Source organism: Lynx rufus, unplaced genomic scaffold (assembly GCF_022079265.1).
Source record: "Lynx rufus isolate CCGP_SWC_20201006 ecotype Redwood Valley unplaced genomic scaffold, mLynRuf1.p SCAF_21, whole genome shotgun sequence".
NCBI classification, from domain to species: domain Eukaryota; kingdom Metazoa; phylum Chordata; class Mammalia; order Carnivora; family Felidae; genus Lynx; species Lynx rufus.
In genome coordinates, this window is record NW_025814836.1 from 272,244 (window position 1) to 480,105 (window position 207,862).

General features: G+C 41.3%; 1 protein-coding gene and 1 pseudogene across 2 annotated transcripts; one reads left to right on the forward strand and one right to left on the reverse strand.

Moving 5' to 3' along the window:
- Window positions 1-29,594: 29,594 nt before the first annotated feature.
- Window positions 29,595-52,054, reverse strand: LOC124517418 (glyceraldehyde-3-phosphate dehydrogenase-like; annotated as a pseudogene).
- Window positions 52,055-62,046: 9,992 nt separating this feature from the next.
- CYFIP1 (cytoplasmic FMR1 interacting protein 1) lies at window positions 62,047-196,345 on the forward strand. Of its 2 annotated transcripts, none has more exons than XM_047086676.1 (31): window positions 62,047-62,130; window positions 111,166-111,288; window positions 111,364-111,453; window positions 112,829-112,906; window positions 113,159-113,260; window positions 114,138-114,319; window positions 117,438-117,534; window positions 117,646-117,774; window positions 119,295-119,399; window positions 121,767-121,855; window positions 124,983-125,100; window positions 129,817-129,939; window positions 131,011-131,136; window positions 139,159-139,325; window positions 140,359-140,506; window positions 141,741-141,894; window positions 143,350-143,506; window positions 144,668-144,764; window positions 146,849-146,925; window positions 147,024-147,132; window positions 148,152-148,271; window positions 150,271-150,470; window positions 157,156-157,243; window positions 168,723-168,866; window positions 171,943-172,033; window positions 173,146-173,276; window positions 187,238-187,310; window positions 187,868-187,962; window positions 192,358-192,596; window positions 193,075-193,222; window positions 195,529-196,345. In XM_047086676.1, the coding sequence occupies exons 2-31, from the start codon at window positions 111,172-111,174 to the stop codon at window positions 195,691-195,693; spliced, it is 3,759 nt and encodes a 1,252-aa protein (XP_046942632.1). In that variant the 5' UTR covers window positions 62,047-62,130; window positions 111,166-111,171; the 3' UTR covers window positions 195,694-196,345. The 2 variants fall into 2 exon arrangements, with proteins under 2 accessions (XP_046942632.1, XP_046942631.1); XM_047086675.1 differs by having other exon boundaries at window positions 62,048-62,130; window positions 121,764-121,855.
- Window positions 196,346-207,862: the final 11,517 nt, after the last annotated feature.

Below are 207,862 nucleotides of genomic sequence, written 5' to 3' on the forward strand. Positions count from 1 at the left end.
AAAATGTATTTTTATTTGCCTGGGAAGTTTCAAAATGGAAAATAGGTTTAATCAATATCAATAAATCTAAAAGCCAACTTCACTTAGGGTCAACTGTTGACACATACATTGACAATTCTGAGCAATTCGTGTGAACTGGCCAGTTATATCTTAAATAAAATTATGCTTCCTATTTAAATGTTCCACATTTTCCTTGTAGATTTCTTGGCATGTCTCTAGTACTTACAACTTAACACTATATATAAGTGGTATATATACCACTTTTTTTTTTTAAATATAATTTATTGTCAGGTTAGCTAACATACAGTGTATACGGTGTGCTCTTGGCTTCGGGAGTAGATTCCCATGATTCATCACTTACATACAACACCCAGTGTTCATCCCAAAAAGTGCCCTTCTCAATGCCCATCACCCATTTTCCCCTCCCTCTTGCCTACCCCCCCCCATTAACCCTCAGTTTGTTTCGTGTATTCAAGAACCTTTTATGGTTTGCCTCCCTCTGTAACCTGTTTTTTTCCTTTCCCTTCCCCCATAGGTGTCTGTTAAATTTCTCAAATTCCACATATGAATGAAAATATATGATATCTGTCTTTTCCTGACTGACTTATTTCACTTAGCATAATATCCTTCAGTTCCATCCACATTGTTGCAAATGGCAAGATTTCATTCTTTTTTGTTACCAAGTAGTATTCCATTGTTTATATATACCACATCTTTATCCATTCATCAGTTGATGGACATCTGGGCTCTTCCCATAATTTGGCTATTGTTGATACCACTGCTATAAACATTGGGGTACACATGCCCCTGTGAATCAGCATTCCTATTTCTGTTGGATAAATTTCTAGTAGTGCTATTACTGGATCATACAGTAATTCCATTTTTTGAGGAGGCTCCACACTGTTTTCCAGAGTGGCTGCACCAGTTTGTGTTCCCACCAAGAGTGCAAAAGGGTTCCCATTTCTCCATATCCTCACCAATATCTGTTTCCCGAGCTGTTAATTTTAGCCATTCCAACAGGTGTGAGGTAGTATCAATGTGGTTTTGATTTGTATTTTGCTGATGATGAGCAGTGTTGAGCATCTTTTCATGGGTCTGTTGGCCATGTGAATGTCTTCTTTGGAAAAGTGTCTATTCATGTCTTCTGCCCATGTCTCCACTGGGTTGTTTTTCAGGTGTTGAGTTTGGTAAGTTCTTTATACATTTTGGATACTAACCCTTTACCTGATCTGTCATTTGCAAATATCTTGTCCCATTCTGCTGATTGCCTTTTACTTTTGTTGGTTGTTTCCTTTGCTATGCAAAAGCTTTTTTTCTTAATGAGATCCCAATAGTTCATTTTTGCTTTTATTTTCCTTGCCTTCAGGAACGTGTCAAGTAAGAAGTTGCTGTGGCTGAGGTCAAAGAAGTTGTTGCCTGTTTTCTCCTCTAGGATTTTGATGGTTTTCTGTCTCACATTTAGGTCTTTTATCCATTTTGAGTTTATTTTTGTGTATGGTGTAAGAAAGTTATATATCAGTTATTTTTAAAAGCATCCTTAACCCCAAGTATCCTCAGAGCTGAGCATCAGGGACCTCTGCCTTTAGATACAATCTCAGTCATCTTGCAGCATCATCATTTCCCGCATGCAGATGGCAAAGTCTGGTAATAATGCCTCCTGGGTGATAGCCAAGGTCTGGAGCTTTACTCTGAAGTCTTGGTGAGGATGCCTTCAGACAGAAGATGAACAGCTGCTTCCACGTCTCAAGAAAATACTCCAGTATAACCTAACAGTTGTAAGATATGTGAAGGTTTTTGTGATCTGGTCCCATCAAGTGAAAACATTCTTCCATTAAAGCAGTCATGATGTGGGGCGCCTGGGTGGCGCAGTCGGTTAAGCGTCCGACTTCAGCCAGGTCACGATCTCACGGTCCGTGAGTTCGAGCCCCGCGTCGGGCTCTGGGCTGATGGCTCAGAGCCTGGAGCCTGTTTCCGATTCTGTGTCTCCCTCTCTCTCTGCCCCTCCCCCGTTCATGCTCTGTCTCTCTCTGTCCCAAAAATAAATAAACGTGGAAAAAAAAATTAAAAAAAATAAAAAATAAAAAAATAAAGCAGTCATGATGAACTTGAGTTTTAAACAATGATGGGCTGACTCTTTTGGTAAAGTTTTTTACAGGCATACCTCAGAGATAATCATGGGCTCAGTTCCAGTCTACAGCAATGAAGCAAATTTCACAATAAAGCAAGTGAAATTAATTTTTTCGTTTCCCAATTTGTATGAAAGTTATGTTTTTTACACTATTCTGTATCTGTTAAGTGTGTAATAGCATTATATCTTTAAAAATCTATGTTGGGGCGCCTGGGTGGCGCAGTCCGTTAAGCGTCCGACTTCAGCCAGGTCACGATCTCACGGTCCGTGAGTTCGAGCCCCGCGTCGGGCTCTGGGCTGATGGCTCAGAGCCTGGAGCCTGTTTCCGATTCTGTGGCTCCCTCTCTCTCTGCCCCTCCCCCGTTCATGCTCTGTCTCTCTCTGTCCCAAAAATAAATAAACGTGGAAAAAAAATTTTTTTAAAAAAATAAAAATCTATGTTAATTTTTGGGGCGCCTGGGTGGCTCAGTCGGTTGAGTGGCCGACTTCGGCTCAGGTCATGATCTCGCGGTCCATGAGTCCGAGCCCCATGTCGGGCTCTGTGCTGACGGCTTAGAGCCTGGAGCCTGTTTCAGATTCTGTGTCTCCCTCTCTCTGACCCTCCCCCATTCATGCTCTGTCTCTCTCTGTCTCAAAAATAAACGTTAAAAAAAAATTTTTTTTTAAATCTATTAATTTTAAAATACTTTATTGCTAAAAAATGTTGACCCATCATCTAAGCTTCAGTGAGTCATAATCTTTTGCTGGTGGAGGGTCTTGCCTTGATGTTGATGGCTACTGACTGATCAGGGTGTTGGTTGCTGAAGGTGTGGAGAACTGTGCCAATTTCTTCAAATAAGATAAACTGATGGGCTAATTCCACTGACCTATAATTCAGGCTCGCTTTTCTCTCTGGCCGTTCTACCTTTCCCTTCTTTCTACTGGGCAATCTGCATGTCTAAATCCATCTTGGTTTTCGGATTGGCGGCTTAGGAGGACGCTGGGCTCACCGCGCATCCTGCTGATCACTTAGATTCCACCTACACCTGCCTAACTAACCCAGAAAACCACCAGAAGACTAGCAGAACAGTCTCCCAAGCCAAGCACAGACGAGAGGCCCACGGAAGAGGGTAGGAAGGGCGGAGAGGCGGTGCACGCTCCACGGACTGGCGGGAGGGAGCCGGGGTGGAGGGGCCCACCGGCCAAACAGGGCCCCCGAGTCTGGCTTGCAAAAGCGGAGGGGCCGGACGGAGTGTGTTCTGACAGCAAGCGGGACTTAGCATCTGTGAGGTCATAAGTTAACAGCTCTGCTCTGAAAGCGGGAAGGCTGGAGGACAAAGGGAGGGAGAGTTGCTGAGCCCTGGGACGACAGAACTCAGTTTTGCAGGGAACAAAGGCGCTCGCCAGCGCCATCTCCCTCACCCACCCCCAGCCAAAATCCCAAAGGGAACCAGTTCCTGCCAGGGAACTTGCTTGCTCCACGCAAACACCCAACGTTGTGCTTGTGGAGCCAAACCTCTGGCAGCAGGTCTGACTCCCTCCCGCTGCCACAGGGCCCCTCCTGAAGTGGATCACCTAAGGAGAAGCAAACTAAGCCTGCCCCTCCTGCCCCCGTGCACCTTGCCTACCCACCACAGCTAATACGCCAGATCCCCAGCACCACAAGCCTGGCAGTGTGCAAGTAGCCCAGATGGGCCACCCCACCCCACAGTGAATCCTGCCCCTAGGAGAGGGGAAGAGAAGGCACACACCAGTCTGACTATGGCCCCAGCAGTGGGCTAGGGGCAGACATCAGGTCTGACTGCGGCTCCGCCCACCAACTCCAGTTATACACCACAGCACAGGGGAAGTGCCCTGCAGGTCTGCACCACTCCAGGGACTATCCAAAATGACCAAACGGAAGAATTCCCCTCAAAAGAATCTCCAGGAAATAACAACAGCCAATGAACTGATCAAAAAGGATTTAAATAATATAACAGAAAGTGAATTTAGAATAATAGTCATAAAATTAATCGCTGGGCTTGAAAACAGTATAGAGGACAGCAGAGAATCTTGCTAAAGAGATCAAGGGACTAAGGCACAGTCAGGAGGAGCTGAAAAACGCTTTAAACGAAATGCAAAATAAAATGGAAATGACCACGGCTCGGATTGAAGAGGCAGAGGAGAGAATAGGTGAACTAGAAGATAAAGTTATGGAAAAAGAGGAAGCTGAGGAAAAGAGAGAGAAAAAAAAATCCAGGAGTATGAGGGGAAAATTAGAGAACTAAGTGATACACTAAAAAGAAATAATATACACATAATTGGTATCCCAGAGGAGGAAGAGAGAGGGAAAGGTGCTGAAGGGGTACTTGAAGAAATTATAGCTGAGAACTTCCCTGATCTGGGGAAGGAAAAAGGCATTGAAATCCAAGAGGCACAGAGAACTCCCTTCAGACGTAACTTGAATCGATCTTCTGCATGACATATCATAGTCAAACTGGCAAAATACACAGATAAGAGAAAATTCTGAACCAGCAAGGGATAAACGTGCCCTAACTTATAAAGGGAGACCTATAAGACTCGTGACTGATCTCTCTTTTGAAACTTGGCAGGCCAGAAAGGATTGGCACGAGATCTTCAATGTGTTGAACAGAAAAAATATGCAGCCGAGAATCCTTTATCCAGCAAGTCTGTCATTTAGAATAGAAGGAGAGATAAAGGTCTTCCCAAACAAACAAAAACTGAAGGAATTTGTCACCACGAAACCAGCCCTACAAGAGATCCTAAGGGGGACCCTGTGAGACAAAGTACCAGAGACATCGCTACAAGCATAAAGCATACAGACATCACAATGACTCTAAACCCGTATCTTTCTATAATAACATTGAATGTAAATAGATTAAGTGTGCCAACCAAAAGACATAGGGTATCAGAATGGATAAAAAAAACAAGACCCATCTATTTGCTGTCCACAAGAGACTCATTTTAGATCTGAGGACACCTTTAGATTGAGAGCGAGGGGATGGAGAACTATTTATCATGCTACTGGAAGCCAAAAGAAAGCTGGAGTAGCCATACTTATATCAGACAAACTAGACTTTAAATTAAAGGCTGTAACAAGAGATGAAGAAAGGCATTATATAATAATTACAGGGTCCATCCATCAGGAGGAGCTAACAATTATAAATGTCTATGCGCCGAATACGGAGCCCCCAAATATATAAAACAATTACTCATAAACATAAGCAACCTTATTGATAAGAATGTGGTAATTGCAGGGGACTTTAACACTCCACTTACAGAAATGAATAGATCATCTAGACACACGGTCAATAAAGAAACAAGGGCCCTGAATGATACATTGGATCAGATGGACTTGACAGATGTATTTAGAACTCTGCATCCCAAAGCAACAGAATATACTTTCTTCTCGAGTGCACATGGAACATTCTCCAAGATAGATCATATACTGGGTCACAAAACAGCCCTTCATAAGTATACAAGAATTGAAATTATACCATGCATACTTTCAGACCACAATGCTATGAAGCTTGAAATCAACCACAGGAAAAAGTCTGGAAAACCTCCAAAAGCATGGAGGTTAAAGAACACCCTACTAAAGAATGAGTGGGTCAACCAGGCAATTAGAGAAGAAATTAAAAAATATATGGAAACAAACGAAAATGAAAATACAACAATCCAAACACTTTGGGATGCAGCAAAGGCAGTCCTGAGAGGAAAATACATTGCAATCCAGGCCTATCTCAAGAAACAAGAAAAATCCCAAATACAAAATCTAACAGCACACCTAAAGGAAATAGAAGCAGAAGAGCAAAGACACCCCAAACCCAGCAGAAGAAGAGAAATAATAGAGATCAGAGCAGAAATAAACAATATAGAATCTACAAAAACTGTAGAGCAGATCAACGAAACCAAGAGTTGGTTTTTTTTTAAATTTTTTTTTTCAACGTTTATTTATTTTTGGGACAGAGAGAGACAGAGCATGAACGGGGGAGGGGCAGAGAGAGAAGGAGACACAGAATCGGAAACAGGCTCCAGGCTCTGAGCCATCAGCCCAGAGCCCGACGCGGGGCTCGAACTCACGGACCGCGAGATCGTGACCTGGCTGAAGTCGGATGCTCAACCGACTGCGCCACCCAGGCGCCCCAAGAGTTGGTTTTTTGAAAAAATAAACAAAATTGACAAACCGCTAGCCAGGCTTCTCAAAAAGAAAAGGGAGATGACCCAAATAGATAAAATCATGAATGAAAATGGAATTATTACAACCAATCCCTCAGAGATACAAGCAATTATCAGGGAATACTATGAAAAATTATATGCCAACAAATTGGACAACCTGGAAGAAATGGAGAAATCCCTAAACACCCACACCCTTCCAAAACTCAATCAGGAGGAAATAGAAAGCTTGAACAGACCCATAACTAGCGAAGAAATTGAATCAGTTATCAAAAATCTCCCAACAAATAAGAGTCCAGGACCAGATGGCTTCCCAGGGGAGTTCTACCAGATGTTTAAAGCAGAGATAATACTTATCCTTCTCAAGCTATTCCAAGAAATAGAAAGGGAAGGAAAACTTCCAGACTCATTCTATGAAGCCAGTATTACTTTGATTCCTAAACCAGACAGAGACCCTGTAAAAAAAAGAGAACTACAGGCCAATATCCCTGATGAATATGGATGCCAAAATTCTCAATAAGATACTAGCAAATCAAATTCAACAGCATATAAAAAGAATTATTCACCATGATCAAGTGGGATTCATTCCTGGGATGCAGGGCTGGTTCAACATTCACAAATCAATCAACGTGATACATCACATTAATAAAAGAAAAGATAAGAACCATATGATCCTGTCAATCGATGCAGAAAAGGCCTTTGACAAAATTCAGCATGCTTTCTTAATAAAAACCCTTGAGAAAGTTGGGATAGAAGGAACATACTTAAAGATCATAAAAGCCATTTATGAAAAGCCCACAGCTAACATCATCCTCAATGGGGAAAAACTGAAAGCTTTTTTCCTGAGATCAGGAACACGACAGGGATGCCCACTCTCACCGCTGTTGTTTAACATAGTGTTGGAAGTTCTAGCATCAGCAATCAGACACCAAAAGGAAATCAAAGGCATCAAAATTGGCAAAGATGAAGTCAAGCTTTTGCTTTTTGCAGATGACATGATACTATACATGGAAAATCCGATAGACTCCACCAAAAGTCTGCTAGAACTGAATCATGAATTCAGCAAAGTTGCAGGATACAAAATCAATGTACAGAAATCAGTTGCATTCTTATACACTAACAATGAAGCAACAGAAAGACAAATAAAGAAACTGATCCCATTCACAATTGCACCAAGAAGCATAAAATACCCAGGAATAAATCTAACCAAAGATGTAAAAGATCTGTATGCTGAAAACTACAGAAAGCTTATGAAGGTAATTGAAGAAGATATAAAGAAATGGAAAGACATTCTGTGCTCATGGATTGGAAGAATATATATTGTCAAAATGTCAATACTACCCAAAGCTATCTCCACATTCAATGCAATCCCAATCAAAATTGCACCAGCATTCTTCTCAAAACTAGAACAAGCAATTCTAAAATTCATATGGAACCACAAAAGGCCCCGAATAGCCAAAGGAATTTTGAAGAAGAAGACCAAAGCAGGAGGCATCACAATCCCAGACTTTAGCCTCTACTACAAAGCTGTCATCATCAAGACAGCATGGTATTGGCACAAAAACAGACACATAGACCAATGGAATAGAACAGAAACCCCAGAACTAGACCCACAAACATATGGCCAACTAATCTTTGACAAAGCAGGAAAGAACATCCAATGGAAAAAAAACAGTCTCTTTAACAAATGGTGCTGGGAGAACTGGACAGCAACATGCAGAAAGTTGAAACTAGACCACTTTCTCACACCATTCACAAATATAAACTCAAAATGGGTAAAGGACCTGAATGTGAGACAGGAAACCATCAAAACCCTAGAGGAGAAAGCAGGAAAAGACCTCTCTGACCTCAGCCGTAGCAATCTCTTACTCGACACATCCCCAAAGGCAAGGGAATTAAAACAAAAATGAATTACTGGGATCTTATGAAGATAAAAAGCTTCTGCACAGCAAAGGAAACAACCAACAAAACTAAAAGGCAACCAACGGAATGGGAAAAGATATTTGCAAATGACATATCGGACAAAGGGCTAGTATCCAAAATCTATAAAGAGCTCACCAAACTCCACACCCGAAAAACAACTAACCCAGTGAAGAAATGGGCAGAAAACATGAATAGACACTTCTCTAAAGAAGACATCCAGATGGCCAACAGGCACATGAAAAGATGCTCAACGTCGCTCCTTATCAGGGAAATACAAATCAAAACCACACTCAGATATCACCTCACGCCAGTCAGAGTGGCCAAAATGAACAAATCAGGAGACTATAGATGCTGGAGAGGATGCGGAGAAACGGGAACCCTCTTGCACTGTTGGTGGGAATGCAAAGTGGTGCAGCCACTCTGGAAAACAGTGTGGAGCTTCCTCAGAAAATTAAAAATAGACCTACCCTATGACCCAGCAATAGCACTGCTAGGAATTTACCCAAGGGATACAGGATTACTGATGCCTCGGGGCACTTGTACCCCAATGTTTATAGCAGCACTGTCAACAATAGCCAAATTATGGAAAGAGCCTAAATGTCCATCAACTGATGAATGGATAAAGAAATTGTGGTTTATATACACAATGGAGTACTAAAGGGCAATGGGAAAGAACGAAATATGGCCCTTTGTAGCAACATGGATGGAACTGGAGAGTGTGATGCTAAGTGAAATAAGCCATACAGAGAAAGACAGATACCATATGGTTTCACTCTTATGTGGATCTTGAGAAACTTAACAGAAACCCATGGGGGAGGTGAAGGAAAGAGAAAAAGAGGTTAGAGTGGGAGAGAGCCAAAGCATAAGAGACTCTTAAAAACTGAGAACAAACTGAGGGTTGATGGGGGGTGGGAGGGAGGGGAGGGTGGGTGATGGGTATTGAGGAGGGCACCTGTTGGAATGAGCACTGGGTGTTGTATGGAAACCAATTTGACAATAAATTTCATATATTGAAAAAAAAATAAAAATAAATCCATCTTGGAGGCTGCTTCCCAAAGAAACCAACTAATGACAGTTATAGTCTATTCTTCCTCCAATTTAAACTTGGTAAATGTCCTTGGAAACTCTTAAAATCACAAGTCAAATACAGGTTACAATGTAAAGTCAGAGTCCAGATTTCTAATTTTTTTATTTAGGAGACAAAATGTTGGAAACTACTGATTTAGAACATAGGCTCAACTTCTGTAATAGACCTAAGCTCATTTCCATGAAGAAAGTAGTTCATTCTAATAGTGCAGAGGGTGGTTCAGGGTGGATGAGTGTCTCCACACCATGAGGTTGTTCACAGTGCACGTTCCTTATGCTTATTCTGCGATTGCCTTTGGTGCTTCCCTTGTTTGTATGGTCAAAGCTGGCTTGCAGAACTGTCTACCTCCCAGTCCACAGGAGGGAGGAAGAGAAGACAGACGGCAAGCAACTTTCTTACATGGTCACACCTAGTTGTAAAGAGGCTGAGAATTTAGGTATTTAGAGTTCCAGCCATTTGGAAATACTGAGACCTAATTTATCTACAATTCCTCTTGTCAGAGATTTGTCAGACACTTGATTCAAATTCTTAGAAAATGTTCTACATACTTCTGCTTTGGGTTAGGAAATAAAGGACACTAAAGACTTCCACTCCTGTGGTTAACAAGAAAAGGCAAAATAAATGTATACTTTTCTGTGGGATTAATGCAGACTGTCTATACAGAAGAACTGAATTCCAGAGAGAAATAAGCCCTTTATAAGAGAGCAAAGAGCTGTGCAACTTCCATACCTGGGAGGGATGAATGGTGTAGGTTGGCAGTTGGACCTAGCCTGTCATCGATGGAAAGAATATACAGGAATGAGAAGAAATCAGTTGACCCTTTGACATCTGCTAGGATGGAATGGAATGCAAAAATTGTAAATACAAGCTCAGTCACTTGTTCCAACAGTTTTCTCCCTGAATCCTGCCCAAATTTTGCTAAGGTGGCACAAGGTAGAAAACTGGGAGTGTAGTCCTGTGCATTCTCAGAGTGATTAGATTCTGGAGCCCTAACAAAACTAAATCCAAAGGTGAACCAAAAATACCTGAAAGTACAGCTCAACCTCTCCTAATTCAAATACTCACAAGATTAAAAAAAAAAAAAAAAAGTAGTGATAGTGGAGGTTAGAGATTGGAAATCACATGTGAAATATAATTAAAGCTGAGGTCCAGCATCAATTCAGCTCAACTCTAGAAGAAATCTGAGGACTCCTTCCCTATCAAATTCCAATGTGTATGTGGTTTTTCCAGACACCAAGCAGTTCCCCAACACCAGCTGGCTGTCCTACAATTTTGCTGAATTCTGACAGTGTTAGGATAGCTTGCAAATTGACACTTACAAATAGCTTCCGAGAGGTTAAGGGGCTCAGTCCCACAAGAATGCCTCCCCACTCCCATTTCAGACACCAATTGTAAGTCTAGATTTGCACTTCTGCTTCTGACTGACCAGGTGTAGATCATAGGTTCCAACAACCCCCTCCTTGGGTTTCATTTGTTTGCTAGAGCAGCTCAAAGACCTCAGAGAAACATTTTTCTTAGTAGATTGCCAACTTATTATGGAAGGATGTAATTCTGCAACAGCTAGATGGAGGAGATGCATAGGGCACAAGGTATGTGAGAAGGGGCACAGAGCTTCCATGCTTTCTGAGCACTCCACACTCCTAGAACTTCCATGCATTCACCAACCCCAAATCTCTCTGAAACCTGTTGGTTTTAGGTATTTAAGAAGGTTTTCTTACATAAGCATGATTGATTAAATCATTGGCCATCGATGACTGAACGCAATCTTCAGCTCCTCTCCCTTCCCCAAAGGTGGGAGGAGAGACTGAAAGTTCCAACCCTCTACTCACATAATTGGTTCCTCTGGGGCCAACCTTCATACTTAGGCTACCTAGAAACTTTCCCAAAGTTGCTTCATTAACACAACAAAGGCACATTTATTGCTCTCCACACAGGAAATCCCAAGGGTTTTAGAAGCTCTGTGCCAGGAATGGGACAAAGACCAAATACATATTACCAAGTTGTCTGGTTGGCTCAATTGGCTCAGCGTCCAACTTCTGATTTTGGCTCAGGTCATAATCTCATGATTCATGAGATCAAGCCCCATATCGGGCTCACATGGAGGTAGCATGGAGCCTGCTTGGGATTCTCTCTCTCCCTCTTTCTCTGCCCTTCCCCTATCCCCTCTCTCTCTCAAAATAAATAAATACACTTAATTTTTTTTTTCTTAAGAAATAATGGCCTCACTTTTGGGGCATAGATCCTAAATCCAAGCTGAAGAAAGACTCTTAACCCTCTTATCCAAGAAAGGTAGTAACTCCAGGGTTTTTCCTACTACTTTGTTTATTACTAAGGATCTGCTTGAGTAGGGAATAGAGAGGAAACTCGCTAAGGCATGACCAATGAGATGCAAGAGAGCCTGTATGTATGTGTTCCCAGGAGCCAGCCCTGTACTATTCTGTAGTCAGGTTACTGTCTGGGGGCACTAGTCACTCCAGTGGAAGATTAATGTAACCTGCATGGTGATTAAAACAACCATTTCCCCCACTGGCTCCAGAAGATTGGGATCTAACTGAATGCTTATTGTTGCATTTACTTTTACAAATATACATGTAAAAATAATACAAAACAAAAACCCTTCTGGGGTCCCCATCTGGGGAACTATTGCCACATGTGATTATCCAAATATAAGCCATTCTTCATAATATGTGATAAACTCCTTCACTTCTGAGGCCTAGGAGTTCATCTTCCTGTGTGTTTTAGAATCTCTCCCCAGTCTTAATGTTTTATAGCAGTGAAATGCCTCTTGATCCTGTCCAAGTTTGTCTTTCATCGTATCTGTTTCTGATCATGTTACAGTTGTTTGGCCCTGCCACTTGTGCCCAAGTACTCATTTTGAGTGTAACTGTACTAAATCTTTTTCCCAGATCAGTATAATAAAGGAGTGATGTGCAATTAAAAAATAGTGGCTCAAACTTTTCCAAATTTGATGAAAAACATGAACCCACAGCTTCACAAACCTCAGTGAATATCCAGTTGGATAAAGAGAAAGAAAATCATACCTATGTTCATCATGGTTAAACTGTTGAAAACAAAAGTAAGGAAAATCCTAAAAATCAGAGGAAAAGAGATACATTACATACAGGATAACAGTGATTTAAAAAAAAATGATATTGACATATCGGAAGCAAAATAACCAAGAGGAAACTAACATCTTTAAAATATTGAGAAAGGTTGCAGGTTCTAGTGATGGCTGAGTAGTGAATACTGGACTAAAATTTTGCCAACAATGATAAATTGGACAAAATTTTTAAAATGGTACTAGAGAATGAACAAAAGCAGGCAGAAATTAAGGGTACTTACCTTGAAAGGGGAACCATACTGGGTGAGACCCACACCTATATGGCTTTCTCTAAGAACACTTCCAGAACGCACAGTACAGAGCAGACCAATCTCAACCAAAAAGCTCAAGTCTCATTGACCTTAAACTCCAGGACTGCCATGAAGGTATGAGCTATGAACAGGAGTCCTAGAAACTGTATTAACTCTTCTCAGATCTTTGATTCCTAAACTATGCATGTGTATAGTAATGATGAGGTTTTGGGGTGATGATGGGATTCATGGGGTCTGGAGCCATGGCCAAGAAGGAATTTTTGAAGACGTCTTTGGTGCAAAAGGTGGTTTTATTAAAGCACAGGGACAGGACCCATGGGCAGAAAGAGCTGAACTGTAAGTGTGGGGGTGACTGTTTTATGGAGTCGGTGGATATAAAGTCAAGAGGGAGTTTCCAAAGAGACTTTCCCACGCTAAAGACTTACTGGAGGCCTAGCTATTGTCAAGCTAAGGTTGTTTTCCCTCTAGCAAACATTAACACTGAGACAGTAGAGAGTTCCTGGACTTTATGCTATTGATGGAATTGCCTTTTTCTTGTAATTTACTAAGATATTTGTGAATTGATGGAGACAATCTGTTTAACCATTTGTTTTCTCTCCTTTCCTTTGTCCTTGGGCAGTCAGGAGTGTCTGAAGAATGTCATATATATCCCACCTTGTGGGGGGGGGGGGTGGGGGAAGGTGCTGTTAGCCTATACTTTGCCCTCAGCTAGCCCCATGCTCTCTCATCAGTAAGACCTAAAAACCCAACGTGTAAAACAATAGGTGGTAGCCAAAACAACTGAACAAGGATTTCGAAAGATACTCCCTGAGGAGAAAGTATTATGTTCAAGGCCCATTTGGTTATGATGAGGGACCATAAGGCAAGCTGAGGGCCAAGCACAAGCTAGCATTACCCAGCCCCCAGATGGGTAATAACCAGTCATTCTACACAACCCCAGTGCAGCTCTTCCTGCCCATGGATCCTATCCCCATAATTTAATAAAATCACCTTTTTGCAGCAAAGACTTCTTCAAGAATTCTTTCCTGGCCATTGACTCTGAACCCCACAAGCCTCACCATCATCCCCAAACCTGATCATATGGCACCCAATGTGTGAGGCTATGAGTCTTTTCATCTGGATTCTGAGCTTCAGTGTAAACTTGGTGAGTACTTTCTCTTTGTTCCTTTACATTTATTTCAGGGGCTTTTCAAGGAGTATGGTCTTATTGGAACACTTTCATGTTAATTGCTTAGGCTGCAATCCTCTAACCTGCTACTCTATGGGAGGAGAAAGGCTGGAAGTTAGTACCCTGGCCAGAATGATAATAAGACCCAGAAACTTGATGCCTTCTCTTTATTCCTGTCCTTATACAAAATTGTCTTGGGCATGGGACAGCCACCTAGGTCACCAGGATGGCTGCCAATCTTAACACTGCCTGTGAGGTTTCCTCCTCATCGGTCAAATGTGATCCCTTCCACATCTCTGGTCTAACTACTTCTGGACCCAAGACCTCCATTGGGAGCTGGCCAAAACCAGTACCCAATTGAATTAAAATCCAACTGGGGACCATTTCCTAGGGAATTTGGCTGTAGAGACTAACTGTCTCTTAGATCATGATGGATTTCTAGCTTTACTGTTTTCCATCAATATCTTCTACTAACTACTACTTAAACTACAAAATTGGGTAATTCCCCCTTGTAAAGCTTTTCCAGTATTTTCTGAGTTAAAAACAATAATTTCTTGGCCTTCTCAGCAAGGTAAGATCAGGCCCATATGCCAGAACCCGTTTGCAGCCTAGGATGCAATGGGGAAGCCAGGGGGATACTAGCATCCCTCTTTTAGTAGCCCTTAGTCGGCTGGTCAGTGATCATAGTGATTTCGTTACAGGGACACCTCGGGTCACTTTGACACCCAGAACCTCTGACATATTCTGCGTGTGGGACACAACCCAGGAGCTGGGGGGGAGGAGGAGATCTACATGGTAATGGGCCTTCTCTACTTCTATCTCTAGGAGCATGGGAGCTTCTCTTCAGTCCCCAAGGACTCTCCCTTGGGATGCTTTTTTAACCCACTGGAAACGATTCGGATTGCAAAATTTAGGAAAGGACTGATCTCCTGTAATACTGCATGGCCTTAGTAGGATCTAGCAGTTAGATCTCTTTTGCAGGAAACAGGGAAAATAGATGGAGGTACACTAGGTCCAGGCCTTCACGGCTCTAAATCAGGACCCAAACTAAAAGGCCTCTTGCAGAATGTGTTTGGCTAGTAAACTCCCTCCTGACAAATTGGATGTGTAAATAGGCCTTCTCCTGATAAAACTCAGTTGCTGGAGGAAACACAAGCTATCTCTCAAAAAGGGGACACTGACTCTTTCTCTGTTCCTCCTAATTGATGTGGGGCCTCTCCCTCATTCATTTCCCAGGTTAACAGCTATAATTGGAGCCATCTGGGGTTAGTCTACCTTGGGATGGGGACTTTAAGGTATATTCCCAAGCAGCTGCTGAAACTCCATTTGTTTTGGGGAAATTCTTTCTTCTCCAGCCTAACATAGATTGCCTAATTCCACTAGTTGGTGGAAAGAGAGAAAGAGAGAGAGAGAGAGAGAGAGAGAGAGAGAGAGAGAGAGAAAGAGAGAGACATGGCATCTGCTCCTCTGTCCTAGCTGACAAGGTTTAGGACCAGAATTTTTTTTGTCTGCCTTCTGCTGGCATCTCACCTCTTCTGCCTTCCCCTCCACCTCCTCCTGTTTCTGCACCACCTTGAGTGCAGCCTGCATAACAAGTTTCTATACCATCCACAGTGCCTCAGCCATCATTGGCTCCTCTTCCCAGTCTCAAGGTCAAGCGAGGAGCACCCCCTCAGACCTCCCACTTCAGATTTCCCCACCAGCGTTCCAGGTAAAAATTGACAATGGGGAACAAAATGTCCTAAGTGGACACATAGGTGGAACATATTTGGTATTTAAACTAAGTTTGTGGTTTAAGATAAACATGTCTTTAGAGTTATAAACATTAAATATGAAACTTTTATTCTATCTAGGTTTCCTGAAGGTCAAATAAGCTCATGTTATCTGTTGTAATTTGTTAGTAAAAAGACAACTTAAAATGATTCTATGTCAAAATTCCATGGATAATTGTTAAGATAGCTTTCAAAGTCTTTGATAACCTAAAACGTTAACAGTTTTTGCTTGCATGACAAATTGGGGTTGAATTCATTGGATATATAATGATGTAAGAGGCTAAAGCACTAATTTCTAGATGTGGGTATGTGCTTTTGACTTGTTGCAGAGAAACTAAGGATATTTGGATCTGTTGGAAAACATGTTTTGTGCTTAATTGGTTCATAAGTTTGCCATCTAAGGAATTCTGATGTAACAGACAGTACACAATTGGTTACTACTTAATTTTCCCCGGAGACTAAGGTTTCTAAGTGTTAAATTTCTGCTAAATGTAGTTAAGACTGATGGAAATAAGGAAAGCAACTCTGTATATAGAAAAGTAGATGTGTATGAAAGATATCAGGAATGGAAATACACTTTTGTTGAAGGTAAAAGAAAGTAATTTTGTCCTAAATGAGACTGGTTGTTTGGAGAGAAATGGCTTGGGGCAAAATCTGAAAGCAAAAGAAAGTTGTAGAAGGTTCGTGAAGGGAAATATTTGGAAAGGAATTTTATGTGTGGTTAGGATGGACTGAGGTTGCAATGAAGGGATTTTTTTTTTTTAATGTATGCAGTATATTTATTAAAGAATTATCATTGATTTATTCAACACCTTTCTATTTAGTGACTAAGTGTAAGATTCTACATTAAGCACTGCAGAGGATCCAAAGGTGAACAAAATCTTATAAATAATCATCTTACTGTAGACTGTCATCCACTCCTAACACACAACTATGGAGGAGTTCATGAGAAAGAGCAAAGATCACCTATGGTGGGGAATGGCTGAGGGTCTGAGAGCAAAGCAAATAGTGTTGGGAAGACAGGATGGGATGAGAGAGTGGACGCTCTGGAATGTGAGCATAAAGGTTTATTCCCCCCAAAAATAAAGTAGCGACATGGACAGAACTGTGTTGTAAAATGAGGAATCTGATGGAAGTGGGGAAAGGCATTAGAAATGGGAAAACCAATTGTATGGCTACTTAAATAGAGTGTGTGAGAATAAATGAGGTAGAGATTAAGTCACCATTAAAAAAAATACAAGGGAAGGGATTAAGCAAAGCCTATCACAGAAGTGAGACCTCTAGGATTCAGCAACTGATTGGATAAACAGGTCTAAGGAATCAAAGGAGTCATTTGTAACTCTAGGTGACTGGGAGGTTATTGGTGCTTGCAATGAATGATTTTAAAAAGCACACTGGTATAAGGTTAAAATTCTGCTTTTCTCTATGTTTAAAAAAAAGAGATTTTCTTGGATTTTTGGTCTGTTCTTTTTAAAAAACTTTTTTTTTGTTTAACATTTATTTATTTTTGAGACAGAGAGAGACAGAGCATGAACGGGGGAGGGTCAGAGAGAGGGAGACACAGAATGTGAAACAGGCTCTAGGCTCTGAGCTGTCAGCACAGAGCCCGACGCAGGGCTCCGGCTCACGGACCTCAAGATCATGACCTGAGCCGAAGTCGGCCACTTAACCGCTGAGCCACCCAGGCGCCCCTGTTGGTCTGTTCTTGATAAGAAAATGTAAACAAAGTTTTTTTCTCTTGTCTCCTGGAAAACCAAAGCTTGTTTTAAATGTTTATGTTTATGTCTTTATCAGGTCTTTGATTACTTAAAGTGAAAACCTCTCAATGTTAAATGAGCTAAATTTTGCTAACAACTATATAGCCCTACATATCTGCCTTTGGAATCTCCCGTTTCTTACTTTTTTTTTTTTAATCTCGTATTGCCTACCTTGGTTAAATAAGATTTGTAAAGATCTGTAATCCTATTTAGGATATGCTTTATAACTTTCTAAGGTTTTTATAAACCTAAATTGTAAATGAAGTCTTTTTGACCAGTTAGGCCTTTTTATTTGGTATGTTAAGTGGAAAGCCCTGTCAAATAATGGTAAAACTTAGGTTGTATTTCTTGGGTAAAAGCTATAACTGCTCAAATATATATGCAATTCCTAAAGTTTTAATGTTTTGGTACTAAGGCCATCACTTGATATTCTGACTATCAAAGTGTTATGTGTCACAGTAATAACGAAATTTCCTTGTCAATTGCATCATCATGAATTCTCACATCATATTTTTAACCATGTCTATTTTTTACTTCTGTCATTTATAGTTAATTGTTCTGATGTTCCTACAAAACGTGTTTCATCTTCAAGGAGACTTATAAAAAGGATCTTTAAGACAGATACAGGTTTTTGAAATCTTTAAGATTAATACAAAAATGGGTAAGAATTTCCAGAACTAAAAAGCTGCATTCAAACTGAACAAGAATTAGAAACATAGAACTAAATGAACTGAGGAAAATGGTTATAGTTTTGTGACTCTTGTTTTAAAGTATTGCTGGTTCTCTAATGTTTGCTCTTCTAGATTAAGGAAACTTTCTCTTAAGATATCCATTATATACAGTAGTAGGATACTGAGTACAATAGATAGGATAATAGAGTACAAACTGAAGTATTTAATTTTTCTCTCTACTTAAACTCTCTAAAATTCAAAGATTATCAGTGAGTATTCTTTCATGACAATTACAGTTATTTGCATTAGTTCAATAAGAATCTGTTCTTGTAACAAGACACCATTGGAAATACTGGTCATTTTACCAAGGCTTTGGCTGGAATTGTAGCAGGTTTCTCGCACAGAGTGTCGTGACACTGAGGCTTTTCTTTCCAGAAAGGAACTTTATTTGTACTGACATAGGCTTAGAGGATTTTTACCCCCAAGCTGAGTCCTGAACACCACATGGTATAGCCTTTTATGCATTTTCTACTTTGTATCCCATATATGGGTAACATATAGACATACAGTCTGATTGATTGGTCTCATGTTACAGGGTAGTGACTGATGCACATATGCACATAGCCAAGTGGCCTTCCCTTATCTTAAGGTCTTTTCTCACCACATTCCTTAGGGAGGGGATTCTACTACATTCCCCCATTTGATTCTCAGACCCCCCTATTTTGGGTCAAAGAGCATCACCTTGGTTTGGAGGTCTATATTTTCATAACATTATCACATGCGTGGCTATAGCTATTTTTCTTTCGACCATTGCCTCAATGAGGCTGTAGACAGACCGTATAACCAGGGGAGCTAAGCAAGGTAGGATTAAGCAAGTTTCCAAAATCAAGAGGATTCCCATGAGGGTTTTGAATGCCCTAAGAGTTAAAAAAAAAAAAAATCCTCTGAATAAAACTCCCTGGGGTCCCAACCTTTCTAGGTCTAGATTGGGACATGAGCAACTTTCTCATTTGCTCTGTGATCTTTTCTATAACTTTTCCTTCGTCATCTATCTGTAGGCAACAGTTAGTTAAACTAACTAGTTAAACTAACTAGTTAGTTAAACTAAAGTTAAACTTAAACTCCTGCCTCTGAAGCAAGCAAGTAATCTAAGGCCAAGCGATTTTGATAGATAGCATTGCACATTTTGGTCTGCTTCTCAGCTAGTAAATTAAAAGCCCTGGCAGTTCTATTGGTTATAATGTCTACAACTTCTTGCAGCATGATTATGTTGTTTAGCATATTAATGGGATTACAGTAGCCCCAGGACCCATCCTCCGCCCAGGTGGCAGGGCCATAATATTAGATTATATGCTCAGGGAGTCATTCATCATCTTTCCAATTTGTAAGGCACATCATTTCCTTTGAGTCTCCCTGTCCGCATACACTTGGACTCCCAAATGTTCCCCTCTGGCAAGTGGGAGCAGTAAGAAATATTGACGGATAGTTCCCAGCACACATAACCCAGACCAACCTGAAGGAAGTACTGTATAGGCTGTCCTTCCATATATCCAGTATATTCCACCTGGTGCCCACCATTCGATGGCTGCATCGACATTATCCCGGGCCTCTTGGAGATGAGAGAAGTTAGACAAGGGTGGGGTGTCACAGACTTTGAGTCTGGAGTTCTCTCTTGTTCACCAAAAGAGCAGATGCAGAAATGAATACAAGAGAGGCTAATGTCTGAGAGGAGACAAGAGCCCTGCATAAGGGTCCTTTCTCCATATTTATTAGGATCAGAAGGCTTACATATGTGATGCAGAAGTAAAACTTACATACATGGTGCAGAAAGAAACAATAAAACAGTAATCATTAATTCATGTGTGTGAGAGAAAAGAGATTTTCAAAGATACGCGGTGTTAGGGGTTAGGATCAAGACAAATCAAAATAGCCATGCAGATGGCCATTTATTGCAGGAACCAGGCACCTTATCTGTTTATCTTAACTCTTCTACAGGCTAAGACAGATAGAGAATGCTACCTCAGGGTTAACAAGGTATTTTGGTCACTAATTAGCCCTCAGCCCTTTCACTGTGTGGCGACTTTCCACCCTAACCCTTGTTAATCCATTGGTGCAAACTCAAAGAATTCTTAAACTTATCCTCCACAGTGGGGATCTGGCTCAAGGTGATCTGGGGTTCCCCACTATTGGGTTTCCCAGGCAGTTGGGTTATAAAATCTTTGGCCCAGGCATGTCAAGCTTCCAACAGAGATGGTGAACTTCCTTCCCCAAGGCAGGAATTTTTTTTTTTTTCCCCCAAGGCAAGTTCCTTTTCCCCAAGGTAGTTTTTGTTTTTGTTTCTGTTTTTTTGTTGTTGTTTTTTTTTTTTTTTTTTTTTTTTACCAATAATTGAGGTTTTGAGGAACCCCAGTAGTAGGACGGGGTATTCTGTTCCACTATAAGATTCATGTGGATCTATTTCTGTAGACTCCCATGGCCATTGATCCCCCCATATTGGTACCAACAAAGCATCCTATCCACAAAAGGAAGGAGAGTGCTAACAGAAACCTCTCACCATATTCCCAGCCAGCCAGGGTGGTTTCAGCCATTTCTATGGTGAAAAATAGACCAAGAATCACAATAACAGGGGCGCCTGGGTGGCGCAGTCGGTTAAGCGTCCGACTTCAGCCAGGTCACGATCTCGCGGTCTGTGAGTTCAAGCCCCGCGTTGGGCTCTGGGCTGATGGCTCAGAGCCTGGAGCCTGTTTCCGATTCTGTGTCTCCCTCTCTCTCTGCCCCTCCCCCGTTCATGCTCTGTCTCTCTCTGTCCCAAAAATAAATAAACGTTGAAAAAAAAAAAAAAGAATCACAATAACAGTGAGAAACAAGGGGTAACAGTACATCACAGTAAGGAAACAGATATGGAAAATAAGAACAGTATTTTGTTCCACTGGACCGTGATTCCTCACGCTTCTGCTGTGTATAGATTAGTCAGCTTCCAGAGTGACTAAAGCAGGGCTGCAGTCTCCCAGAGCCTCTGGAGTTGCAGATTGCTTCTTCCATATGGTCAGCTTGACGTTGTTGATGGATCAGGAATGCATTCCCAATTTTGAGATATCAGTTTCACTCTGCTGTGGTGAATCCAGGGTCCCACCTTGGCTACCCTTACTGCAGTAGAGGTAGACAAAATAACACTGAACGGGCCCTTCCAGAGGGGCTCTGGGGGTTGGACATTCCACTCCTTCACCCATACAGCATCTCCTGATTTAAAGAGGTGAGCGTCTGTAGTCAGACTCACAGCTCCCTAACCTAGTGGTGTAAGATGGTTAAGGTAGAGCCAAGGACCGTCATCTGTTGTCTTACGGTTAGATTGCCTGTCTTATTTAGAACCCCCCCCTTATGCCCTTGATAATGGGGGGAGGGTACCCATAAAGAATTTTATAAGGGGAGAACTCCATCTGCTTCTTTAGTGTCCCATTTATAGCTGCAGTCTGCCTCCCTGAAGGTCCCTTATCTCTCCCTGCCTAATGTTAACCATTTCCCTATTCATTCCTCCCCTGTAATAGGACCCCTAACTGTTGTTAGGGAACAGGGATGATGACCATTCTGGCTTCTTCAAGTTGATAAGGGACAGTGTGGGGGACAAACAACACTAATATATATTGATAGAAATTGTAGTGGTTCCCTGGGGCAGGTCATGGTGCCTGAAAAGGGTCAAGGGAGAGTTTTCTAGGGTAATGAAAATGTTCTATAGTGCTATTGGTTATACAGATACATACCTTTGTCAAAATTTACTGAACTGTAGGTTTAAGATCTGGGCATCTTATTGTATATAAATTATACCTCAATTCTAAAAAGTAAATATTTAAAAAAATTCAACACAATTAGGGGCATCTGCCTTGCTCAGTCAGAAGATCATGTAACTCTCGATCTCAAAGTCATGTTTGAGCCTCACATTGGGTGTAGAAATTACTAACAAAAATAGATAAACTTCAAAAAATTCAGCACAATTATATGCCATTTACACACCTATTAAAATGGCAAAAATAAAACAAGAAACTGATAATATCAAGTTTTGACATGGATATTGAACAACTGGAACTTTAAAAAAAATCTTTTTTACATTTATTTATTTATTTTGAGATACAGAGGGAGACAGAGCACAAGCAGGGGAGGGGCAGAGAGAGAAGAAGACACAGAATCCGAAGCAGGCTCCAGGCTCTGAGGTGACAGCACAGAGCCCGATGCAGAGCTTGAACTCACAAACTGTGAGATCATGACCTGAGCTGAAGTCAGATGCTCAACCGACTGAGCCACCCAGGCACCCCACAACTGAAACTTTTATACATTGCTAGTGGGAATACAGAATGGTTTAGCGACTTTGGAAAAAAGTTTTTCTGGTTTTTTTTTTTTTAATATTAAACATATACTTATGACCTAACAATCCCAGCCCTAGGCATTTACCCAAAAGAAATGAAATGTGTGTTCACACAAAAACCTGTACACAAATGTTTACAGCAGCTCTATTCATAAGGACCAAAAACGAGACCATCCACATGTCCATCACCTGGTCAATGAACAAATGGTGCCATTTCATACAATGAAATACTGTTCAGCAATGGGAAGACATAAACTTTCAACAACCTGGATGAATCTCAAAAACAACACTAAGTTAATCCATCCTCGAATGGCTACATAATGTATGATTCCTTTTAGATGATGTTCTGGAAAAGACAACACCGTAAGACAGAGAATAGATCATTGGTTGCCAGGGGCTGGGGCTCAGGGAAGGAGATTAACACAAAGGGGCATGTGGGAATTTCTGGAGATGATAAAACTATTCTCTATTTTGACTGGAGTAGTGAGTTCATCAGGATTCATGAAACTGCATATCTAAAAAGGATAACTTTTACCATAAGTTGTACTTCAATAAACTTGACTTTAAAAATAGAGAGGGGTGTCTGGGTGGCTCAGTCATTTAAGTGTCTGACTCTTGGTGTCAGCTCAGGTGATGATCTTGTGGTTGTGAGATTGAGCCCTACCAGGTTCTGTGTTGAACATGGAGCCTAAATGGGATTCTCTCTTTCCCTCTCTTTGCCCCTACCCTGGTTCATGCTCTCTCTCTCTCTCACTCTCACTCTCCTTCTCTTTCTCTAAGTAAACTTTTAAAAAAATAGAAGGTAGGGACGCCTGTCTGGCTCAGTTGGTAAAGCATGCAACTCTTGATCTCAAAGTTGTAAATTCAAGCACCGCATTGGGTAAAGAGATTACTTAAAAATAAAATCTTAAAAAATTAAAAAAAGAAAGTCATTTTATAAATGAGTAGGTGGAAAATTTAATTCCAACTAAAGTTCAATATAGTGTCCTAATTCAATGCAAAGAATATGACCTGATTTGTAAAAGCAAACAAACAAAACAACAGCACAATCGCACATAGTCTCATATTCTGCAATGCAATATGTAGCTCTGATTTTGGTTTATATGAAGACATATAGGTTCATGACACATATAATCCCCGTGTTTCATTGTGCTAGCTATTCACTCAACAAATATTGAGCATCTACTGTGTACTTCACCCCATGAGAGATGCTGACCATAACATGGTCAGATATAGGCCTGTTACCAAGAATCTCATCATGCAGTGAAGAAAATATATCATAAAAAGGATATATTTACCTTCAAAAAATTAATCATACCATTATGAAAGAAACTGAAGAAGACACACACAAAAAAGGAAAAAGATTCCATGCTCCTGGATAGGAAGAACAAATATTGTTAAAATTTCAATACTACCCAAAGCAATCTATATATTCAATGCAATCCCTATCAAAATAACACCAGCATTCTTCACAGAGCTACAACAAACAATTCTAAAATTTGTAGGGAACAAGAAAAGACCCTGAATAGCCAGAGCAATCTTGAAAAAGAAAACCAAAGCAGGAAGCATCACAGTCCTGAACTTCAAGCTGAATTACAAAACTGTAATCATCAAGACAGCATGGCACTGGCAAAATACAGACACTCAGATCAATGGAACAAAATAAAGAACCCATAAATGGGCCCACAAACGTGTGGTCAACTAATCTTTGACAAAGCAAGAAAGAATATCCAATGGAATAAAGACAGTCTCTTCAGCAAGTGGTGCTGGGAAAACTGGACAGCAACATGCAGAAAAATGAACCTGGACCACTTTCTTACACCATACACAAAAATAAACTCAAAATGGATGAAAGGCCTAAATGTAAGACAGGAAGCCATCAAAATCCTCAAGGAGAAAGCAGGCAAAAACCTCTTTGATCTTGACCGCAGCAACATTTTACTCAACACGTCTCCAGAGGCAAGGGAAACAAAAGCAAAAATGAACTATTGGGACCTCATCAAAAGAAAAAGCTTCTGCACAGCAAAGGAAACAATCAGCAAAACTAAAAGGCAACCGATGGAATGGGAGAAGATATTGCAAATGACATATCAGATAAAGGGTTAGTATCCAAAATCTATAAAGGAACTTACCAAACTCAACACCCAAAAAACAATCCAGTGAAGAAATGAGCAAAAGACACGAATAGACACTTCTCCAAAGAAGATATCCAGATGGTCAACTGACATGAAAAAATGCTCAACATTGCTCATCATCAGGGAAATACAAATCAAAACTACGATGAGATACCACGTCACACCTGTCAGAATGGATAACATTAACAACTCAGGCAACAACAGATGTTGGCAAGGATGCAGAAAAAGAGAATCTCTTTTGCACTGCTGGTGGAAATGCAAACTGGTGCAGCCTCTCTGGAAAACAGTATGGAGGTTCCTCAAAAAGTTAAAAATAGAACTACCTTATGACCCAGCAATTGCACTACGAGGTATTTATCCAAGGCAGGCAGGTATGCTGTTTCAAAGGGAGCACATGCACCCCAATGTTTATAGCAGTACTATTGACAATAGCCAAGGTATGGAAAGAGCCCAAATGTCCATTGAGAGATGAATGGATAAAGAAGATGTGGTATATGGAAATGCCAGCTGGTGCAGCCACTCTGGAAAACAGTATGGAGGTTCCTCAAAAAAAAAAACAAACAAAAATAGAACTACCCTATGACCCAGCAATTGCACTACTAGGTATTTATCCACGGGATACAGGTGTGCTGTTTCAAAGGGACACATGCACCCCCATGTTTATAGCAGCACTATCAACAATAGCCAAAGTATGGAAAGAGCCCAAATGTCCAATGATGGATGAATGGATAAAGATGTGGTATATAAATACAATGGAGTATTACTCAGCAATCAAAAAGAATGAAATCTTGCCATTTGCAACTACACGGATGGAACTAGAGGGTATTACGCTAAGTGAAATTAGCCAGTCAGAGAAAGACAAATATTACATGATTTCACTCATATGAGGACTTTAAGATACAAAACAGATGAACATAATGGAAGGGAAGTAAAAATAATATAAAAACAGGGAGGGGGATAAAACATAACAGACTCTTAAATATGGAGAACAAACAGAGGGTTACTGAAGGGATTGTGGGAGGGAGGATGGACTAAATGGATAAGGGGCACTAAGGAGTCTACTCCTGAAATCATTGTTACACTATATGCTAACTAGCTTGGATGTAAATTTAAAAAATTAATTAAATAAAAATAAAATAAAATAAAATGAAATGAAAAAAAATTAATCACACCTTGTCATTTTCACCGACAGGAATGTCCATGTTCGTTATAACACATCCTGAATAGCAATTTGATGATCTGAAGCCCTTATTCTTTATTTCCTTTGTTTATTTTAGCCTGATGTCAATTTAAAATAAAAGTCAATTTAAAAACCTCTTTGCATGCTACAAAATATTTTGTGGCTGATATTTGTCATCATTATAGTAAAAGATGTAAAAGAGTAAAAAAAAAAGATTGCATTCTGAAGGCCTAAAAATCTCCACTTTAAGGCTCACAGGAGGGTGACGCCTCTGGAGTATATCCTAGTAGAAAGAGTAATAAATATGTTAATACTTTTAACATGTGAAGTACTCAGTGGCTGTGACATACAAGGAAACATTCTGGTTTCTGCCTTTGAAGAGCTTATAATTTAGGTAAGGAAACCTGAAGTTTATGAAAAAACATCTTCTCTATAATATCCACATGCAGTGCTTATCCAGCTTGAGTGTGCATCAGACTCACCTAGTAGGCATGTTAAAACATAAGTTCCTGGACTCCACCCCAGAATTTCTAATCCAATAGGTCTGGAGTGGAACCCAAGAATCTGCTGTTCCCAAGGGATCCCATCTTGCTGTCCTAATGAGTAAAATGTCAAAGGTTTGTGTCAGAGGAGAGATCACATCAGATGAGCTGATCAAAAAAGCTTGGAGCATCAAGTGAGGACAGAGCTAGGCTCAGAAGAAAAGACTCAATTGCTTTGGGAATATCTATATATTATATATCTATAATGTAGATATATAATAAAAGTAAAACGTCAAAAATGCAGGTTGGGTGTTGTTCATGAAGTTTAGTGGGAAAGAAAGTTGGAAAGTTCAATTGCATTAAATTGTGGGGGGATTTGGGTATCATCTAATGTATCATTTACTACCCTCTAGGTTGCAAGTAATAGAAACAAACTGTTTTATCTATTGCTGCACAAAAAATTATCCTGAACTTGGTGTCTTAACACTATTTCATAGCTTCTGTGAGTCAGGGATTTGGGTATGGCCAAACTGGGTGCTCCTGGCTTAATAAAAATGTTGGCCAATCCCCTGGCTGCATGTGTCCTGGGGTTCAGGTCCTATCTGCTGGACTCCTGGCATTTAATAACTGTTTCTCAAAGACATGTGGTAACTTGTTTTTTCTTTTTTGTTTTAAAAATAATAATGTCTCAAAAAATACACAAAACAAAAGGAAGAATAATCACAGAGCAGAAGTAAACACTGCCGATATTTTGGGGCTCCTGGGTGGCCCAGTTGGTTAAGCATCCCACTTCAGCTCAGGTCATGATCTGGCAGCTCATGGGTTTGAACCCCCTGTCTGCTCTGACAACTCAGAGTCTTGAGCCTGTCTCAGATTCTGTATCTCCTTCTCTTTCTGCCCCCTCCCCTGCTCATTCTCACTCTCTCTCTCTCTCTCTCTCTCTCTCTTGAAAATAAACATTTAAAAAAATTTTTTTAAATACTGTCGATATTTTAGTACATGACTGTCCAGTGTTTTGTATGCATACTTCTAAATTTCTGGTATCAATATCAAAAGTGACATCATACTCTACTTCTGATTTATAACCAGTTTGTTTCATGACATGCTATTTTCCTGTGTCATTAAATAATTATGTCAAAAAAAAATATCGATAGGCTGCAATGATCTCATAGCATCAAAGAGAAAATGTGCCCCATGCTCATTCACATGAGCCTTGACAGGCTTCAGGTCCTCACTGGCTACTGGCCAGAGATCATGATTCCTTGTCATGTGGCCTTTCCACTGGGCTGCTCACATAATGGCAGCTGGCTTTCCTCAGAGCAAGGGATGAGAGTGAGAAAGACCCAAAATGCAAGCCATAGTCTTCTTATAAACTATTATTGAAATAACATCTAACCACCTCTGCTATATTCTCTTCAACAGAACTGAATACCAAATGCAGTGCACTATCCAGGGGAAGGGTTTACATAAGGGAATAGACATCAGGTGTTGGGGATTTGGGGTACCAACTTCAAAGCTATCTACCACAATCTACCCTCTGGCCTCCCAATCATTTGTGTCATTAAAAGCATCAAAATGCATGCACTGCTCTTGCAAGACTCTCAAAAATTTCATCCCACTGTAGCATTATAGTGATTTAGAAGGTGATTTAGACTCACCTTCTAAATCAAATTCACATGCCAATAGGGTATCTTGAGACAGTTCCTTAAGTACAGTGGCTCCCTCTGGTTTCTTCACCTGAACATAGATGAAACTAAAGAGACAAGTGATCTACCCCATACATAGTCACTATATAGTGGTGGGACAAGTGTGGGATAATTGTCAGGGTCATTCCTGTTCAAAAGGGGTGGGTGGGGGGGTGGAAAGGTAGGAAGCAGATTCACAATGATTTTGTTACCCAGCTGACCAAACATGGAAGTTTCTTGACTAGATCTGAAGACCTGGGAATACTTTTCAGAGTTCTTGGCTCTACCCTCTGGTCTCTTGGTTCTGCACTCAGTCACACTTTTTCCTTTTCCTAGACTGCCTCCTGGCAGTAGAATTCTGAGGGTCCAAAGTACTTTCCTCATTCCCACAATCTCTGTTCCTTCTAGTCCAAACTGGTGGTTCTTCTGGTGACATAATACTACTAAAGTTTTTGTGGGTGTCCTTTAAATCTTTTCAGGTTCACTCAATTAGATACACCCACAAATAAATGTCTTTGAAATAAACCCCTTCCTTATATTGCTCTTCCTCCAGCTTACTAAGGACCCTAATATTTGAAACACCCTTAATCCATTGACAGGGACTTTTATGTGACTGAAGTATACTCTGAAGCACAACTTTTGCTCTTTCTGGAGAATCAAGAAAATATTTTGAAAAGATTTTATAGTTATAGTCTCAGTATCTTTAGACCACATTTTCTTTTTTTTTTTTTTTTAATTTTTTTTTCAACGTTTTATTTATTTTTGGGACAGAGAGAGACAGAGCATGAACGGGGGAGGGGCAGAGAGAGAGGGAGACACAGAATCGGAAACAGGCTTCATCAGCCCAGAGCCTGACGCGGGGCTCGAACCCACGGACCGCGAGATCGTGACCTGGCTGAAGTCGGACGCTTAACCGACTGCGCCACCCAGGCGCCCCTAGACCACATTTTCTTGACAATGCTACATATTTCCTCTTTGCTCAACAGCCATTTTTTAATTTTAGCCTCATTTGCCACATGGATAAGCTGAACATATTCAAAACCATTAATTCAAGTTCCTTTTTATTTAAGAGTCTTCTCAAATTATCACTCCTCTCTCGTGTTTACTATAACCAACAAGAAGAAACCAGGCAGTATCTTTAATATTTCACTTGGAAAATTCATTAGCTAGGTCACTCAATTCATTAGGGATATTTTATTCTTTCAGCATAGCTGCAGGCAACAGCATTGGTAAACATTCTGCTTGGACATAACAAGGATCTTCTTTCTACAGTTTCCAACAATATTTTTCTCATTTTTTAGGCCCTTTCCAGTATTTTCCTCAAAGTTCAAAACTCTATGAGCACTGTTGCAGGCATTTCAAGGTATCATCAACACTAAACTCAAACCATGGCTTCAAAGCCACACCCACATTTTAGGGTTTTGTTACAGCAGCATTCCTGCCTTGGTACCAAATTCTGTGTCAGTCAAGGTTTGGTCCAAGAAGAAGGAAACACTAATATATATATAACCCATGTATATGTGGATATTCATAAATAGACTTGTCACAGGACTTCTGCTACAAAGATTTGATCTTACAAAATTGTGAAAGCCAGTCTATCAGTCTCCACAAGGCTGTGGGTCTGCATCTGATCCTGGAGGATGTTGTCCACAGGGCAGGATGTTAGGAGGAGAAGATGGATGTGAAATGAGACAGAACAAAAACAAGCTGGAGTCCACAAGCTTATGCTAGAACCCCATTCAGAGAGACTGAAACCCATGTCAACTCCTGTCGTTTCTGACCATAGTAGGCTAGGTGACCTGCAAAACTGGGGCCTTTCATCATGACACTAATAAGCACAGAACCTGGTTCAGGAGTCAGAGGATCCAGAGAAGGAGGCAGTGGCAGGCCTTGTTTTAATGACATGGACTGTCAGAAATGCAACACATGTATGAGCTACAAAGTTGCTGCTGCCTCATTTCCCTTCCAAGTCTCTTTTAAAAATTTCTCTTGTGGGGTGCCTTGGTGGCTCAGTCACCTGAACAACCAACTTTGAGTCAGGTCATGATCTCACAGTTTGTGAGTCTGAGACCTGCATTAGGCTCACTGCTGTCAGCATGGAGCTGTCTACTGATCCTCTGTCCCCCTCTCTCTTTGCTCCTCCCCTGCTCATATTCTCTCTCTCAAAAATAAATAAAACATTAAAAAAAAAAACCTTTCTTGTGATACTTAGGCACCATACAGGAAAGACAACCCTGGGGACATCTGGCTGGCTTAGTTGGTGGAGCATGTGGCTCTTGATCTTGGGGTCATGAGTTCAAGCTCCATGTTAGGTGGGGAGATTACTTAAAAATAAAATCTTAAAACAAAAATAAGGAAATAATTCTGGTAAATGTAGGTCAGCATAGCCAACTTGAGATATCACAAAACCATCCCATCAATTCTATGTACCATTAAGAAAAGGTAATTTATTGTAAAGGGAAATCTCCACATAATTGGAGGGCAGGAACGTAGGGATTTGAACCCAGAAATAGAAACTTGTTCTACACTCAAGGAACTCTCCTCTCTCTCCATTTCTGGTTTCTATTTCTCTAAACCTATAAGCTTTATTTCATTTCTTGGGAGAACACCTCTCTTTGCATCACTGTGCCTATGGTGGTTGGAAGACAGACTTTCACAGCTCCCAAGTACATAAGACCATTTCTTGATTCCTGTCTTAGCTTGAGTTCCCCCAGAAAATTCAGCCTAGGGTTAAGATGCATGTGCTTCAACTTTCTGATGAAGTACAATCCCTGTAGCAGGAGTCAGAAAGGAGAGGAGTGAGTCAAGGAAGGAGGAGAGCTATTGGTATGGGAGTGCATTGTTGAGCAAAGAAAGCATGCCCATTCCATCTCTCAAGATATGGCCCCAAGAGACCACATAATCTCTTGTGTCAGAAAGAAGAGAGAATTGATCTTTTGGCTCCCCTCTTGTAAGTCAAAGCTTTGCCCAAAAAAGAAAGATGTGCCCTCTGCCCATCTATGAAGTCCATCTGCCAGTTTCACAGACCCTCATGCCTCATTGTTGACAAGGAAGCCCCAGGGCAGGAAGTGAGAGGTCCATGTAGACACCTGAGGAAAGTTCTCTTGGTTTTTGGTTGAAGACCACACAGACCTATCACAGATGAAACAAGGATCCCAAAGACAGAATGAGATGTGAGTGGTACAGTTCAAACTCTAAATTTCCAAGTAAGTGTGGTACATTGAGTAAACTTAGGTTAACTGTCCACCCAAGGTTTAATACAGTGTGGGGGGAAAAAAAGAGATTTTATTGTACACATATGGCTAGTGAGATCCTGCCACTTTGGAATGGTGAGATTAGCTAAGAAGAAATTTAGGTTTTTGTTAATACTATTAGAAAAAAATATTAATATTGGAAATGAGACAAAATTATCATCATTTGAAGATAATAATTGTCTTCCTAGAACTCCCTCCACTCAAAATCAGAGGACAATTCACTAAATTAGTAATAATGCTTTCCTATATACCAATAATAGGTTAGAAAATATACTGGAATAAAATAATCAATAACCCAAAAGATTTCTGCTACATTTAAGCTAAGTTGTCTGGACTGTGTAGAATAAAGAACATATCAAGATTAGATTCAGCAAAAATGATAGAAACCCTAAAATACCATGAATATAAAGAGAATAGGGTTCTCTCTCATGTAAAACTAAAAAACTCTGGAGTTAGAGCAGCTCAGGTGTGGAAGTTCTTGGTGACAAGGTCCTAGGCTTCTATCTTTTGGTCCTCCATCCTCAGCACAAAGCTTTCATTTCATATTTCATGAGGGTTATCAGCCAGCAGAAAAAAGGAAGTACTAGAGACTGACATATCTTCCCTTTAAAGACACCTTTCAGAAGCTTCACACCTACTCCTACTTGGGTCACAATGGCCAGAACTTTGTATCTAACTGATGAGGTTTTTCTGGGGTGATAGTGGGGTTGACAGGCTCCAAGAAAGAATTCTTGAAGATGTCTTTGGTGCAAAAAGGTGATTTTATTAAAACATAGGGACAGTACCCACGGGCAGGAAGAGCTGCCCCCAGACCATGAGGAGAGACTGGTTATACACTATGGAGTTGGGAGAGGTAAAGTCCAGGGGAAGTTTCCAAAGAGATTTTCATATGCTAAAGAGACTCACAGGAAACTGAAGTCCTAGTTATTGTCAAGCTGAAGTTTTTCCCTCTAACAAAGCATTAGTATTAAGACAGTAGGGAGTTTCCTGGAGAAACTTTTACTCTGCCTGCTTCAAGTATTTACCAATGGGCTGCAGGTTATAAGGAAATTTAGTTCTATCTGATGTTTCCTTCTGCCTTTGTTCCACACATCACTATGGAGGGGAGATGTTGGGGCTCCAGGAAATGGAGTCTATAGGTTTCTAGAGATTAGACTGTTGATAAGATTGCCTTTTTCTTGTAATTTACTAAGATATTTGTAAATAGATGGAGACTCAGGTCCTGCAGGACAATAATCTCTACCAGTTAGCCATTTGTTTTTCCCCTTCCTTTGTTCTTGGGCAGCCAGCAGTGCCCGAGGAATATCACACATGCCCCACCTGGGGATGGGGGGGGCGGGGGGGAGGATGGCGGCCTGTCAGCTTGCCTTATGCTCCCTCATCATAACTACACCTAATTGTAAGCAAGGCAGGGAAATGTGCACCCAGCTAAAATGGTAAAGGTGGTCATGGATGTGATCCATCCACTAACAAAGAAACAGGGGAAGCAGCTACTTACTTATGGGTCACTAGCATTTTCTAACACAGTAAGAATAAGAGAGAAATGATCAGCACTGTACTTCTTGCTTTGGTTTAGTTTGGGTTTTTAATATTTTTAAAAACTTTTTCTGGTACAAATACCAAGTAGACAGCTCAAAGTGTCTGACCTCAACAAAAACACGCAAAAACCAAACAGAAACTGTTAGAATCAACTTTGCCAGAACTCTGGAACAGTCAAAGGTTAACAGCAATGAGAACACCAATAAAATTGAGCAACTTAAAAACAATAAGAAAGATTTGTATGTTTTTATTTGCCCTTCTCCCATCCCCTCCCCATCTTGCTTGTGGCCTTGAGGACAGGAGCCTATTTTCTCAGTGCAGGACATTTGGTCTCAGAGGGAACAGGACACATCTTATTTGCAAAGATTATGTTTACCTGTTTATCTGGGGCTACTGGCACGACTGATACATGGTGTTTGCCTTTGTTTTGCCAAATTCAGAGCTCATTTAGGGAAGAAAGGAAGTAGGTATTCTACAAAAACACTGTAAGTTAAAAAGCAACCTACAGCTGCCTCAGGCAAAAGATTGTTGTTGAGGAATACAGTAGAGCACCTGAATTCTGGGAGGAAAACCAGGGGTAGAGAGTTTCTTGAGGAAATGTGGGCATTCAAAAGTCCTATATGTACTGGGGATTTTGAAAACCACACACATGCTGAGGGCAGGATGCAGGCTCAGAAAAGATATGAGAGTATCTTAAGCTTTTACCTCTAACTGATCTACAGGCTCAGTGCAAGCAGAAAGTGTAGATTAAGGCCTGGCTAAGCATTGAAGGAGCACCCCAGCACAGAACCAATCTGAAAAGATGGGAAGAGAGTTTTCTCTTCTCTCCCTCCTACCCTCCCTCCCTTTCTCTCTCTTTCTCCTGTCATTAAGGAAATCTTTGTCAAAACACTAGCTAAACACAAGCTAAGAGAATATAGACTTCAGAGTCCACATGTGACAAAGAATACAGACCTTACACTTTAGAAAAGACAGTAAGCACATGAACACCTACAAATCATAGCAAATGAAAGGGAGGACCTACACCGGCTGACTCCATTTTGTTCTGTGTCCTACACCTTGAGTGACTATGTCCCCGACATGCCCCCTTTCCGGGAAAATCGCAGAAACCTCAGACCAGGCCTCCTCCCCTTGAGTAACCTCCCGCTCACCCGTTCAAACTTCCCGATCAAAACATGACCTGCGTAACAGGACTCCGACCCTTCCCCAGCCAATCGGCCGAGGCCACGACCCTTCCCCAGCCAATCGGCTGAGGCCACAGCCATTACCTCACCAACAGCCCCTAGACCCCAATAAAACCTTTGTGCTTTTAAAACTCTCTCTCGGAAAAAAAAAAAAAAAAAAAAAAAAGAAAGAAAAAGGGGCGCCTGGGTGGCGCAGTCGGTTAAGCGTCCGACTTCAGCCAGGTCACGATCTCGCGGTCCGTGAGTTCGAGCCCCGCATCGGGCTCTGGGCTGATGGCTCGGAGCCTGGAGCCTGTTTCTGATTCTGTGTCTCCCTCTCTCTCTGCCCCTCCCCCGTTCATGCTCTGTCTCTCTCTGTCCCAAAAATAAATAAACGTTGAAAAAAAAAAATTTTTTTTAAAAATAAAAAAAATAAAAAATAAAAAAAAAATAAAACTCTCTCTCAGGGCGCCTGGGTGGCGCAGTCGGTTGGGCGTCCGACTTCAGCCAGGTCACGATCTCGTGGTCCATGAGTTCGAGCCCCGCGTCGGGCTCTGGGCTGATGGCTCAGAGCCTGGAGCCTGTTTCCGATTCTGTGTCTCCCTCTCTCTCTGCCCCTCGCCCGTTCATGCTCTGTCTCCCTCTGTCCCAAATAAATAAACGTTGAAAAAAAAAAAAATTTAAAACTCTCTCTCCCCAGCATCTCACCGCTGCGTCGGTGCAGGTAGGGGATTGAGCTCGAGCTAGCTCGAATAAAGGCTCTTTGCTTTTCAACGTTTATTTATTTTTGGGACAGAGAGAGACAGAGCATGAACGGGGGAGGGGCAGAGAGAGAGGGAGACACAGAATCGGAAACAGGCTCCAGGCTCCGAGCCATCAGCCCAGAGCCCGACGCGGGGCTCGAACTCACGGACCGTGAGATCGTGACCTGGCTGAAGTCGGACGCTTAACCGACTGCGCCACCCAGGCGCCCCAAGGCTCTTTGCTTTTGCATTGGACTTGGCTCCCTGCTGGTCTTTGGGGATCACGAATTCTGGACATAACACAAGCAAGAAATAAACCCTGATAAAGGGGGAAAATCTGATTTCTAGAGTTACCACATTATAATAAACAAAATGTCCAGGTTTCAATAAAAAAATTATGAAGCATGCAAAGAAGGAAGAAGTATGGCCCATTCCTAGGTAAAATTAAAAGCAACTCTCCCTGAGGAAACATAGACATCAGACTTACTAGACAAAGGTTTTAAGTCAGCTGTGTTAAATATGCTCAAGGAGTTAAAGGAAATCATGGATAAAGAGATAAAGCAAAGCAGGAAAAGAATGTCTCAACAAATAAAGAATATCTTGGGGCGCCTGGGTGGCTCAGTCGGTTGAACGTCCGACTTCAGCCCAGGTCATGATCTCGCAGTCTGTGAGTTTGAGCCCCGCGTCGGGCTCTGTGGTGACAGCTCGGAGCCTGGAGCTTGCTTCTGATTCTGTGTCTCCCTCTCCTTCTGCCCCTCCCCTCTGTCTCTCTCTGTCTCAGAAATAAATAAACATTAAAAAAAAATTAAAAAAAAACAAAGAATATCTATAAAGTGACAGCATTATAAAAAGGAACCAAAAAATTCTGGAGCTGAAAAACACAATAACTGAAGTGAAAATTTCCTTAGAGAATTTCAATAGAGATTTGAGTAGCCAGAAGAAAGAATCAGTAAGCTTGAAGATAGGTGGGTTAAAATTGACAGGTGTGACAAGAATGAAAAAAAGTTCAAGAGCCTAATGTACAGCGAGCAAGTGTACCAACATACAGATAATGAGAATCCTAGAAGGGAAGGAGAAAAGGGAGCAAAAATAATTTTGGAAAAAATAATGGCCAAAAACTTCCAAAGTTTGATGAAAGAAATGAATCTACACATTGAAGAAGTTCAGTGTTGGGGTACCAGCTGCTTAGTCAGTTAAGCCTCCAACTCTTGATTTCAGCTCAGGTCATGATCTCAGGGTCATAAGATTAAGTGCCATATTAGGCTCCACACTGACCATAGAACCTGTTTAAGATTCTCTCTCTGTCTTGTAATAGGTCAACTTATAAAATATCACAAAGCTTATTGTATATAAATTCGGCTTAAACTCACCTTTCATGAATAATTGAGATAAAAGCTTATGTAGTTCCCTATTAGGGTTATTGGAAATTACTAACCACCCTATCTTGCTTCTGTGACTTCGCCTGCTTGCTAAATAACGTAGGTTGCAAAATGCTCCCCCACTCCTTCTACCAAGATCTGGCCTAGGCAAGACCAACATGTAAAAAGTCACAAACTCACTGCCCCACGGTATCTTAGGTTTCTAACTATGGTCATTTTAAACCCTCTTAGGACAAAGAACTTTAAATTGATAGGTTCCCGTCAAAACTAACGTCTGTGTGTCACAATATAATTGGCTACCATGAAATGCTGTAAATTATAATTGGTTAACTAAATAATGACATTCTCTGACTTGCTAAAATCCATATAAGTTCACTGCTACCTTTGTTTGGGGCCATTCTCTGCACTTTTCTCCTTAAGAACAGGAGATCAGGTTTGGCCCAGCCATAAATAAAATCTTGCCTCCCTTCTATTTGGCGTCTGGTGGTTTTTATCGACAGCACCCTGTTTCATCTCTCCTTCTCTGCCCCCACCCACCCCCCCAAATAAAAAGAATGAAAGAAGTTCAATGAATTCAAAAAGGATAAACACAAAGAGATCCACACTGAGACACATTGGACTCTCAAATGTATGGCCTGTATGCTCCCCACCTTTACCCGGTCTGTGTCCAAGCTTTCTGCCTGTCAGTGGTGCCTCCCTCCAGAGTCTTATCCCTGGGGTATCAAACCCCCCACTTCAGAGACTCCTGTGGCTTGGACCTGCGCTGATCATCTCTGGGGGAGGGTCTCGCAGAGCAATGGCTGGGTACCAACTTGTCCCAGAAAATGTTAGCATGACTGCACAGTGGCAAGGCTCAGAGTTTATGGTAAACTGCAATACACAACTCATGCCAGATTTTGCTACACTCAGTTGGCATCTTTATTCCAACATCAGTAAACGTGGAGCTCTCTGGGATCTGCCGGGACTTTTGCCTGTGGATAAGCCCTGCCACCTCTACCAAATGCACTCCAACCAGGGGAACTGCTTCTTCCGATGTGGCACATAGGCCCCTCAGACCATGCTGCCTACTCCTGGGGATTCATCCCACTTCCTTACCAGAACACCGCCAGGCACTGAGCTCCAAAACTACAGACTCTTCACTCCACTGTTATGGAAAACTGGCAGTATTGAAACCCTCTCCTTTTTCCCTGTCAATGGTTTGGGGGAACAGATTTCTTGTCCAGTGCCCTGTGAGTATTTTCATTCTTTCTATCTTTCTCTCCAGCTACTTCCAGGGGTAGTGTTTTTCTTGCACAATACCAACACACTGCACTCTTTCCCCCTTTCTCTTTCTCTCTCTATCCTTTCTCTATGAATATGGGTCCCTACCCTCCACAGCACTGCCGCTTTTCTCTCCCCTACTCAGCTATTTCACCTATTTGAACCACATACCTGCCAAGATCTCTCACTCAAATTATGCAGATTGTTGCATTCTCAGATCAATTTCCTAGGTGTTCAAAATGGCTCGATGCTGATCTAGCTGTGTTTCAGGGACAAGACAAGCTCAGGTTCTTCATACTACTCCGCCATTTTGACTCCCATTATTCATAGTCTTTGCATTAAATTGAAATTTGACCTGTAACCACAGTCACAGAAATGCAACATTTTGGAAAGGTTAATCTGGGAGTGGTATGCAGAATTAATGAAGAGGAAAGAGAGACAGAAACTTCAAGTAGGTGATTATTCCAGTTATGGAGACTGGAATGTAGAAATAAACACTTTGACAACAGGAGTGAGATAGTCAGAAACCTTGAGAACAAGCCCCTATATACCCAGGGCACTCCCTGCCTGGTGTTGCTTTTCTTTCAGAGCAGAACTAGAACCAAGAAGCAAACCCAGACCGGTTCAAACTGATCCAAGACAGGATGGTCACCAAATTTGAACTTTCATTGACTTTTTCCCTCGTTTTAATGTTAACAATCACACCCAGAGATAGACACTTAGCATGCAAATGAAACATGTTCTATCAACTGTACCTGCATGCCTACTTTCCTGGGATTCCCTGCCCCTACATGCTTAACCATCACTCCTTTCCCACCTCACCTCTATAAAACTTTCTCTGGCTATTGTTTGGGGAGCTAGTTTGACACCTTTGTGGTGATTGTGTCTCCCCTTACCATAGCTTTTGCCCCAGTAAAGCCTTGCCTGTGGTTTAAATTTTGGTCCAGCCCATTTCTATAGTTTCTGGGCCCAAGGACCCAAGTCTGGTAAGAGTAGTATGATGGGTTTTTGATGTGTGAAAGTAACTTTGTATATGTAATAAAGTTCCTAATTAGTTGACTTTAAACGAAGGAGAGTATCTTGGTGGGCCTTATTTAATCAGTGGAAGCCCTGTAAAAGAAGGCTTAGACATTCTCTGAACTAGACTCTTAACAGTAGCTGGGTCTACACTTGTTCTTCTTTAGCTGGATCTTCCTTCCTGATTACCCATAAACACCAAATTCAGCTTGTGTTGGTGGGGTTCCATCCTGCTTGTGATCATCCCTTTCTGATACTATGTGACAACAGCATTGGCCCATGCCCATGAATTCCTGGCTACCCACTAACTTCCCCTCCTGATGGCCTATCCAACACATTTTGGACCTGCTTAGCTCCAGCCTGAACAATTAGGTAAGCAAATTCCTTGTAATAAATTTTAATATGGATTATATATGCACATATATATCTCCTAGTGTTTCTACCTCTCTGGTTGAACTCTGATTGATATACATTTTGATATTTTATACTAAATATGGCTCCAGAACAACAGAATCTTAAGAATAAATTCTTGAAGAAGAAGAAGAAGAAGAAGAAGAAGAAGAAGAAGAAATTCTCTGAGGAGTGCCTGAGTGGCTCAGTCGGTTAAGCATCTGACTTTGGCTCAGGTCATGATCTCACAGTTTGTGAGTTCAAGCCCTGCATCGGGATCCACGCTGACAGTTCAGAGCCTGGAGCCTGCTTTGGATTCTGTGTCTTTCTCTCTCTCTGCCCCTACTCTGTTCAAACTCTGTCTCTCTCTCTCTCTCTCTCTCTCAAAAAAAAAATAATAATAAAATAATTTTTTAAAACATTGAAAAGGTTAAAAACAAAGAATAAATTCTCTGAATTGTTTCTGGGTTTTCTGGAACTGGCTCTCTGGTTAGATTTAAGGCACTAATGACCCTGTTTCTGGTGATAATGAAGACACTGTAAGTTCATAGCATCACATGGCATAAGAGTTACTCAAATTTCACTGTTGGATATCTACAATTGAATGATGGTGGGAGGGGAGGTTCTAGGTGCCCAAGTATTTGTTAGAATATTTCAGTAAAAATAAGATAGAGAATGGAGTTGAGTGGTTGCTTCTAAATACACAGAGAAATTGAGGAAAGTTAAGAATGAGCCAAAGGGATGGGGCGCCTGGGTGGCGCAGTCGGTTAAGCGTCCGACTTCAGCCAGGTCACGATCTCGCGGTCCGTGAGTTCGAGCCCCGCGTCAGGCTCTGGGCTGATGGCTCGGAGCCTGGAGCCTGTTTCCGATTCTGTGTCTCCCTCTCTCTCTGCCCCTCCCCCGTTCATGCTCTGTCTCTCTCTGTCCCAAAAATAAATAAAAAACGTTGAAAAAAAATTAAAAAAAAAAAAAAAAAAAAAAGAATGAGCCAAAGGGACTTCTGGGGAAGATGGTGGAGTAGGAGGACCCCAGGCTCAGCTTTTCGCATGAATACAGCCAGGTAACACTCATATCAGTGTAAATAATGCAGAAAACAGCCCAAAGATTGGCAGAACAGATTCTCCACAGCTAAATGTAGTCACTGTGGAAAACAATATGGAGGTTTCTCATAAAATTAAAAATAGAGGGCCCCTGGGTCGCTCAGTTGGTTAAGCAGCTGACTCCTGATTTCAGCTCAGGTAATGATCTCACTGTTTGTGAGATCGAGCCCCATGTTGGGCTCCACGCTGGGTGTGAAGTCTGCTTAAGATTCTCTCTACCCCTGAACTGCTCATGCTCTCTCTCAAAAAAAAATTAAAAATAGAATTACCATATCATCCAGTAATTCCACTACTGGATATTTACCCAAAGAATATGAAAACACTAATTTGAAAAGATATATGCACCTCTGTGTTAACTGCAGCATTATTTACAATAGTCAAATTATGGAAGCAGCCCAAATATCCAGAAAAATGAATGGATAAAGAAGAAGTGGTATATATATGCTATAATATTACTCAGCCATAAAATAAGAATGAAATCTTGTCATTTGCAACAACACAGATGGATCTGGAGGGTATAATGCTAAGTGAAATATGTCAGTCAGAGAAACACAAATACAATATGATTTCACTCATATGTGGAATTTAAGAAACAAAATAAATTAAGAAAAAAGACAAACCAAAAACCAGACTCTTAACTATAGAGAAAAAAACTGATGGTTGACAGAGGGGAGGTAGGGGGTCGGGATGGGCAAAATAGATGAAGAGTACACTTATCATGATGAGTACTGGATAGATGTATAGAAGTGTTGAATCACTATATTGTATATATGAAACTAATAATAACACTGTATGTTGACTATACTGGAATTAAAAAACGAAAAAACAGAATGAGTTGAAAGCCTCACACTCCCAGCTTAAGTTCTAATAAAGGGCCAAAAGCTTCTATACTTGCCCTGAAAAAAATCTTATCTCCTATAGCTGCAAGCCCAAGATTTCCAAAAATCAAACCCACCACCTTTAGTGAACAGCTGAATTACAATACAAATTGAATGCCTAACTTCACAAGGTCTTTTTTGTTAAAGTCAGGGAATTGATTGGGAAGGAATGGGATCCTAAAAATTGGAATGGGGCCATACCGGGTGATCCCAATGAAGTTGGGGATATCAAACCCTTAAATTCTACTGAGTGGTCTTTGCCAGACAAAACAGCCCTTCCACCGTAGCCTGAGGATGTTAGCCCTCTTTTGTTTAAATAATCTGTAATAGTCTCCCTGTGGCAGTTGCCTTGAGAGGCACCAATGATCTTTCTTAGAACTTACCCCACAACCTCTTTTTCCATCTAGACATATAAAGCACACTGCAATCCCAGCAGGCTTCAGAGGACGAAGTGCAAACTGTGACCCAGAATATTACCATCATTTTAAATTCTGGTTTTAAGACAAAAAAAATTTCTTATTTCACCTGAGGTCCTTTGGACCCATATGAATGGTAATGTAACAGTGGTCTAGGCCAGCTTGGAAGAGTAGAATTCACTGTTTTGAGGGAAAGGGACAGTGGTTTCAAAAGACCCTTAGAATTAGTTCTTATCCTTCCACCTCCTTTCTCCCCTGCCACCTCTCCCAATATTGACATGGATATTTGTATATGTTAACCATATATTTTTGTTTTCTTCCTTCTCTCATCCTCATCATCTAACATAAGATATATTATTAATAGTAACTTTATATCGCAGTGTAAAAATTACAGCATACCAAGGAGAAGAGAAAGCATCAGCCAATGATGAAGAGTCCCCATCACCAGAGTGACTGTGAGCTGGGGAAGGGGAAGTAACCTTAGCACTGACTGCCTGGCTGCCCTTCTGTCATCTGTTGGAGCCTGCATTCTGCAAATCTGGAGATCTCAGTCTGCTTTCCAGGTCCAGGGGCTGCTGGAGGGCAACCAGGTCATCACCCTCAGTGATTCCCTGGGTGGTAGGGGTGACACTGACCAGAACAAGCAGTTCCTAGTCTCCTAGGAATTAGAATATTCTGCACAGGCTCAGGTGGCCAGGGCTGCCCTCACCAGGCCTTCCAGGCTGCCAGATTAAGGCAGATAAGACAGCTTCCATAGGGCCAAGGAACCTTCTGCTTGCCTATCCCCCAAACCCCTCACCCCAGATGGGATAGTCCCTACCTCCGGGAAGTACTTGGAGTATTTACAAGGTTCCATTCTAAGAAGGGCTCCAGGCAGCACCAGGTATAGAAATTGGAAGAACTCTCCATCCTCATCATCACTACATTGGACACCTTTTATTATAAATAAATTTTATACAATGTTGTATAAAAACAATAATAAATAATAATGTAAAAGTAACAATAATGATGAGTAACAACAATGATAATGATGATGACCACAATAAGAAGTAGGAGGCGGTGGGGAGGAACAAGAGATGCAAAGGGGGAGAGAAGATAAAGTTCAGACCCTCTGAGTGAATAACCACCTATCCACATGAGGTCACTGGCAGTGGTTTGAAATCAGAGTCCTAAATTTCGACCAAGAAATGTGTTCCATGAAGGCCAAGGAGGAGCAAAATGAGAGGGGAAAAAAGTACCCCCCCCCCCCCATGCAGAGGGCATTGCTAAAGGCTGGGACTCCTGTTTGCATTCTTAGAGGAGAGGCCTGCAGTGGTTGTGGGGGTGTGAGAGAGGTACCTTGGTCAGGGACCTGCCCTGCAGCAGGGCCTTGGGCTTCCCTAGAGATCAGATCAGCAAGGAGACAGAGTCCAAGCTCCGCCTTTAGCCCCAAGCCCTTCCGCATCAAACTTTTGGTACAAGCTCTGAAGGTGGTACCCTCTCTGAAATCACTTTCCGCTGCCCTTCTGGTATTTGTTCTGCCCCCTCTGGTTCCTGCCTAAAGCATTTGGAGGGTGTCCCTTCAGTGCTCCCCGCTGGCAGAGGTGGCACTGGGAAGGAAGAATGGCTTTTAGCTCCCCAAGAACTTAACAAACGGCACAGGCCAACTAAGCAGGCGTTAGCAGTTCCCAGGCCCTTTACAGATTTAGATCATATTCAGTCTCAGGGAGGCCAAAAACATCTTCCTTGGGATTTCCAAGCTCACATGGGCAGAGCTAAGCCTCCAGAGGGGTTCTTGGAACATTTTTATAGTCTCATTTGACAAACAGGCACAGGATGGCAATGCTGAACCCGGGAGCAGCTGTGTGTATAAGATATATTCAATGTTTTATAACAACAATCAATAATAATTGTTAACGTATTAATTGATTAATAAGGAAAAGAACAATTTGATTACAAATGGAGGATGAGGGAGAGGAATCGAGGATGAGTCCTCATTTTATGGCTTTTCAGCAACTGGAATGAAGAGTAGTTCTCTTCCATGAGATGGTGATAAAGGTGGCTGAGCAGATTTGGAGCTTGGGAGGCAGAGGGGAAAACAGTTTTAAAGAATGCTCAAGTTGAATTCCTGCAAGATAGAAATATCCAAGAGTCAGTTTGACAGAGGTCTGGCCAAGAGAAATAGAAGGAAAGGATGCAGAACATTGTGAAAACATTTCAATAACGAAAATGTTTTCTGGATACAGATTGTCTTTTTCCAAAGTTTTCCACAATAAACACATCTTATTTACCATTATGGTATTCCACACAGCATTTCTTCTAATCAAGGAACTCACTTCAGAACAAATAAAATGTAGCAATGGGCCCATGCTCACGGATTTAACTGGTTCTATCATGTTGCCCATCATCCTGGAGCAGCTGCCTTGAAAGAATTTACTTAGATTATTTTTAATTTCTTTCAACATTTTCTAGTTTTCAGTGTATGTCTTTAACCTCCTTGGCTACATTTTTTTCTAAGTATTTTATTCTTTTTGATGCTGTTGTGAATGGAACTGTGTTCTTCCTTTCCCGATTGTTCTGTGCAAGTATATACAAAAGCAATTAATTTCTATATACTGATCTTGTATCTTGCAACCTTACTAAAACTCTTTTACTAGTTCTAGTGGGTTTTTAGTGGACTCTTAAGATTTTCTACATATAAGATTATGTCATTTGCTAATAGTTTTTCCTTTTTCCTTTCCAATATAGGTATCTTTTCTTTCTTTTTCTTCTTCTAGTTGCCCTAGGTAGAATTTAAGTACAATGCTGAGTAGAAGTGATCTTAGGGGTAAAGTGTCCAATTTTTCACCATTAAGTGTGCGGGGTGTCTATAAATGCCTTTCATAATTTTGAGGAAGTTTATTTCTATTCATACCTTGTTAAATGTTTTTATTATGAAAGGCTATTGGGCTTGATCAAATGCTTTTTTTGTATCATTGAGTTCATTGTGTGATTATTATTTATTCTATTGATAATGATGTTAATTGATTTTTGTATGTTCAAATAACTTTATATTCCTAGGATAAATCCCATTTGGTTATGGTGTACAATTTTTTAAATATCTTGTTGCATCCCATTTGCTAGTGTTTTGTTGAATGTTTATGTGATTTTTAAAAATTATGATAAATTACACATAAGAAAATTTATCATATTAACCATTTTTTAAAAATGCTTATTTATTTTTGAGAGAGAGAAAGAAACAGAGTGTGAGCACGAGAGGAGCAGAGCTGTCAGCTCAGAGCCCAACACAGGGCTTGAACTCACAAACTGTGAGATCATGATCTGAGCCAAAGTTGGATGCTTAACTGACTGAGCCACCCAGGCATCCCACATCTTAACCATTTTTAAGTGCATAGTTCAGTGATATTAAGTACATTAACATTGTTGTGCTACCATCACCATCCATCCTCAGAACTCTTTTCATCTTGTAAAACTAAAGGTTTGTACCCATTAAATAATAAATACCCATTCCGCCTTCCTTACAGCCATTGGAAACCACCCTTATATTTCCTACCTCTATCAATTTCAGTACTCTAGATACCTCATAGAAGTGGAATCATATAGCATTTGTCCTTTGTGACTAGCTTATTTCACATAGAATAATGTCTTCAATGTTCATCCACATAGCATGTGTCAGAATTTCATTTCTTTTTCAGGCTGAATAATATTCCATTGTGTGTATATTCCACATTTTGTTTCTCCATTCACATGTCAATAGATAGTTGGGTTATTTCCACCATTTGGCTATAGTGAAAAATGTTAATATAAACATAGTTATACAAATATCCCTTTGAGACCATTGTTTTGCATTTATACCCAGAAATGAAATTGCTAGATCATGTGATGATTCTATTTTTCATTTTTATAGCATCTGCACCATTTTACATTCCCACCTATAGTGCATAATGGTTCCAATTTCTTCACATCATCAACACTGGTTATTTTCTGTTTTTAGGGTTTGTTTGTTTTTTTTTAAGTAGCCATACTAATGGGTGTGCGGTAGAATTTCATTGTTGCTTTGACTTGTGTTTCCCTAATGATTAGTGATGTTGAATATCTTTTCATGTGCTTATTATGCATTTGCATATCTTCATGGGAGAATATCTGTTCAAGTCCTTTGCCCATTCTGTTTTTTTTAATTTTAATTTAAATTATAGTTAGTTAACATACAATGCAATATAGGTTTCAGTAGAATTCAATGATTCATCACTTATATGCAACACCCAGTACTCATCATAACAAGTGCCCTTCTTTGTACCCATCACCCATATAGCCCATCCCCCATCCACTTCCTTCCATCGACCCTGAGTTTGTTCTTTATCTTTAAGAGTACCATATGGTTTGTTTCCCTCTCTCTTTTTCCCCCTCCCATATGTTTATCTGTTTTTTTTCTTAAATTCCACATATGAGTGAAATTATATGGTATTTATCTTTCTCTAGCTGACTTATTTCACTTAGCATAATACAATCTAGCTCCATCTATGTCATTGCAAATGGCAAGATTTCATTCTTTTTGATGGCTGAGCAATGTTCCATTGTGAATATATACTGCATCTTCTTTATCCATTCATCAGTCAATGGATATTTGGGCTGTCTCCATAGTTTGGTTATCATTCATAACACTACTATAAACATCAGGGTGCATGTATCACTTCAAATCTGTATTTTTGTATCCTTTGGGTAAATACCCAGTAGTGCAATTGCTGGATCATAGGGTAGTTCCATTATTAACTTTTTGAGGAAACTCCAAATTCCAGAATGGCTATACCAGTTTACATTTCCACCAACAGTGCAAAAGTGTTCTCCTTTCTCTGCAAATTCACCAACACGTTGTTTCTTGTATTGTTAATTTTAGCCATTCTGACAGGTATGAAATGGTATCTCATCATGGTTTTGATTTGTATTTCCCTGATGATAAGTGATGTTGAGCATTTTTCCATGTGTCTATTAGTCACCTGGAAGTCTTCTTTGGAAAAGTGTCTACTCATGTCTTCTGCCCATTTCTTACCTGAATTATTTGTTTTAGGGGTGTTGAGTTTGATAAGGTTTTTAATAGATTTTGGATAATAATTCTTTGTCAGACATGTCATTTGAAAATATCTTCTCCCATTCCATAGTCTGCCTTTTAGTTGTGTTGATTGTTTCCTTTGCTATGCAGAAGGTTTCTATCTTTTTTTTAAAATTTTTTTAACATTTATTTATTTTTGAGACAGAGACAGAGCATGAACGGGGGAGGGGCAGAGAGAGAGGGAGACACCGAATCGGAAGCAGGCTCCAGGCTCTGAGCCATCAGCCCAGAGCCTGACGCGAGGCTCGAACTCACGGACCGGGAGATCGTGACCTGAGCTGAAGTCGGACGCTCGACCAACTGAGCCACCCAGGCGCCCCTCTTTTTTTTTTTTTTTTTGACATGTATTCACTTTTTGAGAGACAGAGACAGAGTGCGAGCAGGGCAGGGGTAGAGACAGAGGGAGACACAGAATCCAAAGCAGGCTCCAGGCTCCAACCTGTCACCACAGAGCCCGATGCAGGGCTCATACTCATGAACCATGAGATCATGACCTGAGCCAAAGTCGGACGCTCAACCAACTGAGCCACCCAGGCGACCCCAGAAGGTTTTTATCTTGATGAAGTTCCAATAATTCATTTTTTCTTTTGCTTGCCTTGCCTTTCAGGATATGTCTAGTAAAAAGTTGCTCAAAGGTCAAAGAGGATGCTGCCTGTGTTCTCTAGGAATTTGATGCTTTCCTGTCTCACACTTAGGTCTTTCATCCATTTTGAATTTATTTTTGTGTATAGTGTAAGAGAGTGGTCCAATTTCAGTCTTATGCATGTCACTGTCCAGTTTTGCCCACACCATTTGTTGAAGAGACTTGTTCTGTTGAATATCTTTCCTGTTTTTTCAAAGATGAGTTGACCATATAGTTTTGGATCCAATTCTGGGTTTTCTATTCTGCTCCATTGATCTATGTTTCTGTGTTTGTGCCAATACACAATATGTTTCTGTGTGCAGTCTTGATGACCGCAGCTTTGTAATATAGCTTGAAATCTGGAATCGCGATGCCTCCAGCTTTGCTTTTCTTTTTCAGAATTCTGTTGGCTATTCGGGTCTTCTGTGATTCCATACAAATTTTAGGATTGTTTGTTCCAGCTCTGTGAAAAAATGCTCATGGTATTTTGACAGAGGGATTGCATTAAATGTATAGATTGCTTTGAGTAGTATAGGCATTTTAACAATACTTGTTCTTCCAATCCATTGAGCATGGAATGCTTTTCCATATCTTGGTGTCTGTTTCAATTTCTTTCATAAGTGTTTTATAGTTTTTAGAGTCTAGATCTTTTACCTCTTTAGTTAGGTTTATTTCTAGGTATCTCATTGTTTTTGGTGCAATTGCAAATGGGATTGATTTCTTGATTTCTTTTACTTCTGCTTCATTATTGATATATAGAATATACAACAGATTTCTTCATGTTGATTTTATACCCTGTGACTTTGTTGAATTCATGTATTAGTTCTAGCAATGCTTTTGGTGTAGTCTTTTGGGCTTTCTGTATAGAGTATCATGTCATCTGTAAGTAGTGAAATTTTGATTGCTTCCTTGACAATTTGGATACCTTTTATTTCTTTTTGTTGTCTGACTGCTGAGGCTAAGACTTCCAGTACTATGTTAAATACTAATGGGTAAAGTGGATATCCTTGTCTCATTCCTGACTGTAGGGGAAAGGCTCTCAGTTTTCCCCATTGAGGATATTAGCTGTGGGTCTTTCATATATGGCCTTTATGATGTTGAGGTATGTTCCATCTATTCCTATTTTGTGTGTGCAGCAGTTATCAAGAATGGATGCTGTATTTTGTCAAATGCTTTTTCTGCATCTATTGAAAGCATCAAAAGGTTCTTATCTTTTATTAATGTGGTATATCACACTGATTGATTTGCAAATATTGAACCAGCCCTGCACCATATGAATAGATCACACTTGATCATAGTGAATAATTATTTTAATGTACTGTTGAATTTGGATTCCTAGTACCTTGTTGAGAATTTTTACATCCATGTTCATCAGGGATATTGGCCTGTAATTTTCCTTTTTAGTTGGGTCATTGGTTTTGTAATCAAGGTAATGCTGGCCTCATAAAATGCATTTGGAACTTTTCCTTCCATTTCTATTTTTGGAATGGTTTGAGAAGAATAGGTATTAACTCTACTTTATTAAAGTATGGTAGAAGTCCTCTGGGAAGCCTTTTGGCCCAGGATTCTTGTTTGTTGGGAGATTTTTGATAACTGATTCAATTTCTTTGCTGGTTATGGTCTGAACAAATTTTCTATTTCTTCCTGTTCGAGTTTTGGTAGTGTGTGAGTTTCTAGGAATTTGTTCATTTCTTCCAGATTGCCCAGTTTGTTGGTATACAAGTTTTCATAATATTCTTTTATAATTGTTTGTATTTTTGTGGTGTTGGTTGTGATTCCTCCCCTTTCATTTTTGTTTTTATTTATTTGGGTCCTCTCTCTTTTGTTTTTGATAAGCCTAGCTAGGGAGTTATCAATTTATTAATTCTTTCAAAAAATCAGCTCTTAGTTTCATTGCTCTGTTCTACTAGTTTAATTTTGTTTCTGTATCATTTATTTCTGCTCTAATCTTTATTATTTCCCTTCTTCTGCTGGCTTTAAGTTTTATTTGCTGTTCCTTTTTAGGTCCTTTAGGTGTAATGTTAGGTTGTGTACTTGGGACCTTTTTTGCTTCTTGAGGCAGACCTGTATTGCAATATACTTCCCTCTTACTACTACCTTTGTTGCATCCCAAAAGTTTTGCAGTGTCATGTTTTCATTTTCATTAGCTTCCATGTGTTTTTTAACTTCTTCTTTACTTTTCTGGTTAACCCATCCATTCTTTAGTAGGATGTTGTTTAACCTCCATGCATTGTGGTCTTTCCAATTTTTTCTTGTGGTTGATTTCAAGTTTCATAACATTGTGGTCTGAAAATATGCATAGTATGATCTCGATGTTTTTTTACCTGTTGAGGTCTGATTTGTGACCCAGTATATGATTTATTCTGGAGAATATTCCATGTGCATTTGAGAAGAATGTGTATTCTGCTGCTTTAGGATAAAATGTTCTGAATATATGTGTTAAGGCCATCTGGTCCCGTGTGTTATTCAAAGCCATTAATGATTTTCTCCTTAGATGATCCATCTATTGGTGTAAATGTGGTGTTAAAGTCCCCTAATATTATTGTATTGTTATCAGTGAATTTCTATAAGTTTGTTATTAATTGATTTAGATATTTGGATGTTCTAATTTGGGGGCATAAATATATATGTTCGTTCTTCTTGATGGATAGACCCCTTCGTTATGATATAATACCCTTCTTCATCTCTTGTCACACTCTTTGTTTTTAAATCTAGTTTTTCTGATATAAGCACAGCTACTCCAGCTTTCTTTTGACTTTAACATGATAGATGGTTCTCTGTGCGAGGGCTTGTTTAGTGGTCATGAACTCCTTTAGTTTTTGGGGGAAATTCTTTACCTCTTCTTCTAGTCTGAATGACAGCCTTGTTGGATAAAGAATTCCTGGCTGGATAGTTTTCTGATTTAGTATGTTGATTATATCCTGCCACTCCCTTCTGGTTTGCCAAGTTTCTGTGGACAGATCTGCTTCAAACCTGATGTGTCTTCCCTTGTAGGTTAAGGACTTTTCCCTTGCTGCTTTCATAATTCTTTCCTTGTCTGTGTATTTTGTGAATTTGACTATGATATGTCTTAGCAATGGCCAGTTTTTATTGAATTTAGTTAAAGTTCTCTGTGCTTTTTGGATTTTGATTTCTGTGTTCTTCCCCTGATTAGAGAAGTCTTCAGCTGTAATTTGCTACATGAAGCTTCTGCCTGTTTTTTCCCTCTCTGCATCTTCTGGGACTCCTATGATATGAATGCTATTTTGTTTTAATAAGTCACTGAGTTCCCTAAGTCTACTGTTGTGATCTATTGCCTTTTCTCCCCCTTTTCTTCTCAGCTTCTTTATTTTCCATAATTTTATCTTCTATATCACTGATTCATTCCTCTGCTTCATCCATCCTCCTTGCTATGACATCCATTCAGTATTGCTTCTGTTTTAACATTTTAATTTTCACTGGACTAGATTTTATCTCTTTTATCTCTGCAATAAGGCATTCTATAGTGTCTTCTATGCTTTTTTGAAGCCTAGTTAGTGTCCTTGTAAGTGTTATTTTAAATTCCAGTTCAGGCATCTTACTTATATCTGTGTTGATTAAATCCCTGGCCTTCACTTGTTCCTGTTCTTACTTTGGGGTGAATACTTCCATCTTGTCATTTTGGAGAAAAAAAGGGGAAAAAAGATAAAATTAAATTTAAATTTAAAATAAAAAAAATGAAGGGCACCTGGATGGCTCAGTTGGTTAAGCATCTGACTTCAGCTCAGGTCATGATCTCACAGCTTGTGAGTTCAAGCCCCATGTCGGGTTCTGTGCTGACAGCTTGGAGCCTGGAGCCTGCTTCAGATTCTGTGTCTCCCTCTCTCTCTGCCCCTCCCCCACTTGTGCTCTTTCTTTCTCTGTCTGTCAAAAAGGAATAAAGCTTCAAAAAATTTTTAAATTAAAAAAATGAATAAAGGAAGCTAAATCCTAGATGTGTTTTGGTTTGCTTGTTATGAGAAGCAGTTTGTAGTTGTGCAGCTTTATTCTCAAAGATTTCTGATCTATTTCTTGGGTGTTCAGAATGATCAATATTTATATAGCTATGTTCAAGGTAGGAGGCAAGCTTAGGGTCACCCTACTCCTCTGCCGCTTTAACTCCTCCCCCCTTTGCCCAGTCTTGAATTGAGTTGCTTGTTTTTTGCTGTTGTGGAGTTGTGTAAGTTCTTTATATATTTTGTATTTTAGCCCCTTATCAGATATATGACTGGAAATATCTTCTTCTATTCCAGGAGTTGCCTTTCACTTTACTTGTTGTGTCCTTTGATGCACAGAAGTTTTTAGATTTGTTGTTAGTCCCATTTGCCTATTTTTTCTTTTTGTTATCTGTACTTTTGGCAACATATCCAAGATATCATTGCCAAATTTACTGTCATGAAACACTTCTCTTATGTTTTTCTTTAGAGTTTTATAGTTTTTGCTCTAACATTTATGTCTTTGACCTATTTTGAGTATATTTTTGTATGTGGGTTAAAGTGATTGTCCAAATTCACTCTTTTGCATATGGATATCCAATTTTTACAGTACCATTTATTAAAAAGACAATCCTTTCCCAATTGGATGCCCTTGGGGGTCCCTCTGAAGCCTGCTTCACTACCATGGCACTTCACTGTATTTGACAGCTTTCTCCAGGCAGCAAGCCAGATCAACAACTGACACACTGGGGTGTGGGGACACAGAAGGGCATGCCAGTGAGCTTTCCATTCAGCTCAGGGATTATTTTGCCTATAGCCTTGGCAGTGTCAGTAGAAGCAGGGATGATGTTCTGGAAAGGCCGTCAGTCATTATGCTACAGCTTCCCAGGGGGGGGTATTCACAGTTTTCTGGCTGGCAGTGATGGCATGGACTGTGGTCATGAGTCTCTCTATGATGCCAAAGTTGTCATGGATGACCTTGGCCAGAGGTGCCAAGCAATTGGTAGTGCAGGAGGCATTGCTGACAATCTAGGGGAAGTTGTCATACTTCTCATGGTTCATGCCTGTCACAAGCATGGGGGCATCAGCAGAAGGGTCTGGTGGTGAAGATACCAGTGGACTCCACAACATACTCAGCATCAGCATTATCCCCATTTGATGTTGGCAGGATCTCACTCCTGGAAGACGGATATGGGCTTTCCATTAATGACAGGTTTCCCATTCTCAGCCTTGACTGTGCCATTGAATTTGCATTGGGCAGAATCATACTGGAGCATGTAGACCATGTTTTGGTCAATGAAGGGGTTATTGATGGTGACAATATCTATTTTGCCAGAGTGAAAATCAGCCTTGGTGACTAGGTGCCCAATACAGCTAAACCTGCTTACTCCAACCTTCACCATGTCTTGGGATGTAAGACATGGCAAGACTGCACCAGAAGATGCCACATCTGTTGAACAAGGAGGAGCAAAGAGCTCCTTCTGCTAGTGATTTCTAGTTTTATTCCACTGTAATCAAAAAAGATGTTTTGTATGATTTAAATCTCTTTAAATTCCTGAAGACTTGTTTTGTTGCCTAACATATGGTCTATTCTAGAGAATGTTCCTTATACACCTTAGAAAAATGTTTATTCTGATGTTGATTGGAGTGTTCTGTATATGTCTTTTAGGTCAAATTGATTTAAAAAATTTACTATAAAGCTATAGTAATCATAACATACAGTAATCGTAACAATGTAGTACTGGCATAAAGACAGACATACAGACCAATGAAATAGAATAGAAAGCCATAAAGAAACCCTCACATATATGGTCAAATTATTTTTGACCAAATAAGGAAATAGAATACTTGAACAATATGTCCTTAGCTTATTAATAATAGTTTTGAAAAATCTTATTCTGATAATTCCAACATCCCTCCCATACCTGAGTATGGTTCTGATGCTTGCTCTGTCTCTTTAAACTGTTTTTTTTTTTTTTTGCCTGTTATTGTACTTAAAATGTTTGTTGAAACACATATATTATGTACTGGTGATGCTGGCAGGCTGGCTCCAGAGATCCGGAGAGAGTCCTGCAGGACCAGCCAAGAGGGTCATTGGCTGTGTATAGGATGGAAATCAAACTCAAGTCAGCAGGCAGTAAAAGCAGAGTTTATTGAAGGTATAGAGGGAGTGCACATACAGAAGGAATGTCTGGGAGACTCAGAAAGGAAAGGAGGGGGTCTTGTCTTTATTTGGGGTCTGGGGATTTTTACTGCGGACGGTGGTCTGGTGTCCGTGTCCTCTTAGGCATCCAGGAACTGGTTAGAACAAAGATGAGATCACAGATGTTATTCCTTGGAGTCAGGGGTCTTGGCATTGAGATGTCTAGCTCTGGTGATCTGGAATACATATATGATAACTTCATCTGATCATTCTCATCTGGTCCTTCCTTAGATGTTATCAGTTCTAGAGAAATCATGAACTCCTTGTCCCTTACAATGCTATTTGCATTACAAGGCATGTGTCATGTGGGGTGGAGGTACAAGTCTTAGCAAGAATAGAAGTAGGAAAAGGGGGGCGCCTGGGTGGCGCAGTCGGTTAAGCGTCCGACTTCAGCCAGGTCACGATCTCGCGGTCCACGAGTTCGAGCCCCGCGTCGGGCTCTGGGCTGATGGCTCAGAGCCTGGAGCCTGTTTCCCATTCTGTGTCTCCCTCTCTCTCTGCCCCTCCCCCGTTCATGCTCTGTCTCTCTCTGTCCCAAAAATAAATAAACGTTGAAAAAAAAAAATTAAAAAAAAAAAAAAAGAAGTAGGAAAAGGAGAAAAAGCAGATTTTTATGGAGTCTTTCAGTTTCTCTATCTTACTGGGTAAAAGGATCTGTGGTAAATAGACTTTTATTGACATGACATTAAGATGTAGTGGGGTGGGAAGAATTCCATAGTTCATGAAATTATGATTATGATGAAGAAGCAAAAGGTAAGCTGAGAGCAAAGCACAAGCTAACACCCTGCAACTACCCTCCCACCCAGGTAAGATGTATGTGACATTTGTTAGGCACTCCTGGCTGCCCAAGAATAAAGGAAAGAGGAAAAACAAATGGTCAACTGATAGGATGTGAGTTTTCATCAGTTTGCAACTGTCTTAATGCTTTACAAGAAAAAGCAAGCTCCAGAAACCTATAGACTCAATTTCCTGGACCCCTAACATCACCCTCCTGTCCATAGGATAGAAAATCTGACACAGTCTTCATAACCCCAGTCCAGCTCTTTCTGCCCGCAGGACCTGTCCCTGTGCTATAATCTTTTTTGCACTAAAAATGTCTTAAGAATTTTTTTTTGACCAATCCTCCTAAACCCCCCTTCAAACTATATCAATTAGTTCTCCATTTTCTAGTAAGCCTATGCCCCCGGGCTGTGAACTTCACAAGTGTTTCTCAGTTTTCTCCCCTTTAGGTGGGACAGGATGGCTAGAAGGGGCTGCATTGAGTATTTCCCTTCACTCAGGTTGGTTATGCTTTGATACCCCACAACCCCCCCCCCCCCCGCCCCCTGCCATGACTTAGGGTTTGTTGAAATGGTCCTCTTGAGGACAGGCTTTGTTAAGAACATACTACTCTGGAATATTTCTTTTTTTTTTTTTTTTTTAAATTTTTTTTTTTTCAACGTTTATTTATTTTTGGGACAGAGAGAGACAGAGCATGAACGGGGGAGGGGCAGAGAGAGAGGGAGACACAGAATCGGAAACAGGCTCCAGGCTCTGAGCCATCAGCCCTACTCTGGAATATTTCAAAACAGTTCCTTTTTCTCCTCTTGCTGGAAGCACAAGGTGATTTTTCTCCAGTCTTCACTGTGAGAACATAGTAAGACTCCTGGAGATAAAAATTGCAAAATTGTGGATATAAGACAGGCTCCCTCCTGGAATTTTTAAGTCTTAAGCTTATCTACACTGAGGCTCTGGCAGTTCATTAGTTTCAGCTTAGGTTTCCCTACCCTAGTACTAGGTCCCTAAAAGTTTCTGTTCATGGCTTTCTCTTTTGGTAAGTTCTGATTCTTTGTATCCACCTGTCTTATCTCTCTGATTTATGAGTTAGCAATTTGTCCTGTGACCTCACTTCTTTAATGGATCTAAGAACTGTTGATTTTCAGTTCTTGTAGCTTTTTACTTGTTAGGACACAGTGACAACTTTCAAGCTCCAGATATGCTAGACCAGAAACTGGATCTCCAGAATTTCTCTTTGTCAATATTCTCATTTTGTTCATATAACAATATATCAATGTATGCTTATATTGTGTTTTCCTGATTTCCTTTAGTTCTCTGTATGTGTTCTAATTTAGCGCATCAAGCATATTTGAGGTAGTTGTTTCAAAGTCTTTGTCAAGTAAGTCTGAAACCTGTGTTTCTTTAGAGTCAGTTTCTGGAGATTAATTTTGTTCCTTTGGATGGGTCATGTTCCCCTGCTTCTTTGTATGCCTTGTGATATTCTGTTGAAAATTAAGCATTGAAAAAACAGGTACCTCTCTCAGTCTTTGCAGACTGACTCCATGCAGTGGAAGACATTCACTAATCATTGCAAGTGAAGACTTAAGGCATGTATCATTCTTCATTCTTGGGGTGTGTGAATGCTTCCCCCCCCCCATACCCTATATACACAGCTGCTTTTAAAATGTCTTGTTTCCCTAAGAGTCTCAACCTCAGGGCTTTAGATGTTCTATTGTATTCCTCTATGCATAATTAATCTCTAGGTCTGAAATTCCCTACAGCTCTCCACCATGCTCTGACATCCACCACTGCTTTCATCAGCCTCCAACCTGATATTCAAATTAATCCACCATTCCTGTCATCACTGTGAGCCAAGCAAGACAAAAAACAATCTCTCTAAAAACCCCCAGACAAGTCAGAACATTGCAGACAACTCCCACTTTTTTCCTTTCATCCTAAGGGAGGGACCAGAAATTGAGTGGCTTCCTCCTAAATCAGACCGGGTGGTGGGGGGGAGGAAGGGTAGTAGGCAAGGGTGATCAAAAATGCCATGAAATTTTTGTTTGGAATATTTTCAGTATAACTTTTTCTTCGTGCATTTGTTTAGTTGCTGCAGATTACTAACTGGTTTCTAGAGTACTCACAAAGCTACTTTGGTAAGCTACTGGGTGGCTTATAAACAACTTGATGTTTTTGTGGGAGAACAAGGGTTTAGGGTTTCCTACTCTGTCATTTTGCTCACACCAACCAACACATTATCTTTTCTATGTGGTAAAATTATGTAATAATCTTGAGATTCATCCATTTTGTGATAATGCTTCCATCATTCTTTCCTTTTTATTAGTGTTATTCCATTGTATGAATATAGCACGATTTATCCATTTTTCCTAGTTATGCACTTTGAGTTGTTTCTAGTTTTTGCTATTATGAATAAAACTCATAAGAATGTTCATGTACAGGGGCACCTGGGTGGGTTAGTCAGTTAAGCATCCAACTCTTGGTTTTGACTCAGATAGTGATCTCATGTTTCATGGGTTCGAGCCCCACATTGGGCTCTGCGCTGATGTGAAACCTGCTCAGGATTCTCTCTCTTCCTCTCTCTCTGCCCCCTCCCTCCCTCATCTCAAAAATAAATAAACTTTAAAAACAAAGAATTTTCACGTACAAGTTTTTGTGTAGAGATACATTTTCATATCTCTTGGGTAAATACATAGAAGTAGAATTATTGTACCATTGTGTACATGTATGTTTTTATAAGAGATATCCAATATGATTTCTTTTTTGAAGTGTCCTGTTTTTATTGGGTTGTCATTTTACTGTTGATTTGTAGGAGTTCTTTGTATACTCTGGATATAACTCCTTTGTCAATTACATGTATAGCAATATTGTCTTCTAGTCTGTGCCTTGGCATTTCATTCTCTTAACATTGCCTTTTGATGGGAAGTTATACAACTTTGATCCAATCAATTTATCATTTTTTCCCTAAAGATATTGATGAAAGAACCTTATCTGTTCTAAGAAGTTTTTGCCTATGTCTACCATGTCTACCATAAGATTTTGAAATTATTCTTTTATGTTTTCATCTAGAAGCATTGTATCTATCTTTTAGATTTCACATTTAGATCTATGGTCCATACTGAGTTAATTTTTGCATATGGTGTGTGCAAGGGGAAGGTTCAGTGTTCCCCCCACATGGTTATGCAGTTATTTAGCACCTTAAAAAAATCCTGTCTATTTCTCATCTCATTGAATTACTTTGGCACCTTTACTGAATATCAACTGACCATACCGTTGTGGGCTTGTCTTAGTCCATTTGGACTGCTATAACAGAATACCATAAACTGGGTGGCTTATAAACAACAGGATTTTAATTCTCAAAGTTCTGGAGGCTGGGAAGCTCAAGATCAAGGTGCTGACAGATTCAGTGTCTGGTCAGAGCCTACTTCCTGGCTCATAGACCTGTAACCTCACATAGTGGAAGGGATGAAGAACTCTCTGGAGTCTTTTTTCTAAGGACACAAATCCTATTCATGAGGGCTCTACCCTGATGGCCTAATCACCTTCCAAAAGCCCCACTTCTAAATCCCAACACATTGGGGATTTGGTTTCAACATATGAATTTTGGAGGGACACAAATATTCAGTCTACAGCAGGACTTATTTCTCACTATTCTGTTTCATTGATCTATTTGTATATCCTCATGCCAAGACCATACTTTTTCTTTTTTCTTTTTGACAAAGAAAGAGTAGCATAAATATGTTACAGTAGTTGTATTAAAGTCCTTCCCTACTAACTCCAGTATCTCAGTCATGTTGAGATCTATTTCTCTTGGCCTATTTTTTTTTCTTCATTAATTTCTTGATTTCTTGTGGGTTTTGTTTGTTTTTTTACTTGTTTTTTGTTTTGCTTTGTTTTGTTGCAGTCTTGGCATTTATGACTATATACCAAATATCACAAATGATTCATTGTAAAATTAGAAATATAGGTAAGAGGGGCGCCTGGGTGGCGCAGTCGGTTAAGCGTCCGACTTCAGCCAGGTCACGATCTCACGGTCCGTGAGTTCGAGCCCCGCGTCAGGCTCTGGGCTGATGGCTCAGAGCCTGGAGCCTGTTTCCGATTCTGTGTCTCCCTCTCTCTGCCCCTCCCCCGTTCATGCTCTGTCTCTCTCTGTCCCAAAAATAAATAAAAAACGTTGAAAAAAAAATTTTAAGAAATATAGGTAAGAAATAAATTTCTCACCACGAGACATTATTTTATAATTAGGATGACCCAGCTATTTCAGACTATGTGAGTTAAGCTGTGTATTACCAATATAATGGAAACTATCATTTGAATGACATTTCAAATCTTTGTATTTTTTTCTAGTAATCAATTGCTGATCATCTTTACTATGGCCGTGTTAATTATATACATACTATATATACATACAAAATCTTGGATTATAATTAAAAATTATATAAACTGGGCACTTACAGTTTGTTTTTGTTTTTTCCCAATGATTTCCTCACCCAGATTTCCCACTGGTTTTTCTTTATCTTTCTTTCTTTCTTTAATTAATTAATAAATTTTTAATTTACATCCAAGTTAGCATATAGTGCAATTATGATTTCAGGAGTAGATTTCGGTGATATATCCCCTGTGTATAACACCCAGTGCTCATCTCAACAAGTGTCTTCCTTAATGCCTCTTACTCATTTAGCCCATCTCCCCATCCACAACCCTTCCAGCAACCTTCAGTTTGTTCTCTGTATTTAAGTCTCTTATACTTTTCCCCCTCCTTGTTTCTATATTATTTTTGCTTCATTTCCCATATGTTCCTCTGTTTTATATCTTAAAGTCCTCATATGAGTGAAGTCATATGATATTTGTCTTTCTCTAATTTTGCTTAGCATAATACCCTCTAATTCCACCCACATAGTTGTAAATGGCAGGTTTTCACTCTTTTTGATTGCCAAGTAATACTCCATTGTGTGTATATGTGTGTATGTGTGTGTGTGTATTCTTTATTCATTCATCTGTCAATGGACATTTGGGCTCTTTCCATTCATACTTTGGCTATTGTTGAGCCAAGACCATACTTTTAAATACTGGGATTTTATACAATTGGTATTGTTTCTTCCTTGCATGTTTTATAGAATTCACTGCTGAAGCTATATAGACTTGGAGATTTTCTTTGAGGGAAGGTTTTAAATTACCGATTCAATTATGTTTCTTCTACCAATATGGAACCATTTATATTTTCTATTTTTTTGTGTGTGTCAGTTTTGGAAAACCATGTTTCCAAAAATTTGTGTTTCTTCTGTATTATTAAATTATTTCCTTGAAGTTTTTCATATACTTCTTTTTAATACCTTTTTATTTTTTTTATCAGAAACTATTGGTGTTTCCCTTTTTATTTTTGAAGTTGGTAATTTATATTTTTCTAAAATCAATTTTGCTAGGGTGTAACAATTCTATTAATTTTTTTTTCTTTTAAGCAAGCTCTATGCCCAATGTGGGACTTGAATGCACAACCCTGAGATCAAGATTTGCACATTCCACTGACTGAGTCAGCCAGGTGCCCCTCTAAAAGTTTTTTTAAAAGTAAGCTTTTTTGGGGCGCCTGGGTGGCGCAGTCGGTTAAGCGTCCGACTTCAGCCAGGTCACGATCTCGCGGTCCGGGAGTTCGAGCCCCGCGTCAGGCTCTGGGCTGATGGCTCAGAGCCTGGAGCCTGTTTCTGATTCTTTGTCTCCCTCTCTCTCTGTCCCTCCCCCGTTCATGCTCTGTCTCTCTCTGTCCCAAAAATAAATAAACGTTGAAAAAAAAAAAAAAGTAAGCTTTTTTGCTTGGTCATCTCTCTTCTAGTTCATTGACCTCTGCCCTTATCTTTATTATTTCTTTCATTTTTATTTTCTTTGGATTTCATTTGCTTTTCTTCCCCCTAACTTTTTTGAGGTAGACATTTAGATAATTGATTTTAAACCTTTCTTGTTTTATAATATATGTATTTCATATATAAACTTTACCTCTGAGAATTCATTTAGCTGCATCTTGCAAATTTTAATGTTGTTTTTCATTATTAGTCCTGCATATTTAAAATTTCCATGTGATTTCTTATATGATCAAAGGGATATTTACAGGTGTATTATTTCATTCTCTAATAGTTGAGCATTTAAAGTTATAATTTTGTTATTCCTTTTTAGTTTAATTCCATGGTGGTCAGAGAAGGTACTATATGATTTCAACCCTTTGAAATCTGTTGAGATTTGTTTTACTTCCTAGCATAGGGTATGTTTTGCGAATATTAAGTATTTGAAAACTTTCGTTCTTCTCAGTAGTACCGGGAGGGTTCAGTATAAAGGTTTTGAGCATCTTTTATTGAATGCAATGTATTCTGTATTGTGAAGGTAATATTTAGGTCAAATAGGTTAGTTGCTTTATTTATTTATTTATTTATTTATTTATTTATTTAAATATTTGTTTGCTTAAGTAATCTCTATCCCCAATGTGGGACTTGAACTCATGCCCCCAAGACCAAGAGTCACATGCTCTTCCAACAGAGCCAGCCAGGCACCTTCACTAATTGTTTAAAAAATTTTTCTGTATCATTATTTATTTTTGTGTCTGCCTGTTCTGTCAGTTATGAGGAGAGAATTAGGATCTCTAATTATGACTGTATATGTTCATGTTTCTTCTTCTGATTCTATCAATTTTCCCAAGCATTCTAAAATTTATTTGGTGCATACATACTAAAAAAAAAGTTTTTTTCTTAATGAATTGATCTCTTTATCTTTATCAAATGTCCCTTTTTATTGCAGGTGACTCTGTCTTTAAGTCTTTGATATTAACATAGTGATGAAAACTTTTTTATGATTGTTATATAAATGGTAGATTGTTTTCCATCTTTTTAATTTCAACCTCTTTGTCTATTTTAAATAGCATATATTTGGGATTTGTTTTTATTCAGTGTAACAATTTAATTGGAGTGTTTAGTCCATTTACACTTAATGTAATTGATAATATGGTTGGATTTAAGCCTAACAGCTTGCTCTTTGTAACTGCTTATCTTATACGCTTTTTGCTTTTTTGCTGCCTTCTTTGGGTTGAGCATATTTTAGCATTCTATTTTATTTCCTCTCTTGGTTTTTTATATATGCCCAATACACCTTGAATTTGTATTCTACCACTTCATCTACAGTGTAAAACAAAACAAAACAAAACCCTTTGGAATCTAACTTTGAGACTCAGCCCTGGACAGAGTGAAGTAGTAATCTGATTGAAAATGTGTGGCTGAGAACCAGAAGCTTACTTAAAGCCCATGTTTTGCAGGAGTGTTAGGGAGCTCCAGGAACTTCTATGAAAAATGTTCTCAGAATATTTAAACAACCGGTAGATTCTGGTCTAGTCAGGATCCATTTGCTGTGACTTTTTGCATTATCCAGACAACAGCTGAAAGTAAATCTTTTGTGGTTTTCATAGTTAAGTGGCCAGATTTAGAATACTTGATGCCCATCATTATTGGGTATCCACTAGAACCACAATGTCGGTGGGTGGGTGAAGGGGAAGTGGGTAGGTGGGGTGCGTGGGGTGTTTAGGGCCGTTTTTTCTCCTAAGCATGCTTGTGATACGCTCACTCCATTTACTGTTTCCACATGATTTGTTACTAAATTGGCCTCTGTCAAGATTGTCTTTTGGGAATTGTTCAAGTTTTCTTCTGCCAGCCATCCCCCGCCCCAGCCATTCCCCCAAGTCTGCACTTGCGTTTGCCCCTGGCTCAGAGAGAGATGGGGTTGAACAGATATGATCACTGCAGGGTCTGTTGGGGTCATTCTCCCCTAGTTGGCTGGGCTCTGGCGGTGTATACCTGTTGCACCCTGTACCTGGCCGCCTGCCATGCTCTGGCCTGCGGAGTACAGGTGTGCGCACCTTCTACATGGCAGTGGCGACGGAACGACGCGCCCTGAGTGTCCCGCCTTTTAGTCTTTTCTGCAGCTCATCCACCCACCGCCCTGATCCGATGGAGCCCCGAGGCAGGATGCGGGCCCCGCTCCTTTTCCTCCACGAGCCCGGAGGCTCCCACGGGGAAGCGTCACAGCAGTACTCCCCAGCTGTCCCACGCAGAGCTGAGGCAGGTGGCCCTCGGGGCTGTCCCTAGGAAGCACCTTAGGCGGCCGGAGGGCAGCGCAGCCAGGGTTTTTCTGTTGCCTCCTTCCTGTCCATTGGCGTCGGGCGTGGGCGGGCCGGCTGGATCGGGGTGGGGGGCGGAGGGGGAGCGAGCAGGGGCTGTGGGCGGTGGGCGGTGGGCGGTGGGCGGGGGGGGGTGCACCGCACAGAGGAGAGAGCAGCCAGAGCTGCGGCCCGAGCGCGGAGGGAGGAGCGCCAGGAGGAAGAGGCCGAGCCGGGAGAGCCCCCGCCCCGGGAGGAAGGGGAGGAGGCCGGGTGTTTCCTGGCGCATTCCCGGCCCGCCCGAGTGACTCACTCAGCCTGGAAACTCCCAGGGCCCGTCCGGGACCCCCGAGCCGCCGCCGCCGCTGACCCAGGTGAGGAAGGCTGCTGCCCCCGCCCAGCTCCATAAACCCTGTGAGGTCCAGGCGGCCCTCGGAACCGAGTCGGGCATTGCGGCGGCGGTGCCCGGCCGGGGCCCCGTGGGCGGCCAGGACTTGGTTCTCCGCGGCGCGGCCTCCCCGGCGGCGCGGCCTCCCGGGATCGCTTTGGCCCACGGACGCCTGTTTCCGTGCCTTCGAACCCCCAGTTCCAGCGCATCCCGGTCTATGCGCCCTTCGAAACCCTCACATTCCCGGCCCCAGCGCTCTCCGGCCCCTGACTCCTCATCCAGCGCCCCCGGCGCCTGCGCCCCGGCATTCCGGATCCCGACCCCCCCCCCCCCCCGCACGTGGCAGAGCTCAGTGGAGAGGGTATATTGGTGTTTTGTAGTTATTGTTGGAAAGTAAGGCGCAGACAGCTTGCAGTGAGATCGTGCGGCGAGACCTGAACCAGTTTTTGCTCATTTTGTGCCCCTATCTGAGGGAAGGAGGAGACACTGGCCAAGCGAAACCATTTTGCAGAATCTTGGAGACGAGTTTTAGGCTTTGTTAAGGCGCGGGGATTGTTACGTGGGCTGCGCTGTTCCTACAGCCATACTGAGTGTATTTTAAGGATGAAATACGTGCGCTTAGTTTGCAGCACATTGTGGGTGTGAGAAAAAGGGTGAGAGGGTAATTTGGGAATGGGGTTTAAGGAGCGTTTTTTAAGCTGAGAGGCGTCCAGACCATGTCCACTTTAGTGTTATGTCTAAACAGTACAGATAGCAATTGCTATTAAACCTAGTGTTGGATGATCTGTGCTTCTGTGGGCGACTGAGACTTTGTAGTGTTTCTTTTCTAGTAGTAGAGGGTACTGTGTGCCACATTGGACGGTTTTTACTGCTTTGTGAGCCCAGTGGTATTTCTTGGCCTTTTTCTAATATTATTTCTTCAATGATTAGTGATTGAAGTAGCATTGATACCTGGTACTGTAGATCAGATTGCTGTGCTTGACCCCTCGTCACCAACTCTTGGTGATTGTGCAAGAAAATCCTGTCCAGGTTCATCAGCCAGAGGTGGCAGTTTCTGATGCTGTGTGCTGGAATGCCTGAACCATTGAGGGTCCCACCCCTGCTGTCCCTTATCCCTGCAGGTTGTTAGTGGTTTTCCGTGTGAAATGTAGATGTGCAGGCACAGAGCTGAAAAGAAATCACATTTTAAATAAACGGGGGACACAGCAAGTATGCATTTGTAGGAATTCAATAGGAATTTGGTGCTGTTTCATTCTCTGCTGCCTTTTCCCCCCTAGAGCATCATCTCTGTGACAGAGGCAAATAGAATTGTGGTGGAATACATTTCCTGTGTTAATACATATATACATGTGTTTGTGTGCTGATACGTCGCTCAAAGAAAATTTTCCTTTATTTTGGTATGTGTGTTTATTTGGATTTATTTTTAAATTTACATGCAGTAAAGTTATCTTTTTGGTGTATGGTTCAATGAGTTTTGACAAATGCATAGTCATATGACTCCCATCACAATCAAGATACAGAGCAGTTCTGTCACCCGCCAAATTCCTTCAACTGTCTTTTTGTAGGCAGCCCTTCCTCCCATTTTCAACTCCCGGCAACCACTGAGTTGTTGTCCATTGTTACAGTTTTGCTTTTTCCAGAATGTCGTATACGGTCTTTGAGTCTGGCTTATTATTAGTTCACTTAGCACGATGAATTTGAGATTAATCCATTTGCTAGTTTATCCCCAAGGGGTAAAGACATGAAGGTTTGAAAAGTGTACGTTTAGGATACAGCCTGAGAGATTCAAGCAGTATTTAAAAAAATTTTCTTTAATGCTTATTTATTTTTGAGAGAGAGAGAGACCGAGCTCGAGCAGGGAAGGGGCAGAGAGAGAGAGGGAGAAACAGAATCCGAAGCAGGTTCTAGGCTCTGAGCTGTCAGCATGGAGCCTGATGCGGCACTCGAACTCATAGACTGCGAGATCATGACCTGAGCTGAAGTCAGATGCTCAACTGACTGAGCCACCCAGGCGGCCTCAAGTAATATATTTTTTTAAATTAATTTTATTTTTTTAAATTTACATCCAAATTAGTTGGCATATAGTGCAACAATGATTTCAGGAGTGGATTCCTTAATGCCCCTTACTCATTTAGCCCATCCCCCCTCCAACAACCCCTCCAGTAACCCTCTGTTCTCCATATTTAAGAGTCTCTTATGTTTTGTCCCCCTCCCTGTTTTTATATTATTTTTGCTTCCCTTCCCTTGTGTTCATCTGTTCTGTGTCTTAAAGTCCTCATATGAGTGAAGTCATATGATATTTGTCTTTCTCTGACTGACTAATTTCACTTAGCATAATACCCTCCAGTTCCATCCATGTAGTCGCAAATGGCAAGCTTTCATTCTTTTTGATTGCTGAGCAATACTACATTGTATGTATACGTGTGTTGTGTGTGTGTGTGTATACACACACACACAACCACATCTTCTTTATCCATTCATCCATTGATGGGCAATTGGGTTCTTTCCATACCTTGGCTATGGTGATAATGCTGCTATGAACATTGGGGTGTATATGTCCCTTTGAACAGCACACCTGTATCCCTTGGATAAATACCTAGTAGTGCAATTGCTGGGTCATAAGGTAGTTCTATTTTTAGTCTTTTGAGGAACCTCCACACTTTTCCAGAGTGGCTGCATCAGCTTGCATTCCCACCAACAATGCAAAAGAGATCCTCCTTATCTGCATCCTCGCCAATTCATGTCTTTTGCCCGTTTCTTCACTGGATTCTTTGTTTTTTTGGGTGTTGAGTTTGATTAGTTCTTTATAGATTTTGGATACTAACCCTTTATCTGATATGTCATTTGCAATATCTTCTCCCATTCTGTCAGTTGCCTTTTAGTTTGGCTAATGGTTTCCTTTGCTGTGCAGAAGCTTTTTAGTTTGATAAGATCTCAGTCGTTCATTTTTGCTTTTGTTTCCCTTGCCTCTGGAGACATGTTGAGTAAGAAGTTGCTGCGGGCAAGATCAAAGAGGTTTTCGCCTGCTTTCTCCTCAAGGATTTTGATGGCTTCCTGTCTTACATTGAGGTCTTTCATCCATTTTGAGTTTATTTTTGTGTATGGTGTAAGAAAGTGGTCCAGGTTCATTCTGCATGTCGCTGTCCAGTTTTCCCAGCACCACTTGCTGAAGAGACTGTCTTTATTCCATTGGATATTCTTTCTTGCTTTGTCAAAGATTAGTTGCCCATATGTTTGTGGGTCCATTCCTGGGTTCCCTATTCTGTTCCATTGATCTGAATGTCTGTTCTTGTGCCAGTACCATACTGTCTCTTGATGATTATAGCTTGTAGTATAGCTTGAAGTCCGGGATTGTGATACCTCCTGCTTTGGTTTTCTTTTTCAAGATTGCGTTGGCTATTCGGGGTCTTTTCTGGTTCCATACAAATTTTAGGATTATTTGTTCTAGCTCTTTGAAGAACGCTGGTGTTATTTTGATAGAGATTGCATTGAATATGTAGATTGCTTTGGGTAGTATCGATATTTTAATAATATTTGTTCTTCCTATCCAGGAGCCTGGAATCTTTTTCCTTTGTGTGTGTGTGTGTGTGTATGTGTGTGTGTGTGTGTGTCTTCTTCAATTTCTTTCATAAGCTTTCTATAGTTTCAGTGTATAGATTTTTCACCTCTTTGGTTAGATTTATTCCTAGGTATTTTATGGGTTTTGGTGCAACTGTAAATGGGATCGATTCCTTGATTTCTCTTTCTGTCGCTTCATTGTTGGTGTATAGGAATGCAACCGATTTCTGTGCATTGATTTTATATCCTGCAGCTTTGCTGAATTCATGAATCAGTTCTAGCAGTTTTTTGGTGGAATATTTTGGGTTTCATCTGTGAAGAGTGAAAGTTTGACTTCCTCCTGGATGATTTGGATGCCTGTTATTTCTTTGTGTTGTCTGATTGCAGAGACTAAGACTTCCAGTACTGTGTTGAATAACAGTGGCGAGAGTGGACATCCCTGTCTTGTTCCTGACCTTAGGGGGAAAGCTCTCAGTTTTTCCCCATTGAGGATGATATTAGCATTGGGTCATTCAAATATGGCTTTTATGATCTTGAGGTATGATCCTTCTATCCCTACTTTCTTGAGGGTTTTTATCAAGAAAGAATGCTGTATTTTGTCAAATGCTTTCTCTGCATCTGTTGAGAAGATCATACGGTTCTTGTCTTTCTTTTATTGATGTGATGAATCATGTTGTTTTGTGGATATTGAGCCCGCCCTGCATCCCAGGTATAAATCCCACTTGGTTGTGGTGAATAATATTTTCAATGTATTGTTGGATCCGGTTGGCTAATATCTTGTGGAGGATTTTTGCATCCATGTTCACCAGGGAAATTTGTCTATAGTTCTCCTTTTTAGTGGGGTCTCTGTCTGGTTTTGGAATCAGGGTAATGCTGGCTTCAGAGACAGAGTTTGGAAGTTTTCCTTCCATTTCTATTTTTTGGAGAAGTTTCAAGAGAATAGGTGTTAACTCTTCCTTAAATGTTTGGTAGAATTCCCCTGGAAAGCCATCTGGCCCTGGAGTCTTGTTTTTTGGCAGATTTTTTATTACTAATTCGATTTCCTTAACTGGTTATGGGTCTTTTCAAATTTTCTATTTCTTCCTGTTTCAGTTTTGGTAGTGTAATATGTTTCTACGAATTTGTCCATTTCTTCCAGATTGCCCATTTTGTTGGCATATAACTGCTCATAATATTCTCTCATTGTTTTTATTTCTGTTGTGTTGGTTGTGATCTCTCCTTTCATTCTTCATTGACCAAACTGGCTAGTGGTTTATCAATATTGCTAATTCTTTCAAAGAACCAGCTTCTGGTTTCATTGATCTGTTCTGTTTTTTTTTTTTGTTTGTTTGTTTCAATAGCATTAATTTCTGCTCTAATCTTTATTATTTGCTGTCTTCTGCTGATCTTGGGTTTTATTTGCTGTTCTTTTTCCAGCTCTTTAAGGCATAAGGTTAGGTCATGTATCTGAGATCTTTCTTCCTTCTTTAGGAGAGCCTGGATTGCTATATACTTTCCTCTTATGACCGCCTTTGCTGCGTTCCAGAGGTTTTGGGTTGTGGTGTTATCATTTTCATTGGCTTCCATGAACTTTTTAATTTCCTCTTTAACTTCTTGGTTGGCCCATTCATTCTTCAGTAGGGTGTTCTTTAGTCTCCAAGTATTTGTTACCTTTCCAAATTTTTTCTTGTGGTTGATTTCGAGTTTCATAACGTTGTGGTCTGAAAATATGCACGGTATAATCTTGAGTAATATTTTTAAGTCATGAAAAGAATGATAAAACTTCCAGTTATTAAAAAATTGAAACCATACAGAACTCTGTGTGTGTGTGTATATATATAAATATATATATATATTATACATAACATATATAATACATATATTTTAAGTTTACTTATTTATTTTGAGAGAGAGAGAGTGTGCAAGCAGGGAAGGGGCAGAGAGAGAGGGAGAGAGAGAATCCCAAGCAGGCTTTGTGCTATCAGTGCAGAGCCCAATGCGGGGCTTGATCCCATGAACCATGAGTTCATGACCTAAGCCAAAACCAAGAGTCGGACACTTAACTGACTGAGCGACCCAGGCACCCCCAGAACTATATATATTAAAAGTGAAATTTCCTCAGTACTTCTGTGGTACTATATAGCCTTTTCTGTACATACACATAGTTTTCGTTTTTTTGTGTGTGTTCTTTTGGTAACATAATGAGATTATATTGCATATATCACTGTACCTATCCATTTGATGATTTTGGCTCATTTAAAGATCTTGGAGATATTTATATGTTGGCATACACAGTGTATATACACAAATTTTCCTTCATTCCTTTTTAATATCTGTATAGTGTTCCATAACATGGACATATTATAATTTATATAATCAGCTTATTAATTGACATTGTTGTTTCACATTTGTCACCACCATAGTCAATACTTTTGTTTCTATCTTTGTGCACATACTCAGGCTTATCATTCTGGAAGTGAGTTTGGGTTTAAATAATACCTTGAGTACCTATGCTCCAGCAATGTTCTAAGCCAGGGTTATTTTTCCTATAAAGGTCCAGAGAGTGAATATTTATCACAACTACCTCATTCCACTGTTGTAACATCAAAGCGGCATAGACAATATATAATGAGAGTGTGGCTGTGTTTCAATAAAAGTTTAATTACAGAAACACCAGTGTGGCTAACTCTAGTTCTGGGTACTTTACATACTACGTATCCTTGCAGCCCTCAAATGTAGGTGCAGTTATTAGGCCCACTTTATGGATGAGAAAATTGACAAAGAGAAATGAAGTATGTGTCCAAGGTTATGTGCCTGGTAAGTAGCAGAGCCAGCATCTGACTGCATACATCAAGTTGAAAATGAGAAAGAAGCTGCCCCAAATACCTTCCCCAAAATGTTAGATCCTAGGACCTGACCCTCACACACACTTACTGAATCACTCGCTTATGATTCTTTTAAGGCAATATGCTTACTCAGCACTCCAGGAGCACTTGCCTTCCCACTCCTCAGATGGGCCAGTGTTCCCTTTGTCCCTCTCACTGTGTGATTGTGTCCTGGCTTTTGATTTGTGTTTCACTAGCATCACCTTATAGAGAGGTCAGCTCAGTGTCTGGGACCACCCAGCTACCCAGTGGTAGGAAAGACAGACTTGAGCAGGTGAGATCAAGCTGGGTCCTGGCAAGTCTGCTGCTTTGAGTTGTTGATGTCTGCTCCAATATCATTACATGAGCCCAGGTGGGCACATTGGTTGGCCTGCCTTGACTCATTTTCCTTCTTTGGAGTCATGGGGAAAGTACCTATTAGATTGTTACGAAGATCAAATGAGATAGTACAGGAAAAATTCTGTAGAAGGGACAGCTACTATTAGTGCTATGTTTTCTAAAGCTTTTATATTAGAAAAAAATTTATTTTATAAAAGTGTGAAGTTTTAAGTAACTAACCTGTCTCCTCTACTTTTATTGTTTTTGCAACCAAAATTTAGCCAGTTCTTAGCAGCCCCAGGTATAGTATGGATTAATTACATCTACATAATGTAAGAACTTTAGGCATTTCAGTAAGGACAGAAAAAGAAAAAAAAGGCATAGAAGTTGGCAGGGAAAATGAAACTGTCCCTTATTTGCAGATGACATGATGATCTGTACAGAAAATCCAAGGCATCTATGAGAAAACTATTAGGACTAGTAAGTGAGATTAGCAAGGTCACAAAATGCAAAGTCAATACATGTAAGTCAATCATTCTGTATACTAGCAACATACGATTAGAAAGTGACATTTTAAAATACCATATTCAGGGGCACCTGAGTGGCTCAGTTGGTTGAGCAACCGACTCTTGGTTCAGCTAAGGTCCTAATTCCAGGGTTGTGGGATTGAGCCCTTCTGGGCTCTGCGCTGAACGTGGAGGCTGCTCGAGATTCTCTCTCTCCCCACCTTGTATTCTCTCTCTCTAAAAATAAACATAAAAAATAAAATAAAATACCATTTTCAGTAGTTTAAAAAAAATCAAATACTTAGATATAAATCTAAAAACACAGGAACTGTATCCTGAAAATGACAAAATGCTGATGAGTGAAACAAAGATGATGTAAATAAATGGAGAAGCATACTATGGTCCTGAGTTGGAACATTCAACGTGGTAAAGATGTCAGTTCTCTTCAAATTGATGCATAAGTTTAACACAAGTCCAGTAAGATATCTCAGCGAAAAAATATTTTAAACAAGTTATTGAGGTATAATGTACATAATTTATTTACTTTAAGCATACAGTGATTTATAGTAGATTTACAGGGTTGTGTAGCCATCACCATAATCCGGTTTTAAAACATACTTTTCACTCCAGTAAGATTCCACGTGATCTTTTATAATCCCCATTTCTAACCCAGCTCTAGCTAATTGGTAATTTACTTTGTCTTCTATAGAGTTGCTTTTTCTGATCATTTAACATAAATGGAAGTATACAGTTTGTAGTTTTTATGTGTGGCTTCTTTCATTTAAAGTACTGTTTTTGGAAGTTCATTTCTGTTCTAGCATGTATCAGGTTTCATTCCTTTTTAGTACATTTATATTGTTATGTAACCATCACCACTATTCATCTCCAGAACTTTTTCATCATCTCAAACGGAAACTCTGTGCCCATTAAACAAAAACTCCTCATTCCTACATTTCCCTAGCACCTGGCAACCACCATTCTACTATCTGTCTGTGAACTTGACTATTCCAGATATCTATATAAGTGCGATAATATAATATTTGTCCTTTTTTTTCTGGCTTATTTCACTTAGTAAGGCCATCCACTTTTATCATGTATTAGAATTTAATTCCTTTTTAAGGTTGAATAATATTTCCTTGTATGTATATACCATATTTTCTTTGTCCATTCATCTGTTGATGAACATTTAGGTTGTTTCCACCTTTGTCTGTTGTAGAATGCTGCTATGAACATGGATATACAGATACCTCTTTGAGATCCTGTTTTCAATTCTTTTGGGTATATCCCCAGAAATAGAATTGCTGGATTATATGGTAATTCAATGTTTAGTTTTTTTTAGGAATTGCTATACTGTTTAACACAGCAGCTGCACCAGCATTCCCATCAGCAATGTACAGGGGTTCCAGTTTCTTCACAACCACACTAACACTTGTTATTTTCTGGTTTGTTGGTTTGTTTTTAAACAAATATTTTTTGTATGTTTTACATTTTATTTATTTTTGAGAGAGAGAGAGAGAGCAGAAGTTGGGGAGAGGCAGAGGGAGAGGGAGACACAGAATCTGAAGCAGGCTCCAGGCTCTGAGCTGTCAGCACAGGGCCCGACGTGGGGCTCAAACTCTTGAACCGTGAGATCATGACCTGAGCTGAAGTCATAATGCTTAACCGACTGCGCCATCCAGGCGCCCCATGTTGGTTTGTTTGTTTTGATAACCATCCTAATGGGTGTGAAAGTGCATCACATTCTGATTTGGATTTGTATTTCTCTAGTGATTAGTAATGTTGAGCATCTTTTCATGTAGTTATTTGTCATTTATATATCTTTGGAGAAATGCCTGTTCAAGTCATTTGTACATTTTTAAATTACGTTGTTTGTCTTTCTGCTGTTGAGTTGTGGTAATTCTTTATATATTTTAGATGTGAATCTCTCATCAAATAATCATTTGCAAATATTTTCTCCCATCCTGTGGGTTGTCTTTTCACCACTGACAGAATCCTTGGGTGCATATACTAGTTTTTAACTTTCATGTCTAATTTATCTATATTTTCTTTGTGGTCAGTCTTTTGGTACATATCTAAGAAATCCTTGCCAAATCCAGTGTTGTGAAGCTTTTCCTAATATATTTCCTTCTTAAGAGTTTTTTTTAGTTTTAGCTTTTATGTTTAGGTTTTTTATTTATTTGAGTTAGCTTTATATATAGTGTAAGGTAATGGCCCAGGTTAATTCTTTTGCATGTAAATATCCAGTTTCCCCAGCACCATTTGTTAAAAAGACTGTCCTTTTCGGGGTGCCTGGGTGGCTCAGTCGGTTAAGTGACCAACTTCAACTCAGGTCATGATCTTGCGGTTTGTGAGTTCAAGCCCCACGTCAGGCTCTGTGCCTGAAACCTACTTCAGATTCTTTGTCTCTCTCTCTCTCTCTCTCTCTCTCTGCCCTTCCCCCACTCATGCTCTGTCTCTCCTTCCTTCAAAAATACATAAACATTAAAAAAAAAAAAAAGACTGCCCTTTTCCCATGGAATGGTCTGGACACCCTTGTTGAAAATCATTTGACTGTATATGCAAGGGTTTATTTCTAGTACTATTCTGTTTCACTGGTCAGTGTGTCAGTCTTTATGCCAGTGCCACATTGTTTTATTATTGTTGCTTCATAGTAAGTTTTGAATTCAGTAAGTGTGATACCTCTGACTTTGCTGTTCTTGTTCAAAATCATTTGGCTCCTCTGGGTACCTTGTAACTCTATATTAATTTGGGGGTGTGATTTTCTATTTTTGCAAAAAATGATGGTGGTATTTTGAAAGAGATTACATCAAACCTGTAGATGGCTTTGGGTTATATTGTCATCTTAGCAATATGAGGTTTTCTAAACCATGAACATAGAATGTATTTATTTGTATCCATGAACATGGAATATACTTATTACTTTCAGCACTGTTTTGTGTTGTATGAATCTTTCACCTCCTTATTCTTAAATATGTATTTTTCTTTCCTTTTTTAAATTTTATTTTAATTCCACTGTAGTTAGCATACAATATAATTAACATATAGTGTAATATTAGTTTCAGGTGTACATATAGTGATTCAACAAATTTCTGCATTACTCAGTGCTCATCATGGTAAGTGTACTATTATTAATCCTTTCATGTGTTTCACCCACCTCCCCTCCGGTAATCATCAGTTTGTTCTATATAGTTAAGTGTCTGTTACATGGTTTGTCTATCTTTTCCTTGATCATTTGTTTTGTTTCTTAAATTCCACACAAGAAATTGTATGGTATTTGTCTTTCTCTGCCTGACCGATTTCACTTAACATTATATCCTCTAGATCCATCCATGTTGTTGCAAATGGCAAGATTTCATTCTTTTTTTATGGCGGAGTACTGTTGCATTCTATGTATATATCACATCTTCTTTATCCATTCATCTATTCATGAGTGGCTTCCATAATTTGGAGGTGTAAATAATGTTTGCAATAAACATAGGGTTGCATATATCTTTTCGAATTAGCGTTTTCCTATTCTTTGGATAAATACCCAGTAGTGGGATTACTGGATGATAGAGTAATACTATTTTTAGTTTTAAAGAACCTCCATATTGTTTTCCAGAGTGGTTGCGCCAGTTTGCCTTCCAGCAACAGTACCCAAGGGTTCCTCTTTCTCCACATCCTAACCAACACTTGTTTCTTGTGTTTTTTTATTTTAGCCATTTGGATGGGTGTGAGGTGATATCTCATTACAGTTTTGATTTGCATTTCCCTGTTGGTGAGTGATGTGTCTGTTGGCCATCTGGATGTCTTTGGAGAAATGTCTGTTCATGTCTTCTCATTTCTTTTCTTTCTTTCTTTCTTTCTTTTTTTTTTTCCTTTTTTTTTTTTGAAAGAGAGAGCATGTAAGCAGGGGAGAGGGGTAAGGGAGAGAGAGAAAAGCTTAAGCTCAGTCACACAACCCTGGGATCATGACCTGAGTTGAAATCAAGAGTCAGGCGCTCAACCAACTGAGCCTACCCAGTGTTGCAGGGAGTATGGCCGGAGTCGCAAAAGATGAGTCCGCAAAGTGCAGTTAATTGAAGGTCCTCATACTCAAGTTGGATTGAGGCCCCGAATACAGAATGAAGCTTCTTTTTATTAGGATAATTGCTAAAGACTATGTGCTTAAAGTCAGCTAAGCAAGTGTGTTAATCAATCTAATGGTTAAGCTTTTCAAGGTTGAATTTCGAGTTAATTGGTTTCTATAACACTAGGAAGGGTCCAGTGTTAAGGAGGATCCGGCCCTGGACAATGTTAATGGCTCTAGGCGTTCCTTATAAGCCTAACTGCAGCTGCATTCAGCTGTGTAAATATGTCCTAAGGCCTTGCACCTTCTCCAGGCCTTCCCTTTTGAAGTCTTTTCCTTTGATGCTTCTCTCCTGCATCTCCCACAACCCAGGCTCATTTCTTAATTGGATTATTTAGTTTTTGGGTGTTGAGTTGTATCAGTTCTTTATATATTTTGGATACCAATCCTGTACTGGATATGTCATTTGCAGATAGCTTCTCCCATTCCATGGGTTGCCTTCAGCTATGTTAATTGTTTCCTTTGCTGTCAGAAGCTTTTTATTTTTTTTTTTTTTTAAATTTTTTTTTTTCAACGTTTATTTATTTTTGGGACAGAGAGAGACAGAGCATGAACGGGGGAGGGGCAGAGAGAGAGGGAGACACAGAATCAGAAACAGGCTCTGAGCCATCAGCCCAGATGCGGGGCTCGAACTCACGGACCGCGAGATCGTGACCTGGCTGAAGTCGGACGCTTAACCGACTGCGCCACCCAGGCGCCCCCAGAAGCTTTTTATTTTGATGTAGTCCCAATAACTGATTTTTGCTTTAAGTTACCTTGCGTCAGGAGACATTTCTAGAAAAATGTTGATGTGGCCAATGTCAGAGAAATTACTGCCATGCTCTTTTCTAGGATTTTTTGGTTTCATGTCTCACATTTAATTCTTTAATCCATTTTGAGTTTACACTTGATCTTAGCCAAAAGGCCGAGAAGCGATAATCCATTTTGAGTTTAATTTTGTATATGGTATAAGAAAGTGTAAATAATGTTTCATTAAGAAAGTGGTCCAGTTTCATTCTTCTGCTTGTGGCTGACCAGTTTTCCTAACACCATTTGTTGAAAAGACTGTCTTTTTTCCATTGCATTTTCTTTTCTGCTTTATCAAAGATTAGTTGACCATGTAGTTGTGGGTTTACTTCTAGGTTGTCTCTTCTGTTTCATTGTTCTGTGTCTGTTTTTGTGCCAGTACCATACTGTTTTGATCACTACAGCTTTGTAATATGTATAACTTGAAGCCTGGAACTGTGATACTTCAGCATTGCTTTTCTTTTTCAAAATTTAGGGTCTTTTGTGGTTCCATACAAATTTTAGGGTTTTTTGTTCCAGTTCTGTGAAAAGTGTGGTTGGTATTTGGATAGGAATTCCATTAAATCTGTAGATTGCTTTGGGTAGTATAGGCATTGATACAATTTTTATTCTTCCAATACATGAGCACTGAATGTCTCTCCATTTCTTTGTGTCATCTTCCTTTCTTTGATCAGTGTTTTATAGTTTTCAGAGTACAGGTCTTTCACCTCCTTGGTTAGGTTTATTCCCAGGTATCTTGTTATTTTTGGTGCATTTGTAAATGGGATTGTTTCTTTAATTTCCCTTTTTTTTTAATGTATAGAAATGCAACAGATTTCTACACATTGATTACTTGTATCCTGCGACTTTACCAAATACCTTTATGAGTTCTAGTAGCTTTTTGGTAGAGTTGTCCAGGTTTTCTAAATACAGTATCATGTCATCTGCAAATAGTGAAAGTTTTACTTCTTCCTTACCAGTTTGGATGCCTTTTATTTCTTTTTGTTGTCTAATTGCTATGGCTAGGACTTCTAGTACTATATTGAATAAAAGAGATGAGAGTGGACATCCTTGTCTTTTTCATGGTCTTAGGGGAAAAGCTCTCAGTTTTTTCCCATTGAACTCTCAGTTTTTCATGTAAGGCTTTTATTAAGTTGAGGTATGTTCCTCCTAACTCTACTTTGTTCAGAGGTGGTTTTTTGTTGTTTTTTGTTTTGTTTTGTTTTGTTTACCATGAATGTATGTTTTACTTTGTTAAATGCTTTTCCTTCATCTTTTGAAAAGATCATATGGTTTTTTTTATCCTTCCTCCTGTTGATGTGAAGTATCACATTGATTGATTTGCAAATATTGAACTACCCTTGCATCCTGGGAATAAATCCCACTTGATAATGGTGAATGATTTTTTTAATCTATTGTTAGATTCAATTTGCTAGTATTTTGTTGAGGATTTTTGCATCTATGTTCCAGAGATACTGGCCTGTAATTCTCTTTTTTTTTTTTTTTTTTTTTTTTAGTGCTATCTGGTTTTGGTATCTGGGTATTGCTGGCCTCATAGAATGAATTTGGAAGTTTTTCTTTCTCTTCTATATTTTGGAATAGCTTGAGAAGAATAGGTATTAACTTTTTTTTTTTTAATGTTTATTTATTTTTGAGACAGAGAGAGACAGAGCATGAACAGGGGAGGGGCAGAGAGAGAGGGAGACACAGAATCTGAAACAGGCTCCAGGCTCTGAGCTGTCAGCACAGAGCCTGACGCGGGGCTCGAACTCACGGACCGTGAGATCATGACCTGAGCCGAAGTTGGACGCTTAACCGACCGAGTCACCCAGGCGCCCCAGTATTAACTTTTTAAATGTTTGGTAGAATTCTCCTGTGAAGCTTTCTGGTCCTGGATTTTCATTTGTTGCAAGTTATTTGGTTAATGATTCAGTTTCATTGCTGATAATCAGTCTGTTCAAATTTTCTGTTTCTCCTGCTTCAGTTTTTGGAGGTTATATGTTTCTAGGAATTTATCCATTACTTGTAGGTTGTCCAGTTTATTGGCCTGTAGTTTTTCATAATACTGTCTTAGAGTCATTTGTATTTCTATGATGTCAGTTGTTATTTCTCCTTTTTCATTGGTGATTTTGTTTGAGTTCTCCCTCTCTCTCTGTTTTATGAATCTGGTTGGAGGTTTATCAATTTTGTTGATTTTTTTCAAAGAATCAGCTCCTGGTTTCATTGATGTGTTCTATTGCTTTTTTAGTTTCTACACCATTTATTTCTGCTCTGATCTATTATTTCCTCCCTTCTGCTGGTTTGGGGGTTTGTTTATTGTTCTTTTTCTAGCTCTTTTATGTATAAGGTTGCATTGTTTGAGATTCTTCTTGCTTCTTGAGGCATACCTGTATTGCTATAAACTTCCCTCTTAGAGCTACTTTTGTAGCATCCCAAAGATTTTGGATCATTGAGTTTTCATTTTCATTTGTCTCCAGGTATTTTTTTTTATTTCCTCTTTGATTTCCAGGTTGACCCATTCATTGTTTAGTACCATGCTTTCAACCTCAATATATTTGTGCTCTCCAGATTTTTTCTTGTGGTTGATAGCATTGTGGTCAGAAAAGAGGTATGGTATGACTGATCTTTATGAATTTGTTGAGATTTGTTTTGTGATCTAATATATGATCTGTTCTGGAGAATGTTCTGTGTGTACTTGAAAAGAATGTGTGACCTGGTGTTTTAGGATGGAATGTTCTGAATATATCTGTTAAATCCATCTGGTCCATTGTGTCAGTCAAAGACACTGTTTCCTTGTTGATTTTCTGTTTCAGTAATGTGTCTGTTGATGTAAGTGGGGCATTAAAGTCCCTCACTATTAGTGAATTGCTACCGATTAGTTCCTTTATGTTTATTATTAACTGTTTTCTGTATTTGAGTGCTTTCCTGTTGATTACATAAGTATTACAATTGTTCTATCTTCTTGTTGGATTGTCCACTTTATTACCATATAGTGTCCTTCCTTGTCTCTTGTCACAATCTTTGTTTTATTTATTTTTGTTTTTTATTTTAATGTTCATTTTGAGAGAGTTTGCAGGTGCTTGTGCGAACAGGGGAAGGACAGAGAGAGAGAGTGAGAGAATCCCAAGCAAGCTCCTGGAGCTTGGAGCCTGATGTAGGGCTCGATCCCACAACTGTGAGATCAGCAACCCGAGCTGATACCAGAGTCAGCTGCTCAACTGATTGAGGCACCCAAGCACCCCTACAGTCTTTGTTTAAAGTCTGTTTTGTTTAAGTATTGTTATCCTGGTTTGCTTTTCACTTTTTTTGCATGATAATGCTTCTCCATCTCTTCCCTTTTAGTCTGCATATGTCTTTAGGTCAAGGAAGCATATAGATGGGTTTTGCTTTTTTGTTTTATTCATTTGTATCTTTTGATTGAAGTGTTTAGTCCATTTGCATTCAAAATAATTATCGATAAGTATGTATTTATTGCCATTTTGTTACTTGTTTTGTGCTTGTTCTAATAGTTCTTTGTTCCTTTCTTCTCTTGCTTTCTTTCATGGTTTGCTGGCTTTCTTTAGTCATATACTTGGATTCTTTTCTCTTTATCTTTTGCATATCCATTACTGGTTTTTGATATGTGGTTATCATTAGGTTTATATGTAACATCTTATGTATATAGTAGTCTATATTAAGTTGATGGTTGCTTATGTCAGAACTCACTATTTGTGCCTTTTCCCCCAACATTTTAGGTATATGGTATCATACTTCACATCCTTTTAGTTTGTGAGTCTCTTGACTGAGTTGTATAGGTATACTAAATTTTACTGCTTTTGTGCTTCCTACTTTTCTTACTCCTACTTATGGTCTTTTCTTTCCACTCAAGAGTGGAACATTTCTCAGGTATCACCTCACGCCAGTCAGAGTGGCCAAAATGAACAAATCAGGAGACTATAGATGCTGGAGAGGATGTGGAGAAACGGGAACCCTCTTGCACTGTTGGTGGGAATGCAAATTGGTGCAGCCGCTCTGGAAAGCAGTGTGGAGGTTCCTCAGAAAATTAAAAATAGATCTACCCTATGACCCAGCAATAGCACTGCTAGGAATCTACCCAAGGGATACAGGAGTACTGATGCATAGGGGCACTTGTACCCCAATGTTCATAGCAGCACTCTCAACAATAGCCAAATTATGGAAAGAGCCTAAATGTCCATCAACTGATGAATGGATAAAGAAATTGTGGTTTATATACACAATGGAATACTACGTGGCAATGAGAAAAAATGAAATATGGCCTTTTGTAGCAACGTGGATGGAACTGGAGAGTGTGATGCTAAGTGAAATAAGCCATACAGAGAAAGACAGATACCATATGGTTTCACTCTTATGTGGATCCTGAGAAACTTAACAGGAACCCATGGGGGAGGGGAAGGAAAAAAAAAAAAAAAAAAAAAAGGACGTTAGAGTGGGAGAGAGCCAAAGCATAAGAGACTGTTAAAAACTGAGAACAAACTGAGGGTTGATGGGGGGTGGGAGGGAGGGGCGGGTGGGTGATGGGTATTGAGGAGGGCACCTTTTGGGATGAGCACTGGGTGTTGTATGGAAACCAATTTGTCAATAAACTTCATATAAAAAAAAAAAAGAGTGGAACATTTCTTGTAGGGCTGGTTTAGTGGTGATGAATTCCTTTAACTTTTGTTTGTCTGGGAAACTATCTGTCCTTCTGTTCTGAATGATAGTCTGACTGGATAGAGTATTCTTGATTGTGGGCTTTTTCTTCCAGCATTTAAATATATCATGCTACTCCCTTCTGGCCTGCAAAGTTTCTCCTGAAAAGTCCACTGATAGCTTTATGGTAACTATCTTCTTTTCTTTTGCTGCTTTTAAGTTTTTTCTTTATAACTACTGTTTGCCATTTAAATTACTGTATGTCTTAGGGTAGATTCCCTTGGGTTGATTTTGTTGGTAGCTGTCTGTGCCTCCTAGATCTAGATTTCTGTTTTCTTCACCAGATTTAGGAAGTTTTCAGCTATTATTTCTTGACATAAATTTTTCTATTCTTTCTCTTTTCCTTCTGGGATCCCTATGATGAGAATGCTATTACACTTGATGATGTCACTGAATTCCCTTAGTCTGTTCTTATTTTTTATTGTTTTTCTCTCTCCTGTTCAGCATGATTGCTTTTCATTACTGTGTCCTACAGGTCAGTGATCCATAGTTCTATTTGCTCTCATATACTGTTTGTTCCCTTTAGTGTATTTTTAATTTCATTTACTGAGTTCTTCATCTCTAATTGGTTCTTTTTTGTTTTCTGTTTTTTTGAGGACCTCCTTGAAGTCCTCCATTCTTTACTCAAGTCTAGTAAGTATCTTTATGACCATTATTTAATTTTTTTAATATTTGAGACAGAGAGAGAGAGAGAGAGAGAGAGAGAGAGAACATGAGTGGGGGAGGGGCAGAGAGCAAGATGGAGACACAGAATCCCAAGCAGGCTCCAGGCTCTGAGCTGTCAACACAGAGTCCAACGTGGGGCTCGAACTCACAAACTGTGAGATCATGACCTGAGCCGAAGCTGGATGCTCAACTGAGGCACCCAGGTGCCCCAGTCACCATTGTTTTAAATTCTTTATAAGGCATATTACTTATCTCCATTTTGTTTCGGTCTCTTGCTGTGATTTTTCCTGTTCTTTCATTTGGGACATATTTCTTTGTCTCCTCATTTTGTCTAACTTTCTGTGTCTATTTCTATGTGTTAGGAAAGTCAGCTCTGTCTCCTGCTCCTGAAAATAGTAGCCTTATGAAGAAGAGGTTCTGAAGTGCCCTACAGGGCAGTATCCCCTGTTCATCAGAATGTCACATTTCAGGGGTATCCTCTTTGTGTTGCATGTGCCCTACTGTTGTGGCTGAGCTGATTTGCCTTCAATCCAGTCATGTGCAATGGCTTTCTTTGCCTGTTGTGGTCAAGATTTGGTTCCTTTGTTGTTAGTGTATTATTCTGGCGCTGTCTTGGTCTTTTTTTTTTTTTTTAAGTTTATTTGTTTATTTTGAGAGAGAGAGAGAGTGCAGGGGAGGGGCAGAGAGAGGAGAGAGAAAGAGAATCCTAAGCAGGCTCTGCACTGCCAGCACAGAGCCTGACAAGGGGCTCAAACTCAAGAACCATGAGATCATGACCTGAGCCAAAACCAAGACTTGGACACTTAACCGATTGCGCCACCCAGTCACTCCAGGGCTGTCTTGGTCTTGAGTCAGTTCCAGGCATTTGCCAGAGCTGCAGTAGCACTGAACTAAAGGTTGCTTTCCGTGTATTGTCTCCTGAAGATCTTTCATTAGTAGGTAGGGCCTGCAGTCAGACCAGATGTCTTCTCCTAGCCTACTGCTGGGGCCACTGTCTGACTGGTTGTGTGCCTAGGCAGAGGCACTTTGAAGTGGTGTTGGCCTGTGTTGGGGCTGCTTGCATACTGTTAGACTTGTGACACCTCTTTGGGTGAGCTCCAACCAAGAGTGTAGTGGATGGGGCAGTCCCCAGGAGAATGCGTAGGTTGGGCTCACAGTGCCTACAAGGTCCATGCTGGTCCATTGTAGGAAGGCACCTGCTGCTCCTTGGGAAAACTAGGCTGGTGGGTTTGGTGATGATGGGTCCACAGAAGTGCTTGGGGGTAGGGGTGGGGCATACTGTTAGCAAGGTAGGTGGAGAGTGTGGGAGAGCACTGGTTCTCAAAGGTGTGCTTGTATTATATCTATGCTGGTGAGTTGGGAGGGTGGAGAATGGCACCCACCAGCTCCTTTGTTCCTAGAGAAGTCTCCCAAAGATCCCTGCCCTTCCAGGTTATGTTCCAATATTAGTAAATAAATCTCCTTCCTGTATTCCCCAGGCATTTTTCAAAATGTTGCTTCTCTCTTGTATCTCAGGGGGACTGTTTGTTGTGCATTGCTTGAAGGGTGGGGACTCAGTTTTCTATTGCCCTCAGGCTCTCCCAGAGCTGACTGAGCTCACTGGTTTTTAAGGTTTCTGGTGTGATTGTAAGAACTTGGAGAATTAGGCTCCTCTGGTTTTGAAACTGAATGTTATGGGGATTCATATATCCTGTGTGGGAGCCTTGTGTGGGGTTCTGCTCCTTTCACCTTTCCATGCTCATGGTGTACCTCTGTCCTGAGGACAGTTCTGTGGGTCCATTTGGCTCCCGACCATGTCTCCCCCCTTCCTACTTTCTTTTCTATGGCCTCTTCTCTACATTTAGCTGTAGAGGGTCTATTCTGCCAGTTTTCAGGTTGTTTTTTGGGTCATTTACACTGATGTGGGTGTTATCTAGTTGTACCCACTGGACAAGGTAAGTTTGGGTTCTTCCTACTCCACCATCTTCCCTAGAAGTCCCTTTTTAAAATGTTGATGCTATTGTAAATAGAATAAATAGAATGTTTTCTTTATATCTCTTTTTGGTTGTTAATTGCGACATAAAGAAATACAGCTGATTTTAATGTGTTGCTTTAGTATCTAGCAGTTTTGCTAAATCATTTATTAGCTCTAACGTTTTTTTATTTTTATTTATTTTTCTAATTTTTTTTAAAAATATTTATTTATTTTTGAGACAGAGACAGAGCATGAATGGGGGAGGGTCAGAGAGAGAGAGGGAGACACAGAGTCTGAAGCAGGCTCCAGGCTCTGAGCTGTCAACACAGAGCCCAACGCGGGGCTCGAACTCAAGACCGTGAGATCATGACCTGAGCCAAAGTCGGAAGCTCAACCGACTGAGCCACCCAGGTGCCCCTTAATGTTTTTTTTTTAATATTGAGGATGTACTGCATATAAAATTATATTCTCTGAAGTTTCATATATTATAAAGCTGTGTTGTTGGGTGCGTATGTGTTCATGATTGTTAAATCTTGCTGAGAGACTGGCCCTTTCATCATGTGTTTAGTATCAATTTTTATCAAGTGTATTTTGTTTCATATTTAATATTAGTAAAGCTACTTTTTGCCTACTTTTGGTTTCTCTTTACATAGTGTGTCTTTCTCTATTCATTTAGTTTCACCTATTTTTATCTTTGGATTAAAATGTGTCTCTCATAGCATATAATTGGTTCATTTGAAAAAATTTATTAGGTCAGTGTCTGCCTTAGGATTGCTTAGTCCATTTACATTTAATGTAAGTACTTATATGGGAGGGTTTATATCTGTCATTTTGTTGTTTGTCTTCCTTATATCTTATATCTGGAGAATATCTGGTCACAAGTTGGGGCCTTAAGCACAGGAACTCTGCAGGAGATTGTGGAGAACCTAGGGCCGTGAGTGGGGCATAAACATGTCAGCTCTGGCCTAATTTCAGGTTATCTAATAGGATTTCAGAACATTTCAGTGATAAGATTTGCATTTGTATGAATTTTCTGCGTTGAAAGCCTCTTAGAGGGGCGCCTGGGTGGCGCAGTCGGTTGGGCGTCCGACTTCAGCCAGGTCACGATCTCGCGGTCTGGGAGTTCGAGCCCCGCGTCGGGCTCTGGGCTGATGGCTCGGAGCCTGGAGCCTGTTTCTGATTCTGTGTCTCCCTCTCTCTCTGCCCCTCCCCCGTTCATGCTCTGTCTCTCTCTGTCCCAAAAATAAATAAACGTTGAAAAAAAAAAAATTTAAAAAAAAATAAAAAAAAAAAGAAAGCCTCTTAGAACATGGTCTCAAGGAAATAGGGATGTGCTTTTTGTCTCTGGTGTGCATTTGTACTGTTAGCAGAAGCTTATTGAGCATTCATTTAACTGGTTGGTCCCTACCCAACATTATCATGACTGCCTCATCTTCTGTGCCTGGCTGTGGGGATAGAAATGATGGACCTTAAATGTGGCTTTCAGAATTTTTAGTTGTGAGTATGACATATGGACAGTAATTACTACTGTGACCTAGAAACAGCATATTTGTGATTTGTATTTATATCTCAGGTATTCCACTAGCCAAACTTGTTAAGCCCAGTTCTTTGCTCTCCCTTGGGTTCATTTTACTCCACCTGGGAGAAGAACCAATGCTTATAGAGCAGTGAGTTCCATCTTGGATTCTGATTCCATAGCCAGAATTTTGTGCCCAGAGCTAGCATGGTCATTCCTGGTGCCCATGTTGTCTTGGCCAGGGCAGTGGGGATGGGTGTTTATTCATCTTTCAAGATACTGGTGAAAAGAAGGTATGCTTTGCTCTGAAGAACCTTCTGGCCTCAAGTCAGAAGTGGTGATGAGTATTTGCATTGTATTTAAATCCCTGACCCTCTCAAGCTGTTTACTTTAAATAATTTTCTTCTTTTTCCACAAATCCTGCCTAGAAGGACCAGGCTTTGCAAAACCATTGAGCTCTAAAACGACATGGACTCTTGATTCCTTGGGGTAAGCTGTCCCCAGAGATCACTGAATAACTTAAGTGTGTTAAATCAAGCAGACTTACGCATGTGTGTGATAATTTCATTGACTCTGGAAAGTCAGTCTTGCTGCTGCTCTGGAGACCACACTCATAAGGTTTTTGTACACACAGTTGTAGTTTTTCCTTTGTTTTGATGGGCATGGGGGTGCAGGTCTTAGGATTCTCCAGATAAACAGAGCCAATAGAGAGAAGGAGAGGAATTTATCTTAAGGAATTGGCTCACAGGATTATGGAGGCTGGCAAGTCTGAATTTGCAGTAGGCTGGCTGGAGATGCAGGGAAGAGGTGATTTGGCAGCATGAGTCCAAAGTCAGTCTGGAGGCAGAATTCCTTACTCTTTGGAGGACCTCAGTCCTCTTATGTTTTCTCTTACAGCTATCAACTGATTAGATGATGTTCACCTACAGGGTGGAGGGTAATGTGCTTTACTCAAAGTCTGCTGATGTAAATGTTAATCACATCTAAAAAATACCTTGACAGGGAAATACAAATCAAAACCACACTCAGATATCACCTCACACCAGTCAGAGTGGCTAAAATGAACAAATCAGGAGACTATAGATGCTGGTGAGGATGTGGAGAAATAAGAACCCTCTTGCACTGTTGGTGGGAATGCAAACTGGTGCAGCCGCTCTGGAAAACAGTGTGGAGGTTCCTCAAAAAATTAAAAATAGATCTACCCTATGACCCAGCAATAGCACTGCTAGGAATTTATCCAAGGGATACAGGAGTGCTGATACATAGGGCACTTGTACCCCAATGTTTATAGCAGCACTTTCAACAATAGCCAAATTATGGAAAGAGCCTAAATGCCCATCAACTGATGAATGGATAAAGAAATTGTGATTTATATACACAATGGAATACTACATGGCAATGAGAAAGAATGAAATATGGCCTTTTGTAGCAATGTGGATGGAACTGGAGATTGTGATGCTAAGTGAAATAAGTCATAGAGAGAAAGACAGATACCATATGGTTTCACTCTTATGTGGATCCTGAGAAACTTAACAGAAGACCGTGGGGGAGGGGAAGAAAAAAAAAAGAGGTTAGAGAGGGAGGGAGCCAAAGCATAAGAGACTCTTAAAAACTGAGAACAAACTGAGGGTTGATGGGGGGTGGGAGGGAGGGGAGGGTGTGTGATGGGTATTGAGGAGGGCACCTGTTGGAATGAGCACTGGGTGTTGTATGGAAACCAACTTGACAATAAATTTCATATTAAAAAAAAAAAATACCTTGATGGTAACATCTAGGTTGCATTTGAACCCAAACTAGGTAATACCATAGAATAGCCAATTTATCACATGAAGTTAACCATCACATTTTTTCCATTTAATTAATTATATTAATTTTTAAAAACTAATTTTCATTTAGTTTTTATTTTGTGTTTTAATAACTTGAAGTTTAGATAATTGCCTCTTCCAACAAAGATTGGCTGAGTACGTACTGAAGGATAAGTCCGTGCAAAGGTGGTCATGGGTACAGGGAGGTCCTTGCCCTCTGGAACTGCCAGCTGTGTGAAGGGAGAGTCAACACTTCCCACCTGCCCTCTACCAGGAAAGGGGAGCACATCCTTTCACGTGTCACTTTTAGACCTTGCACATGAGCTGTGGGAGGCTGTAACCCTCTTCATGTCCATATATAGCACCCCCCAACACACACCAGGATTGCCCAGAATGGGGTGAGCCTACTTGTGGATGCCTCTGCCAGGGTGGCTGAGGATTGGGGTATTTGCCAGTTGCCACGGGGGATGTGGCTTCCTTTCTCCTCTCTGTGACCCTGTGCTGAGTTCCCTATGTATCATTTGTATTCTAGTCACACATTTTGGGCTTACACTATAGAGTTCTGTAGAATTAGTTGTGATTCTGGAAGGGCTTTTGAGAAGCTTTTGGAACTCTCTGTTGCCCCAATTCTGCCCCAGGTCAAGGCAGGAAAGGAGATATGCTGTATTGTCTGATCTCTAGGGTGTGACTCAGTCTTGGGGGCCCCCCGACAGACTGGGGTAGGGGTGGCCCTGGGCACTGTGGCCATGCACACCCTTCCTGCAGACTATGAGTGTGAAAGTCTCAAGGTCCCTCTGAATTCTCCCTTCTTATATAGGTCATGTGCGTTCCTACAGTTACCCGAGATGATGTTTTTGAGAGTATGCTTAGAATTCTGCCTCAGGAGGGGCGCCTGGGTGGCTCAGTGGGTTAAGCGTCTGACTCTTGATTTTGACTCAGTTTATGATCTCACACTTTGTGAGTTTGAGCCCCACATCAGGCTTTGTGCTGGTGGTGTGGAGCCTGCTTGAGATTCTGTCTTTTCCTCTCTGCCCTTCCCCTGGTTCATGCTTTCTCTCTTTCTCTTACAAAAATAAAATACACTTAAAAAAAAAAAAAGAATTCTGCATCAGGAGCTTCTTGATTTCATTTAGAGTAATTGGGGAGCATGTCCCCACTAGACAGCCCTGCCAGCTTTCCCAGAAGGTCCTGTTATCAACTACATGAGGAGGGGACATGCATGCCTGAAGACCAAGTCATCTCCAGCAAATTCCTTAGCTGGCCAACTCAGCCAAGGTCTGTCCAGGCCAAGCTTAAGAACTAGTTGGTTCCTTGGCACAAAAACAGACACTCAGATCAATGGAACAGAATAGAGAACCCAGGAATGGACCCACAAACATATGGCCAATAATCTTTGACAAAGCAGGAAAGACTATCCAATGAAATAAAGACAGTCTCTTCAGCAAGTGGTGCTGGGAAAACTGGACAGTAACATGCAGAAAAATGAACCTGGACCACTTTCTTACACCATACACAAAAATAAGCTCAAAATGGATGGAAGATCTAAGTGCGAGAGAGAAAGCCATCAAAATCCTCGGAGGAGAAAGCAGGCAAAAACCTCTTTGATCTTGACCGCAGCAACTCCTTACTCAGCACATCTCCAGAGGCAAGGGAAACAAGCAAAAATGAACTATTGGGACCTCATCAAAATAAAAAGCTTCTGCACAGTGAAGGAAACAATCAGCAAAACTAAAAGGCAACTGACAGAATGGGAGAAGATATTTGCAAACGACTTATCAGATAAAGGGTTAATATCCAAAATCTATAAAGAATTTATCAAACTCAACACCCAAAAAACAAAGAATACAGTGAATAAATGGGCACAAGACATGAATAGACACTTCTCCAAAGAAGACATCCAGATGGCCAACCGACACATGAAAAAATGCTCAACATCGCTCGTCATCAGGAAAATACAAATCAAAACCACAATGAGATACCACGTCACACCTGTCAGAATGGATAACATTAACAACTCAGGCAACAATAGATGTTGGTGAGGATGCAGAGAAAGAGGATCTCTTTTGCACTGCTGGTGGGAATGCAAACTGGTACAGCCAGTCTGGAAAACAGTGTTGTAGACTCTAAGTCTAAAGTTCTCTTTTGACCAGCAAAAGAGTGGACGTAGGATTAGAGCGAGAGATGGCTAATGTCCGGGAAAAGACAAGAGCCCTGGATAAGGGTACCTGCCCCATATTTATTAAGATCAGAAGGCTTACAAACATGGCGATGGGTGTGCACAAAGAGACAAAGAAACTGTGAACATTAACTTAGGGATGTGAGGGAAAAGGGGGGGGGTTGAAGATATACAGTGTTTGGGGTTAGGGTCAATATAAAACCAAATCCTGGCATTGGGCAGATGGTTGTTAACGGCAGACAGGAGGTGCGAGGCACTGCGTCTGTTTAACTTAGCTAGCCTAGGGGATGAGACAACTAGAGGGAATAACCTCAGGATTAATAAGGCACTTTTTCTTTTGTTAACCATCTCCTCCCTGGGCTGCTTTGCCTGCAGCGCAGTGGTCCATAGTCCAATTCACCAGTTTACCTAACTTGGCCCTTTCCTGCTGTGAAAGCAGCTTTTCTGGTATAGTACTAAATTGGGGGGCAATTTTGCCGTGCATGCCTGATCTTGCTTATCTCATATACCTTTGTATTGGGAGTCTTTGTACCCATTCCTATTTTGGGCCTTTGCCCCTCCCTCTCTATTCTGGGGGATCTGCACCCCCTTTCTATTTGGGGGTGTCTTTGCGCCCCCTATTCTTGGGGTGCCAATCTGGTTTACCCAAACTCGGATGTGAGTATTCTATGGCTTTGTATTTCTTTATGCCTTGTTAACCCATTGGTGTAAGCCTGGAGGATTCCTAAGCCTAACCCCCACAAACAGTGTGGAGGTTCCTCAAAAAGTTAAAAATAGAATTACCCTACGACCCAGCAATTGCACTACTAGGTATTTATCGAAGGGATACAGGTATGCTGTTTCGAAGGGGCACATGCACCCTAATGTTTATAGCAACACTGTCAACAATAGCCAAAGTATGGAAGGAGCCCAAATGTCCATCGATGGATGAATGGATAAAGAAGATGTGGTGTGTGTGTGTGTGTAATATATATATATATATATATATATTACACACACACACACACACAATGGAGTATGACTTGGCAATCAAAAAGAATGAAATCTTGGGGCGCCTGGGTGGCGCAGTCGGTTAAGCGTCCGACTTCAGCCAGGTCACGATCTCGCGGTCCGTGAGTTCGAGCCCCGCGTCGGGCTCTGGGCTGATGGCTTAGAGCCTGGAGCCTGTTTCCGATTCTGTGTCTCCCTCTCTCTCTGCCCCTCCCCCGTTCATGCTCTGTCTCTCTCTGTCCCAGAGATAAATAAATGTTGAAAAAAAAAGTTAAAAAAAAAAAAAAAAAAAAAAAAGAATGAAATCTTGGCATTTGCAACTACGTGGATGGAACTGGAGGGTATTATGCTAAGTGAAATTAGCCAGCCAGAGAAAGACAAAAATCATATGACTTCACTCATATGAGGACTTTCAGACACAGAACAGATAAACACAAGGGAAGGGAAGCAAAAATAATATAAAAACAGGGGGGAGGACAAAAACAGAAGAGACTCATAAATATGGAGAACAAACTGGGAGGGTTACTGGAGGCGTTGTAGGAGGGGGGATGGGCTAAATGGGTAAGGGGCATTAAGGAATCTACTTCTGAAATCATTGTTGCACTATATGCTAACTAACTTGGCTGTAAATTAAAAAAATAAAGTAAAATAAAAAACAAAACAAAACAAAAAGAACTGGTTGGTTTCTGATGATTGTAGCCCCACGATGGTTCATAGCCTTTTGCCTATTCAGCTGGCTGCTCCCAGGAGGGAGTGATGGGAGTTGTGCCATTTCCTCATCCCACATCTCCATCCATATGCCCAAGTTGGTACTTCTAAGTACCTCATGTTGCTTGAAAATTCAGTTTAAATAAATTATACACATTTACTCAGTATTTCTCCTTTCATCTTTCTTCTGCTTTATTAGCTCCTCCTGAAAAAGAAAGAAAGAAAGAAAGAAAGAAAGAAAGAAAGAAAGAAAAGAAAAAAGAAAGAAAAGAGAAGCAGAGAAAAGTGTTTTTGGAAAGCACAGCATTTCACATCCCTATCATTTTCATCTGCTTGCTCCATCCCTAACATGACTCTGAACATGAGCTCCAGTTGGTGATTTATAAATGTAAACAGTATCTCTGTCCCAGTTTGGTGGGTCAGTCATAAAGTATGCATAGTTGATAATAGATAATAGTTTGAAAACTAAGTGATTGAGGTGTAGGAGACAATGTTGTACGATGTTGTAGTTGTGGTGGCCTTGTGCTGGCTGTCTTAGAACTTCCCATGCTTGCGGGGCGCCTGGGTGGCGCAGTCGGTTAAGCGTCCGACTTCAGCCAGGTCACGATCTCGCGGTCCGTGAGTTCGAGCCCCGCGTCGGGCTCTGGGCTGATGGCTCGGAGCCTGGAGCCTGTTTCCGATTCTGTGTCTCCCTCTCTCTCTGCCCCTCCCCCGTTCATGCTCTGTCTCTCTCTGTCCCAAAAATAAATAAACGTTAAAAAAAAAAAAAATTTTAAAAGAACTTCCCATGCTTGCAAGTTGGAGTGAGGCTGACTGTGAACTGTAGTGGGTGCCTGGGCTGCTGGTACTCCTGATTTCCTCCATCTCCAGGATCTTTGCAGGAATGAACCTTTCAAAGGGTTTGTGTGTTAGTCTGTTAAGGCTCTTCTAACCAAGTACCACAGATTGGGTGTCTTAAACAACAGAAATTTACTTCCTCACAGTTCTGGAGGCTGGAAGTCTAACAACAAGGTGTCGGCAGGGTGGTTTCTCTGAACAAAGCCTCTTTCTTGGCTTGTAGATGGACATCTTTCCTCTGTGTCCTCACATGGCCTTCCCTCTATGCCTGTCTGTCTCCTAATCTCTTCTTATAAGGACACCAGCAATTAGGGCCACACTATGACCTCATTTTACCTTAATGAGCTCTGTAAAGACCCACTCCCATGATACCTAAGGGACGGGGGATTAGGGCTTCAACATATTGATTTGGGGTAGGGGGAACATTTCAGCCCATAGTAGTGCATGTAGTTAAAACTTGGTGTTAACAGTGGCACTCTTCAGTTCCCTGGGCCAGACCCTCAGTGATAGGGCACCTGTGAGTCCTCAGACCTGTGGGCTACCACTGGTTAAGGGAGGACTGGGTCAGGTGAGTAGCTGTTAGGGCAGCTTAATTCCTTGTCCTTGTTAGGTAAAAATACAGTTGCCCCCTGTTTTCTTATATCATTGCAAAGGATTATATGGTACACCCCATATGGGAGACCAGTGTCCTGAAACAGTTTCTTACAGAATGGGCCAGAGACTCCTACCTTAGAATCAATGCAGGAGGTTAGGGGGTGGAGCTCTAAAAATGCAGGTGTGCAGAACCACCCTACCTCTAAAGAATCTGGGAAAGGCCTGAGATTTGGCATTTGGCATTGTATGTAAGTGATGAATCACTGAATTCTACACCTGATACCAATTTTATCATATATGTTAACTAGAATTTAAATAAAAATTAAAATTAATAAATAAGTAAAATTTATAAGTAATATAAGTAAAATTTCAAAAAAAAGCCTCCCTGGTGGTTTTCTGCAGTATTTAGTCACAGCCAGCTCATACCCCAGCTGGGTATGAGGACCATTAGGGCATTGAGTGGGAGGGTCCCACTCAGAATTTTATGGTTTTCTGAATAAAGTATTCATCTTATGAGCTTTGTAGCAGCCTGAAAATGGTTGCAAAAACTGTTATCTCTTGAGGAGTTTTAATTACCACAGGGAAAAAAGATGTAGACAATTAAAACTAAGCTGGAAGGAACTTCAGGGTTTTAAATAGGTGGGAGTGGCTGGAACCCTTTGTGTCTGCAGGCAGAGCCACTACCTGCTGCCTCATCACCCACAGGGACAAGGGATTTGAAATCTCATATATATGTGTATTAAACTGTTCATTGTGAGCAATTCCAAAATGTACAGAGATACTGAAAATAGGATTATGATCCCCCAACAGTGATCTTGGTTTGTCTGTAACCACCACCACACATGCACTGTTGTGAAGCAAATCCCAGATGTAGCATTTCATCTCATTCACAAATGCTTCCGTGTGTATTCCAAGAGATAGGAGTTCTTTTTAAGAACATAAACAGTGTTGGAATTTTGTTTCTTTTTTTTCTGGGCCAGAAGTGGAAATGGTTTTGCGCTTTCAAGGTCTTTCACTATTTTCTGTAAGCTGTTTTCTTTCCGATCCTAAATATCTGGGATGTATAAAATTAAGTAATTGAAGCTAAAAATTTGGGATACTATATATTTTGTAAACAAAGCCCAGCAATTTGTAGTAGTCTGAAGTGTTCTAGTTGAAGTACTAAAATGATCATTTCTGGGGGCTGACTAAGTCACCTTTTAAAAGCCCTGCCTGAGGCTGTGTGCTTTCCAGGCCACCTCTCCATGAGGTCTTTTAGAAGTTTCTTCCAGGAGTGTAGGACTCTGGGCAAAACCTTCCTCTGGGCAGACAGACATAGGGATTTCCAAGGTAGGTACTGTGGTTGGAAAGATGCATTTTACTTTGAAGTGGATGCAGGTGTGTAAACTTGCCATGGGTCATAGCAGTAAGGAGCTACTGAAACACACCTCCATTCAAGGACTTAGGACACATCTGTTTGAACATTAAAAAAAAAAATTCTTTTTTGAGAGAGAGAGCACGAGCAGGGGGAGGGACAGAGAGAAAGGGGGACACAGGATCCAAAGCAGGCTCTACACTGAGAGCAGTGAGCCCTTTGTAGGGCTTGAGCCCATAAACTGTGAGATCAAGACCTGAGCCAAAGTCAGGCACTCAACTGACTGAGCCTCCCAGGTGCCCTTTGAACATTTTTAATTCCTTTTCCCTTATGTTCATAAAAAGTTTTCAGGGGAGTATTCCATTTTTACCCTTTTTAAATAATTTCAAACTGACAAAATATTGCAAAAATAAAAACAGTACAAAGAGCATGCACGCAGAGAAAACTTTTTCCCGCTAATTTGAAGCCCTTTACTCTGAAACACATCAGTGTATATTTCCTAAGCATAATGTATGTATCCATAGGACAGCTACCAACTTCTGGCCTTTTTATAAGAAGTTTACTGACCCCTGCCTTACAGAATTCATTGCACATGTATTAATGTGCAAGAATTTTCCTCATAATTCATGATAACAAAGACCCTGTAACCAGCCTCATGAGATTGGGCCCATAGACTGTACTCCCATTTGTTCAGTGGAATAGTATACACCTGTCAAAACCACTCTTCAAAGCAACCTGTGGTTGTGGATGCATCTTAATGATAATATAGCAGTGAAAAAAATAAGACAATTATATATAGCATGTTTTCCCTTTTTTAATGATTAAAATAGTGTCTTTTAAGAATATGTATAGATGAGATGCAACTTATATAAAAGAAAGTGGGGGATCAGTGCCTCCTGTTTCTCCTGTGGATCACATGTAGGTCCCCAGCTTTCATTGTGGATAGCAGTTCCTCTCCTGTTATGGCATTATTAAACATAATTAAGTTGAAAGATGTCAGGATCTAAGAACAATTGTGCATCTGAGGTCCAACTTTCTGTGGACCTCAACATTACTTTGAAGTTAACTCTTGGGGATTAACTGTTGTCTCAAAACTTTCTCAGATGGGCAGTGTTTGACTTATGGAAGTGGGTCAGCAGTTTGCTGAGATGGGAGCTATGGATTAGAAACTGCTTCCTTCCCTGGGTGGGGCTCGCAGAGTTCTTCTGGGTAAATTTAGAAGTAAAAGAGGAAATTCCAATGGGAAAAGGCTGAAAAGGTTGATATAAAAATTTTACTTATTTATTAATTTTAATTTTTAAAAAAAAATTTTTTTTTTCAACGTTTATTTATTTTTGGGACAGAGAGAGACAGAGCATGAACGGGGGAGGGGCAGAGAAAGAGGGAGACACAGAATTGGAAACAGGCTCCAGGCTCTGAGCCATCAGCCCAGAGCCTGACGCGGGGCTCGAACTCACGGACCGCAAGATCGTGACCTGGCTGAAGTCAGACGCTTAACCGACTGCGCCACCCAGGCGCCCCAATTTTTATTTAAATTCTAGTTAGTTAACATATATGATAAAATTGGTATCAGGTGTAGAATTCAGTGATTCATCACTTACATACAACACCCAGTGCTCATTCACAAGTGCCCACCTTAGATCTCATCACCTGTCTAGGCCGTCTCTACCTCCCTCCATCAATCCTCAGTTTGTTCTCTGTTGTTAAGAGTCTCTTATGGTTTGCTGTCCTCTCTTTTTTTTTTCCCCTTTGTTCATCTGTTTTGATATGATTCAAATTTTAAACTCAAGTTTCAAAGAAAAAAGTGGCAAGAAAGGCATAGAAAGCCAAGTAACCTGATCTGGGAAAAATGTTGCAGTAGCTTTCACATGGTTTTAATGTCTTAATATCAGTGCTGTAGTGACCTGCCTGTAAACATCGATGAGGAAAATACCAATATTTTAAAGGATGAAATAACAGGAAAATAAATCAAACTGGCAAGGGAAAAGAAAAAAATCCCACTAGGTTATTGTATAGGAATGTGTTCAGCCTTAGTAAGAATAACAGGAATGCATATTAAAAGAACATTGAGATACAGTTCCGCTTACTAGATTATAAAAATGAAAGTGATCCCTGGGTGCTGTGCTGAGGCTCCATGCTATCATCTCTGGGCCCCTGTGGTAGGACACCTTGCCTGAATCCACCTGCAACTTTTTTTCGCCTGAATCCACCTGCAATTTTTAAAAATTGAGATATAATTGACATATAACATTGTATTAGTTTACACTGTACAACATAATGATTTAATATATACATACAGTGAAATGATTACTTACGACAATAAGTCTAGGTAACATCCATCACTTCACATAGTTACAGAAAACCTTTTTTCCTGTGATGAGAACTTTTAAGGCTTACTGTCTTATGAACCTTCATATATGCAATACAATATAATTATTAACTGTAGTCACCATGCTGTGTATTACATCCCCAGGATTTATTTATTTTATAACGAAGTTAGTACCAGTTGACCACCTTTACCTGATTGATGCATCCTGTACCCCATGCTTCTGACAGCTACCAATCTGTTCTCCATATTTTTGAACTTGGGTTTTTGGTTTTTTTGTGTGTGTGTTTTTTTTTTTTTTTTTTTCAGATTCTAAATGAGATTGTATAGTATTTGTCTTTCCTTGGCTTATTTCTCTCAGCATAATGCCTTCAAGATTCATCCATGCTGTTGAAAATGGCAGGATTTCTTTCTTTTGTATGACTGAGTAACATTCCATAATGTGTGCATGTGCGCGCGCGTGCGCGCGCACACACACACCACATCTTCATTTATCCATCGACGAACACTTAGGTGGCTTTTGTGTCTTGGCTATTATGAAGGATGACTCAGTAAAGATGGGGTTTAGATATCTTTTGGAGTTAGTAACTTTGTTTCCTTCAGATAAATACCCAGGAGTGGGATTGCTGGATCATCATTTGCAGCTTTAAAGACAGTAGTTTGATATAAGAATCTCCTCCTGGGATGCTCACTCAGCCAGGAAGGTCATCTGAAAACATACTGACTTTTCTGGTTAGAGATGGTAATCTTAAGCTTTTCTCTAGAAGAGAAAAATGTATTAACTTAAATGGTTAATACGAAGGGTCCGAGTGTTTGGAGAGCATTTATGAGGCTGTGTAAGTAAGGATGAGGCTGCCATCCAGTATGGAGTGTTCTTGGTGATGCAACCTGGGCAGGAAGCATCTAGGTCCACACTTATGGGGACTGGGCTTGGGACAGGCTAGGAGGGTAGGCCTCTTCTTGTGCACTGCTGGGGGCTGAAGACAAGTGTGTTTCCTTTCTAAGTTTTTGTGCTGTGCAGGTGTTTCTATGATGGTGGAGAAGATCTGCATGAGCTCGGTGAAAGAACTGCTGTCTGCTTTTGTTCAGTTGAGACTAAGTGCCAGCTGATGGCTTCACTGGTCTGGACAGATTCACTGTTGTTCTGGAGAGAACTGGGGGGTATCTGGCTCTAAGAATCAGGATTTTGGTTTCTATGAAGCTAAGATCTCCTCCTCTGAGTTCCTGCCCCACTTACAGAGTTGGCATCTTTGTGGGAAAGCCTCCTGCCTGTACCAGGACCTCTCAGGACACCCGCTCCCTGGGAACAGTGGGTCATAGGGCACAGAGGAAGACAGCAAGTTTGATGTGGATATTTTCAGGCTGAATGGCTTGAACAGCAACATCCTGGGTAGAAATTGGGGAGTAGTGCGGTATAGGTAAGGTGGTGGCTAAGGTCAGGGTCATGGCCTCAGGCTAGAGGATACTAGGTGGAGTCTGGCCCAGGGCCACTGTCAGTCTGGTGCCCCTCAAGGGATACTCCTGGAGTGGGAGGAACTTGGGCTGCTAGCGGGCTGCTCCAGAACCATTGGGGACTTTTTAGAACCCCGGTTGGCACCCTGCTATACCCAGACAGTTAGATGGGGATGTGGAAGGCTAGGGTCCTTGCTGGGTCAAAAGAAGGACAAGGAGGCACATTCAGGTAGTGTAAAGTGCCTGGTGAAAGTTGACCCTGCAACTTCTGTGCCTTTTCGTCATAGTCCTGCAGCTTTCTTTACCCTTAGAGGAGAACTTAGGAAGCTGGCCTAGCACTTGTAGGTAAGGCCAGGAGAAGCAGGCCTCACAGCCTTGAACCTTATGAGACCTGTTCCTCAGCTGCCCACAGGATCTGGTCCTTCAGAGCACAACACATGATAAGGGGAACGAGTCGAATTGAGAAGGCTAAGAATGCCCAGCCAAATGATGAACCGTGGTATTCCTCACCAAATGCTTAAGACAGTGCCCAGTGCTCATTGTGATGCTTGGCCCTTGGATGTAGCACTCTGCATCACTCTGTTCACACACAACTGCTTAGGTGAAGGCGGCAGCACCACTGAGCTGGGGTTGCAGGGACAGCATAGGCCAACTTGTGGAGCGGGGGGGTTGGGGGGGGAGGGTGGGGGGGAGGGGAGAAGCTGAGCTGCTCCAGGGGAGTACAGTGGACCCTCCAGCTTCAGCTTCCCCCACTGTGAAGTGAAGAGGGTCATCATCCCTTGCACAGGGCAGGTCTCAAGGTTTGTTGATGGGCTTGCGTGGTGGGTGTAAGCCCATGTTTGGGTTAGTCTCTCTCATCTTCCAGGGCTTCATGCTGTCACTGAGGAATATAATATAACAGTGTTACACTAGTTTCAGGTGTACAATGTAATGATTCAACAGTTGTATATATTACTCAGTGCTTATCATGATAAGGGTGCTCTTAATCCCCTTCACCTATTTCACCCATCTTCCCACCTACCGTCCTCCCCCCCTCCCCTGCAGCTACCAGTTCTCTATTGTTAACAGTTTGGTTTTTATCTCCTTTTTTCTTTGTTCATATGTTTTGTTTCTTAAATTCCACATGAGTGAAATCATATGGTATTTGTCATTCTCTGACTTATTTCACTTAGTATTATCCTCTCTAGCTCCATCCATTTTGTTGCAAATGGCAAGATTCTATTCTTTTTTTTATGACTGAGTAACATTCCATTGTATACAAATAGCACAGGTAGTGCCCTCTCTTATGGATTGACACCCAGACACATACCAGAGACTGCCACCGTGGGGTGTATTCTACTACCCACCTGGATATATTCTTGACTTCCTTTGATGTCTCTTAAACATGTACTGGATTCTGTGTGAAAGATGAAGGACCGCCACATTCACATGAAGAAACATTTAGTAATTAATACAACATGCTGTCTCTCTGGATCCCAGACCATGGAGGAAAACAACCAGCCCAGCAAGAAGAGTCCTGCTTAACCTGAATGTCTGTCAGATGGCAGTATATCAGGTTCTGTGGTGCTTACCTGTGTGCCTTGCATTCAGCTAGAGGGCCATTTCTTTCTTTTTTTAAGTATTTATTTATTTGGAGAGAGAGAGCAAGAGAGCGTGCACATGTGCATGCAGGGGGTTGGGGGAGAGAAAGAAAGACAGGGAGATAGAGAATCCTCTCCTCAGTGTCAGCATGGAGCCTGACGTGGGGCTCAAACTCATAAATGATGAGATCATGACCTGAGCCTCATGAACCATGGGATCATGACCTGACCTGAACTGAAATCAAGAGTTGGATGCTTAACCAACTGAGCCACCCAGATGCCCCTGCGGGACTGTTTCTAGTGTTTCCACTTTCCCAAGGGACCCACAGGGGGCCATGGGAGGGAGAGCACCATACAGGCATGTCAGGCGGGGCCTGGGTGTTAGGGAGCTGAGGAAGGGCAGCTGCAGGCTATGGGGAGGGCCCTTAACTTTACCTCAGGGATTGAGACTTTACCCTGGAATACTGGGCCCATTCTGCCTGTTATTGATTATTTTAGCATCAGAGTAGTTTCTTCATACAAATCTCAGGAAGTATACCAGTATGTTAAATGCTAAAAGCAGGGCTACTTTCTCTTGCCATTATGGGGTACCCCAGGGTCTCACAGAACATGGTCTGAAAACCACAGCTATAGGTAGCAGTAGCCAGTACAAATGTAAAGCAGGAAAGTAACATGATCAGAGTTGTGCTTTGCACAGTTAAAAGAAGTTAAAAAGGAGGGTGGCAGACATGAGTGCAGGTTTGGAGTGCTCCGTGTTAGGGAGGGGCTGGACAGACAGTGGGGCAGTAGCAGGAAACCTGCAGTGGGGGCAGGGACCCTTTCAGGAGGCTGATAGCTCAGTCTTGGGAAGACCACACCTAGGGGCAACCTGACCCCCGGGGGGATGGAGAGCAGTGTCTTGGGGGGAGGGGTCCAGAGAGTCAAGATTCCCAACCCGACTCCATCTCAGGACTTCACCTTATTGTGATTTTCAAGCAGACTTGATTTTGTTTCTCTGTTGATGCAGCAGTTCTTTTGAAGTGATAGTAAAAGAGACTAGTGCTGCATTTGAGAATGGAATTTGAAGTTTTTGTTCATTAAAACAGTTGAGTTTCTTCAGCATTCAAGCTTGGCTAGAAAATGATGTTTAGTTTTTAATTATCAACTTTTTGCTTGGTGATCACAGCAGCCCCTTCCCCGCCCTTCCGTATCTCCCCTTAATCTGGAGAAATAAGATAGAGTCCATGCTAGTTGGTGATACAGAAAAACCCATTGTTTTATTTTTAATTTTTTATCTTTCAAAGTTTTAATTTAAATTCCAGCCAGTTAACATATAGTGTAAATTTAGTTTCAGGTATAGAATTTTAGTGATTCAACACTTACATACAACACTTGGGTGCTCATCACAAGTGCCCTCCTTAATCTGTGTCACCTATTTCAGCCATCCCCCACCCACCTCCACTGGGCAACCATGAGTTTGGTCTCTATAGTTGAGTCTATTTCCTGGTTTGCCTCTCTTCCCCCACACTGCTGTGTTTCTTTGTGTTTTTTCCTTGAATTACATATTTGAGTGAAATCATGGTATTTTTCTTTCTCTGACTTATTTCGCTTAGCATAATTCTAGCTCCATATAAGCTGTTGCAAAGGGCAAGACTTCATTGTTTTTGATGGCTGAGTAAATGGACACTTGGGTTCTTTCTATAGTTTGGCTATTGTTGATAATGCTGCTGTAAACACTGGGGTGCATGTATTCCTTCAAATTAGTATTTTTCTATCCTTTGGGTAAATACCCAAAGTATTTATAGTAAGGCACATTGTTTTAAAATGTGGGAGATGGGGCGCCTGGGTGGCGCAGTCGGTTAAGCGTCCGACTTCAGCCAGGTCACGATCTCGCAGTCCACGAGTTCGAGCCCCGCGTCGGGCTCTGGGCTGATGGCTCAGAGCCTGGAGCCTGTTTCCGATTCTGTGTCTCCCTCTCTCTCTGCCCCTCCCCCGTTCATGCTCTGTCTCTCTCTGTCCCAAAAATAAATAAACGTTGAAAAAAAAAATTTTAAAAAAAAATAAAATGTGGGAGAGAGGGGCGCCTGGGTGGCGCAGTCGGTTAAGCATCCGACTTCAGCCAGGTCACGATCTCGCGGTCCGGGAGTTCGAGCCCCGTGTCAGGCTCTGGGCTGATGGCTCAGAGCCTGGAGCCTGTTTCCGATTCTGTGTCTCCCTCTCTCTCTGCCCCTCCCCCGTTCATGCTCTGTCTCTCTCTGTCCCAAAAATAAATAAACGTTGAAAAAAAAAATGTGGGAGAGAAAGGCAAGGTTCAGTAAAGTATGCTTCTTTTCTTTACATGATTTATTATTTTACATGTGAACAGATTGCATAAAAATATTGGACATTTCTACTTTTCTGGGAAGTACCTTTATTTGCATATAGAAGAGGAAGAAAATCAGTGTTCATATGTTAGCAGAATCATTTCAGTTTCTTCTTTGGTTATGCTGTGGAGTTTGGCAAGCAAAATACTTTCAATTTGTAAAATAAAAATTTAGAAATACTGGGAAGACTCCTCTTAGTGGTCATGTTGACTCAGGGTGGAATCAACATGTGCATGGCACTCTCACTGTGGGTGCCACAAGCAGGACTCTTGAGTGGGCACCAAAGTGATCAGTTCTGCATTTTCCTGCCTGTGGTTTCACCATGTTTTGTAACCTTGGTGTTGAGCTGCTTTGGCAGTTTCTATTTTAAACAAAGATTAGTCCTCTCAGTGCCTGTGTAGAGCTGCCACTTGCTGGCTCTTGGATAGGACACACCTTCACTTGGCTTGTCTGACAGTGGGCCACACTCCTTGCAGATGTCCCCAGAGGGAGGCTCTGGATCTCAGTCTGTGCTAGACTCTGTCTCCATGTGTGCATGGTGGTAGTGCCTCCCCTGCAACATACCCCTGGGTCCCCAGCTTCTGGCCTCTGAATTGGTGTCCCCATGCTTCATTCCTTCCTTAGAGCATCCAAGTGCTAGCTATTGCTGTACATACTGCTGCCTGCCTACCCTTCCAGAGCTTCAGGTCAATTTTTGACCTCTTTGTGAGCTGGGTTAGCTGCCACCCTATCTTACTGACAGTGAGAACCCAACCTAGTCTGGTTCCTGGCCCTTGGATGCTTACTATTTATTAATAGGCATGTACCTAACAATAGTTTTTTTTCCCTAAAGTTTATTTATTTATTTTGAGAGCGACTGACAGAGAACAAGAGCGGAAGAGGGTAGAGAGAGAAGGAGAGAGACAGAGTCCTAAGCAGGCTCCGCACTGTCAGTGTGGAGCCTGACTCAGGGCTCAAGCTCACAAACTGTGAGATCGTGACCTGAGCTGAAATCAAGAGCCAGATGCTCAACCATCTGAGCCACCCAGGCACCCCCTCCCCCAGCATAATGGTTTTACTTTCATTTCTTTTTTTTTTTAATGTTTATTTATTTTTGAGAGAGAGACAGAAAGAGAGCACTAGCAGGGGAGGGGCAGAGAGAGAGGGAGACACAGAAACTGAAGCAGGCTCCAGGCTCAAACCCACAAACCATGAGATCATGACCTGAACTGAAGTTGGATGCTTAAACAACTGAGCTACCCAGACAGACACCTCTACTTTCATTTATATTTTTGTGGTGGACAGTAATTTATCTAGGTAAGACCTTACCTTAATAAAAGTTACAGATCTGTGAAGTTATTTGTTGAGTTCCTTTGTGAGTATGTGAGACCTACTGGAGTTAAGTGTTTGATTTACTAAAGATTTAAATTTAGAGGCTGTAGTAGGAACAGAAGTAACCAGAACCAGTTTGCTTACTGTTTATGTTTTGAGCTGTCTCTCTTAGTGTTTTAAACCAGCCTTCTAAAGAAGCCACCTTAAGCTGATGTCCATCGTCCCTAGGTTCAACCTTATTGGCATTTATTTTCTTTTGCTCTTCATTTTTATTCTTTTACACTGGTAGATGACTGTCCTTCTTCCAAATACATACAAATGATTTCACCCAAAAGTGTTTTCAGATATTTTCTGTTCCTAGAACAGTGTTAGAGGGATGGTGATAAAACAGAAATACATCTCTGTGGTGACAGAAGTTTATCCTCTAATCTGCTAAAACATAAGCCCCCCCCCCCACACCCCCCACTGCCTCCCTGGCCTGAGTCCTGCTCTGGGCTGGCCTGGGTTGGCCCCAGCAGGGAGTGCAGACTGAAGTTGTCCAGGCTCAGAGGAGGCCTCATGTGGAGACTTCAAGTCAGCTCTGTAATACTGCCCCAGGAGCCCTGTGGTCACCCTGAGGTGCTGTTGGGGATCTGAACCGGGGCTGGACCCTTCAGGAACAGATGCCTCCATGCTGTGCTCTCAGGGGACCTTGGCAGGGATGTCTGGACTGTGGATCCTCTTAGGCACCCCTTGTCAGCAGCCCCCAGCCACCTGCCAATCCTTTTGCTTCACCTGCCATGTCCATGTCTGAAGGCAACGGTCTTATCTTACACCTTTGTTTTGTTTTGTCTCTGCCACACCTTTCCTGACAGTATCCCGTTTCCTAGGAATGCTGGCTTATTGCAGACACACTCATACTGGTACGTGTCACACACACACACACACACACACACACACACACACACACACCACACTTTTTTTTTCTTTTTGTTTTCATCTCTTGGCACCAGCCATACTGCCAGTTGAAAATCAGTCTCACTGCTTTAATTTTTGTGAATTCTTTGCAGCCTAAGTATTCTTTTTTTTTTTTTTTTCTAAGTATTCTTTTTTTCGAAGACCATTGAGTTGTATAAGGACTCATTGTGTATTGTTACCTTTTAATGGAACTGCCAGCAGACGGGGCTTCCCTTTCTTCCCTCCCACCTACCCCCATGCTACCCAGAAACAGGGAAGACTATTAAATGATATTTATTTTTACAAAATGTTCTCTTATTCACTGTTCTTTGCTTCAAAAGAGTGTGGTAACTATTACACTTTATAGAAATCATCTTGCCTTTTCGCTTGGCTGCTTACTGTGGCTCTGTCCCCTGTTCCCATGCTTCCCACCTGCCCCTGGGCAGCTCTTTCGGGGGTTCTGGCTCTTGCTTGCTTCTCTCTTGCCCCTCAGGCCTAAGCTGCTTTCTAACACACAACACTCACCCTTGTGAAACTCATTTTATTGACTTCTCTGTTTGCCTCTGGCCTTTACCCAAGTGGACACAGTGCCTGGTGCTGGGGTGGGTAGCTCTGTCCCTGCTCTGTGGGGCCTCTGAGCCTTGCTCTGCTCATCTGTCAGAGTGTGATGGCCCCACCTTGAGGGTGGGTGAGAGGACAACTTATTGAGAGGATGTCAGGATAAATCTGAGCCTGAGGGGCAAACATTGCCAGGTGAAGGAGAAAGAAGAAGGTCAGAAGCTGTGGGCCTTCAGCATGTCAGGTGGGTACTGCCCTTCTAGTGGGCAGCTGTGAGGAACTCCTGCCCAGTGCTGGGAACTCCAGCCTTCTGACTACTTGTGATTGCTTGACCTCTGCCTAGGGTCCTCTGATACCCACCTGTGATGGCCACCTCAGATGCATGGGACATCATCCTTGGGCTCTAAGTCCAAGTGGGAGATGAAAGGAAGAGATGCCCCTAGTTCCCTCTGCTCAGGAGCTGCGCTGGCAGCGTTGTCCAGGCTGCTGGCCCTGTGTGAGGGGATTTATGCATGCCAGTATGGTCTGTATCACAGCGGGAGAGGTGAGTCTGCATTTAGATACCTTTTATGGAGGCAGATGCCAGCAGGATTTTGAAGACCCTGCCCTGCACAGACCTGAGCCTTCATTTGGCATGAGTCTGCTCCTGGCCTTGAGCAACCTGCAGTTGTTTGACAACCACCTGAGGTCACCTGCATCCTGGGAGTGCCTCACTCAAGGGCAGGGAACTTGGGGCATAGAAGGAGGAAGTAGCCTAGCTGGGCTGGGAGTGTTATAGTGTGTCACAGCACAGCCTTCCTTCCTCTGCCCTGTTCCTCCAGCTCAAGCTCACAGGCATGTGGTCCACATACCAGGGTCATGCCATAGGGACCCTGCTGATCACTCAGCAGTGTTTTCCCCGGACACAGGCTGAATGAAGGAAAAGCTGGGTATGTGAGGCACACAGCATAGTGTGCAGGGCTCCCTAATTCATACCGCTGGCCAGCTCTCATGCACTAGTGTGAAAATGCTGAGTAGCTATCCAGAGCATAGGTGTCCCCTGAGCCAAAGGGACCCCTGCAATTGATTCAGGGGTACTTGAACAGTCACTAGAAGAGCAACAAACACATTTAGTATGTCCTTTGGAATGTTTATTTTAAAAGCTGTTAAGTTTAAGTTGATGGTTTGTTAAAATGGCAGTTTTATAACTTGACAAGCTTGGAGACAAACCTGAAGGCTGGGAACTGCTGCCAATGGAGATTCAGTCAAGGAGGAAAAGCCTGGCTTGACATCATTTGTTGATGAAATGAGGGAGAGTTTGTTATTTGCAGTCAGTTCTCTGTGACGGGAGGTGGATGCTCCCACACCAGAAGTGCCTATACTAGCTCTTTAAGACTGAGGCTCAAGCTTGTTTTTATTCCCAGCCATCTGCTTTTTCTGCATTGAGCATGTATTGTTTCATGATCAAAAAACAGCAGTGCATGGCGGATTTTAACAGCCAGTTGGTGCAAAGGCATAGGGACCCTCTCTGGGCAATTCTGCTCAACTCATTCTAGCTCTGTGTTAGTTTTCTTAGGCTGCTACAACAAATACCGCAGACCAGGTGGTTTAAGGAACAGAAATATATTGTCTTACAGTTCTAGAGGCTGAAAGTTTGAGATCAAGGTGTCTTCCAAGGTCTCTCTCCTAGGCTTGCGGACGGCCACCTTCTCTCTTGTGTTCCCATGTGATTTTCCTTCGGTGCTTGTGGTCACAGGCCACCCTGCTGTGACCAAGCCCCAGCTGGTGTGCATCTCTGTACATGAAGCTGTATGTGAGCTGAACTGGTGGAGACAGAAATGGGATTGAGTTATTAAACTGTAAACTCCCACCAGGCAGCACTGTTGGGTTTGAGCACTGTTCCAGATATGTCATTTTCATTATGCTTTTGGGCATTGGCATTGTGGAAGCTGGTTACAAAGTCTTATCACTCCTTCCAGTGCTCTGTCCCACAGGCCTTGTGGTAGCCAAGCAGATGACGCACACTTGTCCTAGGGATACCCAGGCTTTGTGGGGGCTGACAGTAACATGGGCAGTAGCATGGACCTGAGGGGATGAGGCAGGAAGAGGCAAATTCCTGTGGCTTGGGGCAGCTAGAGTGGTTACAGAGAGCATGGACTTCATTTCTAGAGTGGTGTGATGCCCATAATGAGCACAGGATTTGCTGGTGGCAGTTAGAGATGGAGAAAAGTAAATAGATTTAAAAGAAATCTTGGGGGTGGCTCAGTCGGTTAAGCCTCTGACTTTGGCTCAGGTCGTGATCCTGCAGTTCGTGGGTTCGAGCCCTGCATCGGGCTCTGTGCTGACAGCTCAGAGCCTGGAGCCTGCTTCGGATTCTGTGTCTTCCTTTCTTTCTTTCCCTGCCCTGCTTATGCTCTGTCTCTCTCTCTCAAAAATAAACAAACGTTAAAAATAATAATAATAAAAGAAATCTTGGAGGTGGAACTGTGAGGTGTCAAAGAATAAATCAGGACAGAGACTTTGGAGACTTGGACCCAAAGCTGACTATTCCAAGTTTCCTTAATGTGGTTGAGGCAGAGGCCATGCAGATACACATTTGTGGAAGATGCATAGGATGGAGAGATGTGGGAATGTTTCTGGGGCCCTGGGATTGTGTATGTGTATTCATGGCAGCTGTATGTGTATTCATGGCAGAGTGTTTGTTGAGGGGTGTTTATGGCTGTGAAACAGATGAAAATGTGACAAATAGGAAAGAACAGTAGTGAGGCACAAAAGGGCCTTGGCTAATGGTCCACACAAAGCTAAATGGGTGCTGCGGGAAAATGTTCAATAGTTTGAAAATTTTTATTTTGAACATTTTTATGGAAGTTGGAAGAAAGAAGCAGCTTACAAAACAGCTTGTATCATATTCTCTTCTTTCTGTGGGGGTTGGAGGCATTATGGACTTTTTTCTCTTTTCCATATTTTCTGATTTATGTATGGTAAATATTGCCTTTTTTTTTTTTTTTGCTCTTGATTTTTGTTGTTGTTTTAACATCAAATTTACCATTTTGACCATTTTTAAGTGTATAGTCAGTGGCATTGAGTGCATTCATGCTATTGTGCAGTCACCATCACCAACCTTTCCAGAACTTTTCCCATCTTCCCAGATGGGAACTCTTGTACCTATTAAACACTAACTCCCCATTCTCACCTCCTTCCAACCCCTGACAACCATTGTTCTACTTTCTCTCTATGACTTTGACTACTCTAGGTACCTAACATAAGTATAATCACACATTCTTTGTCCTTTTGTGGCTGGTTTATTTCACTCAGTATGAAGTCCTCAAGGTTCATCCATCTTGTAGAATGTGTGAGAATTTCCCTCCTCATTAAGGCTGAATAGAGGTGTGTGTGCACCATACAAATATTGCTGTGTTTATATGAGAAAAGTATTCTTTAACAGTGATTTGAATAGAGCATTTATGTTTTTCCTTGAATGTGACCTAAGTGTGTCACTGAGTCTGTCTGCAGCCCTCTTGTACCACTTCTTCTCCCATCAAAGGTGGTCTTGGGCTCTCTCAGGCAGAGGTGGAGGAGGAAGAAGGGTCCTGTGGGCGCTGGGCAGAAGGCCAAGATGACTGGTCACATGGGCAGTATGGCTGTCGTTAGCCTGACCTGTTTTCTCACTGACCAATTGCACAGGTGGCATGGGAGCATGGAGGCACTACAGGAGCCCCCAAGCCTCTCCTGGCACAGATTGGGCTTGGGCCATGCAAAGGGCCAAAAGCAGGACTCAGGGCTGGATCCATAGGAGACATGGTGCCTTGGAAGATGTTACTGGGACTCCCTACTCTGGCTCTTTAGGGCAGTGGCCAGTGCGAGAACGAGCCTTCACTACTTGGTGCTTTGCTATCCTGGACTTCTTCTTTCATAAGTATGCAGAAGAGGAAGTCATGATGATAGAAGGAAGTTGATGATGGAAGTTAAAAGGCCATCTTCCTTGTTTACAAAGGACCAGATATTTTGAAAAATTATCTGCTACATTTTAAATTTATGGTTAGAAACATGCAGAATAGATATGTTGTTGAAGGGACTTTTGTGTAAATGCTAATTAGTCCCAGTAGGTCCTAGTATTCAGTTCCTCTGTGTTCTGGCTGATTTTCTGTCAAGGACAGAATTGTTGCTGTCAGTGCACTTGTGTATTTACTTCTCCTTTCAGTCCTGTTGGTGTTGGCTTGTTGTTTGAAGCTCTCTCCTTAGATGCATCCACATTGAGCATTGTTCTGTCTCCTTGATGAATGACCTTCTGTCGTCACGCAGTGCGCCTCTTGAGCCCTGGGAATTTCCTTGCTCTGAAGTTTACCTCTCACATAGCCATTCCAGCTTCCTTGGGACTGGTGCTTGCATGGTTTATCTTTTCCTCTTTTACTTTCAACTTATGTCATTATATTTGAGGTGAGCTTCTTGTAGCTGGCATATAGTTGAGTCAGGATGTTTTTCATCCTGACAGTCTCTGGTCTTTAGTGTGTTTAGACTGTTTGTGATCAATGTAATTATTGGTATGTTTGGATATAGGTCTACCATTTTATTATTTCATACTTTTTATATTCCCACCCCACATACACTTACATATTTTTGTGTATATATATGTGTGGCTTATAAACAATAGAAATTTATTTCTCACAGTTCTAGAGGCTTAAAGTCTCAGATCAGGGTGTCAGGGTCCCAGCATGGTCTTGTCTGGTGAGGATCTGATTTTTAATAAGAAATACGTATTTGGGGGCACCTGGGTGGCTCAATCAGTTAAGCACCTGGCTTTGACTTTGGTTCAGGTTATGATCTCACAGTTCATGGGTTCGAGCCCTACGTTGAGCTCTGCCCTGACAGTGCTTGGGATTTTATGTCTCCCTCTCTTTCTGCCCCTCCCCTGCTCATGCTCATGTGCACTCTCTCTCTCAACATGAATTTAAAAAAGAAATATATATATATATATATATATATATATATATTTGGTCTTCATGTGTTTCTGACAGAGAGCTCCTAAAATCCTTATAGTTCCCTAAGTGGAAAAGAATATAAAGGTGCCTTGATATTCATTAACAAACCCCTTTCAAAAAATTTTTTTTTAACGTTTATTTATTTTTGAGACAGAGAGAGATAGAGCATGAATGGGGGAGGGTCAGAGAGAGGGAGACACAGAATCTGAAACAGGCTCCAGGCTCTGAGCTGTCAGCACAGAGTCCGACGCGGGGCTCGAACTCACGGACCGTGAGATCACAACCTGAGCGGAAGTCGGCCGCTCAACCGACTGAGCCCCCCAGGCGCCCCAACAAACCCCTTTCAACCACATCTGAGTTTATGTTAATGAGGTAACTTTTGGAAAACTCCTTAAAAATGGGAGCCATTTGCCAGGATTGGGGGGGTTGGAACTTTTAATCCCACCTCCCTGACCTTGGAGGTTGAATCCTTTGCCAATAGCCAGTTATTTAATCAGTCATGCCTATGTAAGGAAGCCCACAAGGACAGGATTCTGAGAATTTCTGGATTAATGAAATATGTGAACATTTGGGAAGAGTATGGAGCACTCAGGGCATAGAAGTTCAGCACCCTTTTCCATAACTTGCCCTATGCCTCTCTTCCGTCTGGTTGTTCCAGAGTTATATCCTTCATAATAAACTGGTAATCTAGTAAATAAAATACTTTGCTCAGTTCTGTGAGCCATTCTGGCAAATTAATTGAACCCAGGAAGGGGGTTTTGGGAATCTCTGATTTCTGTCAGAAGCACAAGTGACAACCTGGACTTTTGATTGGGGTCTGAAGTGGCACAGGGGGCAGTCTTGTAGGATTGAGTTCTTAACCTGTGGGATCTGATGCTATCTGCAGCTAGATAGTGTCAGAATTGAATCATAGGACACCTAGCTGGTGTCTAAGAATTGGTTGGTGGTGTAGGGGGAAAAAAACCCATGCTTTGGAATTGGTCACAGAATCAGAGGACCCTTTTCCAGGTTGCAATCCCCAGCTTCTCATTGTGTCCTCAAATAGCAGAAAGAGGATCCCTATTTTTTCCATTGCTCTGCTTCCTTTTCCTGCCTTCTATTGGTTATCTGAACATTTTTAGTATTCCATATTAATTCATTATATATGATCTTTTTATAAGTTATGTTACTTTTCATAACTTTTTTATTGGTTGTTCTAGGGATTGTAAAGCACACGCTTAACATTTCAGTTTACTGAGAATCAATATTTCACTACTTCAAATGGATTGTAGAAATCTTACACCTTTCCCTTCCCCCCCTTATGTCATAGTTCTCTTACATATTATGTTTATAGTCACCGAAATCCTATTAGACAGTGCTTTAATTTCTTACTTTCAACCACAAAATATCTTTTAAAGAGCTCCAGAAGAAACAGTCTATTCTCTTGTTCAGTTTAACCTCTGGATCGCTTTTGGTTTGTTCTATGTGTCCCAGGTTTCCTTCTGGTATCACTTCCCTTTTATCTAAAGAACTTTGATTAGCCTGTTGTCTATGAATCCTCTTACTTTTCCTTTATCTGAGAATGTTATTTCACCTTCATTCTTTTTTGTTTTTAATTTTTTCCAGTGTGTATTTTATTTTTGAGAGAGAGCGCATGAGCATGAGCAGGGGAGGAGCAGAGAGTGAGGGGGACAGAGGATCTAAAGCAGGCTGTGCATTGACAACAGCAAGTCTGTTGTGGGGCTTGAACTCACAGTGAGATCATAACTTGAGCCGAAGTTTGACACTAAACCGACTGAGCCACCCAGGCACCCCTTCACCTTCATTCTTGAAGACTATTTCACTTGATATAGGAATCTGTGTTGACAGTTCTTTTCTTCCAGACTTTAAAAAGTGTCATTCTACTTCCTAAGGCCTCCTTGGTTTCTGAGGAGAAATCAACAGGCATTCAAATTGTTGTTCTGTAGGTAATGCATTTTTTTCTCTGTTTTAAAGATACATTATTTTCATCAGTTAATTTTTTTTAAAATATAGTTGACACCCAATATGTCACATTAGTTTCGGGCATACAACATAGTGATTTGACAAGTTTATACATTATGCTGTGTTCACCACAAGTGCAACTACCATCTATCCTGATACATCCCTGTTACAATACCATTGACTGTATTCATTATGTTGTGCCTTGTATTCCCATGACTTATTCATTCAAGATATCTTTTTTTTCCTTTGCTTTAGATTATAACAGTTTGATTATGATCTGCCCAGTAAGGATTTCTTTAGGTTTATCCTGTTTGGGATCTATTAAGCTTCTTGAATTCATATGAGTGTTCTGCCAAATGTGGGAAGTTTTCAGTCATTGTTTTCAGCTATTTTTTTACCCACTTTCAGCACTCCTTGCACTGATAACACAAATGTTAGACCACTTTTCTCATCCCAAAGTTCCCCTGAGGATTTTCACTTTTTTCCCAACCTTTTTTCAGTTGTTCAGATTAGATAATTTCTATTGTTCACCGAATCTTTGTTTTGCTCTTGAGCTCATGTAGGGACTTTAAAATTTTTCACACAGTATTTTTAGTTCTAAAAGTTTAAGGATTTTCTTTAGTTCTTTATATAAAGGTTTTTTTTTTTTTCCTCTGACATTCGATTTTTTCTTTCAGTTTGGAAGTGTTGTCATTGTTAGAGCATTTTTTTAGTAGTTGCTTTAAACTCTGATGCATGATTGTAATATCTGTATTATTTCATTGTTGGTATGTTAGTCATCTTTTCCTATAAGAATTTTAAGACATTTCTGGTTCTTTGTGTGCTGAGTCGTTTGGACTGCAACTGGACGTTTTGTATATTATGAAATGAGACTCTGGGTCTTAAGTCCTAGGCAAATGCTGACTTTTTATTTTAGAGTCAAACAACCTGGTTCAATTTAGGGTGTGGTTTTGACCTGCTTTCTCTGGCGTGTGATTCAGTGTCAGTTCTGTTCTCAGAGCCCCTGCAGTGCCATTTGGATCTGTCCTATGAGTGCTGCCTCTGGCCATCTGGGAGTTTTCTGTGGTCTCAGGGATTGGGGTGTGAGAGGATCAGATCCATGCATTTGTCTCTTGGGCATGGGCCCAAAGTTCATGAGCAACTTTATGGGCTTGCTCTTCTGAGATTCTTCCTCTCCACATTGTCCCTGGGGCTGTCCAGTACCTTTGGGTTCCTTTTTTGGTTCTTAAGCCAGCAGCTTGGGGGTTTGGTAACTTGCCCTACCATGTACTTCTATACCCACACTTTCTCTGGGGCCTAGTGTTGGGAGGAGCTTCTTCCATTGAGTGTTCTCATCCAGCTTGTCTGCTGCTGTTTCCTTCTCACAATACATGTAGCTGCCTCATGTGTCCCATCTGGGGTCAGAGCTGCCCCACATGTCCTATCTGGGATCAGAGCTGCTTGGTGTGTCACATCTAGGGTTGCAACTGCTTATACTCCCTGTGGCCTATCCAGGTTCAGACCAGCATTCAGCTGGAAGCAGGCTGGAGTGTGCGGTCTCCTCTCCTGGAGCTGGCACAGATGTGTTAGATGACATCCACCTTCATTTCTGTGTTTCTCTGTACTAGCCTTCGAGTTTATGCTCTCAGTCCTTTGCTAACACCTCCCTGTTTCATGTTGGCCCTTGGCCCTCAGCTTAGCCTCTACAGGCTGACCATGGAGAAAGGGCTCTGGCCTTTTCCATTTTCATCCTTAGTGTGTAACGTTGCTTAGAGGACCCACCTGGGAAGGTCTGCATGCTGGGAAGCACTGTTGCCCCCTTAGAGGATGTGCTGGCTTTCTTGAGGGCAGACATGGTGTTGAAGATGATATTCCCTACTCTGGCCCTGTAAGAGCCCCTCTGGGAGCCCTCTAGAGACGATGGCCTTAAGGTGGAAAGGGTGACAGGAAGCATGTGCCCTGCTCTATGACACTCCTGGAAGCTAGAAGAGGCTACATCATGCCTCCATTGCCAGCAAGCCCTAAAAGAGACACCAGACTCTGGGGGATTGGTCCTGACACCTCATCCACCCCCAGTTCCCTCAAGTGAGGGGTCAGGGGAAGGGGGTCTGATTGCCACACCTTGGAATGGTTGTCAGAGTATTACTACCCTTCCTCACAGTACAGGTGGCTCTGTGTTTTGTTCTAGGCCAGGATGGCAGCCCAGGTGACACTGGAGGATGCACTGTCCAATGTGGATCTCCTGGAAGAGCTGCCTTTGCCTGACCAGCAGCCCTGCATTGAGCCCCCACCATCCTCACTGCTCTACCAGGTGTGTGCCGAGTGGAAGTGGGGTGCATTGTCTGCAACACTGACCTCCACGTGATGGTTTTTCTCTTCCTTTCAGCCAAATTTCAACACTAATTTTGAAGACAGAAATGCATTTGTCACTGGGATTGCAAGATACATTGAACAAGCAACTGTCCATTCTAGCATGGTAATTCCTTCTGTATGTCTTTGTTTTCCTTGGGGGAATAGTACCTGTACTGACAAATGTACACCTTTTTGGTATTATCCTGATATGATCTGTGGTAAGGAAAAAAAGAAGAAAGTGGATGAAAATGCCTTATGTTTTTAAAAAGACCTTTGTGTTTCTTATTATAAACATAATACATATTCTTTCTGAAAATTTAGCATTTATAGCCCAGAGAAAACCTTTGTCAGCATTTTGAGGGAGTACCATTCTCTCTCCTCTTTATATTTTTATTATTTTTTTAATGTTTATTTATTGATTTTGAGAAAGAGAGTGCACAGTTGGGGAAGGGGCAGAGAGAGAGAGAATCCCAACCAGGCTCAGTGAACCCAACCAGCCCCAGTGTGGGGCTCGAACTCGTGAACCGTGAGATCACTACCTGAACCGAAATCAAGAGTCAGATGCTTAACCGAGCCACCCAGGCACCCCTCTCTCCTTTTTATTTACACTTGTATTCACGAACACAGTTATACACTAAGATATGACTTCGATTGCATGAATGAATTGCAGTGTTATTATGTATTTTAATGATTTCATGAACTTTTCACTTGTCTTTAAAATGTGCCAGATAAGGTGATTTTTCATAACTGTATAGGTCATTTTGTAAATGTCCACAGTTGAATTACTTTTGCCTGTTTACTTAGTTTCCCTTTTTTTCTTTGTAATAGAAAATGCAGTGATGAATATCCTTCCAAATCCATCATTATTCCCATTGGTAGATTTGTAGAAGTGAAGTTACTGGATTCAAGGTTGTAAACATTTTAAAGCATCTTAAGAATATGATGAAATTGTAGTTGATGTTTTTAGAACATCTCTGAACTTCTTACCATTTTTATCAAAGGAAACAATGTGAAAGGAGTAGACACTAAAGCAGTTTAAAAATGATGGCAGTCCTCTTTGCATGGATACTCTCTCTGGATTTTAAGTGTTGCAGAAATACAGCTTTTCCTCCCCTGCACTGGGGATGGCAGAGCTGCCTCAGTCTTAAGAGCCTTGAAGACCCTGTGCGCATCTGTGCTACTTCAGGTCTGCACTGGCAGCAGGTTGTTTAGGGTTGAATGGAGCTGAGGAATAGTGGCTGTGGCAGGTGCCTTGGGCTGTGCTGGCTCCTCTCCAGCCAACAGAAGCCGTGAGAGTGTTTGGGCGGTCATTGTGGCCACAGTACTGCACTGAACGTCACCAGCCTCTTAGCAGCTGTCTTGTGGTGTGCAGGTCCTGGTACTTGTCTATTCTCAAAGTGAGAGGATACTATGAAGTATCTGGGTTTTAGCAACATGGCATTTCCTTTTTTATGATCATTTTCCTACTTGTCTTTGATTTGCCCTTTGTACCCTTGCAGAATGAAATGCTGGAGGAGGGCCAAGAGTACGCGGTCATGCTATACACCTGGAGGAGCTGCTCTCGGGCCATCCCACAGGTGAAGCCATCCCAGCCAGGCCACGCTGTCATTCCCGTGATTCCATCCCTGCTGGCCACGCCCCTACCACAGACCTCACTCCTACCCTTATGGTTCCCTCATCTCAGCCAGACCACACCCCCATGCCACCAGCCCTGCCTCTATCCCACCAGTACTTTCCCCCTCCTGCACCCTACCCCACAGCCTGCTGGGACTGCCTGCTCTCCTATCTAGCTAATTTGAAGCCTCTATATCATACTTGTTTATTCCTAGGTGAAATGTAACGAGCAGCCTAATAGAGTGGAAATTTACGAGAAAACCGTAGAGGTCCTTGAGCCTGAAGTCACAAAACTGATGAATTTTATGTACTTCCAGGTAAAACGGTGAAATAATCCTAGGGGTTTAATGCAGAGAAGTAGGAATCTGGCCCACTCTCACCCATCACCATGACTTACTAAACAAAGTGTATGTGAATTAAAGCAGCCATCATGGCCTCTGAGACAAAAGGGCACCAGACCTTTGTCAGTCTACAGCTTTATTGGCCCTTCCAGAATAAATACGTCTTTTGTGTTTCACTTCTCTTATTTCTTTAAGAGTGAATGAATATTTCCTTCATGAAGACTGCTTTCTGTCAGTTCCAAATATGTTTGTCTTTCTGCCAGTTTGTACTTTTGATTCATCTGGTTTTTCAGATGTGTTTCTCTCAGCCTCTGCTGACTGTCCACTTAGTGGTCCTTGGCCTGCCTTGGCTCCTTTGGCCCATTGGTTGGGTGGAGTAGCCACAGGGAGGGGACTTGCTGGCTTTTTAAGATAATACTTTGGAATTGTATGAAGGTTTTTATTATAGATTCCTTCAGCAAAAGGAGAAGATAGAACTTATTAGGAGATGAATTTTTGTTTTATCTTAAAGGTTATTTAAGAGGAAAAATTTCCCTGCCCCCATCTTCACCTCTGAAAGTGAAAACATCTGTTTGTAGACCTTCTATTGGAGCATTTCCTCAGTAACTTTGCTTGAATAATCAACAAAATTCTTTTAGGGATAGTTGGTAAAGTGGAAAATTAATGGTGATTATCACAGAGCAAAGGCATGTGGAAATTACTTTATAGAAACAAGTCTCATTACCTGAGCTGTAAATGTCCACTCATTTAGGTGGGTATTTCATCAAAGAGTAACAGTGACTGTGCTTGAAGGTGGGCATGGAGTTGGCCCATCAGTGACAGCAGTTTTTTTGCCCTCCCTTCCTCTTTTCAGAGAAATGCCATTGAGCGTTTCTGTGGGGAGGTGAGGCGCCTGTGCCACGCGGAGAGAAGGAAGGATTTTGTTTCTGAAGCCTATTTGATCACGCTGGGAAAGTTCATCAACATGTTTGCTGTGCTGGATGAGTTAAAGAACATGAAGTGCAGTGTGAAGAATGACCACTCGGCATATAAGAGGTGAGCTTTGACCTTGTGCCCTAGGACCTTGCAGAGAGTGCTCAGGCAGGCAGAGTGGTTCTTGATTAGCCACATGCTCTGCACCTAGTAGGTGCACATCCCATATGTGCTGAAATAACCACAACTGTTTGGTAGTGGTTGTTTGGCAGGCTCAGGACTATTTGAATACACACTCCTACGTATAAGATGCAGGGGTAGCTGGCGGATTATGTGTGTGGTGATGTATTGAGTGAGATGTCTTCTCATAGAGTATGTGTACATTGTGGTTTTATGAAGCTAGAGCGGAATATGGACACCCTGGTCATCCTCAAATGTTTGTTGAGGACCTCTGGGTGCTCAGCACATGTGAGAAGGAAGATGTGCACAAGATCAATCCCTGTTACAGAGGGTTAGGGTCACTGTAAGGCTTTTGGCTCCATAAGCATCTTGATGAACAGCACCTCACTTCCTGGTTGTACATTTTGGGAAGGTACACACCATCACAGCAGTGGGCAGAGCTGGCCTGTGGACTGTCTTGGGGTCACACTGAGCTTCCAGGTCCCCAAAACCAGCTCTCCTCCAGGGAGAATGTGGAGAACTTCTGGAGAAGAGAATTGGAAAAGGTGGGTGTGCCATGGAATACTGTGAGGGAGCAGTTGATGGCAGGAAGAGGAAGAAGGGTGGTTGTTTAGAGCAAAGCGAGCTGTCTTCTAATAAACTTTCTTTAGAAAGTCTGTGCTTGGTACTGTTGAAGGCATGGTTGGCTGGAATGAGATGCTGACTACTGTTTCTTCTGCTAGACAAAGAATCTTTGCTGTGAAATTAAATTTGATGAGATTTTACTTTGCATTGGAATAGGCTTTAGTTGTGTTGTATCTGAAATCACACAACCGTTGTCAGGTCTTTAAAATAAAATCAACATGGGATATAGTGCTAAACAGATCTAAGATTGAGGCAGCAGTAGGAGTTAAGCTGGATCATCTAGGGTTTTAAGCTTGGTCCATGTGAAGTTAAGTGTAGGCATTCATCACCTAGAATTAGCTCTATACAGAAGCCTGGATCTCCAGAACTAGAGAATCCTTGGAGTTGACCTATTAACCTTGCTTGAATAGGAAAGTCTGGAGTTGACCTTGTTTGATGTGCTTGCAGGCAGTCTGCACCCCCTCTAGGAGCCACCCAAGCTCTCCTGAGCACAGAGTGGGCCTGGGGCACCCCCAGCTGCCATTGGCTTCTTCCTTTGACCTCTGTTTGGGATCCCTTATCATCTTCCCAGATAGTAACCCCCATTTCTCCCCAGCCCTCACACACTTACACTCACACTTTTTATTTGCACCTGGAAATAGCTAACAGTACAAATGCTTCTGAGTATAAATGCTAAGATAACCTATATGGTGAGGCTTGAGGAAAATAGAAAACAGCATCTTTGATTTTAAGTTTATTTATTTTGAGAGAGACAGCATGTGCCTGTGTGTGTGCGGGAGAGGGGGCATCTCTCAGCACATAGCCCGATTGGGGACTCAGTCTCATGAACTGTGAAATCATGACCTGAGCCAAAATCAAGAGTCGAACTCTTAATCGACTAAGCCACCCAGGTGCTCCAAAAAAGTGCTATCATATCAGGGTTCATATTAGGTTTAACTATATAATTTATTTATTTATTTTTTAGTTTTTAATGTTTATTTTTGACAGAGAGAGAGAGAGACAGAGCATGAGCGGGGGAGGGGCAGAGAGAGAGAGGGAGACACAGAATCGGAAACAGGCTCCAGGTTCTGAGCTGTCAGCACAGAGCCCGACGTGGGGCTCAAACTCACAGAGTGCAAGATCATGACCTGAACCGAAGTCAGACGCTCAACCAACTGAGCCACCCAGGTGTCCCTAACTATATAATTTTTTAAAACCCAGAGAAATAATAGTGGCTTAAACAAGATTGCAGATTATCTCTCATTTCTCTCTCATCTGAAAAGTCCCAAAGTAGGTGATCTGCAACTGATGAGGGGATTCCACAGTGCTCATACCAGGGCTCCTGCTGTCCTGCTGCTCTGCCATCTTCATGTGTTGTCTCACGGTCCAAGATGGTTGCTTGAGCTCCAGCTATCATGTCTGCATTCCAGTCAACAGGGAGACAGTAGAATAGAAGGGATCATACTGTTTATTATCCATATACTTCCAAGTACTTTGCAGTACTTTTCATTATATCTCATTGCTCAACCATTGGTCATGTGAAGATGAAGCGCATTGCTGTAACATGGAAATTCAGGATTTATTCCTAAGGAGGTATGGAGGAAATGACTGTTGGGATAGGTTATTAGCCTTTACCATGGGAATTTTTGTCAGTAAAACCCCAAAGTTTTTAGGTTGCACAGACATGTCCTTAGGTGGCCAGTTTACGCTAAACTTTTTGGGGGACAGCCCTAGATGTGCAGAATGCTCACATTTGCTGCTTTATGCTGCTTTGCAAGACTCAGAGACTCAGTGTGTGCCTTCCAGTCTTATTGGACCTAAGTGTACAGGTAATTCTGTGTATGCTGTTTCCTCTCTCCTCACATTTTCTCTGTGGGTAGGTCGGGTGGACGGTTGTTTGTTATAGATGTGATAAGTGAGGTTCAGGAGAGTTCAGGAGGTCAATCCAAGATTGAGCAGTGTTTTGGTGGTGGAACCAGGATTCTGTCTCTGACCTTTGGCACCAGAACTGTGTGTGGTCCCTGACTTGTGGGAGACATGGTGGCCTAGAGGATTCTTGGTGAAGAACATGGACAGTGCCGGCCATCCTCATTACCATACTCTGGGAGTCACAGAGGGGGAGGCAGTCTTTCTCAGACTTAGGAACAGGTAGCCCAAGGGAGAGGCCATTGTGCAGGAAATCCCCAGGAAGGCCTGTGGTTGGTGCTGCCACGTCTCTGAAGAAGTCCATTAGCTGTTGGACAGTGAGGTCGTGAGCTGTCCAGGTTGGCAGAAGAGTGACCTGGAGTCCAGGGTAGAGAAGTTTGAGGAGGCTGAAATTATAACTCGCTTCTAAGACCTACATTATCACAGATAACTGTAGCCAGATAACGTAATCCTGATTTTCTATGCTTTTTTTTTTTTAATCATTAAGTCCGTTGGTTATATGACTTTTTTTTTTTTTTTTTTGCTTTCAAAGGGCTGCTCAGTTTTTACGTAAAATGGCGGACCCACAGTCCATCCAGGAATCACAGAATCTGTCCATGTTCCTGGCCAACCACAATAAGATCACCCAAGTAAGGCTTCCCCCACCCTCCCCACTTTGGCTGATGGCATGCACTGCTGGGGTCTGAGGGCCAGGGAGCTAGGAGCAGTCAATGGCATGGATTTCCCACTTTGTGTTTCAGTCTTTACAGCAGCAGCTTGAAGTGATTTCTGGCTACGAAGAGCTCCTCGCTGATATTGTGAATCTGTGTGTGGATTACTACGAGAATAGGATGTACCTGACACCCAGTGAGAAACACATGCTTCTCAAAGTACGTGTATGGGCATGGCTGCTCACATAACTGTGCAGAGAGACAGCCTTGCTCTCAAGAAGAGGCTGTGCTTTGACTGTGATGCTCTTGCCAATCTTTTCTTATTCTCACACTTGCCGTGTGTGTGTGTGTGTGTGTGTGTGTGTGTGTGTGTGTACACGTACGTGTGTTTGTGTACACAGCACCCTCCACCGTGCTCACAGCCTGCACTATAGGCTCTCCAGACACATTCCTTTGAATGTGTCCCAGGCTTGATCCCATTGTCAGGTATATGACATGCCTACCCCTGGAGAACGTGCTCATGACTGAGGAGTCCTCGTCAAGGGCTTCTGTCAGCATTAGCTTCTTGTAGCAAAGTTATCATCAGATTCTACTTGTTAAGGATGTGATTCCTAAGAATTAACACTACTGTGTCTCCATGATTGTAGTAGACTTTTCTTGGTCAAGAGCATGGCCTTTTACCATACTTTTCTTTATTACTCAGTTTTAAATTGGGGAGTGTTTTCAGTGACATTTCTTACTGGGATGAGGAGAAGTCAGTTCTGCCATTGCATTTGCTCTGCTTTCCACCTTTGGGAAGGATGGCCGTGAAGAACACTGTGCTGAGTGTCCTGTCAGCACAAACCCTTCCCTATAAGAGTGGGCCCAGCCCCAAGATCTCTTCCCCACAGGAGAGCATGGGCGAGTTGGTGCCCTCTCTAGTGGAGCACTTTATGACAGTGGAAATATTCTGTTTGTGCCATCTGGGGTGGGAGTCCCTGGCCATGGATACTTATGGAAATACATACTTGTATTTCATTGGGCTTAATGAGAGGTGGGTGTTTGTGCCTGGAGAGGACAGTAAAATACGCACAAGAAATGACACAAATAAAAGAAGAGCTTCTTATGAAGGGATAGCTATTTATGAGGAGCTTTTAAAAGTGCTTTTTGAACTTTTTTTTTAAAGTTTATTTATTTTTGAGAGAGAGACAGACAGACAGAGCATGAGCAGGGGAGGGGCAGAGAGAAAGGGAGTTACAGAATCTGAAGCAGGCTCGAGGCTCTGAGCTGTCAGCACAGAGCCCAACGTGGGGCTCAAACCCATGAAACCGTGAGATCATGACCTGAGCCAAAGTTGGATGCCAACCGACTAAGCCACCCAGGTACCCCTAAAAAGTGTTTTTTGTGTTTTTTTTTTTTAATTTTTTTTTTCAACGTTTTTTATTTATTTTTGGGACAGAGAGAGACAGAGCATGAACAGGGGAGGGGCAGAGAGAGAGGGAGACACAGAATCGGAAACAGGCTCCAGGCTCTGAGCCATCAGCCCAGAGCCTGACGGGGGGCTCGAACTCACGGACCGCGAGATCGTGACCTGGCTGAAGTCGGACGCTTAACCGACTGCGCCACCCAGGCGCCCCTAAAAGTGTTTTTTGAAAGAAGAATGAACTCCCACTTCAAATATATGAACTGTAGCATTAGAAGTTTTTATGGGTAATTAAACTTTTAGGTCTGAGTTTTATGTGCCATTTTGTGATTTTCAGGTCATGGGATTTGGTCTATACTTGATGGATGGGAGTGTCAGCAACATCTATAAACTTGATGCCAAGAAAAGAATAAACTTATCCAAAATTGATAAGTACTTCAAGGTGAGTTACATTTTTTTAGATAAGCCTTTCTTATCAAGTGTATACACTTAATTTTGGGAGTTAAACCTCTGTGCCCCATATTTGGAAACATGGGTGTGGGCAGTGGGGCGGGGGGAAATCACTGGCTCCCATCTGCAAAGGCAGCAGTTTTGTCTGGGTTTGAACCTTGTATAAAGGGCATCATGCCAGGTGTACTCTTTTGTATCTAGCTGCTTTCACTCACTTATTAGATTCATCTCTGTGAGATCCTGAAGCTGTAGTCCTTAGGTTTTCATTGTGGTATCACAGCCCATTTTATTATTATACCTCAACTTATTTATCCATTCTGCTGTGATGGACATGAGTTTTGGCTGGTACGAACAGTGCTCCTTTGATTTAGTGCACATCTGCGCATGTTTGTGTTTGCTCAGGGCTAGGATTGGGGGCCACAGGCATATACATTTTCAGTGTTAGATGTAGGCTAACAACTTCCCACATGGCTATGCTGATTTGCATTCCCATCAGCTATGAATGAGCCTTCCTGTTGCTCCACATCCTTTGCCAACACTTGACACTCACTTTTTTGAGGAAGTGCATCCTAAAGGGTGTACATCATTGTGATATTTTTGGCTGACATTTCCTTGTGGTTTAGTTCATATTTCTCTGATAACTTCACACTCTTCATCTTTTGTGTGTTCTCTTGTGAAGTGTCACTTCAAATTTCTTGCTCCCTACCCCGCTCCCCCACCCCCCTTGATTTATAGTTCTTTATATATTCTGGGTACATGTTCTTTGTTGAATACATGTGTTATAAAATACATGCATTCTGTGCTTCTGGCTCTCCTTTTCACTTTCTTAAAGGTGTCATTTGGTGGACAGCAGTTTTTAATTTTAATGTAATCTAATGTATCAATCTTTAATATCTACTTTAAGAAATCTTTGTAGGGGTGCCTGGGTGGCTCAGGTGATTAAGCGTCTGACTCTTGGTTTTGGCTCAGGTCATAGTCTCACAGCTCATGGGATCGGGCCCCATGTCAAATTCTGCACTGACAGTGTGGAACCTGCTTCGGACTCCCTCTCTCTCCCTCTCTCTGTCCTCTCTCTCTCTCTCTCTCTCTCTCTCTCTCTCTCTCTCCCTCCCCCCCCACTTGCTTTCTCACTCTCTGTCTCTTTAAATAAATAAACATTAAAAAAAAAGAAATCTTTATATAGAGCGGGCTTATGAGAATTTTCTTCTTGTTACCTTCTAGAAATAGCACTATTTCTTTTTCCATCTAGATCTATAATCCTCTTGGATCTGGCCTCTGTGTATGGTGTGAAGAAGGGTGTTGACATTTTTTGATTTTCTTTTTTCCCCTTATGGGTATCCAGTTGATTCCGTCCATTTATTGTAAAGGCCATCTTTTCCCCCATTGCTGTGCATTGTTGCCTGGGTCATAAAGCAGGTGTCTATATATATGTGATACTGTCTTAGGTTTCCTGTCCTCCTCCACTGCTCTCCATGCTCCAGGGCAACACTGTCTTAGTTGCTATAGTTTTCCGTAGAACAGATCTGCTTATCAAGAAGACTTCAAGTTACGTTCTTCAAGATTATCTTGGATATTGTCCCTTTACCTTTCAAAATAAATTTTAGAATTGGCTTGTTGATTTCCATATACACAAACACATATATGCACTATCCATAAACCATTTTTATTCTTGGAATATTATTTTGTTTTGATGTTTATTTATTTTTGAGAGAGCATGGGTACGGGAAAGGTAGAGAGAGAGAGGGAGACACAGAATCTCAAGCAGGCTCCAGGCTCTGAGCTGTCAGCATGGAGCCCAAAGCAGAGCTTGAACTCACGGACCACGAGATCATGACCTGAGCCAAAGTCCGGTGCTCAACTGACTGAGCCACCCAGGCGCCCTCTTCTTGGAATATTGTTTGGGATTCCATTGAATTTATAGATCAGTTTAGGGAGTAAAAAGTACCAAGTGTTCCAAAACGTTAACTTGATATATTTCTCCAGTTACTTAGAACTTTAAAACTTTCTCTAGAATTTTTAGTAGTGTTTTTGTTTAGAGGTCTTGAACATATTTTGTTAGATTTATTCATATATATTTTAGTTTTTTTGATGCTATTGCAAGTTGTTTCCCTTTAGATTTTAATTTTCTGTTTGTTACTAATAGATAGAAATGCAAATTGATATTTTTTTATGAGCATGGATCTAGCAACAAGGTAGGTTAATTGTAATATTTGAATTGGTTTTATGAATATTGGTTCTTAAATTGTATTTTGTGCAGAGATAGTATTCAGCCCATAGTAATTACTACCATTATTCATTGATTGTATTTGGTGAGTAAACATACATAATGACCTTTTTTTTTATTCTTTGAATATAGCAGCTCCAGGTTGTTCCACTGTTTGGGGACATGCAAATAGAACTGGCAAGATACGTCAAGACCAGTGCCCACTATGAGGAGAATAAATCTCGGTAGGAGGAGAGTGAGTTGTCCAGTAGAACATTCTGCAGTGTTCTCATTGTGGTTTTATAACACTTATTTATCTAGAGAGAACACCTTTGACAGTTTTAATCATCTGGAACCAAAACCAAAAACCCATCTGGTAGGCCCTGTCACTTGTGACTGCCTACTTTTAAATTTATTAAAACATGCAATTTATTTTCTTCGTTAGAGAAATTTAACCAAGAAATTTAACCAAGAAATTTATTTTCTTGGTTATTTTCTTGGTTAGAACATCTGTATTTCATTTTTTTTTTAAATATGTGAAATTTATTGTCAAATTGGTTTCCATACAACACCCAGTGCTCATCCCAACAGGTGCCCTTCTCAATACCCATCACCCACCCTCCCCTTCCTCCCACCCCCCATCGAACATCTGTATTTCAAATGTTAGTAGTGGCTACTATGTTAGCACAGCTATAGAACTTTTCCATCATCAATCGCTTCTCGGCCTTTTGGTTAAGATCAAGTGTAGAACTTTTCCATCATCACAGAGAGTTCTTTTGGATAGAACTCACGGAGAATGTCCAAGTGTAAACAAGCGGCACACTGGTAAATGCTTAACAACTAGCCCTGCTGGGCAGTGGGATGTTTGCATTTATATTACAGAGCTTATAAAACTATCACTGAAGAGCCAAATCCAGCCCAGGGCTATTTTTGTAAGATCTCTGTTGCTGTGAATGGCCTTTACATTTTTTTTTTTAATGTTTATTTATTTTTGAGAGAGAGAGAGGGAGACAGGATCTGATGGGCTCTGCGCTGATAGCAGAGAGCTTGACAGGGACAGGGCTTGTGGACAAGGCTTGAACTCACGACCCGAGATCATGACCTGAGCAGAAGTCTGAAGCTTAACTGACTGAGCCACTCTGGCCTTTACATTTTTAAAGGGCTGGTTTTTGTTTTTGTTTTTGTTTTTTTTTAAAGAAGACAATGGCTGTGTGACAGTGTAGCCCACAAATTCTGAAGTATTTACTTTCTGACCTTGTACAGAGAGAGTTGGCCAGCCCCTGGCATAAAGAAAGGGTCTGTAGCTCACAATTACAGATGAGAAAAAAAACACACCATACTCTTTTTTTTTTTTTTTTTTGTAGATTCCACATAGCTGGTTGAGTCTTCACGGGATGCTTTGTTGACTCTTGCCAAACAGGTGTATCCATAGCCAACCTACAATTGCAAATAGCCATGATTTTGAAAAATCAATTACATCTCAATCTGCTTATTCAGAGGTTGGCAATCTTTTTTTGTAAAGGCTGAATTATAAACACTTTAAGGCTTTGCAGGCCACATGTGGTATCTGGCATATATTCTTCTTTTCTGTTATTGTTGCTTTTTTTAAATAATAGAAATGTGAGTACCATTTTGTATGGCTCTAGGGCCGTATAAACACAGGTTGTGTTTGGTCTGTGCTGTAGTTCGTTGAGGTCTGTGCTAGCTTATTTCCTAATAAAATTTACCATTAAATTTGATATACCATCCAGTTAGGTGACTTCTCATTCTTCTCTAAGTTACGCTCATTAAACTGAAACCTCTTTCTGCTTCAGCACTAATTCAAGCTCTGATCTGGAGCATGTGCTGATTTACATGGTGTAAATACTCCCGCCATGACTGACTTGAGGCTAACAACTTGTTTCAGCTCTAGTAGCATGCCATTACACAGTGCTTCTACCCTAACGGACACAGATGAGCTCTAGATGAGAGGTAATGGTAAAACCAGTAAGACAATCAGGAAACAGTGAGTTTTGCATGCTTATTTCTATTTTTTTTAATTTTTTTTAATGTTTTTATTTATTTTTGAGACAGAGAGAGACAGAACATGAATGGGGGAGGGGCAGAGAGAGAGGGAGACACAGAATCGGAAGCAGACTCCAGGCTCCGAGCCATCAGCCCAGAGCCCGACGCAGGGCTCGAACTCACGGACTGCAAGATCGTGACCTGAGCTGAAGTCGGACGCTTAACCGACTGAGCCACCCAGGCGCCCCTTATTTCTATTTTTTAATATGATTTATTATAAGTCAATAGCATATAATTGGTGTTAGTGGGCATTTAACAGCCACCTTGGGAGGTGCCTGAGCAAGTAGCGGTAAACTTTGAGAGCCCAACCCACTAGCCCTGCACCGACATCTGGGTCCAGAAAGGGTGGCTAGAGTGTGTGATGTCAGCAGTCAGGTTCTGGGCTCTAGGGCCTTGCTTTAGGTGGACATGCTTTTTGGGGCCTGCAGGGGAGGCAGGTTTATTGAGGGTGGAGCCTGGTCTAGGGCCTGGGCCTCATGTACTCATTGCAGACTCAGGGAGCCACCTTGGATGATGCCAACATAATCATTGCATCATCTTATAGTGGAATCAGAAAGTAAGAAAGGACTGCTGCTTGAGACAGTGTCCCCATTATTTTGAAAAGTGGTAATCTGAATTCCTTCCCTTCAAGCAAAGAGGACCAGCTTGTTAAAAACATGGCGAGAGTGTCTGTGCTGAGTGTGAGGGAGCAGAGGTCAGAGCCCTAGGGCCCATACTTTCTGCCTAAGAGCTCCAACAACTTTTAATTCTTAATAAACTTCTTTCCCATTAAATTGACTGTTTGCTGCTAAAATGGTGTATTGTGCACATAAGTCAACTGTCTAACTTCCAAGTAATGTCAGTTTTCAACTCCCTATAAGGATAACTTTTGTTTCAGAGTCTTTGGCTGACTTGTTTTCTACTATAGCTTATGTTTTCACATGTGAGTAATAAAGAATTCTTAGTTCGCACCAAATCTGCAGTATGTGTCAAGGGTCCTTGCACGGTGATGCAGTATCCTAAATCCAGCAACACCTCTCAGCTTTTTGAAAGTAGTTGGCTGATTAAAGAGAAATTATGATTCCTTTTCCAAAACACAGGTATCAGAAGATAGGACAGTGACCCTAATACAGGGAGATGGGGCTGGCTGGCTACTTCTTTGCTGAGAATTCATATTCTCTCCGAACCTCTTTCTCCTTGGCAGCATGCAGGACCAGTAGGCCATCCTGTGTGCCTGCTGTGCATATGTCCCTGGCCACCCAGCATTATGATGTATAAGTCTTATGCAGGTACCCTTTCAGGTAATACACATTTTCCCTTCACTGCCAGATGGACATGCACATCATCCAGCAGCAGCCCGCAGTATAATATCTGTGAGCAGATGATCCAGATCCGGGAGGACCACATGCGTTTTATCTCAGAGTTGGCGCGCTACAGCAATAGTGAGGTAAGTGGATCTTCCATGCCTGCCTGTGCTGGTACCTAAGGCCACAGCTGTGCAGGAGCCTCTGGCTGGATAGGAGGACATGTCCTGTGCACCCAGAGGAGGGCCTGGAGTTGGGGGTAGACGGAAGCACTGTCTCACCTATAGGTCTTTTTAATTCCTTCCAGCTTTGCAGCTGGGTTTTCTGTGTCCTTATTTGGGCTGGTCACATTTTTCCCATCTGCCAAGCATACCTCCAGGCCAGCCCTGCCTGTATGTGGGGTGGATAGGAGTGGAGAGGTCTGAGTCCAGAGGAGCAGTGGGAATGTCATTTTTCACATCTGAGCAGACAGGGCAGTGAGGTCAGGGACAAGCAGTAGTCAGTGGTATGGGTGTTACACATAGTCTTTGAGGGACTATGAGACCCTATGAGTCCCCTTTGGGGACTTGAGACCACATACACCGGTCTGGTTTTTGAGACTGTGGTACTTCAGGGTTCTCAGGAGGACCATTAACATTTGGAGGGAGTAACTCTGTGTTGACCCCACCTACTGCAGGGCAATGAGCTCCCCTGTTTCTCACCCAGCAAACACTAGCCATCATGTAACCAGAATGACTAGAAGATAGTCCAAATGGCTCAGAGCACATGCTTATTCCAAGCAGACCCCTGGTGGCCAACTCCCCAGAGAGAAGGTAGTATCTCACTCCTTCCCAGCCACCAGCACAACCCACAGGATAGAGATGGGGTGGGTGTTCAAGAAGGCTGTGCTGATAGAATTGTAAACCAAACTCTTGGAAAGCTCTCAGACAACATATAGAGTTGATTTCTACCCTAAAAATAGGTGCATTTGATAGCATGTATGGTTCCTGTCTGTTTTTCCTCTGATTTCTGCTGTCATACCTTTGTAATTACAGTAACGGTTTGAATAAGAAAAAAGAGATCTGTCTTTGAATGCTGCACAGTTGTTTTTTTTTAAATAAAGTTTATTTATTTATTTTGAGAGAGAGAGAGAGAGAGAGCACAAGCGAAGGAGGAGCAGAGAGATGGAGAGACAGAATCCAAGCAGGCTTCACACCATCAGCACAGAACCCAATGCAGGGCTCGAACCCACGAACTGTGAGATCATGACCTGAACCAAGATCAAGAGTTGGACACTTACCGAGTGCCACCGAGGTGCCCCTGCACAGTTTATTTTTAAACAGATTTATGGATATTTAATCCACATACCATACAATTCACCCATTTAGAGTGTACAATTCAAAAGTTTTTAGTTTATTCACTGAATTGTGTAACTACCATGATAGTCCATATTCGAACATTTATTACCCCCAAAGCAACTCCATACCCGTGTGCTTCTGCTCTGTATATAGATCAGAGGTTCCAACCACCCTCTCCTTTGGGTTTCCATGTGTCTTACAGAGATAAGGGCTCTTTTTAAACATGGCTGTAGTACCATTATCATACCTTAAAAAAAAAATCAAGTATTCCTTAATATTAAAATCATTGTTTAGTGTCTTCTATCGACTCACAAATGGTTTATTTTTCCAAGTTTGTTTGCCTCAGTATCCAAATAAGTTTTGTGCACCATAGTTGGTTGGTGTGTCTCTTACTCCCTGTAGTGTCATTTGCCATTGATATGGTTTGAAGTGTTGGGGTTCAGAGCCAACAGCCAGGAAAGAATTTTTGAAATGTCTTTGGTGCATAAAAGTGGTTTTATTAAAGCCCAGGGACAGGAACCATGGGCAGCAAGAGCTGCACTAGGGTTGTGAGGAGTGACTAATTATATAAGATGTTTTGGGTTTTTTTTAAGTTTATTTATTTTGAGAGATTGCACACATATGTGTGTGTGTGAGCAGGGTAGGTGCAGAGAGAGAGAGAGAGAGAGAGAGAGAGAGAGAGAGAGAGAGAGGTTGTGTGCACATGCAAGCAGGGGAGGGGCAGAGAGAGAAAAAGAATCCCAAGCAGGCTCTATGCTGTCAGAGTAGAGCCTGGCGCAGGTCTTGATCTCATGAACCACGAAATCATGATCAGAAATGAAATCAGGAGTTGGACGTTTAACTGACTGAGCTACGCTGATCCTCCTACATAAGATTTTCTATCCTTTGGAGGGCAGGGTAATGTTAAGGCTCCAGGAAACAGTCTGTAGGTTTCCGGAGATTACCTTTTTTCTTATAAATCATTGAGACAGTTGCAAACTCACGGAGACTTGTCCTACATGACTGTGATCTCTATCAGTTAACCCTTTGTTTTTCCCTTCCTTTGTTCTTGGGCAGCTAGGAGTGCCTGAAGAATGTCACACATATCCCACTGGGGTGTGAGCTTGTGCTTTGCCTTCAGCTTGCCTTTTGCTCCTTCATCATCATGTCCCCTGTGCTTCCACTGCGTTGGTTCTTAGATTCAGGAGCCTGATTAGACTCCTCTTTCATCTGGCCACCTGGCCCATAATTTGCTGCGCTGCAGTCTGCTAGAGTGCTGGCTGTCTCACCTGGGTTGTAGACAACCACTGTTCACTGCCAAATGTATGAATTCATTAGGGCTGCAACCTGATGGTACTCTATTCACTCCTTCTTGCTCTGCATGTATGATTCCTTCAGGAGAGACAGGTCAGAGCTGGTTTCCTTTACTATGCATATCACATTTTCAAATAACTGATTCTCTAGCATCATCTAAGGTAATAAACTTTTTTGAATACTCTTTTGAAGTAAATCTACTTCAGATTCTTTTTTTTTTCCCTTTCATGCTGAAAATCCTGGTTCTTAATTTGACTACAGCATTTTTTGACTTGATGTCTTATCTTAGTATACACTTACCAGTCTTAAAATAGCAATACCAGCACTGCTAATAACAATATAATTACTAGAAACAATATAATTGTATATTGTTATATGTGATGTTATAATATATTATAATGACAATATAATTACTAAAAAGTATTTTAAGATTTCTTTTGTAGTTAATTTTGTCCTTAGATTTTCTCCCTCTAGGGTTAGAGAACAAATCATTGTTTTACTTTTCTTTCTTTCTTTCTTTCTTTCTTTCTTTCTTTCTTTCTTTCTTTCTTTCTTTCTTTCTTTCTTTCTTTCTCATTGTTTTTCAAAGTCACTTGAAGTGGTTTTTGTTGGTCTCAACCTCCTGATAGTGATACCTGAGGGACTCACCTATCTTTGGCAGTCTCCATAGACATGTCCCCGAGCAGAGCCAATACTGTGGCTGCACAGGCCCTGTGGTTCTTACTACAACTGCAAGATGTACCTCAGCAACAACCATCAGGGAACTTTGGGGGAAAAAGGCATATGTACTCAGAGTTCTGGAAGGCACATGGCATGCCTGGGGCCACAAAGTGAAATGACAACGGAGTGTGGACCTCGAGCTCTGTCTTTATTAAGAGACCAGGGTGTAGGGTACCTAGGATTTCATTGGTTTACTCTTTATTGGCAAATTTCAAACATAAGAGCAGGAATGAGGGCAGTAAAGTGGGTCACTCAAGTGATGAGTTATGTAGGTCACCAAGAGCTTTCTAGAAGGGGAACTTCATAGATTGGGCTACCTGGCTCTTTATCTACTTATGTAGCTGGTACTGTGTTTATTCTAGATGGATGTTTTTGAAATAGATGCCTCAGCAATCAAAAGCTTAATGCCAGGCACTTACACTATAATAAAAAAGCTCATTGTCAGATACCTGCACTACCTAGTTCCTCTGTGCAGTCATGCACCCAATTCAAGTACACACTTTAATTCATTGTTTCATTTTGTTTTTGAGTTTTAAGGATTGCTTTTGTCCCCTAATTTAATTTTATATCATAATTATATAAAATATTTATGTGGTTCCAAAGTCAGAGGTACAAAAGGAGGTATATTCCTCTCCACCCTGCACTTTCCTGTCTTTTAGGTAGCCATTCTTAAATTTTTTTTCTACATTTATTTATTTTTGAGAGACAGAGAGAGAGAGCACAAGTGGGGGAGGGGCAGAGAGAATGAGACACAGAGTCAGAAGCAGGCTCCAGGCTTTGAGCTGTCAGCACAGAGCCCAATGCGGGGTTCGAATTTACAAACTGAGAGATCAGGACCTGAGCTGAAGTCCGACGCTTAACCGACTGAACCACCCAGGCGCCCCTAGGTAGCCACTGTTAAATACGAGTTTTCAGAGGCACCTGGGTGGCTCAGTCAGTTAAGCATTAGACTTCGGCTCAGGTCATGATCTCACAGTCCGTGGGTTTGAGCCCTGTTCCAGGCTCTGTGCTGACAGCCTGGAGCCTGCTTCAGATTCTGTGCCTCCCTCTCTGTCCCTCCCCTGCTCACTCTCTCTCTCTCTCTCTCTCTCTCTCTCTTTCAAAAGTAAAACATTAAAAAAATTTTTAACTCTTTTAAAAAAGTAGAAAAAATAAATTTAGGTTTTCATTTTTTATATAAGCAAATACACACGATGTGCATGTTTTCCTTTATTAGCTAAGTAGAAGCATAACTATGCACGTGGTTCTCTTAACACCATGTCCTAGAGATCCCTCCAGCACAGTCTGCAGAGACATTCTCTTCTTTGAGAGCTGCAGAATGTCCATTATCAGGGCTCTACTGTTGCCAGCCTTTTGTCATGGTAAAGGCTCATATGCCTACATCATTTTGTAGTTTTGCAAATGCACCTTTAATGTAGATTCCCAGTGGGTCTGATAGGTCATGGGGTAAATGCATAAGTGACTTTTCTAGATGTAGGGCAACTTCTTGATGTTCCTGTGCTGCTCTAGGTTGTCACAGGGTCGGGCCGCCAGGAGACTCAGAAAACAGATACCGAGTACCGGAAACTCTTTGACCTGGCGCTTCAGGGCCTGCAGCTGCTGTCTCAGTGGAGTGCTCACGTGATGGAAGTGGTAGGCACTCTATGCTTGCTTCTATTTGGAAATGCAGAGACCTGAAAGAACATCTACCCCTGGTTGGTTACAAGTGCTTTTCTTCCCAAGGCCATCAAGAAATTAACTAAATGATATTTTTTCTGCATTAACTTTAGTCTTTGTTCGAGAATGAATTGGCTTTTTATTTCTAACCCTAGAAATAAAAATGTATATCAGTCTAAATGTTTCTAAGATGGCTCAGAATATGTTTTGTCTGTTTATAAAAAAAAGTCTTATCTTTTAAAACATTTAGATAGAATTTGTACCATTATGATTTTTAATTCTCATGCAATTTATTATTTATTTATTTATTTATTTAGAGAGGGAAGGGAGGGGCAGAGAGAGGGGGAGAGAGTGAGAGAGAGAAAGAGAGAGAAAGAGGATCCCAAGCAGGTTCCATGCCCAGCGTGGAGCCCAATGCAGGGCTCAATCTCACTAACTGTGAGATCATGACCTAAGCAATCAAGAGTCAGATGCTTAATTGACTGAGCCACCCAGGTGCCCCAAATTCTCATTTTTTTAAAACACTTTCTCTGTGGAGTTCCAGCCATTGGTTTCTTTTGTTTAGCATTACTAAAATAGTTTCTGATGTGATATGAAGATTTGGATACCTGTAAGTTTTGGAAGATTTTCCCTCCTCTTGTTTACTTTGATTAGATGAAAATTATTAAATCAGATGAACACATGATCATTTGAAGAGCTGATTTTAAAAAGAAGTGGTGATGAAATGGCTAGTTTTAGATATTCAACACAAAATATCCTGGACATTTTACCTGATATATTTCTTAAACCTGAAGTCACATGGCTAGAATGTTTTGCAGTTTTATGGAGATGAACTCTGGTGTGTGTGTGCGCGTGTGTGTGCCTGTGTGTGTATGTGTATGTGTGCATAGTGTATGTGTGAGCATGCATGCATGTGTGTGATTTTCAGATGCAGCTAATATTAAAAGACTAACCTTTGGTTACTTTGGTGATGGCCATGTCAGTCAGACCAGAAGGTAAGCATTTTACATTCAGTGTGGATGTCTCCCCCTTTTCTGACCACACCAGTATTCATGGAAACTTGTGCACCCAACGGACAAGTACTCCAACAAGGACTGCCCAGACAATGCTGAGGAGTATGAGCGCGCCACCCGCTACAACTACACTAGTGAGGAGAAGTTCGCCCTGGTGGAGGTGAGGTTTGCTTTCTTTTCCTCCTTTGACTCTGGCCTCAGACTGTCTTCCCATTCAAAGCAGAGGCAAAATCTTGAGTAAAATTCAATGAATAGTTTCATGTTGTTGCTTCTGTATAGGACAGCCCTTTGTATCTGTTGTAGTTGTCAGCAGAACAATAAAATAGGATGTGAGTTTCTGGTTTCTGTATTGATAGCTCCCTGTGAAGATCAGGGGTTTGTTCACAAGTATTTGGGAGTAGGACACATCTTGGGGGAGGGAGCAGAAGAGGAACAAAATGTGGACCCTGGTGGTCTGAGAGGACCCCCTGTGTTTCCAGCTGTTGTCACCAAGTTCTTTGCTCTCACATATGTTGGCTGTGTTCCCTCAGCTCTGCAGTGTCTTCATGAGCCTTTTGATGAACAGAAGTTCTTAATTTCAGTGCCATCGAGTTTCTTTTCTTTTGTAATTGGACTGTTTTTTGTCTCTTTTAAGAAAACTTTGCATACCCTAAGGTCATAAGATATTCTCCTCTACTGCCTTCTGGATGTTTTATTATTCTGACTTTCACATTTAGATCTGAAGTTCACCCCAAGTTAGTTTATTTTTATTTATTTAAGTAATCTCTATACGCAACGTGGGGCTCAAACTCACAACCCCGAGATCAAGAGTCACATACATCCTCTTCTAACTGAGCCAGCCAGGCATCCCTCTCCTCCCCCCGCACCCCAGGTTAGTTTTTAAAACACTTCTGCCCCCATTGCTCCATCTTGCCACCTTTGTTGTCAGTCAAGCGATATGGGTGTGATATGGGTGTGATTCTGGTCACTTTTCTAATCCATTGTTTTAATTGGTCTATCCTTGTTCTAACACCACCTCCTTCTTAATTACTGTAAGTTGATTCTGTGTCAGGTAAAGCAAGCTTTTCTGTCTTCAAGAGTTCCTTGGTTATTCTTGCCCTTTGTATTTTCATACAAATTTTAGAATCATTTTTTCATATCTCACAGTGAAACCTGTTGGAATTTTTTATGGATATATGAATAAACCTATAGATCATTTTAGGGAGAATTGATAAATTTAGAATATGGAGTCTTTTTTTTTTTTTTTTTTTAATTTTTTTTTTTTTTTCAACGTTTATTTATTTTTGGGACAGAGAGAGACAGAGCATGAACGGGGGAGGGGCAGAGAGAGAGGGAGACACAGAATCGGAAACAGGCTCCAGGCTCTGACAGAGCCCTCAGCACAGAGCCCGACGCGGGGCTCGAACTCACGGACCGCGAGATCATGACCTGGCTGAAGTCGGACGCTTAACCGACTGCGCCACCCAAGCGCCCCTAGAATATGGAGTCTTTTATGAACATGATATATATCCCTCCATTTATTTAGATTCTCTTTTATAATCTGTAAAACTCTTCCACATCTTTTGTTAGCTTTATTTCTAGGTGTTTGATATGAGATGGTATATTTTAAATTTTTTCTAAATGTTTGTCACTGCTATTTAACATGTAAATTATTTTTTGTATTTTTCTTTATATCTACTAACTTGTCTAAACTCATTTATTAATTGTAATAAATTATCCATTAGATTTTCTACCTATATAATCATCTGAAAATGATGACAGTTTTATTTATCCCAATTTTCCATTTTTATTTGTTTTTTAAATCACACTGGATAGGATCCCTACTTGTTAAATAGGAGGCACTAGGCTTTGTCTCATTCCTCATCTCAAAGGGAAAGCTTTCAACATTTCACTGTATAATGTGTTTGCTACAGGTTTCTTAATGCCAACAATCATCAGTTTAAGGAACTTGTGCTCAATTCCTTATTTGCTAAGAGATTTTATTATGAGTTGATATTACTTCTGTTAAACACTTGGCATCCACTGAGGTACTCCTGTGACTTTTCTCTTTCATTCCATTAATGTGTTAATGTGGTTAATTTATATTGATTGTGAGGGTCCTCCCCCCCCCCACCCCCACCCCCACTGGTTGGTTTGTCTTTTTGTTTTTTTGTTTTGTTTTGACCAGGTTTAATGTAGCCTTGCATTCCTGGTATAAACTCAACTCAGTCATAATAGATTATCCTCTTTATATATTGTTAGATACAGTTTGCTAATATTTGGCTTAGGATTTTTATATCAAACTTGATGAGTGAAACTGTCTTTTACTATCGCTTTTATTTTTTTTTATTTTTTTTTTTCAACGTTTATTTATTTTTGGGACAGAGAGAGACAGAGCATGAACGGGGGAGGGGCAGAGAGAGAGGGAGACACAGAATCGGAAACAGGCTCCAGGCTCTGAGCCATCAGCCCAGAGCCTGACGCGGGGCTCGAACTCCCGGACCGCGAGATCGTGACCTGGCTGAAGTTGGACGCTTAACCGACTGCGCCACCCAGGCGCCCCTACTATCGCTTTTAAAATAAACCTTTTATTTTAAAATATTTTTAGAGTTACAGAAAAATTGCAAAGATTATACAGTAAGTTCCTGTATACCCCACACCCATTTTTCACATTTTATATTAGTATTGTTATAATTAATAAACCCATATTGATACATGATTATTAACTAAAGTCCATATTTTATTCAGATTTCCTTAGTCTTTCCATAATGTCTTAATTCTGGTCTAAGATCCCACATTACATTCAGTTGTCATATCTCCTTAGGCTCCTCTGGGTTGTTTTTCAGACTGCCTTTGTTTTGAATGACCGGTCAGGTATTTTGTAGAATGTTTCTCCATTGGTATTATCTGATTAACCTGGGGTTATAGGTTTGGGGAAAGAGGATCACAGAGGTAAAGCACCATTTCAGTCATATCACATCAAAGGTACATGTGGTCAACAAACTCATCACTGTTGGTGTTGACCTTGATCACCTGGCCAAGGAAGTATTATCAGGTTTCTCTATTATGAAGTTACCTACACCTTCCCCTTACCCCAGTTCTCCCCTTTTTATGGTGTACTTTAGGGAAGGAAGTCTGTGCTCAGCCCACACCTGTGGAATGGGTAACATTATTTCTTTATAACCATCCATTCTAGTTTTCTGGATGCTGGCTTCATAAAACAATTCATTGAGGGCTCCCTTCTTTCTGTATTGTCTGTAGTCGTTTGTGTAAGGTTCATATTCTTCCTTAAATGTTTGCTAGCATTTATGTGATGGTTTTTGGTGATCAGTTTCTTTACCATGACATTTTCTATTTCTTTTTATATCAGTTTTGGAAAGTTGTATTTTCAGGGATGGTAAGTCGTATTTTCAGGGAGTTTTCAAAGAATCTTTTAAATTTTTCTAATTTTTTTGTAAATATTTTTTAAAGTTATTTTTAACATTTATTCATTTTTGAGAGGGGGCGGGGGGACAGGATACTAGCAGGGGAGGTCAGAGAGAGGGGGAGTCACAGAAACCGAAGCAGGCTCCAGGCTCTGAGCTGTCAACGTGGAGCCCGACATGGGGCTCGAACTCCTGAACTGTGAGATCATGACCTGAGCCGAAGTTGGCGCTCAACTGACTGAGCTACCTAGTTGCCCCTAAAATTTTCTATTTGTTGTAAAGTTTTTCATAATAAATTCTCCTCTTATTTTGTTAACTTTTTTTTTCTACATCATATGCAATTCATCTGTTTTGAAGTATAAACATTCAATGCTTTTTTTTTTTTAGATATTCACAGAGTTGTGCAATCACAATCAAATTTAGAACATTTCTGTTATGTCAGAAAGAAACTTTGTACCCATTAGCAGTCACCCAATTCTCCCCTCCCTTTTGCCCTAGGCAGCCAGTCTGCTTTGTGACTCTGTAGATTTGCTCATTCTGAACAGTTCATATAAATGAAATCATACAATATGTGGCTGACTATGATTGACTTCTGTCACTTAACATAATGTGTTTAAGGTTCACACATGTATCAGTATTTCATTCTTTTCATTGCTGAATAATATCCCATTGTATGGATGTATCACATTTTATTTATTTATTAGCTGATGGATATTTTGGTTGTTTCTATTTTTTCACTATTGCGATTAATGCTGTTAGCTTTTCTGGACTAGCTTTTGTATGGACTCATGTTTTCATTCCTTTTGATACACCTAGGAGTAGAATTGATGGGTCATATGGTAACTCTGTGTTTAACATTTTGAGAAACTACCAGATGGTTTTCCCAAGTGGCACCACTATTGTATACTCCTATAAATAGTGTATGAGGGTTCTACTTTCTTAGAATCCTTATTAACACTTGTTAATTGTCTGTCTTTTTGGTTCTGGCCACCCTACTGGATGAGAAGTATATCTCATTATCATTATGATTTTGATTTGCATTTTCCTAACAACTAATGATGCTGAGCATATTTTCATGTGCTTGTTGGCAATTTATAAATCATCTTTGGAGAAATGTCTATTCAGATCCTTTGTCCATTTTTTAATTAGATTTTTATCTTCTTATTGAGTTTTTTATATATTTTAAAGAGTTCCTTATCAGACATGATTTGCATTTTCTTCCGTTCTTTGGTTGTCTTTGACTTTCTTAATGGGGTCTTGGGAAGCATAAAGTCTTTAATTTCAATTAGGTTCAGTTTACTTATTTTTTCTTTTGCTGCTTATGCTTTTGGTTTTATATTTACGAAACCATTTCCCAACCCAAGTCATGAAGATTTACTCCTATCTTTCTTATAAGAATTTTATAGTCTTGCTTCTTACACTTAAATGTGTGATGCATTTTGAGTTAGTTTTTTAATATGGTGAGGTAGGGGCTGTGTTAGAGGTTCCCAAAATTGCCCTTGGGCTTGATTTGCTAGGACTCACAGGACTGAGTAGCTGTTCTACTCAAAGTTATAATTTATTACAGTGAAAGTGATGAAGTTTTGGGGTGATGATGGGGGTTCGGAGCTGATGGCCAAGAAAGAATTCTTCAAGATGTCTTTGGTGTAAAAAGGTGATTTTATTAAAGCACAGGGACAGGACCCCTGGGCAGAAAGAGGTGAATTGAGATTGTGACAGGTAACTGATTATATACCCTCAGGTTGGCAAGGGGGCAGGGACAGTGTATGTCTCTAAGGAATTTTAGAAGCAAGGTTTCCAGGACCTTGAGGGGCTAGCTGCTATTAGGAAAACACCATTTATTACTGTTTAGTAAAACCTCAGTCATGAGACCCTTCCGATATATATCAGGGGTCATGGCTTGGAGTCTGATTACCAGTGTATATCTTGGGGAAGTTGAGATAAAGGAAGTTTCCAAAGGAATTTTTATATGTTAAAGTAGACTTAAAGGTTTGGGGGGTGGGGTGGGGGGTGGGCTGGTGGTGGTCAGGATAATGTTAAGCCAAGATTCTCTTTTGCCCCTAGCAAAGTGTCATCATTGAGGCAGCTGAGCTCCTAGAAGGAGGTCACTCTGCCAGTTTCAAGGACTTGTCAACGGGCTATAGGCAGTAAGGGAATTTAATTTTTTATTTGCCTTTGTTTCCCGTATCACCATGGCAAGCACTTAAACCCCTTTCCTTTGTTCTTGGGTAGCCAGGAGTGTCTGAGGAATATTACACATATTCCACCTGGGTGGGTCCAGGGGCCCCTGTTAGCCTGTACTTTGCCTTCAGCTTGCCTTATGATCCCTCATCAAAACAACACAGATTTAAATCAGCAAAAGGCACCTGGGCATAGTCTAGGAGAAACCAGATGCAAACTTCTAGGTATCCCCTACTAGTGCAGTTGTGCAGGATGTACTTTATTTTCCCGGCAAAGATGAATGGCAGCATGAGAAAAATGTTGCCAGCTAGGGAACCTTACCCAAGATCTTAGTGTCCAGGTTTAATAAAAAAACCTCAATAAAGGGGGTTAATAATGTCAATAATGTAGGTCAGTAGTGTAGGCATGCAGCATGCCTGCATGATTGACCTCAGCTGCTCAGACTCCAGACTCCAGTGCAAAAATAGGTGTTTACCATAAATTACATTGTTGGTATAAACTATCTAGTCACACTGGTACTGCAGTGGCCCAGAGCCTTAGGTAGCCACAAACACTCTTTTCAGAATATTCGGAGGCTCAGAGCTCAGTTCCTAGGAGTTGGCCAAGGAAGGGCCAGTCCTAAAAACAGGGCTTTCTTGGGAATATGCAGGGTTTGATTATCTCAGTCCTCAGAATTTATCCTTTCCTGCGTAGGAGTGTTTTGCATGTGGATATCTAATTATCCCACTACTGTTGAAAATGGAATATTTCCCTGTTGAATTGTTTCCACACTCTTACTGAAAATCAGTTGACTGCAAATTGATAGAAATGTGTAAATTTCTGAACTTCTATTTCTATTCCATTGACGTGTATGTTTATCTTATGTTGATATAGTCATATAGTCACATAATCTCTTAATACCTATAAACTGTGTGACAGTTGATAAGGTGTTTTGGGGTGATGGTAGAGTTCGGAGCTGACGGCCAAGAAAGAATTCTTGCATCATCCTTGATGCAAAAAAGGTAATTTTATTAGAGCACGGGACAGGACCCATGGGCAGGAAGAGCTGTCCCGGACCCTGAGGATAGAATAGTTACATACTTGGGAGTTGGGGGGATGTAAAGTCTAGAGGAAGTTTCCAGTAGGATTTTCTTGTGCTAAAGAAGACTCATAAGATCCTGGAGGCCTAGCTCTTGTCAAGCTAAGGTTGTTTTTTCCCTTTAGCAAAGCATGAACATTAAGACTGTAGGGAGTTCCTAGAGAAACATTTTACTCTATATTTGTCAATGGCTGCAGGTTATAAGGAATTTTAATTTTATTTGCCATTTCCTTCTTGCCTTTGTTTCCCCCATCAATAATCATCCCCTTTTCTTTCTTAATGCTGGTAATTGTGGCTTGTCTATTTTTCTTGATTAGTCTTGGCTGGACATTTGTCAATTCTATTATTTGTTTACTTATTTTTTTAAACAGCTTTATCTTCATTGATCACCTTCTGTGATATGCTTGTTTTCTGTTTTGTTAATTTTTACTTTTATTTACCTCTAGTTCTGGGGGGGGTTATTTTGCCATTCTTTTTGTAGATTTATGATGAATATTAGATTATTATTATTTTCACACATTTTTGTTTTCTAATGTATGCCTCTAAAGCTCAAAATTTTACTTTTTAGCATACTTTTCCCACATACCATAAATTTTTAATATGTAGTGTTTTCATTTTCATTCAAAGTGGTTTGAATTTTATTTCAGTTAAAAATTTTTTTAATATTTTATTTATTTTTTGAGAGACAGAGAGAGATAGAGTGCGAGCAGGGGAGGGGCAGAGAGAGAAAGATGCACAGAATCCGAAGCAGTCTCCGGGCTCTGAGCCATCAGCACAGAGCCCTATGCAGAAGATGATAACCTGAGCCAGTATGATGCTCAACCAACTGAGCCACCCAGGCACCCCTTGAAATCAGTTTTAATTTGAATTGGGGCATTTGCCTTTTTTTTTGGCAGAAATCCCCCCCACCATTAGAAAAGCAACACAGAACCATCAAATAGATCCCTAAAGCAAACAAATAGAACACTAGAGTATGTAGTAAGCGCAGTATATGATGCTGCCACAGAGATGAACTTTAAGCATTTTAGTGTAATTTCTTCCAGGCCTTTTTATGCATATTAATTTAGCATGCTGTTACTGTTTAACAAGTGGAATTTGGGCTATAAACTCTTACAACTTCTTTTTTCTTTTCCAGCTAATAACATATTGGCTTTCCTGAATCTTTTTTGTTCTTTTTCCTTTAAAGTCCTTCACAGGGCATGTGCCTTTATGCATTTGGGAGTGCTTTGAGTCAGTCACCAAATTCTCTGTTAGCTCCATGTCAAGCGAAGCAGATCCATCCCTGCCCTCAAGGCACTCATGGTCTAAAGGAGGCAGACCCAGGCATAGGGACAAGCTACTGAGCCAGAGCTCCTGAGAAGAGTTACAGGGTAGCAGCTTCAGAGCAGAAACATAGGAGGCCAAGGAAAGGTACTATGCATGAGAGGGAGGCAGCTTCCAGGTGCAACTTGGCATCACCTGAGAAGGAGCCATCGCCTGTTCTCCTCCACCATACTGAAACTCATGTGTCCCCCTGCAGGTGATTGCCATGATCAAAGGCCTGCAGGTGCTAATGGGCAGGATGGAGAGTGTGTTCAACCACGCCATCCGGCACACCGTCTATGCTGCGCTGCAGGACTTCTCCCAGGTTACCCTCCGGGAACCACTCAGGCAGGCCATCAAGAAGAAGAAGAATGTCATCCAGAGGTCAGCCTCAGTGTAATACCTCCCTGTGAGCTTGGAGTCCAAAACTGTAGAATTAGTTTAGTTTAAACAACTGTATAGTTACATTTTCATAAATATGCTCAATGCATTTATATTCAACCTTCAAAATCCCTTCTGGTAAATGTCCTCTAAGATTTTCCATCTCAAAATGTGTTGTCTTTAAGTATTTTTGCTTCTGTTCTTTTTGGCCTGTCCTACAAATTGGCCAAAAAATACATAGATATTGCAGACATCTTGTAGCGATCCTGAGCTAGTTTTCTCTTAATATTTAGCCTTTTAAAGTTGTCTTTCAGAGACATTTATGTAAAATGAAGCTTACAAGGGCTCATAAGTGTATTGATTTCATTTTCTTGCTTTATAATTGATGTGTTTATCACCTGGCTTGGTATGATTTTTAGCATTAATAAAATTTTATACTGTGAGTCTTCCCATTTTGCTCATGCTTGCTGTAGTAGGAAGCTAACCACATGGGAAATGTATAGTCTAAGAGTAACTTGGGTTTTAACTAGAATTTTCACCACGAGATAGGATAGGTACATCTGCCAAGTGTGGTGCCTATGGGGGGTCTCCACATGGTGGGATGGGAGCATGTTTCAAATGTGTCCGAGACATAGACCCAGTCCCCACAGTTGTGTTGGTGACATGTTCCTTTAGAAATCAGGGAATCAGCCAAGGGAGGTCGAGTTTCAGCTCCCTAGGTGGATGTTTGTGGTCTGTCCTCTTGTTGCCCTTTGCATGACAGTGTTCAGGAAATAAAACACCACTTCCAGGCTAATTGATGCAAACTGCAGCTAAGTCAGATCTTCTGGGGCTACTAATGTCTCAGAGAAAACAGTCTATCCAAAGATAATTTCACTTTGAACTGGTCCATTATCATATCCTACACTGTCCCCAAAGGAAATCAGGTGTGAAAATTGGTTTTCCAGCTGTGTTAGGTGAGGAGATGCAGTGATTGTAAAAGTCCTGAAGCTATAAGTGCTCCATGCCTCACTGATGACTTGATGGGGCTGTTTAGTGTTCTGCAGGCCATCAGGAAGACCGTGTGTGACTGGGAGACGGGGCACGAGCCCTTCAATGACCCAGCCCTGCGGGGCGAGAAGGACCCCAAGAGTGGCTTCGACATCAAAGTACCCCGGCGTGCCGTGGGACCCTCCAGCACGCAGGTTTTCATCCTCCCTGCTCCCCTGCTCTATCTGTTCCCCTGAGTGGGCTAACCCAAAGCTGAGGGTTGGTAAGCAAGACCGGGAGTAAAATGACATCACCACTTCTGCTCAAGATGATCAAGTATTGCCTGTGCCTTTTCTGCTCCTTGGTTCCCTGCCCAAGTGAATCTGGAGCATTCTTGTGATTCTCAGATTTGATCATTTGCATGCAGAACTTAATTTGACTGCATCAACTCCTATCACAAAAATGTGGGTGAAAGTCTGTGTGTCCGTATTTATGCTGTGTTTCCTGATAGGTGTTTAAATGTATGGTTATAATTTTTACATTGGGCCTAAAAATGATTGTTTCTGAAGATAAAACTTTTAGAAATTTAAGAATATACCTTTTTTGTATCCCTGGTCTTAAGCCACCACTGCTCTTCTCTCTCCTGCCATGCTCAGCCCCCTGCTCCCCAAAAGCAGCCTTATTCTGACTCTCATTTCTGATTTAGTATGTCCTTCTGCTTTTCTCTTCCCATTTTGGGATGTAGTACTTCTTAACTCATCATTCTTCTGTTGAGGGCTTTTATAATCCCTTCTTGCCAGTCTTTCAGAGAACTACCAGCAAAACACATTGTTGGCTGTAAATGAAACCTCTCAAATATCTGGGAGGAAAGCATTTGGCCCACCCAAGGAAGACGCTTGTCCTGATTCTGTCCAGTGTGCATGCACCCTTCCCACCCTCCGTTCCCATGTGTGTCTCCCCACCCTATGATGTGTGTGTCCTGTGACTAACGGCTCTCTCCCACCTCTCCCCCCATCTGTCCATGTCTAGCTCTACCTGGTGCGCACCATGGCGGAGTCCTTGAGCTCTGCCGAGCTGCTGAGGCAGCTCAAGTCTTTGGGCATGGAAAGACTCTTGCATGTGGTAAACGCGTTTCTGAGGCAGTCCTACACCTATCCGCCTCTTTTAACCTTTGGTGGTAAGACATCATTTGTTTTTCTTGTTGACATTATGGCACGGAGGTGAATTGCTCCGTTACAAGTTCTTTCTCACAGGCAGCACCAACTTGGCTACTTAGATGGGCGCCCAGACCCACTTTGAGGAGCTGGCATAGTGGTAGGCTTACTGCTGCAGCCTGGCTCTGGTCAGGGCATAGCACAGTAGTCTTTCTCTTGTGGTTTATCTGAGTTTGGTATAACTAATGTGCCATGTATATTTTCTCCCCCACAAATGTTTCCTTGGATAATGCAGCTTTACATGGTGAGAACCATGCTAGAGTCCCTCATTGCAGACAAAAGTGGTTCCAAGAAAACCTTGAGAAGTAGCCTTGAGGGGCCCACCATATTGGACATAGAAAAATTTCATCGAGAGTCATTCTTCTACACTCACTTGATTAATTTCAGTGGTAAGAGCTACTGCTGACCAGCGTCTGGCCCAGCATGTTCTAACACTAACACTGTCTAGAATGCTTCTGCTGACCATCCCCGCTGTGGTCCCTCATACACCCAGACGATGATCCATGTTGTAACCTTCGTGGTATTTCCTTGCCTGTCGCTTTAAATGCACGGCTGGCAGGGCTCCTTCCATGTGGCGTGGCCCTTAGAAAGATGAGGGCCATGGGCCTGCAGCTGGCTCTGTGAGCTGCATGCAAAGCCTTTGTAACCCATACAAGGTTAGAAACACAGGCAAATGTCATCTGTCACCTGGCTCGAGAACAAGATAGTGATGAATATGAGAAACAACCTCCATGAGCACTGATGTGTGGAAGGTGGCAAATCACCTTGACCAGGGCATTGGGTGGCTACCCTTTGTCAATGTGGAGTCTGTGTTTACTCCAGTGCTGCAGCAGCTTCCTCAGAGCAGGAAGCCTCTATCTTGGCTGGGAGTATAGTGGGTTTGGAGTAAATAGTAAGGCTTTTGTTTTTCACTTGTCAAATGATGGAAACTTTTTTTAAAGTTTATTTATTTATTTTGAGAGAGAGAGAGAGAGAGAGGAGTGGGGAGGGGCAGAGAGAGAGGGAGAAAGAAAGAATCCCAAGCATGCTCTGCACTGTCAGTGCAGAGCCCGATGCGGGGCCCAAACTCATGAACCGCGAGATCATGACCTGAGCCAAAACCAAGAAGTCGGATGCCTAACTAAGCCACCCAGGCACCTGGAAACATTGTTTTAAAAAAAAATTTCTGTTTTGCATTAGATAGATTTGTATTGAGTATGCATGTAATGCTGCATCTTTATCCTAAAATAAAGTAACACGGTTTTTATTTATCCTTTTATTATTTGTTCATTTACTTAAGGTTTACTTATTTTTGAGAGAGTGAGAGAGACAGTGTGAGTGGGGGAGGGGCAGAGAGAGATGGAGACACAGAATCCGAAGCAGGCTCCAGGCTCTGAGCTGTCAACACAGAGCCCAACGTAGGGCTCAAACTCACAAACCGTGAGATGACCTGAGACAAAGTCAGATACTTAACCAACTGAGCCACCCAGGTGCCCCTATTTCTCCTTTTAAAAAGGCCATTTTCCCCCTTCCCAGTCCCTCAAAAGAAGCTCACAGGGTTGACAAGGTCCCATTGGCAAGTGGTGGTATACCAGACCAGCAGGGGCCAGATGCTGAATCTTCTCTTTTTGTGAGCAGGAATGTGCAATGTCTAGGGTGGCTTTGCTTGCAGCCACTTTGTGGTTGTCTCATCCCTAGTGTGAGGTGCCGTGTGACCCCTCCCTGCTCATATCTGCTCCCGCATGGCTCACGGCTGAGATTGAAAGAGTCAGCATCTCACACATGCCCCCCTCCCACCTGAGATTGTCCTGCTGAGTCTTTTCTGCTTGCAGAAGATTAACATGATGTCGTTTGAATCCTTCAAGAAACGCTGCAGCAGTGCTGTGACCTTTCACAGTTGTGGTTCCGAGAGTTCTTCCTGGAGCTGACAATGGGCAGGAGGATCCAGTTCCCCATTGAGATGTCCATGCCCTGGATCCTGACGGACCACATCCTAGAGACCAAGGAGGCATCCATGATGGAGTGAGTGCCCTGTGGGCCTGTTTTAGTTATTTGTGGTAACCAGGGTCCGTGGTGGCATTTGGGATCTGGGAGAGGGAGGAAGGGGCTGAACTGTTTTTAGCACTTTATTTGAAGTTGTCATACTTGGGGTAAGACTTCAGAGATTAATACAAGTAATGGGTTTCTTGGCTTTAGACTCCAACTGGAACATAGCAGAAGTCACTAAGTTCCACCATGTCCAAGTAAGGCCCTGGGGACTCAGCTAAGATCAGCAAAAGGAGATGTGGCCTGGCCTTTCGTGTGGCACAGCCTCTGAGCCAGATGAATTTGGGAGAGAAAGTATTAATTGAACAGCTTTGTTTTGTGGTCAGGACTCAGGGCCAACGGAGGGGATGAGAGATTTTGAAAATATGAGGTCCATGAAGGTATTCTTGGGAACTGACCCAGCAGGTTCTTTGACACACAGAGCAAATGTCTTTGTCTTTGCCTATGCACATCAGTTCTTATGTGGTGGTCAGGAGGATGGCCTTCCACTTTCTCTGGAGTGGCCATATCCTCTGTTCTACAACACTGGAAATCTAATGCAGAGGACTTGGCATGCCTCTTTGTCGCATCTTTGGAGTTGAACTTGACCCCACTGCTCACACAGCCTCCCTGCTGTGAGGTGGGAGTGGCCTTGTACCCTCAGAGGATCCTTATTACTGGAGACCTCTGGCTGCTGCCTTCTGTCCAGACATGGGGCAGAGGGAAAGGGGCTTTCAAAAGCTATGCTGGTCATGGTCATGGTCAGCTGTAGGACCCAGGACCTTTATGTTTTTCTTGTTAAGTCAGACAGTTCATTCTTAGAAATAAGAAAATAACTTGTTTTTGTGGTTATAAAAAATACTGTATTCTGTGGTGAGAAACTTTAAACATAAATGAGAAGATGCAGCTACAGGAGGCCCTTGTGGACCCAACGGGCCCTGGGCATGACCTCCATAAGTGTGTCCCATCTGTGGGATTGTCTGGCTTATTAGTCCATTAGGATCCTGGACAAAAACCTAGTTTGGTGTTTGAAGTTAAGAACTGTTTTTCCTCATGTGAGAGGTCAGCAATGAATGTTAAATTTCACTTGGAGTATGGGATGTGAGAGCGGAAAAGCCCTTTGTGGAAGGCTGGGCTGACCACTCGCCCCCTCTGCAGGTACGTCCTCTACTCCCTGGACCTGTACAATGACAGCGCACACTATGCCCTCACCAGGTTCAACAAGCAGTTTCTCTACGACGAAATTGAAGCAGAGGTGAGGGCCCAGGCACCTTTAACAAACTTTAATTTCCTTTTTCTCTGAGTGTTACAGGAAGCAGATTTTCTTTAATAGTACAGGAGGTTTAAACAATAGAATGAACTTTGAAATAAACATTTTGTAGTAAACCTTCCTATCTGTACTTTTCTCTCTGCATCTACACATGTGATGATTGACAGCATGTCATAAGCACCTGTTTCCTCACCTGTCTTCTGTTAAAAACACAGTTTAAAGCAGGTGCATCTACATAGTAGATGCACTGAACCAACCCCTATTTTATTTCTTTCATTTTAGTTTCTTAGTTTTGCATATTGTAAGTAATGCTTTGATGAACTTCCTTGCACCTAATTTTTTAACTGTGTTCAATTATTTTTTGAGGACAAATTCCTATAAGTGGAATTATTAAATTTTTCTACATGTAGCTAAGGAGATAAATCTAAGGAGAAAATTTAAAAATTTTCTAGTTTAAGATATAAGACAGTTTAAAGCTCAACAAATTACATTGTGCATCTGGATTTCCTTCTCTGCCTCCTCGTAAAAACTAGAAAACGCTTCTTAAGGGCAGACACCTGCAGGTCCTGTAGTGGTTCCCCTTTGAGCACATGGTGTCCTGTGAGCACCATGTGGGGTGGGGAGGCTAACCCTATTTGCAAGGGAGAATACAGTTTTAGGGGTGGAGTCATAGGGGTTTATCCATCCTATGTGTCTTCACCAACCTCAGTGCTTAGAGCAGCCAGCCATGCTCCAGAGGATGCCACCACACACAGTAGTTCCTGGGACACACAGCCTGGTGGCAGAGCAGAACCCAAATACAATTAAACCACTGGGAACACTTGATAAAGAGAGACTTTTTCATACTCCTTTGCCTTTAAGAGACATGAAGCGTTTTTCTCCATCAGTAAGAAAGGTTCTGACATAATTCCAGTGGCTGTGTAGTGGTCACTCCTGGCCACACCATAATATATTTAATCTGCTGGTGTTAGACAATGAGTTTATTTCTTGCGGTGCCAGGGTGGCTCAGTCAATTGAGCGTCAGACCCTTGGTTTCGGCTCAGGTCATGATCTCATTCATGGTTTGTGGAATTGAGCCCTGCGTCAGCACAGAGCCTGCTTGGGATTCTCTCCCTCCCCTCTCTGTCTGCCCCTTCCCCACTTGCTCATGCTTGCTCTCTCAAAACAAATAATCTTAAAAAAAAAAATTGAGGTTGTTTTTTGTCTCTCTTTGCTAATAATTGCCTTTGTTTGCCTTAACAAAAGATTTTCTTTTAATTTTATATTCCCAGAACTTACTCATTTTATAACTGAAAGTTTGTACCTTTTGACCACTTTCACCCATTTTGCCTACCCTTACCCCTGCCTCTGGAAACCACCAGTCTGTTTTCTGTGCATTCTTTTTTTTTTTAAGTTTATTTATTTTTGCAAGAGGGTGTGAGTGCTAGTGGGGGAGGGGCAGAGAGAGAGGGGGAGAGAGAGAATCCCAAGCAGGCTTTGTACTGTCAGTACAGAGCCCAGTGTGGGGCTTGATCCCGTGAACCATGAGATTATGACCTGAGCTAAAATCAAGAGTCAGCTCAACCGACTGAGCCGCCAAGGCACCCCTCCCCCCTCTTTTTTTTTTTTTTTTTTAAGATTTCACACATGAGATTGTACTGTATTTGTCTGTCTTTGTTTGACTTACTTCAGTTAACATAATGCCCTTAGGGTCCATCCATATAGTTGCAAATGGTAGGATTTCTTTTTTTATGGTTGAATAGTATTCCATTATATATATATATACACATATATATATGTATATATGTGTGTGTGTGTGTATATATATATATATATATATATATACCAAAATTTCTTTATATGTTCATCCATCAATGGACACTTAGGTTGCTTCCATGTCTTGGTTATTGTAAATAATGCTTCAGTGATCATGGGAGTGCAGATATCTTTTCAAGTTCGTGTTTTTCGTTTTTTTGGATAAATACCCAAAAGTGGAATTTGCTAGATCAAAAGATTTTTTTTTTTTTTTGAAGTTGGGTTATTTGATCTTTAGGGAATAAAAATCTAATATATGCTTTCTTTTTCTTCAGGTGAATCTATGCTTTGACCAATTTGTTTATAAACTGGCAGACCAGATATTTGCATATTATAAGGTTATGGCAGGAAGGTATGTGGTTTATGATTTGGACATGAAATCTTGGGTTACTTGACATTTCCATTAAAATTCACAGCATATGAGAAATGTCTTCTCTTCCTCTCTACTAGTTTGCTTCTTGATAAACGTTTACGATCAGAATGCAAGAATCAAGGGGCAACGATCCATCTCCCGCCATCTAACCGCTATGAGACACTGCTTAAGCAGAGGCATGTGCAGGTGAGCCAGACCTCTCCTGGGCATGGTGAGGCATGGAGCCAGCACTGGAAATAGTGTGGTTTTCTTTGAGCTGACTGGGTATTAATAGATGTCAGTATGTTGTGTTACTGTGGAGACATCCTTGTAAAGTGTTGAGATTTTAAAGACAGTTTCTTTTGGATACCCTGAAATACAGAGGAAGATTTGTAGCACTCTGCACCCTGTCCTATTCTACCTCTGGGGAAAGGCATGGCCCCAGAGGGCTTGGGTCCTCTCAAAGAGCCCAAAGTTCAGAACTTGGAAGGAATGAAGGTGAGAAACACTTGTCAGCTGAGTGTTACAGAGCAGCTCTCTCTTGGCCAGCACAAAGAATAAAAAATACACTGTTTACTTTTGTTTCCTTAAAAACAATATGTCAGAAAAATGAGTAAAATACAGAAAACTGTAGGGAAAAATGCATATAATTCTACAGATAATTACCATTCACATTTTGAGACATTTTCTACCAGGATTGTATCTATATGTTTATGTTATTGAAATGATATTGAGAAACACATATGTTTTTAGGATTCTGATGTAGAGAGGGAATAATTTTCTCTTATTCATTCTTGTAATACTGTGAAAGTTAGGCATGTGCAGGCTGCTCTGTAGTGGGGGTTGGTCCTGAACACCATTGTGAGGGGTCCTAACTGACAGACCCAGATTTTCAAGGTGTGTGGTGAAACTTAGAGTTTCTCTCCATGATGTTAAGTATAAATTCAGCAAAGGATGCTACAAAAGTCCTTTATGGTTTTGACCTGAAGGAATTTTAGCTCTAGGAAAGTAGAGTATTTGATCATGACACCTATATATATAATTTGATCTAAAATGTTTACATTTTGTGTATTATTTGTTTTATCTTTTGGAATTGGATTCTGGAACAGATATATTTAGTATCTGTATAGGTGTATAAGTATATAGATATCCATATACATATATACATATGCATATATACATTTGTTTTTTATTGTTCATTCTTTTTTCCTTTCTCCATCTTCCAGCTCCTGGGCAGATCCATAGACCTTAATCGCCTGATTACTCAGCGTGTCTCAGCAGCCATGTATAAGTCTCTGGAACTGGCCATTGGACGATTTGAAAGTGAAGACCTGACATCAATAGTTGTAAGTGCTCTCCCCTTTGTCAAGCTCAGCAGAAACTGGTCACAAGGATTGGAGCTAATTTTAATTTTGTCCTTATGATAAACTGAACCAATAGTAGGTTCAGTTTTTGCATAGAAATCAAAAGCTTTGCACTACTCGAGCTTGGCCTATCCTGAGTATCGTTTTTTAGTGTCTGTTCTTATTGGCTGCAATTCTAAGATGACTTCAAAGAACAAATAATCCTAACCTTGAATAAATTACACCTAAGTATGGCAAGAGAATAAAAGAAAGAAAATTTGGGGCCTCTGGGTGGCTCAGTTAAGCATTTGACTCTTGGTTTTGGCTCAGGTCATGATCTCACAGTTCGTGAGTTCGAGCCCCATTTTGGGCTCTGTGCTGACAGCACAAAGCCTGCATGAGATATTCATTCTCTCTCTCTCTCTCTCTCTCTCTCTCTCTCTCCCTCCCTCTCTCCCCCTCTCCCTCCCCCCTCCCTCCCCAGCTCCTCTCTCTTTCTAAATAAATAATTTTTTTAAAAAAGGAAAATTTTAAAAATCAAAAAGAAATGAACACAGAGAAAAAGGATTTGAAAGAAAATCATATAGAAGATTAACAATGAATATCCAACATACAATACATATCACAAGGGTCTCCGAAGAGAAAAACCAAAGCAGTGTGACCTGAAAATTGTGTTTCCAGGAAACGTGGATAAAATTTAGTACGTGGCATAAATATATATTAAAAGCCTGTGGCATGTGCCTGGGAAAACTGACCCAAAGTGGCCAATACCAAGGAATATTTCAGTGGAAGTATTAGATTTTTTTTTTTAATGTTTATATTTTTGAGAGAGACAGAGCATGAGTGGGGAAGAGGCAGAGAGAGAGGGAGGTACAGAATCCAATGCAGTTTCCAGGCTGTCAGCACAGAGCCAGATGTGGAGCTCCAACTCATGAGATGCAAAATCATGACCTAAGTTGGAAGTCGGACGCTCAACCAACTGAGCCACCCAGGTGCCCCTGTAGAAGTATTAGATTTTAAAGGAAAAGAAAAAATTCTCTGGATATCTGAGCGGAGTGATAAGGGAAAGAAAATTTGTCTTCAGAGCTTTGTCTACAGCTATTCATGCCAAAAGCCAAGGAAAGGAAATGAGAATTAAGGATTTTATGCCAAACCAAATAGATCTTCCAAGAATGAAGGCTTCAGACATTGTTAGTGAACATGTAAGAACACAAGGAAGGTTGTTCATTACTAAAGATGCAGTTTTGGCTAGAACAAGAGAGGCGTCAGTGAGCACTGGGCTTCAGCAACTTGGGTTCAAGCATCTCCACATAGGGTGAGCAGTGCTCCTCATATTCTTCCACAGAATCAGGATGACTGACATAGATATCTTATATTCTTTGTCTTCATACTTGGTCTTTTAAAGCTGGTGTGTAACTCACATGTACAGTGCACCTCAGTTTGGACCAGCCATGTTCTCATTGCCATTATGTGGCCATTGGCTACTACAGTGGATAACACAGACCTAGGTATATTTATGAGCAAATTAGAAGTTTGGAAATCTATCTGTGAATGCACTTGCTGACTGTGCTTTGTCGCTGTGCACAGTAAGAGAGGCTGACTCAGGCTGATGCCTGAGGACACATAGCGTGCCAGCAGGGCAGGGGTGGATGCATCCTAGTGGTCTCTGCCCTAGGAGTGGTTGGAAGCCAGTGAGGGGGCAGTGCAGAGGTTTCCTTAGTGGAAAAAGGATGATTGCCCTGGAGGTGTGACCACGGTTAGGAGGGGTGTTTCCAAAAGAGTGGAGAGGACATAATGAATTTAGGTGTAAGAAGCAAGCTCCTGTGGCCTACTAGACCCCCACTGTGTATATTTTTGGCCTAGCTCACCAGCCTTACCTCTGTGTATCCTATTCTCTCCTACCCAGCCCACCCTAGCACCATGGCACTGCCCATGTAAGGAATGGGGGCCAATGAGCTGGGCTCAATTCTGTCCTCACACCCCTGTCTTTGTGGTACTATAGGAGTTGGATGGCCTCTTGGAAATCAACCGCATGACCCACAAGCTGCTAAACAGGTACCTGACACTGGACAGCTTTGACGCCATGTTCCGGGAGGCCAACCACAATGTATCAGCACCATACGGGAGAATCACCCTCCATGTCTTCTGGGAACTCAATTACGACTTCCTGCCCAACTACTGCTATAATGGCTCTACCAACCGGTGAGCATGTAACCTCATGGATAGTTTTGGATGCCCTTGCCAAAGTGTTCCTAAACAGGATATCTCTGGGCCTCCACATTGTCCATTAAGTTGCTGTCTTTTTCCCTGTTCCCTATCATTTGTCACGTCCAAGGTACTCAGGCCCTCCCAGTTTCCTCTTTTTGCAAGTATAGTCTTAGGCCAGCCCCTGGGCATGTTTTATGGCTTTGCATGTAGAGACTCCACTGGGGCACTTGCTTGTAGGTCAGGACAGGATCTCATGGTGCACGTGGACAGTAGCTGCAGGGTCTCCACCGTTGTCAGTCTACCTGATGTTGGAATATAGTGGGTGACTTTCTATTTTTCTTCCATTCTGGGATGTTGGGGTGTATGAAGATCAGTTCGTGAGCCACACTCTCACCAACCTACCATTTACTACTATGTTGAACGACATAAAAGTGGCCAGTTATGTGGGTGGCACGGTTGATTAGTGGTTTAGCCTCCTGATGTGGCCCAAATCCTGGGACAGCCCTGCCTTGGCCTCTGTGCACTGGGCAGCCACCTGTCCAGGTTTGTTCTCTGTGCTCTACTCTAAGCTGACCTTCTGCTCTGTGTCAGCATGTGCCAAAGATGTGTGTGTGTGTGTATGTATGTGTATTATGACCACTTTTTAAAAATCACCGTCTTTGGCTTTTCTGCTAGATCTGAACATCCCACCATGTATTAGCTGAATTGTTACTGACTTTCAAGCCCAGTTTTATGTCTCAAAGGACATACTGAGGACAGAAGGGAGGCCCTCCTGTGGTCTGATCATGTCTGCTATTGCCATTTTCTATTTAGGACCTCAAGGTTGGATTTCCTTATAGGGACACAGGCTTGGCCCAAGGTGCATGGGGCTATGCCATCACACCAGCCCCAGGTGGCTGACACTTGCCAGGCAGCAGTAGTGGGAACGTGACCATAGCTTCCAGAGCCACAGGGGGAGGAGTCCCAGTCAGTCTCCTCAGATTAGGGGGCTTCTGGGCCTGGCTGGGCATATACCAGAACCAGACTTTACACACTACTCATCATTGTTTAACTTCTTTGAAGGTGTCTAGTCTCCTGAAACAGATATCTTTCAAATTGTTAGAGTCTGGATTAACTGAAAAAATATTTTTATTATGTAAATAATGCATCATAATTGTAGAAAAGCTAGAAATCATATATACATATATGAGGAGGAAAATAAATCCCTAGAGATTGCTCGCATTAAAAAATGTATCGATGGGGGGGGGCATCTGGGTGGCTCAGTTGGTTACTGAGGTTCAGGTCATGATCTTACGGTTCGTGAGTTCAAGCCCCACATCAGGCTCTGAGCTATTAGCTCAGAGCCTGGAGCCTGTTTCGCATTCTGTGTTTCTTTCTCTCTCTGCCCATCCCCTGCTTGTGCTCTCTCTTTCTCTCTCTAAATAAATAAACACTTAAAAAAATGTTTTGGGGCTCTTTGGGTGGCTCAGTTGGTTAATTTTCCGACTCGGGCTCAGTTTATGATCTCATGGTCATGAGATTAAGCCCTGTGTTCGGGCTCTGCGCTGGGCATGGATCCTGCTTATGATTCTCTCTCTCCCTCTCTGCCTCTTCCCTACTCTCTCTTTCTCAAAATAAATGAATAAACATTTTTTAAAATGTGTATTTCTTCTATAGTTTTTGTCATACAGTCAGATATACATATATATTTTTTTATTTTGCAGAAATGAGTGCTATTAGGCATGCTATTATATACACATTTTTATTCCACATGATGTATCACAAGGAGGGTCATTCTGTATTAGACTATAAATATGCTTTTCTGCTTCTGAAAATCTGTTTAAGTCATGGCTGATGTTTGCAGGACCAAAGAGTTGTTTTGGTTGATCCATTTGGAACCTTTGGAATTAATTTCTGTTACCTTTTCTTAAATTGTTTTTGCCTTGTCAGGTGTCTCTGAAGGTTACATGCATCAGTAGGCTGAAAAAAGGTGTTATGGTGAGGTTGGAATTGGGCAACACAGGAAGTTGTGATTTTTTTTTGGTATTATTTTAGATTGTATTTTTTAAATGTTTATTTATATTGAGAGAGAGAGAGGGAGAGAGAGAGAGAGAGAGAGTGTGTGTGTGTGTGTGTGTGTGTGTGTGTGTGTGTGTGTAGGGGAGGGGTAGAGGGAGAGAGAGAGAGAGACAGGGAATCCTAAGCAGGCTCCATGCTGAAAGCACAGAGCCCAGCCTGACTTGGGGCTCAAACTCACAAACTCTGAGATCATGACCTGAGCCAAAACCAAGAGTCAGTTGCTTAACCAACTGAGCTACCCAGGCTTTTTAAAAATTATCTAGCATTTGGTCTTCCTTTAAGGGATTTCTCAGAGATCTTGCAAAAGGAATAATGAAAGGTGTTCCCTGAGCCTCCTTTATGCCTGTTGGACTGCCCTGGTCTCCTTGGTGATGGTTCAATGGGTCAAGTCCTCAGAATTGATGTGAGCTGTGTAGAAGATCTGCAGAGGAGGATCAGGATTACATGATGATGAAAAGCCAGCATTTGCCGTAAACTCTTGTGTTGAACTGCTATGTTTTCTGAAAGATACTTTAGACATATGAACACAAGTTTGGTGAGGAAGAGTGGAGTTAGGGAAATGGATCAAATTCTGAGTCCCTGCCCACCAAGATAGGCCCTTGTTGGATGCCCTGTTTGGGACTGATGATGGAGAACATCCCCCCTTCAAGGCTGCCTGGCCTGCTGGCAGTAGGGGTCTTATTGTCAAAGACAGAATTGACAGGGCTCAGGTTAGGAAGTTGGTACTATGAAGGGTAGAAAACCTCCAGGCCAGTGTCGGTTATAGGACCCTGGTAGAACTGTGTGAGGAACATTGAGGCATCCAATATGTAACTGAGGAGTGGTGTCAGGTCACACCTCAGCCCTCAGCTACCTGAGACCACACAATGTCTGATGTAAATGACAGTGAGCAGAAGGGGCAGCTTTGGGTGCCTTCATCTCTTGTGGCATATTTCTTCCATTGGCCCATGAGATGTGAATACCCCTGTTTGCAGAGTGAGCACAGAGCCCATGGAGGCTGTGAGTGGGCCCCACCTGTGTTGTAAGGAGGCTGCTCTGCCCACCAAGGCTCCTGAGAACTGAACTGGAATCCTGAGAAGACAGACAGAATTGTGTCACCCAGTATTTTAATTCCATCCCTGAGGGTTTCCTAAGAACTGTTCAAGGGAAACCAGAACTTCACTGGTTGCTTATTTTTGATTAGTGAGATGGCTCTAGGAAGTGGTTTAGGGTAGCCTATGACTTAAATTTAACCTGTACAGCTGATAATTGTGTGAAAATGCTATAGCTCTGGGAATAGGCAATGATTGGGATCAAAGTCAGGCCTCAGAGGGAGGAAGGCCACAGAGGAATGGGTGTGTCCTCAGTGCAGTGTACAATGAAGCAAAGGGCATTACTTTGTCCGTTACTGGTGATGTTAACTTCTGTCTTTTGGTTAGGATGGTGGCTGCCTGGTTTCTCCGCTGACATGTTATCATTTTTCTGCTTAGAATTTATAAGTAATTTATAGAGAGATAGTTGAGACTTCATAAATAAACTGTTCCTCATTAAAATTTGGCCTACTAGTTTTGTCATCTGTTGATGATTCTGACCCAACTCAGTTATCATTATGGTGGTTGACAATGGTGATTTTCAAATGTCATCATTCCATGTATATATATTAGTTGGCCTTCAGCTATATATGTTGGCATATATTTATTTGTTTATTATAAGTAAAGACTTGCAGATTCTAACTCAGCATTGTAATCTGTTATTATCATGATTTGGTTTTTGTGGCTTAAATTGACCCCATTTTGGCCAGTGGGAGCCCCTTCCACCTGGTTTTGGTGTCCTATTAGCTGTCCACATCATTTTGAAGCACTGCCCTACTTTCTGCACCACAAAAAGTTCCAGGTTCATCTTGTACTTCTCCTGCTCTATCTTTGCAATTTGTTATTTCTATAAGGATTCCTTTTAGTGGAGAATATTTTACATCTAGGCTTAATGTTTACAAAGTAAGTCTGGGTGTTAGATATGTTCATTGCTACTGGAATGTCATTGTTTCTAGACTCTTTTGATGTTCAGAGCTAGGGAGTACCTGACTATGTACTGTATTAAGTCCCTGTATTACCACAAACCTTGGGGCTTAAAACAACAAAAATTTATTTTCTCACAGTTCTGGAGGCTAGATATCCAAAACCAAGGTGTCAGCGGGGCTGTGCTTCTTCTGAGACTCTGGGTAGAGACTTTTCTTGCTTTTCCCCAGCTTCAGGTGGGTGGTCAGCAATTCTTGGCCTTCTTAGCATGCAGCTGTATCATTCCAGTCTCTGCCTCCTTAGACACATGCTGTTTTCCCTTCTTCCTACAAGGACATGAGTCATATTGGATCAAGGGCCTGCTCTGCTTCAGTATAACTTCATCTTGACTAATTACATTTGCAGTAGCCCCATTTCTAAATAAGATCACATTATGAGGTACTGGTAATTAGGACTTCAAATTATCTTTTTAGAGGACACAACCCCATAAAATGTTTATGTGGTGGGGGGTGGGGGTTGCTTCTCTGTAGCGGTCTACATGTTCTAACCCTGAATTCACACTAATATCTTCAATTCCAGTTCAGCACTGCAGTTCTCATTCTCGTTTTCTCCCTCCCTTTCCATTTTTATAACTCCTTTCTACAGTGAGAATCCTGTTTCGTTATTAGTATATTTACTCACTTGCTTAATTCTAGAAAATGCAAAAAATTCAAAATTACTAATCCTTTCCACCATGAACACAAGCCTACTAACTGGAATTCCATTTTTTTTATCTTTACATTGAGTGTATATATACTCAATATATTTGACTATATGTGTATATTACATATGTATATAAATATATAGTCAAAATACAGTGCTTAAAAGTTATTTGGGATAATGAAGTAACAGGGTTTGGATATATCTTTTGCCTTAAACAAGTGAAAAATTTATGAAACCACTGTTTCAGACATTGCATATGTCTCTAGGGGAAAGGAAACAAAGGAGGTAAGCCCTATGACCTCCCTGGGTTTCTGCTTGGAAGCACTTTCTGGGCTTCAGTGTGGAAGGATGTATCCCAAGTACAGCTTCAAAGTCTTATTTGGTAGAAGGGACAGATTGGAAACAGAGGATGCTGAGACAGCTGGAATTTGCAGGGCAGATTTGCAGTATGAGAGAAGAGAGAGCTGCATAGAGGAATAGCTCCTGAGACCAACTTAGGGGCCCTTTAGTCTTTGCTTGAATATTAAACTGTGTGTGCATTGTGGATTGTGGAGATCCATCTTTGTGGATCTCCACAAAGATGGGCAAAGAACAACTTTTTGGGGGCTCTAAGTTGAAGAATTCCCGGAGCTGACACAGAGCTAGGAGCCATCTGAGGCCCTGCCAGCAAGAATGGGGAGACCTCACCAAATACCTATGCATTCAGTAGAATTGCCAGAAGGGCCTGCCTTAGTACTAGCCCTAAGCTGTTTACAATACCATGCCACCCTAATTATGAAAGGTTCCAGCTGACTTGCAAGCAGTTTTAACATTCTGCCCAATATAACTCAACAGTCTTTAGAGGGTAACAACAAAATCCAGACACTCAAAAGCATGACATTTCTGTGTAAATGTACTCCCCTCAGATATGCATGTTCATTTCATGCACTGGTGGTATTATGCCAAGTACATCCTTTTTTATTTATTAAAGTGTAATATGTGTTAATCAAGTGCTTCATGTTTAATAGTTAGCAAATCCATGTAGTAATGATGCTTCTTTATAAAAGTTTTATAAGGTTTTTGGTTTTCTTTCTTTCTTTCTTTCTTTCTTTCTTTCTTTCTTGAGAGAGAGAGAACAAGCAGGCAGGGGAGGGGCAGAGAGAGAGAGAGGGAGAGAGAGAATCCCAAGCAGGCTCCTCTGTGCTATCAGCACAACACAGAGCCCGACACGGGGCTCAGACCCATGAACTGTGAGATTGTGACCTGAGCCGATATCAAGAGCCAGACATTCAACCAACTGAGCCACCCAGGAGCCCTAAAAGTTTTATATGTTTAAATGAACTCTTCTGATATGAAAGTATTAGCCAAGCTTTTCATGTCCACTTTAAAATCCAAGCATTTGATTTTCAAGGTCTCCTAATCCGTTATCAAGCCAGTATGTTGCCTAAATGAATGTGGTTATAAGTACTTAGTTTGCTCTTTCTTCCCATTATCTTGTAACTAGTGATTTGAGTAACTGGATATCAGTGCCTGTATCTTCCTTCCCACTCCTATCCCCGAGGTCATCACCATGTCCAGAGACCCAGCAAGGCCTGAGTACTAGGTCATTACCACTTGTCAATGGACTGCATTAGGCATGAAATGGTCCTGGTGCCAACAGACCAGACTGTCTTCCAGAGTTTGGAGACTGCTTATGCAGTGGTAGGACCTGGGTGTTCTCACTCTGTGAATTCTGGATACATGTATATCATGTTTCAGAGTGTTTATATCATCTGTACTATGGTTTTTGATTTCTTAGAATTTTCCTATGTGATGATTGTATCAGTTAACTGTGAGGAAGATTTAACTGATGGGTAATGGAAAAGTTCTGAATTTTAAAGAAGTGCCATTAAATTTTTTTGTTTTCTTTTTCTTTTTTTTCTTTTCTTTTTATCCTTTTTGTTTAGATTTGTTCGGACAGTATTACCATTTTCTCAGGAATTTCAAAGAGATAAACAGCCTAATGCACAACCCCAGTATTTACATGGATCAAAGGTAGGTCCTTTTGTGTTTGTGTTAAAAATTTTAAGTTCGCAATGAAGCATATTTTCTAGTTTAGTTTAATTCATGTTAGTTGCAGTGATTTAGATGTATCATGCCATGTGTGAAATGTTATTGTTTTCTTCCATTAGCATCTTCCTAAAAAGTAATAGTAGTGTTAGGACAGCCCTCTGGCTGTCGTAGGTGTCCAACTAGGCCTGGCCTCACTCCTGGCACTACAGTAAGTGAGGTTGTCAGCAGATTTAATGGTTTAAAAATATCAAACCAGGAAAGTGCAGAATAGGCTCAGGGCCATATCTGTGACAGAGAGGGCAGGATATCTTATCCGGGTGTGATGCCACGAAGGGAGGGGCTGAGGTGGGAGGAGGCGTGGAGAAAAGGGTTGACATCCAGAAACCACAGGCAAGCAGGCAAACTGGCAAAAACCACAGAACCACTGCTGTCTAGTAAGGTAAGACAAGTGTCCAGGCTGAGGGTGGCTGAATTTGTAACAAGTTAAGAGTATTATTAAAGGTTAGTTTTGTTAATAACTAAAGCACTCTTAGGGTTTCATAAAAAAAAGACAAACCCTCTATAGTAAAAATGAGATAGATTTAATGAGCAGATATTTCCAAAAAATGTAGTAAAAAAAATAGGAATAGGTAACTGGCCTCACCAGTAATTAAAGAAAAATAAATGAGTGCACATGGGACTGTATGATTCTAGGGAGCCAGCTGAAATGTTTATCAATATTTAAATGTTCTCACTTGTAGGAAGCTGGACAGCTAAGGGAATAAATCAGACAAGTATAAAGTAAGGTCTGCTATGGGGGTGGTCATAACAACATTGTCATAAAAAATACGGAAGCAACCTAACTGACCATCACGTAACACTCCAATAACTTACTGTCCACTGGAATACAGTCATCACAGATAATTACATAGATTTTGTGATAGGTTGTGGGGGCTGTATTGTATTAAGTTGAAAAAAAAAAAAAGATCACACTCCAAACAGAATATTCCTTATTACAAAAAGATAAACCCAGAGAAAAGATTAGTGGATGCTAAAAAGTGGCTGTCTCTGGGAGGGCTGAGTCTGAGAAACGTTTTCCTTTTCTGAACTCAGTTTATGATGTGTGTGCATTGTTCTCACTAGTTATTTTAAGCTGTTTCCTCTGATGTTGGTGTCAGCCTCGGTCTCCACACAGCCTGTGGGCTGTGTGGGGAAGTGGATCATGGCCCCTGCCTGGTCATGGACACCAGCTCCTATGGCCTTAGAACCTAAAGCTCTGAGCAGCTGCTGCTTCATTCGGCTCTAAAGCTCTGAGGGGCTGAAGTTTGGGCAGTACCATCTCCATATTTTCTGCACATTCTTCTCACAGGTGCAGAAGTGAGCCTATTAATAATGACATAAAAGGACCACTCTTCACATCCCTAGTGCTGGCTCTCAGGAGGGTGTCAGAATTTCAGCCTTCCCTTCTGACTAGTCTTTGAAGAGACAAGTCCTTGGCTCACCCTCCTTCTCTCCCTTCAACTTCTCCAGGCTTGTGATATCATCTCCCTTTGGCCACTTCTGTCTTAATCAGAGCATCATAACACTTTACAAATTAATGTGACCATTGAAAGTTTTCAACCTGTCAGCCAAGAAGGAAATGGTAGATGTCTTACTGGGATAAGCCAGAGGGTTAAGTAGAGGATATATTTGGGAGGAAGGGGAAACCAGTGTTGAGAGAACTAGAAACTGCCTGTGTTTTGCAAGGATATGTGGAACTTCAAGCTGAAATGGATGCTGTCTCTGTTTTCCACATTTGGGTGGTGCCATGTACTCTGCATTGTGTGTGGGAAGGGCATGTCCACTTGAGAAGCAGCGTTCCTAGGATGCTGTGAAAGGAACTGTTGTGATAGAACCTTGGCTGGTTTTTAGAGAGGCCTTGCTCTAACAAGATCTGGATGCTGAGAAGGAACCAGCCCTGCGCAGGACCCCGTGGTCCCGAGTCTCTGTCACAAGATGGGGGTGGGGAGGGGTGGTGTATGACAGGCAGCTTGGGCCGGGGTCTGAGGGAGGGACCAGGAGCAGATGGAGAATGTTGCCAGGTGGGAAGATGTTATCCTAGTCCAGGCAGGAGGTGGTGCCTTGGACCAGGTGGCATTGACAGAGATAGAAGTAGCTAGACTCAAGGGGTATTTTGGAAGTGGATGTGACTGGACTTTGGCTAATAACCCAAAGATTGAAGGGGAGAGAAACGGAAGACCCAAAGATGTTTCCTAGGTTTCTGGCAGTTGGTGGGTGGAGGTGTCCATTTTTGAAGTCAGACAGGGCTAGATTTAGGAGGGTTAAAGGGAAGAGGCCTTTATCCCTGGGGCCTGTGTCCACTCCTCTTCCTAGGTCTGTCTGCTCTGCACGTCATAGACCTTACTGTGAGCGGGGGAGGATGCTGCCCTGCTGGGTATCTGTTTTGGACACATCAGGCAGGTTTCATGGCTCACTCAGATGAGGCAGAGGTTGTGGGAGTTGGTGGCTTGGGTTGGAGGATCATATTGCCCCATTTGTTAGGGTCAGGATTTTGGCTGCTGTGTTAAGCCTAGTGATGATGACCAGGAGTGAAGAAGGCCAGATGTCATTGTTCTTTCTGCTGTGTTCTGGGACTGAGTGTCATTTTTAAAAATATTAAGTAATTTTTTTTTTCTACCTATACCAAGTTGCAGTCATAGTCTCAGGGCTCACTCAGCAAGGGTTTCCTGGGCATGCGCTGTGACCCAGGTTGTACCTGGCCTGAGCCAGGGAGCAGAGTTCTTGGCTCAGCAGGTGAGTGCAGGCCTTGTTCCACAGAGGCCTGAAGGTGTGGACTGGGCCCTGGTGTGCAGACAGGTACCAAGAGCCTGGGCAAGGGAAGGGCACCCCAGCAGTTTTGGGAGCATGGCCAGTGAGGCAGGGAGGGTGGAAAGGAGACTGAAGCTGTTGAGATACAAGCAGGGGGCCACATGTCCCTGTTCTCTCCCTTCCTCCCACTTGGCCAAAGATTTCTCGCCTGCAGAGGAGTCCCCAGCAGCACTGCCTCAGAGAAGGGAGGTGGAAGATAAAGCACCTGACTCAGTGCTGCCTCTGGGTAACCCCACTGGTCAGACAGGTGATGCTTATGATGGGACACGAGGCCCAAGCAATTAACAGACTCTGCTCCTGTCCCATGCCCAGGAGACACCCACACTCTGTGGACCCTGAGAGAAGGCTGTTCTCATGCTCTGAGCTGCTGGTTGAGTGTAGCTGGCAACAGGTGTAGACCTGTGTACATGTGTTGAATCTCAGGGCAGTCGAGGCTAGGACACAGGTCAGGAGCTGAGGGGCTGCTACCCCATATCACCTACACTAGGACATCCTTTTAGATGCCAGCTGATCTGAGAAGTAGAAGAGATGCTTCTAACCCATTCTTTCCTAATCTATTCTTTAGAGTGTGAACCTTTCATTTCTGTCTTCTTGTTTGCCTTCATTGCTGTCACTACAGATGGTAACTTGAACTTGATTGTGCTAGGACTATGCCTTTGGAAGTGGGCAAACACTGTGATTCTGGCTGGTGTATTGGTGCAGGCTGCCCACCTCCTCTGTCCCTCCAGAAAGGTGTGAGGATTTTTAGAAGGATTAGAATAAGTACTCTATGCCCCCTTTCTGAAATTAAAATGTAATCAGTGTTGAAACCTATCCCGAAGCTGACCACCTGAAGTGTGTATCAAAAACGAGTGAAAAGTCTTATTTAGGGGAACAAAAGAAAGCAATTATCAGAGAGAACTTAAAACAACCTGAATACAGTGTACAGGTATAGAATTCACATTCTCTACTGATGCCACTACACTGATGCCATTTTACTCAGAATATATCATAGTTATGTTTAGTAAAATTCAATCATTTAAAAACAAATAAATAAATAAAGTGTAGTATTTTACCTTCTTGGAGCTAAAAGAAGTTTTATATAGTTTTAGAAGATAGGACTAGAAATTTTGGCAAGTAAGATAGAAATTTCTTGGGTCTGTGTTAACTAAAAGATTTGCTATGAACTAGGCTTGATTCTGAAGTTTAATCCCTGTCTTAGGCATGACCACAAAATATGTCTTTATAATGCTAAGATAAAAAGAGAAGAGCCTGTGGGAAGGAGGAACCAAGAAATGAAGTGATTTTTCCATTCTCTCCTCCATTTCCTCCCCTGCCCCAGCATTTGGAGAGGATGACAAGGCGTAAGGGAAGTTTGGCCCTTTGAGGAAAGGTAGATGCTTGTGATTTACCACACATTTGCACAGCATCTGGCCATGGGGTGTCAGACCAGCCTCCCGCATGGTCGTTGGAGGGATGGATTCCTGGGAAGAAGGCTTGTGGTGTTGGTTCTGAGAGAGCGGTTCCTCACCAGCACTATTGTGTCCATCCTGCTGCCCAAACACAGTGTGCATCCATCCTGGTGTTAATGGCTCAGGATTTGGTTTTATTCTGCAGGTTTTGGTTTTATACTGATTTTCCTCCAGGAATTCAGGCAGCAGTGTTACTGCTTCTTTTTTTTTTTTTTTTTTTTAATTTTTTTTTTTTTTCAACATTTATTTATTTTTGGGACAGAGAGAGACAGAGCATGAACGGGGGAGGGGCAGAGACAGAGGGAGACACAGAATCGGAAACAGGCTCCAGGCTCTGAGCCATCAGCCCAGAGCCCGACGCGGGGCTCGAACTCACGGACCGCGAGATCGTGACCTGGCTGAAGTCGGACGCTTAACCGACTGCGCCACCCAGGCGCCCCTTTTTTTTTTTTTATTTTTTTTTTATTTTTTTTTTTTTTGTTACTGCTTCTTGTACAGCAAAGATCCTGAGGGGCGTGGGGTCTGTGTTCACACCTCATGTGTCCTCAGGGGCGTGAGCAGTCTAGGGTCATCTGCTGTACCCATTTGGAGGAAAAGAAAGATTAGATGAATTGGACTTGATTATTCTTTTGAAAGTGATCAGCTGTGACTGAACTGCAGATTTCAGCCTCAGTTTGTCAAATTACGTTTGTGTCATTTTTATTCTTATGCCCTAAACTAGTAATTTTTCTTAAATTGTTTGGATTCTAACAAAAAGTCTGCCAAAAATTTGGGTGAGTGACATCAGTGTTGACTGTTCATCTTATAGGATACTTTTTTGAGGACCAAAAAAAAGTAGAATGACAATATATCATGATATCAGAGTTGAATATTGTATTCAGAAACATCATTTTACTTCATTTTGTTGCAATGCAGTTTATAGTGTTTGTACCTATGAGATTATGGAATACCATGAATCCAGTTCAAAAATCTAATGTGGTTTTTTTTTTTTTATTTTAATGAATGATGAACTAGGATAAGTGTCTTGTGAGAATAATATTGACTTAGATGAGTGGCTCATTTATGGTGCTGTTTGGTTCTTGGAATATCACCACTCTAAGTGAACATGCTCTTGAGTATGTCACTGATGCTCTCTTTCTGTAAGATAAGTAATATTGTCCCTGACTTACAGTTGAAGACTCATACCTTCAAGGGTGTTAGAGAACCCAAGACACACCGCTAGTGAGTCTAGCTCTGTGTCCTCTGGTTTCAAGGTGAGACCCAAGTCTTTGTGTCAGGTGTGGCTGGCAGAGTGTTTCTTGAATTGAGCTGTAAGTATTTATTTTACAATAAAGTATTTGTAACTTTGCCCTTTTCAGAGGTAGTGCCTTCTCTTCTTCCTCTGAGTAGTTACACCACTTTAGTTGTAGTGCCCCTGGGATGTGCCCTATTTGGGGTGAGTGTAGTCCATAGGGAAGCTGGACATTAGCTGGGGGGTGGGGGAGTATTTTTTTAATGTCTATTTTTGAGAGAGAGACAGAGCATGAGTGGGGTAGGGGCAGAGAGAGAGGGAGACACAGAATCTGAAGCAGGCTTCAGGCTCTGAGCTGTCAGCACAGAGCCCGATGTGAGTCTCAAACCCACAAACCACAAGATTATGACCTGATTTGAAGTTGGATGCTTAACTGATTGAGCCACCCAGGAGCCCCTGGGACCAGGTATTATTAAGCCACAGTCCCTACCCAATTCAGGGCAACTTTGAAAGTGAATTTTCTCATTTGTAATATGAGGCCCTCAGATTTATTTTTGTTTTTAAGTTTTATTTTAATTCCAGTTAGTTAACATACAGTGTTACATAAGTTTAGGTGTACAGTATACTGATTCAACAATTCCATACATCACCCAGTGCCCATCATGACAAGTGCACTCCTTAATCCCCATCACCTATTTCACCCATCCACCCCTCCTGTAACCATCAGTTTGTTCTCTGTAATTAAGAGTCTGACTCTGGGTTTACTCCTCTTTCCTTTTTCCCCCTTTATTCATTTGTTTTGTTTCATAAATTCCACATATGAGTGAAATCGTATGGTATTTGTCTTTCTCTGAGTGACTTCTTATATATGTGTGTGTGTGTGTGTGTGTGTGTGTGTGTGTGTGTATGTTGTGTGTACACACACACACCCCACATCTTCTTTATCCATTCATCAATCAGTGGACACTCAGCTGTTTCCATAGTTTGTTTATTGTAAATAATGCTGCTGTAAACATAGGGGTGCATGTATCCCTTTGTATTAGTGTTTTTGTATTCTTTGGGTAAATACCCAGTAGTGCAATTGCTGGATCACATGGTAGTTTTAACTTTTTGAGGGACCTCCATACTGTTTTTCAGAGTGGCCGCACCAGTTTGCATTCCCATCAACAGTGCGAGAAGGTTCCCCTTTCTCCACATCCTCACCAACACCTGTTGTTTCTTGTGTTGTTGATTTTATCCATTCTGACAAGTGTGAGGTGGTATCTCATTGTAGTTTTGATTTGCATTTCCCTGATAGTAAGTGATATTGTACATCTTTTCATGTGTCTGTTGGCCATCTGTTTGTCTTCTTTGGAGAAATATCTGTTTGTGATTTCTGCCCATTTTTAATTGGATTATTTGCTCTCAGGCCTTTGAGTTTTAGAAGTTATTTATATACTTTAGATACTGGCCCTGTATCAGATAGGTCATTTGCAAATATCTTCTCCCATTCTGTAGGTCACCTTGTAGTTTTTTGTTGATTGTTTCCTTCACTGTGAAGAAACTTTTTATTTTGATGTAGTCCCAGCATTTTACTTTCGCTTTTGTTTTCCTTGCCTCAAGAGATATACCTAGAAAGAAGTTGTTACAGCCAATGTCAAAGAGCTTATGGCCTATATTTTCCTCTAGGATTTTTATGATTTCAGGTCTCACATGTAGGTCTTTAAACCATTTCGAATTTCTTTTTGTGTATGGTATAAGAAAGTGGTCCAATTTCATTCTTTTTGCATATAGCTGTTCAGTTTTCTCAACACTGTTTGTTGAAGAGACTGTCTTTTTCTCATTGGATATTCCTTCCTGCTTTGTTGAAGATTAGTTGATCATATAATTGTGGGTATATTTCTGGATTTTCTGTTTTGTTCCATTGATCTGTGTGTTCATTTTTGTGCCAATACCATCTGTCTTGATCATTACAGCTTTGTAATATAGCTTGAAATCTGGAATTGTGATGCCTCCAGCTTTGCCTTTCTCTTTCAAGATTGATTTGGCTATTTGAGGTCTTTTGTGGTTCCATACAAATGTTAGGATTATTTGTTTCAGCTCTGTGAAAAGGCTGTTGCTATTTTGATAGGGATCACATTGAAAGTATAGATTGCTTTGGGTAGTATAGACATTTTTAACATTGTTCTTCCAATCCATGAGCATGGGATGTCTTTCCATTTCTTTGAGTCTCTTGGAGGCAGCGTATAGAGAGGTCTTGTTTCTTTATCCATTCTAACATGCTTTGTCTTTTGATTAGAGTGTTTAGTCCATTTACACTCAGAGTAAATGATGGATATGTATTTACAGCCTTTTTTTTTTTTTTTTTTTACTCATTTTTTCATTGTTCCTGGGGATTTTCTCTGTTCCTTTCTAGTCCTTATCACTTTTGGTCTTTCTTTCCCACTCAGAGAGTCTCCAATATTTCTTTTAGGGCTTGTTTAGTGGTTTCGAACTCTTTTTAGTTTTTGTTTGGGAAACTCTATCTCTCCTATTCCGATGATAGCCTTGCTGAATAGAGTATTCTTGGCTGCAGATTTTTCCCATTCAGCACTTTAATATATCCTGCCACTCCCTTCTGGCCTGCCAAGTTTCTGTGGAGTGATCTGCTGCTAACCTTATTTGTCTTCCCTTGTAAGTTAGGGACTTCCTTTGTCTTGCTGCTTTTAAGATTTTTTTCTTTAGCATTATATTTCACAAATTTAATTATGCTATGTTTTGGTGTTGGCCTACTTTTGTTGATTTTTGATGGAGCTGTCTGGTTTTTAAAGCCAAAATTTATGAATATTAGTCCTCTTATGTGAGCTCCCTGGTGCAGAGGTCTTTTTCTCTGTCCATTTTGCACACTCAGTTCCCTCTTTTCTGTGGGCAGCCTCCTTCTGCCTTTCTGACCATTGTAACATTTCAGATGTAGCTTCTTCTCTGTATTTCGATGTGGAGTTTGTTCCCACAGTCTTTGGTTAGCTCTCCATCTTACTGACTTGGAAGTGGGTCATATCTCATTGAAAACATGAGATGGGGTAAGCGCAGGGTCCTCCTCCTCCACCATCTTTCCTAGCTCCTGAAACCTTTAGATTTCACTAACAATTTGCATGTTTTTCTTTTGAAACAGTAGAACTTATCAAGCAAAAACCTAACATGGAATCCCAGCACTTAAATGCAAATTTGAGGAGGAGTTAGGAAGAGGATATATCTGGTCTGATGATCAAAATATGCCCCTTTCAAGTGTGATTGGGGTTGTAAGGGTGGGCACAGGACAGGCACTTGGCAGTGCTTCCAACCTGGTCAGTGTTTTATTTGAAAATTGTTTTCAGTTTTCATACTTTCTGTTTTGGGGTCCTAGGACACCCACACATTTTGATTCTCCGGAAGAACTCACAGACTCACTTGTACTAACAGCTATAGTTCATTATAGCAAACGGATGCAAAACAGGATCGGTAAGGGAAAAAGATGCATCAGGTGTGATTGAACTGGGCACAGGCTACCAAAGTTGTCCTTCATGGGGGTTGCTTGGGATGTGTAGTTTTTCTGCCCAGCGAAGAGAGGTCCACTCAGATCCTCAGGTCCAAGGCTTTCACTAGGGCTAGGTACATAGGAATATGCCACCTATGTTGACCGTTCATAGTTACTGAAACCCCAGAACCCCCAGAAGGAAAAGAGCCCATCATAAATCACTGTTTGTACATATAACCTAAACAAGTTTATATAGCATGGTTAAGTGCCCTAGTGGTAGAAAACAACCTTATTGTGCACAGGCACCCCAATGTTTATAGCAGCGCTGTCAACAATAGCCAAAGTATGGAAAAAGCCCAAATATCCATCGATAGATGAATGGATAAATGTACACAGACACACAGACACAGACACACACTGGAGTTTTATGTGGCAATCAAAAAGAATGAAATCCTGCCATTTGCAATAACGTGGATGGAACTACAGGGTATTGTGCTAAGCGAAATTAGTCAGAGAAAGGCAGATATCATAGGACTTCACTTATATGTGGAATTTAAGATACAAAATAGATGAACATAAGGGAAGGGAAGCAAAAATAATATAAAAACAGGGAGGGGGACAAAACATAAGAGACTCTTAAATATAGAGAACAAACTGAGGGTTGCTGTAGGAGTTATGGGCGTGGGGAAGGGCTAAACAGGCAAGGGGCATTAACGAGGACACTTGGGATGAGCACTGGGTATTATATGTAGGGGATGAATCACTGGATTCTACTCTGAAATCATTATTGCACTATACGCTAACTAACTTGGATGTATATTTAAAACAAAACAAAACAAAACAAAACAAAACCCTTATTAGTTGGTAACAATCCAAAAGATGAATTCCCAGGAATTACAAGCAGGCCTGCTGTGCTTGTTCTTCAGAATCCTCACTTTTCTGATGTGGTTTTCAGTGTATGTAGAGGAAATATTTAAGACAATGATTAAGGGGGCAGGAGGAGGATACAGGGAACCTAAATGGAAGTGAGATTGGTACACGTCAATCAAAGTGATAAAATGTTGGTAACAGTAGATTATGATTAACTTATACAATGTATAAGACCTAGAACAACCACTAAAACATCCGTGTGAAGAGATACTCTTGAAACTACTATAGGTCAATTGCAGTGGAATTCTAAAAATGTTTAAGTGACTCAGAGGAAGTCAGGAAGAATGAAACAGACCCTACTTAGATATCAATAATTACATTATGTGTAAATGTCCCAAATGTAAGTGAGACATCTAAATACAATTAAAATACTGAGAGATAGGCAAAGTGGAGTTAAAAAGTTGATTAAGCAAGACATGCACTTCAAATTAATGATACAGGTAGGTTGAAAGTAAAAAGATGGATTAAGATATACCATGCAAACATTAATCAGAAGAAAGGAGTGATTCTATTAATATAAGATAAAATAGAGTTCAAAGCAGAGAATATTAATCCGGGACCAAGAGGAACATTACATAATAGGGTCAAACCACCAAGAAAATAAGGCAGTCCTAAATGTTTGTGTACCAAACAATAGAACTTCAAAATACTTGAGGCAAATACTATACTAACATGGGTGAAAGAAGAAATGAACAACTCCACAATTATAGTTGGGGAATTCAACATTTCTCTCTCTTAGTCATCAGTAGACAGAAAATCAGCAACAACAAAGAAGTAAACACCATCAAGCAGCAGTAAATTATTGACATGTGTAGAACACTCTACCCAACAAGGGCAGAACATACATGCTTTTCAAGTGCCCCTGGGGCTTCCCCCCAGATAGACCATATTCTGGGCCATCAAACAAACCTCAAGAAAATTTTAAAAGAGTTGTTTTAAAAAGACAACCAAACTAAATGAAATACAAATATATCAAAATTTGTGGGATGCACCTGAAAAGTGCTGAGAGGGAAATACACAGCACTGAATGTTTATTAGGGGTCTCCCGGCTGAGTGTTCAATCTGTGTTCTTAGACAAGCTTGGAGGTCTCCTCCTATAAGAAACCACCCTGATTTCCTTTCTCACCCATTCTCCCTGAAAGGGCTGCTGTCCCAGCTCCCCATGTGTCCCTGAGATCAGTGTTTGCCCCAGATGTCTCCACCAGGAGACTGGAAACAGCTCCAAAGAGACAGCAATGAGGATGTATTTGTTTCTCATTCCAGGACCTTAAACTGGCACTTTGATAAATCTTTGAAACCAAATGGCTTTGTTTTCTTTTTTCTGTTTTAGCAAGCTTGCTTGTCATGTTTTTATGTTGAAGATATAAATACCAGTAAGGGCAGTCTAATAAATTCTCTGGAATTCTCCATCTTAAGGGCATGGTGTATTGAATGCATCTTTGGTGCAGCAATTTTTTCATCTTGGCTTCGTAGTGACCACATTGAAAATTCTGGAGATTTCATCAAGCCCTTATATTCTTTGTCCCTCAGGCTTTGAACTTGGCCTACTCTAGCATTTATGGCAGCTACCGAAACTTTGTGGGGCCTCCGCACTTTGAGGTCATCTGCCGGCTGCTTGGCTACCAGGGCATTGCAGTGGTCATGGAGGAGCTGCTGAAGGTCGTGAAGAGCCTGGTATGTTTTCCTCAGTCTGCTTCCTTTTCACAGTGCAGTGTTCTGCACCCAATTCTTTTTTTTTTTTTTTTTTTATTCCATTTATTTTGGGGACAGTGCAAGTAGGGGAGGGACAGAGAGAGGGGGACAGAGGATTTGAAATAGGCTTTGCACTGACAGGCTGATAGCAGCAAGCCTGATGTGGAGCTCGAATTCAAAAAACGAGAGATCATGAACTGAGCCATGGTCAGATGCTCAACTGACTGAGCCACCCAGGTGCCCCTGCACCCAATTCTAATGTGGGGAGGGGGGTTTTCCACTCCACTGAGCAATTCTCGTATACCAACTGGGTGTCCTATAATTCAACTCAATTATAGCACTGTCTACCTTGAAATAGCATGAGTTCCTACAGATTAAGGGCTCTGACCCACAAGACTGCCCTACCCTCACCCCCACTAGTTTCAAGTCTAATTTGTCACCTGTGCCTCTGACCCACTGGCTGTAAATCATAGGTTTCTATAGCCCCTCCTTGAGTTCAGTTAATTTGCTAGAGCAGCTCACAAAACTCAGGAAGCTGGTTTACTCTCTAGATTACCAGTTAATTACAAAGGATACAAATCCACAGCCAATGAAAAGATAACATAGGGAGAGGTCCTGAAGACAGGAGCTCCTCTCCTTGTGGACTTTGGAGCCCCTCATAGTGGCCTGTGGACCTGTTCTGGTTCCCAAATCTGTAAGCTCCCCAGACCCTACCCTGTTGGGGTGTTATGGGGGTTTCAGTATATAGCCACAATTGATTAAATCTCTAGCCTTTGGTGACTAAATTGACCTCCAGCCCCTTCTCCTCCCCAGAGGTCTGGGGGTGGTACTAAAAATCCCAAATCCAACCATGGGGTTGTTTCTCCTGGCAGCCAGCCCCCATTGGTGGGTGGGCCTCCAAAAGTGACCTTAATAACCTAATAAGAGATGCTTTTTTTTTTTTTAAATCTTTTTCACATTTATTTATTTTTGAGAGACAGAGTGAGACAAAGTGAGAGTGGGGGAGGGGCAGAGAGAGAGGGGGACACAGAATTCGAAGCAGGCTCCAGGCTCCGAGCTGCCGGCACAGGGCCCGATGCGGGGCTCAAACTCACAGAATGTGAGATCGTGACCTGAGCCACAGTCGGATGCTCAACCGACTGGGCCACCCAGGCGCCCCATAAGAGATGCTTTTAAGGCTCTCAGGGTAATTTGAAGGTTTTAGGAGCTCTTTGTCAGGAATAGATACAAGACCAAATATATATTTATTATAAATCACAGTATCACACATAACCTTAAATTTTCTGGGGTGGAAAAGCCAGGGGTCCTTCCTCTGTGGTGTTTAGCACCACTTTTGACCGTATGTAGTTTGATTTCTCTCCCATCTATCTTCCTTTTTTCTTTTTTTTTTTTTTTAGTTTCTTTTTTTTATATTTAAAATTTTTATTTTAATTTCTCCCCCAACTTTCTTAATTCAAGAGAATAGGTCCATGTTATTTTAACTAATTCGTAGAAAAAGTTAAGGGGTGCCTGGGTGGCTCAGTCGGTTAAGCCTCTGACTTCAGCTCAGGTCATGATCTCATAGTTTGTGGGTTGGAGCCCAGCGTTGGGCTCTGTGCTGACAGCTCAAAACATAGAGCCTGCTTCAGATTCTGTGTCTCCCTCTCTCTTTCTGCCCCTCCCTTGCTTACTCTCTGTCTCTCTCAAAAATAAATAAACATTAAAAAAAATTTTTTTTAAAGAAGTTACGTACCAAAATATAGCTTTCTTATAAAGGACCACTGCTGTTGCCCAAGGGAACCATAAAGGCATTATGGAGAGACCATATTTTAGTTGGCAAGCATCTGGGTAGGGACAGTTGTATGGAGAGGCCCATTTCTGATTGTGAAGTAGGAGTTTTCTTAAAACACAGATCTCCAGGAAACATTTATACTGGGGGATATGGAGGAGAGTCTTTTGGCCACGAGGAGTTCAGAGCTGTCTGTGGGATAGGCCTGAGCAAGAGGCAGATGGGCTCAGCTGTGAGGCAGTGGTGTGGGCAGGGTCCCGCTGCTGTTCAGACTTCTGTTGCCCAGTGATAGCTGGTTGTACCTGCAAGGCTGATGATGTGCGCCCCTGTCCTGGGTGCTAAGGGTTAAACTGTGAATAAAGGATTCAGACACTCATCTGTGTAACTTCAGATTGAGGTCAGAAGTTCTATGCAGAAGTATTTTATTTAAGTCTTTTTGCAAAGAGAAAGTGAGAGAATGATACATGTAGACTAACATGGATTTAGTTTTCTATGTTCTATTTCTGTTAATTGAGAAAGAACTTTATAAAATCTTAATCTTTAATCTTTTTCCATTATTTTAATAAACTACCTGTGATTAAGCCCATTTCTTTAAAATTTTTTATCATGAAATAGAGACTTTCAGGTATTTCCCATGCTTAAAGCTGAATTAATGGCCACATAATTAAAGTAGCAGTCCATCAAGGAGATGATATGATCATTAACACAAAGCAAAACCTGACAGAATACTAAGAGGTTGACAAAATATACAATCTGTTTGGATCAGAAATCAATTAAGAATATATAAAAGTTGGGTCTTTTGGCACAGACATGAGCCCATGACCCACTCAGTCACTGCTGGGACCCCCAGCTAGAACCTCTGCCCCAAAACACATAACTTGTAAGGTGTTAGGCACATGAGGTGACATGGTCAGTGTTGCAGCTACACCAAATCCGTCAGAGGAATACAGAAACTGCCCCATGAGGATGTCACTTCTTCAGAACCACCACACTCACCACAGATGGATACAACTAGAGCTCCTTGCCCTCCCACTGTCATACCTCAGGCCACTTGTCTCCTGAAAGAAGAATTGTGTTTTAGAAGATGCATTTAGTTACTCCTGTAAAGTCACTCTGGTGGAGGTTGTTTTCTTTCTGTGGATAGGATTTCCTTTCCCAGCCAAAGTGATTCTCAGTCCTGGTCATTACCATGTGTTTTACTAACAGACTCCCTTTTAGAAGCCCCACGCACCACTCACAACCTTTGAGACAGTGGCAGCCAGTGGCTGATGCAGCCTATTTCTCCTACAGCTGCAAGGCACAATCCTGCAGTACGTGAAGACGCTGATGGAGGTGATGCCCAAGATCTGCCGCCTGCCCCGTCATGAATATGGCTCTCCTGGTGAGTATGGGCACCTCCCCAGGAGTGCAGTACAGAAGGGACAGCATAAACATTCAGACCTCAGTGCAGGATATCAAGTCAGAAATTACTGATAAGGGTAGGATCTCCTTTCCCCAGGTGGGAGGAGACCACGAACCTAATCAAAGCCTGGTTGTTTCCAATGGAACAAACAAACCAGCCTTTCTTTTGGGAGCAGGTGTGTTGGAATCATCACACTTGGGTGAGGAAGATATGGGGGAGAGGGGCAATGCCGCCTAATCACTGATGGGTGATGGGGCTCTGAACTCTGAACCCCTGACTCTTGCACAGCACTGGGACCTTGAAGATCACCAACCAGGGAAGGACAGGGAACTCAGCTTCCAGGTCCAACTGCCCTGGGGATCCTTGCAAAATGGCAGTTGGTACCTGACAGTTGGGATGAGGGGTTTGAAAACTGTTAAGTCTCCAACTTTGTTCTTCGTAGAGTTGTTTTGGCTATTCTAGGTCTTCTGCGTAACCACGAGAATTTTGGAGTCAGCTTGTGGACTTTTGACTGGGTCAGCATTTGAATGTATAGATCAAATTAGGGAATATTAGCTTTCTTTCCAGTGTTTATGCCTGGTGTCTTTTTGTGCCTTATCACAATGTGCAGGATCTCCAGGACAGTGATGAAAATGTGTGGTCTTGCTCTGGGGCTCAGAGAGAGAGAATGCAGGTTCCACCACTGAGACTCATGACATTAGCTGCAGGGCTTTTGTAGATGTACTTTAGTAGATTAAGTACATCCCTTTCTACCTATGCCTGAGAAGGGATAATGAATTTTATAAAGACCTTTTCTGCCTCTGCTGGAGATGATGATGTGGTCTTTCTCCTTTATTCTTGTAATGTGCATCCTCAGAAGATACAGGGTTGACAGAGAAAGAGGCTTTGGAGCTGAGTCCCAAGGCCCAGGTGATGAACAGGCTACTGTTGCAAGGAAGATGTTGGGGTCAGGGGACACATGGCCATCTCCATAGCAGGCACGATGGCAGTGTCAGAGGATCTTTCATGACCAGCACAGATGCTCCCAGCCGTAGAGCCCAGGCTGTGCCTCCAACCTCCCCAGTCCCCTTACTCACTCTCTGCTACTACAGGCATCCTAGAGTTCTTCCACCACCAGCTGAAGGACATTGTTGAGTATGCGGAGCTGAAGACCGTGTGCTTCCAGAATCTGCGGGAGGTGGGCAATGCTGTCCTCTTCTGCCTGCTCATCGAGCAGAGTCTGGTGAGTGCTCAGCCTAGCCAACCCCCAGGCCATGTAGAGTTATTCCCCATAGGTGACAGAAAAAAGAATTTTTTAGAGGCTTGATTTATTGGGGTTATTTAATGGGGGTAAAAAGGGAGTAAGTGTTACAAAGCACCATTTTTTTGTGTGTGACTATTTAGACTTTAATTTGAATTTGTTTCCTGCAACTGAAAAACAAAAATGCAGTGTAGTTCATCATTTAAGAATGTTCTACTATGTGAGCACTGTGGAAATATTTTAATATGTAGTATTTGCTATACCTAAACAAACATGGGACATGTATGTAAGGATATAAAGCACTACTGCCCAGGAGAGCTGTTTGCATGATGGAAAATTCTATATCTGAGGCTGTTGAGCACTTGAAGTGTGGCTTAGTGTGACTGAAGAACTGATTTTTAAGTTTGGTTGAATTTTAATTACTTTATGTTTAAAAAGCTACATTAATGTCCCATGACTATTGTGGTGGATAGCATAATAGAGCAAATTCTGGAAGCTTACTATTACTGAGAAATTGCACAGGGGGACACCTGTTCTCTCCACTGGTTGCCTCCTTGTGGCGTCATTTAGCCTGTCTCTCAGTCCCCTCATGACAACTGACCATTCTGAATTGGAAAACCTAGTGACTGTAACATACACACTCTTGTGGCCTTACTCTGGTTTTCTCTCTGTTGTGACTAAGGAGGTGGGCATCTTCGTTTGTTGCTTGTTTTTCCTATTCTGTTAAATCCTCATTGTGTCTTTTGCCCATTCTTCTCTAGCTTTATAGAAGCTCCTTGTATATCCTTTGTGTTTTACATGCATTGCAAATACTTCTCCCTGTTTGTGGTGTCTTTTCACTCTGATAGTGGTGATTTTTTTTTTAATAAACTGGTACTCTTAATTTGTTTTTTTTTTTTTTAAGTTTATTTATTTTGAGAGAGAACATGTGCAAGTGGGGGAGGGGTAGACAGAGGGGAAGAGAATCCCAAACTGACAGCGTGAAGCCCAATGCAAGGTTCAAATTCACAAACTGTGAGAAATCAGAGTTGGATGCTCAACCAACTGAGACACCCAGGCAACCCCCTTTTCTTTTTTTTTTTTTTTTTTTTAAATTTTTTTTTTCAACGTTTATTTATTTTTGGGACAGAGAGAGACAGAGCATGAACGGGGGAGGGGCAGAGAGAGAGGGAGACACAGAATCGGAAACAGGCTCCAGGCTCTGAGCCATCAGCCCAGAGCCTGACGCGGGGCTCGAACTCACAGACCGCGAGATCGTGACCTGGCTGAAGTCAGGCGCTTAACCGACTGTGCCACCCAGGCGCCCCGGCAACCCCCTTTTCATATCTTTTTGACAAACTTCTTTCCTACCTAGGGAATCATAAAATACTCCCTTATATTTTCAACTGAAGATTTTAAGTTTTGTTTTCTAGATTTAAGTTTATAATCCTGGAATTGGTTTTTGTGTGTGATAAGAGTGGATGAAGTTTCTTTTTTCTCTGTGGAGCTATTCAGTTGTCTCTCCTCCAGTGGCTGAAGAACCCCTCCTTTCCTTTATAATCTGCAATGTCACTGTCATCTGCCATATTTCTGTGGATGCACTGGTCAGTGTCCAGGCTTTTGCAATGTCCTTTCTGCAGGCCTTCATGCATTGGTCATGTTTATGTCCATGGCATAACAACACATTGTCTTATTCCTGATAGCTCTCACTTAAGTCTTGCTACCTGACAGGACATATTTCCTTACCATATTCTTCTTCAAGGGTATGTTGCCTCTTCATACATTTTTGCTTTGCTTAAAGTATCAGTTTGCCAAATGTACTGAAAAAGCATGACATTTCAGTGTTAATTGTGTTGCATCTCTATACCTATTTGGGGAGATTTTTTGCTGTGTTGTTTCTTAAAGGAGTCTCTTGTCTTCAGGACCTTGGGAGCTTGACAGAGGCAGGGTCATGCTTTAGAGTGACCGGGACCAGGGTGTCTATATACATTTCAGGCCATGGCAGCCAGACTACCATACTCTAAGGACTGAGCCACTGGATTGGCCACTTTACACCTAAATTTAAAAAAAAAAGAAAAAAAAAATACATTGTCAGAGAGTCCAGGGTTGGATGTGGATACCTCCAGGAGCTGATGGCCTCCCATTAGGACCTGCATCTTTTGACTTTACCCTCTGTTACTGTATTCCTGGGTAGACCCTTTCCATGTGTGTGACACAGAGGGGGAACCCCAGGCCATCTGCAAGTCAGCATGGACTCTGAGTGAGCAGCCCCTCATGTGCTATCCTCTTCCACAGCAGGAGTGACAGCATGAGGTGGAGGACCCACCAGAGTCACTTGGTGGGCTGGGCAATTCTGCAAAGAGCAGGTAGGCTGCCTGTAGAGGGAGCAAGCAGCTGATGTCCAGGGCAGCCTCGCTCCAGGAACATATTAGGGAGAACTGAATCTTATACTACAATATTTTGTGAATTTTTGACAACCAGATAAGCTAAAAAGAATTATTTTAAATCATAATCTATCATGAAGTTTAAATATTTAATATAGGAAGATTCCCTTCACGTGTGACTTTTCCTGAACACATAGTGCCACACAGTATAAAGTGCCATCTCTCTCATCCATATGTATCTAAACCTGAAGGTGCGTTTTAGTCACTGGCGTTGAGTTATGGCAGGGAGCCCCAAGTTTTACTGAGGGAGGACTGCCTTAGAGAATTGACATTAGTTACTGGCAGAGAACCATTAGAAGGCTGATTTTTCTCCTGATCCAGCTGTGCTTTTAGGAAATACGATAAATGGTCAAAACCTTTTCTTCACCTACAAAATAGAACATGTCCAGGAGGTCTTATACGGACATAAAAGAATTATAGACCCACTGGTGTTTGATGCTGGAAGGACAGAACTCATCAACTAAAAGGAACAGTCCATACCCATTTTTAGGGCAACAGTTGGACATTTGTTGGCTTTTGGTTGGAGTGTGAGAGTGTGATGCTGTATTAGAAACTTAAAACAGAGAAATTGGAAACCCATGTGATCTTTGCTGCCTAGATCCCTAAATTATGCCTGTTGCAAATCTCTCAAGACTAGCAAATCCCTTCTGAGACTTGTTCAGCACTCTTAAAGACCTCACCACAATCCAGTGGGGATTGGTGCCTCAGCAGTGGAAGAATCCCCTGGGCTTCAGGTGCCTGGTGAGTGCTGGGTCTCTAGCAGCCAGTTGACACAGCTCCCCTTCGTTCTCTCCCTTCTGAGACTAGGCCTGTATCTCAAGTGTATACTCTTGTGCTTAGTTCCTTTGAGTGACAAGCATAGTATTGGACACTGAGAAAAGATGTTAATTAGTAGTTGTCAGTTGACTTGAAAGCAAACTTTGGCTTATGAATGTATGAATATTTCTGAAACAATGAATAAAAAGACAATCATCTACTGTTTAATCATGTGCAGTTTTGTTTTTCTTTTTTTTTTTTTAATTTTTTTTAATGTTTATTTATTATTGAAAGACAGAGAGACACAGAGTGTGAGCAGGGGAGGCACAGAGAGAGGGGGAGACACAGAATCCGAAGCAGGCTCCAGGCTCTGAGCTGTCAGCACAGAGCCCTATGTGGGGCTAGTACTCACAAACTGTGAGATCATGACCCGAGCCGAAGTTGGTACCTTAACCAACTGAGACACCCAGGTGCCCCGCAGTTTTGTTTTTCATGGCAGATTCTGTGACCCATGCCTGAGGCATAGTGAACACCATGCATGGCTCTCTTCTGGACATGGTAGCCCTTCCCTATAAAAATGCCTGTCACCGCCCTTCCTCAGGCCCTTTGCTTACTGTCACCCCTTCACTTCTCCCTTCTCCAGATCCCCTTGTCAGTGCACCTTGTGGAAGTGGTGAGAAGCCACATGTTCTGTGTTGGGCACGTCTGCTCCCAGGTTCAGTCCCAGATAGGAATTTTGTGGTGTTGGCTTTTGTCCTGTTGGAAGTAGGAGGTTATATTTTGCAGTATGTCCACTAGGGGAGAATTTCCCATGGTGGAAGGAGGTATGGCTGTTGTTCTCAATCTGTCTCAGATGATTATGCCCAAGTCCCATCAAACCCAGGGGCAGGTTTGAAGACGCTAGACACTGATCTCTTCTTAGTGGTCTCTCCAAGGAAGGTGGTAAAAAATAAGTTTTGGTATTTGTGTAAGTTCTCACTATTATAAATGGAGGTATTAAGGGTGAATCAGATTGTCACATTAGAAAAGTGGGGTAACTGTGACCCAACTGCCAAGGCAACAAGTATTTGGGTGGGGGCCTCCAGGGCCTGTCCATATGTGGCCATGCAGTAGTTGTCCCAGTTGGCACCAGGATTTGATTCAGTAACCAAAAATGTTGATCTTTTTTATTCTGAATTCATGCATTGGGTAGATACATGTAGCTTCCTGAAGTTTGTTTGTTTCATTCTGTTTTCAAATTCTGCTCCTTAAACCCAACCTGGGTAGTATTGTTTTGGTGTTTTTTAGTTTGTGCATGTGTGTCTAATAAACTTTTTTCCTTTTTATTTCTTTCTTTTTCTTTTTCTTTTTCTTTTCCTTTTCCTTTTCCTTTTTCTTTTTTTTGTTTCATATGTAGAATTTACTGATTCATCACTTAAATACAACACTCATGCTCATCAGTCACCATTAAGTGCTTTCTTAATACCCATCACCCATTTAGCCCATCCCCCTGCCCACTTCCCCTCCAGCAGCCCTCAGTTTGTTCTATATACAGACATGTATACAATGGACATTTAGGCTCTTTCCATAGTTTGGCTGTTGTTGGTATTGCTACTATAAACATCAGGGTGCATGTATCCCTTCAAATCACTATTTTTGTATCTTTTGGATAAATACCTATGAGTACAATTGCCAAATCATAGGCAATTCTAATAGATCAGTTCTATTTTTAGCTTTTTGAGGAACCTCCGTTCTGTTTTCCAGAGTGGCAGCACCAGTTTGCATTCCCACCAACAGTACAAGAGGGTTCCCATTTCTCCGCATCTTCACCAACATCTTTTCTTTCCTGTGTTGTTAATTTTTTTTTTAAGTTTGCAAATGCTTTATTCTTTGTTTTACTGAAGACTATAGCCTGAGAAATGGCCTTTTAAGATTGCTCTGAAGAACTTTGAAGCTTGTTAGCTACAGGGGAATATATATATATATATATATATATATATATATATATATATATGGGAAAGGATATACATTCTTTTTTTTTCTTTTTTTCTGCTCCTTTAATAGGATTTTTTTTATTTTATTTTTTATTCTCTAAAATTTACATCCAAATTAGTTAGCATATAGTGCAACAATGATTTTAGGAGTAGATTCCTTAGTGCCCCTTACCCATTTAGCCCATCCCTCCTCCCACAACCCCTCCAGTAACCCTCAGTTTGTTCTCCATATTTATGAGTCTCTTCTGTTTTGTCCCCCTCCCTGTTTTTATATTATTTTTGTTTCCCTTCCCTTATGTTCATCTGCTTTGTCTCTTAAAGTCCTCATATGAGTGAAGTCATATGATTTTTGTCTTTCTCTGACTAATTTCACTTACCATAATACCCTCTAGCTCCATGCACGTAGTTGCAAATGGCAAAATTTCATTCTTTTTGACTGCTAATACTCCATTGTATATATATACACACGCCACATCTTCTTTATCCATTCATCCATCGATGGACATTTGGGCTCTTTCCATACTTTGGCTATTGTTGATAGTGCTTCTGTAAACATGGAGGTGCATGTGTCCCTTCGAAACAGCATACCTGTATCCCTTGGGTAAATGCCTAGTAGTGCAATTGCTGGTCGTAGGGTAGTTCTATTTTTAAGTTTTTTGGGGAACCTCCATATTGTTTTCCAGAGTGGCTGCACCAGCTTGCATTCCCACCTGTGTTGTTAATTTTAGCCATTCTGACAGGTGTGTGAGGTGGTATCTCATTGTAGCTTTGATTTTTATTTCTCAGATGATGAATGATGTTGAGCGTCTTTTCATGTGTCTGTTAGCTATCTGGATGTTTTCTCTGGAAAAATGTGTGTTCAGGTCTTTCCATTTTTTTACTGGATTGTTTGTTTTTTGGGTGTTGAATTTTATAAGTTCTTTATATATTTTGGATACTAACCCTTTATCAGGTATGTCATTTGCAAATATCTTCTCCCATTCTGTTGGTTGCCTTTTAGTTTTGTTGATTGTTTCCTTTGCTGTGCAAAGATTTTTATATTGATAAATTCCCCATAGTTAATTTTTCCCTTGCCTTTAGTTAGAAGTTGCTCTGGCCGATGTCAGAGAGGTTACTGCCTGTGTTCTCCAGAATTTTGATGGTTTCCTGTCTCATATTTGGGTCTTTCATCCATTTTGGATTTATTTTTGTATATGTTATAAGGAAGTGGTCCAGTTTCATTCTTTTCCATATTGCTGTCCAGTTTTCCCAATACCATTTGTTGAAGAGACTGTTTTTTTCCATTAGATATTCTTTCCTGCTTTGTTGCAGATTAGTTGACCATATAGTTGTGGGTCTGTTTCTGGGTTTTCTGTTTTGTTCCTTCAATCTGTGTGTCTGTTTTGTGCCAGCACCATACTGTCTTGATGACTACAGCTTTGTAATATAGCTTGAAATCTGGAATTGTGATGCCTCCAGCTTTGGTTTTCTTTTCCAGGATTGCATTGGCTATTCAAAATCTTCTGTGGTTCCATAAAAATTTTAGGATTGCTTGTTCTAGCACTGTGAAACATGCTGGTGGTATTTTGATAGGGACTGCATTCCATGTACATTGTTTTGGGTAGTATAGATATTTTTTTTTAATTTTTTTAATGTTTATTTATTTTTGAGACAGAGACAGAGGGGGCCTGAGCGAGGGAGGGTCAGAGAGAGAGGGAGACACAGAATCCAAAGCAGGCTCCAGGCTCTGAGCTGTCAGCACAGAGCCCAACTCGGGGCTCGAACTCATCAACCGCGAGATCATGACCTGAGCCAAAGTCAGATGCTTAACCGATTGAGTCATCCGGGCACCCCAGTAGTATAGATATTTTAATAATGTGTGTTCTTCCAATCCATGACCATGGAATGTTTTTCCATTTCTTTGTGTCATCTTCAATTTCTTTCATCATTGGTTTATAGTTTTCAGAGTACAAATCTTTTAATTCTTTGGTTAGGTTTATTAGGTATCTAATTCCTTTTGGAGCAATTATAAATAGGATCGATTCCTTGATTCCTTTCTCTACTGCCTCATTATTGGTGTAGAGAGATGCAGTAGATTTCTGTACATTGATATTGTATCCTGCAACTTTACTTAATTCATATATCAGTTCTAGCAAATTTTTGGTAGAGTCTTTTGGGTTTTCTACATAGAGTATCATGTTGTCTGCAAATAGTGAAAGTTTGACTTCTTCCTTGCCAATTTGCATACCTTTTATTTCTTTGTGTTATCTGGTTCCTGTGGCTAGCACTTCCAGTATTATGTTAAGTAACTGTCTTGAGTGTTGACATCCCTATCTCGTTCCTGACCGTAGAGGAAAAAGCTCTCAGTTATTCCCCATTAAGGATAATATTAGCTGTGATTTTTTTCATAGATGGCCGGTCTCTATTATGTTAAGTTCCCTCTAAACCTACTTTGTTGAGGGTTTTCAGCAAGAATGGATGCAGTACTTTGTCAAATGCTTTTTCTGCATCTATTGAGAGGATCATATGTTTCCCATCCTTTCTTTTATTAACATGGTGGATCACATCAATTGACCTGAGAATATTGAGCTCCCCTTTCAACCCTGGAATAAATCCCACTTGATTGTAGTGAATGATACTTTTAATGTACTGTTGGATTCGATTTGCTAGTATTTTATTGAGAATTTTTGCATCGATGTTCATCAGGGATATTGGTCTGTAGTTCTCTTTTTAAGTGGAGTCTTTGTCTTGTTTTGGAATTAGGGTAATGCTGGAGTCATAGAATGAGTTTGGAAGTTTTCCTTCTGTTTCTATTTTTTTGGATAGTTTGAGAAGAAAAGGTTAGCTCTTCTTTAAGTATTTGGTAGAATTCCCCTGGGAAGCCATCTGGCCCTGGACTTTTTTGTTTGTTGGGAGATTTTTGCTTACTGATTCAATTTCTTTGCTGGATATTCTTTGCTCAAGTTTTCTACTTCTTCCTGTTTTAGTTGTTGTAGTTTCTAGGAATTTATCTATTTCTTCAAGATTGCCCAATTTGGGGGCATATGATTTTTCATAATACTCCCATAATTTTTTGTATACATATGGTGTTGGTTGTGATTTCTCCTCTCATTAGTGATTTCATTTACTTGGGTCGTTTTTCTTTTCTCTTTGGTAAGTCTGGCTAGGGGGTTACCAATTTTATTAATTTTTTAAAAGAAGCAGCTCCTGGTTTCATTCATCTATTCTGTTGGGGGGTTTTTTAGTTTCTATATCATTGATTTCTGCTCTAATCTTTATTATTTTCCTTCTGCTGGCTTTAGGCTTCTTTTTTTTTTTTAATTTTTTTTTAACATTTATTTATTTTTGAGAGACAGAGAAAGAGCACAAGCAGGGGAGGAGCAGAGAGAGAGGGAGACACAGAATCCAAAGTAGGGTCCAGGCTCTGAGCTGTCAGCACAGAGCCTGACACGGGGCTTGAACTCACGGACTGCGAGATCATGACCTGAGCTGAAGTCAGCTGCTTAACTAACTGCTCAACCAACCCAGGCACCCCAGGCTTCATTTTTTTTTTTTTTTCTAGCTCCTTTACATATAAGGTTAGGTTGTCTATTTGAGATTTTTCTGGCTTCTTGAGGTAAACCTCTATCGCTATATACCTCACTCAGGACTGCTTTTCCTGCATCACAAAGGTTTTGAACCATTGTGTTTTAATTTTCATTTGTTTCCAGGTATTTGTTTAATTTTCAATTTTTTTAAAAATATTTTTTTAATGTTTTTAAATTTATTTTTGAGAGAGAGAGAGAGAGAGAGAGAGAGAGAGAAAGAGTGCGTGAGTTGGGGAGGGACAGAGGGAGAGAGAGAAAGAGAGTCCCAAGCAGGCTCTACGCCATCAGCGCAGAGCCCACTGTGGGGCTTGATTTCACAAACCGTGAGGTTATGACCTGAGCTGAAATCAAGAGTCGGTGCTTAACTGACTGAGCTACCTAGATGCCCCTCATTTATTATTTTTTTTATTTCCTGGTTGACCCATTCATTCTTTAGTAGGATGTTCTTTAGCCCCCATGTATGTGGTCTTTCCAAATTTTTTCATGTGGTTGACTTCAAATTTCAAAGTACTGTGGTTTGAAAATAGGCATGGTATGATCTCACTCTTGGTACTTGTTGAGACCTGACTTGTGACCCAGTATGTGATCTATTCTAGAGAATGTCCCATTGCACTTGAATAGAATGTGTTTTCTACTGCTTTAGGATGGAATGTTCTGAATAGGTTTGTTAAGTTCATTTGGTTCAGTGTGTCATCAAAGCCATTGTTTCCTTGTTGATTTTCTGCTTAGATGATTTGTCCATTGTTATAAGTGGGGTGTTGAAGTCCCCTACTATTCTTGTATTACTGTTACTGAGTTTCTTTATGTTTGTTATTAATTGTTTTATATATTTAGCTTCTCCCAAGTTGGGGCCATAAATATTTACAATTAGTACTTCTTGTTGGATAGACCCCTTTATTATGATGTAGTGCCCTTATTCATCTCTTTGCAGTCAGTCGTTTAAAATCTAGTTTGTCTTGGGGCGCCTGTGTGGCTCAGTTGGTTAAATGTGCAACTCTTGGTTTCGGTTCAGGTCATGATCTTGCATTTTGTGGGTTCAAGCCCTTCATCAGGCTCCATGTTGACAGTGCAGAGCCTGCTTGGGATTCTCTCTCTCCTTCTCTCTCTGCCCCTCCCCTGCTTGCTCTGTCTGTCTCAAAAATAAACTTTAAAAAAATCTTTTTTTAAATCTAGTTTGTCTGATAGAAGTATGGCTACTCTGGCTTTCTTTTGACATCCATTTGCATGGTAAGTGTCTCTCCATCTCCTTACTTTCAATCTGCAGATGTCTTTAGATCTACAATGAGCTATGAAAGGCAGTTGTATAGATGGGTCGGGGTTTTTTTGTTGTTTTTTTAATCAGTTCTGACATCCTTTGTCTTTTGATTGGAGCATTTAGTCTATTTACTTTCAGGATAATTATTGATAGATATGAAGTTAGTGCCATTTTATTAATTTCTTTTGTCTGTGTTCCTTTTTAGTCTTTGTCACTTTTCTTCCTTCATTCCACTTGAAGAATCCCCTTTAATATTTCTTGCAGGGGGTGTTTAGTGGTTACAAACTCCTTTAGTTTTTGTTTGTCTGAGAAACTCTTTATCTCTCCTTCTATTCTGAATGATAGCCTTGCTGGCTAGATAGAGTATTCTTGGCTGCAGATTTTTCCCATTCAGCACATTGAATATATCATGCCTTTTTCTTGTCTGCCAAGTTTCTATGGACAGATCTGTTGCTAACCTTATTTGTCTTCCCTTGTAAATTAAGGACTTCTTTTGTATTGCTTCTTTTAGGATCTGTCTTTGTCTCTATTATTTGCAAATTTAACTACAATATGTCTTGGTGCTGGCCTGCTTTTGTTGATTTTGATGGGAATTCTTTGTGCCTCCTGGATTTGGAGGTCTGTTTCATTTGTCAGATTAGGGAGGTTTTTGGCTATAATTTCCTCAAATGAACCTTCTGCCCCCTTCTCTCCCTTTTCCTCTGAGACTCCTATGATATCAATGTTATTACATTTTATGGAGTCACTGAATTCTCTATGTGATCCATGATACTTCTTTCCCTCTTTTGTTCTTCATTATTTCCCATAATTGTATTTTTTTATGTTACCTATTCATTCCTCTGCTTCTTCCATCCTTGTCATTACATCCAGGCAGTTTTGATAATTAGTTACTGCATTTTTTCATTTTGGTCTGATTAGTTTTTAGCTCTTTTATCTCTGTGGTAAGGGACTCCCTGGTGTATTCGATGATTTTCTCAAGCTCAGTTAGTTATGGTTGTTGCTTTAAGTTCTGGATCAGGCATATTACTTATATCTGTTTCGATTAGATCCCTGGCTGTGACCTTTTCTTGTTCTTTCTTTTGGGATGAATTCCTCTGTCTTGCATTTTTTCTAGTTCTCTGTCTTCTTCTGTGTGTTAGGAAAACCGTTATGTTTCCTGCTCCTGAGAGTTAATGGCTTTATGAAGAAGAGGTCATATAATGTCCAGGGCCTAGTGTTTCAAGAAGTGTCTCTGGTGCATATTTTATGCCCTGTGCTGCTGTGTTACGGCTGCTCTTTCCTTCAGGTCAGTTCTCCGCAGTTTCTCCTTGCCTGCGGTGGGGAAAGTCTGGACCATTGCCAGAATATAGCAACTTTTAACTAGGTGTGCTCTTGTCTGCTTGTTAAAAGAGACTGGATTCTATTTCCACTAGAGCTAAAGCTTTGTAGAACTCCATGGTCCTTAGACATAGTGTGTGTGGGAATTTGTGCTGGTCTTCTGGAGAATAGGCCAGCGGCGCTGGTCCTTAGGCATACTTGCCCAAGAGAAGCACTACCAGCATAGCACAGGAGGGTGGAGCTTGGTGTAAGCAGTTTAGGCAGCCAGTATTGACGCTGTGGTATTTACTGAAGTTAGTTTATACTGAGGGGCAGGGGAGGAAATGGCTCCAGCCAGCTCCTTTGTCCAGAGAGGGGAGTTCATGCTTGCTTCTGTTCAAGAAGCCCTCCCAGAGGAGGAAGCAGTTTCTCCTTGTGTGTCCCAAGCATCCTTCAGATCGCTGCTTTCACACTGTCTGGGTCCAAGTTGCTTGCCTGCCTGGAGCAGTGCAGTATACTTTGAGTTCTATCCCAGCCAGGCCAACTGAGTTTTAAAACTCCAAACTTTAGGGACCTAGCATGGCGGAGATCTGCACTCATCCCCTTGAGGAGGGTCTTGCCACACCAGGACTGATGCAGGTTTGTTCCAGAAGGATAGTTGTACAAAGTGCAGGAGGATGGGGTTTTAAGTAAAGTACACTAAAGAGCCAGTGTACAGGTTAGCCACCCTCAGCAGGTATCCCTGGGCCTATGCTGAGGTGTGGGGGAGGGAAATGATGCCCTCCACTCCTTTGTCCCTAGAGAGGCAATGCCACCTCTCTCAGATGCGCTCCAAGAAGGAGGAACGGTCTCTCCCAGCTCGGTCCACGGGATCCTCAGATCATGCCTTCTGCCTCCTGTCTTCTCTACAGGAGCACTGCAGCACCCTCAGAGCTTTATACTAGCCACACAATGGACCAACACTCCAGTCTTTGAGCCCCACTGGTTGCAGAAACTCAAGAAAATCAGCCTCTCGGGGCGCCTGGGTGGCTCAGTCAGTTAAGTGTCCGACTTCGGCTCAGGTCATGATCTCGCGGTTCGTGAGTTCAAGCCCCGCGTCGGGCTCTGTGCTGACAGCTCAGAACCTGGAGCCTGTATCAGATTCTGTGTCTCCCTCTCTGTCTCTCTGACCCTCCCCCGTTCATGCTCTGTCTCTCTCTGTTTCAAAAATAAAACGTTAAAAAAAAATTAAAAAAAAAAAAAAGGAAATCAGCCTTTCTTTTTTTCCTAGTCAGTGGCTTTGAGGAAGTGTTTTCCTTGTGTATGCCTCAAGGCCTGTGTATACCTTGTGTATGCCTCTCTCTTGCCTCTCAACGACCAGGGCTCCCTCCTCTCTGCAGCACCCATGATCTGTTTCTTCCCCAAACCATGTCTCTGCACCTCCTACCTCCCTTGAGGTGGACTCTTCTCTCCCTCTAGTTGTGCAGTTTGTTCTTTCAGTCCTTAGATCGATGTCTTGGGTATTCAGAATGATTTGATATTTATCTAGCTATGTTCGAAGTACGAGACAAGCCTAGGGACCCCTGCTACTCTGCCATCTTAGCTGTGCCTCCATTAAACTTTTTATTTTAGAATAGTTTTTTTTTTAATTTTAGAATAGTTTTGATTTTAGAATAGTTTTCATTGCTTATTTGTTTTTAATGGTAGTTTTTATAGTTTTTAACAATAGTTTTTATATTTATAGTCTTTAGTTTTTATTGTTTTTTTTTTTTTTTTTCAACGTTTTTATTTATTTTTGGGACAGAGAGAGACAGAGCATGAACGGGGGAGGGGCAGAGAGAGAGGGAGACACAGAATCGGAAACAGGCTCCAGGCTCCGAGCCATCAGCCCAGAGCCTGACGCGGGGCTCGAACTCACGGACCGCGAGATCGTGACCTGGCTGAAGTCGGACGCTTAACCGACTGCGCCACCCAGGCGCCCCAAGATTTTAAGATGGGTATACAGGAGAAGGTTCTGTGGAGAGCCTGATGTAGATTGAGAGAGAGCTTACTCACTTCTTCTGCCTGCCCCATGGTGAACACACCAATCTTAGGGACCCTTTTTTGTGGTTTAAGAGCCTTCAGTCTCTGGAAATAAGCCCTGTTCTTGACCACCTTTAGATTCGTGGTGGGTTTTTAGTTCTGTAACTCTTGTGATATTAGAAGTAAACTCTACCTCTACACTGCAATATTCTGGAGAATGGGTCTTCTTTTTATTACCTCTTTAAAAGAGTTGTGTTCCAAAAGCAGGTTCAAGATGACTACTCAGAACTTGGTTTGGGTGCAAGAATGATGCTGCCTTTCTTTCTGCCTCTAGTGCTGCTCACAGAGGAAGCACCTTCCTCCTGTCTATGCAGTGGTGTCTTGTTATAAAGTCTTATAACTCAGTTACAAACTTAAGAGGCAGGTAGCAAAAGTAAATAAAATTTGAAATTCAGTTATTCAGGTGTACTAGCCGCATGTGGGTAGTAACTAAATGTATAGCACAAACAATACATTTCCATCATTCCAGAGAGTTCTACTGCACAGTGCTGCTTAGACTATTTATTTTACACTAAAATGGCAAAGATATAGATTTTGTTTTCAGCACCAGACTTCTGTCTGTCTTTGCGGTGAGGTAAACTTCCTAATGCAACCTTCTGTTCCTTTGCTGTAGTCTTTAGAAGAAGTGTGTGACCTATTGCATGCAGCCCCATTTCAGAACATCTTGCCAAGAGTCCATGTGAAAGGTGAGTTTCTGTGCCTCTGACCAGGGAGTCCAGATTGCCTATGCAGTGTTGAGTGGTGACACGTGGTCTTTGTGACCAGAGAACTCAGTGCTAGTTTTGTTTGAGTTTGGTCCCTGTTCAGTCATAACTGAAGGTAACTGGAAATGTAACATAGTTAAATTAATATTGAATAATTGAAATATTTAAGACTAAAACGGTATATCTTGGATGTGCTTCAGAATAGCAGGGGACGTTGAGTATCTATGAAACAAGAGTGGCACGAGTTGATCCTCATTATAGCAAATGGGTACAGAGAGTTTTTGTACTATTCTTTGATTTTGATTACATTTATAATTTTTAGTGTTTAAAAAAATGAATGTTGAACAGAAAATCAGTTCTGTCATTTTGAGTTAAAATATCAAATGAACCAGTTTTCTAAAACAATGTTCAGAGAATCTATGTGTATAATTTTCAGAAATCTTCATGTGTTTCTTTGACAAAATTAAACTTCAGCAATCATTTTCCGTGCAAAGGAACAGAAAGTTAAAAAAAAATTAAAATATTTTTTTCTACTGCAGAGGGAGAGAGACTTGATGCCAAAATGAAAAGACTAGAATCAAAGTACGCCCCACTGCATCTTGTCCCTCTGATTGAAAGACTGGGGACCCCTCAGGTAATGCATACTGTGACAGCTGTCACTGTGGCAGGTTTGGTATCCACATCAAACCACTGGCACGGCTGGGGCTTCAGAACACAGGTTCTGGATGACCCACCCTGGAAGGTGTAATGAGGTTGGATGGGTCCTCTCAGGCCTCAGTGTTTCCAGTGGGGTTTGTAACTGGACCTTGTCCCAGGATGATTGGGAAGTTTAAGTGAGCTAACATATGCAAAGGGCTTAGGACATCACCTAGCATGTAAGATGTACACAGTAAATGTTACTTTTTTGTGTGGTCTGTCCTTTCATGAAGAAGGCTTTTTTCATAGGTTTTTAATAACAGAAAGTGGGAGTCTCCTATAGGAGGCAAGGTGTCAGGGTAGAGTTCCATGATTTTATATCAGCTTAAGCTAGAGCTGGGTTTCATAGTTGTGGCACTGTCCCCAGTTTGGATCAGATAATTTTTTGTTGTGGGGGCTGTCTTATGAATTGTAGGATGTTGAACAGTATCCCTGGCACAACAGCCTCATGGAAATATAGCATAGAAGCAGCAGTGTGAAAAACACCTGAGGCAAATGAAAAGGAGAGTAGTTTACTCATCTCAGAGCGCATCTTGGAGGGATTGAGATCCTTGGAAGATTTCTCCAGGAACAAAGGAGCTGGCAGGCACCATTTCCATCCTCTGCCCCCAGCATAAACTCATGGCCACCTTCAGTATAGCCAGCACCATGTTGACACTTACTGCCTAACTTGCTAACATTGCTACCCCACTCCCCGCTGTGCTGCAGCAGATCCACGCCCTCTAGACAGGCTCACTTCAGTCCCAGTATAGCAGGAACCCCCTACAGAGGACTGGTGCTGCACAAACTTTGCTAATACCACCAAATACCAGGCTCCCCTGCCCCTTGCCATTACAACTCCTCCCCTCCAATATGCTCTTGGCCAGAGCCCATCCAGGGCAGTGCCACAGGCCTGGCAGTGTGCAAGTACCTTGACAAGGGTCAGTGCCAGTCCAGAATGACTCTTACCCTGGACAGAGGGAAAGATAACCACACACACAAGTCAAACGGTGGGCCCAGCAGTTGGCTGGGGGCAGACAACCAGTCTGGCTGCAGGCCCTGCCCACCAACGAAAGCTCAGGGGACAGTACAGGGAAAGCAGCTGTAGTTTGGTGCTACTGCATCTCTGGCAAACACCTAGTCTGACTCAACTCAAGCCCTAGGCAGCATGAGACTGGCCCATTAACACCACAGGGACCAAGCAAGTACCCACAATAGGCAAAGAGCCACTGCAGACAACTGAAGGAAAAGCTCAGCCACAACAGCAGGACATGCATAACATATATAGGAGACACACCTTAAGTGGCACTACAGGACCTCTTCATAAAAGCTACTTCTTTCGAGAACAGGAGACATAGCTGATTTTCCTAACACATAGAAAGAGACACAGAGAGTTCATTCCTGGGATGCAAGGGTGGTTCACTCACCACTAATCAATCAGTGTGATACATCAGTAAGAGAAAGGATAACAACCATATGATCATCTCAACAGACTTAGAAAAAGGATTTAGCAAAGTACAATATCCATTCCTGATAAAAACCTTCAACAAAGTAGGTTTAGAGAGAACATACCTCAACATAATGCAGACTTTATATAAAAAACCCACAGTGAACATCATACTCAATGGTGAAAAACAGAACTTTTCCCCTAAGATCAGGAACAAGACAGGATGTCCACTCTCACCAGTTTTATTCAACTTAGTACTGGAAGGCCTAGCCATAGCACTCAGGCAACAAAAAGAAATAAAAAGCATCCAAATTGGTAAGGAAGAAGTAAAACTTTCATTATTTGCAGATAACATGATACTATATATAGAAAACCCTAAAGACTCCATCATAAAACTACTAGAACTAATAAATGAATTCAGTATATTCCCAGGATACAAAATCAATGTACAGAAATCCATTGTACTAATCTGTACACTAATGAAGCAGCAGAAAGAAGTATTTAGACAATCCCATTTATAATTGCACCAAAAATAAGATATTTAAGAGTAAACTTAACCAAGGAGGTAAAAGACCTGTACTCTGAAAATGATAAAATATTGCTGAAAGAAAGTGAAGATGATAGAAACAAATGGATAGATATTTCATGTTCATGGATTGGGAGAATAAATATTATTAAATATCCATATTAGCCAAAGCAACCTACAGATATAATGCAATCCCTATCAAAATACCAACAGCATTTTCACAGAACTAGAACAAAGAATGGTAAAATTTGTGTGGAACCACAAAGAAATCCCAAGTAGCCACAGCAATCTTGAGAGAAAAAAAACAAAACAAACAAACAAAAAAGCTGAAAGTATCATAATTCCAGATTTAAAGTTATATTCCAGAGCTGTAGTAATCAAACAGTATGGCACTGGCACAAAAATAGAGATCAATGGAATAGGATAGAAAGTCCAGAAACAATGCTTCAATTATATAGTCAATTCATCTTTGACAAAGGGGGAAAAATACGAAATGGGAAAAAGATAGTCTTTTCAACAAATGGTGTTGGGAAAACTTGACAACTACATGCAAAAGAATGAAACTAGATCACTTTCTTATGCCATATACAAAAATAAATTCAAAATTGTTTAAAGACCTAAATGTGAGACCTCAAACCATGAAAGTCCTAGAGGAGAACAAAGGCAGTAATTTTTCTGACATTGGCCATAACAACATCTTTCTAGATATGTGTCTTGAGGCAAGGAAAACAAAACTATAAAAATAAACTATTGGGATTTCATCAGAGTAAAAAGTTTTTGCATAACAAAGGATATAACCAACAAAACTAAAAGGCAAACTGCTGAATGGTAGGAGATATTTGCCAGTGACATCCGATAACGGGTTAGTATCCAATATATATAAAGAACTTATACAACTGACACTAAAAAACCAAATCCAATTAAAAATGAGCAGAAGACTTAAACAGATATTTCTCCAAAGAAGACATCCAGATGGCCAATAGACACATGAGGAGATAACATCACTCATTCATCATCAGGAAATGCAAATCAAAACTACAATGAGATATCATCTCACACCTCTCATAATAGCTGAAAGCCTAAACACAAGAAACAATAAGTGTTGGTGAGGATGTTGAGAAAAAGGAACTTTCTTGCACTGTTGGTGGCAATGCAAACTGGTGGGTCCACTTTGGAAAACAGTATGGAGGTTCCTCATTAAATTAAATAAATAGATAGATAGATAGATAGAACTATATCTAGGATCCAGTAATCGCACTGCTGGGTATTTACCCAAGGAATACAAAAACACTAATTTGAAAAGTTAAACGCACCCATTTTTATTGCGATATTACTTAAAAAAAGCAAGTTATGGAAACAGCCCACATGTCCATTGATAAATGAATGGATAAAGAAGATATGGGGTGTGTATGTGTGCATGTATACATATGTACATATACATATATATGTATATGTGTGTGTATATATATATATATATATACACACACAGTGGAATGTCATTCAACCATCAAGAAATGAAATCTTGCCATTTGCAACAATATGGATGGAGCTAGAGTATAATGTAAGTGAAATAAGCTAGTCAGAGAAAGGCAAATACAATGTGATTTCACTCATATGTGGAATTTACAAAACCCAACTGCAGAGAACAAACTGATGGTTGTTAGAGGGAAGGTGGGTGAAATAGGTGAAGGGGATTAAGAATAAAACACTTTTCTGAGGACACCTGGATGGCTCAGTCAGTTGAGCATCTTAGGCTGAGCCTTGTGAGTCTGAACCCCTCATTAGGCTCTGTGCTGACAGCTGGGAGCCTGGAGCCTGTTTCGGATTCTGTGTCTCCTTGTCTGTCTCTGCCCCTCCCCTGCTCCCCATTCGTGCTCTCTCTCTGTCTCTCCCGCTTTCTCTCTCAAAAATAAATAAATACACTTAAAAAAAATAATTTTCTTGATGAGCACTGAGTGGAATAGTTGAATCACTATATTGTATACCTGAAACTAATATGACACTGTCTGTTAACTACATTGGAATAAAATTTAAGAAAAATTTTTTTAGAACACAGTATCCCTGACCTCTGCTGACTAGATGCCATTCACCTCACCCCAAGCTGTGACAATCAAAAATGTCTCCACACATTGCCACATGTCTTCTGAAGGCAAAATCACTCCCAGTTAAGAACGGCTATAGTAGACAGTTCTCCTAGACTGAAGTATATTTAATCTAGTAAGACATATATGTAATAGCTGACATATTTATGTTGCTGATGCTTATTTCTAGAAGTCCTCTTCTGCAAATTGATAGTTTTCAAGTAAGTCAGAAATAAATCTGGGTAGTTTGGTTTCAGCAGTGAGCCTGCCATGGCTCATAACATTCCATCCTTTCTGCAGCAAATTGCAATAGCGAGAGAGGGGGACTTGCTGACAAAGGAACGTCTCTGCTGTGGCCTATCTATGTTTGAAGTCATCCTGACTCGGATCCGGACCTTTCTGGACGACCCTATCTGGCGTGGGCCTTTGCCCAGCAATGGAGTCATGCATGTGGATGAGTGTGTTGAGTTTCACAGACTTTGGAGTGCCATGCAGTTTGTCTACTGCATTCCTGTGGGAACACACGAGTTTACAGTCGAGTAAGTGTACTCAGTGGATGGGGAAAGTGGGAACAAGCTGGTGTTAGGCTCACATAGAAGACTACATTCCTCTGGAAGTGGACTAGAAGTTTTTCAAGTTGCTTTAAAGCTATTTAAGTGGAAGTTCTTAATGCTCAGGAGGTGACTCGGGGTGAAGTTTCTAGGTGTTCTCTGAACCCATGGAAACTTAAGTAAGTTAAGTTTTCTTAACTGTGCATTTTCTAGATGGGGGTGTCCACAGCTTCATAGAATCATTGTTCTTGGAGGGTCTGTGATCTGAAAGAAGGTTAGGAAACAGCGTGCCAAAGGAACTCAAAAGAGACTTTTACCAAAAAGGACACGTCATCTGCTGCTTGGCGTTCCCTTCCTGGCCTGTTCCCAGTAGATCCCTTGGTCATTGAATTCTGGACACAGAGTTGTAAAAGACTTTATAATTGTTTGTTGATTGCTTGTTGTCCTTGTTGCTTCTTATTTCTAGGCAGTGCTTTGGCGACGGGCTCCACTGGGCTGGCTGTATGATCATTGTACTTCTTGGGCAACAGCGGCGCTTCGCTGTCCTGGATTTCTGCTACCATCTACTTAAAGTCCAGAAACATGATGGCAAAGATGAGATTATCAAAAATGTGGTATGTGGAAGAGAATCTTCCACTATGTGGAAGTTTCACAAAATATTTACTAAAAGTTATTTTTCTGGGAATGTTTTTCATCCCAATACATAAGGTGACACCAACTGAAGCTTTCTTTTCCAAAATGAATCTAAATATACTTGCTAAGTAAAGCAGTCAGGCAGTTCAAATAGTAATTATTCCATTTTCTTTCTCTTTTTAGGGTACTTAGATCTGCTTCATATTATACAGCCTTATAGAATCTGCATTTTTAGATTATTGGCGTATTATTCCAGTTTCTGGCTTCCTTTGTTATAGTCAAAATGTGTGTGGTTTGTTTTGTTTTGTTTGATTTCTTTGTTATGACTGCTCTTTAGGCCTTTTTCCCTTTGTCATTTTATGGATTCTTTGTAATTCTAGAAAATACTCAGCTATTATCTTTTCAAATATTTTAGTTTTCTTCCATTCTATTTTCTTTTAGGACTGCAGTTACTTACTTGTTAGATATTCTTCTGGTTTCCATATCCCTTATCCTGTTAGTTTTCTAATTAGGTTCCAAATCCACAACAGATTTCCACAGGCTTAGTGGTTTAAAACAACACCCATTCTCTCACAGTTCTGTAGGTCAGAAGTCTGGGTACAGAATGACTCAACTGACTTTATTTATCATCTCAAGGCCAAAATTAGTGTGTCTGTAGCACTGTGTTCCTTTCTGGAGCCTCTGGGGATGAATCTGCTTCCAGGCTCATTCAGGTGGTTGGCTGGTTGCAGTCCCTTGCAGTTAGAGGACCAAGGTCCCCATTTCTTTACTGCCCATTGGCTTAATCCTTCTACTTTCCACATGAACCCCTCCAGCCAAGGCGGGTCAAGTCCCTCCCATGCTTCCAATCTATCAACTTTCCTTTCTGCTATATCTCCTGCCTCTACCTGAAGGAAGTTCTCTGCTCATATGATTAGGTTGGATTCACCTAGAAAATCCAGGGTAGTTTCCCCATTTTAAAGTCTAATCTTAACTACATTTACAGTCTCTTTTGCCATGAAAGGTAACATTTTCATAGGTTCTGGGGATTCAGGCATGGACGTCTTTAAGGGGCTACTCTACCTTCCGTATCTCCCATTTTCTTGTCTCTCTGGGCTGTTCCCAGAGTACTTTATTCAGTTATCTAATTCATTCAGCTGTGTCTAATCTGCTGTTTTTAGTTTTGAGAAATAGTAGTTTATTTTTAAATTTTTGATTCGGAGGATGCCTGGGTGGTTCAGTCGGTTAAGCACCTGACTTGATCTCAGGGTCATGAGTTCAAGCGCAGCATTGGGCTCCACACTGAGTGTGAATCCTATGTACGTACATATATACATACATACGTGTGTGATGCCTACATATATACACACATACATACATACATACTTACAAGTTTGATTTAGTTCAAATCTTGGTGGTAATTGATCATTTTATCTTCTTCACTGAATTTTTCCCTTTTTTTTTTACACATTTGATGTATTATATTTTTTAATTCTAGTATGTGAGGCCTCAAAGGTTATCTCAAATTCTGAAATGTTTTGTGTGTTAGGTTTTTTATTTGCCAGCTCTTGTCCAATTGAACTTAATTTGGATTGCTTTTCTCCCAAGATATTTATTTGCTTCTCATCTCCACAGGCTGTTACCAACTTGGGGCCACATTAGCCTAATTAGAGGGTCCTGGCTTCATGGGGAGTCTTCAGGTGTAGCCCAGCTTGCTTACAGCCCAGGCCATCTCCTCATCTCACTGCTGCTGGTGGCATCTGTCCCTGAGGAGGTCCTGGCTTCTGCTTTACTTCCTGCATAGACAAAACCTGCAGTGCTTTTTAAAGTTTCTTCCTGTGTGTGTGTGTGTGCATGTGTGTGTCTGTCTGTCTGTGTGTCTGTGTGTGTGTGTGTGTGTGTGTGTGTGTGTGTGTCTTTTATTATTAAACCAGGAGGATCTATCAAAGTATCCTGTCTATAATAACTGGAAATCTAAAACTTGTATTAGATTACTGGTCTTTCCCCACTGACCATATTATCTTCATCTTTACGTCACCAATTTTTAGCACACAGCAGGTTCTTAATACCTGTGTGTTGAATGAATAGGTCTAAGTTGTAAAAGTAAATCTACTATCAGTAGTATGAAACCAATAGAGAAATGTATTTAAATGCAAAATACATTCATTGTCCAATAGGTACATTACAGAGATGTGTGCTAGTAGTTTGCTATAATTTTTGAGAAAATGTGAAAATTCTGACATTTTGAAACATGAAGAATAAATGTACATGTTTTAATAATAAAACATCCTAATTTTAACTGTTGCAGCCATTGAAGAAAATGGTGGAGAGAATTCGCAAGTTCCAGATCCTAAATGATGAGATAATTACTATCTTGGACAAGTACTTGAAGTCTGGTGATGGAGAAAGCACACCTGTGGAGCATGTTCGCTGTTTTCAGCCACCTATCCACCAGTCCCTGGCCAGCAGCTGAGGACATGTACATCATGTTTTTGAAGAGTCCCAGTACTGACTGCATTTAATAACTCTAAGGGCATGTTTTTCTTTCCATAAACTATTTAGTAAGATTTTTAGTGACTATTTTTCAGTATCTCTGTGCCTGTTAAAAGGGGTACTTTTCAATTTAAAAGCTTAATTTTATAAAATTATTTTTCTAGACTAAAATTGTATATGCCTTTGGTAATTAGAAAGTCTGAGAATATTAGCTGCTAATTGTTGCCATCATGTTCTTACAGAATTATTTTGCATTTTTCTATGGAATGTTCCAACAACTAGCTATGTCAAAATGCTGCTGAGTTCATCCATATATTCCTTAGCAAAGGATCAGTAATGTTTGGGGAAAGATTTATGGACTTAAGAAATTTAATACCAGCTCATTGTAATAAAATCCACTACCAATTAGAATTAAACTTAATGCTTATTTAGCTTTTGTTTAGGGATTTTTCTGATGGTCTTTTATGAATAACCTTTTCTAAGTCATTGTTCCTTTTTTTGTGTCAGTGTTTCAGAAAATAGTGAACTTGATTCCTCTGCTTCTACTAAATCCAGTTGTGACAGTCTAATTTGTAAGGTATGATTTAAAGGTTACAGAAATCAAACTAATAAAACTTAATTGTGTTCATTCATTTAGTGTTGTTGATAAGGTTTTGGAGTGATGGGGGTCTGGAGCCAATGGCCAAGAAAGAATTCTTGAGACATCTTTGGTGCAAAAAAGTGATTCTGTTGGGGTGCCTGGTGGGTCCATTGGTTAAGCGTCCAACTCTTGGTTTGGGGTCAGGTTATGATCTTGCTGGTTTCATGAGTTATGATGAGTTTCATGAGTTTCATGAGTTATGATCTTGCTGGTTTCATCAGGCTCCACGCTAGCAGCCCAGAGCCTGCGTGAGATTCTCTCTCTCCTTTTTCTCTCTGCCCCTCCCCTACTCACTTTGTCTCTGTCTCTCTCAAAATAAATAAATAAACTTAAAAAAAAATTTTTTTTAAACATGATTTTATTAAAGCATGAGGACAGGACCCATGGGCAGAAAGAGCTGCCCCGGGACAGTGAGGAGAGACTGATTATATACCTGGGAGTTGGGGGAGGTAAAGGCAAGGGGAAGTTTCCAAAGAGATTTTCATATGCTAAAAAAGAATCACAGGATACTGGAGGCCTAGCTATTGTCAGGCTAAGGATATTTTTCCCTCTAGCAAAGCGTTAACACTAAGACAGTAGGGGGTTCCTAGAGAAATGTTGTACTCTGTATTTACCTCAAGTATTTGTCAATGGGCTGCAGGTTCTAAGGAAATTTAATTTTACCTGCCATTTCCTTCCTGCCTTTGTTCCCCATATCACTATGGAGGAGAGGGTGATGTTGGGGCTCCAGGTAACTTGAGTCTACAGGTTTCTGAAGATAAGGCTATTGATAAGATTGCCTTTTTCTTATAATTTACTAAGATATTTGTAAACTGATGGAGACTCATGTCCTGTATGACTGTGATCTCTATCAGTTAACCATTTGTTTTCTTTACTTTCCTTTGATCTTGGGCAGCCAGGAGTGCCTGAGAAATATCACACATATGGTGGGGGGGGGTGTTTGTGGGGTGTCAGCTTACCTTATGCTCTCTCATTTTGTGACCCTATGCCCTCGTTTGGGCAAGGTACTTTACTTATCCCAGTGCACACACCTGGCTCAGTAGGTCTGAGTCTAGGTCACCTGCAACCTTGCAGGAAGGGACAAGACCATGATAGGGAGTAACTGCCGTATGGCTTTGGAAACACACCACTAAAACCAAATCCAGCAGCATCATACATGCTACTAAAAATAAAGTCTGTGAACTATTCCATTCTACTCTTTAACCTTGACTTATTATGAAATGAAACTATTCTTTACAAAAAGTTGCCTAAAAATGTTGCTTTTGATAATGTGAACTAATGGCAGATTGAGGTAGTATCTGTGCTCACTCTATATTGAAAGTATAGAATATGTTGAGGAATTACGATTAATGGCTAAATTTAAGTAATTCATTTAATAAGTTCTGTAAGATTCTATTATAAACTAAATCATATGTAGTAAACATTTATGTACAAGACAATTTCAAGTGTTATAAGATGTTGAAATAAGAATTCATTAAACTATGCATTCTCAGTGAATGCAGTATCACACCCAATGGAAGTGAAAATTGATTCTTACTCTATTATGTACAAAGTACAGATACACAGTACATAAACATATAGAATATGTGAGAAGTAAGGGAAATGATTCATTTTCAGAAATACCAAATAAAAGCTGTGCTGTCTTGTTAGGTTTACAACTTATTGGAAAAATGTATGAATACCTCCCCACCACCACCACAATGGAGTCCCAAACCTTTAGACACTTCACTTCCTGTTTTTTTTCCCCCTTTCCATTTTGTGAGCTTATTTTCACAGGTTGCATGTGCCAAAGAACAAAGGGAAGAGAGACTAAAAGTCTCTGTGACACCTCAGGGAATGTACATTTGTTCCAATCAGACTACTTCTTGCCTTAAGGGTGTAGGGGATGTCTAGGTAAGGCTATAACCTCTGTAGTACTCAGCCAATGAGGAGCCAGAGAAGGGACTTGCATGTTAGGAGATAAATTGCTATAACTGCCCTGAGTGTGCCTTCTGGTCAGACACTAACTTTCTCAAGAATGTTGATTAAAGCCTCACTTCACTGTGCTCCAAGTCTCCGCATCCCTCCTTTGATTGGGTTGGTGGGCCTATTTCTCACAATTTGGGGGCTTGTCCAGTTTTCACCTCAACCTGCGGGGTCCAAGTTCTGAGAAAGGGGAGACACGTCCCACCCTGGTTTGGGTGGCCTTTCCATGGGAGGACCCCTGGCCTCTGCAGGATCCATGGAGCTCGAGACTTTTTACCTTTGGAGACAGAAGAAGTGATGCTGGGGGAAGGGTAAAAGACAGGTACCACAGCGACCTGGTAATTCCGTGCGTGGTCCAAGATAGGAAAATTAGACTAAGTACTGCTTGGGGGTCAGGAAATCTTTGGAGGCTATTTGTGACTGAGATCTATCCTACATACGAAGTGAATGTAGAGTCTCCATCTGCAGTTTTGTTCTCCCAAGAGGGGAATGGAGGGAAACGGCTGGAGACAAAGAGAGTCCTGGAGAGTGCAAGAAACCTCCATTGAGAGTGGTTGAGCACCCCAGGGAAACTCAGAAGCAAGAACTAACCTGGTTGAGGATGGGGAACAAAAATTCTAGGCCTAGGGATAAGGGGAGAGACACCCAGAAAGAGGTGGGGTCTCGTCAGATTCCTCCACATAGTCCCCAGAGTACTGGGAGGATGCTCCTTGTACAAGGAACAAGGACAAACCTAAAATAATCAAACTCTACTGCATTGCTTGGACTAAAGACCCAATTCAATGACTGTTTTTTGGCCCATTTGGCTCAGCAGAAGACTGGGTCTATGGCTGTGGTACTTCATGTGAATGACAAAAGTTCCAGTACAAGGGAGGAAAGGGACTAACTATGCTCTCTGCTGGTTATCAAGAGCTCTCCCTATGTTTTCAAGAGTGAAATGAGAGAGATCTCAGGTTTCTATTTCAAAACCATGACTGTAAGGACTGAGACTGAGGAAACATGGGATCTTCTTCTTCAGTCCCCAAGGACTCTCCCTTGGGATGCCTTTTATCCCCCCCTGGAATCAATTCAGATTGCAAGATCTAAGGAAAAAAAAAAGGATCTTTTATATTACTGCCTGGCCTCGATACTCATTAGGAGATGAGGAAAAATGGCCCATTAATGGGACATTAAATTTTAATACAATCCATCAGATCTCCTCTGCAAGAAATAGGACAAATGGACAAACAGGACAAATGGAGGTACCCTGTGTCCAGGCTTTCATGACCCTAAATAAGGATCCAGAATTGAGGGCCTCTTGCAGAATGTGTTTACCCAAATGTGTTTGGCTAGTAAACTCCCTCCTGATATATTGGATGATTGTCTAAATAGGCCTCCTCCAAATAAACCCAGGTTGCCAGAGGAAACAGGCCATTCCTAATGAAGGGGACTCTGACACTCTCACTGTTCCTCCTTCCTAATAGACTCTACCTGTATGTGGGGGTTTCTTCCTCATTCATTTCCTGGGTTAATGACTATGATAATTAGAGCTAATTGGTTAGTCTACCTCAGGGGAGAGACTTTAAGGAATATTCCCAAGCAGCTGCTGAAACTCCTTCCTTTTGTTTCAGGGAAATTCCCTATCTTCTCCAGCCTGATACAGACTCCATATTTCCACTTAGGTGGAAAAAAACATTGGCACCTGCTCCTCTGTTTGAGCTGACGAGGTTTAGAACCAGGAATCTTCTTTCTCTGCCTTCTGCTAGCACCTCATCTCTTCTGCCTTCCCCTCCTCCTCCTCCTGTTTCTGCACACCTACAGTGCAGCCTGCATAACTGATTATATACCCTCCTCTCTGTCTCTGGCATCATTGGCTCCTCCTCCCACCCTTGATGTCAAGGAGTGAAGAGCACTCACTTGGACCTCCCACTTCAGATTCCCCCACCGGTAAAAGCTGACAATTGACTGACTTTTAAGTGGACACAGGTGGAACATAACTCATGTATTGAGTCAGCATTAAATATGAAGCTTGTTTTCTCAGCCAGAGTGTTCAGCCAGCTGAACAAAAGTTTCCCAACGTAGACAATGGGACAGGGTTGATTGGGACATTGATCCTGGGGACAGGGTTAGGATGCAGGATTTAAGAGAGCTAATAATCAAAAGGATCAGGAATAATCAAAAGGATCAAATCTACTCCAAGATATCAGAATGTTGCCAAGGCTTTTGAGATACAGCAAGAGAGGAGTACTACATGGCAATGAGAAAGAACGAAATATGGCCCTTTGTAGCAACGTGGATGGAACTGGAGAGTGTGATGCTAAGTGAAATAAGCCATACAGAGAAAAACAGATACCATATGTTTTCACTCTTATGTGGATCCTGAGAAACTTCATAGAAACCCATGCAGGAGGGGAAGGAAAAAAAAAAAGAAAGAGGTTAGAGTGGGAGAGAGCCAAAACATAAGAGACTCTTAAAAACTGAGAACAAACTGAGGGTTGATGGGGATTGGGAGGGCGGGGAGGGTGGGTGATGGGTATTGAGGAGGGCACCTTTTGGGATGAGCACTGGGTGTTGTATGGAAACCAATTTGACAATAAATTTCATATAATGAAAAAAAAAAAAAAGATACAGCAAGAGAAAGAGGAAACCCCAACTGCTTTCTTACAGAGGCTTAGGGATCAAATGAGGAAGTATTCAGGCCTATATCTGGAGGACCTAGTGGGGCAAGGTCTCTTGAAGGTTAATTTTGTAACTAGAAGTTGGCCTCTTATTGCCAGAAGGTTAAAAAAGATGGATACATGGAATGAGGAGCAGATAGAATTGCTCAGGGAGATTCGAAAGATTTGTAAAGAGGGATGAGGAGAGAAAAAAAATAGAAGGCAAAGATTATGGTAACTACTGTGGAGAAAATGAAAGGAAAGGGGAAATAGAGAACCCCCTGGAGTGGGGGATGATGAGGAAAACAAGGGCAAGAGAAATGTAGCTTCAATAAATCTTACAGCTTGCAGCCCACTGATAGACATCTGAAACATGCAGAGCATGACCTTCCTTGAGGAACATATGGTTACCTTAATGCCTTAATATATTTGTTTTACTACCTAGGTTTACTGAAGGTCAAATTAGATATTGTTGGATATCTAATGAGATAAAATGCTAAAGCACTGATTACTAAACCTCAGTTTATGCTTTTAACTTCTTATTGCAGAGAAACTAAGGCTATTTGGGTCTGTTTGTAAACATGCTTTGTGCTTAATAGATTCATAAATTTGCCATCTAAAGAATTCTGACGAATGGTTCACAACTGGTAACTACTTAGTTTTCACATGGAGACTAAAGTTTCTAAGAGTTAAAATTCTGCTAACTGTAGTTAAGACTGATGGAAATAAGTAAAGCAACTCTGTAGAGAAGTAGATGTGTAAGAAAGATATAAGAAATGGAAATATATTTTTGTTGAAGGTAAAAAAAAAAAAAAAAAGTAATTTTGTCCTGAATGGAGAGAAATGGCTTGGGACAAAATCTGAATACAAAGGACATTGTAGAAGGTTGATGAAGGGAAATCTTTGGAAAGGAATTTTATGTGTGATTAGGATAGACTAAGGTTAAAATGAGTGGATTTTATTTATTTTTATTTTTTTTAATCTTTATTTTTGAGAGAGAGAGTGAGCAGGGAAGGAGCAGAGAGGGAGACACAGAATCCAAAGCAGGCTCCAGGCTCCAAGCTGTCAGCACAGAGCCTGATGCGAGGCTTGAACTCATGAACCGTGAGATCATAACCTGAGCTGAAGTTGGCCGCCCAACCAACTGAACCACCCAGGTGCCCCATAAATGAATGGATTTTAAAGGTACACTGGTATAAGATTAAAATTGCTCATCCTTTAATCCAAAGGCTGGGAAAATGGTGGTGATACCCTCGCTGCTGGCATTTGTGTTGCTTCTGCAAGGCAGAGGAATGGATGACTGATATATAGGGATTTTACCGAGATACATGGGAGCCATTTTGCTACACTTAGCAAAGTGTATGCTGACTTGTATAAATCTAGATACTTTAAAGTAGGGGTGACTTGGTGTCTTGGTTGAGCGTCATGATCTTGCAGTTTGTGGGTTCGAGCCCCACATCAGGCTCTGTGCTGACAGTTCAGATCCTGGAGCCTGCATCGGGTTCTGTGTCTCCCTCTCTCTCTGACCCTACCCTACTCACGCTCTCTCTCAAAAATAAACATTTAAGAATTTTGCGCCTGGGTGGCTTAGTCGGTTGAGCATCTGACTTCAGCTCAGGTCATGATGTCACAGTCCATGAATTTGAGCACTGCATCGGGCTGTGTGTTGACAGCTCAGAACCTGGAACCCACTTTGGATTCTGTGTCTCCCTCTCTCTCTGCTCCTCCCCTGCTCATGCTCTCTTTCTCTCTCTCTCAAAAATAAACATAAAATTTTTTTTTTATTTTTAAAAATTTATATCCAAATTAGCATATAGTGCAACAATGATTTCAGAGGTAAATTCCTTAGTACCCCTACCCATTTAGCCCATCCCCCCTCCCACACCCCTCCAGTAACCCTCTGTTCTTCATATTTATGAATCTCTTCTGTTTTGTCCCCCTCCCTGTTTTTATATTATTTTTGTTTCCCTTCCTTTATGTTCATCTGTTTTGTCTCTTAAAGTCCTCATATGAGTGAGGTCATATGATTTTTGTCTTTGACCAATTTCACTTAGCATAATACCCTCTAGTTCCATCCATGTAGTTGCAAATGGTAAGATTGTATTCTTTTTGATTGCTGAGTAATGCTCCATTGTATATATATACCACATTTTCATTATCCATTCATCCATTGATGGACATTTGGGCTCTTTCCATACTATGGCTATTGTTGATAGTGCTGCTATAAACACAGGGGTGCATGTGTCCCTTCGAAACAGCACACCTGTATCCCGGGGATAAATGCCTAGTAGTGCAATTGCTAGGTCGTAGGTAGTTCTTAGTTTTTTGAGGAACCTCCATACTGTTTTCCAGAGTGGCTACACCAGCTTGCATTTCCCCCCCCAAAAAAAATTTTTTTAAATGGACACCCATGTGGCTAGAACATATTTATGTGGGCATTGCTGAAAAAGGCAAGGGAATAGACCTTGATATGGCCCTTTTAGCCCCACTCAGTGGCCGATATTATCCTTACAAAGAAAAGGTTTTCAAATCCCTGTTGGGCCAAGATAAAATTATTCCATCCTCTACAACCAGGGGAGTCTTGCTTGATTGTAGTCAATACCCCCAAAGTCCCATAGGCAGCAGAGAGGGGTGAGAAATTAGGGAAGACAAGGTCAGCTTTCAGAGGTAGGGTCAAGCCTGGATAAAAGTGACTACTCCCAGCACCTTGCGAGACTAACAGGACTTTTTGGCTGCCAGTCGCATAGCCAACCAAAATGCAGGGTCAGGAGATAAGGCTTCTGGCCCACCATAAGAAATTGAGATAAGGGTTCTCTTTTCCTCTTTTTCTTAGAAATGGACAATTCCCCAACCAAGACCAATAAAAAATTGACATGATTTTGATCTACAAACCCTAAAGAAAAAGGGACTCCTTTTCTTTTGTACCAAGGCGTGGCCCCAATACAAATTGGCCTGGCAGCCACAGGGAAATATCAATAATACTATCCTACAATTGGACTTGTTTTGCAAACATGAGGGGAAATGGGGGGTGGGAGGAATCCCTTTTATACACATTGTTTTGGGGCCTTAAAAAAATCAAGATACTTGTAAGCAGTGTAAGGTCAATCCTTACTGGTAACCTTTTCCAAAGTCTAGCAATCAAGAGGGGAAACAAGGGCCTGTACCCAAAGCCGACCTTAGCGAAGAAGGAAGGGAAGTCTTCCACCTCAACCTCCTCCTCCTTGGGTCCTTGATCCATATATCCAGACTTAAAAATGAGCACTTCTGCTCCCTGCTGCCCACCTTATCCAGGCCCTCCCCATAGTGTAACAGGCATGTTTCCTCTACAAGAAGCTAGGGTGCTGGAAGGAGAAACTCAAGTAGGTACCACTATAAGATTACAAGTACCTTTTTCATTACAAGATTTAAGTTGGATAAAAGGATGTCTAGGTAAATTTTCTGATGATCCAGGTAAGTATATAGAGGCTTTTCAGAATATTCATGTATGTTTTAACATGGAAAGATATAATGCTTTTGTTGAATCAGACTCTTAATGAGAAGCATGGTGTTCTGCAGCAGCTGAGAGATCTAGAGATGGGACTGGAGGTCCTATAGGGGACTTCCAGTTCCCTACTGGAGCTCAGGCAGTTCCATCCCAAGATCCTAATTGGGACTATAATAATCCCATTGGGTAATGGTATCGCTGCCACTTCCAAGCCTGTGTTTTGGAGAAATTAAGGAGGTCTAAGTTTAAGCCCTTAATGCTAAATTAGCCAGTATTCTACAGACACAGAATGAGAGCCTGGTGACTTTCCTGGAAAGGTTAAAGGAGGCTCTCATTAGAGGGCTATCTCCTCTGATACCCTCTGAGGCTGAGATGATGCTAAAGGACAAATTTGCCATTCAGTTGGCCCAAGATATTTGGAGAAAGCTGCAAAAATTTGGCTGTTGGCCCAGAAGGGACCCTAGAGGTGCTCTTATGAGCACTTATGAGTATATTACAATCAAGATCAAGAGGAGAATAAGGAACAGGAAAGGAGGCCTAAGAAAAAAATCTGAGGCCTAGTTGCAGGCTTAGGTATTATTTCAGACCAGGCTTCCCGAGGTCCTGGCACTAAGTGCCATTTATGTGGCCATTCAAGGCACTGGAAACGAGAATGTTCTCAGAGGGGACAACTGAAATCAAAACCCAGTATGCAATGCCCCTTGTGTGGAGACAATTGCTGGAGATCTTAATGCCCTCGGGGATCTCAATCTGCCAGGGCTCAACCAGTGTCCCTGAAAGGGACAGATGGGGCCTGGGGCTCTTTACAGTGGCTCCCCCAAACCAACTATATATTGGAAACCCAGAGTCTCACATACCTCTGGATATAGAAGGAAAACCAATTTCCTTCCTGACATCAGAGTCACCTTTTCTGTCCTTCTTTCCACTTCTAGCCAACTATTCTAATGCAGCATGATTGGAAGCATCTCTGGAAAACTTATGACTAAATTTTTCTCTCAGCCTCTGGGATGCATATGGGGGAGACATAATTTTTTTCACATTAAAAATTTATTTTTCAGAGAGAGAGAGAGCATGAGCAGGGGAGGGGCAGAGAGAGACACACAGAATCCAATGCAGATCCAGGCTCTGAGCTGTCAGAACAGAGCCTGATGTGGGACTTGAACCCACAAACTGTGAGATCAGACCTGAGCTGGAGCTGGACACTTAATGGACTGAGCCACCCAGGCACTCCCACATTCTTTTTTGATAATGCCAGGGAGCCCCACTCCCTTGCTAGGAAGAAACATTATGACTGATGAGGGAGCATAAGGCAAGCTGAAGGCAAAGTATAAGCTAACAGCCCCCACCACCCCCAGGTGGAATATGTGTGATGTTCCTCGGACACTCCTGGCTGCCCAAAAACAAAGGAAAGGAAAGAAAACAAATGGTTGATAGAGATCACAATCATGCAGGACAGAAGTCTTCTTCAGTTTATGGATAACTTAGTAAACTGCAAGAAAAAATCTTATCCATAGCTTAATAAAAATCTATAGACTCCATTTCCTGGAGCCCTAATATCACCCTCATCAAGATGTAAGGGGTTTTCAGGGCAAGTACTTATCACTATGGTGATGTGGGAAAAAAAGACAAATGAAGAATTAAATTCCCTTACTGCCTACAGTCCAACTGACAAGTCCTTGAAACAGGCAGAGTGACCTTCCTCTATGAGTTCAGCTGCCTCGATGATGACACTTTAAGGGCAAAAGGGAATCTTGGCTTATCATCTTGACCCCCCCCCCCCCAGGATCCTGTGAGTCTCCTTAAACATATTAAAATTCTTTTGCAAACCTCCTTTATCTTTAATTCCTAAGAATATGTTGGCAATTATACTTCAAGCATATGGCTCTTAATATACATCTGAAGGGTCTCATGACTGAGGTTTTACTAAGCAGCAATGTTTTCCTAACTAGCCCCTCAAGCTACTGGAAACCTTCTTTCCAAAATTCCTTAGAGACTTACACTGTAACTCCTTCCCAACCTGAAGGTATATAACCACTCTTCACAACCCCAGTGCAGCTCTTTCTGCCCGTAGCATGTGGGCTGCACTGGGGTTGTGAAGCGTGGTTATATGCTATGGAGTTGGGGAAAGTAAAGAGGAAGTTTCTTAAAGGAATTGCCATATGCTAAAGAAGACATTACTGGAGGCCTAGCTATTGTCAAGCTAAGGTTGTTTTTTCCTTTAGCAAAGCATTATCCATAAGACAGTAGGGAGTTCCTGGAGATTAGGCTATTGATGATTGCCCTTTTCTTGTAATATTACTAAGATATTCGTAAACTGATGCACACTTTTTCAGTTTAACCATTTGTTTTCTGTCCTTTCCTTTGTTCTTGGGCAGCCAGGAGTGACTGAGGAATATCACATATCCCACCTGGGGGTGGGGGATGTGGTACCTTATCCTTTGCCTTCAGCCTGCCTTATGGTTCCTCAACTCCAAAATCCCATCATGAATTACAGGCTATAGTGCTGCTAGCTCCAGGATGGATAAACATTTGCCTAAACTTATAGTAATTTAAATATCAAATATCAATCTTTCCTTGAGGTAAATTATACCTCATGGAATGCTTATGGAAACTGGATGGCCAAAGAAGGAATTGAGGATTGAGGACCATGAACTCTTTCAGAAGCTTAATTATTCTATTCAGTATCACAAAATCCAAATAAGTATGGAAGAGGGAGGAAAAACTATAGTTAAATTGATTTAAAAATATATATATGACCAGACATGTCAGGGATTGTTTTGAATGGCTACAATATGTCTTTCCTTCCCATGGTGTGATCTCCTCCTGTTACAGAACTAGGCTGGAATGCTGGCAGAAAAACCAAGCAGCACTCGGAGATCTTGGTGGATCAGATTTATTTAACACCAGTTGGCTCAGAGGAGACCGTTTCTCCCAAAGATCTGAGCGCCGAATGCAAGTGGGAATGGTAATTTATAGTTGTCAGCTTCCATATCTGTGGGGTTTTTCGCATGCATGGCAGGGCAAGAAGAACCCAGAAGAGGGGTCTCCAAGCTAGAGACCAGAGCTTGTTTTAGTTCCATCGGCCATCTTGTGGCGTAAAACTTTATTCATTTTCCCAACACTCCCTAGGAGGCATTGCATTTAGAATATTAATGCTTGTTGGTATGGTATTCTTTTTATATGTCATTCATAGATGCCATTGCATATGCCAGAAAAATAGGACAAAATTTTGCTGAGACATTCCAAATAATTTCTCATTGTATCAGACCTCTGGCTTGGCCTCTGAACTTGCCCTGCCATTCCATTATTACCACCCCCTCAGCAGGAAGCAGTTAAGATTATTGTCCCAATTCCTAATGGCAGTGTGAAGTCACATGTTCAAAGGGGGAATATGATAGGAAAAAAAAAGATTCAGTAAACAGGG

Coding starts and splice junctions, on each gene's coding strand:
- CYFIP1 (XM_047086675.1), top strand. CDS start 111,172: ATGGCAGCCCAGGTGACACTGGAGGATGCACTGTCCAATGTGGATCTC. Junction 111,289..111,363: donor CATCCTCACTGCTCTACCAG/GTGTGTGCCGAG, acceptor TCTTCCTTTCAG/CCAAATTTCAACACTAATTT. Junction 187,311..187,867: donor GCCAAGAGTCCATGTGAAAG/GTGAGTTTCTGT, acceptor TTTCTACTGCAG/AGGGAGAGAGACTTGATGCC.